We start from the raw sequence: 268,430 nt of genomic DNA on the forward strand, positions 1-268,430 counted from the left end.
TTTTCAGCCTGTGCCTATTGCCACGCCGGGACCTGAGGCACCCCGGGTTCGCTTCTGCAGCCCGTGAGCGTTGCGCACCCCGACAGGCGGGCCGGGGTTGCTCTGCCTGGCTTCACGAGGCAGTGGGGCTCCGCAGTGCCCTCGCACCTCCTTCCCCTCACTGGAACACGCCGCAGTGCCTTAAATCTCTCCCCGTTAACGCGCGTCCTGCACACCACGGAGGAGAAGCTCCCTCACCCCGCTGCTGCCCTGCCGCAAGCTCCATGGTGCTGGCTCTGGCCTAACGTCCGCGGCTGCCGTTGAGAGCCGCCCCAGACACGCCGCCGCCCCGCCTGCGCCCCCGTGGCGAGGCGGGCACAGCGCGACTGCGGCTGCGCCAGGGTGGGCTGCCGCGCGCCATGCGCCCCCACCGCCACCAATGGCGCGGACACAAAGTGACCTTGGCGGCGCGGCCCGCCTCCTTCCGCCGCGCTGCATCCGGGCGCTCGCCGCCGGCCCCGCCGCGCCTGCGCACAGGAGCAGCCTCAGAGTGTCGGGTCTGAGGTGCGGCAGGCGGAGCGGGTGAGTGCGGCGCAGCGCTATCCGCGGTCATCGCCTCCGCTGCCGGTCGCCGCGGGTCCCTCACCCTCTCCCCTTTCTCCGCAGAGACACCGGACTGTGGGCCCCGGAACGCCGCCCCCTAAGATGTTCGCTTGCGCCAAGCTCGCCGCCTCGCCCTCCCTGGTGAGTGGGGGCGCCCGGGCCGCTTCGAATGCCGTGTCCCGGGCGGCGGCGGCGGCGGCGGTCGCGGGCCGCCCGGTAGTCGATCGGGTCCCTGAGCCCCTCGGTAGGCCCCTGGGACGAGTTAGTACGTCGGGCTGCCCGCCGGGCGCGAAAGGGTGAAGGGGGCTGCGGTGGGCCCGGGTTCTCCTTCCCGCTTCCCTCGTGTAGGCCAGAGTCCTTTTCCAAGGTGAGGGGCCTTCCCGCACGGGCGGTCAAGGGGGAGGGCAGCGCATCGAAAAGCGCTTTGGCCTGGTGCGCTGTGCACCTTGGTGTAGGTCAAACTCTAGCCTGTTGCTTGTCCTATGCAAGGCCGGGATTTTTTTGCCCTTGCAAAGACAAGGGGCTGTCCTGCTTGAAAACGCCCTCTCTAGCCTGCAAAATGTCTCGTTTTGCAAGGTGCAGGCGTAGGTTTACCCTGCAGGAAGAGCTCTGTGCAAGAGCCGATATGACCTTAGCGTGCTGGAAGCCCAAGGACATATGCAGGCCGCTGGTGAAAGTGGGTTCATTCATTTCTGCCTGATGATTTAAAAGCCTATGTTATGTCTGTGCATTTAACAATTTTGGAATTAATTTTGATGGCTTTTGTTTTTTTATTTCAAAATGCTTAATGCTGCCTGCTGGTTTGCCTAGCTTTTTTGTCGCTGTTTTGCTACATTTTCTCTCAGTATAAAGCATGTACAGGTTCATTGAAATGACATAACTATTCACAATAATGCTTCCTGAGAACAGTGGTATCAGGTTTCATGGTTGTGCTTGCTTCTGTAGCTTTTACAGTATATCCAGATATGCAAAGATTGCTGTTTTTCAAGTAAGACAAATGGCTTAGTAGCTAATAGCCTTAGAATCTTACAGGCTATTGTATTGGAACAGCTGTGATCAAATGTGGGGGGTTTTATTGCATTTCTCCTCCTCTTGCAGATCCGTGCTGGATCAAGAATCTTGTACAGACCAATTTCGGCATCTGTGTTGTCTAGGCCAGAGGTCAAGAATGGAGAGGTACCTTATAAACAAAATTCTGTATCTTCCTAAATTACCTGGTGAGCCTAAATGTCCTCAACCTAGAGTTCACTTGTACTAACTCAAATACCTATAGTATGAAACTTGCTTTAAGTCAAACACCTCATAATACCTGTTGCTGACCTGCTTTTTCCCCTGAAAAGTCTTTCATAGTTAAATTTTATTGCTTTCATGTGGAACAGGTAACACTGAAGTTTTTTAACTCTTAGTATAGTTTCATCACTTGGAAGAGCAACTAGACATTGGATCTAATACAACTTTTGAAACTTGAAAATTAACACTATTAAAGTCGTCATAGATGATGGTCTGTGTCTGAATATAATCTTTTTCGTGTTTTGTTTTCTTAGGGCAACTCAGCACTTAATGGGGCCCAAAATACTGTCTCCCGACTAGCACTTAGAGAATTCCAGACTAGTGCTATCAGCAGGGACATTGACACTGCTGCCAAATTTATTGGTGCTGGTGCTGCCACAGTAGGTGTGGCTGGTTCTGGTGCTGGTATTGGAACAGTCTTCGGTAGTCTAATCATTGGTTATGCCAGGTAATCAATCTCTGTCCTACAAAGTTCTCGAATTGCATGCAGATATATGTTGAGGCAGCACTCCCCATATAAGCCAAGTGGTAATAAGGATGATGGCACTAAAATAAGTTCTATTAATAATTCTTGTTAGTGATAAACATGGCTAAATAGAATAATATGAAACTGTATTCATTCATTGGGATGGTTCTGTTGTTAAATTCAGAATTTTGTACACTCCTACCTAGAGAAGAGACATGAAAGAAGTGAGATTATTAGACTTCGTTGATGTTCTGATCACCAAAGTCCAGTGTTTCAGCATTCAGTTCCAAAACTGAACTAAAAATCTAGCCTGGATTTTTTTTTTTTTTTCCCATGTGAGGGGAGAAGTCCTAAAGAGAAACTGCATGAAAACTGGTAATAAGCAATGTGAGTTTGTATGCTTTAGACTTTGTAGTCAGGATTGTTGCCTAGAAATTGGTGATTAATTCATTTTTCTAACACAATCAGCTTTGTATCTCAGATTGTGTAACTATTTTATAGAATGAAATCTGAAGGGGGTGGGAATTTTATAGTAGGGATGGGCTTCTTCCAGATAAGTTTACAGTGTTCGTGTAGTAGAAATAGTTCACGTGGTATCATGGAAGAGCAGACTGGATACTGACATAAAAAAAGCTTTTAACAGACTGTTTCATGTTCTTTGCTCTTTCAACCAGTTAAGACTTAATGTCTTATTTCTTAATAAAGATTTTTAAGCCCTACTGAAGACAAGGAAGTTTGCCTTCCACTTGAAGAAATACAAGTATTTTCAGTAATGTCTCCTTAATTTGGCATGCACATGTCAGTAAGAGGGTGTAGAATGTTACTTCATATTGAATTTTTTCTACTCTTCCACACACTTGGGAGGGATAATTCATTGCATTTTTGAAACAAACTGCTGTGTAGTTTTTTGGGGTTTTTTTTTGCTCTAGGTGGTTTCTGTTCCTGTATTTGTGTTAGACTTACTTAAAATGCTACACACAAACTTCCTTGGAACATAGTTTTTATGTCACAGATGTGAAGTAAACAAAGTGCTGACAGTTCCTGCATGGGAGGATGTGGAGAAGTCAAATTCAAAAGCATATAGGAATACAATCAACAAAAACTGTGCTTATTTGGAATAGCCGTATAAAGTCTGCATAACCTGAATCTAGTCTTAATTGCCAACTCATTTGTCTTCAGTAGGATCCTTGCTAAAAATTACTCCTGCTTAGATTTATGGGGTTTTCCTGTTACGGAATATGTGGCAAGGAAGTATGAGGTTCTGAATCTGTCAGATGCATTAAACTGTATGAAAAGCTTCTTAGTCGTAAAAAGGACTTACACCTTCGCTTTCTTTTAGAAATCCTTCTCTGAAGCAGCAGCTGTTCTCATATGCTATCCTGGGATTCGCCCTGTCTGAAGCTATGGGTCTCTTCTGTCTGATGGTTGCTTTCTTGATCCTATTTGCCATGTGAAAGGAGATCTGCCTGTAATATTGGCATTGGAATGTAACTGCATTTTATGGGACTCCCAAAATGTTGGTATCATGGAAATCGATGCTATTTCCGAAGTCATTTCATTAAAGATAAAAACTTTAACTGTCAACCTGTTGCCTGCATTTATTATCTTTCTCACTAGGGTATCTGGAAGACAGCATCTTGTCATTCAGTCACCACGGATTTTTCCTGATAATGACATATCACGTAGAACCCTTCAAATAATGACTTCAAGTCAAACATTTTATTTATTAATATGTATGGGCATGTTGCTTGTCTGTTAAAATTAATGTGGCATATCCTTGAAAAATCAAAGGATACAGAGATTACATTAGAAAGGCTGTACTGCTGGCCTTGTTCCTTCACTTGCATTTCAAACTCACCCAGAGCTGTTTCTGCACAGTTTTTCTCTCGGGCTTGTTGGCACATAAGGTATTCTGATGCTTTTTGCTAGACAGAGCTAAATACAAATCCACAACCAGTGACAGGAGAGTTCACTTTGCATCAGTTTTCAGTTACATGATAAATTTTGATCACCATGGTAAAATATTTCCACTTGGGTCTAACCAGTGTTCCAGTTGAACTAAACTAACAACTTCTTCGGGTGATCCACATTTTTAGGTGGTCTGGAATTGTGGCACATTGATATTACACTCTTACTTACTGCATGCATTCTTGGTATCAGGTAATTAAAAGGGAGAACTTCCAGCTTCCTAATTTTGTTAAGACAGCTTTGCATTCTCTCTCAAATTCTTTTAGTAGTAGTGGGATCAAAGCATTTCTATTAAGAAAATATCTGCAGTTATCAAGCTTTGGTTCTCACTGTGTCTGTCTTAACAATCTAAATGCATTTACGGTGTTGTCTATGCTTACAGCAACATGCTGTGTGCTACTATATGCTATTCTGGTAGGGGAGGTGGTAGCATCTCAAGCTGTATTCAGAATATTAAATAATAGATCTGATCATTCAACAAATGTAAGCTGTACTTTGGAAGAACATGGGTAAGCTTGTTATAAGCTTTGTCAACTTGCTGTTAAATGAGTGATTACTGAATTTAGGTAATTTTTTAATGTAAACTGCCTATCCCTGGGGAGATGGAGAAATGACTAGTGGCTCTCAGATCATTGCAAGGTGCAGGTAAGACTTCTGTTTTCATCCAAATTCAAATACCACACTGGTGTTCATAGACGTAGTTCAGTGGTAGACTTGATTCTGTGATTCATGTAGCCTAACTTGAACCTAGCATGAGAAGTTAATCTGCCCGTATGTTCTTAGGAGAACATAGTCATCTCAAAAGGATTAAAAGTTGCTGCGTAAATAGAGCATCCGTTTATATGTGTGAGGTTCAGGAGTGTAGAATGCAGCATCCTTAAATATTCAGCTATAGCACAGTAGTGTCTTATATGACTAGGTCTGAAAGTGGGTTGTTTTGCAGGGTGAGAGAGGGTTAGGAGGTAAATCATACTGCAGTTATCTTCCATGTGATTTATACTCACAGTGTTTATGAGCTTACTATTCATTCTCATAAGCTGTTCTGTTACAGAGCTGACTACAGGCATTTGCCTTGGATGAAAGGTAGATAATGATCATTAGAATTCTAGACTAAAGCTTCTCTGTGTACTTCCGTGCTTCTGGTAGGTAAACTTTGCTCTGTTCTTTCAGTACTGTAGGGATCTCTGCAGGTATTTGAGGTGGCAATCCATATTTGGTAATATTGTGGACTAGTCTAATGATGTAGCTTAATTCCAGCTTTGATCAAACAAGTATCTTCAGACTTGTCTTGGTCAAGTCTAGCTCCGAGTCTGTTAATTGTACTTATCAAATTATTTGAACCATATAAAATGGTTCTGCTGAGTTGTGATTGTGTTTGGTGTAGGAAGATCTGGCTAAGCTATTGCTCTGTAACCTCAATAAGAAAGCCACAGGAGTCACCAAGGTTTGAATAACAACTTCTTGATTTACATCCCATCTTTTCCCATGCAGTTGACCCTGTCAACATGTACCCCTTTCTCTATGATCAGCCTTGTCTGAAAGGCAGTGGACATCTCAGGTGATCCTGTATATGGATGTGGAGCCTGTCTGTTTAGTAGTAGCATCTCCCCAAGCTTATCTTCTAACTCACTCTTAGACTAGTGAACATGGGCAAAACCCAAGCAAACTTGCTGTTTTGTAATGTCAGTCTCAAAAGAATCAGATCTTAGTGTTACAGATAGAGACTAATCAAGGAATTTCAAAACATGGCACCAAACCTTCACACAGAGGATTATCCTCGTTATAGACAATAAGGGGCTTAGAGACAATGAGCAGTGGGTGGATTTTCACATCTGAATGATCACAGGGCACATTGGCTGCCTTTTTCCATTTCTGTATTTTCCTTGTTCTTGTAAAACAGCATAGTTTCAGTGGTTACTTAAGCACTTGGTCAGTTTGAGTGGTCTTACAAAGACAGAAGATACTCTTCAGTTTTCCTAAAATGTTCATAAAAGAGACAAAATAAATATGTAAAAGATCAAATGTTTTTTACCAAAATAAAAAAACCCCACAATAAATCCTCACCCCAAACCAAAATCCTCCCAACCTCTTTGCAGTGAGTAACTGGGCAGCAGCAGGACTCTTAAAGAATCATAGAATGGTTCGGGTTGGAAAGGACATTAAGATAATCTAATTCCAACACCCCTGACGTGGGCAGGGGCACTTTCCACTAGACCAGGTTGCTCAAAGTCCTGTCCAGCCTGGTCTTGCACACTGACAGGGATGGGGCAGCCACAGCTTCTCTGGGTAACCTGTGCCAGTGGCTCACCCGTGCCAGTGGCTCACCCCTCTCACAATAAAAAATTTTCTTATATCCAACCTAAATCTTCCCTGTTTAAGTCTGAACCCAAACTTGTCTTCTCCTTAAAAGTTTACATCAAGAAGTCTTTGTTCATAGGTTAGAGAAAACGGATTGAAAGTTCCATGAGGTGATGCTATAGGTTTCACTTTCCTGAAAGCTGCTTCAGTTGCTTTTGCCATGGACTGTGTTGACCTTAAAGACTGTCAGCTCATGGAAATCTGTACTGAAGGTTCTCCAGATCCAAAGACTCTTCATGTTTCCTTGTTGAAGCTGAAGCAAAGATCTGCATTGGCTCTGAATAACTGTGCTGGCTGCTGTCCCAGTAGATCAGACAGCATGCCATCTCTGAAAGCCATGAGCACAATAGCATTATCCTAATGTATAGTGAAGGAAATGTTTGTGTTACAAATCACACTCTGAAGTTATTGCTGCAGGTAAAAAAGTGATTCATCCTGCTGCCTTTCCAACCCCGCCCCCCCCCCCCCCCCGCTTTCACTCCATTTACGGGGTTGTTTGGTTTTTTTGTACCAATTTTAGAAGGAAGAAAGGCAAACAACTTGTGGTTCAGGTTTTTGTTCAGGGCTGATGTTGCCATGTGATGATTGAGCTCAACCACTGAAAAATACTTGTTTACATACAGCTTTAAGTTGCTTTGTGAAGAAATCTTTATTCCTCTGTTTTTCTGCACTCATATTTAAGCCCTTTGCACCATGCTCAGAGTAAAGAGTAATTCCACCTTTAAGCAAACATGTACTTTCACGCACTGGTTTTTATCCCACCTTATCTTAAAAAACTTTGTAAAACTGTTGCACAAAAATAATTTGCAAGAAATGAAACATACCATATTGTCTTTTGTAAGTTCAGGGGAACCTAGACAAAATGTAATTTTGTGGAACTAATGCTGCTATTTAAAAAAATACATATTTTTGTTGTCGTTACTCATATTTTCATACTCTCAGATCAGTCTTGGAGTAGGACAGTTCCAGATGATACACAGGCAGAGAATTAAAACTTCATCTGTGGTTCAGGGTACATAGTGGCTGAACTGTTTCACCACATATCATATATAATGATGGTTTTTTAATGAATGCAAAATGCTTCCAGTTCCTCGTTTGTAAAATTTATGTACTTCCCTTCATTGTATAGTGCTGCAGCGGGTTTGGTACAATGTTAAATCCGGTGAACGTTTAGGAGAACCCTGGCTTCAGGCACACACCTAGCTCTTGACATGGCAGTTGCGATGCACAGGGACGGGGAAGCCAGAGGAATAGAGCCAGTACACGGGTTTGGAGAGCTGGTTATTCCTAAAGTTAGACGTCTCCAGCGCACCAAGAGCTGTTACAGCGACTTAGGCTCTAACCGCTTTCTGCTGCCTTCCCCTCGCAGCAGCAGCAGCACTGCTGGAGAGCCAGCAGCAGAGGATGGGCGCCTCATCCTCCGCGCTCCCACCCGGCAGCGTTATCAGCGTGGCGGGCGAGGTCTCCAGCCAGTCACACCCGCTGGGCTCCCCGGCAGGGTCAGGGGTGCCTTTCCGCTCTGCGCGCTGGGCGCAGGAGCTGCTGTGGGCACCATACCCGGGACACACGTCCCCTCAGCCACGCCCGGGCACGGGGCGCCGGCAGCCTCACCGCCCAACCGGCACAGCGGGCCAGCCCTCCGCCCCGCCCTCCCTCGCCACGTGATCCGCGCCTCCCCGCCGCCCGCGGAGATGTCAGCCGAGCTCTCGCGAGAAGTGACGGAAGCCTGTGGGGGACCCGGCCTTTAATGTGCGGTTCGGCCCGCGTTCCCGGGGTGAGTTTGTAAACACGAGTGCGGCCCGGCGCGGCCCGGCAGCTCCTCCCTCCGCGCTGCGGCGGCGCCCGGGCGGGCGAGCGCGCCGAGGGCAGAGGGGAGGGAGCGGCTCCGCTCCCCGGCAGTAGGCGGGGGATACCCGGGAGGCAGTAACATGGCGCCGCCGCTCCTCTCCGCGGCAGCCTCCTCCCCCAGCGCGGCCTGCGGCTCCCGCCGCCCCTAGAGCCGGGGCGGGGCGGCCGGCCGGCGCCGCAGAGACCGTTACCCGCCAGGAGGTAGGGGCCCTGGCGGGCGCCCCGAGGGCGCGGGGCGGAGCGGGGAGGCGAGTGGCGAAGGGGGCTGCAGCTCCCCGCATCCGGAAGTGGGCTGCCCCGCGGGGGCATCGCCGGTACCTGCCCCGGGCCCTGCCCGCCGCGGGAGATGGAAGGCGGGGGGAGTGCGGGAGGAAGGGGGCAGCCAGGCCTGCGCCTGCCGGCTCAGCTCGGCTCTAAGGAGGCCTCTCCCTGCATCCGTCTGCTCTGAAGGGAGATTTTGGGCCGTACCCGGTGCTGTGCGGAAGGTGCTGAAAGGGGTGCGGAGGGGGGGTGCGGGTGCGGGCGTGAGGTGTGTTGGGAGGGAGGGTAAGAACAGCTCTTTTGCACCACAGGGGTGTGGAGGCTTGCCCGCGACGTGGGCCTTTTGGACCAGTTCTCCCATTGACTTTGCCTGTTATTGTGCATTATGCCTCTCGAGTTGTCTTAATAAAAGGCCTCCTAAGCTTTCACATGAAAAAAAACACATTATAAACCCTCAAGCAGTGATGGCTGCACGATGTTTTAGGCACAGATGTTTTATGCCATAATGCAACTTAATGTTTGGAGTTAAGGGGTATGTGTGCTGCCATGTTGCTTCTGCAGTCTTACTCATGCTACAGTCTTTCTGCATCTCACTCTCTTGGAGTGAGATTCATGAGTATGTTTCAATGTCATATCAATATACTCTGTCACTGATTTGTTTTTCATTGTATTGCTTTCTCCCAGAGATGTTTTGTCTTCAAATGCTGATACTGACACCTGTCTCCTTGCACTAGGATCAGAAATTCTAATAAAGCTTAATTCTGAATCATATGCTGCTTTTGAAATAGTGACCCTAAGTATGGCTAAGCTCTGTTTTCTTTTCCACATTTTAAAATAATGGTTTTGTTTTCTTCTTGCCATTTTCTACTCACAGCAGTAAATGTCATGTCCCAGGCTAGATGGAGTTAATAGAAACAAATGTTGCTGAAGTTAAGGTCATAGTCTGCTAGGTCTGTGTTAGATTCTGAATTCATCACCAGCTGATAGAATGAGGAGGACCTTTCCTTCTGGCCCTGGTCTTCCACAAGTGTTTTAGATGATTTCTTCAGCCTTCTACTGCAACATAAGTTAACATCTATTAGCAGATATCCAGTTGCAGACATAATTTCAGAGAGACAGACTATAGCTGTTAGGTGTTCACTTGAATTCTCTTAGTGTTTATAATTCTGCATTCCAGAATCAAAACTGGGAAGCTGTCTTATTAAAAAAAAAAACAGAACGTTGTCAAGGGCTGCTTGTGTTATAACACATCAAAAAGTTTGAAATAATAAAAGAATCAATCTGTGCATGGAGTGAAGCAGCTTTTTTTAAAATATCCATTATGAGTGTATGTTTTAATACTGGTACTGTGTGCTAATACAGTGCTAATACTTCATCAACTAGTTTTTCTTCTTCACAGTGTATTTGTTATTTCTGTCCTGCTTTGAAGTCTAGAAATATGATCATGTTTGGTATGTCTTTTTCCAGAAACTCCTAGACTGGGCAGCATCTAACATAATGTACTTTCAGGTCTTACATTTGCTCATACATAATTTTATAAATACTTTTAGTTTTCATTTTACTTCTGTTGTGTGACTAAAGTGTTGGGCAGCCTGGGATGTGGTATTCCTTTGAATCTCATTTAATTAAATTTTTGGTGTATCTTGAGCCTGTAATTCCTTTTCTGTCATCAGCTGTTCTTTTTTTTTTTTTTGCCTACAGTTATTAAGTAGCTTAAACTTACAAAGGCACATTTTTGACTTTGAGAAGTTTTAATATCTTTAGAAATTCATATGTTATTTCTAATTTGTTTTGTTATGGTTCCTTAAAATAATTTTAATTTCTGGGTAAAAATAATGCATTAACTGTTTTCAGAGGAGTGGACATGGTTCAATGCTACTAACTTATCTTTTTGAATAATAAATAGATTTCAAGTTATCATTGTCCCCCTGCGTAACTTAAATACATTTGTTTCAAATCAGTAATATGCACTTGATATAGTGATAGAAATATGAGTCAATATTTAATAATTATGTAAAAAAAAAAAACCAAAACCCAGGTTTATGCCATACTGTTTTAGCATTGTTCTTCATCAGTTTCAGTTCAGCCTGAGAACTTTTCAGTCAGCTCCAGTTCAGACAGGAGCTTCCTTTCTATTCCAAGCAATATGCTATGTTTCCCTTTCTAGGTAAATGACAGTGGTCATTTGTATTATTCCTCATAGGAAAAAAAAAAATCATTCTGTTTTAATGAGCAGTGGGAGTCCTGTAGTGGGATACTTATGATATATTAAAATATTTTTTAAATTAAATTCTTAATTATTGTATTCAATTTTATACTTCAGGGATGCAATCTAAAAAAATGTAAAAATGTAATAACTTTTTGTTAAGCTTTTTTTACTATTTGTTGAAAGTGGTGTAGGAAAGGGAGATTGTATTTCTAATGTTTGTTAGATTGATGAGCAAAATTAAGACATTCAACCCTAGATAAATGAGCTGGGGAAGCCAAGTCCTAATATAAATTGTGAAAATATCAGTAGAATATTAACCCCTGTATATTTCTTCTGAGGTTCATTGACCTTTCACTTATCTACAAGAGCTATAATTCACACAGCATGAGTTTCCAGTAAGTCAAAGAAAGACCAAGGCACCTTTAAGAATATATAAGCCAGGGGGTTAACTTAGGAGCGGCCATATTCAGTCAACAGGAGGTGTTAAGCCTGAGGACTTTACTTTTTCCATTAGTGCTCTCTGTTTACCAGAAATGTTCCTTTATGTGGAAAAAGCCTGCTTCTTCCACAAAGCTGAAGTGATTTAATTGGTTTGTTTCTGTACATGTGACTGTCCAGCTGACTTTCTTGTTCCTATTTGAACTTAAGTCAATCATCCTCACTTCTTGCATCTTTTTGTCTTGTCCAGATATTCTCCCCTTTATAGAATCTTAGACAAACCATGAAAGGTATGGAATTAACTTCAGACATTAGTTACAAACAGTTAATAATAGCAAAGCAAAAAGTGCCCAATATTTGACTTTTTTAAAAGAGAAAATATGAGCATTATGCTATGGTCATTAAATTCTTCCTTATTCTTCCCCAGAACTCTGTGAAACAGGTCATGTGTCTTCTAGGAAATAGCACAACCATTCTGTTAAGCAGTGAAGTGTGAAGAAGGAGCTCCTGTTTAACTGCTTGCCAGTTTTTGAGGTTTACAACCTTTAAATATTCTGGCCTACATCTTACAGTTTTGTTGCAGAATCTGCTGAGCTACTTTCTGATGATCCCGCTTTCTTTAAGAGGAAGAATATTTTTATTTTTCAGGTTTTTTTCTCCTCAATTCTCTTCATCATTCAGTTTTAATTTTTAGGAATTCTAAATTCTATGGCATTACATAAATACAGTCAGAACACATTTGAAAGTTGACTGTAATGCTCAAGTATTAATTACACCACTTTTGCTTCATCTTTCTTCTTTTGCTTTATAGGAAGTGGGGAAAAAAAAAAAAAAGCTGTTCCAGTCCTTCCAGGTAAGTGAAGCAATTGTTTTTTCTTTTAAAATACAAGTTATCTTTTTATTTATGTTGCTTCTTATTAAGTGGTGTATTCTACATGCTAACTTTTGATTTTTACTGAAAGCAGAACTTGCAAGTCTGCCTCTGTAGAAAACTGGAAATAAAGATAGGCTTAAATGTGAAAGGTGATGAAAATTTAAGCTGTGAAATGCTGTATGCGAGTATTGAAAGTATAGAAGGTGCCCTGTTTGTTTTGGTGTACGTTGATTTGTTTGGTTGCATGCAAAAAGCATCTCTGAATTGTGAAGGGCTTAAATTTGGAAGAGCAAAATAGCTACTTTTTTTTTTTCTCTGAAGAATCTTATCTATTAAAATTTTTGTTGGAGCCAAGCAAAACACTAAATTCAGTTCTTCAGATAATCATTAAGATAATGTCATTCTTTACGGTGGCAAATATATTCAGTCCACTTCACTTTGAAAAAGTATGCACCTCAAGTAGAACTCTTAAAGTTGATAAAGACTGTGAAATATTGCTATACTTTGCCCTTTAGTGCTTCAGTTTCCCAATAAAAAAATGAAGCTTTAAAGTAAAATCTTGAAAATCTTATGCTACCTAAAAGCAACTACATACTGTGATGGGATCTACAGAAAAGCTTACTAAGAGTTAATAATTCTGTATACGGAGCGGGTTTGTATCTTGCAGTAAAAAGGGTCGCAACTCCAGATCAAATGTAAAGAATAAAAGGAAATGTTGAATAGACATGATTGGTCTTGAGGAAGAGCAAACATCCGTAGGAAAAGACATCGCTGATACTGTAGCTTAAGCACTTCGTAGCGTGTAGACCCGGGGGAGTCTCAGTGCTGATGGACTACTGTAATTCTGATTTGTCTCAGTGGCCTAAACCAATTTTTGTTGAACTTTCATTTTTTCAAACCAGAATGCACAGACGTTTCTTGAGTTGAAGCCACATGCAGGTGGTCAGCCTAGCAGAAAAACTGGGGTTTGTATCACACGTAAGCAGTAGTAGATAAATCAGCATACTACAGTAGCTGGCAGACTGTCAGATTGTCCTCTATGGACTGTCCAGCTTAGGGGTAGTGACACTCTTGTGACAATGTGCATCTCATCTTGCTTGATGGCCAGTAGAGGAATGCTGACATTAAAAGCTGATTTGGTAGTCGATTTTGTTTGTTGGTTTGGGGTTTTTTGCTATGTTTATAGTTGTCTGTATTTTCTGTGTTGAGTTTAGGCTGTTTTCTTCTGTGTTGTTTGTGTCAGCCTTAACGTTACAGGAGGGGAGCCTTGGTGTTGCTGCAGTGCTTAGAATAAGTAATTACAGAGTAAGACTGCATAGCCCACGAGCAGGTTAGTGCATAGAGGTCTTTTGGCATGGAGCATGCCTGATACAGGTAAAGTGTGTAGAGGCTTTAGCTAGAAGTCTGGTGAATCTTTACTAGGTATGCATGAAGAACGATTTTTTTCAGCAGATTTGGAGGGGGTTTTTTAAGGTTTATCAATATGTGTATGTTTTAAAAAGCTATTTAAATGTTTAATAGAAAAAAATAAATGAGATGTCAGTTCTGTTTTACATGTTCCTGTATGTAGGGAATTAAGAGAAAACAGAAAAACATTTAGCAGTAAAGTAAGTCAACAAGACATTGCTAAAGTCAGTGTATGATTCTATTCTTTTATGAATTGTCTACAGGAAGATAGTTTAGAAGCAAGCCCTAAAGTGTGTAGTAATAGTTTCCAGAAAGTGTACCTAAGATGTTCAGTTAAAAATCTTATCAAAATATACAAATAATTGTTGAAGCTATTTTTGTAGTACATTTATATAAACACTAGTGTGTCATTTCATAGAAAACATCTTTATTTCTCAGTAAGCACACTGTCCTAAATGTTGGTTAATTGGCTGCAAATCTTACAACATGTTAAATAGACAGAATGTGAAAGTATTTTACTTTTGTGTGAAGTATAGAGCAAACACCAAAAAAGAGATACTGCTTTCTGATTTAAGTACCAAAGTTGATTATATTGCCAAGATTATTTCATGGTTTTCCCATGTTCAGCACTGATCCAGTTTCTCAATGTGACTCGAGGGTGTCTTTATGCTACTGAAAGAAATTTAAGGTTGGAAGGCTTACAGAAGAAAATTGCAGTTCAGTGGACTGTAGTAAGAATCATTGCACTGAATTGTTTAGTTTATCTGAAGAGATAAATTAAGGCTGGAATTTCACATTCAGATTGGATTGCTTCAGGAACCATCTTTTTTCTATGGGACAAGGTGTTTGCTGTTGCCTGGGTAACAATTCAAGGTGGCTATAAGTCATCTCTAGCAATTAGGTTAGCAGTTCACGTACTTTATTTCTCATTTGGTTGGGTGAGCAGCATTTTTGTCAAGATGGCATTTAAGTTGCTATTTTGGTTTTCAGGGGAAGAGTATTTTCCAAATTCTTCTCTTTTTTAGTGTGATATTCTCTTCTAGAGCAGTCAGTCTCCAATAGCCTTTTGAAATCAGAGTGGAATCAGAGTGAAATCAGAGCCTTTTCGTCAACTTACTTTCTGAAAATCTGCCTTCCATGTATTAGTCTTGTTATTCCTGTCAGGCAACAAAAAGTGCAAAAGACAGGAGGCAAAGGATGGGGTTTGTTTGTCTTTTTCCCCAGCACCAACAGTATTAGCTGTTGGGCTGTAATGTTAACCACACTAAGTCTTCTAAAACCATCAGAACGTTACTCAGATTTTGCCGAGTTGAAAGGTTGTTCACCTCTGTTTCTGGCTATGGCATCTTTATGGTACACTTTAAATTTCAGAGTTATCTTAGATTGCTCAGAATTTCATCCACTGAAAATTTTATTATCTCCAAGGATGGAGATTCCACAGCCCCACTGGGAAACCTGTTCCAGTGTTCAGCTGCTCTCACAGAGTGATTTTTATTTTTCTTTTTTCTTCTCCCCTTATACTTGCTGTTAACTTTCTTAGTGTGGCTTGCGAATGTTGCATCTCATCACAGAATCACAGAATCCCAAGGGTTTAAGGGACCTCAAAAGATCATCTAGTCCAACCCCCCTGCAAGAGCAGAGTAACCTGAAGTACATCACACAGGAACTTGTCCAGGCGGGCCTTGAATATCTCCAATGTAGGAGACTCCACAACCTCCCTGGGCAACCTGTTCCAGTGCTCTGGTAGTTGTACACTACCCAGAGTCTGGATCTGTCTTCTCTAGAAAAATACATTAAGTAGTGTAATACCGTAATTAGATCCTTCCTTAGCCTTCCTTCTCCATGCTGAGCAAACTGCTTCCTGGTATTCCTCTTCCACATAATAGCCCTGCCTTCTATTTTGGTGGGGTCCCTGCTGGTTTCTCTTCAGTTTGTCATCTGTCTTGAGGGGCTCAAATCTGGACAAGCATTCCAGCTGTAGTCTCATGAGTGGCAGATAAAGAATAATCACTTCCCTTCATCTGGTTGCTATGCTCTTGCTAATTCAGCCCAGTAGGCTGTTAGGTTTCAGTGCTACAAGTGACATGATGCTAAGTCGTGTTCAGTTTGTCCACAAGGAGTTGCAAGTTCTGCCCCAAAGCTTCTTGACAGCCAGCTGGCCCTCAGCCTGCATTGTTACATGGAGTTATTTCATTCTAGGTGCAGGGTTTGCATTTGTCTCTGTAATAGGTAAATAAAATCCTTACCAATTTGGCTATATTAACAAATGTGACCTCTTTTTTTCCCATGCTGTCAGATCTGCTTTCTGGTTACATTTATAATGTCCAAGCTCTTGCTGGAATGCGCAAGTGATCTTCTTTCTCTTTTAGTGCAAAAATTTCAGTGCTTCAAGGTACTTTTTTTTCCCTCAGATGTTAGCTGGAATCCTTTTACAAGGCATTACCTCACAAAATTCCTTGTGGCCTGCAGTCAAACAATATTACAAAGATCAGGAAATGAATTTATCTCCAACTTTTTTCCAGTAAGTGTGCCAGGAGGACAACATTGTTTTTCACAAGGGTTGATTTTTAGTTTGTATCAGACATTGAATATTCAGTTTGGTTGGCTTTGCAAACCAAAACGTGAAATCAGGTAACAACTTCGTATGCATATGCAAATGTTTTGGTAATATTCCTTTAACATAAGCAGACTTGAAGTAAGTACATAAGCAGACTTGAAAAAATTATCTTTACAGCTTGTGATCTAACAAAAATACTAAAAGATGACAATAAGCTATGGTAATAAAGTGGGGAAAAAATGTCCTATATGCACATCAAAATCTTCCCCCTTCAGATTAAAAAAAAGCCCAAACAAAAAAACCCACACCAAACAAACAAACAAAAAATGAACAAGGAAACAAAAAAACCCAGACAGAATTGTTTCTTAAACCTTCAGACATTCCTGATACAGATGTAATTCTTCTGCTCCTATTATGTATCCATGTGTGCATATTGTACCTATATGTAACTACATGGTATCCCAAGATCAAGACCTAACAAAGCAAACTGAGTTTTAAAGGACACTGACTCTGTTAGTTTTGAATATGCATTTAAAATATCTGACTGTTGCGTAGCTGAACAAGGATAATAAGCTCATGGGATAGTTTTTAAGTGTCTGTTGAATTTCCAGATAACATAAGGTTGTAATCCTAAAGCTTCATTGATAAGGGCCTTATTTCTCAGACTAAGGCCTGAAGCCTTAGTGATGAGAATTTAGACTTGCCCATAACCTTGTTAGTACTGTATTGGTGACAGTACCAAGTTCATAATTTGAACAGTTCAAGAAATATTTAATCCCTTCAGAAACTTGAGGCAGGTTATGAACTCTTTGCAAAGAACAGCAGAACAATCTCCATTCTGGATTTGCTTTGGCATCCTTTCTTGGGAATGTAAATTTTTCTGAGTTGTCAGTGCCAAAGACTAAAATTTCTGGCAGCCATTCATCTCTTCTTGGCTTGTGATCTCAGCTCAGTATCCTCATTCTGTTGGAGGTATATATTTAGCAGTGACACTTAGGAATCTCCTCCACACCATGTTTTGCTGCTTTGCTATTCAGTGCCCATGACCAAGGACACTGGGCTATCCTTCTCCTTGAAGTAATATCCAGAAAGTATGCAGTAGTTTTTTACTGTACAGGAGCAGGCAGAAGGATCAGATAATATGTTCCCTACAGATCTGTTACTTGCTTATGCGTACTTGATTTGTCTTGTGTCTAGTGCTGAATGGTGTACCAGGAGAATATATTCTTAGGGTGATTAGGCAGTCTCCAGAAGTCTTGCAACTTTTCATGACCAGCCTGTGGGGGGAGAGATGGATTTATCCTGATTATGATCTTTAATCATAAAGATGTCTTTATTCATCTTTATTTGCTTCATCAAGCTAAGCAGTGTTTAGAACTAACATTGTTAGACCTCCATACAAATATTTATATTTAAAGATGAATGTATTTCCTCCAGGGTGAAACCACAGATGCCGTAACTAATTAGAGGATATATGGGAGTAAACCATTTATTTGAAAAACTGTTGTGTTTCATAGGTGAATAGTGGGCACTATATCATTGATCTTTACAAAATCATGTATTATTATGTGTTTTACTTGCACAGTAATAAATATCTTCTTTCAATTACAGTTCATTGCCATGAAAAGGAGGATACGATAGTTTGCCCTATGAAACAGTTTTCTATGTGAAATCTGGCAGGTATGTGTATTAGTATTTGGGGTGAGTATGCAAAACAGCACAAAATGTTACTCATGTTTCTTCTTTCTTAAATAGTTTCTAGCCTTTTGGTAATCCAGTTGTGTAACTGAAACATTACTGGAGTACATGAGGGGTTTAGTTAAATTTGTAACAGTTTACATAAAGGGCTATCTGCTGACCTACCTTTAAACCTGAGCTTTAAAGATCATGAAAAGACTAAGGAATCAGCCACTTGTTACTGTCTGCTTCTTTGTTCTTTTTTTTAATTGTGGTAATTGGATCATTTTTATAACGTATTTTAATTTCAGTAACAAATTAGCTTACTCTGTTTTCAGTCATGTTATGTACAAATACTTGCCTTTCCTTTTGAGGGGGGTGTTCAAAACCTGCCATGTGTCTATTGGATTTTGTGTACTTCCCTGACAGAGTCTGGAATCCAGACTGTACTTAAATCGTCGGTATTTGATTCTTAGCTTAGCCAGAAGGCAGAAATTCTTATCCATGGAATATTAAAATATCCTCTAGATGTTGATGCATTGATAACTCGTTGCAGTATTTGTAGAATGTATTCTATTCTTATTTCAATAAAGGTAGCACAACGACCTGTGGAATATGAGTGATGACAAACCCTTTTTATGCACTGCCCCTGGATGTGGCCAGGTAATGGTCTGACTTGAAGTTATTAACACTGATAAAGTAAAAGTGAAATTGTGAAACGTTGATAGGGATCTGTGGTTTAAACTGCCTTAACACTTAGATTTAGTAACCTGAAAATAGGTGAATTTGCATTATCTGCTGCATGAAATGGACATCCCTGCATCCTTTATATAGAATTAATTTCTTAAGCTGATTTTCTTCATTATATTGTGTCTACCCACCATTATATAGAATTGATTTCTTGAGCAGGCTGTATTTTTTCATTATATTAGTGCACTTGGAATTATTTGGATTTTGAGTTCAAAATATTTTCAATTTTATTCTTATAACTTAGTTTTTAGGATTAATGACTGCATTGATTTTATATTAATGGAGCCTTCTGTATTTAAGGCGGGAGAGGACTAAGATTTCTTACTATGTCTAATATGTTCAAAGACATCAAAAGTAACACAAGAGAGCTGCCTTCTCCTAATCAACATGTTTGTCCCCATCCTATTTGAATCTAGTTTCCATGTAAGCTCTGTCAGGAGTGTTTTGGCAACTAAATCTCATAGAAGATCCATCATGGGGCTACAGCAATCCTTCATTCCAGTGAAGAAGAAAAAACTAGTGTCTGTGAAAAATGGGCAAGGTTTCTCCAGATGCTACCTCACACTGCAGCACACAGAGAGGGAGTCAGGATCTGGAGGTCCCATTCCCTGTGAGGGAACCTGTCAATCACATAATGGGACAGAAAGATGTGCTTGAATCTTTTAGTGTGGTAGAACACCAAAGTTTCTGGTTTATGCTTTCTGTAGAGATAAGGCACAAGAGCTATGGAGAGCTGGGCATTTGGAACCCTTGGCAACAGAGTTTTAACAAAAAAAGTGCCTGGCCTGCATCAACCTGTCTTTCAGTGATCCTGCATTTTGAATTTTCCTCTCAGCTCCACATGTACATGTCCTTTCTCCCAGAAGTATTCTGGGCGAGTGTACTCAGAGGTCACCTAAGCTTTCTGTGTTGTTTTCTGAGAGATGACCCTTGGTGTGTATCTGTTACAAGATGTGTGTGGAGTGACTTAAATTACTGAGAAATAATCAAAAACAGTCTCAGAATCAACTGTTCACAAAGAAAAGTAAGAACTTGAGTATTCTATAAAATGCATTCTCTTTAGGAAGCCTGCATCTTGGGAAATGTTTTCTTATATTATCTCAGGTGAAAAACTGTCTTTACTCACAACTACAGAGGCATAGCAAATTGCAAGTTGGTAAAAGCAAGAATATCTATTTTACAGCACATAGTCTGTCTGCTTGCTCCCTTTTCTTTTTCTTTTTTTTTTTAATAGCGTGTACTCCAAATTGTAGGGCACATCTGCAGAAAACTGCATACTGCCGAAAACCTAAGAGATTTTAAAAATTCTGATAAGTTTATTTCATGAACAGCTTTTCAGTTGACTGACATGGTTCCCGTGTTTCCCATTCTGTTTGCCTCTTTTTTTCTACAGTAAATGGCCAGGGGCAGGAGCTAAACTTTATGCTGTTAAATACAGTGAAGTCTGTGATTACAGATCAGTTCTCACTGTTGTGATAATATGCACATTACAGAAATCAAATAGTGGTAATCAATTGCTAAATGTTATCATGATCCGTTAGTATAGCAAATATCTGTTTGCTAACAGTTGATGAAGTCTGCAGCACTTTGAAATTTATCTTGGGCTTTTGATGAATGCAGGTACATGCATTACCCTTGCCCTCATACCATTACTATTTAGTTACTTTGAACATCATTAGAGTTTTGTAATATTTCTGCTTGGTACTGTTGGCCAAGGTACAACATGTATCTGCCTAAGAGGGTTGTCTGTTAACCTGTTGAAAATTTACTTTCTGTAGAATTGTATTGACTTTGTTCACACTCAAAATTACAACTATTTCTTAAAACTTTCTGCTGCAGCGTTTTACCAATGAGGATCATTTGGCTGTCCATAAACATAAACATGAGATGACACTGAAATTTGGTCCGGCTCGTAATGATAGTGTCATTGTGGCTGGTTAGTATATGCTTTTATAACTAGTTTATTCACTTTTCTGCTGGAATGGGCATATGTTTTATATATTTTCTGTACGTAATATATAGACTTTTTCTATACATAATGCATAGACTTCTGTTAAGAGGTTATGAAACATTTTCTTCACTATAGTTGTCTACAGTGTGTGCTTAGGCAATATTTTCTTACATAATTGGCTTTTATCAGAATCTGAAGCCAGTACTATTTTCCAAAAATAACTTCTGGTTAGATCTGTTGTATGAGCTAAATATTTTTCAATTACCAATACTTGAATAATTGATTAACTTACGTAAGAAGCATTCAGTAAGACTATACTAATAAAGGCTATGCCTAACAGGATCTGTAACTAAATTGTATTTAAGTTTTAAATATTCATTGGTACTACTTGGCTCTTAAATTTTAAAATACATGCTGGTTTTTACATACTGTGGTGACTTTAGAAGAATGAACTGGTAATTATTATTCTTTAAATGGCATAGTAGAAGAAAGAAAACCACTTTTGTTTTAATTTTAGCATAAAATTAAAATACTTTTACTGTATTTCTCCCTCTGAATTCATGGTATACCCTTGGTGAGTTGTAACTAACTTTTTCTCTTTGTCCAGGATCAGGAGTTATTACCAGTGGATGACTGACTGTATTATAAAGACAGCACATGCTAATTATTCTGATGCTCTAGTCAGACTGTGGTTTTTTTCATTGGTGGAACAAAGGTTTTCTGACACTTTGATTTTTTTTTTTTTATTTATTTTATTTTTCCCTTGTAAGAGGCTAATTTGTAAGGACAGACAGAAAAAAACCCAAAAAACCTTGTTATTCTTAAACCAGCAGTTACACATGTTAAAAACTAAGTTGATCTATGTGATCCCTGGCAATGATACCAAAAGAAAGGGGACCTAACAAATAATCAGGTGTTTGAGAATGAAACCATGGCAGCGTCTGTCTCTTTGCAGCCAGTTGTTAGCTGTAAATGCCAGCTTACATTAGTAAGGTGCACATAATACTGTTTTACAGTATTTTAAATGCAGGTAACTTTGTGGCAAATGGGGTTAATTTCGATATGGTAATAATGGTGAAATAAGCGGCATTTACATAGTACTAAAAAATTCCTTATAAAGACTTACTTTAAACTACTTCATGCCGTAGCTGTGCAGATACCAGAAATCTTATGATTCCAGCTGGACTACACAGGCATCATAGGAGTCAATACAAAATTGTGTATAATATCGCACTTCCTTTCAGAAGTTCCACATGCTTAAAAGTAATCACCACTTTCTTCACAATATGAGGCGAAAGAAGCAAACTGTCTGGGAGCTGTGCACTTTTATTTTTAGAATTAAAGCCTGTATATATGCTTCAGTGAGCCTGTTTGCTCACTGAAGTGATCTGCTATGTTAGACTGGCACTTGAGAATAGCTCCCTCTGGTTTCTGGAGACAGCCACAAGACACGCTTTGCTACCCTTCCAAAACTGCAAGGGGCTTACTGCTTTGCAAACTTCAGTTGTTTGTCTCCAGCAGGTGGAGTCTGCCTTCTTGTTGGCCTTCCTGCGAGGCTGAAAGAGGCCTGCTTGTGAGGCATGGGAGAGTTCTTAACCACGTCGTCTCTTTCTGTTTGCTTTTATTCTGAAAAATATTTACGATAAATAGGTTTAAAAATAGTATTTTCAAAATAAAATTGCGGATTGTTTATACACTTCATTTCAGATCAGACACCAACACCAACTCGATTCTTGAAGAACTGTGAAGAAGTGGGCTTATTCAATGAACTAGCAAGTCCATTTGAAAATGAGTTTAAAAAGGCTTCTGAAGATGACATTAAGAAAGTATGTTCAAAACCTTTTTCTTCTCAGAGCTTCTACTTTTTTCGTATCAGAATTTCCATTAAAAAACTCCCCAAACTTTGGATTTATATATTGCCTTCTAAACTATACCGGTAACACCCAGTGTTTAGTTTGGGGGTTGGAACTAGATGATCTTAGGGTCCTTTCAAACCCTAACTATTCTGTGATTCTATTCTAATCATTTGCCAGCTGCTTATATATGTTGTATGGAGAGAATACAGATCTAAGATTGCTCTTCTGAAGGTTAGTTTACCTGATTAATTTTGCATAGTTAGCAGGGACAGTGGGGCACATTGACTTTGTCTTAATTCTTTAATCATTAGCTTTGATTTAAATTTTGTTAGGCTCTCAGTAAGCAAAAAATAAGTCTGTGAAAAGTAAAGAGTTTTTGTAGAAAGAAAAACATTTGCAAGAAACCAACATCAAAAGGATAATATGTGAACACTAATCACTTAGATTAGTTTTGAAATACCCATGTTTTTCTAAGAATCAGTAGTCATCATAATGAGAGTTAAATGCTGACTAAATTTAAGGAAGCATCAATGATTATATAATTATATTCACTTTGGGTTGAAATCGCTTTTACCTAGAAATTATTGATCACAACCTAAACATCTACCTTTTTTTAATGTGCAGATTGAAATATAAGAAAGATTTGGACTGTATTTGTTCGGCAACTTCCTGTTTTTATGAGGAACTTCCCATACATTTAAATGCAGTTTCTTCTGTTTATTTTAGTACTTTCCAGTCATAACTGGTACGGGGCCCAAACATTTAAACACTTCTGCAAATGGAAAATCTTGTTCAGTGTCCCCTTTGAATACTTTTGCCTGTGGTTGATTACCTGGCTGACTTCCGTAGGCAGTAATAAAAAGTGTGTTTTTATACTCATATATACTGATTTTGTAGAATCAGTATCTGCATTTTCTTTGTTTTAATAAAGATTTTAATAGGTACGTGTGAATAGGATGGATTGTGAGCCATTCCTCACAAAGCCTCACTCTTGTTTTGTTGCTGCAACTATACCAAATAATGATTTTTTTTTTATTTTTTTTTTAAGTTGGCGTATGCTAACTGTTCTTAAAACATTGCATATGGTAATACTAATTTTGGATTTACTAATACTGTGTTTTCTGTGTAATTCACCATTGCCTTGAAGGAGGTTATAGGAATTGCAGAATATTTTCAATATTTTAACAATTTCTTTAATTGATACTTATTTTCCAAACTTTCCTGTTTATTATGAGGAGAAATAAACTCCTGCCATATCTTTGGTTGTTGTTGATTATACCAAAGCAATCATGGCGAAGGGTGGAACAATTTACCACAATAGTACACTTTTTAGGGGTTGATCGTTTAGTTTTTTCCTGTAGCATATCATATTCAGCTGTGGTATGAAAAGGGATCCCACTTGTAAGAGTCTTCCCTGCTCATTAGTAATATATTCTGTAGTAAAACTATGAATTGAATCGAAAAAAAACCATATAGAAGAACATAAGTAGAAGATGAGCTTTTGGGGAAGTTTTGTCCTAAAGTATCTAGATAGCAGACTAGACAGGAATAGAGGCTTTCAAATCTATAGTATAGCTTTAAGAATTTTTGTGACTTCTTTGTGGCATTTCAGATGTCTTGGTGGATTTTATCTAAGTAGTAATAAAAACTTGCATTTCCAATAACCATTTGCTGCAATAAGTCTGAAATTAATTGTCCAGAGTAGTGGAAATGTAGTTAGGATTTTATCCTTTGTGACATGTAATAATTTATAGAAGGATAATACCTTCTTATAACTGTATTTTTTGTGTGTAGCATAGTCCTTCCTCAACTGTATTTTTCCTGAGACTCTTGGAAAAGGAAAACTTTAGAAGTGGTTTTAATTATCAAGAAGAAAATACTTAGTCTGACATTTGTGTTGAAAGACAAAGGTTTACTGATGATTAGTGTTTATGTGGATGCCGGAAAAATAGCTTTGACTGGTAATGCGTCTGCATTAAGATCTTCTAAACACTGGCACCTCTCTGTTCTTATAAGGCTGATATTTCTCTTTAGTTGTTTACATTTTCTTGCACATTTGAAGTTTTTAGAGATTGAGTAATTTTGTTTTGGACTGTTGCTCTTAGATGCCTCTAGATCTGTCGCCTCTTGCCACGCCAATTATAAGAAATAAAATTGAAGAACCTTCTGTTGTAGAGACAACTCATCAAGATAGTCCTTTACCTCATCCAGAGTCTACTACCAATGATGAAAAGGTCAGGCCTTTTTATTTTTTTTTCCTTTTGGAATTTATTTTTCAAATTTTCTCATAATCTTTAAGTTTATTTTACATGCTGATAGCGACACTGCTTAGCTGGTTGAAATAAGAAGACTTTTCATGTGCTGTGTTCCTGTGGATATATGCTTCATTTGTTTAATTCTTTAGTTAGCTCTGCTTGCTGCAATTTTTCCTTTGCCTCACACTGGCCATCCAACAAAGCTGGAAGCGAAATAAAATTTAATATTGGGTATTGTGTGCAGTTCTGGTGTCCTCAACATAAAAAGGACATGGAACTGTTGGAACAAGTCCAGCGGAGGGCCACGAGGATGATCAGGGGACTGGAGCACCTCCCGTATGAAGGTAGGCTGGGAAAGTTGGGGCCGTTCAGCCTGGAGAAGAGAAGGCTGCGGGGAGACCTCATAGCAGCCTTCCAGTATCGGAAGGGGGCCTATAGGGATGCTGGGGATGGACTCTTCATTAGGGACTGTAGTGATAGCACAAGGGGTAATGGGTTAAAACTTCAGCAGGTGAAGTTTAGATTTGATATAAGGAAGAAATTCTTTCCTGTTAGGGTGGTGAGGCACTGGAATCGGTTGCCCAGGGGATTTGTGAATGCTCCATCCCTGGCCATGTTTAAGGCCAGGCTGAACAGAGCCTTGGGTGACATGGTTTAGTGTGAGGTGTCCCTGCCCATGTCAGGGGGGTTGGAACTAGATGATCTTAAGGTCCTTTCCAACCTGAACTTTTCCATGATTCTATGTTAGAAAAGGCTGAAGGGGCTCTTTAAACTGTTTTATGCATCGTCATTCATAAACAAGAAAGTTCATTTTCTTTGCTTTGTTTTTAATAATGTCAACAGTTTGTAACTCTTCATGTGTACAATTTTATGTTTGCCCTATGCTTTACCATAAATAGGTTTGTAGAACAGTAGGGGATGTTCTGCAGAAATGTGCAAGGATGAATGCCTCTCAAAGCTAAGGACCAGATAATTTTGTTTCAAATGTTACACTCTTTCAGCTATAGCAGTGTTGTTTAAAAGTGGTAATCCTGGGCATCTGCTTGTTTAGTGTTTTCTTGAATACTTACAGAAGACTGAGGTATTACCTGTCACTACAGGATGTTGCAGTCAAATCAGTTTTAGAGCTATTGCTCTAAGGAATAAGTGGTTAAATAGTGATGGTAACTTCGCTGTGTGACTTGCAGTGTTTTCATCATACCAAGTTCTCTTGAAGAACACAAAATGAAGCAAAGTCAGTGCAGTTCATTATTTCTCTTCCTACTTCAATAGATAAAAATACAAAGAGCAAAACATAATAAAGCAATATAGTTTTTCAAGTCAGTCTTTTCGCTGTGTGCATCTTCAGTGGGCAGCCTGTGTTTGAGGGACTTGGCTACCTTATTCCTGAAAAACAGCAGGATACAGAGGTAATTCACATGAAAGGAACTGCAGGATTTCCTTGTCCAACTTCTTCTCAAATCAGGGGCTAGCTCTGATGTAAGACCGAGTTACTCTTGGCTTTATGCAGTCTGGTCTTGAAACTTCTAAGGGAGGTGGCACAACCTCTCAGTGCTTCCAATGCCAGGCTGACTTAGTGAAAGTGTTTTTCTTTGGATCCAGTCTGAACATCTCTGGTTTCAGCTGGCATCCCTTCTCTTATCCTGCCAAGAGCCACCAGTGTGAGAAGAGCCTTAAGTGTGTGACAGAAGTTTAAGAGCGTTTCAGTTCAGATTTGGCTTTACAAAGCTCTGAGTTTTATTAGTTAACAAGGATGAGTAATCATAGGTAATCAAGGCAATCATACAGTCTCAAAAATAATAAAAGTAGTTTAAAGGAATACATGTGAAGAGCTGCTTAGATTAAGCAAATCATAGTCCAAGTCTTAAGCTGTTTTTATTTCATCTTTATTTCAGAGGTTAGTTTGTTTTTTCGCTGCAAATACTTATTCTAAGTACTCTAATTTTGGGAGGAGATAATATCTTTATACAGTAATGGTTCAGTATCTCATTAGCAGCATTACAAGTGAAAATTATATCTCAATGCTTGGCAGTACTTATAAACTTCTTTCATTCGTGATGTAATTTCAGTGTTGTCACTGTAACAGTGCTGAAGTGAAAAGCTACTGCTGTTTAATGCTGTTCTGATGTCTGATTGTAGAGGCAAGCTGAGCATGGATGGGGGTGCTGATGGGGATTATGCTGCTGCTGAATGTGGCCTGCAAAATTTGAGGAACATGAGTGGAGTGCTGCTGTTTTCTCAGATTTTTATATTCTCCTGTAGACATATTGAAGGAGGGAAGTTTGGGTTTTTTAGGGGCATAGCTGGTTTTAATATGTATACAGATGCACTGTAACAGCTTTGTTGCCTGAATATATTTTGGTAGCCTTAAATGATTACAGCCCATTACTGTATGTGCAAGACAGTCCTAAGTTTCCTTGTAGCTGTCTGAGGAATTTCTTAGAGACTTGTAAAATATCATACTTAATTACTTTCCTAGTTTTCTGAGAGTTCTGAGAGTTCTATTAGGCTTCAATAAGAGTTGATACTCTGCTTTGAATAGACCAAGATATTATTAGAAATATTTTAAGCCTTTTAGCCTTAAAATAATAAGCAAATGAAATCTCATTAATTCTTTGAGAGCTTTCAAGCTCATTATAGTTTCTGAGTAACAATACTTCAAATGGTGACCCTCAGCAGTTTCCCAGGTTGCTTAGTTCTTGTCAAATAGCTAATTGCCTAAGTTAATTTTTTAAATCCAATTGTTTTCTTACAGTAGTAATCAGTTATACTATTAGTTCTGGTCATCTGCTTTACTGTGTAAAGAATCCTGTGTATTCATTAGTAGCATTAGGAAGTTACTGCATGATACTTACACTTTGATGTGAAATACTTGCGGTATGATTCGCACTGTTGCTTTGGATGTTGTGTGAATTGTATAGCCTGTTTATGCTAGCATACAGATTCAGCTGATGTTCTGAGTTCGTGATTCATTGCAAATCAACAGGGATGGTTTTCTGTGGAGTTATCCATTTTTGGGAGACTTTCACACACTGCCTCTCAGCCCTTCTCTTCTTGGCCTTCTGTATTTTGGTAGCTGTTTTGCCATCCACAGACAGGTATTTACAGAAGCCACTGGCGCAAATCCATACAGAAGAGGCTGGTATGGGATTACTGTTGCTCTGAATGTGTGAATATCTGTTTAGTTTATATTTTTTGTTAAAGCTATATATGCATGGCTTCATGGCTGCTCTAAGCCAACAGTCTTCATCCCTTTTTCATGGAAATAAGAATTACTTTGCCATAGCTATTTATTTTGTGGTTTTCATATATCTAAATTTACATTTATACATATACTTTTATAGATATGTGGTTGCCATATGTAAGAATGCTACAGGTGAAAGGAATGACAGGGAAAAAAAAAGCTCTTAGACCTCTGTTGGCAGCAGCCATGGTGTTCCTGTGTTAGATCCCTACAGTGGGAATGGACTTTGTGGCTCCTTGCTCACAGTGATAAGACAGGTAATAATGGCAAACAACAAGCAGGAAAGGGTGAAGCTGAAACCAGTGAAAAATGACACAATATTAATTTCTGAATTGACCATTGCCAAAAGATTATCAGGGCAAGTATTCTCCCCTTATACCTTCCTCTGATTTCCCACGATCAAGCAGTTCAGTCTCCTTTATGTTTTTCTGTGGCTCTTCTCACTGAGTAAAATCTGTACAGCTGTTATATCAAATTCCTTATTTGCAAAGCAGTGTTTAATCCCGTCCTAAGAGTATGCATTAATCAACTCTTTTTTTCTGTTTCTGTAATTCCATGGTGAATGTTATCTTCTTGTGACTGAATGCTCATCTGTAATTCTAGGTATTGTGTTCATATATAATGTTTATAAATACACCAGATTGTACTAAAGAAAAAAATTCTTGCTTTCCTCAATACAGCTCATTGTTACTCTCCAAAACCTCTTGTTTGCCATAACTATTCTTCTAGGTCCCTTGGGGAAAAAAGCCTGAACAAACTGATGAACCCTGATGGCAAATGTAGCCTCTGAGCTTCTGAAGGGAGAAAACTTAATCACCTAATGTCCTTTCTTTCTTAAAGCCCGGGTTCCCAGGCCGCTTACAATTCTATAAAGTGCTCAGAGGAGCACACATATTTCATAATGGATGTATAAAATGAAAACAATCTGTAAGACAACTAAGATCTTACTACTTAAAGCTTTGTGGATGTATTTTAAAAACTTAAGCTTAATTCACAGTAAATGGTAATCAATGTAGCCTGTAGGACACAGGTCTGAGATGTTTGTTTGAATTATGGTTTAACAGTGGAGTAACTAAATACCGCTGGTCTTACGAGTTTAGTTTTATGTGCCATTGATTGCAGTAGCTAGTGTCAAAAGAAGAAATAACTAGGAAAAATCCTGTCTGAAGGTAAATCTGAAGTCTGACAATATCAAGGGTTTCCTGAGGAGTAAGGCATTGGTTCCAATAAGATATATGTAGGTTTTCAGAAACAGCAAATAAAGGTTCTGCATTCTAATTGATAAGGTACTTTACCTGATTGCTGAGCTAAGAACTATAGTCAGTTCTGTCCACTACTTACATGCAACTGATGAATTTTAATTTCTGTGCTCAAATAATTTCTTCTGCATCAGGATATGCATATATTTTGCAAAGCTATGAATGTAACCCTTCAAGTATTTCTAGCTTAGTAGCACTCTAGTTAATAGAAGTACATGGAAAAGGATGAAGATTTATTAAAAAAGACAAATTTTGTTTTGGTTTATTTTTTTTTCCTTTTTACTGAACCATAAAACTTCTGTTTCCCTTGTTTAATTCAAGAACAATGGATTGAACCTGATATGTACATAATGACACCATAAAATGTTGGGGGGTTTTTATTCAGAGTGTGGGTACACATGGTGGTGCTGATAGTGCTGTGGGTTTCCTGGCACAAACCCCATTAATACTTGATCAAAACTGAATTATAAATAATAGTAGCCTTAGCATAAGTTGAGCCAAGGTTTGTCATAAACTAAAATCACTGCTGTTGGAACAATTTTTCTTTGATGGTGTAAATTATTCATCCAAAGGGGGGTGTTTTTGAATGTCTTTAATTGTATAACAGATTCTACTTGCATAATGTGATAGAAATCATGATCTTTTCTGTCAAACTGTGTTCATTTAACAGTCAGAATTAATGGTCTATAATTGTATTTTGCAAACTGATGACTTTTTTTTCATTCCTGCAGGAAGTGTCACTGCAGCAGACCGCACAGCCTACATCAACAATAGTTCGTCCAGCGTCGCTGCAGGTTCCTAATGTACTACTTACGAGTTCTGACTCAAGTGTTATTATTCAGCAGGCAATACCATCACCAACGTCTAGTACTGTTATTACCCAGGCTCCATCCTCTAACAGACCAGTAGTGTAAGTTACATAAGTCTTAGTAAAATGTTTTCTTACGGAATAGGAAAATATTTTGTCTTGTTTACTTTGTTACTGTTTCTGCAGTTAATGTACAAATTTCAGATGCTTTTGGTAATGTGGTGCTTTACTACATATGACACATAAAACTTTCACTACATGTGAAATATAATTCCATGTTCTCCACATCACTAAATTCATGGTTTTGATCTCCAAATAAGTATTACATTACAGCTGTAAACAAACAAACCAATTTAAAATAATGTGTAGACTTGTTCTCTTCTCTGAATAAGTTTTCTTTTATATAGTTCATTCCTTTTTCAGTCCAGTTCCAGGTCCTTTTCCTCTGCTGTTACATCTTCCTAATGGACAAACCATGCCTGTTGCTATTCCTGCATCTATCACAAATTCTAATGTGCATGTCCCTGCTGCAGTTCCAGTAAGTAAGCATGATGCTATATTAATTTGAAAGTGGAGCAGATTTGCATAAGTGCAGCATAGTACTTAGTTTTAAGCAGCTTGATAGCTGTTCTGGCTTCAGAGGGTAGTGCTGTCATATGCTCTCTGTTATGATAACATACTCAGGTTTTCTTCATTTTTATACTTTATCTGGTCAGCTTGTTAGACCTGTCACCATGGTGCCTAGTATCCCAGGAATCCCAGGGCCCTCCTCCCCACAGCCAGTGCAGTCTGAGGCTAAATTGGTAAGTGAAAAACTCCATTATTCCTCAAGAAGAGTAACTTGAGCAATTAATTAAATTCTATTGCTTTTTAAAACAGCTCTAGTTTTCTTTTGTTAGTCTAAATTCTGCAAGTACAAATTCAATAAAAACAGAAAAATAACAGCTGCGTTTACTTTACAGATATTTCAGATTCCAGCCTATGTTAGTTCTGTTATTAATGGTCGTTTTGATCTTATTTTCAATCATTAGTTAAAAATCTAGTTAATTTAAAATAAACTCCTTGCTCCTGTATTGGAAGTTAGTTGGAAGAAAGACAAGACTAGTAGCATGTTAACAGTGAACATCACCATCTGAGAAGCAGAATATGTTTTCCTCCCGAAAGATATATTTCTTTAAAAAACTAAGAAAAGGTTTTTTCTTAACAATGTTTTCAGAATCTCAGCTGAATATAGTTCATTTGGCAAGAGTTTTGTAATTAGATATGTAGTACTGACATAGTTAAGAAATTATTTTGTGTGGAGGTTGTTTCTGTTGTTTTGGGGTAGTTTTGGGGATTATTTGGGAAAATCATGAGTAGGTTTTATTTGTATTGTTATTTTCGCAGTAATAGTGATCCAGTTATGGTGGTAGTTTTGATCAATTTCTTGAAAAATCATCTGTAACATTAGGTAGTTGCTTCTTTGGTTTTCCTTTCCTGTTTCTTCCAACTGTTCTAAAGCAATAGAAAATCTGTTATTAAACAATAATTAACCCATTTATGTATTTATAAGATGCCTCTGTAAATAGTATGTATCTTGTGAAGTAGTGCTCCTCTTCTGACTCTTTACTTTGTGCTGAAAAAGAATCAGGAACACCTGCTAGATAAAGCATATTTTTGTACTTCAGTGTTGTTAAGTGAAAGGATGCCCTTAACATCCTTTTTTATCTTGTTTCTCTTGACCTAAGCCTGTAGGTTTTCTTTCCTTACCCATTTTCTCTCTTCAAATCACAATATAAAAACCAGTGAGTCTTTGCATACTAATTATTCTGCTGTCTGGAGTAATGGGATTCCAGTATATACACTGGACCACATTCACCAAATACTGAAATTAAGGTGGAGAGCTAGTCACTAGTGCAATGACTTTTCCTAATGCTGTAAGGTCTTCCTTCATTTTCCTCCATTGTTGAACACGATGACTTTTAAAATAGTGTAGGGAGGGACAGAAAGGAAGGTCTGTTTCTGTACATCCTTGGTACCTCTAGGAATGAGAAAAGGAATCCTTTAATAATTGAGTATTTAAATGTAACCAGCTCTGATGAAATGAAATTGTTAAATCTATGGGAGAAGAGTGTCAGAAAGTGAAAACAAGAACTCTTTTCTCAAAAGTCGTGCATTTCATAGGAGACTCGTGCTGAATTCTGCTTTGAAATCTGTGAGGAGCTGATTCCAAATAAATTTTTTATATGCACAAGAAATTAGGTTTTTAAGCATATTACTGAGTGATTTGTTTTTACAGAGTTTTAAAAGGAGAAAAGGAAGTACATGTATCTGAGGAAGAGTTTGATCTCACAATGGAAGGAGCAATCACTCAGATTCAAAGAAAAGCAAAGATCATTAGGCTTAAAATTTAAGTCTCATTAGTCTTCTCGTTAGAATTTAGCAAATATACGCGCTTCAGTGATTGCTTATCTGCTTTTTTTAAGTGAGACTGTAAAAAAGGGTATTTGCTGTATTTCTTCTTTCCTTTCTTGTTGCTTAATATAAAGCATGAGCAGAATTCAAGAATATCAGAATTCCATGTACTACTTATGCTCATTTACTTTTATATAGTGCCTTTTCACAAAAATAAAAACCATAATTTCTTATCGCTTCTAAAGGAAAGGCAATTTAATGAGAGACTTTATGTAGAAAAGCTTCTAAGAGGAAGACTAACTCACAGTGCCATGTAATGCATTGTTGGCAGATACGTGATGGTTTATTAACTGTAAAGTTACATTTAAGTTTTTAAATTTAAGTTTGCAATGCTAAATCCTTTTTCATGGATCTTTTGGAAATAATTTTGCTTCCTACATACTAAATTCTGGAAAATTATGGTAATCAGGTTTATTTGTCACTTGTCTTCATATTAAGCCAACAGAAGACTTAATATTTGGTTTTACTTGCTTGCTTTTTATTTCATTAATAGTTTACATTTAAAGTTGAAATACAAGCTATCACACTGAACTTTAGTAAGTGAATGCTGCATGTTTCATCACAGTGTATATTCCATCTATTAGTAGCATACTGTAATTTGTGGATTTATTGCTATGTTAGCAGAACACTGGGAACACACCTCCTGTGTCCTTTGGCCTACCATAGCCACATTTCTCCCTCATGTTGGGAGTTAGCCCTGAGGGGCAAAGTAGTCCAGGAAGGCTGGACATGCACCCATTGGGGATGAAGACTGGCTTGGTTAAACAGAGAGCTTTGGCTGCACATTGATAAAAGAGAGTTTATAACCTTTGGAAGAAGGAAAGACTACAAGTATGTTGTGAGGTTGTGCAAAGAAAAAATTAGAAGGGTCAAAGCCCAGCTAGAACTTAATCTGGGTACTGCTATAAAAGGCAATTATAAATGTTTCTGTAAATACATTGGCAACAAAAAGAGGGCAAGGAAGAATCTCCATCCTCTGTTGGATGTGAGGTGAAACATGGGAACAAAGGATTAGGAAAAAGCAGAGTTACTCAATGCCTTGTTTCTCTCAGTCTTTAGTACTAAGACCAGTTATACTACGGATACCCAGCACCCTGAACTGAAGGACAGTGACAGGGTGCAGGATGAAGCCCCCATAATCTAAGGGGAAATGGTTATTGACCTGCCACACCACTTAAACACACAGAAGTCTATGGTGCTGGGTGGGATCCACCCAGGGTACTGAGCCAACTGGCACAAGTGCTCACTGAGCCACTTTCAACCATGTAGCAGCAGTCCTGGCTAACTGGGGAGGTTCCAGTTGACTGGAAGTTAGCAAATATGACTTCCATCTACAAGAAGGGCTGGAAGGAGGATTGAGACAAGGGGAACTACAGGTCTGTCAGCCTGACCTTGGTGCACAAGTCTTCTGAGGAGCAGCTGAGGGAACTGGGGTAGCTTAGTCTGGAGAAAAGGAGGCTCAGGGAGAACTTATGTTCTCTACAACTAGCTGAAAGGAGGTTTGGATCTTTGGAATTTTCTTAGTTGTTGCTTTGTTTTATTTGTTACTTTGGAGACACATTTTATTGTTCTTTATAGACAGACCTTGCAGTCTCATGGATTTTTTTCATATTAGAAAATATGGAAATAGAATATGTAGCAAATACAAAAAGCATGTTCAGACAGTTTCCTAACATTTCAACTTTTCCTCAGATATTGGAGGAAATCTGATAGTGTATGGGATGCAAAATCTGTAAAGTTAACGTGTGTCTGTATCTCCACAGGGTTTTGTCATACATGCTTTTGGCCATCATTGTTTGGATATTTCTTTTATTCAAAGGTCATACTTTGCTAATAAGGCATTCTGCAGTATGACTGTACTATTTCAAGGTATTATTAATTAACACAGGTCTACCTACTTCAGAGATTGAGTGAAATACTTGAAGAATTGTGTGCAAAAGTTTTTATCACTTATAATCATTTATACAATATCCCCAGATTGCTGAGTTGTTATCAGATATAGATCTGTCCCGTGCAGAAGGCAAAACTCCTTATGTTTTGGATGACTGGCACAAACCAAGGCAGGAGCCAGGCGCTTCCCTTCATTTGTACTTTATGCCTTTCACTACATAGGCTATTTCAGCAGTTCATTTCTTGCATGGCATTTCAAGGAACTAATGTATTTTAGAATTTTATAATAAGGAAAGCACTTTGTGCTCTCATTTCAATTCTCATCTCAGTCATTCTTTCCTCTCTTACCTTTTTACAAAACGCTATTGTTGTATAGACTTCCATTATTTATTAAGTGAAGGTGAGAACAAAGTTGATACAAATCAGATTAGAGATTGTAGTGCCATTATTTCCTAGTGCTGTGGAGTTTAATTATTTAAACATGGGTTTAGGGAACCTAATTTCTATCTTTTTATTAATGTGAAAATAGCACACTTCTATTTTGATGAATACCTGTTGTTTCCTTATGAGTTGCATATGCCTAACTGTACATAGAGCATCATATCTTTCTTTTACTTAAGTTCATTCATGATTCTATAAAAATTGACATTTTGATTTCTAAAAGCTAATGCTTAAAATAACTGTCAGAAAATCTTTTTGGTCATGTGCATAGGATGCCTTCTTATAACACAATTAATTTTTTAATTCAGCTATCCTAGAAGTCTTCAAACCTGTTAAAGATAAGAGAACTAATATTTAATTTTATTGTCCAATAAGTTATTGAACCTGAAGTTATTGTAGTGAACATAGCTGGTCCATTTACACCTGTGAAAGGCACTGTTTTGAATGTTCTTGGATACTTTTTCTCCTACTGCTTATAGAACTAAAGTGAAATATGACTAGGGATTTTATTCAGACACAAGCTGTCTTTTAGAATCACAGAGTCAACTAGTTGGGAAAAGACCTTTAAGATCATCAAGTCCAACCATTACCCTAGCACTGCCAAGACCACCACTAAACTATAACACTGAGGGCCTCATCTACATGGTTTTTGAACGCTTCCAGGGATGGTGATTCCATCACCTTCCTGGGAAGCCTGTTCCAATGCCTGATCACCCTTTTGGTGAAGAAATTTCTCCTAATATCCAGTCTAACACTGCCCCCCCCCCCCCCCCCCCCAGTGCAGCTTGAGGCTGTTACCTCGTGTCCTACTGCTTGTTACCTGGGGGAAGAGACTGACCCCCAGCTCACTACAGCCTCCTTTCAGTAGTTGTAGAGAGTGATAAATCAGGTCTCCCCTGAGCCTTCTTTTCTCCAGACTAAACAACCCCAGTTCCTTCAGCCGTTCCTCATAAGACTTCTGCTGCAGACCATTTACTGCTACTGTTTTGAAAATGTCCTTGTGTCTTGTACTGAGAATAACATTCAGTAGGGGTAAAAATGAATTCCAGATTTCTGTGGCACACTGAATAATATAAATTGTATTTTTTTTTATGTGACTCCATATGAGTTGCTATGCTAAAGGAATCAAATGCAGAACTCGGTTTTGTGGTATTTTAGAGAAGCTTAGAAGTAGATGCAATATCTGTGTTTGAAAAGCACCAAAACAAAAAAACTTCCTCATTAAGGTAAGGATGTATGATTCTAAACATTACAGAGTTGCTTCTGATCCTTTTGTGAGAAGATCTGTAATTGTATGCTTTCTGTATATGAAACCCGAGGCCTGAGTTACTTGTAAAACAACCTTTTTTTGAGTGTACAGCTTGTAGATGCAAACTTGATGTTCAGACGGTTCTGCATAGATTGCAGAAGCTTCTAAAGAACTTAAAAATTGCTCTAACACTAGATATTTCCCTCTGTCTCTTCCTACCCATATAAATACCCATATAAATTTATACCCATATAAAACCTTTTGTCACAATCTGAGAAATACCTTGCACACAGTGGGCAACCCGTAGGCTTTCTGCAGGAGGTTACTACTGAGAAGTGACAGAGGGCAGCTTGGCAAATGTTCAGAAACCGACATTAACTTGCTGGAGCCCGGCATGGGACCTTGTGTTCAGCAGAATTCTTCTGACCTGTCTCTCTGCGTGCCGAGCTAATCAGCAAACACCTAATGAGCCTACTCTAAAGAAACAGGCCCTCTCACAACCTACTTCATTTTCATGTGTTCTCTGGGGGTGGAAAGACAAGACTTCATAAGGACTGATGATGCTGCAAAGACCACAATAATGATAATTAACTTGCTGAATTTAGAAGATTATGCTGTTAATTAGTTGCAAAATAAAGATAAGTAATAGAGCAGCAGATGGTAGGATAACACCCAGGAGAAGGAGGGTTATTACTCTGATGAGCTTTTGTGGCAGATATGAAATATGGATCTGAGTTTTTCACAAATTGTTTCTGGAGAATATTATCTTGTTTCTGTGAGCTCTTGATAGAATGATCTAGTCCTACCAAATTTTGACAGATGTGGTGAGGATTTGTTTTCAAGGATATACGTGAACAATAAAACCTTTCTAATAAAGACTTTAAAAGCTGTTAAGCTATTTGAAAACACCTATTTTACTTTGCCTCTAATAACCAAATAATATCAAACAAACCTTGGTTGTTTAGGTTTCTCCACATAATAATGCCTCTATACACTTATTCTAATATTTGTTTGCATATGTACTTTATTTTTAAAACTAAGTTTCTCATTGTATTTGCGGTAACCATCTCCCTGCTCACAGGACGCCCAATATCCATGTAGTATTTTATTCCAGGATTGCCTTCTATAATGTGAAACCTTTTAAATACGTGAGTTGGATATCTGTTTGTGAAAATCTGTAGATAGTCCTCAGATTTTCACAATATTTCTGCATTTATGGATAATGTTAATGATAACAATTTTAGTTTCAGATTTTAAACTTTGTAATAGAAAAGTAAAACCAATTATTTTCTGTTTCTGTTTCCATAGTCCTTTACATTTAACAATGTAATTTCCAAAAGGAGTTTATTTACTTTTAATTTTACAAAATAATGTTTAAACGTTAGCATTACAATAGGGAAAGACCTCCTTTGACTGAACATCCATTGTGCCTGATGATAGATCTTTTATAATGTAGGCAGTATTGGGCAATTTCTTTCACTTTCTACTGCCACTTTCAAATTAAATGCAAAATATATATATTTAATAGCATGAACTTTCTTTTTTAGCTTACCTTTGTATATATTTAAGAAATGCAGAGGTAGAAAGAATGGAGCTAGACAGTAATAACAGTTACTTGCCTTATATGCACATTAAAAAAATAAACAAATCCACAAAACCAAACCAAAAAGAAACAAGAAACCAAGACCCTAACCAAACCCTGACTGGTTATGTTTCATCTCCTAAATCTTCTGAACTTGGGCTCTTTTTCATTAAAGAAATGGATATGCTAGGGAAACTTTTTCTTTGTAACCAACTTTAAGCAAACACTGCAAAGCATTTTTAGGAGTTCATTGATTCTGTTGTTCTGAGGTATTTTTGTGGAGGATACTTACGTAAGGATTTGCTCAAGCAGTCATGTACGGAGTAGATCAGATATTCTGGCCATGCACATACTGACCATATAAATGCTTGTGCTCTGTTATTGTGAAAATTAGAAGTTAGCTTGTTATCACTGATTTTACACATTCAGACACTTCAGTTGGATGAAACCTCATCATTTTTATTTCTCATAGCATCGGAAGAGAAGTATAGGTAGATCAAGTTACTGTGCCTTGGTTGAGTGATGTGGTGGATTGACCCAGACGCATTGTACCTGGTGTGTTGTAGATAATTTGTACTGTTAGTTCAGTCTAGAGCAGTCACCACAGAAAAGACTTGCTACAGAAGTCATTGATGAAGGATTACTTAATAGCAGCCCTGCAGAGGAACACTGGAGTTTCTTGGTTCTGTTTGTCATCTTTAAATGGGATATCTGCCAGTAGTGGTTAAATACTACAGTCAACTCTATAGATCTGATAGCTGATGTTACTGCCATATTGCAGAGCTGAAGATTTTTTTGCAGTTCTGACAGATGTAGTCTGCAATCTGTTGTTCTGATTGTAGAATAGTATCCAGGAGAGTCTATTGTCATGCAAGAGAGGAGAGTGCTGTTGCTGTATTCTAGTGACTTAATTGTTGGGAGATGTATACTAGAGCTTACAGAGAATACCTACATAAGTAGGTACAAAGTCTTCTACTTATTTTGAGCTGTCTGACTGCAGCCTAGCCCCAGCATTTTTAAGACATCATATTAATACTAGTACTTTGGCAATACTTTGTTCATATTCTAAAATACGATGTTACAAGTTACCAGAGTATTAACAAAATGTCAGGTATTAAGTCATTAACCTGTTCTTAAACTTGTAGTGCATTCTTTAAAAGTCCAGTGCTCAACAGAAAAACATTATTTAATACCATTTGTTTAGTAAGGAAAATTCTTCATTAAAACTGAAAATGGATGATTAATTATACAATATTAATGAAATTTTAAGGAAGGATTGGGAATTGCGAGCAGTCTTATCTACCGAAATTTAGTGTGACCCTTTATCACTTTAAGATTAAGTATTTGTAAATAGACTATATTATTTTTTGTAGTTTTAATAGATATCACCAAAAGGGGAGTGAAATAATTTTCAAGAGGTAGTCAATAAAATTGTTTAAAATAATCTACAAAGCTGTCAGTAGGTCTTGAATGTATTATTTACAGCTGAACTTTGAAGCTGCTGTTCTTCATAGTGGCCATGTGCAACTACGGAAGAACTTCAAACCTTTTAAAAAGTATTGATGTAAAATAGCATGCTGTAACAGGTTGTATATTTCTCTCTATATAATCTTTACATATTATCTGAATCTTGTTATTATTTTGTACATTATTGAGATGTTTCAGCAAAGACCTTGGCTTTTATCTAATAATTACTTATAGGAAGGATTGTAAAGGTGAGTCTTTGTAAAGAGCATGAAAAAGGGGAGTCATTAAAAGCTACTTAAAAATGGATAGAGAACGCTAAGATTTATAATATTGAAGAAGTTCATGTTATTTTTTATTGCCTATTTTCCCTTGTGTGGTGGTTATCTTACTGATCTGTACCTTGTGTAATACCAGCTTCAGCAACTGTCTGTTCATGACCTTACAGTCATCTCTCTGTGGGCATGATTCATCACAAAGGAGGCTTTTTGTTTACTTCTCCATACAGCTTACCATCGTTCTCTTGCTGAGATCCTATGTAAAGCCTCATTGCTATTGTCATGCTTGCAAGAAATTGTCACCTATCAGTAGACTTATGCCTAGATCACTGTTGAAAGCCTGAAAAAAGAAACAGCTATTTTAGAGTTGAGCTGCTGTTTCCGAGTTGGAAGTGACTACTAGTATAAATATGAATATCTCCTCAAGTTAGCATGGTAGAATATTTCCTTTTCTTTTTCCCTCCTTTTTTTTTCTGCTCCAGAGATTGAAAGCAGCCTTGACCCAGCAGCACCCTCAGGTAACAAATGGAGATACTGCCAAGGGACATCCAAGTGGACTTGTTAGGACTCAGTCAGAGGAACCACGACCACAATCACTACAGCAGCCTGCAACTTCAACAACTGAAACACCGGTATGACAACAAATTAGAGAGAGTTACTCCTACCCACTTCTTTGTTATGCAGAAAAAAAGCCAGTCTTTTTTTCTTTACTTTTGATTTCTAAAATAGAGGTTAACATGTTCTGTAGACTCCCCTAGGAGTTCATAATTATGTAGCAGTAAAATGTTTATAGTTCTTACATGTTCTTTAAATGCTTCTAAAATGTATTATCCAAGATGCCAAATTCAAAATAGGTATTATATATCTGATCAAATTTAGAACCAAGTCCCCCTGATTTCTGTTCACTAACAGGAAATTCTGTGATAACTGAAAATTGTACAGCTGGTTAATATCTATTCGAAAAAGCTAAGTGCTTTCATTGTGTATTTATATTGCATCTCTTGAATATTTCATATCATAAATACTCTTCAGAAATTTTTTTAACTGCATCAGATGCCATGCTTATGTTAATTTGATTGTCTGGGCTGCCACACAAAGTTTCAGCTGTGTGATTTAAGTGTACTGTGCCATCCTGGATACTGAAAGGGAGGCTCTGAGTCTATGAATGATGTGCTGTCCCTTCGGGATGATAGATGAGAACTACCATACTACCTTACAGTTTTTAAAAGAATATTTTCAGAATCTCACATGGCAGAAATTTGAAGGTGTGCAGCTTGCTGTTTAGTATTTTGCGGTTACTTTAAAATTGATATTTAAAAAATTAGTATTAAAGGGAAAAAAGATTGCAAGTGTTTCATTCCTAAAAGGCTGATTTGAGTTCCCAGGTGTGTTTTTAATTATTAGCTATATAGAATTTATGCCAAATCAATATGGCAACTGAGACGTGTGTAGGGTTTTTAATTTAAAAATAAAGCTTTCTTACTGTGCTAGACTGAATGTGTGGGTGCACCTGTGAATATGTCATGTAGACAGTTATATTCTGTCTATCCCGTAACTTTAAAGGATTTTGAGATCCATTATATTGTTATCGTAATTCATTAAGTCTTTGCCTGGGGTCTCTATACAGCTATGAAAGGAGCATAATGTATAATTTAAAATATTGCAATATTTTGATCTTTTCATAATATGTGGGTGGATATAAGGGAAATTGGTATGCATCCATGAGGAACACATCAACAAGTAGGAAATTGCTATCTGGAGATCCAGGGATGAGTATCAGCACGGGCAGCATTTGTCAAACAGCTTCTATATATTGGCCATAAAAATTGTGTAGTATTTCAGTTATGACTAGGTTTGTGGGAGGAGTGTTTGGGAAGGGTCAAAAGTAGAAAATCTATTTCCTGCTAAATGTAACTTAAAAGTTACTTTGGGTGGAAGAGCTTTTTAAATTTTACCTTTTGTAAATACTTCTACCATCAGAATTGGTAAAAGAATGTCTGAGAGTTGACCTAAAGAAGCATTGCTTCCAGGCTTTTTAGAGTTGCCAAATGTAAATGTCATATAAATTTAACTCTGTGAAGTGATTGGCTTCTTTTAGAGTAATTTAAAACCAAATCTAGAGCCATGATTAAAATACTACATGTTAATGTAACGTGGTAAAGAGTGTATAAATACAGTAAAAGTTTTAAAACATAGAAGTAGAGTTAAAAGGCATTGTTTCCACAAACAAAATGTATACACTTTAATACTTTTTACTGTTTTCAGGCATCACCAGCTCAGCCTACTCCACAAACACCAAATACAGGTGGTCGGCGAAGAAGAGCCGCCAATGAAGACCCTGACGAGAAAAGAAGAAAATTTCTGGAACGAAACCGGGCTGCTGCTTCCCGATGCCGACAGAAACGGAAAGTGTGGGTGCAGTCTTTGGAGAAAAAAGCAGAGGACCTGAGCTCACTAAATGGCCAGTTACAGGTACGCTTTTTTATTTCAGGTAAAAATGAGTAAGTTTTTCCTTTCTTACTGATCATGGATCAGTGGAACTTAAGCTGTGCATGAAATCTGAAATTAAAAGGTTTTGCAACTGGTGGCTCAGGTCAGAATTGATAATTCAGCACTAATTGCATATAGCAGTAAAATAAGAATACTAAGATTTCAGCATGTGTAAACGTCAGGATCATGCCTTTTTGTCCTTTGCTCCATTTTAAATAACTTCCAGACTGTGATGTCAAACAAGGATGACAAGATGTGTTGCAGTAAAGGCATATTATCAAGGTAATAGCCTTACCTTACAAACATCTTGCTCTTAATAATTTATATCACAGCCTGGGTTATTTAAATAAGATTTGGTTGGATTTCCTTTGGTTCTTTTTAACTTCACTTTTTTTCCTTTGAAGTGAATGTAGTGCTCGTGAAAGGTGCCAGATTGACATCACTGGAAACTGAAGGCTTCTTTTGTCCACAGAACAGGTACAGCTCAGGCAGTGGCAGTGCAAATTTCGCCACACTGCCCTCCCAGTGTGCGTAAACCCTATAGTGAGCAGCTGTAAGAGGGTAGTCTAGTGTACATTACAAGTAATTTTTTCACCTCATCTTGAGGTTAGCAATCTTGAAAAGTTGTAAGGTGGACACACTTCTTCCCCTGTAGAACAATCTATGACCCTTTTGCTTAAACTGCTGTTAAATGTTGAAGCATACTTTCTTAATGTTTTCCAGCAGCAAGTGAGAATTGGCACAAAGTATTGTCAAAAAGCTTTGTTTTGAAAATTATGGAAAGAAAAAGTAGTGTCATTTCCTAAATGACACATTCATTTACAAAATGCGATGGAAATTATTTTTGTATGTTGAAGTTTCACTTGTCCTTTCATCAGAGCTGTTCAGTGAGTCAAAATCACTGATCTTTTCCTTTCTATTAAAATTTCTTTTTCTTGCTGTTTGATAAAGAAAATGTTCTGGTTTGACCAAAAGGAAGGTAGGGCATGTTCAGATTACTTTTTATCATGTAATCAAGATCACAGTGTATCAGTTGTCTTCATGTTCATGTCTTCAAAAATAAAAATACTCAGCATCCCAGACTGTAAAATGTAAGAAATTCCTACCTAAGCACACAATGAGAAATCGTTTCTTGTATTCCAAAAATCATGACACTGCACCAGCATTAGATAACCTTCTTGCAAATACATAGTCTTCTCATACCTGTTCAGTGTCTTTAAACATGTTCCTCTAATGTTCCTCACAATCCTTGCGGTAAATCCATTAATTACAAAAGGGCATGTAGCACTATAGCTTCAACAACCTAAGAAACAGGTGAAAGTAGATCCCTAGGGAGAAAAACAAACAAAAAAGGTAGAGTATATTTCAGTGTTTTTTAAGTGGAAGTAATTACTGGTATTATATGAACTGCCTAGAACTTCGGCATACCAATTTTTATAACCAAAAATGATGTAACTACTGTAGCCAAAATATTTCCAGATTTCCAAGAGTTAACTCAGTAATAGTGAATTCAACAAAAATTTTCTTACAGTCTGCCAAAAGCAAAACCATCTAACTGTGAAGAGCAGGATGACTTGAAAAGAAAATTGAATGTTAGAGAAATAATTAAACTGTGCTTCATGTGAAAACATTAATCAATCCTGTATTTGCATAGTAATTTTTCACTTGACAGGCTAACACAGCTGATAGGCATAGTGGGCAGTAATGACCCATGATTACTTACTTTATGCTTAATAGTAAATTTAACAAGTTTGGAGTTTTGGCTTAGTACAATTTTATAGACTGAGTGTTAGGGTTTAGTGGTTCATATTTTGTTTAATATCTAAATGACCTGCTCAGCTGAATTTACTGAAATGTCACATGTCCAAGAGCAGGCTAATACCAAAGTAACCACATTGCATTGCTTCACATAACAATTCTGACTTCTTTCAACACAGTTAGTAGCTTTCTTGTAATGTCTGTGCAGACCTTCTAATGTCAATGTCAAGGTTTTTAAGACTGGAAGCTTTCTAACAGTACACACAGATTTTGAAGAGGTTTACTTGGTTGAGGTATATCTTTTCTTAATAGTTTTCAGCTTTGTGTAGATTTTCTGCCCACTTTCTTCTTTTAAGTGTTTAAATGTAACTACGTTTTTAAGCATTATTTTCCAAATTTTTGCTTAAGGGAGAATTTCCGTCTATTGCATCACACCAGTAATATATGTAGGTTAGGTTGGGTGTCTTTATTATATATTATAATATATCTTGCCCTGTAAGATTTTTTTTCATGCATGCAGCCTTTTAAAGTTTATTTACTATTTGCTTTTTATGGACTGTGTTTTCTACTAATGTTTTAACTTGTTCATTGATCTTGAAATTCATATACCACATTGGGTTGCCTCTGTGCCTTACACATCACTGCAGGGTATGGTATGCTATGTAACGTTAAGGAAGTATTGGCAGTGTGTCCCCAATGGCCACTCAATTGTATTGCAGGATCAGAGACCAAAGTTCATTATGTGGTCTCTATTTGGTCTTTTTTGGTTTAATAATCTTAGAGAGCAAAGTATTAGTAGAAGAACAGCCCGTTTGTCTCACGAGGTCATTGTAAGTATTAAAGAATGAGCGGTTAAGTGATGGTTTATACTAATGCTGCAGAAGCTGGTTTCAGAAGGCTAAATTTTGAAAGAAATGCCTATAAGTAAAGGTCATAGAATCATGGAGTGGTTTGGGTTGAAAAGGACCTTAAAGATCATGTAGATCCATGCCCCCTGCCACAGGCAGGGGCACCTTCCACTAGACAAGGTTGCTCAAGTCCCCTTCAGCCTGGCCTTGAATAAAATTAAAGGCCCTTTCCCATATAGAGGTATCTTGTTGAAGTTGCACAGAAAGAAACAGGAAGAGCAGTGTTTGAGCCGTGTCAATCCCCTATCCCCACAAGTCACATCTACCTGTGTTTGATGATAGTTTTGGTAAATATATTTTGTTCATAAAAACTGTCCCACACCTTGCTGAGTAGGGTTAATTCTGGTCGCACTATTACATATGCATTTTGAATCCAGGGAGAAATAGGCAGATACAGAAGAACATATTGTGTGCTGCGTGGTGTGCCTTTGTAAGAATACAGAAGGGAAAGTATCTTTTGAAAAATGGAGTGCAGGTAAAAGCAGATACGCTTTCTGCCAGAAACCTGCTTTCTTACCTTAGCACTTTTTGAAATCTGGGAACATGAAAATTATTCTAGACAGCATGAGAGATACATTTCGTGTTTATTTAAAGAAATGTTGATGCACAGACTTGACTTGATATCTCTCTCATTAATGAGAAGGACTTTTCCAGTGTGAAAACTTGAAATAATCTTTCTTGATGTGAACTGTTGAAACGTTTATTCTATGTGTTTCTTATTAGCCTGTTTTCAACATGTTAAATGACCACTACATGCTAACACATTTTAAATGAGATGGAAAGACTTGCCATTGTCACATACATGATGAGAAATTACAGTGTGTATGGGAGCTGGTTCTAGCAACCCCTCTTTATTACCAGTTATAAGTGGTTCTTACCACTTAATATGTAATACGTAAATGACAGCCTTTCTGTGACACTCCAGGTACTGTGTGTCTAGCAGACATACTCTGTTCTGCTTTCAGGGATGATTTGTGCATTGCATGTAACACTGTTGGCATACAGTGTTCATGTTAATAACAGTGCTAGCTATGTATTCAATGAGAAAACATCAGCTTTTTTTTTTTAGTATAGGAATGCTGTTCCATTTTTCTTTAAATCTGCTTTAATGTAAGGTAATATATTTGCTTTTTCTATTTCTGGTAGCAGAATTCTTACAATTTATAATACCATTTACATTAATCTATAAACTGTATTTCAAAAAATGTTCATAAACATTAGTTTTATTACAGTGATGAACAGCAATTTCATATTTATATGTGCCGCTTGTATATAAAATTCTTCCTTAAAATGTGGAAGATTAAAGTAGAAAATTCCTGAAAAGCTTTCCCCCAATTTAATCACTTATTTCGCTAATGTTCCTTTAAACTAAGGAAGTAAAAGATGCATGTTTCATATTCTTGGACATTGCTGCTTCTGTAGATTATCAAGAAGTGTCTCAAAACCACATCAGCACTTTTTTGTTTTTTCCCCAGCTACATCAGTTCTGAGCAGCTGCCTGCTTGGCATCCAGATTTGTGGGTCCTAAGTAATAATGTGATGAACTAAGAGGAAACCAAGAGCTAGAGGCAGAAGTAGTGTGCTTTCTTAACAGCCCAACATTTCAGGACATGTAATGCCAGCTAGTAGAGAAAATGTGGGTGTTCTGGTTGGGTTTTTTTCAATTGTAGATATTTTTTGTTTGCAGCTGCATTTTTCTTTCATTAGAAATGGCCATCAAGTCACATTTTTGGCTTTATTTCAACTCTTGCTTTTGTTATAAATATAAAATTGATAAAAGACATCTTTGACACAATAAAATGGATAGAAAAGTAGTCCTTAATAGCTTAAGAGGATTTTGCAAGTACAAAGACTTGAAATGATTTGTTTTCTAAACTGGAAAAGAGGACACAAAGAGGAGCCTTTTCTTTTGAAAATCTATTATTTTAGTTACAGATATTTATAAAATGTGTTACTTAGTGTAATTAAACCTACTCAGTTCTGTTCTTAAGAACTGTTTTCCTTGTTTTGGAATCCATCGCCTTACTTCTAGCTAGCAAGTAAATACATCGAATTTCCTGTGATTTATTTTTTCCAAATACTTTTAGTTGCAATCCAATTTTCCCTTGTTTGTTTTTTCTTTAACTTGCTCCCAAATGCATAAAAATACGCATTTACCAAACAATTACGTCATGTGTGTGGTATTTTATGCTAACATGCAAAGGCTCTTATAGTTCAAGTAACTTCAAGTATCAATGGAAAGGGTTTATATTTAAAATAAAGTAACCCATGAAAAGCAAATATTGTGACAAGAGAAGGGGATCACAGAGCATTACAGATAACTTGATTCTGTAGATACGTAAACATTTTTCTACTATTTAAAGTGAAAATGGGTCTATCAAAATGCCATTCCCTTCTCAATTTGGGTTGTCACATATGATGCAGTTATGTAGCGCTTCTCATCTATAGATATCAAACTGCTTTACAGGAGAGGTGAGTATCACTGTCTTCCATTTTACAAATGAGGAAATAGCAGCACAAAGAAGTAAAATGACCTTGCTCAAGGTCGCCCAGTAGTGGAAAGGCACAGCCTGGAAATAAACCCAGTCACTAGCTTCTGCAGGTGCTGTCTCCTAGATTATGCTCTGCTTTAGTGACATAAACTGACATTTCAGGATTTCTTCCTACAACATGTTTATGTATGGATGCCAAAGCAAAAACTGATCTTGAAATCAATGGGCATGTACTAAATTACTTTCCAGTACCTGACATTTACAAAGTCCAAGTACAAATATAATCACCAAAACTCATTCTGCATTAGCTGATTATTTATTTTTTACCTTTCTTAATGTTGGCTGTGGTGTCTGTTAAAATGTGGGTAGTTAAATGTAGGTTTACTCTGATGAGGATTTATCACAAAACTTTGCAGAAGAATCTTACAGGAACTGGATCATGTGAATGAGACTGTGTGTAGACTCTGCATCTGCAAACTGAAAAACATATGTTGTATTTTCCAGAAAAAGAATTTCCTAGTTTAAGAAAATCATAATAAGTTTGCAGGTTTCAACTGATGTTTACATATTCTGAGATAAAAGAAACGTATACATTTTTGCAGTATATGCCAAATGGAAACTTCCTGTGTTTTATCTACCCCTAAATGAACAACTGAAAATCCTATAAAACTTAATACTTACCTTCAAAATGTGTGTAGTTTGAGCCTGGTAAAGTACGTAACTTTCTTCTCCTTTAGAATGAAGTCACCCTGCTGAGAAATGAAGTGGCACAGCTGAAACAGCTTCTTCTGGCTCATAAAGATTGCCCTGTAACCGCCATGCAGAAGAAATCTGGCTATCATAGTGAGTAATGTTCCATTACCTATAGCCTTAGGCTGCATCAGTGAAATACTGCCAAAGTGAACTGAATGAACATTAAAATTGAGAAGTGCAGTTTTAATATAATGTTAAAGGTGTTTTTTAAAAAATCTCAACGGCTATTGGAAGACAAAAATGTGTATGTGATATTTAGAAATATATTTTAAATCCTTTCAGTTGAAATGTTGTGTAACATTGAAAGTTTTTTGTTGGTTTAATAAATGCATGTGATAATTAGCATTTAAGGACTATTGGTTACTACACCTGCTTTGGAAAATATAATTTAAGTATTAAAAGCACATGATAAACCATTTTTTTATACTTTATCTTAGCCTAGTGCAGTGAAAGGTTCTGTGGGGTTTTTTTTCTTCATTGTAATGAGATTTCAGTAGAGGTAATGTAACAGCTGTCCTCATTTACCATTACATCCAGGATCAGACAAGCCATTAAAATAATAAGATGCAGGTTCAGGGCTCCTACTGTACAATGTCTTCTAGCTTGTTTCGATTTCCACATTAGGTGACTACTTTTCTGTAAACAGGGTACTATAAAAAGCAGTTCTAACACTGAAGAGAATAACAGGACTTTCAGCACCATGGTTTGGTTTTAATGCATATTTTTGCTTAAAGTTGCTCATTTGATTTTTTTTTTTTTTTCATCCTTCCAGCATTTTAAAGGTTAATTATGCTTCCCTGACTTGTAACTTCCTTTTTGGATATGATACACAGTGCCAGAACCAGCTGCTGGTGCTGTAGAATAAATGGCCAATTTTGTCCATTGTACACAAATTTGTTACAAATAACTGAGCTGGGAATGCATTAGGCAACATTCATAATATATAACCCACAGCTTTCGTTTTTATGATTTAGTGATATTTCAGGATATTTGTAAATGTGAAGATTGTTTCTGCCATATGTAGCCACTTCATTTTAATTTGCCAGTGTCAGTAATTCGGGAGAATAAAGGAACATTTTGTATTGCATGCAAACGGATCCTCAGGTGCTTGCGATAAAACTTAATGGCCACCATCTTTACTTGTAGTCATTGTAAGCAATTTCATCAGAATGGGCAATATTTTTTAATTTAAAAGATTCGTGAGATTTAGCAATTCTCTATTGCCATATATATTTAGAATACTGATTTTGTCAGTTTTGAGCTTATAAATCTTGGTCCTTTGATCTCCAGTCATTTTGACAAGATGGAAAATAGCATCTTGGAGTAAATTGGAACAGTATAGAAATATGTTTGGGATTTATATTAACAATGATTGCTGCAGGGATGAGGCCATTATGGCTCCCATCTGACAGAACGACATAATTTCATACGGAAGCTACTAGGGGATAACATTATGCATGCAAGGTTTTCAAAGCAACAAAAAACTGTGGATTTCTTGAATTTTGATGTTTAGAGGATGTGTGTTCCTGAATGAAAAATATTTAAACCTAAGTCTTGGAGTGGCAAACTAATTACATGCTAAGGATTTCTTCATTGAAGATTTGATGATTGGCCTGCTTAGTAATGCTTATTTTCTGTCCTCAGAAAAGAACTATAATGTTCCGAATTTACTAAAGAATGCCAAATTAGTAAGAGCTAAAAACCTGGAAAAGCCTACATTTTAGAAAAAAATGGTAGCAAGCAAGGAGATTGGAAGCATAGCTCATCTACTTTCTTGAAAATAAAAGTTCATTACAAATGTAGTTGTAATGCCATCCCTCTGAAAGGATTTTGTTGTATTATCTCTGTGTGAATATTGATAGGAAAGCATGTTGGCTAAGTGACTTACCACAGTACAATTTATGAGAGGGGAAAATGATTTCAATTAGTATGTTCATGAAAATGGTGTTCATAGAAAGTATTTTTAAATAAACATTATGTTCATCAACTAATCAAAGTTGAATTGCTTAAAAAATATATTGAGTTGGTTTAACAGTTTGTGGAAGAAATTGAAGACACCAGCTTACAGGGCTCTTGCAGTGCTGAATATTGTGCACTGCTGAGACAGTGCTAGTTCATACTATGCAGATTGTGTTTTAACAGCTAAGTCCACAATCTAATGCGGTTTCATGTATTATGCACTTCAGTAGGCACAAATAGTCTATTGCTTTTCAGGGTATTTTTGGCACTTTTACGTATCTTTTAAGATCTTTTGGATTTCCCGCTAATGTTTTTGTCTCAGGTCAAGTGAAAAGCACAACAGTGCAGATACCCCTTTCTTTGTCGAAAATTGTTCTTGGGGTGTTTTCCTTATTGAAAAAGTATGGTGCCTGCTTCAAAAGAGGGTGTCATCAGGACAGAGAAATCAGAAAAATGATTATTTAAACTGTTTTTATTTCCCAAAGAAAGGATGCTATTGGTTCTGAATGCATCTTTAAACATTGGGGGGCGGGGAGGGGGCTGTGCGTGTGGAAGTGCCATGTATAGGAGAAAACTTTCTCATGTTCCTTTCCATTGTGATATTATTACAGACATGTCTTTTGAGTTAACATGTATATTAAGGGATGCCGAACAATGGAAGACCTTTCTTCGATAGCTGAAAGTTAATGATCTACTTCACTTCCTCTCTATCTCAGGCTTGTAGCATTTAAAACTAACCCTTGTTCTTGAGTCTAAGGATTTGGCCAACAAGGAAATTGGGGATCAGCAAAAGCAGGATAATAAGAAGAATGAGATTCATAGGAGAATAACAGCTCTGAAGAGGAGGAGCAGGTGTTATAGTGGGGAGACTGTATTCAATACACGTTGTCCTACTTACTGCCATATCATTCTGACTGGGGGAAACAATAGCTAGTCTCAGTAATGCAGTATTTTTCAGGAAATGGCACTAGATTTTTCTATTGTTAACAAAGTTTGCATGTGTTCCTTCTTACTTGTTTTATGCATGAGATCTTGTAGGTCTTGATAGAGGTGTAGCAAAGATGAAAGCCTGTTGAATAGGGTTAACTGAATTGGCACTTGAATGTATTAAAAATTGAATGCCAATTCATATAGAACCAAGAGATCTGGTAGCATTTTTAGTCTATAACTTGTTTTTATTGACATGAGCAGTCATCATTAGAATTAAATGCGGTACCCAGCAGCTGATTCACTAGGCAAGAAATCAGCCCTGACTGAATTTTACCCCTGACTTTGAAGATGTGAAAATGTTCTTTCCTGAATATTCCATACTGCAGTCCATATTTTTTGCTTACAAAGTAGTATTTTCTTCTAAAAATGAAAATAAGATTGTTTTGCAATTTATGCTGTCACACCGTGAATTTGAATTATTTAGGGGGGTGATTGCTCTTATGTGGGATATGGTGGGCTGCATTCCAGGGGAAAAAATAAGCTGATTTTTCTTCTTCAGCTGCAGATAAAGACGACAGTTCAGAAGACATATCAGTGCCAAGCAGTCCCCACACAGAAGCTATTCAGCACAGTTCAGTCAGCACTTCCAATGGTGTAAGCTCAACTTCCAAGGCAGAAGCAGTGGCCACCTCCGTTCTCACCCAGATGGCGGACCAGAGCACAGAGCCGGTGCTTTCCCAGATCGTCATGGCACCTCCCTCCCAGTCGCAGCCTTCAGGAAGTTGATTAAAAACTTGCATTGCATCAGTTTTAGATATACATTTGTGACTTTAAAGGGAAATCAACAAAAGACCAGTCTCCATCGAGGAGAAATTGTAGCTTAAAATTATTCATTTTTAAAACTCCAACTTAAATTTGGCTTTAACAATTGGCAGGTGAAGATGAGACAGAACACCAGTTCTGGTCTCTTTGCAAAAGACTATTTTTTTTTTTTTAAGTATTAGTTTTACTAGTTATTTTTTGTGCTTAATGTGTAAAGTGTGTGTACAGTACAATGTGGTTTATTTCATTTTTAATTTGATATTATTTCAACAAACATTGGGGTGAATTTACTAAAGGTCATCCCCATGACTGTGATAGTAATATTATGTGACATTTTTATACCAAAGTTCTGCATAGTCCCTATTGACTTTGTAACGTTAGCAAGGTCATAAAGCACTAGGCAAGAGAAAGACAGTAACAGTAAATTTGCTTTAGTCTTTTTGCCTTTTTGTTGTTTTGCACATTGAGAGGAAGAACATTGGGGGAAAACCGTTTGGGTTGTTTTATGTATAGCTTTTTGGTTGGCTTTTTAACTGTTGAGGGTTTTAATTTGTTTCATAGGGCCAGTACAGTATATGAGATACAGTACTCTTATGCACATACCTATCCTAGGTGAGGATCATTACTAAATAAATTTGATTTTTTTTTTTTCATTATTGATGTCAGGTGTGTTTGGTTTTGGTTTTGTTATTTTTCCCTCCAACACTTTCATTCTGGGGGGGAGGAGAGCTTTATTTCTCCAGTCAGAATAGATATCTATAATTACCCTTTGTTGCTAGGCTGAAACCAGTAAGCATATTGTAAAATACAGGGTTATCCAATGTGGAATACTTGGTATTCCAGAGTAGGTTGATATTTTGTGGATTTCTGAGTCGCAGATTAAGGAGTTTACTCATGGTTTTGGATGCCAGAAAAGCCTAAAATCCTTCTTCAGACAACTCAAGACTTTTTTTTGTCATTGTCTTGTATTTGCAAGCTAACTTGTACTTAATTCTTGTGTAAGCACTGTCATCTTTTAGTAGCAAAAATTTTGATACTTTTCTTGTGGAAAAAAAATGAGAAAAACAACAAAAAAAAATCAGTATCTACCGTATCTTGGAAACAATGTAATTATAATGTGGTGTGTGTGGTGTGTGCGTGAGAATGGTTCAGTAGTTAATGCCAGCAGTCTTTTGCTTGAATGTTTAAAGATGCCTTCAATGTGATGCTGGCTGATAGGTGATTGCAGTTTTAAAATGTTATTTACTGTGCGAACTTGGATAACTAACATTCCATGATGTAGTTTGTTTCTGATGAGATGATTGTAGGTACACTTTTTCTCATTATCCAATCATCTGTAGGATACTGAGTTTTTTAAATGTGCCATTATCTATTTTGATTCTGTAATCATGTTCAAAATACAGTACAATATTTTACAATAGATTAAGTTGTTTAAAAAAAGTAGATGTGTGCTTTCAGGTCGGAAAACTTTGTATAATAGCAAAAACAGATGCATAGTAGCAACTGGCAGTAAAGCAGGATTCCATTATGTATATAACAAAGATTTAATGCATTTATAATGGGTTGTGTAATTCATTTGCTCTTCCTTCTCCACACTATACTATGTGTTTTTAAGTGTCAGTGCCATCAAGTTTCTATTTGATTCAGTTTGAAATCTAAAAATGTAATTGATCCACAGGAAAATCATAATTTCTGCAATATATATACAACCATGCTATAATGAAAACTGGACAAAGAAGTATCTAAGTCATATATGTATCATTGCAGGGCTTTAAGCATGAAAATAATAGGGATTCTAAATATTTTGTATTTTAAAACTAAGAAAGTTGAGTTGATAACCTCATGTGTTTAGAAGTCTTACTTTCCCAATTGCAAGATAAAAAGCTGTAACAGTTACTGAGTGTTTCCAGGATGGTGAAGTACAGTGGACCTCTTGTGAGAAGGAAATTAGTTACAAAGGCACAAAATGTGAATTCTGCAAGAAAGCTATACAGTCACTTTTCATTGTAGTTTTGGTGGACTAGATAGGGCCTCGTTGATTATATTATAATTTGCTCTCCTAAACACAAAGGCTTTTAAATCATATTTATATAAGTGGAAGTTTTTTTATAACAAAACTGTCGCGCTTGTAAAATAAGTCTACATACGTGTATAGGAGACGTGTAAACAGTTAATGACTTTAACAGTGGGGCTGGAAAAAGAACCATTAAAATCTGTGTTCAGCAAATAGACAAAAGTTATTAGTCGTACTACCATGGATTCCGTTTCGAGACGTATGTCACACTACTTCTGTACTTAGCATTTTGGGTCTTTACATTTGACATGTTTCACAAACTGTACTGTTTTCTTTTATGTGCAGTTTGCATGAGTAAACCATCAAAGAGAATAAAATCTATCTTTAAGTTATGTTCCTATTTTAATGAAATTATAATTGTTCTAAAAGGCAGCACTGTCTTCAGGCATTTCTTCATCCTTGCAGTTATCAGTGTTTTCCTGGAAGTCGTTGCTATAACGTCAAAGTAATGTCATGTAAACAAGAACACATACTTTTCTTTAGAAAATAAGCCAGATTCCATTTCTCTGCAGGGAGCTCCAGCCCCTTCTGAATTTTCAGCTAACTTCCAGATATCTTCATCTTACCTTAATATACACGAAGCCAGGAAATAACAGGTATGGGCAGATGAACTGCTCACAGTTGTGTTGTGAGAGGTTGAGGAAAAAAAATGCCCTCACTCTTGATTTTTGAGAACACTGAAAATGGTTCGGGTTTCTTTACAGATGTTGGAAACATATGGAGAAGCACATTTCTGTTGTATCATCATTTGAAAAAGCTCTTGACAGAACCCTGATATGGAGGCTTTGGAGAAAGAAAAAGGGTGAAGCTGCTGTGCACTTGCATTTATTGCATGTGTTCACCAAAGGAAATCAAAGTTGAGCTGCACACAACTTTAAGCCCAGAATGAGAATAATGCCCAAGGCATCCGTTGCTTCACTGTGTTCTTTTTCTGCCTACATGAGTTAATGCTTGTTGCCCCAAGGAAAAGACAATGGAGGCTGTATAACAGTGCAACCTAGGGGGAGAGGAGAGGGAAACCCACTTTTTAATGTCTGCACTGTAAAAAGACCCGTTTTTCTACTTATATACAACCCAAGTAAGCTTTTTGTCTTTAAAATGCTAATAGAAGCTGGGCAAAGAAAGATATTACACTGATGGAACAAGGTGACACAAGTGTTGAATGAGCAGTGATTTCAGCTACCTGAATTACAGAAGTAATTTGCTTAGAGACAGACACAAACATTTTAATTGGTCATCATAAATGATAATGAGGAGAAAACAGTGAAATTAAGTGCATCCTAATAAACTAAGGTATGTTAAATTGCACAGAAGAAAACCTCAGCAATGCTTCTTGACATGATTAATATACTCATGACAATGTGTCTAATGAAGGTTGTTTGCATTTATATGCTGCCTGTTGCTTCCCTCAGCAGAGAAATAATTTGAACTGCATTCATTTACATTGCAGAACAGAGAGTGTAAGATTGGTGTAGGGCAGTCTGTTCTTTCCCGTTTATTTTTAACCATTGTATCAACAATAATACAGGTATGATTTATTTAACCCCATCTCGTATAACACTGTGTAGGGTAGGTCCAGATGACACAATCACAAAATAACTTAGGATTTTCAAGTTTTACATTCTTCAATACTAAGTATCCCATCCTTTTTAATTTTAGATTTTAATATTACTTGCGTTTTTTCCCCCATGGAATTTGAGATCTTGAGCTTTGTTCTTCACTTTCTTCCATTTCAAAATATTTTTCTTTGTGTGATGAGCTCCTGAAAGTGCTTATCTGTATTTAGTGTGGCATTTCTTCTTTTTGCATATTGCCTCCCCCTTGGTTGCGTTAACTCTATAGCAAACATTCAATTTAAGAACTTAGTAGTTAGGAAAGGAATTTCTGCCCGCTGTGTACTTTGTTGTCTCCAGCTACAATAGATACAAGAAGCTTGTGAAATCCTGACATTTACATCTGCCTAGAACAAGACGTATTACAAAATACGTATTTAGGTCTGGAAGGATAGCCTGAATCTCCAATATGGGTTTTTTAGTGTTGCAAAAGATTTCCTTACAGATGCTCTGCACAACTAATGAGTGCAGGTTGTATGCTGGTGGCTTCAGAATTCTGCAAAGGGTAATGAATCTTTGAATAGAGTTTTTAACTTCCTAGGTGTGGGGTTAGTTACCATCTAATGACGTGGCTGTCAATAGAATAACAGGGCACACAAACTTGATTCTATTTGTGCAATTATTTTAAGCCTTTGTCAATGTCTCTATCCCTCTTCTATTAACATTTTTATAATTAGGGTGTATGTTGTTCCAAGCATTTTCCTATTAATTTTGGGGGAAGAGGAGGGAGGGGAGAGAAGGTTCTTAATTTTTTTTAATAAACTACCTAGAATTTAATTTCTTAGAATTTAATCTGGGAATTAATGGTTAATCAGAAAAGTGTTCTGAAATCATTATTCAAGTATGTTTGTTACTTTTAATCCATAGGTGAAGAGACTTTAAACTGACTGAAATCAGTTGCATAGACGGATTTGAAATTGTAACAAGCATAAAAGAAAGCAGCCTGAAGCTAAGAAAAGGAGTCATGCTTCTAGGAACTTGTGCTTGTTTGGTTTTAATACCAATAGCAGAAACTAAGTAGAACAGAGAGCAGGCAGTATTTGTAACCACTTTGGACAGCAGGGCCTGGTGATACTCCAGCTTACACTTAATGAGCTTAAAGGACAGTGCTCTCTAGCTTACGGAGATCTGTCGGTGCTGAGGTGAGTGTGAGTGAGTGCACTGTCACACAGATACCTTCAGAGGAACAGAATCACTGGTAACCAGGTTCTTGCCTAACTTGCATATGGCTAACTTAATACTCCAAAGCACAAACATGATCTGTTACGACTCCATTTAGTACCGTCTGCCCCCAGGTTGATTGCATGCAATGAATGCAAGTCTGATGGGGGTGTATAGGTACCCGTACGGTTAACGTCTGGGTTTTTTTCCCCACTGCCTAAGAGGTAGCCACTCTTTTTTCACCGCAAGCCAGTATGGGCATGGTACATAAACAGTATTTCCTTTAGCTGAATCACTTGTTCTAAGCCATTACAGAAGGCAAAAATACTGTCTTTGATAAACCAGAGGACTGATGTGTTTTAGAAATCGAAGGATTTCAAAAAGCCCACTAATTTGTTAATGTTTAAAAATAAGATGGGAAATCACATCCATGTCCTACATCTAGGATTCTAATCAGGAGAAAAGGGAGACAAGCAAAGAGAGAGCAAGCCCTCTGCTTTAGCAGCAAACAAAAGAAATTGCCTTTCTGAATAAACTGAGAAGATGAAACTGAGAGGAAAAACTCTGCATCATTTGCCCACTGTTCGCTTGAACTGGAAGGTGCTGTGCTTCACTGCTCAGTTATACGAGCTCTCTTCTCTGTGACACAAAGATGCGTTCTGTGATGATCTATTTCTTCAAAATGTTTACAGTGATGGTAGGAATGTTTTGATCTCACTTGAGGTAAGTAGTATAAACATCCTGTTATTCATAACTCTGTGTTGAGAAAGATACTCTTAAAGGTGACATAATGTATAGTGCAGTCATTCCAGCTGCCTATAAAACGCCAACAAGCTTTATAGTCAGCACGGTTATGATTTCAAAACAAGCAAAAGGCTAATATTTCAGCTTTCTGTCCTCCCTTTCAGCAGAATTGCTTTAAAGGGCTAATGATTTTTGCTGAAAAAAAAAATAGATAATCCTTGTAAATGCCGAACAGATGCTGTATATTTCACTGGATGATAGGAACATTTTGAGAGCTTGATCATTTTGCTGAATATTTAATGAATCTGAAGCTATTAAGTTTACAATTTATAACTTTCACGTATGTGTGAATATATAAAAATTTCTTTGTGCTATCTCTGTTTACCCAAAGTTTTCAGAGCTCTGATTCTAATAGGCCTTAACTCTCTTTTTTCTTATGCAGCACTCTCCTGAATGCTGTGTAAGAAGGTTGCTGGCCATAGGTCTTTGAGCTTTTTTCCCGTCACCACACAGCTGTGTGGTTTGCCGTTTCTTAGCTGTCAGCACAGTTGTGTTTGTCACTTCTGCCAATCATATGGCACAGCACTGGCTTCCTTGAGATGGAAACACGTTATACTGACTTGGATGCTTCCTTTCTACAGCCTCTTTAAAGCGTTAAGTGCCAGTTTGTTACACAGACTCTGGCCTTTTCCTTGGTCCAAATGTCTGGCAAAGTCCTTTTGTTTTGGGAAAGAAATGCATGATCTTTACCTGCTCTTGTAACTTCACATCTAGTTTAGATTTTGTTGTTTTCAGCTATGGGATAAGGGCACACCCCCCTGCTTAACGTAACTGCCCTTCACAATATGCCAGGCATCCAGGCATGTTTCTGAGGCTGTATGAAACCCTGTGGGCCTCGTCTACCCAAGAAAATGTCACCACTTTGGCAGAGTTAGATTGTTATAAGCACACATTTTAAGGCATTGTAAAGTTCTGTTTTGCCATGTCTATGGATTTATTTCAGTCCAGCTCGTGTTGCTGGAGAATGGTATTAGGCTAAATTAAATTTAAAAGTGCATCTATACACTTACTAAACTAAAACCACTGCAAATTTTGCAGCACACCATTTCTTAAAATACGTGACTTAAAGCACACCAGCTTCCCTATAGTAACAACTTCAAAGAAACGTGAGCCTGTTTTATGAAGAGGTGCAGATTAATTTTGCCCTAGTGAAGTCAGATGCCTTCTATAATGAGGCTTACCCAAGAAAGTATGAGAGCAGGATCTGATTTAGCCAGCTGCTAATCACCATTCAATGCTTCTGGCAGTAGACGTAATTTAGTTCAAGAAAACTTGAGTGGTGCAGAGACTTTCTGTGCATCGTGATCCAGTGATGAGCTCTCTTTTTTTCCTTCTAATTCAACACGGTATTTCTTTCTAAGGCCCAAAGTTACTTCTCGGAAGTCACTGTCATACCTAGAGCCTTACTGTAGTTTAGCCTAAGCAGGGAAGCTTTCTTCTTGAATATTTGCCCAATTTTACAGTTCAAGTGCCCAGAATCTATTATATTGTGTTTATAGGTTATTCGAATGCTGCCATAATCCTCCACCCTGAAAGATACTGACAGTTTGTATGATCTACCAACAGCCATTCTGCCCTTGTCTGCAGCTAGCCGCAGTTGCCACTGCTGTTACCAGTGGAGGTGAAGACATGTTAAAAGAAAGAGACCTTAGCGTGAGACCTAGACTTTATATGCATTAAAAAACCTACATTAAAAAACACTTGAAAGTGATGTATTTCGGAAGCATGTTGGTATATTGTGTATACAATGCAGTGTATTCTGGTTTTGTATTACACACGAAACTTAATTGCTTTTCAAAGAGCATACTTGCACCTTTTGGTCTCTGTTCTGTTTTTTTGGGGTTTGGTTTTTTTTTCTGTCAGAATTTCAGTGGGAAATGAAGTGATGTCACTAATTCTCATTGCTGAATTTTGCTGCAATGAACTGTTAAACAAGCACCTACATGCTCAGAGGAGTAGTACTTATGATGATCTAATGAAAAAATATTCTCATAATATTGTGTATATTTCCATACATGCAAAATTAAGTATGTTTATTTAAGGCATTTGACACAGCCTGTACAAGGTGAAATTAAAATGAACCTGTGCAAAGTGTAACATTCAGAAGTGAATGTTATGGAATTATTATTTAATAATTATTTAATAACCAAATTGTAACAGTTCTATTCCTGAACAGGAATTATGTTCGTACTGCAGTCTGTATTAAGAGCTAATCCAAAAATAACACAGGAAATACTGTGTACTGTTACTGGAGCAAGGCATTTCTGGCAGATTTCCATGGCATGCTCCAAATCTCCAAATGCTCAAATGGCCTACATTTGTCTTTCATTTTAAAGCGTGGAAAAGATTTTTGTAAGTGCTGACTGCAGCTCAAACCCCTACCTATTGACCTACTGAGCAGAGGGTTGAAGAGTCACAAGCTATAGTTAAATGAAGGGAATTTCTACATTTGAAAAGTGTGTTGTGTTAGTGATATCTTGCTTTATACAAGACAATGGATAATAAATTATTAACTGAATGAGGTAAGTAATTCCATTTCCTACTGTTTCCTGCTGTCTGTAGCAAGTAATTTGAAACCTGGGAGTTTCTAATTTCTCAGGAACAAAATGCCATCTAGTGGTAAATAAATGCTGGATACTTTGGGCAAATACTTCTTTTTATATTGACACAAAGTTTTCATATATTTGTTTTCCTGTTATTCTGCGTTTTACAGTACATTAAGCTCTTGAGAGAGGAGGATAGTGAGGCTGCGGAAAGGGGCAGGTCCCCCAGGTCTGTGTCTGTATCAGCCAGGATGCCCCACTGCCTGCTGCCCCTACTGCTTGAGCACACCAGTCCATCCTCTGCTGTGGGCCTTGCACAGGTAGCGTTTTCCCCATTGAACAAACTTTCATGCATCACTGGCAGGCTGCACTGTACCGTTACTTCATAATAAAATCCACAAATGTTAATTTGGCTGGTGCTGAAATTGCTGAAAATTGCTGTAAGCCACCTCTGCTTCACTGACTCTGCTGGTAGGAAGCTTTTCCCTCTGGTTCGTCATTCTCCAAGGAGCTAAAGGGAAGCTATTCCCTCTGCTCTTCTAATTAACTCACACGGAATGGTATAAGCCTCTTCATAGCACTATTTGCCTACTCAACTCCTTGCAGAAGAATATAAACTCTAAATAAAAGCATATCAAAACTAAAATCTGGTCTCTAGAATTAGATGCCCCAAAAGGCAACTGCCATAAACTGGCTTCTAGAGCTGACTAACAGACTTAGCTTGTACAGAGAGAACAAATACTAAATACCCGCAACTACATTTAAATTTACTCATCAATGTAAACTGGGAATAGGAGACAGCAACCACAGACAGAGATACTCTGGCTTTAGATACAGAGCTGACTGAAGCGAGCTCTGCAGTGTGTCATCTTTCTGTTGTTTTGAGATTGTGATATGGATTTTGTTGTTGTCTATGGGCCTGCTTTTTCCACGCGCTATTTGAATTTCTCCATCTACTGGTCCATGTTACCCTGTTCCATTGAAAGATGCTTGCTGCACTGGTTGCCAGGGCTGCAATCAGACTGAGGGTCTCAGAGATGCAGAAATCTTATCTGTCCTGTTGATGTGACTGTAGAAGTCAATGAAGATGTCATGATATCAATTTGATGGGCTGTGAAGAAGTTTGTGGATGGATAAAGAAATCCTTCATTTTGATTCTTGTTTTGTATGATATTTGAAGTAAACTGCAGGAAGAGCCTGACTAACAAGGGCACTCGCAGCACAGCTCATCAAAAGGGTCATCTTGAGAGTTCACCCTGCTGTGAACTTTGCTGCTTGCTTCCCTTGCTGTGATGCGCTGGCACTCCTGCACTCATCTGGCCCTCCAGAATGCTGGTTATCATCTACCCAAGCATTGCTTGGGCATCAGCCAGTGCAGCTGCAAAGAAAGGAGGGAGCAGAAACAGGACTAGAGCCGCAACGGTTTAGGTGGGAGTAACTTGTCATGGAAGCATGTTTAGGTAGGCAGAACAGGAAGGGTTTGGGGAGTGCTGGCAAATACAGTCTGGAAACCATCAACAGATCTGCCTTGTTTGTCCTAGCTAAAAATACATGAGGAAATCCCTAGATGTGGGACAATTTCTTAAAGCTGCAATAGTGGCTTTCTTTGAATGCCAACTGCAGTCTCACAGGCATTGGGGCTGCACCTGCCCTTCACTCTCAGGTTTTCAGAGCAGCAGGATGCTTTGAAGAGGGTGATACTTCACAGGCAGAAGAATGGTGTTCTGTTGTGCACAAAGGAAAGAAGAAATCTGAAGAGCAAGTGGCCATGTGATCAAACCTTGAAAGAAGGGGGAAAGAATAGTGAAAACAGACTGATTGATTAGTAATGATCCATCTGAGCTTTGCATCTATGTTTTCTGAAGCTATCAAACTAAATACAAATGTGAATCAGTATATAGCGCCGACACATTTTTCATTCCTTTGAAGAGCTGGACAGGGCACAGGCAATGCTACTGTTAATGGGGATTTTTGTCTTTATATGAGTAATGATTATATGCTATAAAGAGGAAATTCATTGCAATGCTGTACAACATGATAGTCTGGACTAATGCTTTTGATTTTCATACTCTCAGAGAATAAGGAATTGGATTTCTTATTTCCATGTTCACTTAAAACAGTTTAAGACACATTTTTCTTAAAAATAGGTCCATCTGGGAGCAGAAAGGAGCAGTTTTCCCCTGGTGAACCAAAGAAGCTGTTGTCTTAAGAACAAGCAGCAAATTGGCAGTGGAAACATTGCTGCAGCCCACACAGAAATGGTGAGAGCCTGTGTTCCCCTGCTCGTGCAGTACTGTACAGTGTTTGCTCAAGAGCTTTGCTTGGTTGCATCTTTTCAACACCTATTTCCTTGACTTACTGGGGTTTAAAATAAAATGACAACACAACAACGTATTTGGAAACTGCTCATCTTATCAGTGACTTGCTGCTGCAGATAAACTCTGAATTCTGAAGTCACTGCATTTGCACAGGCTGGAAGCATTAGTGTCACATTTCTACCACTGAGAACTGAATTGTGGAAGAACTAAACCAGGAATTAGTTTCCTATATATGTGTTTGAATGGGAATTTGCATGACTTTACAATTGAATACATGAGGTTGAATTCCAGATCCGATGTGGTGATGTGCATGCCAGATTGCAAGATCAGTTGAGTGATCTCTGATTTCATTGAAACCTGCTGCATGTACAGCTGAGAAGTTGCCAAGTCTTGGTAATTATTTCTGGCATTGCCAGTTTAGGACCTGGATATTTACTAATTCAGTTTTGCTGTGTTGAGGGGCTTTCCACGTGTCTTGGTTAACAATAAGCAGATGTGCGCAACCATGGGATGTAATTATTTCATTATTAAAGAAAGGGGAAATAATTTTGTTTTCCCCTTTCCTTTCGCCTCCTCCCCCAGAAGAAAACAGTGACACCAGGTACAGGAAAGAAAGATTTCTTTTTGTGTGAGCCATACAGTAAGTTATGGGGTTTGGCTCAGAAGGAATCAGGTGACTTTGTCCTTTCATAAGGAATCTCACTGTTGTAAACTTAATGCCCACTAAAACTATTGTAAGACTGGCGGATCAATTAATGGAGAAAATCCCAAATCTTAATTAAATCTCTCTATTGCTTCCAGGATTTGTTTATCTCCTCTCCAGGAATACTTGATTTGAACAGCTTGTTTAACAGGAAAAGCTATTGATCCCTTCAATAACACTTTAGAATCATTAAGAGGAAAGTCTTTAATCTCTTTGAGCTCTTTGAAGTTGCTTTGGTTAAAGTCATCTCTCTACAATACTGAAGAGATAATGCTGGTCTTGAAAGGTATTTCCAAGGTTATTCTATGCTGCTTTTCGCACCCTGGTGCCATTAGCTGCCTGCTGCAGAGTTAGCTGTGGTAAGTGCAGTAAAGCAGAAAGGTGCCACTAGTGCGTGTGGTTTCTGGTTTGGTTTGGAAGGTTTTATGTTCTCCTTCAGAAAGCTTCCTAGTGAAAGAAAACACACATCTCTTAGAGATTCGTTGAACTGCAAATTAGTTATCCAGTGCTGCTGCTATCTCAACACTTCAAGACTTGGACTTAGGAGTATCTTCAGGTCATGAAAGCTCTTTCTAAAAAGGCACTTGATAATAAGACTGTGTATGTCTATACAGCAGGAAATTCTCAGAACATTACCAAAGGTCAATTCTTATTCATATAGTCCATTTTCTAAATTATCACGTAAAATTCGGCTTCAAATCTGATGCAGTTTGCCTTTCCAGGGTCCATACACCTTTGTTCATATAAAGCACATTACTGAGATTTACAATACCCTTAAATGTTTCTAAAACTTGGATGGTCTTTCGAAGAACCCTAAGTGTCCCTGAAGATGCAGCTCTGAGAAGCAAGCTGCATGGGATGACTAATGCCCTCATTAAAATCATTGTTTGACTGGCTTCAGTAACATGTACATTGACTTCTCTAAGAAGGCAGAAATCACTGTCAGGCTCTCGTATTAGAAAATCAAATAACTGCATTAAGAGCATGTGGGTTCTACATAGCCCTTCAGAATGGCAGGTTTGGGTTGCTTATGAGAAGGTTTAATTTCTTCAGCAATTCTTCAAAGCCATGCAGGGGTTTAGAAACCTCAACTGACTGCACGAAGAACCACCAAGAGCAATGCTGTGGCACAGCTTATGGCTCCAAGTAGGAGACCACCTGCTCAAGGTTAAAGACATTTTGGAAGTCAGAACTAGACGTATCTTGCAGACTTTTTTTTGATGGTTAGCCTGCTCTTTCTTTGAGTGTTTATAGATGAAATCATAACAGTTTATTCCTAAGACTATTTTGCCAGTGGCTTGCCTTCTGTTTTTTAACTTCCAATTACCATTTTTTTTCAAATATATACAAGGACTACTTCAAATAATTCCTTAATATGTATTTCTAAGCATGGTATAAAAAGGAAATATTATGAAAGTTAAATAGAAGCTATAAGCTGGATTTTACAGCCAGTATAAACACATTTGGGTGTTTTATAGCCATCAGTATTATCTCCTTTGATACTTGAGGCTTGTCCCTAGGAGACAGAAAGCAGAAACTTCCTGGAATTTCTTTAATTAGCCTGTTCATTTCACTTAATAAAACAAGCAATCAAAACCATATTGTGTTTCATATGTGGGACTCTTAAAAATGTAACTTAGGGTATGCAGGTCTTACATCTGAGCTGAAGTGCAAGGAACTTTGAAATTTCCTAGTATTTTAGTAATTTTATTAATAACTGATCTTGCACTAGAAGCCTCTTCTGATGGGATGTGCTGGTGTGTACATGAGTAATAAGAAACCTCGTAAAAAATCTGGTATTGAAATACATTCAGACCAGCTGCAAATGCCCTTCTGCAGTTAAAACTACTTTAGTCACTTGCCTATTTTGAAATTGCTCGCTCTGAGTGTCAGCACAAACCCCAACACCCTGAGCAACCACAATCCCCAGAGAGCGTGAGTATGACCAGAACCTTGTTCATGTTCTTGCACCTCAGGAAGCTCACAGAAGGTAAGCCTCAGTTTTGGTCAAATCTAGCAATCTATGTGACAGTGATCATAAAAGAAATTCGGGTAGCTCTGGATTTTCCCTTTCTATATAGCACACTTTGTTTTCTAATCCTTTTCAGCCTCCATCTTCAGGCATGCAGGAGATGAGATGGAAAGATCAGTCCTTCCTTGGCACAACTGTAGTGCCAGAAATGCCTGAAAAATTGTGTTTGAAAGTATGAGAGGAGTTCAGTGGTGTTTATTAAATGAATAATAAGGTAAAGGTGAAAGCTTGGAAAAAAATAGGAATGAGATAGTTCTTGACATGAAAACAAGAATAGCTGCCAGAACCTAGAATCATAGAATAGTTAGGGTTGGAAAGGACCTTAAGATCATCAAGTTCCAACCCCCCTGCTATGGGCAGGGACACCTCACACTAAACCATCCCACCCAAGGCCTCATCCAACCTGGCCTTGAACACCGCCAGGGATGGAGCACTCACAACCTCCCTGGGCAACCAATTCCAGTGCCTCACCACCCTAACAGGAAAGAATTTCCTCCTTATATCCAATCTAAACTTCCCCTGTTTAAGTTTTAACCCTTTACCCCTTGTCCTGTCACTACAGTCCCTGACGAAGAGTCCCTCCCCAGCATCCCTATAGCCCCGCTTCAGATACTGAAAGGCTGCTATGAGGTCTCCACGCAGCCTTCTCTTCTCCAGGCTGAACAGCCCCAACTTCCTCAGCCTATCTTCATATGGGAGGTGCTCCAGACCCTGATCATCCTCGTGGCCCTTCTCTGGACTTGTTCCAACAGTTCCATGTCCTTTTAATGTTGAGGACACCAGAACTGCACACAATACTCCAGGTGAGGTCTCACAAGAGCAGAGTAGAGGGGCAGGATCACCTCCTTCAACCTGCTGGTCACGCTCCTTTTGATGCAGCCCAGGATACGGTTGGCTTTCTGGGCTGCGAGCGCACACTGAAGCCGGCTCATGTTCATTTTCTCATTGACCAACACCCCCAAGTCCTTCTCTGCAGGGCCGCTCTGAATCTCTTCTCTGCCCAGTCTGTAGCTGTGCCTGGGATTGCTCCAACCCAGGTGTAGGACTTTGCACTTGGCATGGTTGAACTTCATAAGGTTGGCATCAGCCCACCTCACAAGCGTGTCAAGGTCCCTCTGGGTGGCATCCCTTCCCTCCAGCGTATTGACCGAATGACACAGCTTGGTGTCATCGGCAAACTTGCTGAGGGCGCACTCAATCCCACTGTCCATGTCAGCGATGAAGATGTTAAACAAGACCGGTCCCAACACCGATCCCTGAGGGACACCACTCGTTACTGGTTTCCAGCTGAACATTGAGCCATTGACCACAACTCTTTGCATAGGGCCATCCACCAGTTCTTTATCCACCGAGTGGTCCACCTATCAAACTGGTGTCTCTCCAATTTAGAGACAAGGATGTCGTGTGGGACAGTATCGGACGCTTTGCACAAGTCCAGGTAGATGACGTCAACTGCTCTACCCCTGTCCATCAGTTCTGTAGCCCCATCATAGAAGGCCACCAAAATGGTCAGGCAGGATTTCCCCTTAGTGAAGCCATGCTGGCTGTCACCAAGCACCTTGTTGTTTTTCATGTGCCTTAGCATGCCGTCCAGGAGAATGTGCTCCAAGATTTTACCAGGCACAGAGGTGAGACTGACTCGTCTGTAATTCCCCAGGTCTTCCATTTTCCCCTTCTTGAAAATGGGGGTTATATTTCCCTTTTTCCAGTCGTCGGGGACTTCACCTGACTGCCATGATTTTTCAAATATGATGCTCCAAGATTTTGCCAAGCACAGACATGAGACTGACTGGTCTGTAATTCCCTAAAAGCAGCCACCTAATTCAGGGAAAAAGAAGGTGTCTCTCAGATGTACCTAGCCCAGCATCTTCTGTTCTTCAGCCTACTTGTGTCAGTAGTGTTTAAGCAGAGATGTTACTGCAGGAGGCAGAGGTGGATGTTCTTGGAAAGTGCTGCTGGCTTTATTGTTGCATGGGAAGAGCTGGCTATGAAAAGTAATTCAGGAGCAGGTTTTCTTTTTAATAGAAATCACATCAAAGATTAGGATTTTGCAATTTTGCCAAGATAGGTAGATAGCATCTACTATACCCCATCCTTGGTGCCTGTTCATGATGTAATTCTCATCATATTTACGCGTGTCTTGCAAATCCAATTAAGTGTGAGCCATAATGTCAAAGTCCTTAAGATTTATTTTAGAAAGGACTTTGCTCAGAAACATAGGCAAGAAGGAGCTTTTTTCTTTTGATGCAGTTCCTTTCAAAAATGGCATAATGTCTCATAACAGCAGTCTAAACACAGCAAACTGTTTAGAAGTTAAACAACCAGCTTTAGTTTACCTTTAAAATTGAGACTGCGCTCCTGTGCCACTTCCCCTTAGCTCCTGTGGCATTTGCTTTTAGTGTAACCAGAAAATGATCGGGCTCTAAAGGTTGTTGTTGTCACCTATGTCTGTTAAACATCTCTTCATGACTCAGAGAACCAAAACCAGGCATGTTAAGCCCATTTTTCATTTCATTGATATACATCACCTAACTGTGTACTAAACTGCTCTAAGCTGTTATGGGATATAGTGCAATTCCTATTGATCAGGATAGGATGCCAAATGTGAGTTTCTAACGTGGCAGTTGTGATTTAAAACAGAAGGTATGGTGGGTATGTTACACATATCTCACTTTCTTTGGCAATGATCATAAAGTTCAGTGTGCAAATTCTTCCTGTAACTGTTACTTTGCAAGTCTGTACCTATACATGAAAGAAAAAATATTACCACTGATTGCAGTCAAACATAGATCCCAGTAAAACACTGTTTGGAAAGGTTGCTCATAACTGCTGTACATGATGCAGAGATTCTGTCTCCCTCTATGCTTGTACAGTATTGGGTGATACTGCGTTTAAATTACATTGCCATTAATAATGAACAGCAATGGCGTTTAAAAGATAAGCTCAAATGCCAGTTATCTCATTAAAGGGAGCAAGTTTACCCAAAATGCTGGTAAAGTGCAATGACAACTGTAGGTTTGGTGATAGGCTTGATGTTATGTTCAAATAGCTGTCATCTATACAAATATTAACTAGCAAGTTTGGTAGCCGGTCATCAAACTTTTTATTGATGGCTTTTAAATTAGCTAGAATAATTGAATTTATCTCACTGAACAAGCGGTAGAAATCTGCCCTGCCATTTCCCAAGGAGCAAATATTCCATTGCAAATACTGTGAACTCTGAATCTGCTCAGTACAGCAGCACTTGGCCACCTCCCTGCCTGCCCCACAGACTCCCAGCAATTACACATCAGAAGCTAAATTAAATTCTGCACATGACAGTGCTGTTTTCGTGCTGTCAAGGGGGTCTGTTGCAGGAAGACACTAACTGTGATAAGATGCTACCCATATTCATGACGTAACATCTCACTGTGCCTTCATTTTTACTGCTTCCCATTAATACAGACCAGCTTTAATTTATGGGGTTTTTTTGTCTTCACACAGCATTGTATTTACTATCTGGGAACCTTCCTTCACAGTTCTGTATAAATCCTTAAAGATGTCAGTGTTTAATTTTAAAATCTCATTCATCACTATATGATTAGTGAATTAGTTAAGGTTTGAAGAACAGAAGAATAAACGTCAGGTAATTAGAAGCAATTTTGTACCAGGCCCTCAGACAAAGGTGATGGATAAAAGAAAAGCCACTGTGGAAAATGGGCCACTGCTCCTGTGGTTCTCAGTACCCAGAGCAGCGGAGCAAAAGGAGAGGGGCCAAAATGAAAAAAAACCCAAACACTGGAAACCAACCCCAAATCCCACTAACGAAACTTGATGTGAAGAATGAAGCAGTAGTAACTGACTGCAGTATTTAAAGAGCCTTGAGGCTCGGAAGATGAGCCAAGGAACCCGTTGAAGGACAACAAGCAGGCCAGAAAATAGCATGTTAGATATACATTTGTCTTCCGGAGACTTCATTACTGAGGTACGCTTTGTAAATACACCCCAAATATTCCTATCAGGTGACAAGCACAATAGTGCTTTTTCTATAGTATGTGATGCTAACAATCCGATTTTGAAAAGAAGGGCTTTTCAAGGGCTAAAGGCGCAGGATAACAAGACTCCAAGCTCATCCTTGCTGCCATTTTGATCAAGGTCATGCAAAAAGGGGTCCTCTTTTGTGCTCTCCCCTGCAAAAGAGCACAGGGGTCTCTCTAGAAGAACAAACCCTCTATCTGAACAGGGCAAGGCTGGGGCTTTGTGCTACCTGCTCCAGAGCGTCCACCTTTCCTCCCCTTGCCCCTGTGCAAGGCAGTGGAGGGTTAGTGCTTGATAAGCTCCAGCTCTCTCCTAACGAAATTCCCAGAGTTGTAGTTAAATCATTGTTATTGCTGGTGCACTGAGATGTGCTGCCTGATAAGGCATTACGTAATTTCAAGATAATGTTGTTGTTAAACAGAAATCTCCTCTGAGGACCTGTGAGGGCTTCAGGTCCATTCAAAAAGCAGGGTGGGGGGGAAGGGACCTTCACCTAGTGAACCTTGGGTTAATTATTCTTCTGGTGTGAAACCTTTGATTTCTTCCTGCTGTGTTAAGTCTACCAGCCTCTGTAAAACCCAGAGCTGCCATCGGGTAAGATGGTACATATCATGCACACCCACTCTCCTTGCTCTCCCTTCTGCCGACACCTGCAAGGGCTGGCTGAGAGCTCTGGGTATGAGCCTGCTGGTGAAGTCCTTCCAAAAAGCTGCTGCTACTGCTGTTCTCTGCAGGCTGCTGGAGCCCGGGCAAAAACATCCTTCCGAACCAAGAAAGTAATCTAATCAGAAATAAGGATTGACCTCAGTTTGGTCTGAAAACGCGGAGCAGCTGCAAAACTGGCAGAGGAAAGCACAGCTCTAGTAACCAGCTGTGAAATGGCCAACACGTTTTATCGTTAACTGCAACGATTGCAAGGGCATTATTAGGCAATTGAAATGACTAATCAAATTAACCAGACTGATCTTAACAGCTCTAGTATTGATAATGCCTGTTACGAAGAACAGCGTTACTCTCTCTGGACAGGAAAACGTTTCTAATGTAAATGTGCAGTTCAGTAGGTAGCAATAACAATTTTGGTGTAGTGGAAGAGTAAAAGCTGGCTATTTAATTAAAGGAAGTTGGGGTCAAAGCTTGGGATTTAATTCCAGGAAATGTAAGAGAAAAAAAAAAATCTGCATGAAGATCCAAAAAAGCAAAGCAAAACACTCTGTGCACACAAAGGTCAAGTCATGTAGGCAGAACGGCTGAGTTCTTTGTGTTGCTTTTTTTCTTAAACCATTTTCATCTATTTTTATCCTCCTTTTAGCCCTGCAGTTAAAATATTATTTCTCAGTAGTCCAGCTCCATAAACTCTTGCACTTTATACATGCAAAATGAAAATGTTTTGTGAAATCAGGTCCGTCATGCTGGAGTTCATTTGGGAAGGAATAAAATGAAGGAAACAATTACTCTAGGATAGTATGTTTATTTTTCCTAATTTGGCACACTAAGCAAAACGTATCAACATAAACCCCTATGGTTTAAAATATTCGACAGACATAACAAACCCCCATGTTTTCCTTGTTGTATTAAACAAGACTTGAAGATACTGAAAACCTTCCCACACAATCTTTCCCTTTTGATCTTTACAAGAAGGCTGGTAGAATTCAGAGTATGAAAACCTGTGTGCAGCTAACTACATAAACCATCTATTTTTCAGGCAAGCCTTTATGTTTTAGCTGCTTTGCTAAATGTATTTTATGTACTTGCTGACCTTGAGCTGTGCTCACACAACCAGAGCCATTAATTGCAGTGGCTGTACATGCAGCCTACGTGCATGCTCTTCTTCCTTCAGAGCATCCTAGGGCAAACCCCTTGTCTTGAAGGCATACGCATCGCTGTGACAGCCACCACCGGGACCCAAGTGAAGGTGGGACTGGTGTGCACAAAGCCACCTGCGCAATCTGCTTGCCCTGGCTGGTTCTCCAAAGCCTCTGCTGAAGGTTGTGGGTTTGCACAGCTGAAATGGATTAAATTTGAGAGAACAGCTCCCGTCGATCCTGCTCAGGCTGGATTTGAATTCTCAGCACACACAGCTGGCATCCGAGAGGCAAAGCAGTACTTGCAAGTGAGAAACTTCTGTATCCCTACATGAGGCAATCTGGTTATCCTGTGTATGCTGGGCAGGGTTTGCCGAGTACTAACTAACCTCTGTTTTCCGGTTAAAAATGCAAGCTGTATGAACGAGTTACACTGCGCACGATGTTGTCTTTTCAATTAAACGCTTTTAGCTCTGAAATTTACAGTCCCGGACAGCAAAACACGACGGCAGCTGGGATAGCTGGAATTTCTCACATGGAAGCATTTTGCGGGTAATTCCCGAGTTTTGCTCTCTGGCATTTCAAGTGGGAATTTTCACCTCACTTCAAAACAAACTCATGTTTCTCTCAGGACCGTTGGTCCTTCCCCGCACCAAGCAGGAGCAGCCGAGGCCGAAGAGGCACAGGCCGGCCCCATGGGGGAGCACCCGGGGGGGGGGCTGTTTCCTACCGAGAATCCCCTCAGAGAGGGGAGCGCTCCGGGACGGCCGCCCGAGGGCAGGGGCGAGCCGAGCTCCGCTGGGGCCGCGTACGTGCGAGGGGACGACGGCCCGGGCCGCCACGGGCGGGGGGGACGGCGCTTCCCTTTGTGCCCCGGCGGGCCGGCCGCGTTGCCATGGGAACCGTCCCGCCGGCTGCGGCGGGATGAAGGCGGGTCGTGTGGCGGCGCAAGATGGCTCCCCGAGGCGGCGGGCCGCAGCGTGAGCGGGGCCGGGAGGAGCGGCAGCGGGGAGCCCTCCGCCGCCGCCGCGCGTCCCCAGCCCTCCTTCCTCCTCTCCCCACCCACCGGCCCTGCCCTCCCCTCCCCTCCGCCACCTTGCCTTCCCCTCCCCTGCGCCGCGGGCTGCGGCCGCGCCGCCCCGCTCCGCTCCGCCCCGCGGCAGCAAGTGGCAGCGGCCGCCGGTGCCGCGGGGCGCGCTGACAGCCCCGCGCCCAACTTGTGTTGCAGGCGCGCCCCGCCGCTGATGCGAGAGCTGCCGTGCCAATGCCAGCCCCGCTCCGCCCGGACTGCCGCCGCCGCCGCCCCCCGGGCCCGCCCCGCCGCCGCCGCCGCCGCGATGGCTCTGACCTTGTTCGGTGAGTAACCGCCGCCTCAGCCTGGCGGGCGCGGGGCTGCCGGCCCCCATTGTCTGCCGCACGGCAGCGCCTGGGCGTGGGCGCCGGCCCGGAGGGCTGCCGCAGGCCGGGGCCCGGCAGCGGCGCTGGGGGATAACGCGCCCCCGGGCTGCCCGCGGTGCCGGGTCGGGCTGTGAGCCGGAGTGACGGGCAAATAAAAGTTACGGTGCCTCCGCAAGCCCCGCTCGCCCGGTGAGGTGCGCGGGGAAGCCCTGGGACTCCCGCTCTCCTGGGAGAGCGCGCCGGGCTACCGGATTAATCGCCCGTGAGGGTTAGATGCGTTCGTGTAACCGTGTTTAATAGCACCGATCCGTGAAAGGACGGTATCGGGTGGCTGGAGTGTTGCTGCGGTTGCTCCGCAGCCCGAGACGGTGCAGTGGGAACCAGCGTGTGAAAACTGTAGTTGTAACTGTTGAACAGGCGGGCTCTCTTAAGTAAGGCTGTTTAGCCTGCTTATGCTTAATACGCTGTATTTTACAGTAGAGAAAAAGAAAAAGCTACTAACTGCGTCTGGCAGCATTAGATAAATGGAACAACGTAAAGGAAAACAGAAATTGACATGACTAACATCAGTACAGAATTAACAGGATAACAAGGGATACTCCTCATGAGAAGCTTGCGCACCGCACCGCAAGTGATTTCTAGTGGATAGGTTTAAGTGATGATATGAAGTCTGTTGTGTTTAGACTGAGCGTTTTACTTCCTGTGTAAACAAGTGGCTTGCTTTCATTCATCTTGTCATTCTTAGGCGTGTATGCTCCTTAAAAGAATAAAAACGGTTTCATGGGGTTTTCTTAAAACTCGACACCTGTTATATTATTGTGGAAGATTAAGCCCCATCTAAAAACAAACTTAAGCACGTGCTGCGAGGTAGTTCTCCATAGATAAAATCTGTGTGGTGTTCGATTCAGCTACAATGCTGTTATTTATATTTCCTGCCTGAGTTTTTCAGGATGCAAAAGGTGGTAAATTATAGTTCACAGTGCAGTGAACTGCCCGGCATTGTAGGCCTGAGCTTATTACTGAGTTCATGTGAACCCCTGCACTTCTGGAGGAATTGGTGCAAACACAAGGGCCCTTCACCTTGTCAGTTTCAGGTGGGCACCAATCTCTCCAACTTACAAGCACAAGTGAAAGTAAAGAGAGTGCTATTGACTGTTGTAAAATACCCTGCTGTGCATTCTACACTGTATGATTGTAACTTCTTGTTAACAAAAGGTGTAGGTTGTCACACAGGTAAATATTGTATACTGTAGTTGTGCCTTACCACAAATCAAATTTTTGGGCCACTGAAGATACACGTTTCCCATGGTGAGTACTTGATGTGTTGTTACAATATTTGGCTGCAAAAATTAAGAATATTTTAATTTCAGCTTTCAAATAAAGTGGCATTCCTTATTCAGGTACCTGTTGTTGTACCTGTTGTGGGTTTTGTTGTTGTTGTGTGATTCCTTTTCTGGTGGGTTATGGGTTTTTTTCTGTTGTTGGTTTTCGGTTTTGTTTGTTAGATGTTTGGGTTTTGGCTTTGGGGTTGTTTTTTTTTAAGCTTACGTGACTCTTTTTTTAATTCATGTGTATTTTATCTACTTACTGACATTTCCTATTAATATAAATTTGCATTACACAGTAAATTGAATTAGATGGTTTTGTGTGCTATCATGTCTCTTACAGTAAATGACATTGATAAATGTAAAAGATAATGAGCAAAGAGAAGATAGAGTGGCGTACCCTGCTGTGTGTAGGTTTTAAACAATATTGTGCCAAGGGTAAAACCTCTAGATTTCACCCTTTTAAGAAAACACAAATTGGCAATAAAACAATGAAACAAATAAGGCTAATGTGCATTGACAAATGAATGTGGTGCCTTTCATAACTGTGAAAGCTGTAGAGTACATCTTGAACTATAAATCCAAGAGTGCAAGTGGGACTTGTGTGAATGCAGAAAACATGCAGTATGTTTGCAGATGAGGCTGTGATTAACTTATGGTTAAGTTAGCCCAGCTTACTGTACTGCTGTGTCCCCTCTGAGCTGAGGTGGCTTGCCACACTTGTCTCTCAGCATATAACAAAGAAGGAACACAATATGCTGCCTCTGAACTTCAGGAACAGCCTTCGGCCTTTATCTTGAATTCTCCCTGCCTGAATAGGATAGTTGAATTTTCAGTTACTGCACTGCAGCTGACCCACAGTAACTCAGTAAAAATGTAACTCACAAAAGAATGCTTTTTAATTTGTTTCAATGTAAACCCCTACCGAAGCGATATCAGCAAGTCTGGGGAAAGGCAGAATGAATGGAATTAGTGTTATCTGGTTTGAGGGATTAAGCAGCTATAATTGTACTATTTTAAATTCACACCGATCTTAGACCAGTAAAACTGTCTTGAGGAAACAGGTCCTGAGGGAAGTGTTTGCTTTGGTTCTGCTCATTCACATAAATTCTAGGCTCAATATTGCTGCCTTTTTTTTTTTTTTTTTTTTTTAAATAACCCATAATAGTGTATCACACTGAACCAAATTCAGATTTCACATGTTCTGGGGCTGCTTCTAATAGGATGTGCTATAAAGTGTGTAAAACTTGAGATACATTGACATGTCAGCTTCAGGGGAAAATCCACCAAGTTTGTTGGGTCCCTTTCAGTTAATATGTGTATGTGTGTGAGCACAGTAGGAGAGACGAGGGGAATGGGAAATATGATTACATGCTTTCTCCATGCTCTTGATACTGTTTTATGGCTATTTTGGTGCATAGTCCAAAGACTACTAAAATGGGACAGGACTAGATATCTAGGTAATATTGTTGTGGATTCTGTATTAAAGTAAACAAGGTTGTCAAGCAGTTGAAAGGTGAGGTATGCCTTGTTTCTTCTACTTAGCAGAGTGGTTGTGAGTTGTTCCCATTCCTGTTGGAGGTTGCTCTTCACTGCTGTCCTCGGGGCAGCACCATGTAGCCACTGGAGCACTAGCTGCAGTTTGCACCTTTGAGGTGGCACCTTGAGGCTCTTTGGAAAGTTGGTTGGAGGAAAGAGCTTCTGGTGTATCAACAATGCTTTTCTGCCACAGAAAAAGGCTGTTACTCTTGGACTGTGTGTGTCTTCTGACTTCTTATTTCTTTTCACTTACAGTGTATTGTTCAGGTTGTGATGCAACATTAAAGCAAAAGGAGGAAAATGTTAAGACTCTCCGCTTTCTCAGTCTTAGGTATTTTAAAATACATTCCCAGTCTTGGCCTTCGAAGTTATCCTGTGCTTACTGTTGGCTCTATGGAAGGTGGTAGGGGGCTGCCCATGTTCCCACAGAGCAGTGGTACAACTGATGAGTCCAAGTGTGGTGCTGGTTATGAGGGAGAGGAGGTCAGCTGCTCCACAGAGATGGAGAGGGAGAGCAGCCCCTGTTGGAAGCAGAGATGGGAAAGTGTTGAAGTTGTTGGCTGGAAATGTACCTCTGTTACCTACCAATCACGGTGGCAGAAATGGCCTGTTGTGACCACAGGTAGTCACCCACATGTGAGATGGCTTTTTGTTAGACCAGTGCAAGTAAGGTTTCACCAGCACATTGAAGTTGTGTCCCAGTGGCCAAGCACCTAGAGTGCAGGTTTGATCTAACAGAGGAAAGCAAATCCTGTACTACGACCACATCGGTAGAAGACTGGAAGACAGTCAAGATATCTGGGAAGTGGAGGGAAAAATAATGCTGTCTGATCCTGTTTGTTTCAAATAATAGATGCAGTGCATTTGATATCCATATTCATGAATTGCCTACCAAGAGTTGGCGGGGATTTTAAAAACGTCTTTGTCCACAAAACGGTGGACTGTTTGTCCACAAAAACAAAAGACTTTCACACCTGATGTGTATGAATGTCTGGAACTTGAGTAGATGTCCAGTCCTAGTGCTGGTTTTCATCATTGAGCAGAATCAAGTTCCCTTAAAAAATGGTTGTAGTGATTACAGGTGTAACCTCCTTTTCCTCTCTAATTCTTCCTGCCTGCTACAGCAGCTGGAACGGCCTCTAAGCCGGTGTGCTTCTCTACAGCACAAAGCCCAGTGGCTTTATGCCCAGCCTTCATGGAGCTGGGTTGAAGCCACTTGCCTGGTTTATGCAGGAAGCAGCTAAAGGATACCCACCAGTTCTGATCTGCTGAATTCCTGTGAGGGATAGCAGCTTCACAGAGACAGGAAGAGCAATCAGTTGTGTTTCTATGGTTAGACTTCCTAAAGCCCATCTGTTAATAACCCTAAGCAGTGCTATCTTGCAGTGACATGGCTGAGGTGTGTGCTGTCATTTCACTTGGATGACTCAAGTATGGGAAAGATAACAAACAATTTAGAGGAAAAAGGAGGGGAAGTGTTAAGTTATCCCATTGCTGCCACTGTTTGCTTGTATCTTTGAATGTTCTGAGAAGTGTTTAAAGAAAGTCAGCATTGTAGTTTGGAAGAAAAAGATTCATGTTATGTTTCAGTGCTAATGAGTTGTCCTTATGTTTTATGAATTCCCTTTCTGTTCAGTTGTTTGCTCATCAGCTCTTGTGTGTGAACAAAGGAAGACATTTCAAAATGGCCCAGAGAGATCTTCATAGGCATTAGTTATTCATGCTCTTGCCTTCTTGCTCAGCACCTGCCAGTGGATGAAAACTCACCCTCCTGAATATTGGTGATTAGGAAATGAGAAGTGAAGCAATTCTCTTTCAATTTTTGAAGTGCTTGCACTCTGGTGAGTGGCTACAGATGAATGGGATTAGGGACAGACCTGTAATCAGCATGATAGATACGATTATTTAAGGAGATGATGAGCAAGGGCAGGTTTTGGAGAAATTTACAGGGATAATATCAGAATAAAAGAAATAAGCTATACATTGCTATAGGCAGGGAGGGTACGTCAAAGAAACCAATTTTATCTCCATTTCAGGTGTCCATACATTCCTGAAAGAGCACACAAGTATTAATTTGCCCTCCCATCAAAATTCCTTTCCACAGCTGTCAGCTCTGGTGTCATACTGCACAGAACTAATTTTCTATGAATCTGTTTACTATTATGGGTATGAAGCAAACCTTTTGAAGTAAGTTCTTCCATACTTGAAATGCTAATTAACAAATTAGTATTTTAAGTTTTATGCATCTGTGATTACTGTTCTCCATGCAAGCTGTACTCTCTTGCAGCTGTTTCAGAAGGTAGGGTATGCTTATGTTGGTGCAAGCACATATTTTCTAATGTGACAATCTTAAAGAGAGAAATCAATTCATTGTTCTCTAAATAAATGTTTTGCTTGTTAAGGGGAGGCTTTTAGAGTGCTTGGTTAGCTTAGTCCAAGGTGCATAGAAAGTAAACATTCCTCTAAAAGAATGTCTCACAACAGGTAGTGCCTGCGGATTCTCTGCTGATAGGAAATACTCAAAAATTCATCTGCTTACCTCTTTTCTTATGTGCAGAGCCTTCTAACGAACAGGAGCTACACAGACCACCTGCAATTCAAGTTGTTCTCCTCAGTGTTCTTATGCATTGTTCTGAACTACACTTAAAACTTGTGGCTAGCTCTGATGGTGAAAGTTTACTGGCAGAGCCCCTTAACTAAGGAGTCAGTTTGTGCCAAAAAAACATTTCTTTGAACCTGTTCCTTAACTGAAGTAGGTAATGGCAGTTTATTCACGGACTTGGGGCGTGTATAGTCATGTCACTATAGGGAGCATAAATGTGGAGTGCTATAGAAATGGTACCCATCACTGATGCATCTTACGCTCTTGAAGCGATTTTCAAAGTTAATATGTACCACATGTAGCATAGACAGTGCAACATCTTTTTCACCAGTAGAGCAGTGAATTCAGAGTGATCTTTTTAACTTGCTGACAGTAGATGCTCTTGAAGTGTTTAGCCCTTGCTTGAAATACTTGGGCTTCATTCAGTACTGACTGACAGGCTAATTTTAAAAGTGATTTAAGGAATTGAGCATATAGTCGCCATCAGAACTTCAAGTAGTCTAATTAGACAAAACGATTTAGGGACATTAGTACAATGTTTGGGGCTTTTTTAACAGGATTTAAAAATGAAGGTGATTTTTTTTTTTTTAATGGAAACCATGTCAGAGAAACTAGATCTTCTGACTTGTGTATCTAGGAGGCAAGTGGCCAAGTGCTGAGAATCCTAAGATTATTTTCTCCTAGGTACCATGTTAACTTATGTAATTTATAGAACCTAATGAAGCAAATAAGGAGAGCAACCTTGAAAAGGTTTTGCTGGCAGTGCAATCTCAGGAAAAAATCAAAAGGAAAACGTGCATAGGACCTGGGAAAAGAAGATGGATCTATTAACTAGTAAATTGCTATCAATTGATCAGAATATCAGAGGAGTGACACTAAGACTTAAAAGCAAGGATGAAAAAAATTCAGTGGTGGCTTCAGAGCTCAGCACTTACAGGTGTGCTTCATGCAGTGGCTGATAGAAAATTGTGGGGTTTTATTAATTGTGAGTATTATATAAGAACCTTAATAAATCAGAGGTTTGAGGATTGCTGCTGAAGCTGGGAAGGGCAGGTCCAATTGTGTGCACAAGCAATGAACTAAGATGAGGTTTGTTGTTAGGGAATTTTATCTGAAGAAATTCTATTGTGATGCCAGCAGCTCATGCACCCTGTTCAACAAATGCATCCCTTTCCTCTTTGACATCAAGCGGCCCACTGGGAAGTGAGGACAGTCTGCATAGCATACGTTCTTATCCGACAGTGTTGAAGTGAAATACACTCTGGATTGGAGGATCCAGGGAGAGTTCCCAAGCTTTGGTGATGCACATTTCATATCAGCCAAGTACTGATATTTCAGGTGTAAATCTGGTGGGTTTTCTTCAATTTGTTTTGGACTTGGCTGATCCTTTCTGCCTTGTTGGGTTTGGGGACTTTATTCTCTTACTATCTCTCTCCAAGAGTTTTTAACTGATTTTAGATGTGCTAAAAGATTTCCATGCAGTAGAAAGCATGTCTCACTGTCGAGAAAAGAATGTGTTTACATACAGTGGCAGTATCATAGTTATGACTTAAATACTACTTTAGCCTGTAAAAGCATAAACCTAATACAAGCCTTTTGAAAGAGTGTGTTATTTTTTTCCAGATAAAAGTACATTAATCAGGATCCTCCAAGGGTGGAGGCATAGGTAACTGCTCTGTGCAGTCTAACGGTTAACTGAGCATTGTTAAATGATTCTTTTTCTTTTTTCAGAACTTGGGGTTTAGCATCTGCATCTCAGGCTATTTAGCTGCTCCACCTTGTGGACAGAGATCTTACAGTTCTGCAGAAATGGGTCTTCAGGCAGAACGAGACAAAATAGGCCCAAAACCTGAGCCAAGGGCCCTTTTGTACTTATTAACAGAATATGAGATGCTTCTTGCTTCTTTGTAAAATCATGCGCTGGCTTGGTTGTCCTTTCAGTGGGATGGATTGTTTCTGCTTTGTACATCTTCATAAATTTAGAACCCTCAAGAATTTGCTTTTTTGAGCCTGTCTTGAAACAAGGAAAAGTATAATTTAATGTCACTGAAATATTTGGTCTTCTAAAGCATTTAGCCGTACAGCTGGGACTTTGTAACTGCATGGCGTCTGGGCCTCAAGCATCCTCACTGGCCAGACACAAGAAGGTGGTGGGAAGAGTTCCTGCAATTTTCCAGGCTGTTCCTGAGGGTTTAGGTATATGGTGGAGTAGGGGGTCAATGTCCCAGTTCTAGTCAGGGGGAAGAGGGGGAAGAGGGTTGATCCACATCCCATTGGGAAGCCAGTAGTATTTGCTGTGTGTGCAGTATCCCCTGTGAATGTGGAAGAGCTGTTTGAAGCCTGACATTTCCAGCACTCAAAACACTTGTTCATCTTCTGTCTGAATGAAAACCATGACATTTCTGAAGTGATTCTATGACTTTGTCAGCAGTTCTGTGATAAGCATCATGGAGAGACTATCAGGGCTGGTTAGCTTTTGGTTAAAATCTTGTTCAATGCTGATAGAATGTGATAATGTGGTCTTTTTTTTTTTTTTTTTTTTTTTTTTAACATGACCAAATCTTAGTCCTCTGGTAGTGGACCACTGTTGAAGTTGCAAGCTAGATCTTGCTGCTTGCAGTGAGCAGGTAACTGTGCTTTTGGTCCCCATTATCTCTGTAATGAGGCCCACTGTCACATCCATCTTTGTTCCAAGTGGCAGGATCTGGCTCTGTTGAATACATACATGGCTGGGGCTGGATGTTCCTGGTGCTGATGTGAGGTGGTGTTTGTCTTTCTGCTGCAATCCTCTTCCCTATCTCTGTCTCCTTTCTGCCCCTCTTGATGCAAATGCACCTGCTTATAGGTAGCCTTGCCATTTAAGAAGCTGAAATAAAACACAGTTTCTGACCTTGATCACAAACTGCATGTCTTGGGCAGCTTGCTTGTGGGAAATGTCTACTCCAAAAGTAAAAGTAAAACACTGACTTCTAAATACTGGAATTGTTTTGTTGCCTGCTGTTTGGTGGTGTGCTACCATGGCTAGCACAACCACAACTGCAACCATTTGAATGGTATAGCAAGTACGATAGAGCATCGTGTACCAAACTCTTCGAGTACTGCTGCAGCAGTGGAGGAGGAAGTATGGAATTATTCCTTGTGCAGAGTAAATGGGTGGAAAACGGAGTAATAGTGCAGTTTTTAAGAAGAAAGTCAGTGCTTTAGTGCACTACCTAACTGTTCCTTGCTCTTGCATTGGCAGGGTACATGACAGCTCCTCAATGCTGAATTAGTACCTGATAAGTATACAAGCCAGAGCAGACTATAAAAGTTGCTGATAATTATTTGCTAGGGCCAGTCTTCCGTATATTTTCCTTTGCCATTTATGGTTTCCATATGAATTTAGACACAGTGCTTCAGTGCAATCTTGGATCATTTTTCATTAAAACCAAAACAAACTAGCCCACAAAAAAAGCCCCAAACAGAGTTCTTCCTTGCCTCTGCCTTACTGGCTGAATATGCACGCACAGATACATCCTTCCAATAAAGGCAGCACAACTTTGACAGAGCAATTAATTTTACTGTTCCTTTTAATTTATTTGAAAGAGTATATTTATAAATGGGACTTGAAAGCACTGAAAAAATCTTCGCTGGTTTAATAGAAGCAGGGAAGCATTTCAAAGTAAAATAATGGTGGTTCTTCGTGGGAAGAAGACATTCAGAAGCTTTGTGTTCAATATTATTTTCATACCAAAATTTACATGGTAAAGGAATTATGTCAGGTACTTTCTTACTGAGAAATAACATTTATAATATAATAAAGTAAATATTTGCAAGTATGTAAAAGAAAATTGACATCCCCAAAACAAGAGAAGGAGAGGAAACTTACCGCAGCATTTCCAGAGGTGAGCTCATGTGTGTATAGCTGTGCTATAAACTGGGTTTTTGATCTGTCACATCCTAGAGCTCTCTCTGTGTCTGTGTGTGTTTTTCTGTGCTGTCAGTTGCCACGATAAGGTTCTTTTTATAAAGTCAGAGGGGAGCTGAAGACACCAAAAGAGCTGTTACCTAGAGAGACAATGCTGGCTGGAAGAATTAATGGGTTGGCAGGACTTGCGAATAGAGATACTGATCTTCAATCTGCAGGATGATCTCATTTATGTGGACCTCTCTTTCTCTTGCCAGCAACTGTTCCTATTTTCTGTTTAGAGATCTCATTCTGTAGGGCAAAATCTGCTTTTCACTTGTGGACATTCTTATGGGGTGTTGGTTCCAGAAAGGATGCATCAATATTCCAGAAATACAGCTAGTAATTGTTGTAAAGCTCCTGTTCAACACAGTGCTATGATAAAGTGACAGGTAATATACCCAGGTTTCCATTATTTGTGGACCAATTTGTCTTTCTTCTAATTAGTGGAAAAAAGAAGGAAGAACTTCAAAACAGAGACAAGAAAAGCGTCTGATTAAATTTCCTGGAGGCAGAAAGAAACACATGGAGTTACCCAGAAAAGGACTTGGAGGTTATCTCTGAGCATCGATTGTATCAAGCTTTCCAGCCAGCTTTCCCATTCCCACTGGGTGTTGACAAACCTTTATGTTCAGTTCTCCTTCCAGCAGCCTGTTCCCAACTCCCTGCTCCATTTTCATCCTCCCAAATGCAGAGGGAGCTGAGGACAAAGGGGGGGCCATGCAGAAAACCTCTCAGTGCTTGCAGAGCTGCTAAACCACCTTCAAGTGTGGCAACTGGAGGATGATTTTTTTGGAGAAAAAGCTATAGTTCAAGGAAAGGCATCCCACAACATTGCGTCTATTTCCCTTTCTGTGACCCTGCCAGTAATGTGTTTTAGGAGTTCCCTTCATGACACCAGAAAAAATGATCATGGTTCCAGGCAAGAGTACTTTACTTGGTAAAATGTCCTCCTTCCAGCCATGAGTGTTGATGTATTGCATCTGGTCTGGAAATAAGGATGTAAATACAAGCCATATTTTTGCATGAGCAATGGTGTGTGTTATTGATGACTGTTTTAGAAAATGAAAAATCTGTTTGTAATAAGAATCGTAATAGGTTTGTTATAGCGCTGATGGTTTAAGAATTTAAATGGGTGAAGTTTGGGGAAAGAGAAGCAACAGCGTCCATTACACCATCTGACACCGAGAGGGAGAGCCGTGTTTTGGAACATGTGAGTCCGTCTTGAGGCCAGCTATAACAGCAGTCAGAAATCAGATCTGTTCTTAATTTTCTCCTTGTGACTCTGATTTTTAGCCTGGGCTGCTAATGGGTGGTTTGGTTTTGTTTTGTTTTCCCGCAGGAGGCTAATAAATGCACAGCAGCTATCTTGGTCTAAAATGCAAGGGAGGACAAGTTCTCAGCAGAATTTTACTAACGGGTAGGGAGGCAGGGTCAGTGTTGTGCTATTTTGTTGTGGTTCAGCTTTTGGTAAGACCACAAGGCTCTATTTAAAAGTGTATTTTAGAGCAGGAAAGTGAATGTTTGTTCATTATCTCAGGGCTGTGTGTGGAAAAAAAATAAATTCAAAGCAACCAAGTGACTGGTGATATGTCTCCCGTTCAGCAAATTGGGGCATTATGCAGTGGTTGTGTTTCAAAAGTGCCTGAAAACTCGTCCTTTATTCAGGGTCAGCCTTGACTGGGTGGACTTCTTATTTATGGGAGGTGCTTAATTTACAGCTAGAAGACGCTTTTATACCGTATCATATAGTTCTTTTTCATTATTGTGGTGACTGCTCTGAATATTTGTGTCATCAAGCTCCAATCAATATTCCCTGTTGGGTATGTTAGAGAAGTCAAGACAAAAACGTATTTTTGTGAATGCCTTGAGGCTGTGGCTATTACGGCTGTCACTAGCTCGAAATTACAGTAAAACCAATGCACTCTTGTTGGTATTATTAATGTTTGGAAGCAGGGAAACAAGTGATGGGAAATGAGCTCAGTCTCTGTACAGGCAGACTTTTGAAATAGGAGACAAAGAAGGATTTGTGGAAACAAAAAATAGGAAAGAAATGTTAAAAGGTGAATATTTTCTCTTGTGTTACCCCTCGCCATGGTTGGAATGTGAGCAGTGTTACAGCAGTAACCTCAACAGGTATTCCTCCAGACTTCCAAGACAATTTCACTGACTGTAATCAAAACAGTGTCTGTAGTGAAAAGCAGTCTGCATTCAAACCAGGGAAGTTTGACCATAGTGTTCAACTTTGTGTATGTACCTGATGCTACTCTGAAGTGCTCCAAGACTTTACTGTACTGGTATGGAAGGTACCTGGACAAATTATCTGTCAAATGTAAAAGATGCTCTTCATCCAATACAGGCATATTTCTGTCAGTTTTGGACTTGCAAAATTAGTTTGCAAAAGATCTTTCCAATAAGCATTAAGGAGGTTGAGAAACTCATTGATCCCAGCACTTGGGACTGCATCCAGCCAGTCAGTTTTGTCACAGAGTTAAAAAAAAATAGTTTCTAGGCAGTTTTTCTTTGAAATAGATAAATTAAAGAGGCATATTTGATTTTGACAACATTTTCAGTTTGAGGTTTACTGTGTAAACCAGACATTTCAGGATACCTATGAGTCGGTAGAGCTACTGTAACTCCTGTAGCTATGTAAATCATAGGGTTACAGGCAGCTGCTGGCTTGGTCCTGTTGTACTTAGAGCTAACCTGCTGAGCCATGTCAGGTAACAGTTCCTGTCGTGTTTGTTCTTTCTTGGGAGACAAGGATGATCATCATCAGCGTATCAGAAGTGCTGAAAATTGACTGCAGCCTGTTTGGAGGCTGGGGTACCTCACTGGACACAGAGCAACATTCAGTTCTGTCTTTATTAAATGCCCACAAGGTGGCACTTGTCATCTTTTTTACCTCTCTGAAGTCTGAATTTTTATACTGCAGCAACACTAAGAAATGATTTTAGAGGCTTTGAAACTTTTCTTAAACAGTAAGCTAACAGTACTTTTGTGGGAAGGGCATTGCCCCCCCTTCCATTAAACTAAAGTTAAGACAAAGAGGCCAGTGGCTGTGTTTTGCTTGTTTTATCATTTCATGTGTGAAAATTGTAGCTTAAAATTAAATTACTATTTTTTGTTATAAAGGGTTTTAATTTTTTTATTTGTTGTCACTCATGTAGTCATATGCAACTATTTATCTGGCAAAAAGAAGGGAAAATGAACATATGCTTTGGTTAAATGAAAATCTAGAAACAGATCATTTGCAACCTGGTCTAATCACTTAAAAGATGAGTTCATTTAAGAGCAGCAGTGCTTGTGATAAGCGAAATATTACTCATTAAATTTTTCCCATCATTCATAGGCAGTAGTAGTAGACCTGCTAATAAAAGGCGCTGAACTCTAGCTGTTTCCAATGGGGCTCTTATTCAACCCCCTTAGAAGCTTTACCACACAATTTATTGCTGCCAGATCAGATGTCTCTACAAGGGATGGTAGTGTGATCTTTTTCCTCTTTCCCTCTTAAGACTGATGCAGTTATTCAGATCATGCTCTTATTTGAGCCTGTTTGGCTGAGAGTGCTTTCTTGTCTCCCACTTGGTCACATCAGGGAAATGGCAGTAGCTCTTGTAGCTTTCTGGGGCATTGTTCACACTAGCTTTCTATTAATCATTTTTATTCCAGTAATAATTAGAAACCTAATTGTAGTTGTTTGGAGTGGTAAAAAGCAAAAACATATGAGGATGAAAGAGCAGAGAAAGTAAGTTTTATACCATTAAAAAATTCCTGGGGCATGGTGTGTGTGATGTAGTGCTGTCCTGCAGCCGCAAGGATGCTTTTGTTGTCAGTGCCTGTTTTCACTGGTTTGTATCTTCCCCTTAGACTGTATTGCTTGTTGTCTTCCTACCTGGGAATGTCTTTGGAAAATATGACAAAAATACATTCAGCTGTTTCCTTGCTTAAATAATTCAAACAGTTTAATTTTTAAAGTCCAAGGCTGACCATGTGCGTGTGGTTTTATGGCATTGAGGAGTGTAAGCTACCTCTGCAAAAGGTCAAGGCAAAGGAGTAAAACTTTGTCTATGAAGAGTTGTCACTGATGACTGATCCCTCTGCCCTTTGAATGGATGGCTCTAGTGGCAGAGCAACTTTCTTCTGTGCCAGCTTCTCTGCAGTTGGCCTGGGACCAATTAGATTGAGCAGTTGGGCAGGCTACTTGTAACCTACCTGTGAGTTGCCATCTACTGTCAGGAGACAAACGATGTAAGCTGGTGGTAGCTCCTTTTTGGACCTAGAGGTCATTTGTCTTTGTGATCAGACTGGGCTTAAGTTTAACACTTAAGAACTACCCCAATCCAGTTCTGCAGCAGGGTGGTTGTGTCGGCAGCACAGCAGGCTCAGAGCAGGGGAGCCTCCAGTGGGAGACCTAGGGGTCCACACACAGCCAGGGTGCATGATAAACTCTTCATCTATCTCCATGTTCAAGTGGACATCTGTCTGGCATCTTCTCTCCACCTGGAGAAGGTGCAGAAAATAGATGGTGGTTTATTTGGAAGCTTTTGCACTAAAGCTCCTTACAGTAATGGTGCCTGCCTGCCTGAGGAAGAGCCTTGACATGTCTGAAAGTTTTCAAAGCTTTTTTCTTCATTCAAAGGAAATCATGTGCCAAGGATAACATTAAAGTAGCATCAAAGACTCAACAGTCATCATTGCAGAGTGTCCTACCGTATGCTGTATATTTGGGAATTGGGAGAAAATGTGGTGCTCACTGCCTGGGGTGTTCTCAGCCCTGAAGGGATCTTCCCATAAACAAAGGAAATTCTGTAGCGACCTAGTTGTGAAATGCTATGCGTTTTCCATGTGGGCCCAGGCCGCCGTGTGCCATCAGGTTCTTGTCATTAGAGCAACGTTACTTTTTGATTAGTGTTATTTATTTAGTCACTTTTAAACCCCAACAGTTTTTGAGAAGTAACAATAGCTTTTATTGAAGAGAAAGGGAATATACCAAAAAGTTGTCTGACATCTCTTTAAGGTGTGCTGTAACCCATACAAGGTATTTTGGTCAGAACTAATTTGTTACCTTGTGCTATAGAAAGGCAAAGAGAGGACAAAATTGAACCAGAGGATCATTTCCCTTTTTATATTCATGTGGAGGACCCAAATGCTGGAGAAGTGTTCCTTCCCAAGAAAACATTTCATGCAAGGAAAGAAAGGTTGACCACAGCTTTCTCTTTTGTTTACCGAGCACCGGCTGAAATGAACTTTTCTGCAGCCTTTGCTGGCACTGTGTGTGGTACCCTGCTTGCCAGGGCAGGGTTGGGTCGGTTTTCAAAGGACCTTGTGTGACAGGCAGGCAGCCATGTATTGCGCTTGCTCTTTGCATCAGGACTCTGCCTGCCGCCCCTTTACAGACTGCCATCATTACATTGCAGACCTAACTTACTGTCTTCTGGTAGCAAAAGCATAGAAGAGGGGTAGACAGAGGCTTTGTGGGAAAAAAAATGTAGATCCCTAGGTCTCATCTAGGAGTGACAAAGGACCTTTCTTGTGTGCCTTGCCTTCATGCGATAGACAGGGATATTTTGGCTGTTCTCTGCACCCTCTGCTCTGCTGCCTGCTCTCTAGAAGCTGCCTGCCACCACCTTCCCCTCCTCCTGCTGCCAGCTGCACAACGCTTCCAGCGCTGCTGGGTGCTGCCACAGCCAGCGATCAGTGTCTCATATTTAGCCTGAAAGCACGGTGTTGTAGCCCATCTGTTTTATAACTGCTGCCGAGGGCGGTGGCTGTATTCATCCTTTAATTACCTCAATGCTGTTTGAGTTTTATTTTCGTTGGAATGCATAAAAGCCCTAACTGCTAGGGCCTGCTTGGCTCCTGCTTAAAACATTTCGTGATGGTTTGAGCTTAGTTTCTGAAATGCTGTTGGCACTTCTACTCTGAAAAACAGAGATGAAATGTCATTTTCTGTTCAGTTGCACTGTTTTTGTAGCTTGAGAGTCTCACCAGCAAATAAATTATGTCTTTGTAAGTTGAGTGATTTTTATCCTTTGGGCATAGAGAAGGTGCTAATAAGGAAGATTCTGAGGGTGAGGAGGAATTTTCTAGAAGCTGATTTTTGAACACAAAAAAGGGTCTGTTGTGTGGATCAGCAAATGGCCACATCCACTTGCTGTGCACCTCCCCAGGAGTTAAATTTTGACACATGCTGCTGCCAAACAAAGCAAGATTAGCATCTTAAAATACATGCTAATACTCACTGGTTAGTGCCTAGGCTGAAGCTTGCAGAAGAATGTTCAATACTTTCTTGCGTCTCCTCATATTTATGACTTGCACCATTCTTTGGCCCTAAATCAGTTCAGAAAACAAGAAATTATATTTTCCTCTCCTGATCCCATTGATGTTTGGTTTGCATGGCTAGGAACTGGCCTCTTCCACAAGGTTCCCCAAATGAGGCCTCACCTGTGTTCAGTAGGGGTATTGACAAATCAAAGTTTGGGGTGAGAGCTGCTGTGTCAGCAGATAGCTGACTATTTCTTCCCAGACAGTGATAAACCGATCTCCAGCATGATGTTACAGATGACCATGCTGCAGGGAATGACATACAGCAGAAGAAAAATAAAACTGAATTTGCTGCAGGAAACCTTCCAGTAAGTCCTAAATTGCTTTATGGGGTTACAATGCGGAGTTAAGCTGCTGCTTCTGTACCCTAGAGCTGGCTGATCTTCAGTGAGGAGGGAGAAAGAACCATTTCAAGCAGAGGTAAACATTTTTATCCTTTCTATAAAAGGAATACACAGAGACAAGCACTCTAAACAGTTTAAGGCAATAGTAACAGTTTTCATATCTGCAGTTAAAATGTACACTCTGAAAGCACTACAGTTGTCCAGATTTGTATAAGAGATAAAGTGGAAGTGGGTAGGAAAGAAGGAAAATAATGAAGGGAAATGCTACATTGTAACGTCACGATTAGTCACATTTGTGTTTATGGAAAGATCTCAGATGCTCTCCTATGGTTTGTGTCTCTATATGAACTTCTCCAAAATGGCTGTGTGACTGTCTACTGGCAGAAACCCTTTTCTGCACAAGTGTGAATTTCTGACTCTGTGCTTTTCACTTCTTAATTGCAGATGGTTCATGACCAAGCAATGGTCATGAACCAAGATGCAGTTTCCTTTCTCTTTCATTAATTGGTGTAATTTAATTAATTAATTAAAGGAGGGCACGATGGGCTCAGGAAGCAACACTCTTGCTTCACTGTGACATTTCTTCCTGTATTGAGGTTGTTGCCAGAAGCTGCCCATTGTGCTGTTCTGGGCTTTTCTGCTTCTGTTTTCTCTGTTTTTAGGCCAATTTCCTGGACTAGATATGAGATGGCTTGACAAAGATGCTGAGCAGCTAGAGTTGGCTAAGGTAGGCCAGTCCTAGCAAAACAGCAGTAGGAGCAAACCAAAGCATTGCTCAAGGGTGAGGGGAGAGGTCTTGTGTGCAGACGAAGATTGCCAAGGCTGGGGGAAGGCAAAGTCCTGGGAAAGAGAGGAGAGTGTGTCTGGGAGGAAGGAAGATGATGGCAAGAAAGTGCTGAGACTTGTTTTAGAAATGGTTAGGGAGCACTCCTGTCCTTGTCCATTGGAGGGAGAATGCTGGGCTGGCAAGCCCTTGCCCTCGGAGAAGCAGAGAGACACACAGCCCATCATGTTGGGTATGTAAGAAATTTAGGTCCATGCTCGAACTACAGGCACCAGCTGTTATGACTCTGTAATAAGATGTTGCTCCAAAGAAAAGTTTGATTTTTACTAAGGGTTCAAGAGCAAAAAGGTGATTCTACAGGGTAAAGGAGTGTAAATGCATTTTCATGTGTCCTGCAGCATTGTTTCCCCCACGCTTAACCTTGTATATAGATTTAAGTCTCAGTGGGGTTTTTCAAGGGATACATCAGTTCAGGGTATTCTTACTCTTTTCTTTACCCATACATACATGTTTATATTATAGTTTGTTTGGTAGCCTGAAAGTACAGATTTGGGGCAGACAGGTGTTTCTCTTCTGATCTATTCCAGGCTGGAAAATTATTAGGTATCATTATGGATTCAGGCTAGAGAATTTGAAGAACTCTCGTATTATGTAAAAATAAAATGTTATGTCATTCTACTCAGAGCAAAATTCTGAAGAATTAAAAAACCTGCCATTGTTTGGGATAATGGGAAATGATCAAACATTTTCACTTTTAAAGATTAGGGGAGACTGTTCAGCACCAATATCTGTCAGCTTGAAACTGGTCTCAGTTTGAAACTGCAATTTATCTACATGGAAAGTGTGCCTGATCAAAAATGTCCTTGCTGATAAGAGTGCCCTCATGCTGGCAAAAGTCTCATCAATGCTGGTAGGATCACATCTGGCCAGAGCTGGTAGCATCAGTTTATATATTTATCTTCTCTGTAGCGCTCTAGACCTTTGGAGAAGAGCAGCTTTAAGCTGAATTGCATCTCAATGCAGAAAATGCAGTTAAGATAAAACTTGATGCACAGCTTGTAGAAAATGATTTTATTTTATCGTGGAAGCATTAGCAGAGCTGAGATACTGTGCTGATGGGAGCTGTAGAAAAACCTGAGAACTGACAGCATAGAGTTTATTGCGTTAATTGGAAAGTGGTGCAGCGTTTGTGAGAAAATGTATTTTGGGTTCAGCTTTTTTCTGTGTGGTTTTTATCATGCCTTGAAGTGCTTTTCGGGTGCTTTGGATACCTAATTGGAGATGCTGTATGTGGAAGGCTGCGCTCTCTGAAAATCAAACCTTTTTCCTAAGAATGGATTTCAAAATACTGCTGATGTGTTACATGGGACCACATAGATAAAAAACAAGTAACTAACATACAGGTCTGATGTTTATGCTTATTCTGTTTTATCTTTGTATAGCGGGGTGGTTTTAGTATTAGAAACATTCTTGCACAGAGCAAGCACCACACACGGTCTGCTTCGCTGTTGTTACTGCGCTGTGCTTGCTGCTACAGTATTTTATATCAGATAACTTCTTTTTTTTTTTTAAATCACAATAGAAATGACCTTTGTTTTTTCATTACCTCGTGTGGGATGGCCGGAGGGTGTTCTCACACTGTAAAGGCAATAAAGCACACCGACAGATTTTTCTAACAAAATCCTTGTGCACAGCTGCATAACATAAATCATTCCTTCCAATTTCTGAATGTTAAGTGTTTGTTGTAGGAAAGTTACTGCTGTTCTTGCCTGACTTTAACAAGGTTTGGGGGTTTTTTGTTTGGCACAAATATTGTTGCTTTTCAGTTTTATAATCATGCTGCCCTTAGTTGTAACAATTTTACGGCTTGAGTGCAAGCAAGTATAGGTTGGGCTGCCAAGATATTTGTATTTTCATAACAGTCAGCTCATATTTTACAAATATAGTGTGTGTTGTCCTTTACTTAGATTATTTATTTGTAAATTCAACTGGTGCATATGTTGCCAAAAAACAAGCTACAGCAAAAGCAAATTCAACTAGTGGGGCACGAGTTGTCTTCTGGGACTAAACCCATTATTTTTACTTACAAGTTTTGCTCTTTTTCCATGTGACATGGCAGTGCTAAGGGATCACGTTACAATGCCTCTGGAATGAATCGACTTGCACTGCCTTAATTAAAGGTATCAAAGTAGGAATGAATAACCATGGCTGCATCTGTTGCTGCTGATTCTCTTTTACTGCCATGGTGTAGTGTGAGCCACTGAAGGTCTCTGCAGATTTGAGGTGCTCTGGCCAATCCTCAGGATGTGGTAGTGCATCTGCAGGACCTTCCAGATACCAAACCCCATGATATTCTGGGGGATGGCAGTTTGACCAAGTGCTGTTTTAATAATAAAGTCATCAAGATTTATAATTATGAAACCCAGTGCCACCAAGGTGGTCCATAAGGACTGCACCCTCTTCGTGCATAGCGCTGAAACACAGGGTAAAACATGGAGCAAAATGACAGCTCAGGGAGGGCAGAGAGTGTGCTGGGTGGGTCTGGGCAAGTCTATGCCACCTTTAACTGGGAAATACCTCACTCCTCTAAGCTCGAATTTAGAGATATTTTGACTTGATGGTGGGAGAGATGGAGTATAGCAAGTATCCAAAGAAGGCAGATTGCTTATTCTGACGGGAGACAATGCAAAATCCTTTCCCAGCTTCAGGCTCAGTTTTGGGGGCTTAAATGACGGTCAAGTGGAGATGCCACTCAGGACAAAATTCAAGCAACAACTCCCCAGATTACTTCACCGTTATGTGACCTCATAATAAAAACTAGAAATTAGGGTTTTGTTGGATGCAGCAGGTAGTTCCAGTGAGCAGACAATTGCAAACAGAGCTCGGAAATTAATGCTGCAGTGAGAAGAGGTTTCAAACAGCAAGGCTGGCTGCATGGTTGTCTCAGCTTGTGACCCGTGGTGTAATGAGTACTGAGTAACTCCAACCAGCTTGAAGGCAGATAAGCGCAGCGTCTTGCACAAAGCCTCAGTAACTTGTATCATCAGAACTGAAGCCAGTCAGTGTGGTAAAACAGTGGATCAGAGACAAAGTTTGCAACAGAGCTCTGGGCTTAAAATGTCACATCAGTTGTCAGTAAGTCCTAAGGGTGACAGAACTTAGAAAACACTAGGATTTTTTATTATTATTATTATTTTATTTGAGAATTAAAATTTTGGGATTAGAAATATGTTGGTAATTTTAATACATACTGACTGCTTCCAGGTAGAGCTTGTACTCAGTATGAAAAAACCCTCTCCTTTTTTGCAGAATATTTCATAGTACTTTCATACTCTGATTTTATTTTAGGAGTTGTTAATTGCTATCCAGAAGAGGAAAAAGCTAATGGCAGGAATAAATTTTATGAAAACTGGTTTATCATAATATAAATTGAGATTAAAAAAATCTGATGTAATTTAAAAGGGAGTTTATGGATATACACATAGTAAAATAATATGCATTCCCCCCCAGTATTTTGGCTTCTGATCTACATGTTTCCATTTTGAAGATACATTTATATAGTCTTTATTTTAGCTGACTAAAGAAAATACTTTTTATCTTTTCGGTTTAAGTAAGGAGGGGAGCTTTTAACAGGTTGTTCTGTACTCTGAGAGTAAAACACAATTTTAGGACCTAGGTGCAATATTTATCTTAATAAATTGTTAAGTGCTTCTGGAGGATTATTTCTGTGTTAAGAGGTTTCCAACACAACATTAAGATCTGCTGTTTTTCTTTCAGATACTGATGAATACAGGCCACCTGTTTGGAAGTCCTACTGTAAGTATCTCAAAAGACTTCTTTTATTTTTTTTCCAAATTAGAGATGAAAAAGTTTCGTTTGGGTGCTTTAAAAGACTTTATTTTTCTTCTCATCAGAATGCGAATTTAAGAAGTATCAACGGGTTCATTACTGTTTATTTATAGCTGCAGTTGTTTATCCTCAAGGGCAAGTGAATGCAGGCTATTCAGAGGGGTAGGTTCTCTGTACCTGACCAGCATAAGTGGTCACACTCCTGTGTGGGTCTGGCTTATACTGGTTTGGCTGCCTGGACCGAGGCTTACCTAAATGGTATCCTTGCAAACTTTTGTGCTCTAGTACTTTGCATCACTGGAGCTGATATTGAACTGGTTAGAAAAACCCCAAATAAATATTTTTACCCCGGAATTTCCTGAGTTAGTAAACCAAGAGCATTCATTTGGCCTGGCATGACAAATCAGAAGCAGGTTTTTTGAAGCCCTGACTAGAAGGGTCTGGATTCCTACCAGGCTGCCAGCATGGCCTCTGCTGCTCTTAGATGTGCATGCTGTAGCTCAGAGGAAGCTGGCCTCACAGGTTGCCGTGGTCAAGTATGTGGGGCACTAGTATGGGCGCATTGCCCTGAGATCAGAATGCCACTCCCTTGGGAACTTGACAGCTTGCTGGGTTTCATTCCTGATTTTAAAAAACCAACAAACCAAACAAAAAAATACCAAAAATTCAAACCCACAAAACCTGACCAATAAACAAAACACCTTGGGGGTTTTAAATTAAAAAAAAAAAAAAGATGCAAAAGGAATTACCTGTTGTTTGGCAGCACTGATGGAGATTCAAGGAGATGCAGAGAACACAAGACAAATGGCACCCTAGCAAAGCATCATAATTCCTACAGTATCTCACCTCTAAATTCTAGTTCTTTTTAGATAGAAAAGCTAATGTGTTGAGACATTTTGAGACACAACAAGAAAAAAGAGTCTTCTGTTAAAAGCAGATTTTGAAAGCAGAATGTTTGTGTGTTTAACATACTTAGCAGTTCAGAGACGTCAGACTTGCATTTGCATTTTCTTTTGTATATATTCCCAAGCTTGGTGTCTTGAGGCTGGCTAAAGGGATTTGCTCAAGCAATATTTCACATGGTGAAAATGTGGCTATCTGAAGGTTGGGGAGATTATGCACCTGAGAAAATGTAGTTAGTTCAAACAGATTTCCATCCTGCAGTGAGAGTTTCCTTTCAATCAGAGATTTTGGATTGGTCCTAAAGGCTTGGTGAAAACCATGGTTAGAAAGAAAGTGTAAGAGAGCAGATTAAAGTATTTTTGTCAGCTAATATGTACGTAGTAGAATTAAATGAGCAGTAGAAACTTGGCTTTTCTGTCACCTAGAGCAGTCTTCTGTTAATGGCTCACAGAGGTCAGTTGTTTCTGTTCTGTGCCTGCCATTGCCAACCTGACACATTCAAAAATCAGTTAGGCCTTAAAATTCGTAACAGCCTTCTCTTTTGGGCTTGGTTTCTAATTTTTGTGTTCTTAAAGTGGTAATGAGTTACATGGTCAACATATTCTGTGCAATATGAGCATTAGATGACTTGTGTAAATGTGAACATGTGTCATAAGAAACTTCAGAGAGCTTAAGCTGTAAGTAAATAGTCAGATATTGTGAAATTTGTAGAAAAAATTACAGGAGTTGGCTAAACTGCATATGCCTAAATAGTCTCGGAATGTCAGGGTCTCTTAAAATACATCTGTGTTAATTGAAGGAAACAGGCAATGTCTAAAAAAAGGCTGAAGACTGTAAATTTGTCCATCTTGAGTGTTTTCTTTAGTTGGATGACTTTGAACATATGCAGCTGCTGTAATGTAATTGAGATGGCTGCGACCATGGTCTGTTTGTGAATCTGGTGGCAAAGCCTGTGCATTTTGAATCATCATTCATTATACTGGTCGCTTGTCATGTGGCAACTCAGCCACGTAATATTAAAGAATTTGCACATAGAATGATTTGAACAAGTTTTTTTCCTGCGGTGGAGGTGGAGGTCTAAGATTAAAGCTGAGACAGTTTGCTTCTTGGTATTGAACATCGTTAGTCATGATTGCAATGCATTTTTGTACTTGTTACTGAGATCTGTGTATTTTGCTCCCAGCTGTAAGCATTAACAGTGAATCACAGCTCTGTACCTTCTGTGAACTTGGGAAACAACTGCCTCTTTGTTTGGTTTATTCCATGCTATAATCTATAACAGGAGGGTCCAACCTTTCTAATACCAAATCTTCAGTGGCAGCTTGCCAGGAGCTGAAGTCTTGGGCACATGCAAACGTGTGTGCACCCACTCTCCTACACCATCATAGTTTGCCATGGTGAACACTTCCTATGGTTTGGAACTAAGCACAGAGTCATGGGGTTTGATTATATTTCTGTGTCATGATGGATGAAGAGAGATGTCTTGTTTGACTTCCTTGGCAATAATTATAACAAGGAAACTGATGTTGAACAATTTCAGTTGCATACATTACAGGAAGAGGAATGGGTATCCTGTTTTGTAACTAGTCTACCTGCTGTGCTTCTGACTGAAAGTACTGCCCCTGGACGAGAATTTCCTTCCAGAAAATCTCTGGCTTGAAGTAGGGTGGGAAACAGTTCTCAGGTTTTAGCCAGTTTCTGGGCAGCATGCTGCCGGTGAGTCTCCACTGCTCTTCTGTGAGATTCAGAGAAAGCTCTGTTGGCTCTGTGATTTTAATTTTTTTCCTTCGAACTTGACTGTACAGTTCTCAGAATTAAATACAGACAAGGCCCAGTGTCATCAAATATGACTTTTACAAGAGAAGCTATGGAATCTGTCTGCTGGCAAAATAAATGGTCGTGCTATGCTTAAAATGAAAATTACTGTTTTATATACTAGTGTGCTGTTCTTCATCACTTGCAAAAATCATTTTTGTAATATCAATACAGAATGGCAAGGATTGATTTTAACAACATCAGGAAAAAAAATAGGGTTTTTGTTTGGAACAAAGGGAGAGAATTTTTCCAGTTTATCTTATGACTGCCATATCATTGGGCATCTCACCATTTTCTCCATTCTCATGTAACTTAGTGCACGAATACAACATTTGTCACTGGAAAAGACTTGTGATCATATGAGAAGTGTAATGGAGTCAAATCTTATTGGTGAAATAAATACCTTGCCTTATTACCTGAAGAAGATTGACAGCGCATGTTATTAGACCTCTGTGTTAGCACTAATAGTTAAAACATAACTTAATTTTAAAAGATTACAATTCCAAATGTCCATTTCATCAGTTCTAGAGTACTATTCAAATACTGTCTTATTGTTGACAGATTCATTTTGAAGGTGATTTGCCAAACGAAACTCTCTTTGGGATAGAATGCCTTTGGTATTGTGTTAGAAAATCTGCACATTAGTGCTGTTAAATTTACAACTGGCTCCTAAGATTCATTCTGGCTTGATGACACTTATTTAAAAAGAAAAAAAGGGGGAGAAGATACTAGTAAATATATGTCATAATTTAAGCCTTAACTGTTTTATCTGCTCAGCCTCTGATGTGTTTAGAACTGCAAATGAAAATGCCATTTTTCTCTTTGTTCAGAAAGGTCATCACTGAGCAGTGGCGAAAGGACAGGGTTTGATTCTGCAAAGTTCTGAGTGATTCTTGTGAAGTCCTTACATATCGCAGGTGACTGAGCATGTGCCCAGTGTAGTAGGATGGCACTCCATCTGCTTACTGAAGACAGTCTAACAGCAGCCTGATATGACGTCTAATGAAATTTAATTTGCAGTTATCATGATTCCTTTTCTTACCTGCTTGATGGAAATTTGACCTAGTTACTCCGTAGTACTAGATCAATTAATTGTAAAAATAATCAACAATTCTGTTTTGGCTGGCAACATTCCCTTTTCTGACGTCTTGTAAGTAATTTTTGCAGTATGTATTCTTGCATTAACTCTTGCAGAATCTCTTCTTTATTTAAACAGCAATATTTAACATAAAAATGCCTGAGTTATACAATGATTCTGTATTAATGAGAATTTAACTTCTGCCTTCTCCCAGTGTATCAATTGCAACAGGAAGCTCCCCATCCTAGAAGAATAACCTGCACTCGTGAGGTGGGTATTATAAATGTTCAGTTTTACAGAGTCCAGTAATTGCAGTCTTATACTTAATGGTGCCCAGCCCTAACAGTGGTTCCTCGGAATACTTGGTGCTGTGATTAGATGAAGTAGGCCTGCGGGTACTCGTGCTATTCGACTTACAAATCAAATTACAAAGCATTTTGCATATAATGTGCACACCTGAGAATAATTTACTGGATTTTGATTCCTAGATATGTGGAAACATGCCTTTTTTTCCTCCTTTTAGGTCAGAAATTCAAAGAATCAAGAGCAGACCTGTACAGGGGGACTATGCACCTATTCATACATACCTTGCTGCTAGATTCCTGCAATAAAGCAACAAAGGGAAGAGGGAAACCTCCCTGCTGCTGTTACCTGAGTTGTAGTATATATGACTCATTAATACTAGTAGCTAAGCTAGGCAGAGTCACAGATTTTAAAGATCCAAACAGGAACAATGGGATCCCATTGGTATACAGTGATAGAGAAGAATCTGCTCATGGATTCAGTTGTTGAGGCAGACCCCAGATTGCCAGTGTGTTCTGAGCTACCATCCAGCAGAGCAGCATCTCTCCAGAGCTGTGGTGCTGGAGGATTTACCTTGTAACAAACATCAGTGCCAGCAGGATTTTACTCATATCTGCATCTCTCTTGCAGCTTCAGTTAGGAACCGGGCAAACGTTAATTTTGGTTTCAGAAATGCTGAAATGTTAGGCTTGACTTCTTAAGCAGTATTACAAAACGCAGCTCTTACTGAATAACCACTGAAAGTTATTATGTTGCTGCAATAAAACTTGAGCATTTTTATCATGTGCTGGAGAAAGGAAATCTGTCTTTGAAATATGTTAGTCACTTTGATATAATATTAAATACAGGGGGACATACCACTGTCAGGAGCATTAATAGCTTACAGTCTAGATCACAAGGAGGTTTACTTTACAGAATTGAACAGGCATTTCTCTGTCATCTTGTCAAATGCCCAAATGAGATTCTATGAAGTAGTCTGTCAATTTTTAAGATAAAAAGTAGATATTTAACAGAAATGAAATACTGATTTTGGAGGAAGCACTCCTGTTTTCCATTGTTAATTTGAGAGATTTGTGTTCTTATGAAAGGTATAGCTATAGCTGATTGCACTTAAGCAAGACATAGCTGGAATAAAGAACAATATGTGAATTTTACAAGAAGCATTGCAGAAAAAAAAATTGACTTAACCGGTGTTTCTACTGTTAATGAGGGTCCAAGCAGGGCTATTGGTGTGTAGACATCTTATGGACATCAGATAAGGTTGAATGAAGACAGGAAGGAGACATCTATAGAAGACACAAGCTCAGCTCTGAAAAATGGAAGGTCTTTCATTCTTTTACTTTGATTGCAACATTATTAGGAAGGTTCTATTCTGTGTGTTCCCTATGATAAGGTTTTTCATTACATTAATATACAAGGTATCTTAAGTCTTGTAGGAGCTTAGTCTTAGAATACAGGGTTGTGATTTTATAGAGGTTGTATGGAGTGCTCACCTGGATAGGATGAAGTATTTTATTCCCTGCCTCCAAAGGATTGTGCTTATTATTGTAAAGTGATGTTGAATAGTTATTTTACCCTTCCTCTCCTCAGAAGTATTTCATTGATGGAAGAAGTGCGAATATGTATGTAGGTATGTGTATATATGCATATGGTAAAATGTACGAGGGATTTTTGGTAGCCTTTTGTCAATGATCATCGAGGTGCTGACATTACCCTGTGCAATCACTGTGCTCTTATTTCCCGAGTCTTATTTCAGAGCCCTGCTATATTCATGTATTACATTATATGCTTATGAAGTTGCCTGGCTCTTGTGGTGATGAGTCGCAATTCTTCGGTTTCTTCAATTAGAATCTTTGAGACGGTCAGTTGTGAATGTTTTAATTCTTACAGAATTAGAACCTTAATTTTTCTGCGTAACTTTTGGCTACTAAGAAACAAAACAAAACAAAAAAACCCCAAACCAAAAATGAACATAAAAAACCATAACAGACATATAAGAAGTGGGGGGGAAAGTACAAGTGCAGTTAAGAAAATCTCATAGCAGATAATGTTTGTAACTGCTTTGCACATCAGCTGATTGATGTGTACATACGCTGTAGTCAGGGAGAAACCGTAAACTGAAAAAGGGGTTCAGCATACTCAGTAAGATCTGTTTGCATTATATCCCATGCTAGTTTGACTGCAGAGAAGTGCTTTGGGTCTTTTTGCCCTAGGTGATAGGAAGTCAGAAGCAAATTTTATGCTGAGTTCTCCTTCATGGAAGTTCTTAGAAATACCATTAACCTATCCAGGCAGATCAGCAGAGGTAGAAATGTGTTTTCAGTATCTGAAACGTAAAAATGTCTCCTGCTTCTGGAGTGCTGGAATCCTTCAGCTATTGATCAGATTCAGATGGCCCTCTTTTTAGAATCAAACAAGAGACCTACTCTTACCAGTCAAATATAAAAACATCTGTGTAAAGCTTCTTCAAAATGAACCACACTGACAGCCATAATTTTCTCATCCTCATTATCACTGAACTTTAATACTGTGAATGATAAAATTTTATTAGCTATTACACAGGTGGCAAATTGAGAAGTTGGACTGTTTTAGGGAGGTAAATTTGCTGTGAGAGTGTGGTGTCCTGCATGAACTAATCATCCAAGCTCTTTGGAGGAGGGTACCTGAGCTTATTGCATCCCTACACAGATTGCTCTTCCTGATCTAGTTCTGTATATGGGTATTCTGCTGGAATCAGTGGGGGATTGGCAAAAGTACCACAAGCAATCTAAAAATTCTACTAAGTCTTGTCATCACTGAAGAAAGAAATGCAACACATTAGTGTCTATAAAGTCATATTTCTATGAATTTATTCCAAAACAAGACTATAACATATGACAAACTTTAACTAAGTGTAAAACTTTGCTGTGCCAGCTTGAGCACAAAAGAGACATTCTGTGTTTTAAAATAGCTTCTTGAATTGTGCAGAGTAAACCTGTGTCTGCACCATGAACCTTGTTGAAGAAACTGAGAAATAAAAACTGCAGGTTTTAGAAACCTGAACTAGAACTAGAATCTTGAACTAGATAAAATAGAGCTATGAATGAATCAGTCAGTTGCAGGTATTCAGATGCAGAACAGAACATATTAAATGCATGTTCTCTCATTAAAGAGTCTATTTATATACTAAATAAGGTCTTTGAAGCTTATTTTTACCTAATGAAAGTAAAATTGAAATAATGTTAAATGTATGCATTTTCCTACTTCTACGTTAATACATTACAATGCAGAAAACTGTTCTTCGTCGTAAGTATTGAACAATGTGTGCAGCTGAGCCACATTTGATGTGAAAATACATTCAGTGAGCAGTAACATGTTTAACCTTTCTCTCTGGTCTCAGCCTTTCCTCCTAGTGTTGAGCTTTGTGATCTGCTCTTTCTCAGCTGGGTTCCTGTTAGCATCCATGTGTGAGTCAGTGGGAAGTGGAATCTTTTCCTAAGTGGTTGAATTATTCAGCTGTATAAACAAATTCATAAACATTATGAAGATAATTTTGGTCCAGAGAACATCAAAGAGTTCAGTGGGAGGGAACAACATGCAATTTGATAAGGTATTAGCACGTAAATTGCTCCTCTTGCCTTATTGTGTTCCAGTTGTTGACATAAGCAAGAGTGATGATTAGGGGAAAAAGCACTTGGTAAAGACTAATTGGAAATCACACCTTAAATAAAACCCCAAGCTTTCATTTAAAGTGCAAAGGCAGTTGTTCTGCAGGTCCTGATAGTGAGAGGTGTATTCAACAGAATGACCTACTTAAACATGAAATGCTTCTCAAATACAGAGAATTCAAGTTTCTGCTCTGTTACATCAGCTTCATATCAGAGCAACACACAGATCAGTAGAATACACTGACGTAAAGAAAGCATTGCATTTGAGATTTTTGTATTGTGAAGGTGCAGCAGAGCCAAGGCTTTTTACACTGCGAGGTTAATTTATAAAGTTGATGGTTCTATAACATTCTAAGGATGTTTGACTTCTGCGTGAGGCTTACATTCAAATTGTGATGTTTGTGCAATTAGTATTGTATCGCTTCCATGGAATTTGTATTTGTTGTGCATATAATCTTTTATGTACACGTGTGTGCATGTATAAGACTTATTTAGGGCATCCTTTACTGCTATATGAAGGCACTCCATGAAAAAATTTAAGTAACTATGTAGGAAAAAATATCAAACAGACAACTTATGGCGATAATTAAAATCACTGACTTTTTCTGTCCTATTCTTATAGGTCCTTCATCTTAATTCAGTGGTAGTAGTTAACAAACCTGTTAAACAACATCTCTGTGTAGTCCTGTGAAAATGGCCTCTGTTGAGTAGTCAAGAAACAGCGTAGATGAGCATATATATTTAAGGTCCCTTCCATCCCAAACCAGTCTGTGATATAATGCACATGCTTGTTAGAGCTGTTCTCAAAGATGACCTCACCTGTATGAATTCAACCAAAATGGCTTCCCATATTTCATGGTAACTAAACTCTTTTCCAGAGCAATGGCTAACCAAAGGCACTAGCCAACTGTGCCCTGTATATAAATGTTCATAAACTTGGTTTCATTGGCTTCACACCTCAGTAAGAAATGAGACAGTGGTGGATATCTCATTGATCTTTGTGATTCTTGCAGGAATCATAGTGAGACCTGGATCTTTCTTGTGGCTTCTTCATTAGTGGTGTGCAAATAAGCACATTGGAAACAAGTATCTCAGGGTTGGTTTTTTTTCCTAGGTTAGAAGCCATTTTTAAAACTGTGCCCAACAGAGGTTAAACAAGCAGCAAGAGGAAATTTTTTCCCAGAAGTAAAAAGTCCTGTGAAGTCAAAAGACTTAGCATTTAACTGATCTTTGCTACGTACAGGGGAAATTAAGTACCTAAGGCTGCCTTTACTCATAGTCAACAATACTTTAGTCCAAAAATACCGCCAAATCAGATTAAAACTCTGCAGCTGATAGTTACACTGTGTTTTCAGCTAACAGCTTTAGTTAAAATGACATTTTGTTGCTAATGCTTGTGATTTTGTTTAAAAATGTATTTCCTTTCTTAGGTAAGTTTCAGTTCCAGTCCAAATGGGTGTTTTGGTTTTGACTCCTTAAGGCTGAGCGTGAAAGGCTAATGAAGCTTCTGAGCCAAACAATTTTGGTTTTCAGTGATCACCCACAGAGGATATGTGGGTGCCTGCAATTGTAGTTTGTAGAAATACAGTTAGGCAAGAACTTTGTGAAGTCCAGGCAGACGCAAAAGACCAAGAAAGCTGCATCTCACTTCTGGTTCTGGTGCTGCTATGGATACCTAAAGTAAGAACAAATGCTGTGCTGCTTTTCATGCTGAAGTTGCTATGAGCAAAGTCGGTGTGATGATATTTGTAGGAAGCATTCTAGAAAGCTGGAGAACAGTGTTTACTGTCTTAAGTGGTAAATCTGGTTTATGCAGTGTATCTGTGTGTTTTTTTTTAGGTCCACGTGGACTGCACTAAGTGTGTTTGTAGCCCAGCTAATTCTGAGTGAATTAGAAGGCTCCTGTTGAGTTCTGGAGATGCTTTAGAGTCTAAATGTATTTATTCAATCTAGATGTCAAACAACCCTAATATAATCTAAAAGTTGTTAAAAAAAAAAAAAAAAAGAAAGAAAGCCCCAAACACCAAAAAAAGAGTAAAACTCCATTCACTCCCCAAACCAACTGGGGCTCAAGTTGCACTGAATCTTATACAAGTAAATAATGTTACACATCAACATTTGTACTGAAAGTTTTGTGAGTTGGTAAAACTGAAGTAAAGATTCAGTGATAACAGAAGTGGTTCTTTTCCTCTTTAACTCATCATCCACCAAAATGAACTGCAAACCGAGCTACAGTTGCCTTGGCGGTCCAGCAGAGCTTTTCTCTGATGCTTTCCTCCAGTCATCTGGCAGTTCACATTTCCAAATGTTTGCACACAGAGTATAATATTATAATTTGTCTTAGGATTTGCAAGTACTCTGAAGGTGCCCTGTCACATTACTAATCCGTTTCCAAAATGGAATGCTTTGGCCTATATAGATTTTCCAGTTCTGTCATATAAATTCACTGTATTCAGTGAGATAAATACAAAACCTCTATAGAGAGACAGCAATATCTTATTCACGACAGGATTCTTATTTTTTAATAACTGCCTCAGAATAGTGTCTTGTCTTGAGGGTTTTAGTTAGGAATTGTTGCAAGTTTCTATAACAATAAAATGTTTTCACTTTTTTTCCATTCATGCTGCCATCTTCCTATTGAAATAGCCTGCATTTAACAAAGAATATGTCAGACTTTCTTTATCTTTTGGAATGATCCAGTCTCTTCAGGTCCTTTGAAGACAGTTATCATACTGGTCAAATCTTGTTTGCTATTATGTGGGGAAAAGAAATCTTTTAGAACATTATAAATCTTTCCACTGACAGAATGATTTTTCAAAAGTGATGAACTATCACAGTAGCTTTTTATCTGCTGGGGATGGAGAAGAATGTTTGTTAGATTGTACACCAGGATGTATTTTTTGTTGTTTTGGACATGTGAAATCTTTATACTCCGCTGAGAACTGGAGAGAAGCACTGATTTTAATAGGCTTTTTTTCTGAATAGATGGAAAAGAGAACCTAGGGTGGTAGTTAACTGTATTTCATGTTTTATTATAGTTGGATTGTTTTGTATTCTTGCAGTTCAGGTTGTGTAATTGTTGAATTTTACTCCCCAAGGAATTTCCTCCTTTAACTTTAGCAATGAGGGATAATTCTGGGAGATCTGCAGTTCCTCACTTGTCTCTGAATTTCCTGGCCCGTTAGAGATCAGTCACTTCATCAGAAATACCTAGCAGGCAAATTGTGTTCTGACACCTTTGCATGTTGTGTTTGTTTATACTGTAGGGTCTCTAGAGCATGGCTGGGCTGGCGTTACCCAGTGTAACACATGCATACCTGTTGTTGGGGTCTTCGAGGTGATATTACAGGCAACACAGTTTAGTGAAGTCAAGAAGTGCAAGACTGAGGCCTCACTCTAAAACTGTCTGGTAGTGGCTTGATTTCTGCCAGCAGTGGCACCAACAGCTCTATGATGGAAAATAATTTGTAAATTTAAGAGCTTTATAGATGTTTCACTATGACAGTGCACTTAAAAATATAGTACACTTACACCCAGGAAATGATTCTTTCATTTCCCCTTTTTGGCAGTTTGTACAAGCAATACTTAATGCCATCAGGTTGCATTAGCAGAGCCCCATGGATGACGTGGTGCAAGCATCTCATTCTTTCTCACTCAGTTTTAAGCCATTTGGAAGTGCAGTGTTTCCCAAAGGTCTACCTTTGGTTTCCCTATATTCCACACACAGGGAGAATCCTGGGATAGTTGATGGTTTTTGTCTGTACTTTCACATTATATCCCTTCCCATTTTTAATACTATGTTATGGACAGTGTACTTTGTGTATGGATTCAGCTGTTATGAAACATTACAATTTCTGTTGTTTCTTCTAGGTAGAGAACAGACCCAAATATTATGGAAGAGAGTAAGTAACATGCACCTCTGAAAGTGGTTTATCCAGATGTATTGGTTGATAATAGGTACAGAACAGGTTGCAAGTGTTTGCTCTGGGCTCTTTGTTTCTTCTCTATGTTTTACAGCAGTGTATCTTGCTCACCATCAGATTCTTATTGCAGTACCATCACTTCTGTCTGCCTAAAATTACACCTGCAGTTTCTGATGGATATGTGTATCATTGGGTGCTACCTTAAGTGAGAAAAACATATGTTTCTGTTCTTCCAAAGGGTTTTCTTTGTCTACCTCCCCCTCCAGTTGGCTTTTGTAAAAGGTGTTTGTGTGCTGGAAAAAAAAAAAGATTTGGATTACAAACGCAATATAAGCATACATTATATGTATCTTCTATTTCAGATTGCTGAGGCAAAGATGGGTAGATACAGTGTGGGGAAACAAAGCAGATTTGATTTTTATTTATTTTGGTAAAAGGTGTGCAGTGTTGCTGGGTTAGTATGTCAGTAATTACTGAGATTATATGTAATCCTCAGCTTCTAGCAAGTTGCCATAATATCCCTGAATGCTGCAAAATGCTGGAATGCATGGCACTGGTGCAAAACATGTGAAGCCAGCAGAAGAAAATGGTCTTATTTGTACCTATTAAACTGATAAATGCGGATGTAAAAAGCAATATTCTTGTTTCATAGATATTGTTTCATAGAAACCTTTCTAAACTATTTAAAATTATGGCAAGTGCAGGCAGAAAGAAGATTAATTTAGCTGTAGATTCCTGCAAACCAGTCATTTTTATGTTTGCTTCTTTTTTAATTACCATGGTTGGTGGTTTTTAGAAGAAGAGGACAGGATGATTCAAAAGTGAAAAGGCATGTGTTTTGAAAGGTTCTTTGTTCCTTAGATTCCATGGGATGATCTCAAGGGAGGAAGCTGACCAATTATTAAGTGTTGCAGAGGGAAGCTATCTCATTCGTGAAAGCCAACGGCAACCTGGAACCTACACTTTGGCATTAAGGTTGGTAATTAATATTTAATCCTTAAGTTTATAAAATATTCAACAGAATGTACTCAGTTGTTGGCCTTAGTGCTTGAACTTCCTTGTGATTGTTTTAATTAATTTATTTATTTTTTAAAGCATGGTACTTTTATATCCTAGTTACAGATTTGTTATCTTTAACCTTCCACAACCCTTCAGTAAGTGCTAACATTCCTTATGTTTGCACCATCAGGATAATAGCAGTTGTGTTCTTGCTGGTGTTGCTTCATTTTGCCCTTCTCCCACTACATTACAGATGTGATACCATATAGGTGTTGGGAGAGCAGGCAGTCAAGAAATAAAATCCATCTTAAGCATTCACCTAACTAGTCTGCTGTTTGGATTACTTCCTAGCTAAGCTCGCTGTTACTGAAGAGCAATTAGTTCTCTCTAGTCCCTCTGTGGAATGGCCAATAAATCAGGAGGTTTTTGTCTGAACCCTGTTAAGTAACAATGTTTGTAGATCTGTTTCTTTGCAAAATTCTGTCAAGTGGATCAGATATAAATAAAAAAAAAAAAAAAACAGAAATAAAAAATAACTTAATTAGTTGTATTTTTAAAATAGTTTAATTACCCTTAAGGTAATGGAGGTTATTTTGGTCTGGGCTATACACTTAAGTATTCAGATGGGAGATGGTGATTATTAGCTGTGTTTTAAGTCTAAGTGAGATGGTAAAACATTGAAGGAGAAGGTACAGTTACTGAACATTTTATATGATTAGAGTAAGATTGCAGTTAAAATAAGAATATCTTAATAGGTTGTGATTACTTTTTCAGAAAAGAAGGTATATTTTACTGAGATGTTTGTTTCTGTAGTAATAAGATTTCAAATAGAAACATTGTCATTTACACAGGTTTGCGTTAGCAGCTTAAATAAATCTGTTGTTTATTACAATCTAATACTCCATCTACTTCTGCTCTTGCAATATTCATTTAAAGCTAAAAAAAACCACAAACAGTTGTTATAACACCTGGCTTGAAGACAAAGCTCGTGCACCTTGCTCCTGATGGTGCAGAAGTCACAAAGTCTATAGACTGTGAAAGATGAAGCTGCTGAGCATGTGGCAATAATGTATTAATTTTACAAATGCTCATCCAGTCCAGAAGGTCAAAAGATGGGTCTCTTTTAGGCCTGATGGTGTGTCTTTCAAACTGGAAAACCTCTTTGAAAGCAAGAAAATCTATTTTCATACCCAGTAGAAAAGAGAATGGATGGCTGTTGGTGATCAGTTTGGGAAACAGTTTCAGATAATAGCAAAGCTGTTATCATTGATTTATTTTGAGGAAATTCAGCATTTGGCCAAACAACTCAGAATCTGTAATTGCAGCATGTTGCAACCATTTCATTATGATTAAGCATTAGCTAAACAACTTGTATAATAAGGGTGGTGGTCTAGGTGTCTGCTTTCCATCCCACAACAAGTAATGCTCTGTTGTCTTGCTGTTGGCCTTGTGTACGAAAGAGGGTCTTAGCTGTCATACATTAGGTGAATGTTCCTTGTGAACTGCAGTGCTGTGCCTTCCACACATGGAAATTTTGCCACTAGGATTTCTTTTTTATCTCTGGTAGGATTTAGAATCATAGAATCATAGAATAGTTAGGGTTGGAAAGGACCTCAAGATCATCTAGTTCCAACCCCCCTGCCATGGGCAGGGACACCTCACACTAAACCATCTCACCCAAGGCTTTGTCCAACCTGGCCTTGAACACTGCCAGGTATGCAGCATTCACAACCTCTCTGGGCAACCCATTCCACTGCCTCACCACCCTAACAGGAAAGAATTTCCTCCTTAGATCCAATCTAAACTTCCCCTGTTTCAGTTTTAACCCGTTACCCCTTGTCCTGTCACTACAGTCCCTGATGAAGAGTCCCTCCCCAACATCCCTATAGGCCCCCTTCAGATACTGGAAGGCTGCTATGAGGTCTCCATTCAGCCTTCTCTTCTCCAGGCTGAACGGCCACAACTTCCTCAGCCCGTCTTCATACGGGAGGTGCTCCAGTCCCCTGATCATCCTCATGGTCTCCTCAGGACTTGTTCCAACAGTTCCATGTCCTTTTTATGTTGAGGACACCAGAACTGCACACAATACTCCAGGTGAGGTCTCACGAGAGCAGAATAGAGGGGCAGGATCACCTCCTTCGACCTGCTGGTCATGCTCCTTTTGATGCAGCCCAGGATACGGTTGGCTTTCGGGCTGAAGTTTTTTCGGGCTGAAATTTCTTTTTCTTTCTCCTAGAAAGTGTAGCAGGAGTCTGCATTTCCATTGACTGGAGGCAGAGTTTTGCTCAGTTTGTATTTTTCCTTTCTCTGGAATTACACATATACACAGAACATACCCATTAGTCAGTATTCCCACTGACTCTGCTGCTGACACTGTAGCATCTCATAAAGACTAGGTAATTTCTGTGGTCTGTCTGTTCAGGCTGACTGTGAGAAGTCTGCTCTTATTGCCATAATAATTTTATGTAATTTTGCCTATAATTTATAGCATTCTTTTGAGACCATCATTTGTGCTTGTGTCATTACACTGCCAGATGGCAAAGGTAACTCTGCAGCTTAGATAATCCTAGTAGGAATTTCAGAATGTCATGTCCATGGCCAGAAACAGAGCTTGTGAGTAGGGTGGTATGTATGGGCAAAACCTTTCCAAGTTCAATGGAAGACTGACTTCAGGGTCTCTGATTTCACCCTTTCTTTTCTAGTTGTGTGAATCAGTTTGATCTTTCCATAGTAGGTGTAAATGCCACTCTGTTATTCAAGCAGTCATGTTAATTTTAAGATCACTTCTATATGATTTTTGCTTTTCCCTTTTTACCTTTGCTTTACCCTTTAGAAGGTGTAGGAGGAAATAAAACTTGGTCAGCTGTTTGTTTTATATAAAGAAACAGACACAGAATAGGTTTCACAGCATTTCACAAAGTTAACTAGCAGTGCCAAAGAGGTGATCTAATAATAGTGCAATAAATGGTAACAAAACACAAAATGTAATATCCATGTTTTGTGGTTGTTTTCCAGGCATGCTTTGGAAAGCAAATGGAAAATGTTGAGTAAAATTTAGATGCTTAAGGCTACCCATTGATTTTTGGCATAAATACTTGGTTCCATCTTGGTTCCTGTATTTCAGTGTCTTTACTCAATCTATCTCTCTCTGTGCATGTTTGCTGTCTGACTTGTCTGTCTTTGACAGTCTGTCCGTTGTGATTAGGACAAATTGGAAACTATCTATGAAGTGTGATTGCATCATAAAATCCCAGTTCATCGAGACACGAAAGTCTTATGGAAGCACGGGGTAGGATCAGCTGCTATGGAGACAGGGTTGTTTCTGCCTTGTAGTTACCGACTCTTCTGCTGGGGGGCAGGCAATTCATTAGGACAGACGGCTCAGCATGGCCAGCTCTGGCAGATAGCTTCTGCATGCCTCAGTGTTCCTGGTAATCCTGAAAAACCCAGGGCATCCAGTTGTGAAGAGCAGTTGAGTCAAACAGGATCATAGACACTTTCTTTGGCAAGGTATGATGTCTCTGTAATGAAATACTTCAGTCTTCGTTTCTGCAGTGTTAAATACCAAACCTTTTGTGCTTTGTCTTGAGGACCCAAACCAGCCATCTCCTCAAATTCATCATGGAACAATTTGAACACTACATTTGATATCTATTGATAGCTATTGTAACTGATGTCTAAAATCTCAATGGTATGTTTCATTTCAGCCATTGAAGTTGTTTTGATTTAGTTCCAACTGTAGTTCTGTTTTGTCTAATGTTTTGGTTGGATGGTAAATTGAGGGCACTGCATCCTCTGTGTTCTCAGAATTCAAAATGGAAGGTATGTTGGTGTTAGTCATTTGTTTTATATACTTTATATTACTGTTTACTTAATCAACTTTGACATCAGGTGTTTGCTATGATGGTAAAGTTTCTAACACAGTTAAATTAGAAAAAAAGCTTAAAAAACCCTTTGGCTACAAAGCAAGCTAGGTGAGATGTAAAGGTAGAACTCAAAATCCTTATTATGACTGCCTACACGTTGTATTTGTGAATACATCATCCTGTATGCCGCAAATCTCATAGCGATTGATGAACTCTAGCTCAACTTCGTAAAGTGAGCATTTATCTTCTGGAACCATTAAAGAACATCACTTCACAGAGGGCTATATTATAGGGGAAAAGAGACAATATTCTCTCTTGTTCTGTCTCTATCCTCATTGCTCATTCCCTTCTAGAATTTACTTACAGTGGGCATTCTCCAGAGATGCTCAAATTGTCTTCACTCTGCACTAAAGATTTGCACTTGTTAAACTCAATCATAGAATCATAGAATAGTTAGGGTTGGAAAGGACCTCAAGATCATCCAGTTCCAACCCCCTACCATGGGCAGGGACACCATGCCATTAAACCATGTCACCCAAGGCTCTGTCCAACCTGGCCTTGAACACCGCCAGGGATGGAGCATTCACAACTTCCTTGGGCAACCCATTCCAGTGCCTCACCACTCTTACAGTAAAGAACTTCTTTCTTGCTGTGTATCTTTAATTTGTATTACAACATCCAGAGAAGAAAACCTGATCTTTGTTCATTACTGCCCAGCATCAGTCATTTACACCAGTATCAAATTAATCTAAAACAGTAGAAAAAGTTGTGGGGTTTTTTTTGTAAGTATATTAAGTAGCATTACATTTTTATTGCCATTACCTTATTTAACCTCTTAAATATTAAAGCAGAAGGAAAACAACACCTTTATCAACATCTTTCTAGAGGATAAAGAATACGCTGTTAAGATCACAAATCATAACTCCTTTGTAGGCAGACAGAATTCACAGTTTTAAAAACATGTTTTCGTAAAATCTGGAACATATTGGACAATCTCACTAAGCTACAGCCTTCAGCTACAGCCAAAATGCACAGAATGCAAATGCAGTTGGTGCATGAGGGTTCCTTTATGGACTGTTCTAATGCAGCTCTTCTGCATCTCACTGCTCTTTAAGTTACTATAAGGGATGCCTTAAGTAATAAAATGGGCAGATCTGGGGATAGGTATGGGTAATTGTCTGCAAGAATTTCTCCTCAGTTATATTTCTGTTAACTTTATTAGCAAGTTCTCTATGAACACACTGGGTTAGATCAAAGGACGAGTTTTTATCCTGGTACTCTTCAGTAGCTCTTAATAGCAGGCATTGGAAGAAAAGTGTAATAACAAGATGAGCATGTGGTAGTAGTTCTCTGGTGTGCTCTTACAGCCCCTGAATATTTGCTGTTCATGGACTTGAGGGAGAATTATCTTTGCTATTCTTTCAGGCTTTGGATGGAGAGATTTTTTATTTTGTGTACTGGCTTTCTGAGCACATTTTTTGAACCTTATCTTGAAGATTCCATCTCACAATTTTATTGGATGCTCCCTAGGTTTTGTATTATGAGAAACAGCGAACAATTGATCTCCATTTACTTTTCCATGCCACTCATGTCCCTTTTATTGTCCTCTTTACAGGCTGGAGAGTCCTAGGCTATACATTCAGGTTTTATAGTGAAGCTGTTCCATAACCCTTATCCTCTGTCATCTTTCAGTGCACTTTTTTCTTACTCTGTGATTATCTTTTGGATATGACAGGACCAGGACTGCACATCCTGTTCAAGATAAAGTGAGACATGAAGGTTTTTTTCTTTGTTCTCTAACCCTTCTAAATGAATTTTTGACCACTGTGGAGCTTTAGGCTTTGATGCCTTTATAGAACTAACTTTAGTAGGTCTAAAGATCTTGTTCCTGAACTGCAACAGCTACAGACACAGCCCAGTAACAATTAAATGGCCAAATATAGGATAGGATAAATAATAGCTTTTGCAGGCTTAATCGAGGCAGTCAAATATCCTTAGTGCAGTGCTGTGGAATAGTTAACTGAGTTCAAAGTGAAGATGTTGAATATTTCTTCTTCTTTAATAAGGTAGAAAAAGTGATTCTTACCCAAAGAAACTTTCCGGTTATTAAGTTTGCGAGTGAGTTACTGTAAAATGCGCTACTTAAGAAGCTGCATTTTACGATCTTCTGATGAGCTATTTTTGTCTACTTTTGTCCATTATTGTGCAATTAATTTGCACCCTGACTTTGTGTTTTTTTAAAGACAGACTACTTTTTAAATCTAAATTTGAAACAAAAGAAGTTTTGTTTTCGGAAGACAAATATCTCCATTTGTAACAGGGAGAGGTATGTACTTAAGCAAAACCGTAATGATAACTTAAATGTCGTTGTGTGTGAGTTTAGCTAAATATTCAGTGCTGTCCTTCAAATAATATTGACGTTCAGAGCCTAAAAAGGCCTGTGAAATTGTATCAGTTCAGACACTGAATAAAAGAGAATGAAGCATAAACACAAATGAGAGCAGCAAACCAGCACCTTGCTATATTTAATGTCTGTACTTAATCATGGATGTTGCTTCTAATAGCTTATTAAAAACAAAAGAGGGCACAGCAGAATTCACCAATGTTCACGAATTAAGAGAATGCCACTGAAAAGTTTCTGCAACCCTTAGGCTTAAAATAAATTACTAACAAGAGAAAATTCTTATAGGTATGTGTGTATGTCCATACTTATCAGCAAGTATCTTTGACAATAAAAATACATAACATACATTTTAATGTTGATTAGGTATTCCAAATGGATGAAAAGAACTGAAAATCTTTAATTAATTCCAGGAAGTATTAGATCTGCTTTTAAATATGGCAGAAGAGTAGTACAGTGCTTAATGCTAGGACCTATAACAAATGACAGTAACAATACAACATGGTTTGCAATGTAGCCTTTTGTGGTTGAGAGCTTGTTTAATAATTAGGATGAGGATAAAGAGGAAATGGATAGAGACTGTATTAGTGGTAGGCGTTGAAGTGTGATGGTACTGCATGTTCTTTTGAGCAGATATCTGCTGTAGCGCGTTTAGTTGGTTACCATGGTTTCTCTTCCTGCAAATTCTATTGTTGTGGTACTGAGGATGAATTGAAATAAGGTTCTGCAGTATGAATTTTTGAAAAAAATAAAAAAAGGTAATAATGTTAGTCATGATAATGAGTCGTGTTTTCTTTATGTTTGGAGGTTAGGGCACATTCAAGATTACGTGGCATCAGGAGAGAATTTTGGGGGCAAAATAAATGTCAAAAATTAGTATTCCTTAGTTTAGACAACCAGCTACATGTGTATCCATTTCTTGCACAGTACATCTTTCTCCCTACGTTATGAAATTGCTCTAAGAAACTAGCCACTGATGTTTTAAAACGAGACATAATTGGTAGGCTGTTAGACCATAATGCTGCAAATGAACTGCAGCAAATGAACTGCAAATTAATTTCAGAGGACAGTTGCTTTGGTAGCTGAATGTCCATTTTCAGTGGGCTCTTTTGGGACACACATGTAGTGCTCTTCCAGAACATGCATTGATTGCCATGGGATTACTTACGCATGTAAAATTCAACATCTGCAAAAGGCTTTTTGAATTCAGAGGTTAAAACTGTGCAGCTGCATTCTGCTGGAAAGCCTCATTGTATAGGCTGGGACACTGGAGAGGAACTGGGGAAAGAAGGATTGTTTGAAACAAACTTTCTATGTGATAATAGCTGAATTACAGGATTTTTAATTATGAATATATCAAAATTTGGTCATAGTTTATTCTGAATCAAGAGAAGGAACCTAGCAAACAACAGCTGACTGCATCCCTTCACCTTGCCATGATAACAGACATCATGCTAGTTGGCAGGAGGGTAGGTAAAAATTATAAAGACCATTTTAAAGACTGAACTTTGCACATCTTTCTACTGTGTGGTTTGTTTTTTTTTTTACCCAATTTGCAAATGCAGTGATTGGCAGTGGCAAGGGCTGAATTCAGTTTCTAGAAACCTTTCTAAAATATTCACACAGTATTTCTTGGTTGCTAGCTGAAAAATCCAGGCGAAGTGTGCTGATACATTTTGGAACTTGCTTTTCTGCTCTAAAATAAAACAATTTGGCCTCTATTTAAATGATCTTCCATGTAAAAGAAATTTCCTTTCCTATATAAAATTTCATACTAAATAACATACTTTGTTACTTTGTCACTAACATGGAAGCCTCAAGTACCAGTAAACAGCATAGGTGTCCTGCATGTCATCTGCCTTATGTAAGTACACCTGGACACTACTGAGGTGGCTTTGCTGAAGTATTTAGAATAATAATAAATAGCTGCTAACCTTAATGAGTAATTAGCTGGCTACCTAGGCCCTCCCACAGACTAGAATGCTTTTTTCCTTATGGTTCACGTCTTCTTGCTGTGTTCCTGTTCTCCTTCCCTCCTCTTCCCATCTGTTGTTGTTGTCAGCTCTGTTTTCTTTTGGCTAGAGTACCTAATTTATCTTTGGCAATTCAGTTTGCTGCAGTCTTTCTCCTGCTCATGTAAGTTCAGCACTTCTCAGAGGAATATTTTCTGCTTGGCTGGTGTGGTAAACTTTTAGGTAACTTGTCCAAGAGCTGTCTGTGCTCAGTGTATGTAACTCATGTTCATTTTATGCCATGTCCTATACCTCTGACTATAACTCCTGCTGCACCACAAAGATCTACTGTAATCTGGTGCAGTGTAGAGCCTTTGGGCTTGTGGTTGAGGCACTCTGGAGCTCAAAAGATCTGGGCTCACTTCTTGCCTTCACATATGACTTGACTGAGGCTTTTAAGTTTTCCATGCCTCGTTTCTCCATTAGGGAGGGTATGTTCTTTCCCGTATTTTCTCACGTGCTGTTCAGTATAAAAGTCTAGGATCTCTTAAAAATGGCCCACACAAACTGAAAGTTGTACCCCATCTCTTAGACTACCCCCAGTCACAACTCGTGGGAAGGAGTCTGTGTTGTACTCTACTATTTTTATGGTGTATAATGTCAATATGCTTTGAAACTTTTAGGCACTGTTGGAGTTGAATTAGGAAAAGCTCAAACTGCAGTGCAGTTTATAATTGTGTATACTTGTACACAGCAAACATTGCACTGTCCTCCCCTGTTCCGTCCCCTGTGAAAAGGGTACGTATCTTTTCTGTCTTCTGCAGGTTCTATCAGAATGCCTTTTTACTCTATTGCTTTTAGAAAATGCGAGATAGAAGTATATCTTCAAGTTAGTCCTTTTGGTTGGCCTCTTCTTTCATATGCTTTTGAAATACGCATCTATAAATCTTTGTGCTTGGAGAAACAATTTACTTTTCCTGATCTTCATCAATAAGCTAAAAAAGTCCTTCAGCTTTATAAATATGCTTTCAAAATAACAAATAGCTTCATTGTTGCTTAATTTCATAATTGTTTTTATCAAAACATTTATGAATTATTCAAACTCTAAAACCACTGACATCAGTAAATGTTATCTGGCCTGGTTTTCCTGTTCCTTCTCCCTTTTATACTTGGTGTACCTCAGCTGACTTAAGCATTGTTCCTCCTGATTTGATAGATGCTCGGTTTCTTTTATAGCTGGAGATGAGTAAATGAACTTTAACAGTTTCTGTAGTAAATTGACATTTGCCCCCCCCCCCCCCCCCCCCACTGCTGCACTTGCACAAAGGAACAAATTGCATTCTGGAAAAACAAAATATAATAATACAAAAGCTATCAGTCCTTATTGATGAGCTGTTAGTAGCCCCCAGAATCCTAACAGTGCATATTGTATATGCAGGAACCATTTCATTTTGCATTATTATGCTTGTTTATTGTTAAGGAATGCAGCTTTTAGGGACAGGATGAGTATATTGGTGAATCTCACTGTTTACAAAAAAGTGGTGAGTAATTACTGGAAGATCAGAGGTAGAATACACTGATAAAACAAAATTAAGTAGCAAATTGTGTAATAGCTTTAAGTAAGTTAAGTAAACCTTTACTGTAAATTTGGTATTAACAGTGGTTTAAGGCAAATCAGGTTTGACAAGATCTCTCTGGAACAGAAATCTTACTGTAGTTATTTTTAATCTAAGGCATTTTTTTTTTGTATATATAAACTTTGAGACCGTGAGTAACATATAGAGTGTACATAAATAATCAAAACAAAAACAGGAGCAGCAACAAAAATGATGTTTGTCCACTCTGCTCTCCAAAAACCCTTTTTGCACTTGCAAAGCTATTTTATAGGGAAAATTTCTTAGGGTTTTCTCTCGATGTCTTCCACTCAGATTTCCTTGGCATACTGTATTAAAATATGCATATTGTCTTAGTAAGATAAATTAAGTGAAAGTTGCTTTTAGTGTGAGAAAACCTTTAGAAGCAAAAAATAAATGTGGCAGTCATGAGTAACTTTCGAACTAAAAGAGAGTAGACTTAGACTTGATATAAGAAATACATTTTTTAGAATGAGGGAGGTAACACACTGGAACAGGTTGACCACAGTGGCTGAGCTGCTCCATCCTTTGAAACATTCAAGGTCAAATTGGATGGCACTCTGCACAATCTGATCTAGTTGAAGATGTCCCTGCTCATTGCAGGCAGACTGGACTTGATGGACTTTAAATGTCCCTTCCAACCCAAACTGTTCTATGTTTCTATGTCTCTATGAGCTTAAACCCTTGTAGGAAAAGCTGCTGTGAGACAAAAAATGTGCATGTTTGAGCATTATGCTGTGTCAGTTCTCCCCATAGTGTGTGTTATCGCAGTGGAATTTCTGTTACAAATCTGATGCTGTTCTACTTCAAAATTTGCCAGAAAAACAATGTCATACATGACCTAGACTGAAAATGTTATACATAGCCAGAGTAAAACTTGCGTGCTCGATTTGAAGTTTGCTGGGCAGACACTGATGAGGGTTGATAGCTTAGAAGAATTAAAATACAGTTCTGATATAAAGTAATACAAAAGCTGTCAGTAGAATGAAGTCACATTGGAAAATTTACTCTTGGAGAGCATTTCTTCAAAATTTTTGGTGAAGAAATGTAACTGTTTGCTTAGTATCAGACTGTGAAAGTTACTAACATTCTTGTTAGTAACATTTCCAGAAGGTGTTTATTCCAGGCATGTTGTCATTGCTTTCCAAATACTGCTTTCATTTAAAGAGAAGATCAGGCTTTTTTCCCCATGTATATATAGACTTCAAATGTGTCTTAATCACTAACTACAGCGAGTCTTTTCCCAGGAAGCATGGAGGTTTCATCATGTAGAAAAAGCAGTAAAACATTGTCCAAACCATTGGTATTGTTTCTGATTCAATCACCAAATCAATTCCAGGGAATCATATAAAGTTTAAATGGAATAGGGCATGCAAGCACATTATTTGCATGTAAGAGGTAATACATTTATACAAGAGCTTTTTTTCAGAACCAAACACATTCTTTTCAAGTGATCTACCACTGATCAAGAACATTAAAAGTGATCTTAAGTGTTGAGTGATCTTACTGCATATTAATGATCAGTTGACATTTGTTCAGAGTTTGAGATGGTGAAAAGTCAGCTATTTAAAGCTGTTTCAAAGTAAAATAAGACATTGAGACAATGTCTTATGTTGTTAGATTTATTCCTTTGTTAGATTTACTTGTGAAACACACCATCACAGGTACCAAAGTCTGCTAACACTTTCAGTCTTCATTGTTTTCAGCACCTGTTACCTACTGCAGATACCCTAGAGCAGTTGTCTCTCACCTGTGTTGTCCCTGACAGAGCTCATAATCCACAGGAAGGTGCCATTGCTCTCATCCTTGCAAGCAGCTGCCTGTTGCTTGCAGCATGCTATTTGGAGAGCATCATTTCCCTCTTGGACAACAAAGTATGAACAGTGATGCAGGTAAACAGTCTTCAGTCTCAATTGAGAGACTGCTGGGAAACTGTTGTTACTGATACAGCACCAGCCCCGAGGTTTTGTTTTGTTTTTTTTTTTGCTTGAACCTGATTAGAGAGCGAATTGAAGGTTGCGTCTGCATTGGCATGGGGTACACACAACCGGCAGTTCCAGCTCTGGGATTTGTTTTCTGTTCTGAAGGATGCCACACTTTTTCCATGCTAAATTAAACTATCACATATTCAAGCAGAGCATGGGTCTGATCAGGTTTTAGGGTAACTTTATACCTAATCAATGTTCATCAAGCACCAGGTAGCCAGCCAGCTATCCTGCCCATCCAAATGGCACAGGAACACTATCTATAGTGACTGTACTCTGCCACCTTTTCCAGGCATATCAGAAAATGAGGATTTTTTGTTTCCACCTGTATGAAATGCACCTTTACTTTCAATCCCTAATGATTTTGATTTCATGTATGCGTGTTGTGTTCTTGTAAACTACTGCTAAGGTTTTGGAGATGATGCTAATTGTCAACCAGGTACTCTAGGAAGATGGCAAGTTCCATAATTCCTTGGCCATCCTAAGAAATGTTGCCATTAAATAATAATAAGAAGAAACAAACACCAAAATGAGCTGCTCTCAGGAGCTGGAGACCTTCAGGGATAACTGTGTGGAAGAGATTTTAGGTCCATGTAAGACTTGTGCTTCTTGGACAAGGAAATGCGCCAAAAGAGTATCTGTGGAATAATTTGTTTTCTCTCACATGAACACAGCATGATTAGGAGACATTCTCAATTGCAAGATTGCTTGTATTTCTGTCACTTCTTATAGAATGTCAGGACTCTGGTCTTCAGGGTTGGTTGAGTTTTCAGAAGCTCGAGCTGAAATTCTGGCACCTAATTTTTAGTTGAATTTCTGCCTTCTGGCCACAAAGTATGTTAAGATGCTTTGTCTCTGAGGCGAGAGTAAGTCCAAGTGACTTTCAGGCACATGTAAAGAACTTAAGATTTCACAGCTCAGTGTATGAAGTTGCTTGAAACTTAACGAGGATAAGAGTAGCCCCAAAGGGTGCTAACTTTGTGTTCTGGTTTCAGCTGCACATTCTAAGTAATGTTTTTGTCTTGATACTCTTCTCATCATAAAATACGCTGTAAAAGAGGTGAATAGCTACTGTACAATTCTGTATGTGGACTTTAAAATCCATCTTAGATGGTAAGAAAGTGAGGGTGGGCTCTTGGTCCTTCACTTTTTTCTTTTGTTTCATCAGTGAATGCCACATGCAGAGTAGGTGGCTGAGTCTGAAGCCTGTCTCTCTCATGCTATGATACCTAATTCAACTCCTCAGTCCTTTATTACTAGCCACATTTGCTCTAACACTTAATACGCTTTCCCACGTTGTTATCCACTCTGCCCTACTGGCAACCAAAGGGACTAGACAGAGTGATTGCTTTTCAGACAACTTTGAATAAAAGAAGTCTTTTATCCGTAGTCCTGCTGCTTGCAAACAAATGCACAGTGGACACAATGAGACTGTTTGACATGTCAGAGGTCCATTTCTTTTGCTTGGAAAAACATCTAATATTCGCCTGTTTAAACCAAAAGAGAACCTACATTATCTGTATCCTGCTTTCTCTTTCTTAAACAAAAAACAGCTGGTATTAGCACTTGCTTTAGGAAGATACCATCAGGAAGCTGAAATACAAAATCTTGGCTCTACTTAGTTGCCACGGTAATGTATAATTAACCAAGCTGCAGCAATGTTATTGATAGTAAGCATAAGGAAATATTCTTGCTTATGGAAAAATTTAAACTATAGTTTTAAGTAAGACTGAAGGGACTGAAGGTTAAAATTTAATTGATCATTTGCAATTGGATATTTATGTTTGCATTTATAATTTGATCAAAATAGTATCACTGTGTAGTCAGTAATGTAAACGAGTTTGAAAGAAATAGGACAGGATTCTGAGACATCATAGATGCTACATACTTTGTAGGAGATTGATGCTTCATTGATTTGTTGGAGATTTGTGGGGGTTTTTTCCTCCTTGTTGCTAATAGGATTCTATTTGAAAAACAATGCCATTCCCTGCAATGTATCCAATAAGAATAGAGGGGAAAAAGTTTGATTTGGAACAGATGGGAAATCAGATGAAGGTAGACTCATTCAATGTTAACCTTTTGCATCTGATACACGAGCACCTTTTCCAAGTGGTTATCACACTGATGCAGAGTAACTTCTTTGTTTAAATACCTCTCTTTAATTGGTAATAGGTAAATTTTCCCATATGTAGTTTAAACCAAGAAAGTTGAATGAACCTTTGAGTGCCAAAAGAAATTGATGTGCAGTTCTCCAGATACATACAGGAGAATGTTTCGATATATCTGTGAGGTTTATGAGAGAGATGTTGGGATGCTGTTGAAGAATTAAACCTGTGGAACATTGTCTATGAGATACTCGTGCTGAAATGTGGGTCAGGAGCAGTCGGATAAAGATTATGTACTTTTGGAAATCCTATTTCTTGTAGTATCTTTCAAATACTTGCTTCATCTACAGCAGTCTGAACAAATGTGCAGCATAGGGGCTGCTCAGTAAAGCATAGCTGGGTAGAACCATGCACCTCCTGACCCTAATGGGAAGAGGTTTAGTACTTTAAAAACTTGTTCTTTGCATTTGGCCATCTTGTTCTTCAGAACTTTGTTTTAGATTCTGAAGGATGTTACTAAAATCAAGACACCATGTGTACAGACTAATAGGCCCTGAGAAGCTTTTCTGTGTCTTATCTTCTCTTGATAAGATTAGTGTAATACTTTCTCTTCTAGAAAGCTAAGAGCAATAAGTCACCTTCAGCTTGTTTAAAACTCTGCTGTAAGTACTGTCAGAGGGTCTGTTACTGATTAGAGCAGCAGTTCCCCTGTTACATCTCTTAATAAAAATTATCCTGTTGCATATTGTCATTTAAGGCCCATTGTTCTTCACCTTCAAACTTATTTGGCTCTCCTGCAAATTTTCACGTCACAGGGCTTGTGTGTGCTCCGTGTGCTTCATTCCCACTGACTTGAGCAGAAGGCAGTGAAGGCTGATCACTTTGGCACTGCAAAGTGCTGATCACTCTTCACTCATATTGACTTCTGTGACAGCAGAGGATATGCAAGGAGCACATCTCATGGTCGAAGCTTGTTTGCCACGTACTACGCTGAATAGAACAATGCTTTCAAGAATGAGCCTAAATATGTTCCTGCCCCTTCTGCTGTAACTTAGGGCATTATCTTTATACTTTCTGAATGACGTGTATTCACTGAGAACTGCATCTTGGGATGAAATAAGTATTCGGTAAAAATGTATTTCTTTATGTCGTGTTGTAGTTGCTTGCTTTTCAATTTGATTCTGTGAACTTTTAGTTTACGTGGCATAAAAATATGCACAGAAGTAACAGCTAATTTCTAGTAAAATGCCTAGGTAGTTCCTACCCATCGTGTTCTCTTTTCTTACTGAGCAAGATGCAGATTCCTGAGAGCCCCCTGACATTCAGTGTCACGTATAAACAGCAGCTCCTGAAGTTACAGTCACTGTCAGATTATTGATAGGGAATAGGAAGGTTTGGCATTTTGATTCATAACACAAGAAAAAAAATGCACATCGCAGAACAAGTGGGTTTGCCCATATTTACAAGAAGAGTGCAATATTTCACCTGAGGCAAGGTCTAAAATTATGATTCCCCTGGTTTGGCAAGGTCCCACTGGAAAGCAGCCACTTCAGCAAAAGCGCCAGTATTTACTTTGCTCCTTAACATCTCCTATGAAGCATTTGATTGTAAAATGAAAGCAATCCATGGTTTCAGATTTAGTTTTTAATATTTATTTGGGAGATCTGACCTCCCAAGGGGGCCAATACCCTAAGCAGCCACCCTTGCTGCTGTGTGACCAAGGAGTAACACTGCAGTGAGCTGTGAAAACAGCTTCTTGCCTCCATCTTCTCTGCAGGAAATGCGTTGGCTGTTGCCAAGTGCAAACACTGGTGTACTTTCACACATTTAGATTGCTTTTGGGCAGAAAATTGTTGCACATTCTAAGTACAATTTTTTGAAAATATGCTAATATCCAGGTAAAATTGGTGTTCCTTTGGTTGCTAAGAGCCTCTATTGAAATCCTATTCCACCTCGACTGCAGAGTGGTTAGTGTCAGATAGCTTTCACGTTATGTATCCTGTATGTTACAAAGATTTGCTTGAAGCTCAGGACTTAACAAGCATAACACAGAAGGACTTTTGTACAAAGCTTGAAGAGTTAGTCCTTGGCCTTTGGCCAGGAATAAAGAATGCTTGCCCTTGTGCCATTTTGTCCTGTGCTGCTCCAGTTCTGGCAGCGGTTCTGCTTCAGTGTAATTGTTGGCACTGCAGCTCAGCTGAACCCTGAATGGCCTCTTCCTGCAAGCAAGCAGGGGTGCAGAGGTCCGAGACGGCATCAAAACTCCATATTGATCAACTGTAATAGAGGACTCTATTATGAGAACTCTTCATATCAAAGCCAAGCAAATTGACTATGGCAATGCAGTAGTAAAGTGCTAAATAAAGCCATAAAGAGTGTGAAGTAATTTCAGTTTTTCCATGGGATAATGGAGGGGCTAAAATAATAAGAGAACAAACAGCTCCTTCTGGAACAGGCACTGTTTTGGCTATCTCTCTGCAGTTGTTGATCTCTCCTTCCTATCTGTGCTAAGTAGTAGTTGAGTTTTTCATTCTCGTCTGGAGCAGACACAGAGCATAGTCACAGCTTAAAGTGATAAAGTGTTTTTTATTGTTTGCAAAGGCTTGCTTGCTCTTCTTTATTCTGCTTACTGTTCTTTAAAAAAACAACTTTCCCATTTCATTGAGGCAGATTTGGAAGTCAAACGAGAAACTTCAGACTCTACTACGATGGAAAGCACTTTGTTGGGGAGAAACGTTTTGAGTCCATCCATGACCTGGTGACAGATGGATTGATTACTCTTTATATTGAAACGAAAGCAGCTGAATACATTGCCAAGATGACAATAAATCCTATTTATGAACACGTAGGATATACAACTTTAAACAGAGAGCCAGCACACAAAAAACATATGCCAAGCCTGAGAGATGAACATGATGGCAAAGAGTCTACAGGAGAGGATGAGGTAGCAGAAAAAAGGGTAAGCAATTGTTAACCCACACTCTTTTTTTCTGTTAGACTTTTTATTTCGTACTTTTAACCCTCCCCCATCTACTATAAAGTGCTAAAGGTATCTGTAGATACTTAGTCTACATATTTGGTTCCAGTATTGCATTAATAGTGATATTTAAACTGTTTATAGAAGGGGGTTTATGGTAATTTTTGCATATTGCAAATTCCAATGTTTTGGAGGTTAGTTATTTATTATTGTGAAGTTTCTTTCTTCAGGTATTTTCACAATTATAGATGTTACCATTAAGCCACTTCTTTATTTCAAACAAGCTAAAAATATTTCATCTTAAAATTGCTTACAGTGGTATAAGAAAACTGCCCCCTTGGTCAAAAATTACATTTCTTTATATATTCATCATTCCCCAGACAAATGCATTCCATAATCTCTTCAGCAGTCTGCATACAATGAGAGTAAAGTTGTCCACATTATAAATAAGCCTGTTCATTAGGTTGATAAAACGTTAAAGCATTTCACTTGGCTAAGTTCAGCCTGTCAGAAGCTGACAGAGCTATTTTTGGCTTCAGCCAGACTTATGAAGAAGGATTGCTCTCTTCAGAAAGTTGCAGTATCAGCTGAGAACTAACTGCATCCTGGGTTATAAAAGAAAAACAAACAACAAATCTTAGAACAGGTGAACACAGAAATATTAAGGAGGTTGGGAATGTGTCAGGCAGACAAAGAAGCTGCTTGAAACTTCATTTTTGCGACAAAGACTAAACTTAAAAAGAAAACATAATGTGAGTTCCATCATGTTAAACTAAATACTTTATTTATTGAAAAGTTGACATTTGAAGTCTTTTTAAAGTGTATTTTTACATGTGTGTAGGTGTTAATGCGTATGTAATCGTCTGATATGCTCCTCTATTTTACAAACTTCAGAATGACATTAGGAGTACCTAATATGCTTCTACTGCTTAGAAGAAATGCTAACCTTAGTTGGGATCATCTGTTTGTCTTTCCAATCAGAAATATGTTTCTGATTTCAGTTTTTCTCGAGGAGGGGAAAGGTCTGACTGACAGTTGCCAACAAATATGACTATTACAGTGAAACTAAGCTCCATCCAGAGTCCATGGAGAGAGGAAGCTCATAGCTTTGGTGCTTCAAATCCTTCTCCAGAGAGTTTGTCATCCTGCACTGAATTTGCTGAGAGATGAAGTACCCATCTTAGCTTAAAGTGTGGGTCTTCACTGTTGTCAGATCATTTTGAGAAAAGAAATACTGGTGGGGATATTGAAGCGAGCTGACTACGTTAAATATCCAATTTCTTGCCTGTTAGGTACCAGTAATAGAGGGGTGAGTTATCAGTTACAGCTCCTGACAGCCACTGACTTGCAGCGTGCCATTTCAAAAGGATTTTTTTTGCATGTTATCAGAGAGAGTTTGTTATAATGCAAAGCCCGGGTAAAAATCTCCTGTAGGAGTTCTGGAAGTCACCACTTTGGGTTTCTTTGGTAAAATTAACTGTTTCTGCATTTAGCAAGTCTCAAGTGACAACAGAACTCTGCTCTGTCGCAGCATTTTTTAGACTGGTGTAAATGTTTTCATAGTAAAGGGATTTCAATGATTATTATTGAAGAATGCTAGTTTTCCATAGATAACGTGGTGTTATGTCAGACTCACTGGCAAGGTATACGTATTGTTTTGAAACATTTTTCATTAAATGGGTCAAGAATTAATATTTCTTACAGAGTTACATTTTAGGTGAAAAACCTGCAGAGACGTTAATCATGTAATTACAACATCCTACCCTGTTTGTCTGGAAGTTACAAGCAACTAAAGTGGCTTCATTTGTAATGTAGTTCAACAGCAGTGGTGTTTACTGGCCTGAAGCCCAGCTTTTAAGCCTTTTCTCTTTCTTTTCTTGGTACTATGTTGATGTGAACACAATGAGGCACACAGACACCACAGTGTAGTGAAATGTGAAGACTTCAGTTTAATTTTCAAGTCATTATCCAGTTGGGATTACTATCCATGGCTTCATGGGGAAGGCACAGTGTCATCTTTTTTACTGTGGAGAGGTGCAGAGAAGACATCTTTGCTGCCTTTACTCCTCTCAGGGTCTTTGCTGGAAGATGACACAGAGGGTCCCAAGTGCTGCTTCACCTAGCGAGTCTCGAAGGAAAATAAGGCATTCAACCCCATGACCAACACCCCTTACAGTATCAACCACAGCATTTGGAACAAGCCCCAGTATCCAGCTAAGGCCTGCCAAATCCTTTTTCCCTCCTCTGTAAGTCGCAGGATGTGGGGAACCAGGGAAAGGGGAGAGATACGGTGGTGGTCTCACCAAATGTCTCAGAGTAAGTGGTGGCTATGTGCAGTGTAGGAGTGAGTGTTGGGAAGAGGAGACCTTGAAGGGCTTTCCAGAGTGTCTCCCATCACTGTCTGTGAGACTGAACTGCTTGCACAGCCACTAATGCTGTTACCTTGACAGCCTGGGAGAGCTGTTTCAAGTTCAATGGAGTGAACATAGCTGACTGGCTGGAGGACTGTGCAGGCAGGGGCCTGAATCACATCTGGTGGCTAATTTTGCTAGCAATGAGGATACACAGGAGACATTACATCTCCACTTAATGGAATTCTCAATCTCTTGTCGTTTATAAGATTTCTTTGGTAAAAATTATAATAATGAAATAAGAAAAATATATGTATCATCTACTAAATTGCTCAGAAGGTAATTTTACCCTATTCGTGCAGGGTCTTGCTTCTTATTGATATTTACTTGATAACTTAATAATAATGTAGTATTTACCATATTACAAATTATTTAACCATGATATAAGGAGGTCTTCTTATAGGATATTTATAAATAGGTCAAGTAGCTTTTCTTCCTCTTTGGTGGGAGGGATGGCAGAGTGATTCTTGTTGTCCAATATAAAGAAAATATCGCTGAATCAATACTGGCAATTCTATGAAACAATGCAAAGAAAATTCTCCAAAATCCAGTGAGAAAAAAAGATTGTCTTACGATCCAAGCAGCAAAGTCTGTGTGCTACAACATTAGCCCATTAGCCCCATGGTGTGGGTGAATATTTCTGCAGGATACAGTATTTGGCAGTTAATGCAGCTTTATCATTTTTATACTGTAGCCACACAGCTTCTCCCTACACCGCACGTTTCCTCCTCTGTAAAGGGAGGAAGAAGCCTGGGTCTTGAACGTTGATCATCCTGAGCCAAAATACATTCCCAGATTTGCAGATTCTGAGGCTGTTCAGATCCGAATCTAAACTTTGTGCCTGTGACTGTTGCCCAATCTTGTGTGGGTGGCGAATGAAAGATTAAACCCTTCATAAGATGGAGAGGAGAGACGCACAGGCTCTGACTGGGGAGGAGCTGGTGGGAATGTGGTTTTGCTTTCTGCTGTAAAATTTAGTGGAGGAAATTGGGCAGCCAGAGAACACACCTCAAATCTGAGGATGAGGTATTAATGAGCACTTTACCTAGCCTTGAATTGGTGTGGGGCAGGAGCAGGGAACGCCACAGATTTGTGTTAGAGGCTTCCCAGCATGCACTAATAACGCTTTATTTGTTCCCCACTCTTTTCAGTGATTAATTTATAGTAGAATTCAGCATGTGTTGGGTGACTTGTCATATGCAATACATTAAAAAGGAGCCTTAGCAAACGGGAAGGATTTAAAGACGCTAAAAGATGAAAAGACAAAAATTATGCAATCATTAGATAAGGGTTGTAGGACACAAATCACAATACCCTTGAGTCCTGAAAGAGACCATGTTGTGGTGTGATTTAAGATGAGGTTTTTATTAGCAAAAGCATGAGAATAGAATCCACTGCACAGCATGTGCTTCACTGATTATAAGAAGGAATATAACTGCTTACCATTTACAAGTATATATTAAAAATTAAAATTCCTGGTAAGTGATTTATGATTTTCATAACCTATGAAAGAAATGATAAATGGTCAGAGATAACTGGAGGAGTGGAGCCTGAAAACAGGAGAGTGCTTGTGATGCTTGAATGCTCTGAACAGATATTTTAGCTGCTGTGTTTGAAAAGGTAATGCTGGTTCCCCAAACAGTCTGCAGATTGTTCAGAACACAGTTGTGCGGACGTCATTGTCTGTGTTTTAAGAGAGGGCTAAGATTCATTTGAAAGAGGCGCTTCCCATGTGGGTTCGCTCTGTATGGCCTAGTGTGGAAATGGAAATAATACCCAGTATCAGAAGATTTACTATTCCTCCCGTGCCTTGAATACTGATAGATCTGTGAACGTTCTCCACTCTCAAAGGTAATTATGGCCTTGGAGCAGATGACTTGATTCAGTTAAATACCTTATAAAACTGGTAGCTCTCAGAAGTTAATAAATCCCTAGATACATATATCAAAGTCCTTGAAAGCCCTGCAAAACATGGTATTTTTATTTTGGCATGCTTTTGAGATATTAATGTAAGAAGTTGTGTGAGCAATTTATTCGAGATTTAGTGTTTGTTATGAGAAAATTTCATTTAAGTAATTAGTTATGTGTTATCGCATGTTTCAGAATGAAATGCTGAGGTTAATGTTAGGATAGCAACTGAATCACATTTATTCATGCTTACTTTGGCGATAAGTGCTTCAAAAAACTTCAGTGGCTGCAAATCAGTTAAAGACCCCTTCCAGACAAACAGCTCAGTTCCTACAGATGGAAAGAATTGAGAGGTTTGTGGCAGCAGTCACCCTATAAAAGCACTCTTCCGTTCTATTTTTAATGACCTCAGTGGCGATACCTTTTTTTTCCTCCACAGTGATGAAGGCTGACTGCCTGCAGTCCTGTGCAAGGAGATCTGGAAATGTAAACCTGTGTCATTTTAGTAGGAAGCATGTTTTTAAGCCTGCCTCCAAAGATAATCCAGATCAAAAAGTTAATTGCAATCTCTGTGTACATTTCTAATGGATTCGTAACAGCCTCCATGTACAAAATCAAGGGTCATACTTATGGGTGTTTGCAGAGGGACCAGTCTCACTTTCCAACCTTGAACTGGCACTGATATTTTCATTAATGACACTACTACTTTTCTACTTTTGCTCTCAGTCAAATCTGTTAGTAAGCTCTGCTTAAAACCTTCCTTTCCTAAGGTTTATTTTATCTTTAGTGAAAGGACATCAGAAAATGTACCTGAGGAACTTGCATTTGGCTGTCAGTGGAGCGTAAGTCCCCTTAGCAAGGTCTGTGATGGAGGAAGACAGCTTTGAACAACACTGCTTGGTGCCCAGTAATGCCAGTGCTGGAACTGACAGGAGCTAAACAGTAGTCTTAATAATCAGGGAGGAAAGTGTGCTTTGAAGCAATCTTGAAGGTGGATTTAAAAAAAAAATATTTCCATTTACTTGAATTAACTTAATTTCATGAGAAAAGATGGGTTTGTAATGTATAAAGCCGTATCTACAGCAAGGGTGATGACAAAGCAATAATCTTCTTAAAAGTACAACTAGTAAGTGTTTACCTTAAAGTAAGTTTAAAGAGGCAGGAGATGGAGCACTGAAGAATCCCATGGGTTAACTTGAGGAGATTGTCAACCCTTTTCTCACAAATGTTCCTTTCCAGTCCCTGCGCGGGTGTCCATGACAATCACTCTGTAAGTTTAATGTAATTTATAAATAAAACATAACTCTGGAAGGCAAAAACTTCTATTTATTTCTTCTGGGTTTAGCCCATCTTTCAGCAGAGCCTTCAAACCACAGACAATTTTGTCAATACCAAAAAGTTTTTAGCAGGATGTAAGACAAGCCTACTTTTTAGGTAGCTACTCCAGCACATTGGCAACATCATATTCTGCAGTGATTGACCCAGCCTCAGTCTTCCTTATCTTCCCCTTCTGTGCATTAGCATTTATGGTGGTATGGATCTAGTGCCATATGTCATTATATATGGCATATACAGTTCAAACTAAGGCTGCAAATGGTTATGATGCCTCTTTATGAGCATAGCTGGTTTTAACTATTAAGACCCAAGAAAGGAGAACTAATTGCACGTGCTGTCTAGTGTGCAAACATCAGCACAAAGAAAATTCTCAACTGCAGGGTGCTTTTTCAAACTCATCATCACCAAGAGTAACCTAAGTCCTTATTTATGTTCAATGTGCCAGTAAAACTGATACACTACAAAGGTTGTATAAAATGATCTTGCTTTAAGATTGAGAGCTTGCAAATGAAGCATAAATTTTGCTAATTTAATCCCCAGGTCACAGAATATCTAGTTTCTCTTTTACCAGTATCTCATGCTTATAAAGGATAAATTAGCAAGCCGGACTTGTTTCTTAAGGGTCTCTAACTGGACCTGTAGCTTAGCTCCAGTGCTAAACATGGTTCCTTGGCTCTTTTGGTTTTTCCAGGGCGAATTCCTTCTTCTTTCCTTGCCAGCTCTGGTCAGTGCTCAGCTGTGCTCTATTAGTTCCCGTGGGTTACAAATGGCATCCCAGCTGATTCCAGTTAGCCTCACAGGACCTTGCTTTGTTTGCTTCTGTGTGTGCTTGTGCCTTCAAAGCACATTAATGTAATGCTTACACAATGTGTGGTGTGTGGGATTAATGTGAAGTGAAAGTCATGTGCTTATGTTGGTAACCTGATTGCTGGTCTAGTGTTATAAAATTCAAAACAAATAAGGCTCCACAACCATCTGACAGTGAGGAGTATCTTAGGTCAGGTTGCATTTCAAATGCACACCGTGCCTCCCATCACGATGCTACTTCTGCAGAGGGGCTTCCTCCATTTTGCAGGTAAGCACAGTTGAGAATCAGCATCCTGCTTCAGCCTTTAGTCGCAGAATCGTAGAATGGTTTGGGTTGGAAAGGACCTTAAGATCATCAAGTTCCAAACCCTGCTTACGGGCAGGGACACCTCACACTAAACCATGTCACGCAAGGCTTTGTCTAACCTGGCCTTGAACACTGCCAGGGATGGAGCATTCACAACTTCCTGGGCAACCCATTCTAGTGCTTCATCACCCTCACAGTAAAGAGCTTCCTCCTTACATCCAATCTAAACTTCCCCTGTTTAAGTTTAAGCCCATTACCCCTACACTGTCACTAGAGTCCCTGATGAAGAGTCTTTCTTTGGATACCTTATAGCCCCTCCAGATACTGGAAGGTTGCTATGAGGTCCCCACGCAGCCTTCTCTTCTCCAGGCTGAACAGCCCCAACTTCCTCAGCCTGTCCTCATACGGGAGGTGCTCCAGTCCCCTGATCATCCTCGTGGCCCTCCTCTGGACTTGTTCCAACAGTTCCATGTCCTTTTTATGTTGAGGACACCAGAACTGCACACAATACTCCAAGTGAAGTCTCACGAGAGCAGAGTAGAGGGGCAGGATCACCTCCTTCGACCTGCAAAGGCATGGGTACAAGTCATTTGTTTCCTCCCTGTGCTTTTTCACATACATGTGTCTCTTATGATCTGGCATGTGAGATGTGTACACAAAGATACAGTCTTCAGAAGGTCCAGTGCCTAATTATACTGGGACAGGCAGCTGCCATATGAAATCAGTGTACCCTCCCCACACTCAGCAGAAGTGTGGGTAGAGTATGCCCTCAGTGCCTGCTCAAGCTTTTGTAAAATGAGTAGTCTAACATAACTGCTACAAAGGCTGTAAAGCGGTGCAGTTGCTGTGCAACTAAATCTGAAGAGTACTGGTTGTGTTGTTACTGATAAAATGAAACTATTAGCAGTGAATAAGCTATTATTCTTTTCCCGTGTTTCTCCATATTGTGTGGTAAGTCAGTGTGAAGCCCTCACCAGCAGCTCTTTTGGGGGTTTCTAATGCTTGGTGGTTTGATCTGGTGACATTTTTAATGCCCTACAAATAGTACTGTATAGCCTTGACTTCTCTTAGGTGTACTGGCAGGAGTTTTCTTCCTTTTTAACTAGGACAGACTAGCTCAAGAAGGATCACAGAGAGGGAGGAAGAGATCTCCCTTAGCTCTTGAAATGCCAAAGAAGATAGCTTTCTTTGGGCACTCTTCAGGGGGGAGAAAGAGTTTTCCCATCTTAGTGAACCTTAGTTAGATAGGATTCAGAAATATGTAAGTCCAGTTCAACTCCTGATGAGCAATGGAGAGCTGTCATGGCTTCAGCCCTAACACACTATAGGAGCCTGCTGCTTACCTTCCCTATGGGCCTACCTTCCTTGCTTACAGATTCCAAAAAGGGTGCCTGGATGTACAGGGGGGCAAGCCTCACAGCCATATGTAAGGAAATTATAATCTTCTTTACAGAAAAAAACAAACCCTGTGGTTTCCCTTGACTTTATATGCCCTCTCACAACTGAATAACCCATGCAGTGGCCACAAAAAGGAGAAGGTGGGTCTTTCAGAGCAGTCTCTAAAACAGGCGTGTGGTTGTCATTTGTTGCTTATGCAATGAATGTCCTGGACGACGAAGGACTGCAGTGGGTTGCTAGCTGGCAGCTCCCTCGTTTGTTGTTCTCTTTCTTTAGCTGTGTGAGGTTTGGGCCTTTTTTTTTAACTCCTCCTCCCATCTGGCATCTCCTAATTATTTTCTATTACTAATCACTTCTACAGGAAACAGACTGGACTGTTGAATTAAGAGCCCTATAAAAGGATAATTTTGTTATTTACAAGTTTCTTACCTCCCTTAGACTTTATAACGTGACACTGTATAGCTGGTGATAATCACCTTGGGCTACGATTGTGTCTAATCTCATAAACCAGGCAAGGTCAGGTCTGGTCAGCAGTTGAACATGAGAGGCCTAAGGAAAAGCTGGGGCTTTGGAAAGTGGGGTTGGTAGCACCTTTGGCTATGAACTAATATCCAACATATCTTGTGTTTTATACCCTCTGTACTTTGTGTAGCCTGTGTAAATCTGTGCTGAGAGTTTGACTGCCAGGGATTTTCTCCTCTTGCCTTTAGTATTATTCAGAAAAGCTCCTTTTTCGCCTTACCATTTGCAGTGGGGCCGTGTGGTGGGTTTTGTTCAGATGAGAAGGGCAGAGGCATTTTACATTGGTCACTGTTTACATGCTTACAAGTACAAATGCGTGTCATTTGGCTTCTGTACAAAGAAGGAAAGGACATGAAGCTGTGGCTGTCTGGTGTGCTGCCCCCCATTCGGTTAGAGAATCCCCTGACAGGCAAGCACATCTGCTCCACTAATAATTGCCCATTCATAAGAGGTTACTGAACCCTTAAGACCCATGAAAAGTTAAATGCTTGTTTTAGAAGTGGTAGCAGAAACAGAAGTAGAGGTGCCTATATGAAGTACTAGGCTGTGAAAGGAAAAAAGAACAACCATTTATCCTGTGGTTGATGCTGCAGAAGCTGATCTGTTCTAGCCCGTGTTTGTTTCCTTTGAATCTTTCACAAGAAAATAAGATAGTTTCAGATATAACTTCTCATGCTTAGTCCCTAGCTGAATGTTTTTCTTTTTTGCATTTGAACAAAGTAAGGAGAGCAGGTTTGTTACTAAGCTCAATAAACCACTTGCTCTTATTACTTCAAACCTGTCATACTCTTCATCAGTGAAGACAGCAACTCTTGACAGTTTTGCAAAGTCGTCTTTTGATCATTAACTTTTAGAACATTAAACTTTTCCATATTTAACCTTTTTTTCTGCATGACATCAGCAGTTAGAAACAGTGTTGCTTCTGGCATTCACTGTTCCTACAGTCCTAATGTTTAAGCAAGGCAAGAATCGTCATGCTGAAAAATCTTGATTCTCAAATGATGAACAGTGGTTGTTCTAATACTTGTCATCTTGGTATTAATATTCCCCGCATCCGTACAACTTCTGAGATAACTACAGGATGATGTGTTTCTAATAGTGAAGTTCATATTATAATGCACTTAGGCAATATTGCTTTTTAGTGGGGATTATTGCATTTGGTTAGAGCTAAGGCAGTTTGAAACAGTTTGCCTAACGAACATTAGAGCTAGTATCACAAAGTGTAAAGTCCTCTATTAAACCTTAGTCGTATGTGATTTGGTAATTGTTTTTTAATGATTTCCAATTTGTTAAGTAGATTCGTAGCACTTAGAGGCAGGCGGCTTTTCCTCTTCCTGATAACAGAGTAGAGGAATATCGCGGTAATACGAATCCTGTATTCCCAATTTCCATTTTGCAGGTAGTGACGAAACATTTTAAAAACTCTGTGGTTTATATCATGTATCAAATAGTTTATTGGCTGAAGATTTCTGATGCTTTTACATTGCTGGAAAAGTCTTGAAGCATTTGCAAAGTTAATGTGATAGTGAATTGCATTTGCATTCCGGCATTTCTGTGAATTGGCTGATGATTAGAGTAATGATGTGTTTAATACAAATGTACAAAAATTGCAAAAGTCATTGTGTGTTGTTATCTTTTACAGAATTTGAAGTGCTCAGTCTCTTAAGTGACAGCTTCTCATTCACTCTAGCCTCCAAATCCCTGCTAGCATTTGTCACAGTGCTGCAGCCTGGTGCCTGGAAGCTGCCAATCACCTTGGTCACACTGAAGTTTGCAAGGCAGATTCACTGCTCAGCAAATCGATAATGCTGGGAGCTTACTGGGTGATTTTTTTATGGGTTAATTCTCTTGGGGTTTTTTTATTGTTGAAAATTCGAACAACCTCAGTGTTAGAAATCTCATGAGCAGTGTCACTTGAAGTGCTACTTGGTGGTGGCAGTACAAGTAAATGTTGCCTTGTAGCATTAGTGCAGATCAACATTTTGTTCATTGTCAGTAATGTTATTCATTGCCAATGAATTTAAGAAATAGAACTGTACCACAAACTTAGTCTTTCAGCTTTGATGTGCCCTCTACTCAAAATAAGAGCTGCTGTCCATAGATCATATGATTCTGACATCCCAAATGTCAGATCTTTGAGTTACTGATTGGAACCTAGGACTAGTGTATTTCAACTGAAAACAGACATCAACTAAATATCATCTTGCAAGAAACTGCAGACTTGGTGGTGGAAAAAGAATCGAACAACAAAACCAAAACCCCAACAACCAAACACCAAAACCAAACCAAAGATGAAAAACAAACCCCAAAGTCCCTCCTGTGTAGCAGAAGCTGTATAACCTGTCTACGTGCCAGTGCCTGCTTCTGCTCCAGAAGGTAAATAGCCTGTGTAGACCAAGTTTATGATGGGGAGTTGCTTTGCCAGCCCAATTTTGAATTATTCACAATTACTCAGTTTTCAAATCAAGGCATTATTTAAATCTGTTTGAAAGATGCTGGGCTTGATCATTTGAGATGATGGTTTCTTGAGTGCCATCTCAAGTAAGAACCTGTAACAGTTATGGCTTCCTCCAGGGACACGGGATGTTTCCTGCCCGTATATGAAAATTTTGATGACACAGGCAATTTCAAATGTTAATTAGGAAGCATAGAGGGTATAAAAATAGGAAAGATGAACCGTATGTGGAAAAGGAGAAATGAGAAAATTGGAATGCTGGTCAACAAAATTTAAAACGAGCCTTTTCTGAGAGTGTGATCATGGATTGGACTTTATGGGTGGCAATAAACTGGTCATTTGATAATAACTGGTAATTTGACTTTGGGAGCAGAATATAATTCCACTGCCAATTCCACTCTGGTCTCATTCATTGCAGGTTTCAAATCAGTCCTGATTTAAATAGAGATAATGCAAGGGTAGCAGGAGCCCACATGAGAGACTCATTTGAAGGATGATCAGCCTACCTCATTTTCCTAGTCTGCCTAATTGCATTGTATAAAATTAATGTTGGCCTGATCCACAGCAGTGGTGCAGCTATGCCCATGGACACACATGTACGTAGAAAACCAGTAATCACGGTCTGCAAGGAGTGCTGATGGGCACTGGGGGTTACCCCATTCCATCACTTTTCTGCAGTGAGGTGGTCTATAAGCAGGTTTCACCATTATAAACTTTGCAAGGATGCTGCGTGTCCATGTCCATCTCTAGTATTCCTTCAGGTTAAAAATGTTTTTCACCTTGATTCATGGGGTTGAATCAAACGATAATTAAGGAAGGATTAGGAGACTTTGCACTCTTAGTCTTATTTATGCTAAGTAAGTATGATTATGAACTAAAAGTATGTTTAAGAAAGAAACTGTGACAGCAGATGTATCATAGCAACATAGCTTACTCAGGAAGGAGTGGATGGATTCAAAGTAGAGGATGTGCCAAAGGAGCAGGTGTAGTCTGAAATACAGAGTGTTTAGAAATTAATGAGCTGCAGTTTTCAATTATAACATACATTGAATTACTCTAAATTGAATTACTGCGTAGAACAAAAAAGGCTAATATTAGGCTGCCAGACAAGACTAATGTGAAGTGAGTATTATATATCAGGTAAGAAAATATTAATGAGACATAAAAAGAAATTTCCATGCCACTTACCTATGTTATACCAGTAGCCAAATCTTCTATTCCATGAGGAATAAGTGGGGAAAAAAAACTGATAAATAGAATAATAGAAAGGCCTCATGGATTACATGATTGTCATTATCCCTAAGTGTAAACATTTTCAGTTACAAAAAGATGTAGAGTTTTATTGTAAAAACTGCTTTTATTAATATTATTCTTAAATGGATATCATAAAGGAAGTGTTGCAAATTCTTTATTTCATAAAGTTTGGCCACCGTCAACATTTCCTTGCTAGGAGACAGGCAAGGTTCCTCATCACAGGGTACAGTACTTTTTGATGTGCCTTCTCTCTTTTCCTTTTTTCTTCATTTTTTAATTTTTATTTTTCCTTTTATTTTCCTTTTATTTTTTCCTTATAACCATGTGGGTCAGATAAGAAATAAACTATCACGTGTCCCTAGTGGTTTCAGATTAATCTAACAGCCTGTTTTCTCTCATGATGCTTAAATGTAGTATATTAGTTACAAAGAGCATTTGCCAAAAGAGTAGAATTCATGCAGCTGCCAATTTGCATTGCATTTTGACTGTTATCACTCCTATAGAGCACATTGTCTTGTGGCATTTATAAATAACTTTTAAGGTCTTTGTGGAATACAGACTGCCTTCATGTGTCACTAGTCAAGAGGCTTTTGCTGGAGTGACCCCCCTCTGCAATCAATATCAGTTGTGCCTCAGTAACAGTGGCACAGCTCCCTGCAGGCCAGCAAGGAGACATGACACAAAGGGAAGGGGAGAAAATGTGTTGCTGTTAGCTGAAATAGAAAATGCTGACTAAATGGGAGCAAGCTGGAGAAGATGCTGAGGAGCAGCCTTTGCGTGTTCCTGGTCAGTGTGATGGTTGCTCCCTCAGGCAGAGCAGCTTGCACCATCAGCTCCTTTTCCATAGGTTTCATAGCTGCAAGACAAACCTCTCTAGCCAAAATGTAATGTGAGCAGTCCTCCCAGTCTCTCTGATCCTACCTTTCCTAAGGAGAGGAGTACCTGGCACAGGTGGCTGCTTTAACTCACAGTTTAGCTTACCATCTCCATGGCCCAGGCTCCTGGCAGGAGGAGAGAAAGATAGGACGGACCAAAACCAAAGCTGTGAAGGACAGAAGAGTCGATGGAAAGGACTGAAACCAAAGCAGTAAAGGACAGGCTTTGTCTGGATTTACTGGAGACAAATTCAGGTGTTTTGTAATGCTTCTCTCCTTGCTCATGAACTGTCTTGCAGAAACAGTGATGCTGCCAGCCCCCTGTGGCAGAGAGGTGCTATCTTCTGTGCCCTACTAGCTCTTGGTCCCCTTCTGTACTTACCATGTTTGGCTGGGGTTGATCTCCTTTTAACGTAGCTTGTTTACCTGAGAAAAGAACGGGGTTGTGGTAATGAGCTGCTGAAAGCAAGGAGAAGATTGCTGAGGCTGATACATAAGCCTCATGGTCATGGGGAACTGCCTTCCTTACCTCAGAGTTAGGAGTGAAAAGGGTTTGTTTCTTAGCTTTCTGGGTACCCTTTATCATGGTGTTTGGTTGGCATATCTTTCCTCAGTGTCACACAGCTTGGTAGCAGCTCTGCTTTTGTTGAGCAGTCATATCTTGCCCCTTGCAAGCAGGCTGGTAGTCTCAGTCTTTAAGGGAAGGGCTAGAGCAGTTGGTTATTTTAACAGGGGCAGCCAAAGCCGTAGGGACATCTGGCATTGGTGTCCATAGGGAAGAGCCCTGTGGCTTCAGCCAGCACAGGACCAAACCAGGACAAGGCAGGAGCCCTGGGAGTGGGGCAGGACTGCACTCTCACTGAGAGCACAACACTGTGAGGAAGTGTATTATTATTAATACAGCATATATGAAGTCATAGCTATTGCTTATAAATCCCAGGCTAGCACCATTATGGATTATGATATACACGTCTCTGCCTGTGCACATTTTTGCATGCCAGATACACCCCTGTATGTGGGTGGTATTTGTACCCATGAAGTGTGAAGTGAATCCCTAGAATTACCCCCCTTCTTCAGTGGACACAGCAGGCCAATTGCTGACCTCGCTAAAAGCTAAGTTGTTCAGTGTTAGCAAAGTCCTCCAGAACCAGACCAAAATCAGAACCAGTTACTGGAGGTACTGTGGAATTTCTGTTTTATTTTTGCCATGGATATATTCATGGTTATGTACCAGAACAGCCCTCTCCCTAAGGGAAGAAGTGTGTTGTGTTTGCCACTGAAAACAGCCTTGCTTTTGTGCCACTATCCAGAACAGCAAATATTAATTGTTTTTGTCTTGTCAGTTGTTGAAAGAGGGGAATAGTCACAGTGGATGCTTTTTGCCTGTGCAGTTTCAAATTGTCCTTTCCAAAGACCCATATTGGTAACCGCCGGGAGCATGCCACTAGGAACAAAATTAGCCAGCTGACCTAGATCTGAATCAGCTGCAGTGACCGGTAGGTTATAGGACTAAAGCTACACAGAAACATCTTCTCTTGGCTTCCCCCAAGATCTCGCTCTCTCCCTTTTTATGAGTATGCACCCTCATTAGGAAGACATGGGTACTTCAGGGTATTTCTGGTAAGCACATCAGTGTGACCATAAAATCTTCCCAAATAATGCTAATACACTCTAACCGTATTGCACAATACAGTACCAAATGAACTTACATTTTATGCAGTAATTTCTAGCAGCATTAGTGGGCAACATTTTTTCCATAATTTAAACTTTGGTTTAGTTTGTTTATTGTTTTTAATTTAACAATCATATTTTAAACCAATGCTGTGCCTAAATTTGTTTGATTAAGGTTTTAATTAAAAGATTTTTTAAAAACTTCTTTTTGAATTCTAGATATAAAAATGTTCATTACCTGATGTGGAAATCACATACACTTTTATCAGAAATAAAAAGTAGCCATTTTTTTAGGTGTTGCAGTAAATATTTCACTGGGGAGGGATGGGGAGAGAGGAAGGTCAGATTTAATTAGAAGTCAGTCCATGTGGAAAATTTTGGTGCAAAATCCAGAACTTTCTCAGCAGTAATTTTTCATCATTCAGCCATGTCTTAAACCCCAACTGTGTGGGTAGCTGTGGACTCAAAGCGGGGTTGTGTGTTGCCTGAGTATCCAGTATACTTTGAGCATTGTGGGAGACTGATGCTGTCCAGGTGCCAGGTAAATGCGGCTGTGCTGGAATGACAGCAGAAGTTGTCTTGCACTGGTGGCCAAGACTACGTGATGGTCCTTCCCGTCTGGCTTCTGAGACGCCAGCATTCAAGTTGAACTTCTCTTTTAAAAGCATTCCTACCCTCTGCTCACGCCATGTGTCTGTGGGCAGAGGCTATGCCTGGCATTAGCACATCTACAAGTGAAGAAAATTAAATGAAAAACAGCTTATCACCACTTTTCAATAAAAAGTAAAATTTTGGACTCCTCTTCCCCCTTGGAACAATTCTGTGAAAGATATGACTGGAAAAATTATATTTAGCATGGAACAAACTTCCACCGAGAACAGCGTTGAGGAAATTGGGCTCAGTTTCACAATCTGACTGATTAGCTTTTGAAAATGTTGTACTAAGCCCATAAAATATGCTCATAAAGTGTTCAGGCAAGGAAGGATTTTCTGAGCATTACATTTGGCGACGTTAGCTGTACAGTGAAACAGAACACCACAGAATATCCAGTGGCTAACTGCATGGCAAACCAAATACCTTATTTCTTGGGATATATGTACAATAAGGCATCCTCTTTGATATTTAAAAAAAATGCATGCACTATAACTGATGGTTAATATTACAATACATTCCTTAGAGGGAAGGAATCTTATTACATATAAAGTCTGAAATGATAAAGGCATATTTAGTCATAATAACATGAAAATAGCATATAAGAATGAAAAGCCTGCTGTGTACTGCACATACATTCCAGAGGCTGAAGAAAACACAATACTGTGTTTGAGAGAGAAGCCAGGTAGTCATGAAACTGAACACTCCATTGTACTGGAAATGCATGTGAGCTTCAGGAGGTCTGATCAAGTCTGATCTGGGCATTTTAGGACTTGTGAGTTTAATGCAACTTGAATTTTCCCTTTTTTTTTCTGGATTAGTTTTAGTTTATTATTCAACAAATGGGAATGAATTGATTTGCCTCTTTAGAAAGATTATTTGTCTGATGTTGACTGAATTGTGTGACTGGATTAAACTTACATAATGTGTCTTTCAGAGGGTGACTAATTGAAATCCACTGCAAACCGTGGATGACTTTAAAATCAATTCTGTGGAGTATTCATAATAAGACTTACTGATTGTGGGATTAGCATCAGAAGATACGCATACATTATCCAGCTAACACTGAGAGCAAATAGTGCTTAAGAAAACAGCGGTTTCTTCTGCACCCTGAAGGATGACCCCAGGGGCAAGTAAGGAGAGTGGAGTCACAGTAGGACCTAGGCTGAACCACTCTTACGGTTGAGGTTTTAGAACAAATGAGAACATTTGAAATAGCAGGTTACCCTTTTCTTTCTTTATTTATTTTTTTTTCCCTTTAGTCCATATGTACAATGTAGAGCCAGTAATCAGATGTCTTGGTTCAAACGTTGTCACGTGGCTGGGTTTGGTTCTTTAGTGCTTAAGTCACTAAAACATCCAGGACTGAGAGGCTGCTCTGGTTGCGTGCTCTGCTGAGAGGTTGCTTGGCTATTACTTCCAGTCATTCCATTTTCAGTTCACCTTGATCACGTGAAATCACAATCTCAAATTAAATTTAAAAAAGACAGTCCTGCAGTTTCCTTCCTCCTGCAGTCTGCACAGCTTATTGCTCCCTGCACATGCAACGACTGCAAATGCCTGTCACAAGCAATTAATAAGTAATATCAAGATTTAGGAAAGGAGAAGGGATGAGTCTTTCCTCCCCAGATTTCTAACTCTTTTTCACCCAGTATGTAGCAGACAGTATCTAATAATTGTTCCTGTTAAGGTAGACTTCAGACAGAGCAAGTTACAAAGGTAACTGTTGGAAAATGAAAGGGCTGTGGAAAGAAGACTTTTCTAGTAGGTGGTAGTGGAGGAGCCATTAGTGGAGAGCAGGCGTTGAATCAAGAGCCAGGCAAAGATGTAAGAAAAAAGAGCAGGACCTGCATGCTTGCAGGCTGGGAATAGAGAGACAGCATAGAGCTGGAGAGCGCATGTGGAGAGAACAGATTCCTGCAGGATTGAGGTGAACCTCCAGGTCCATGACTTCATTTGTTTGTTCTCAGGGATGGTGACTCATCTGTGCCATGACTAGGGCTACCTAGGTACAGTGGCTTGCTCTCTCTTACTTTATTATCTCAAGTACTGGTTAAGCTAAAGATGTGGACCTGCCCAATGACCCAAACTGTGGTCAGGAAGATGTGTGCAACATAGATTTCATTTCATTCACATTCATAGTTTTCAAAAAGTGAGTGGGCTGTGTTACGAAGAGGGCTAGTTTGCAATGCCAAACTCCTAGAGTTAGGCAGTGGCAGAAGAATGAGGGTATGCATTATAGAACTGTGTCAACTGCCTGACATCAGTTGTATGACTTTTCTTTACAACACTACTTTATGTTGGGGAAATATATGTAGGAAATAGATAAACGTATATTTTTTTCATAATTTTTCATTTGCTAGCTTTATAGCTTTAACTTTCAGTCTAGGTTTCTGGTGTGCACAACTATAGTGCATATAGCACGTGTGAAGGGCTGTAAGTGTAGGTGAGCCCAGTATTCCTATATTTATAAACAGCAGAAAACATTTTGCACAGAACAGTAGGAAGCTGATTTATGTAAAACCAATAAGCAGTCTGAGTTAGATTACTGTAACACAAAGTAACATTAGATTTAAAATTCATAATCTTATAACTACTTTCCAGATTATAAAGCATTCCAAAATTACAGCCATGAGATAAGACCTTTCCCTGTTGGGTAGTTTTGCTTACCTTTTTATTGGCATTCTAAAGATTTAATTTTCCAGGATCCAGAGATCGGTTTCTACTAATGTGACTCTAAAGTGCCATTGAAAATAAATCATTTCGTCAGAATTAGGAAGAAGGAAGCTGACAATTAAGGAATGTCAAAAATGCTTTACCAACAACTGAAATGAAAATTCAGAATGCTTTATCTTGCTTCTTAAGTGGAATTACACAAAACAGTAATGGTTGATTCTCATAGTAAATCTACTCTTGAAAATCTCTGCGTTACTTAGTTCTAATAAATTTGATTTTCACAGAGTTTATTTACTAATATGAAGTTTTAGTGATTAATTTTTCCCTTTTAAAAGATAAGAGGAATTTGGGTTTCCAAGGAAGCATGTAACACTTCCAGAACTCCACAATTTGCTTCCTGAGCCTGTTGTCACTCAAAGCTATTTTAAGAGGATGAGCCCTCTGTGGTAGGTTTAGGTTCACCTTGTTCCATGAGGACTTTTACCTGATGTAGTTCTTGGGAGTGAAAGTATCAAGTGGCTTTAGGTAGAAAGGAGAGAATGAGCTCAAAAGCCTGTCTGTTTCCCCCTCCCGAGTCCCTACTATTCTTACACCTCACATAAATAAGGTGGTCAGGTTTTGTCATCTCTTACTCCTCACCTCAGTTTTTGATCTCCTCTTACCATGGAGTGTTACACTTAAAAGGATGTGCAAAAAAAAAATGCCAGAGGAGCATTTATTCACCTACAATAGAAATGAGCATTTAAAAGCAAGACAGACAAGTTAAGGTAGCCATTGGAAAAGTATTTCTCAATAGGATGGATTAACCAGCCTCCTGTTGGTATTGAAACTGGGAACTGAGCCAGGTGCTCCTAAGGCCCCTGTGTGAGCCACTAATGCCCAACAGCTTCATCCTGTATAATCTACATCCAGTGTTTCGATTATTAGCTATTAACTTGCATTGCAGATTAGTGGTGGTGAAGCACACGTGTTGATCCTTAATCTCGGCAACCTGATCCTGTGCTGAAACCCAGCAGATTTTTAAAGCCTGTAGAGAAGGTACTGGTAGCCATGCAAGGGAACAGAGGAGGGGCTCACCATGAGCATTACTGTCAGCTGCATTGGCAGGATTGAGCTAAACAGTAATGCTGTGATCCAGCTGCAAAACACATACCAATTCCACCCAGAATTCTGTGACAAACTCTGCTTGTCTTTGGTTGTTACTGACTCAGGAAAGATAAAAATACCTTTGCTGCAGAGTGGAGAGCGGTTGTGGCGCTGCAGCGTGTAGCAGCAGAAGGCAGGCTGCACTTGGGTAGGGCAGGCTGTGTACAAGGAAGGGCCTTCTCACCCCCGAAACCTCAAGATGGCAGACAGCCCCACGGTGTAAATCACAGCCGCAGTAAGGTCAAAGGTCCATTTTTGCTCTGACAAAGACTGTTCACAAATGCTTGGAGAGCACTAGGAGAAAACGAGTGGGAGGCAAGTGGCCATCGTGGTGTCCCCTCACAGCTGTCAGAATGGGGGTGAAGAGCCCCCGAGCTGGGCTGCCCCATTGGCAGACACCTTCTTGCTTCTTGAAGGAAGCTCTTCCTTCCTTTGGCTCTGTGAGGAGTTCAAGGCAAGTTCAAGTTCAATAGCTGGGTGAAACATTGTTTCCTTTGGTTTGCATGAGGGCCAGTGAGGACCAGATTGTCCTGTGTACATTTCGTGGTCAATTGTGCCCAATGTGAGAATATGTGTCATTCACCTCCTGCTGATGTTTGTTAATTCATACAGAGTGGCACCGCAGCAATCTGGGGCAGGGCCCTTGGTGGAAGGGGTGGTGCGGTGAACTTTGGGTGGTGGCACTTGCGTTCGCATCCTTACTAGAAGAGCCTGTTACATGATGTGAGTTTGACAAGCCTCTTCTTATACAGAAAGCATTGAAACATGGCATTTTAAGGGGCGAGTGGTGAACATGCACACTCAGCTGCCGCCAGCCCTACCTCCTAGTGCCCAAACTCTATCAGACCGGCGGAGGTAGGGGCCAGCCGCCTCCTGCCGCGTCCCCCGCCCCTGCCGTCACTGCACATCCGAGAATGCCCTGACCGCCGGGGCGCAGCGGTGCCTTTTGCGCCGGTAGCCGGCTCTCGCTGCCGCCGGGGCCGAACGGGGAGCGGGGCGGGGCGGAGCCGCGCTCCTGCCTCTCCGGGGCTCCATTGGCTGCGCGGCCGCCGCGGGGGCGGTGCCGAGCCGCGCCGTGTCGCTCCGCGCGGAGCCGCGCTCCCACCCTCCCGGTAACGGGCAGCGGGGCGGGAGGAGGGCGCGGAGGCCTCCCCCGATGGAGGGAGAGGCCGAGCGCTGCGCACCCCCCGCTGTCTGTCGCTGCCGCACGCACCGGCTGCCCCCCGGCAGTCCTGCTCCCCGGTCGGCGGGGACCCCGCGTCGCGTCGCGTCGCACCATTAGCCGCGCCTTGAAGCAGTGCCCGGGCACGGCCGCGCCACCCTTCCCCGCAGGTTGGGTGCTCGTCATGGTGCTGCCCGGTGTTTGAGCGCCAGACCGACAGAAACACACACACAGCGGGTCCGGGGGGCTGTGCCTCCTTCAACCACCCCACCATGCCATCCAGGGAGTCCTGGCCCGGGCACAAAGCGAGCCGGTCCGCGGTGCACAGAGCCAAGCAGGAGAGCCGCCAGCAAGACTTCCTGCTCGCAGCCCTGGGGATGAAACTGGGTGCTCAGAAGTCGCCCGTGACAATCTGGCAACCTCTTAAACTCTTTGCTTATTCACAGTTGACGTCGCTTGTCAGAAGAGCAACTCTGAAAGAAAACGAACATATTCCAAAATATGAGAAGATTCATAACTTCAAGGTAAGCAATTACTCTGCTTGTTTCTTTATACAGCACAGGGGCCATAGATTTTGTTTTATAATGGGCATGGTATTGCAAGGAAATAAAATGTATGCAGATGATGACTTTCTGGAAACTTACATGCTTCCATTAAATCTCATTGCTGATTAAATCAATTAGATGTATTTCAGACATAGCAGAAGAAGGAGGATTTTGTTGTCGGCTGGTTGTGTGCATGCATTTCTCTAAATAGTATTTGTCATATCTAGGTTATCTGTTTTATTTAGAGTTGGTTTATATCAAGAGATGTTAAAGGTGAGAAAAAGTGACAAAGTTTTCTTCCCATTCGCATGGACATAGTTCAGTTTTACTTATGACAGTATGATGCCGCATAATCTTTTAGATCTGCAGTTAGAGGATTAAACCCATCTCATCAGTTTTTCGCTGATAAATAGCTTTGGAGGTAAGACGCATGTTCTCTTGCATCTGGATTGAGCAGATGGTCGGCATTTCCCTTCATTTCTGGCTTTTCTCTGGTGTTAATGAATTGAGTGTGTTGAAAGCATCCAGGCTTGTACCAGGGGGCTGTTGGAGCTGCTGGCATTAGCAGCTACCTTGTGTTTTAATACAATTTACTTAGTCTTCCGTGTAGCTTCTAATTATTGTTTCAATTATTTTAAATAAATTATGCTCTTTGATAAGAGAGGCACATGTCAACACAACATATGCATGTTTTGTGTCTCTGTAATAAATGTCTGGTAACGATTTAGTACTTTAACCTTTTAGCGGTCAAATGCATTGCATAATAGGCAGCATTTATTTATAAGTGAATTGGTGTTATCCTGAATTCCTACAGATGACGGTACAAACTTCATATATAGTACCTGAAGCCTAGATTCTATCTTTGATATGCTGAGGTTTTTTTCCTCCATGTAGCTTTTGCTTTTATTTATTTTAGGAGAAGGGAAAATCATTAATATAATACAGACATCTGATGATATAAGCATAGAATCATAGAATTATAGAACAGTTTGGGTTGGAAGGGACCTTCAAAGGTCATTTAGTCCAACCCTCTGCGATGAGCAGGGACATCTTCAGCTACATCAGAACCACATGCAGCCTGGCCCTGAATGTCTCCAGGGATGCTGCATCTACCACCTCTCTGGGCAACTGTTAATTGTTAACTGTTAATCTGCAACCTCTTTGGGCATCTGTTAATTGTCTCTTATTTTCAGTTTTGGTTTCCATCACATGCATGTGCATGTGTGAATGTACACATGTGTGCACACATGTATATTTACCTATCATCCATAAGATTTTGTTTAAACCACTTTCTCGCTTTTGAGTTCAAATAATCACTAAAATTGGAGACTTTATATGAACAGGATGTGTTGGTTGACTTGTTCTTCATAAAAGTATGAATTTGAAAACCGTGTACAAAGTGGTGTATTAAAAACTGTTTAATATGAACGCTTGGCATAAAATAACCCTGTTGGCTGTCAGTTAAATGCATAACATTTTTTCACAGGCTCCTGAGGTGTCCCGGAGATCTGAAATATCTTGGAAATTTCATTTGTTCCTTAGAGTTTGAAGATAATTCTTGCAGATGCCAGCAAATAGCGATTTTCCATGTATAGCGCCTGTGTGGGATAATACGCGTTTAATTCTGCACACATCTGTATTCTATAGTTGCTTTCCTTTAACAGCCTGAAACACATCTGTTTAGAAAATAATCCAATAACCTGATTTTCATTTGTTTGGGCTTGTTTATTTGTTTTTTCTTCCAGAAATTGAATCTGGAAAGTTTGGAAGCTGTGAGTTTTCCAGTCTTTTTTCGAAAACAAACTATGTGCCTGATCCAAGCTCATAGCTGCAGCACAAACTTTCCACACACATTATTTTCCTTATAATAGTTGTACTGTAGTTCCTTTATATGTACAGTTGCCGGGAAAAGATACCTTGAGAAGTAACTCTTTGTGAAATGGAGTCACCTAACACAGGTAATTTTTGCTGTAGAAAGAAGTAGAAGGGAATGAACCCCTTACCCCTTAAAGGATATGCAGCAGCCAGCCTGCCCACTGAAGGAATGCTGCTGGTGTTCATGAGCTCTAAATGTGGCCACTGGCCCATTTGTAAAAAAAATAACCAAAAAACCTTCGTAATTGTTGTGTTATGGATCTGAAACTAATGGCTATCTTCAGCTCATGTGCTTCTCTCCTTTATCATTCCTTGCATCTGTCAAATTTTTCTTCTTACAAGTATAGACATCATCACTTAAAATGTCTGCAGAAGTCTGCTAGGTTGCCTGCCAAGCAGTGAATGTGCCACCCATGTGGAAAGGGAGGAAATGTCAGGCCCAGAGTCTTGAACCTAGGATTTTTAAACAAAACAATAAAATGCAGCCCAGAAATGAAATAAACTTGTACAGTTCAGCTAACCAACAGTGACTGCTGTCCCCAGAGGCTCCACCAGCAAAAAGGAGGGCGCACGCCGCTTTGTACCTCTGCGGCTAAATCTTCTCTTCGTTATACAGGCACGAGGCAACAGACAGGGACTCTAACCATTTCCCAGCTGCTGCTTTGATAATCACATCACTAGTCGCAGAATTCTTTTTATACTGGAAATGCTATATCTATCTTCCCAGCAGTGGGAGGAGAAATGGAGAATTTTTAATGCACAACAACTAGCACTGTTGTCTTGGAGAAGGGAAGACAACAGCAGCAGCTGCTCTGGAGGTGGGCTGGGGGTAGCAAATACCCAAGAGGCTTGGCCACAGGTTAGGAGACCTTAGTTCTCTCGCTGCGCATCCTGTCCCTCTGGAGTGGGTGTGGGGGACACAGGTGGAGGTTGAGCCCTCAGGCTCTATTGCCTCCAGCAACAGACAAGGTAGAGATCGGGTAGAGGAGCGGGGTGGCAGAGGAGCAGTGCAGTGAAGGTCCTCAAAGGAACTGCCCAGGGAAGGGGTGAACATGAAAGCTGCTTTTACTCTTTAATTTGTCAAGAGGGTCTCCTGAATAAATCTGTTAATCTATGTTTTGCTTCGAGGGCTGTTTCGAAGAAGAATATAAAGGCAGTTCTAGGAGTGTTGAAATGGATAGGGGTTTGAAAGGTTTTAATCTTACTTAAATCTGCCAGAATGAGTTATCTCCTGCCAGGGTGACAGAGAGCTCTGCGGGCAGCACTGGCCAGTAATGATCTCCAGCAATGTGATATTCTCCTGACTGGGGAGGTCTGGACTCTCATGAGCACATCTCAAATGCAAATACAGAGTGGCTGAATTCTCTTAAATTAACCTCCATAAGTAAAGAAAGGGATGATGATTTACAAATGTCAGATCTGACTGAGATTTTAATCTCTCTTCCTCAGGAGGAGAGCTAATTGTTAAAAAAGTTTTTAAAGCATATTCGGGCTTTTTTTTAGTTTATAAAATGTTTTCAATTAGTATTTCTGTATTCTTCTCTCTCAATCTAATATAAAAGATTATTTTTCTATTAATTCAAATATATCAGCTGTAAGACATCTACATTGTTTGACACAGCATTTTACTTAGCGCTAATTGAATAATGGTATTTAAAGGTGAGCTAGGACTGTGAGTATGACTTGATTGGGTCTGTCTGTTTGCATATTTGATTTCTTTTCCTTGCCCTCTGTATACTCCGCTTTTCTGAAACCCAGAACCCTGCATGAGGTATCTTGTAAAAGGAATCATCAGACCACATCAGGACAGTCACTTCAGCCTAAAAATTTCATCCCCACTTTCTTTCACAGAAAGGTTTTTCCTCTCTTTCGTTTTCTTACCCATTAGATATTATAAATCTCCCCACACACTCTAGTATACAAGTATCTCTATGGGCATGTGTGTGTGACTAATATCGAGTTTGTTCATCCGCCCAGTGTGGATAAGCAGCAGCATCTTCTGTTTCGAAGCTCTGAGAGATCTCTGGGGTGCTCATGAAGCACTGACAAGGAGCATAGCTGAAGCCAGTGGTGTTATTTTCTTACAAAAAGAAGCTTTATCATAGGGTAAAGTTCTGTGACATTTCATAGACGTGGACAGAGTAGATTTACACCTAATCATTCCCATAAATTTACTCTACAGCTGGACCCTACCAATAAGAGTGCTTATTTCTGTCTCTTGTACATCTCGTATTTGCTTATCTTGTCCCCAGAATGCAGCAACTGTGATAGCTTGTAAATTAAAATAGAATTTCTTACCTAGCTGGTATCTGACCCAGTCCATAATTTTAAGGGGAAGAAAGCAGCTGGGTACCTCCTGGACAGGCAGGGGAAGGAGGAGCTTCAGGCAACAGTAGAAACATCAAATTTGAGGGGAAAAGGAGCCTCTGGCAAGGTGCCATATGGATCAAAGCAGCCCATGTTGGTTATTGAGAGGAGCTCTAGGTTGGGATGTGTGAGGTAGGCTTTATGCCAAAGGACTTACAAGGCAGGGGAATCAGAGTTGCATTTAAGGTTATCATCTCTCTTCAGCAAGGCAGTATTTATTAGGGTACTGACCATGCAGAATTCCTCTTGCTCAGTCCTCTGGACTTTCCTTCTCTCAATCTCCCTGCTACATCCCATAGTTTATCGCTGTTTAAAAAAGAAAGGATCCACCTAATGTACCTTCTGCCCTGAGTCCATCCCTCACTGACACGGGACGTCTGCACCTCCTCCCCACCTGGTGCTGTGTTTTGGACTTGGGCACTGACCTCGCTCCTTTGCCTGCCACTAAATTGATATTAACGGCAAGGAATCTGGGTGGTGAAAGTTGTTAGTCTGTGCAGTAACCTCCCTGTCACTCGGCAAATTTAGAATGAACCTGGACAAAACACCTTAAAGGTCTTCACTCCCCTCCAGCTCTTGTGACTCACAGGCCCTGGAGAATTTTTAGCTCCCTTGGCTGGTTATTGGTATTCCTTCAGACACCTCTGGCTCCTGATGACTTGAGCTGGCAGAGCACTCTGCAGGTGTTTCATAACTGCTGATAGTCCAAGGCGTAAAACCACTCTTCTGACTAGATTAGTGCCGTGGTGCTTCACTGAAGCAAGAAGGTGTCTGTGCCTGTCAGAGCTGGATTGAAATCTGTGTTTCCATGCATCATTTTCCCCTAGAATATTGTCTCATTTCTCTCTTGCTCTTCACAGAATAGATGTCTTCAGAAGGCTATTTTTTGCTATCTTCCTGTGCAGTATTTGGTACTGTCACGCTGTTTCTTAGTCACTATCTTACTAATGCCTGAGACGGCAGTCATTTAGCTGTGATGAATAGCAGTTGCAAAGCTGCTTGGTGAATTGGTGGACATTCAGAACATAATTCCCTTTCAAGCCAACACTTCTTCCAAAGAGGAGAGATGTTTTTCCATGGTTTTTTTGGGCCAAGAGAGCAGAGATGCAGATGACTTTTGTTTGTTGAGATTCTTCACCTCCCTCCTCAACTGAAGCAACATCCTGGCTTTCTCTTTGAGGGTGAGCCATTTGAAAGGCCAAGTAGGGAGCTCCAGAGCAGAGACAAAATGCTCTTCCAGAGGTAAATGGGAGTAAAATATAACCATAAATGTGCACAAAGAGGGAAGGCTCCCATTAGGACCAGTCTCTACTGGAAAGGTGTTTTCAGTGTAGATTGACTCAGGCGTCACGTTAATGGAGAGACTAACCTGGCCCTGATTTTACTAGTGTAATTACACGTGTGCTAGGTGCTTTGCTAGTGTAAAAAATCATAGCAAATTGCTTCTGTGACAAGTCTTATTACTCTAACAAAAGCAGCTAAGCAAAGCTGCACCTGAACACTGGGAAATGGGAACATTAAAAGTGCAGAAGGGAATGCTGCAAAAAGTCCAGAAACTATAGCAAACTCCTATATTAAGCAGACCCGGTTTTCTGTGACTTGTAACATGAACTCATTTCTATTTCCGATCTTCTGCAAACTGGGGCAAATGCTGATTTAGGGTAGATTGGTCTAGCTCTGCTGAAAAGAGAATGGTGACTTTTTTTGTAAGGTATGGACCTGGCACTGAACATATTTTCAAACATCTTTACGTGAGAAGTGAGTCACTGTACTGAAATGAATAATCAGAAAGAGAGCTGGGTGCCCGTAGCATAGTCCCTGGGGAGAGTGCCCATTGTTGCAGATAAGAAAACCTTGGAAAATCTGATGTTTCTTTTGGATTCCTAGCACTTGAGGGGAAAAAGGGGTTCAAAGGTAGGGAAAATATCTAGAGAGCAAAACTGGAGCAGAACTTCTGAGAACTTCACCAGCTCTTGTGTTGTGGCTTCTGAAACTCATAGCATATTATAAAACAGTTCAAGCCAGGGAAGCTTTTAGGCATTGATGGATATTAGTTCCCTAAGGAATTTATTTAATGTTACTTTTCCAAAGCAGATTTCAAATAGCACAATATTATTTAACCCTTTCTAGTTTCTTAGTGCTAGCCCCTGAATTCAAGCTTTGCCTCTGTTACAAAAAAAAAAAAATAACATAAAGGCATTTTTTCTAAATCCTTAGTTTATTTAAGCTGTAATTTCTTCTCACCACACCAGCAGTTCTATTAGTCCCTAGATGTGCACCTTGCGAGTCTTGCATGTGCACAGCCCTTAAGAACAGGCCAGCTCATTTCTGTGGTGAAGCTATGAAGTGCTCTGCTGGGGAGGACTGAGACTTTGCCTCAAGAAGCATGGAGCACATGTTGTGCTCTCTCATCAACAGCTCTTCCTCCAAATTAGCCTTGGCATCACTGCAAAAGCATTTCTTTAGGAACCTCTTAAGGGTTTATATCCTATTTACATTATTGCATGTAGCATATATGATGTCTATATAGAGAGATTTTTAATTCTAAGGGTTTTGTTCAGTTTTCACCTCTAGTTTCAGAATTTTTTTGCACAGACATAGGTATCAAGTAATTTGGGCCTGATATAAAATGGACAATGTTCCAGATATTAAAGAAAATCTGCTATTCCATGCTGAAAGAAAGGTGGCTATTTTATTTAACTTACAAGCAAAAAAAGCCAACAACATGGTATTCTCCAGGTTTTTGCTTTGGCTCTCGTAAAGCATGACCTAACCACAATTTCCAGTTGTTCCTATCTCTGCTGACATGATCACTGCAAAGCAGAAAGTAAACAAGACATGACAGTGCTTCTGGCTCCAAGTGGGTGAGGACCTGTAGGGAGGTTTGCCTGGTCATCATTCATGCCAGCATACCCAATGGCTATAATAATGCTATTTATACTCTGTGCTCTGAACAAGGAGTGTTCAGCCAGCATCTCTCCTCTCAGGAGCTGCTGGGATAAGTCTTTGGGGTTGTCTCAGGTTGGCTTCCCAGGGCTAACATCCCAGCTGGTCTAGGCAAACTCAGGTCTGGTTTTGGAGAAGGTATGTTCTAATGGTCTCAGTTACTTTAATTTCTGTTACACCTTCGCGTGAAAGCAATTATCCTGCAGATAGGGCTCTGCTCTGTGGGTTGTCATGGCAGTGTCTTTGATTCTCAGATTAGTCATCAGCAGCAATATTTGCCTCACAGAGGGAGTATCATGTGCTGGAATATTGGGAGTGCTTGAGACCCTTGTTTTAGAGGCACTATGTAATCATCGTATTATATCCAAGGATTAAATTGAAGGATTGCCCAAACTGATAGTTGTGTTGATTGACTCTCTCACTGATATCTCTTCAGTACCTTCCACATCCAGCCGCTGTCTCCCTGGACCAAGGATGGGTGAAAGGACATGCTTATTGGGTGCCAGCATGGGTACACTCAGTGCCTGATAAAATCAACTGTGACAGGGAAGACAGACATTAATAATATGGGCTGAATTCATCATTTTAATTGAGACTTACGATGTCTCCCATGTCCAGACTAGACTCCTAACAGGCAGGATTCAGCTGATGCAATTGCAAATGAGCTAAGACCACTGAGCTGACAGCCTTCATCAGCAGTGTCCCATAATCCTTGGGAATTTGTTTGAAAGACCATGTTGCCAGCAGGACTGTACCTTTGAAGCATCATGCAGTACAAATCCTGGAGCTGTGCCATTTGTTCAGTCCCTGGTCAGCTTGGTCTCCTCTCCAAGCACCAACAGGGCTTTTGGCTAGAGAGGGTAGATCAGCAGTGTTTCCTCCCATCTTTTTTCAAGTTGGTGTATTGCATCCCATCATAGATGGTAATGTCTGGATTTTCTGAAACCTATTATCCAAGAAGTTCAGCTTGTAGGGCCATGGAAGAGGAGCTGTGTACAGAGCAGGGTCTTGATGGAGGAAGCATTTAGAGAGACCATGGGAGCAGCCTCTCAACTAAGGAAGGCTTTTTTATATAGTGCTCCGTGCTGATTTTGCGTCACCATCATTTGACAGATCCAGCCCTGCTTTCTTCCCAGCAGTGGCTTTGCAAATGCTCTGCCAATCCATCGTGTTCTCTCATATCACATTTGCACAGCACTTTGCTGATATTTCCTCATTCTCTTCTTCCCTGCCTTGACAAGTGATATAATGTAAGTCTCCCAGTTACGAATACTAATTATCTGCTGGCTTGTTCTTGGTTTTCAGATAGCAATCAAGGCTGGCTGAACAACTGCCTAGGAAAACCCGAAAGCATAAAAAATAAGTGGAGTTATGAGATACACGGGTAACTAACTTCAGCAGTGACCTTTATAGAGTCTGGGAAGTAATGCTGAGAGACCTGTTTGCGGAGTTCGCAGCTTGTGGTATAATCTGTTGTCAGAGCCACTGGATTGTTTTTTTTATTTCTTTGTCCTAAAACTTTTTTTCTAAGAAATATTTTCATTAAATGCAAAATAAAAATAAATTAAAATTCTAGAACACAGTTATTAATCACAGGAGTTAAGCTATTTTTCCCTGTGTATAAGAGAATGTCTTTCAAGCCTAAGCAAAAAACTGTCCTCCTACGTAAGGTTATAGTAGTTAAATGTTTATTATACCTTGCCGATGTTGCAGTAGAGTTCAGAATAGAAATGCCTAGGTGTAAGCCCAATGTGAGGCTCACCTCTTACCTTAGACTTGCAGGACAGCTTAGTAATAGGATTTTATCTGGTTTTGAAGCAGGTGTTTTCCTTTAGAGTTATTGGGATTTTTCTTTCAAATTAAGTATTTCCCCTGGAACTTTACAAATTCAGATTAAAATCAGTTTATCCCACTCTCCTGCTCACCCGTTTTCCACATTCTTAAAAAATCACTCACAGTTGAAGCCTAATGGAAAGAGAGAGAAAAAGATTTTGGGGCTGGAGTGAGAATGGAATGGTAGGGAGATATAAACCCACAGTTGGCAATCCTGCTCTCTCACATTTTATAAGACAGTAAAATCTGCATATGGCAGATGCTCTTTTTATAAAGGGAGAGAAACCCCTCATAATGTAAGTCAGGATCTCTGGGACTCTGCTGGGTGTGTTTTTGGAAGTTTTTCTGGAAAGCATGTTTTAGTTTTGAAAACAAGAAAGTCGCTTGGCAGGTTTTTAGAATGGGGAATTAAATATAAAAATCAGAATGCTGTATTAAACAGTGTCATGTAATAAATTCAGTATTGTTTGCAGGTGCTGGCTGTTGAACTAGCAAAGGGATGCAAACGTGTTTCTTTTTAGCATGCTGCCGGGCCCTACTCTGCAGGATGAAACAGTATTAGAGGTTGTTCTGACCTCAGAAGACCAATTTTTTACTATTTTCTGGCATCACTTGCTGCGTGTGATTTGATTTCCGGAGCTGGTGTGTATTCAGACCAGCGCAGGGTCAGACATCCCGTTCTGCTCCCTGGTACTGGGAAGATTAACACTCCAGCACCTCTGAGCTCTGGGAAAAGACAGCACCACTTAGAAACCCCAAAAGAGGCTTCAGAGCTGATGCTGCAGGGCTGTGTGCACCAGGGACAGAAGCACATTATGGCCTTTGGGCCTCCTAATTAATACTGCCAGAGAACCTCCCCACTGCATGTCAGATAAAGGACGAAGCAAGGTAGAACGTTGTGGAACATAGAAAAACCTACCCTCACCTTTTAATCTGTTTTGAGTTTGCAATCACAATAATGGATAAGAAAGAGTGATTTGGATGGGGCAGTGTAAAGCTGAGCAGGCTCTGGATAAATCTTGTAACAGATAAGTTAATTTCTTAACTGATGATATGGAAAGGCATTTCAGTATTTGGATGCATGGGATGAGAGAACAGTGCTAATGATGGTGAGAAAGTGATGTGGAAGAGCAAAGTCAACCTTGGGCTTCTGAAGGGTAACTAATACACGTAGTGTTGATAGGGAAGAGGAAATTCTGGTTTGTCCGTGTAATTTTTAAGCTGATGATGAGTTGTGTAAACTTCGCTGATGGGTGAGCTGTGAGCAAAGATTATATACTGAGCTCAGTAAAAATAAGAATAAGAAAGAATAAGAATAATAAAGGGAGGCAAAAGATTGAAGTAGCAGATTTAGGATGTGGTTGACCCTGCAGAGAAGACTGTCCTGCTAGGGAGAGTCAGGAGGAGGTGGAAATCTGCTGACCATGGTGTGGAGCAAGGCACCAAGAAGGGGAGATCTTCACCACTAAGACAACAGTTCAAAAGTAGGCACCTGAGGTTCGGTGGGTATCAGCACTGAAGATCACAGAATCACAGAATGAACTAGGTTGGAAAAGACCTGTGAGATCAAATCCAGCCGTTACCCCAGCACTGCCAAGCCCATCACTAAACCACGACTCTGAGGGCAAAATGATCTTCCCCCAGAATCTCCCCTTAGGGCTGACCCTCCTGATCTCCACTAGCAGCCACCCGTCATCTGCTCCGCATAATGGCTCATGCTGTATAGGTGCCACCCCTACCTCCCATGGCCACCCCTTACACCACCCCATGGCAGCTCCCGCTCTCCCCTCATGACTACACCTCATGGTGACCCCGTCACCTCTCACAATCTCCCCTCATGGCTGCCCTTCATTTCCCCTCATGATCTCCTCTCATGGCTCCCCCTTCTTCCCCCGTGCCCCGATCTCCCCTCATGGCTGCCCCTCCTCTCCCCACATGATCCTTCCTCATCGCCATCCTTCATTCCCCTCATGATCTCCCCTTCTGGTCGCCCTTCCTCTTGCCTCATGATCTCTCATGGCTGCCCATTCTTTCCCCTCATGATACTTCCTCATGGCTGGCCCTTTTTTCCCCTTATCCGCCCTCATGGCGTCCCCTCCTTAGAATCATAGAACCATAGAATAGTTAGGGCTGGAAAGGACCTTAAGGTCATCCAGTTCCAACCCCCCTGCCTTAAGCAGGGACTCCTCACACTAAACCATCCCACCCAAGGCCTCATCCAACCTGGCCTTGAACACCGCCAGGGATGGAGCACTCACAACCTCCCTGGGCAACCGATTCCAGTGCCTCACCACCCTAACAGGAAAGAACTTCCTCCTTATATCCAATCTAAACTTCCCCTGTTTTAACCCGTTACCCCTTGTCCTGTCACTACAGTCCCTGACGAAGAGTCCCTCCCCAGCATCCCTATAGGCCCCCTTCAGGTACTGGAAGGCTGCTATGAGGTCTCCACGCAGCCTTCTCTTCTCCAGGCTGCCCCAACTTTCTCAGCCTGTCTTCATACGGGAGGTGCTCCAGTCCCCTGATCATCCTCGTGGCCCTCCTCTGGACTTGTTCCAGCAGTTCCATGTCCTTTTTATGTTGAGGACACCAGAACTGCACACAATACTCCAGGTGAGGTCTCACAAGAGCAGAGTAGAGGGGCAGGATCACCTCCTTCGACCTGCTGGTCACGCTCCTTTTGATGCAGCCCAGGATACGGTTGGCTTTCTGGGCTGCGAGCGCACACTGAAGCCGGCCCATGTTCATTTTCTCATCGACCAGCACCCCCAAGTCCTTCTCTGCAGGGCCGCTCTGAATCTCTTCTCTGCCCAACCTGTAGCTGTGCCTGGGATTGCTCCGACCCAGGTGTAGGACCTTGCACTCGTCATGGTTGAACTTCATAAGGTTGGCATCAGCCCACCTCACAAGCGTGTCAAGGTCCCTCTGGATGGCATCCCTTCCCTCCAGTGTATCAACCGAACCACACAACTTGGTGTCATCGGCAAACTTGCTGAGGGCGCACTCAATCCCAGTGTCCGTGTCACCAACAAAGATGTTGAACAAGACCAGTCCCAACACAGATCCCTGAGGGACACCGCTCATTACTGAAGTGGTAATATCAGCATGGTTGAAGTCCCCCATGAGAACAAGAGCCTGTGAGCTTGAGGCTGTTCCTGTCTGTCTGTAGAGTGCTTCATCCACAGAGTCCTCTTGATCAAATGGTCTGTAACAGATCCCCACAGTAATGTCCCCCATAGCTGTTCTCCCTTTAACCCTGACTCATGACCATGATCACCCTCGTGGCCGCCCCTCCTCTCCCCTCACGATCTCCGCTTATGGCTGCCCCTTCTTTCCGTTCATGGTTTTCTCTCATGGCCACCCCTCCCCTCCTCCTGATCTCCCCTCATGGCTGCCCCTCCACCCCCGTCCTGATCTCCCCTCATGGCTGCCCCTTCCTCTCCCCTCACAGTCTACCCTCATGGCTGCCCCTTCTTTCCCCTCATGATCTCCCCTCACGGCCACCCCTCCTCTTCTCTTATGATCTACCCTCATCGCCGCCCTTCCTCTCCCCTCACCCCAGCACCCAAGGAAACCATTAGAAGCACTTCAGCAAGTGGTGTGTTCGATGAATTAAAATCAGCAAAGCAAGAGGCGCAGGATGGTATCGGGTTTTAGTTGGCAGGCATGTTAATGTGTCAGAATTTGTTCTTGTTCTGCCTAAGGTAACAAGTTAAAATGCCAGCATGTCAGGGAACAAGGAAACCCCTCACTCCTTTACAATCAGAAATACTAAAAAAAAAAACCCAAACCACAAAAAATAACCTATTATAAAGCTGAAAGTATTGTGAAAAAAATATTGTTTATTGCTCAAACTTTTGAACTATCATTTTTGTTTCATTTCTCCTTGGGAGGAATTTTGAGAAATATTTTAAATGAGTGTTTTTTGTGGGGAATGTTCCTCTGGCTATTCCCTGAAAAAGTTCTTGTTAGTCCCACAGACATTAAAACACAGTGTTTTGCTTGGGGGTGTTAGAATGTGCTTATTCTGGGAAAAGAACACTGCCAAAGACCTGGGAGAAAAACCTCAAGGCTGAAGAAGAAAGCCAAGAGGATGTGGATAGTGCAGGTGGGTAACGGAGAAGAAGGTGGGGAAAATCTCTTTGTGGTGAGAGGAGCAGAGAACATGGAGATGACAGCTGCTGATGGTCTTGTTGTCGTTTGCTCTATAGAAGTCAGCTGGAAGGAGAAGGGGCTTGTGGAGCACATTGCGGCTTCAGGAATGGGTTCAGGACGGCAGCTTGCACTGCTGGGGGCAGGCAGCCAGTGCAACATCGGGAGAACTTAGCACCAGGGATGCACAGCAGCACAGGATTGGAGGCGAATATAGGCCTAGCTCAGCACGGCCGCACGTGAATTACTGGTGAATTCAAGAGTAACTTTCCAGACTTACTCTACCTTACTCTTGCTTCATGAGCAGCAAATGCCCAGGAGGCTGCAGACCTTCTTCCTGTAACCAAAACTGAAATGAGGTCTGGGTGCTGCTTTGGGTTGTCACTTGTTCAAGGTAAGTGTGAGCAGGGATCCAGCTTTGCGTTTTGCTGTTTATAAGCAGAGCTCTCTGTGGATGTCAAGCATTGACATTTCTACCAGCTCCTTCTCTCTTCAGCTCTGTACTGATGTGACCAGGCAGTGCACGTGCCTGAGGTTACTGCCTGCTCTGATACCCACTCAGTAACTCTGGAGAACCAAGTGACTTAAGCCTGAAGCATTTTTTACTACATTTCACTGCAAATTCCCTTTCTTCATGATCTCTGGTTACTGATTTTTTGTGTCAGCCTGTCCATTCTAAATAGAGGCTTGAAGCCTTTTATGCTGGCTAAGGAAGTAATAATTTTCTCTGTAAAGAATCCTGTGGTTTCCTACTGCAGGAACTCTATCAGAATAAAATCTGAAACAGCTAATGGTGGCTGCAGGATTTGTAACAACCATGTGAGCCGGGATTGAAAAGAACATTGGGGTTTTTTTCTTTAGCTTTAAATTTTTTCCTGGTTTAGTGGTTCTTCTCTCAGTTTCTCATTTGGGTTTTCAACCTGTAACATTAATCTGAAGAGTATTCATTTCCTTTTAGACTTATTCTAAACTGGAAAATCCCTAAGTACGGTTGCAGTGTTCCTGTGTGGCAGTGGTATTTCTGCCTGGCAGGACTCCCTCTACCCGATGCAAAATCTTGCAGCCCTCTGCATTTCACACAGCACCTTGCGGAGGGGAGGAGAGGGCAAAGCAGAAGACATTTCAAATTGAGAGATGGAACTCCTGCATGGTCACTGCCAAAGCCTTGCCTTGTGGCTAAAATTGCCCCCAGATGGAGAGCTGCTGAGAGGCTGGAGAAGGGCTGTGACCTACCACTGCTCCTCTGCCCCACACGGTCTGGGAGCAGATACGGTTCCGCTGCTCTGGATGCTTCAGGATGGCGAAGTCCCTTTTGCCATTGGTCTGCAAGTCTTGGCAGTTAAATCTTTCTCATGTTTGTTTCTTCCTTTCCTGCAGTGATAAAGGGAAGCTTCCAGTGGCATGTGGTGCCTTCAAAGAAGAGGAATGCTGCCTTGTGCAGACACATTGATACTGATGTCTGTGAAATAGTTTGGTCATTTTCCATAATTTTTCTTTCTGCTGCTGTCTTCCAGGTGCACACGTTCAGAGGCCCACACTGGTGTGAATACTGTGCCAACTTCATGTGGGGCCTTATTGCTCAGGGAGTAAAATGTGCAGGTAACAGTCATTCAGTCTTCTTTTCCCAAGACAGTCCTAATGTCATAACTATTTAATATGTTGCCTGTTCCACTGTAACACTGTGTCAAGGATCCAAAAATCAAAGAAGGAAGCCTATCCACTCTGTTGCTGGTGGTTTAAAGTGCCTGTTTTGGTAACATCACTGCAGTGATGCAGAGCACATCTCAAGTGCTCATGAAGGGGAAATGATAATCATCATTAAGGGATTTGGTTTTTCACACCCTTTTAGGATGGAGGAGAAATAGGCAGATGCATTGTGAGCTTTCTTTCTTTTATACTACTTGTATGTATTGGCAGGTGTGAAAAACTCGCTGAGAATCTCACAGTGCAAGGTGGGCATCAGCAAATTTCAAGTTGCTGTTGTGAAACAGGCTCTCAGGTTGATTTTAGGTATAAGCCAGCAGACCCCCAGCATGCCGTAGACTGTAAGTCATGTCTCCTACTTGCAAACTGAAAAGAAAGAAAGAAATGGGATGATGACTAAGGGATGTGTACTGAAACATTATATAAATATTCAGGTGCTGGTAGAAATGTATTACACGCATGGGTGTCAGTGCAGGCATTTCTGGGATAAAGCCTCTCTGAAGTAAAACAATTTGTCAGTTTTATTGATACGATTCTTCTGTGAAGAAAGGACAGTCAGCTTTCTTCAAAGGCAAAAATAAAAGGATCAAAGTGATCAAAATAGTTTGCTGTATTTAAAAAGTATTTTATGACATTCTAGCAAGCAACTGCATCTATAAAAATGGTGCAAAGAAATGTTGATGTATGAAGACCTGCGTGTGTTGCCCTGGAAACTGAATTTTCAAGCTAATTTAAGAAAATCTGCTCTGACTAAAGCTTTCTGAAGTCTTGTGTCAAGCAAACAAGAAGGCTGTTTATCACAGAACTGCAAAATAATGTAAAACTTCATTTATAGCCAAATCAGATTGAAATATTTTAAAATCCTTCTCCTGTAATTATGTGAATGTAATTTGCTGTTGTTATCAATAGATTCTGTATTAGAGAGTGCAGCTCCATTTTAAGAAATTATTATACTAAAATGGCATTTTCAAGCATTTTCTCCCTGCTAAGTATTTAGGGTTGCAGCCATGTCCTTCACTTATGAATGAAGATTGCTAGTACTTTTTACTGCTGTTGATTTTGTACAGGGTGTGCAGTGCTAGAAGAGAAAGAGGAAGCCTTATTTTGTTCTCGATTTGTTCTCTGATTAAAGTAGTTATTTTTTGATGGCACGTGAGCCAGTAAGTGTGCCATCTTCCTTCCTCGCCTGAAGTAGATTCTTCAGTTCTGGCATTTAGGAGAAATAGCAAGTATTTCTCAGATTTATGTTAAGTAACTTTAATCCAGAAAATCAGTAACAATGAAGAGTATGAAGGCTTGCAATGCTGCATGGCACTGTGGAAGGAAAAAATAATGCTGCTTTTATATTAAACCAAAAGTGCTTATGATTTTGTGCTGCCTTTTTTTTTTTTTTTTCTTAACTGAAGTAGAACTGATTTTTCCGGTTTTATGCAGAGTTTTCTAAATTCTGAATTCCCAAAAGCTTCTTCTGGTTTTCTTTCCTTCTTATGAAGACGGAAATAAGTACTGCATGCCTCGTTTTTCCTTCTTGCAGTGCAGAGGAACATATGTGTATTAGATGACTTCATAGGTTCAGAAACTATAATTAGGGCTTTCGATCTTGTGTAAGGGTTCATATCGCTGTTGGTAGCTTCCAGTATTTTCTGTGATCTTATTTGTATTTTTAAATGCTGTGTTGTACAACTGCACTGCTTGTTGAAGCATTGGGTGTTGGGGCAGGGGGAGGTTGAGGATTTTCAGGCCATGCTGCAGATCATTGGGCACAACGAGGCGAGCTGCTGCTGATGTGCAGCACTGTCAGATGGGGCGTGAGGGGGAGCAGGCTAGGGGCCATGCAGTGGTGAGGCTGCTGAGCAGTGCTTCCTCAGCCTGGCAGGTCTGGTTCTGCAGTGTGTGCTGCTTGCCTGGCTTGGGGTTGAGGAGCAGGAGAACGGGCTTTCCCAAGGGTAGGGGTTGCAGCTGAGCCACCTCGCTTGTCGTCCCCTCACTGCAAGGCTAGCTTGTAGCCACTGGCCATCAGCGATAGCTGGTGGAGAACTAGGAGCTTCCCAGGTGATTTTATTCTTATAAATTTCATGGAAATCAGCAGCTGGGTAGAGGAGAGGGACTCCAGGCAGAGCCCCATGTTGTAGCAGATGACAGGTCCACAGTCTGCCTTGTCTCTGCTTCACCTTCAGCAGTGTCTACCTGTTCCCAACAGCTGAGAGTGCACAAACCATCAGAGCCAGAAACTGTACAGATCTGGGCACTGCGGAGCAAAGTTGGAGGTGTGTGGGTACATAGTGGGGACCTGTGTAACCACTGTTAACACCTGAGTGTGGAAGAGCTCAGGCTTGAGTGCCATGAGTTTGGCTGAGTTTATACAGGTCTTAAAAGTGTTAGGGTTTTTTTTTTAAGTAATCATTTTGCTCCTAACCTGAGCCATTTTAATATGGAAGCAATGAGATACAGTAAACAAGGAGCCGCATGAGGCCTGTGCTTCTCAGAGTGGGTTCGTACTTCAGAAAAATTACAGCTTTTAGCGGGAGGCAGCATACTTGCATTCAAATGGGGTTCAATGCCACTCCAGGGAAATCCACAAAATCTGTTTGGTGGTCTGTATAATCGTTTTATTGAAAATACCTATGAGCCAAACTGCAGTGATCATATGTATTTTTATACTTTTTAAAGCATTTGCTTTTTATAGCTAACAGTTGCACATCTCAAGAGGACTCTATTTGCTGTACAGAAGTGATAAGTTTAACAAATACAAATAGATTACTGCATGGGCTACTCCTTAACCATTTTAAATCCTTTTATCTGCAGAAGCATGAAAACATGCAAGAAGATAAGTGTGGGACAGTCCAAGACTGGACAAGAGATAAATGTCACCCATTTCAGAAAAGAGGAGGAGCTGGAGGAAGTCAATAGATTCGTTTGTTACACAAACTAAGCCAGTCCTTTGAAAAATAATAAACCAGAGCTGAACATTCATAACTGTACACATGCCATAGCAACAGGCAAGGATGCCTTAGCAACTGAACTGCCTTGACTCATGCTTTGTTGGAGTCCAGCATGACTCAATGTGTCCCTCTCTGCATTCAGTATCTTGTATCTTGTCAGATATAGTCAGTACGATTAACCCCTGGACGATGGATTCTCGCTAGCTTATCCTTGTTTGGGTTCTGTGGCAGACAAAGAAGGAGGAGTATATATTTTCGTTTCATAAAGATTAGAGGAGGTGGTTATGGGCTGAAGTAGGAAGTGGTTTCAGGGTTGATGCAGGCCACCAAACACAGGAAGACTTTACTGTCTGCCAAATTATGGCTTAGGGTGACGTCCAGGATTTGGATCCTATAGGAAATTAATTCATGGACTTAATCTGTAGTTTGACTTCTGCTGGAGGTATATCCAACAGAACTGGAATCATTTCTTTTTCCTTAGATGTTATTCTCTCAAATTTGATCCTTATTTCATCAACTTATTTAAAGACAGATTTGCTTCCTTAGAGTGAATCCTTTTAAAAGGCATCTGCCCTACTGCCTTGGAGAGTCATGCTTCCAATTTGTGCACCCTAGCCAAAGGCCCTTACAATTTTTGTGAAATGAAGACTCATCTCTATGCAAGGAATCTGCCTTTTCTGACAGCAAGCTCCATCTCCAGCAGGCTTTCCTGCAGGTTGTCACAATAAGTAGAAATGACTAAAGAAGTGTTTGAAATTATAATGCCACCAGCTTGTGTAAACACTGAAGCTCAGCAGAAGCTAACGAAGACATGAGAGTTTACCCCACCTCAAAATCCAGTGCATGAACTTAAAAAAATTGTATTATTAATTACATTGCCCCTGTGTAAGGCTCTCCTATGCTCACAGGCCCATCCCATTGGCCAGAATGTGTTCAGGAGATAAACTATGACAAACCCAAATTAAATTTGCAGCTCTGCACCTGGGAATTCATTTCATGAATGATGCAAACACATAACACCCAGTAGCATTAGTGGTGAACTGTGTGTATTCTCAGAGACTAAAGCATGGTATTAATGATGCTGTTACACTGCGCAAGTAGACTGGTAGACAAGCAGACTAGTTGATTTGTTAAGCTGCTGTGTGTGTCCTGTCCCCTTCCTCAGCCTGTCAGAACTGTTCAAGCTACTGTATAATCTCTTCCTTCTTCTCTACCCTTTTGCTTGTCATTCTTAATGAATAAGTGATACAATCAGAAGATTCTTTTTTTTTTTTTTTTTTTAAACAGGCTGGTTTAAGAGCATTGGTTAGCTTATCTTAAAGGAAAGATACATTTTTTTTTTACTGCATTTCACTGGATGCTTTTGACAGTGTTTTGGGCTGCTCCTTTTAACCACCCTCTGAAAAGCTGGTAGACATAAACGTGCAGCTGAACTATCAATGTGGGGGAAACCAGCTGAGCTCAAGCAGTGGGTAGAGCCCAAGCCCTGGTGGCAGGAAGCCCAAGGAGCTCATTTTCGGAAAGGTTAAACTGCAGTCTCAAAGCAGGATGGTTTTGTGAATTACTGCTGAAGTGTTTGATTTCCCTATGTCATCTGTTTCCTTCTCCAGTAATTGAAAAACATACAACTGCTGCATTTCCTTTGCTGTTTTGTTTTGCCTTGCTATTAACTCCCTTGTTGGCATTTACAACAGCCTTGTGTCGGTCCACTGGCATGTAAGGATGCAGGAAACCACAAAGGAGCCTGCCCACCCTCAGGCAGTAGTTGTGCAGGCACAGTGCTCATGCTTTTAGTGCTTGGAAAAATGGCTGATGCTCTAGTTATGTAATCAGCAAAGGAGAAGACAAGGTGTGCTCATCATGTTGCCCCATCTCAAGGTATTTTGCATGTCTCAGTCATGACAAGCTCCCATTCTGCCCACAACTGCACCTTAAAAACACATCCAAGTTTCTTCTGTGCACTCTGATTCTGCTGGTTTCCCTGACGGTGTAGGGCACAGACAGCCCAAAGAGGGAACAAGAGCAAAGCAAAGTTGCAGAGGCCATGGCTGTGGGAAGAAGAATGGTTGGAGAACCGTCCCTGACGACCTCAGGCAGGTGGTGATGCTGCTGGAGATGTGTGCTGCCCGACAAGCTGTTCCAGCAGCTCAGGATCTGGTGGTGTTCCTGCAAGGAATGAGTTCCACAGTTCTGAAATGCTAATCAGGCAGGAGAGCCTTGCTTCAAAGTCGTTCCCATGGGGAAGCTATTCTGGAGCTATATATTCTTGAAACTGTAAGTCCTAAAAGCAGCTTTATCTCCAAGCCCACACAGACCTGGAAGCCTTGAGCAAGCCAGCAGCCCATCAGGGGAGCTGTTGAGGAGGTAGGCAGGTGTCGTGGCAGGAAGCCAGGGAAGTTTTTGAACAAACTAATCTTTTAAGACTTGTATAAAATCAAACCATTGCCACTAAACATGTCCAGCACTTGGAGGCAGAGACATATGTATTCTTTTGGGATAAGGGGGGATTGGCTTGTTTCATGGGCTTTTTTTCATTTCATAACCCCTAATTTTTTATGTAGTATTCGGTGATTTTGTTGCCCAGTAACTAGCTGCCCTCTTGAAGTTCCTTCCCAAATAATAATGTACCCTATAGTGTCTGATACAATAGTATGGATGATAACAGGTTTGGGGGAGCATAGAAGCAATTTTTGCAATGGTGCTGCTTAATAAAGTGGTTTAAGACTGAGGTGGGACCAAGGTTTCTTCCAGATATGCATTGCACATAAACAAATGACATGTATGTAAGGCAGTGCAGCAGCTTGTGTTGCCACACAGGCTGGAACAGCTCTGCCGAGGAGGAGGAAGGTGGCAGACCTTCACAGCACCCCGCTGCCATCTGCTTGGAAACACAGAGTGCAGCACGCAGGCCCACTGGGTTTGCTGGGTTCAGGTGCTTCTTCACACACACTATATCCAAGGGAACAGAAAACACTGCTTCCTCTGCTACAGAAAACAAGCATTAAATTATTAAAGGAAAGCTACTAGCTCATGATTTGTTTATGAGAGCAAATTCCTTTTAACCTTTTCACCCTTGCAGAACGAACAATGCCAGTACTTTGTGCTTTTGCAGTCCCCATTGTCTTCAGATGTCGGCTTACCAAAGGTGAAGGTGGTAACCCATCTGGCAGGTACCACAGTAGACCTGTCCAAGGCAACACAAGGTGCCAGCACCCCAGCTCCACGCTTCCCACCCTCCTATGCTTCCCATAAACCTCCAAAGAGTCTTTCAGAGCATTTTGCAGATAATGTAAATTTCTCTTTGAGCTCCTAAAGCTGCTCCTCGGAGTGACAAAATGCATAAATTTTCTTCAGGGTAATTCAAAAATGTAATTAGAGTGATGTATGTAGCATACGGTATCATTCCAGTGGAATGTGATCAGCAGCCATGTTAACCAGTAAATCGTAAACCAAAGGAAATCTAAAACTGGCTAAAGTCAAATCAGCAGTATAACAAAAAGTGACAGCGAAGTATATTTTAGTCTCTGCAAATATTTATAATGTGTGCTCATGGGGTAGCACTAACGTACATGCATCTTTTGGCTGTGCTCACACATTAATATGAACACATTATTTGTTCTTTCAGCCCAGTGGACTAACATCAGTACTAGCTGTTTCTAAAACATTACCAAACCTTTTTCTAGGTATCACAGGAAACTATTGTCAGGCTGGTTTTAAATTTAATACCTCTCACAGAAGTAATGTCACAGCCCACCTGAACTCCTAGACCAATATGCTATTAAAATCAGGGCAGCTTATCACAGACTTTTAAACCTGTCATCTAAAACTACTCTTCCCCACAAAAAGACATCAAACTTCCTATGAACTCATGAATTTTTACTGCTTTTTTTTGTTTGGTTGGTTGCTTGTTGCATTTGGTATATTTGAAAGGTGGCCGCAGTTTGATAGCACTGTAAAAAGGAATAGTAAGCATGAGTTACAGTTCTGGTCCTGAGAAACCGTCTCTATAAGGTGAAATTCTGGTCAACTGAAGTAAGTTTTCCTATTGACCTGCAAGGGCTCATGGCTGCAGTTTTTAAATCTGACCTGTATTATTATGGGATTTATCAGCAGATAAATCCCTCTAGGGGGATTCTTCTTTAGTTCCTCACCAATTTGTATAGCCAGCCAGCAGGTAAGCTCTGATGAACATCTGTAAGAAATGGGTTAAGGCTCCTGACTACTTTAGATCCGGAGTAAAGCTGCTAACACCGACTCAGCTATTCTGGATTTACTTTGATATAACCAAAAGTCAGTAGACCCTAAATTTGAAATTGGATGAATCCTCTTGGTCTTAACGAATCCAGGCAAATCATGAAGCTCATGTGCAAACAAGGCAGGCAGTCTGAAGACTTCACCATGCAGCAGCACGCAGAGAGGTTCAGGACTTAGCTTTCTTGTTGCTTCCTAGTTGATTCTAAAATAATGGATTTTGAAGTGTTCATGAAGCATCTGCAATGAGAACAGAGGACATTTTTATTTAATAATACGCAATTTGCAGCATAATTCCTGTCTAACAAGTAAGCTAAGTGTAGTTACAGTATAAGGCTGGCACATTCCCAGTGCTCTGCGGAGAGAACTGACCTCATCTCCTGCCATTGTGCTTTTTACCTGTTGGAGTTAGTAAGATATTACCTTTCATCCCAAGTTATCAACTGAACCAGAGACTAGTGACTGAGACATGCCTCTTCTACCTTTCATGAAGTATTGTTACCTGGGAAGAGGAACCCACCTGGTAGAAAGCATGGCATTGTTGAGTTTCAGCTTCTCTGTTGGAAAAACCACTGTTTTTCTGTTGGAAAAACCATAATTTTTCTGTTGGAAATCCACTGAAATCTCCTAGGAGTATTTATTGATGCAGAATTGCTAAAGTAAGGAGGTCTTCTACACTCACATAGGAGGTATGTGAAGAATCTTCTTATTAGAAGGGTATCACACATCCCAGTAATACTGAATGTAGTGCTCATTCATTTTCTGAGCATTAAGTATCTGAAATATTTCTAGGTTTAAAATGTTTCTCGGGAGGGTTTGTAAGCCCTTAAGCAGTAGGCTGGTACATAAAAGCTAATCAAATGCAAAGGAAGAGCAAACGAGAGAGGAGAAAAGTTGACTTTTGCATTTGTAATTACTGCTCTGGCATTAACGAGGTCAGATCCAAAGCCCATTTGAATCTATGGGATTAGCAATAGCACAAGTATTTTCAGGAGCAAGGTTTTCACATTGTCACACTGAAAACATCTCTGTGAGTTAGGTATTTTAATGAAATGAAACTTTCTTGTCTATACATAGAATTCTCTCAGTGAATGTGATAATAGTTTTAAGTCAAGAATAAGACACTTGGAAGCATGTTTTTCCTTTTTCTTGTTTGTATATTTTAATTATCCTTGAATTCCTAGCAACATAAATCTGAGCTATACTGCTGTCTTGTGAAGCGGCTAATTTGCACTCACAAAATCACTCGTGAGTCCTGCCATTCCAGTCTTATAGACACCGTTTTTGACAGACATACTAAAGCATTTCACACACGTTGGAATGGGTGCTTCTTACAGCAATTTTAGGAATTCTGTGTATAATAATTATATTTGCATTTGTAAATACTGTTAGTGCACAGTTAAGGTTTCAAAATAAAGGAAACCAAGAGTTAAGATTTCCTATGCGGTCTTAATTTGCTTCCCTTCTCTGTGTGTGTGTGTGTGTGTGTGTGTTTGTGTTAAGACATGCCTCTTAATTATTTGACTACTTAGTATTTTTACTTCACAACTTCATCTTTATTCTGAAAGCAGAATGGGTGGTACTTGCTTAATAGCACCTATCCAGTATTTTGTCTTCTTGTTGTTAGAACTGCTGTCTTACTAACAGCACAGTATTCAAGCCTTACACCAAAGATGAGTGATTTTTCCTCTGCATTTCAACAAACATTTAATGAATTTATTTCTACAAGACCTAGAGGAGACAAGAACAGCTTCTCCTTCCCATGTTAAAGGTGAAGCACTGAGACAATAAAGCATTCAGGTCACATTTCCAGTGAATTTAAGCCCTATTTAAAGCACAGAGGGACCTGGTTTTTCACAGTTCAGACAAAATGTAGTGCTGGGCACAGATCTGGGCTCAGTTTCCTCCTTCCGCACTCCAGAACCACAGGTAGGGTGGAGGCTGTGCATGAAGAGCTGGTGTGGTCATGCAGTTTGGGGTCTGAGAGCACTTGATTAAATGTGGGATTTGGTGAAAGCAAGTGCTTTGGCTGTCACTGTTTCCTCTCTGTCACAAATGAGGCAACTGAGCACGCTGAAGGAGCCCAAGTGACCAAACTGAATTTCACCATGCTTGGAGGGACAGCAGTGGAGCCTGCCACTGCCTAGGGCTCCAGCACAGCCCACTGTGACATGTACCCCAGGGGTACTGCTTGTTTGCAGGGAGCTGGGTTTTACATTGCTTGCTTTGCCCAAGGTGAGGTTCACAACACAAAATCACAGCCAGGTGGGAAATGGAGCATTTGCAGCTCCCTGACTTGTACGTTGCCCTCTCATCACAATGAAGGGAGTCGCTCCTGCATAGAAATAGCTAAGGAAAGTTTTAATCAGGCATTTCATCTGGATGGGGATTTGTGCGACTTTTGACTGATTGAAGGTGACATGCTGAACTTTAATTGCAACCAGAGATTGGATGGTTTACAGAGGATCCTAAGTGACAAAGCTGGTTGCTTTACAGGCCTGTTAAGTAAACAAAGTGCTTTTAGCAGCAGACTGCAGCTGACTTAGTGGAAATTCAATTTAGTGATGAATTCTGGTTTACTACTTTGGAAAGAACAAAGTCAAATAATCTATGGAGCATTAATGAAAATACAAGTATTGGCAGAATCAGCAAGAACAAAATATGAAGGGAATCTATACAGATTCAGTACTGCAGTGGGAGAGGAGAGTACAGGTTTTCATGAAGGCATTGATCTTTCAATCTCCTACAGCCCTTAATTCTGCAGAAATCCAGGGGACTCCAAGTGGCAATGCAGCGAGGAACAGAAATGCTTGCAGAACTGGAGTCTCGGTGGTTACTGAGTGCATGTCAAAGTGTGGTAAATGCCCTGACTGCAAAGTGCTGCCTTTCTCACTGGTTGCTATTTCCCAGGCACGTGTGAGTTTGCATTGCAAACCAGGAGAAATAGCAGTAGAAACTGGGGGCAGTGGAGGAGGCTGCTCCTTACACAGGCCTCCTTACAACGTTTTCTATCCCAAATCCTGAGCATTATGCCTTGAGTGATTTTTTTTAGGCAGAACAAACATTTTTCAATAACCTGATTTCAATTAAGTTTCACTTCAGCTAAATCCCATTCTTGGTATGTTTGCAATAAAGCTGTGGAGTTGTTTGTTTATGCTCTTAAAAACTACAGCAAATTTCTCCTAAGTGATTTTTAAAGAAAATAGAACTGGTTTGGAGCTGCCAACACTTTGTTTCAGACACACCCTGTGAAATGGCATCAGAATTGCAGCTGCTGTGATTTAGCAGAGCCCTTTGGAAACTGCTCCGTAGTGAGAAACCACCAACCAGCTGGGAGACCCCTGTGTCTGTTATTCAAGTCCCCTCTGAGCTGCGAAAGGGACTTTGTCACTAGCAATGCTATGCATATGCTGCCATATCTGGCAAAAGCATAAGGGTTCCTGAAGGGGTTCAGTACGTTCTGCAGAGGGATTGTAGCCTTCCGAGACCCATTCCCTCCCTCCATCTCCCCAGGAGGTGTCGTAAGTGCCACAGCCCAGGACTACATTAAAGCTGTGTTAGGAAATCCTCAGCAATTTGGGAAGTAAGTTTACATCATGACAGCAGCGTGTGTAATAGTGGTGGGGAACATAATTGACCCTTAGATCCTGATTTGAAAACCCATCTGAAGAGTTTGTCACTTTGCGTTAGATCTTTTAGGGACAGAGGAAATGTCTTGGAAAGAAAATCTGTCTTGAGGTCGGTCCCTACCTCATGCACTTGATGGTTAAAGAGTCTCAACAGAAGTGGTAGTTGTGAGATCAGGTCAGAACCTGCTGGAGCCATATGTACCCCACAGTACTGACCTCGGGATACATTTTCCCTGAACACCAGTCTCATTGTCTTTTTATTTTTCTCTCAGATTGTGGTTTAAATGTGCACAAGCAGTGTTCCAAGATGGTCCCAAATGACTGCAAGCCAGATCTGAAGCATGTCAAGAAAGTGTACAGCTGTGACCTCACAACGCTAGTAAAAGCACACTTCACTAAGAGACCAATGGTAGTGGATATGTGCATTAGGGAAATTGAATCTAGAGGTAAGGCATAGTTAATGGACTTCGGTTGCTTTGCTGCTGATCTGTTTAGATTGATCTGGGTCATCTGGGTGCCTGCTGAATTCCTCAAAACAGATTTGCACAAGACATTTTATGACTGCCAATTATCCGGCACAGCTAATATTATAGTTTGCATTATTTCATGGTTCATACCCATTTATAATTTTTATAGATGCTGCTAGGAATTGCTTAATGGACAGTTACTGCTTTATAGTTATATATTGGCACCTGTCTTTCCAGTAACACTTCTATTAAAAAGTTAAGTGAATGTGCTAAAGCAAAGGCAGTTAGTATTGATGTGCTCCGTCTTACCAGATCCACTGGCCCACATGGAGTATCCTTTTCTAGGATGAGAGTTTTTTGTTTTCATTTGGGAATAATGACTGAACATCAAGTATGCTAATCTCAGTCATTTTTAAATCAGTTGTAATTGGTTTAACATGTTTCTTCAGCTCTGAAATGATTTGCGTAAACACAATTTAGTGCTGATATAACAAGGTAGCTAATGCAAGGGTCAGGGTTAAAAGGCCAGGGCAAGATTTCATTCTGATAAGGCTTTTAAAACATGTCTGCTTTTTCTGCCTTAAATGAAGAACCTGGCAAAGGAAGAACTGGATGGACGAGAACTGGAAAATTAAGTCTAATTTTAATCTTGTTAAAATGTTCATTGCAGGTCTTAATTCTGAAGGACTGTACAGAGTCTCAGGATTTAGTGATCTTATCGAAGATGTCAAAATGGCATTTGACAGAGGTACAGTCTTTCCTGCATGCAGAAACTTTGTGCTGATGTATTAAATATAGCCATTTTTTCTGCACAGCCTCTGTCTGTCTCATGCTCCACTGCATCCCTGGTCTGAAGGAGTCTGGCAGCTATGCCTAGCAGAAGGGGAGTCTCCCCATCAGTAAAGCATATTTGCTTCTGGCCTTTATTACCAAAATCTACTTTTCTGCTTCCATCAGTATCTGTGCTTCAATAATGATGTGCATAGGAAAGGACAAAGCTTTCTGAACTACTGCCCTAGTTTGCAAGTAAAGCTGCGCTCAAGGGCATGGGGGAGGGATAGAGGGCAAGTGGTAAAGTGACTGAAGAGGGCTGTGCGATTTAAATCCATCTTTCTGGATGAAAGCTCCAAAATAATAAGATGAATACAATAATGCAAACAAAATTTGAATTACTGCAGTCTAAAAGAAGGTCAGTGGGAACAAACTCTTCTCTCTGAGAAAAGACAGTGGGAAAACTAAAGGCTTTCCAGCTGCAGTCCCGCTATCCCAGTAGAAGACAAAGCCAAAATCCGTGCTGGAAGCTCTCTGTCCTGTTTCTCTGGAGAACTGGACCTATTCAGACAACATCTGCCTCCTCTGCAACGTTAGCAGGGTGGGGATGTGCTGGAGAAGCCAAGTTCTGCATCTGTGTCCATTGTGGTCAGGAGTAGGTAGTATGCTGTAGCTAAATGGTGAACATGTTTTTCCTATAATATGAGGAGGCTGTGGAGCAGCTAGGTTGGTTTTCTTTCTTTTACACTTTTTCCCAGGCTCCGCTGGTTTCTCATTCAGTACTGACAAAATGTACTGTTTGGCAATGCAACGTGTTCTGAAATAGCTAAACTTCCACACATTAATACAAGATAGAAGCAGCTAGATCAGGCAGGCAGGTTTTCTTTTAAGAAATAATCTGCATTTTTTTGCAATCATTTGAAATGAAGAAAGGGTAAGTTTCTTTATAAAATCCTTGAGGTTTTCATCCTGAAAAGATGAATTTCACAGCCCAGCAACTGTTTTACTTATATTAGCCAAAATCTGGAGTTGTGTCCTTTTTAATAATGTTTGCTTAACCAAGTTATTATTTTTCTTTTGAATGCTATTTTACATCTGGTTCCATTTCCAAGGCTTTAATGTCAGTGCCTTCTCCACACAGATGGGGAAAAAGCTGATATTTCTGTGAATATGTATGAAGATATCAATATTATCACTGGTGCACTTAAACTGTACTTCAGGGATTTGCCAATTCCACTCATCACATATGATGCCTACCCAAAGTTTATAGAGTCTGCGAGTAAGTATAACACATTTTCCTCCTGGTTTTCATTCTCTTTTCTTCTCCTTTTTGTGCGGTACTTCCCTATTCATTTCATAGCTGTCCCATCAGCTCTTAACACTGCATGCCCTATTTAGTAAGGATTGCAGGAATGAAGATGCAGTGCACATTATGACATGACCAAGTGGTGCTACATGATCGTGGTTACATTTTTCCTTGCCTTTGTCACCAGGAATGCTTCCTTTTCATCACACATTCTGGATTATATCGCTTTGTTTGTGTTTCATGAATCCCTGGTACTTGACAGTGACATTTAAAGTCTGTTGGTTTTATGTTGCCAGAGAGAAGGTGATTTATCAAAGTGTTTAGAAGTAAGATAAGTCTGTGTTTGTAGAGGTGTCCATTTTGAGTGTTTTCATAAGCTGATAAGCACTCATCCTTAAGGCCACCTTCAGTGAGTCTCTGAGCACAGCAGTAAGCCCAGCTGGAGCATCTCTCCCAAGCATCCTGGCTGCCTGAAACATCTCTGCAGTGTAGCAGTCACACCAGCCACACCTGTAAAGGTGTGAGGTACCTGTGGATGGAAAACAAGGGCTGGATGCTGGCCTCACCACTCCTCTGGAGAAGGCATTTTCCAAGTAATATGGACACAGCCAAAGATGCTGATGGCAGACTTCCCAGTACCTTCTGCTCTCCCAGGGTTGCACCTGTAGGTTATTTGTGTAAAACTAGTCCAGTCAGCAAGGATTGTCAGGGGGATATTTTTAGTAGGCTGCAGGGACTCTCAATGGAGTGCAGTCTGCTTTGGGGAGTTTTCTTTGTCCAAAACCAGTCACATCCTGACGGAGCTCTGGGCACCTTTTTGGACAGGCAAATCCTCCACTATGAGGTTTGGTTATGTTCCAGAAGTCAGTAACCCAGCAGAGCTGTGAGACCCTATCTTCTCTGCAGGCCACCTTTGTTGTCTTTCCATGTGTGAATTCTGGCTGTACGCATGGTGACAGTTGAACATCTGTGTTTCAGAAACCACCGATCTGGATGAACAGCTGGAAATTCTCCATGAGGCCCTGAAGCTGCTGCCTCCTGCACACTGTGAAACGTTACGGTATCTCATGGCACATCTGAAAAGGTAGGCAGGCTGGCTGCAAGGAACTCTTAAGCTGAACTCATTTTTAGCTAAGTCAATTCTAGGACCTCCAGAAAAGTGTGGGCAAGGCCCACTGAATCCTGAAGTTGAACTGCGTTGGGGAATGATAGTCTGCAGCACTGGGGTTTATCCCACTGATAGTACTTCCAAAGCAATTAAAGGAAATAAGTAAAAAAACACACAGTTTTGAAGCACAAAAGTAATCTGCCTACCAGATTTGCTCTGTGTTCAGTGTTACAGTGAATATTTACTGTTAAAAAGCCATTTGCACCTCTGAGAATAATAAGTCACTCCCTGGGCAGGGAACTAATATAGCTTGATGGCTATAGACTGGTGTCTTTTTCTGCTAAGTCTCATCTACCCTGATCATCCCTGACACCCTAAAAGAGACAGCATACACTAGGCTTGAGCTGACCCCAATTAGTCACAATGTGAATTTGCCCCCCAGCCACAAGTCTGTGGAGGTCTGCCAGCCGTTCCTCATCAGTATGGATCCCCTTGTTCCACCTACCACCTTCTCAAAACCATAGGGACATAAATTCTGTCTGAGGTTTCTCCAGCTCCCCAAGACATGACCGGAGTTGGTCAGTGGGCTAAAAAACTGCTACAGACCAATGGATAAATATCCAGTGCAAGAGCACAGGTTCTATTTCTTTCAGGAAAGCAGGGGAAAAAAATCAATGCGGCATGTTAGGGTATCCATTTTAGTTTCTTGACGAACGTGAACTTATTGTCGATATATAAGAATCATTCCCATTCCTTAGAAAAATACTTTTGAGTTCTCTTCTGCTTTTTTCCTTTTATAGTTCGTTCAACTAGTAGGAATACGTTGACTCTGCTAAGTGCCCCAGGCAAAATTCAGCTACAGGGTTTCTGCCTGATTTGCCCATTTATTTCAATGATATTTCTAATGGATGTTTTAGAACAGACACAGAGATAAGAGACAAAAAAGCTTATCTTACTGCTTGTGAAACACGAAGTTCATTTTTCTGTACCCTGTTAAAGAGTGCTCTAGTTAGCAAGTTGCTTTTGCACACTGTATTTCTGGTATAGGTGAATGATAAGGTAGAAGGGTGACAAAATGCACTTGTTTTTCAACTTCCTTTTAATACATTTGCTAAAAAGAGCTGTGGTGCTCAACAGGCTGTTGTCTTGCTGCTAAATGCAGGTAATCAGATGCAGCTCCTTTATCTGGAATAGTTACAGAGTGAAGACAGCAGCTTGGAAACATCAGTTTGACTTGTTTTAAAATAAAAATTAAGGCAGAATGGGGGAAAAAAAGAAGAAAAGTCTTGAATCCCTTTTGTATACCAGGGGATTTGTTCATGCAATGCAAGATGCCACAGTTGTGAGGAGTAACTTAGCTAGACTCTTCCAGTTGCTGTCCCTGGGTTCTTAGCTGTTTCTGAGAATCCTGGTTGATTCTTTAAACTGTAATGCATATTAAAACATTCGAATAATATAAATTTGTATTGTTGAACGAGGCAATTCACCAGGATAAACCAAGGTAGAGGCTTAGGCTTTGAGTCGTGTTTGTGTCTCCTGCACCCGTTGTGGTGGGCAGAGCGATGGAGGCAGTCGATGTTAGGACACCTCAGGCAGACTGTCTTCCTCCTGTCCCCCCGTGTGGGACCCTGCCTTCTCCATGTTAAGGCAGAGCGGCATAGGAGAGCACAAGCTGCCTCTGAGCCCACATGAGGAAATACCATCCCATGACCCCGGAGACCATCGTGTGCAGCAGTGACCCTCCTGGCATTTGCTGAGCAGGCATGTTTCTGTGGTAGCCCAGGCAGAGGAGGCCTGTCCTGTAGGTATAATTCTTCTCTCAAATCACATTTCAGGAGTTGCCCTGCAAACCTGCCCCACAGCAGGACCTCAGCCCACAGCTTTGAACAGGTCAGGTTCCTGTGGAGCAGCAGGATGTGGCCTCCACACCTCCTCCTCTCCTGCAGATGGGAACCAGGCAGTGGGAGGCTTCCCTGCACTGGGGGCTCAGCTGTTTGGCAGCTGCTGAGGACCCCCGAAGAAGCAGGAGTGGAAGTGTGCCTGTCAGAGCACAGGTTTAATGACCTGCTCAGACTGCCGTGCAAATGGGGTTACAGTGGGACCCTGGTGGTTTCAAAGCCGCCCCGAAGTGATGACTCACTTTTTTTTTAGTACACGCCACAGGACATAACTTGTCTTGAAGAGGAACCGTGCTTCCAGCTTAGCACGGTTAGCCTGTCGTGAATAAAGGCAGGGAATTCATGTATGATGTGCTTCACGCCCATGCCATCGTACGCAGAGAGGAGCAGTGTGGCCACATGGAGTCATGTGCCATAGGGGAAACCTGGGCAGAATCCCACCTGGGTGGGCACAGGAGCACATCTCTAGTGATCATAAAACTGCCTAAGTAATGACAAACACGGTCTGCTTCCCATAGGAACAGCCTCTTTACAATGGTGCCATTGTAAAGAGCAAAAGCGAGATTGTTCTGATTTGTCTGAGTTTACCCCTCAGCCCCCTCCCTTGCCAGTACTGATCTCTCCTGCAAGTAAACATGGTCTGTGTGTATGGTAGAGGACAGAGATATCTGACTCACTGTAAACCTGCGTAGTGTTCGCACTCGCTAACCTCTGAGTGTTTTCACCTGATCTTTCCGTTTGTGTCCTAGGAGAAGCAGCACCCTCTCGCAGGCTTTGGAAATGGCAAACATTTCTGTCCAGTTTCCCTGGTTTTCAATCATATGCAGGCACAGTTTGGCACAGAAGGAATGTGAAAAATACTGTTCTTTTTTTACAGAGTAACGCTCCATGAAAAGGAAAATCTGATGAGTGCAGAGAATCTGGGCATAGTTTTTGGGCCAACTCTCATGAGAGCACCAGAGCTGGATGCGATGGCTGCATTGAATGACATCCGTTATCAGAGACTTGTGGTGGAGATGCTTATAAAAAATGAAGACATTTTATTTTGAATATTTTGGGGGTTTTGTAATAAAAAAGGAAGCAACAGTGTTCTATGGATGAAGGAATATTTTAAAGTAATTTAATGGCTCTTGTCGCTGAATTCCATATTTGCTAGAGCTTTCGATGTATTCAGGATAAAAATGAAGGAACTCTTTGTCGTTTCTGTAGTGCCATTCAGCCGATGTTGAAAAAGGTTAACACATACTTTCCAGTACTAGTAATCCTGGGTGTTTATCATGTTAAAATAAAAAACAAAAAGCCTAAAGCTATTGCATGATTTGCTCCCTGTTCTCCCTGTTCTGGTGAGACTCATTCCATGAAGAAAACAACTGAGCTGGTGCAGCATCTTTGTTCTGGATAGTTTGTGATTGTAATTCAGCATGTTTCTCCGTGTAAGCCTGTTGTGAATTTGCTTTTATGTTCTATGTAATTGGTTTCTGATACTAAAAAGAAGGCTGACTGAAATGGAGCCTCTGGCAGTTTATTGACTTTTCATATCATTCTCTGCCACTTCCGGGGCTGATTTCTTCTTGGGTTTCTTTCAGTTTTTTCATCAGATAGTAATTTGTTTTTAACAGAAACAAAACGTGTACTTTAAATGTTACTTTAAGTAATTCTCCATGATGTTTATGGTGGTTGCAGTGAAATCTGCAATGCTGAACAGTGTTCCTTTATTATTATTGCTATTTCAATTGTAATTTTGTATTTTTATCTGGCATGCATATATTAATTTATTAAATTTTGCTTTTAGAACTCTAACATTAAGCTTTTTATCTTTACTTGACAAACGTTTCAAAAATGCAGTTTGTTTCATTATTTACATTGGCACTTTAACCCTGAACAACCCCTGATTTAGAAGAAGTGGGTTAGAGTGTTACTGGTTCTGGCAAGACCATTCCGATCTAAATACTTTGGAGCCTGACACTTTGCTAAGCATCCACAGATGCCTCTTTAGTTTGACAGTTTCCTTCTTCACTGTCCAAGATGCCTCTCAAGAATACTTGAGAACTCTTAAACCAAAAAAGTACCATCAAGCCATCTACTACTTCATATTTTACATGCATTTTGTTATAATTACATACATGAACTGGAATCGCTGTTTACCATTACACAGTTGTACCTGCCCAGAGTAGGTGAATCTGTAGTGCAAATACATCACAGAACACTTGCTTTGTGCTTGAAGTATCCAGCTCCACTGCAAGCACTTTGGCCTGCCCTGCAAACACCACCCAGAGGAGGAGGAATAATCCCCAATCACAACCAGCTGTGCTCTCTTCCTGTCAGCCATAAGGTGCCTCCCTGTACCCCACCCCATTTCTTACATGCCTGGCCAGGAGAGGAGAAGGCAGCTCTCCTATAGCTCTCCTGGAAGTGGGGCCCGAAAGATCGCAGGAAAGAAGGGGTGAAGCCGGGGTGCATGCTGGTAAGCATGTGGGGAGCACTGCTCTAGGCTGGGGGGCTGCTAAAGAGGTACAACAGGATGAGGCTTTGAGAGAATCTAAAGTTTCTGGGGGGTTTTGTGGTGGTTTTTAATCTCCTGTGGCACTAAAAGTGACTTGCTGCTTGAGTCCTCCATTAATTAGTGCACATTATCGCTTTAGTTATCCCAATGAACTGACACAGCTGGAAAATTATGTCTCTGACCACAGCCTTGTCCCCCCGCTTCCCAGCCCAAGAGCAAAGGCCCATATGCTTCCCAGTCACATCTGCCTTGCACTCTCCACATATGTTCACTGCTGCCTTGTTCTGAGCCAATTCCTAAATGTACTGCGTTCACCCCCGCTGCCTTGACAGCATGTGATGTATTTCCTCACTCCTGTGCTGCCTAATGGCCCTGTGTATCCCAGTCCTAAGACTGTCCATCGCTCCTGCCTTCCATCCGGGGCACCTTACAGGGGCTCTGGCTGGCCCTTTGCAGTGTCCTGTCACTGCGATCAGCTGCCAGCTCATTGGCATGGCAGCACTACTGCCATCAGGTCTGTGACCAGGAGATTTCTAAATAATGCTGGCAAGATCTTGCACACACGTGTTTGACCCACTTGTTGCTCTGCAGTGTTTGCATTACTTGTTACGTGCTTGCCCCCAGTGCCTGATGCCATCACAAGCAGCTATGGCAAAAGCATCCTTTTCTCAATGCACCCAGTGGCAGCTGATATGGACCACGGCCAAGGAAGGGCATGGCTCTGCCTCAGCAGCTCTGGCTGTGGTGGTGGCATCTTGTGTCCTTCAGCAGCCCCAGTGAGCCAGAGGAGCCCACTGCTTACCTGAGCAAAAGGCATCTCTTGTTCCCCATTGCTGTGCTAGCAAACCTCAATTAGGCAGTTGAAGTCCCACTTCTAAAGTGTGTAACAGGAAGCTTGTAGTAAGCAGGGGTAATTAGGATAATTGCATTTTCTTCTTGTATGAAATACCCAGCACCTCCGCTTTGGTGCAGCAGCAGATGGGTGCTGCTGACACTGTGTGCTCGCCTTGCTTTACAGGTACCTTAAACTGCATTTAGAAGTTGGGAAGCCTAGCTTTGCCCTGGGGACAGTCAATCTCTCCAATGCATGCAGCACAAACAGGATTTGTTAGATACTACCAAGTGCCAGTCTCCTGCTGGAGATGCTTTTTTTTCCAGCAGAGTTTAACAAGCAACTGTAATCAGGGAAGCTGCTGCAGGAAAGGAGAAACCTGAAATGAGGACCCACCACTGCGAGAAGAGCAGTCAGTTTGCTGACCAACTGAAAAAAGCCAGCCATCCGAAACCAACAAACAGTAAGCAACAACCAAAAGCCCAGCTCCAGAAACGTAACAATTTCCTCAACCCCCTCCCTAATAATCCCTAATGAGCAGTTATGGCAGCTGGTAGGCACAGGAGCTTAGGGGCCAGGCAGCCAAGTCCTGGTGTAATAAGCACACTTTATTTAACCATGTCTCGTGTTCTGGTGAGATATGAAGGAAACTGAGTACCAAATGATGATAAAGCTTCAGAATATGTTTAATACCAAATAATCTCAATATTCAAATAGTTGAGGCTGACAGCATCTCCTGATCATGCTGTTGGCCCTATGCAGGACAAATCCTCACCGCAAAGTACGGGTCTCTTGAGTTCAAATTACGGACTGGTTTGTGTTGATAGGGACCTTCGGATCATCTAATTCCACACCCCGTGCCATGGGGAGGGACACCTTCCACTAGACCAGGTTGCTCAAAGCCCCATCCATCCTGGCCTTGAACACTGCCAGGGGTGGGATATTCAGAGCTTCCTTGGACAACCTGCCCAAATAGACAGGTTGTGTGCTGCATTGGGGACAGGAACATGGGCTGGAGGACCCAATGAAGTACTTGCTTGGCTTTGAATTCCTGGAGCCTGTACCTGATGACTATTTTTATAGTCTCTCTAGTTGTGATTTTTCATCGAGTGTGTAGGCAAAACCTCCATTTTAATATCAGGTTTGTTACCATCCTAATGAAATTCTGATCTTTCCTGAGTGATAACCATTAAAGCAGCTAGTCTGGAAATAAATGTTGTCTCCACAGTGAATTTGATACTATTTTGCTAACCAGGAAGATGGTTTGTGTGGTCATTTGAACAGTAACATGTTTTCAGTTTCATTTACTCATTTTTTTCTTAAATGCAGAAAACCAGTATTTTTAGTATTTATTAGTTAAATGACAATGCAATAAATAACCTAGGTCTCTAAGAAGTAAAGGTTATTACTAAGTTGATTTGTTCTCTGAAGGAATTGATTTCTATGATGTTATCTCTAGTTCAGGAGTTGACCCTACTGTCTTTAGTGCAGCAGGGTATATGTCTACAGCACAACATAGGGCTGGACAGAGACACTGGAGCCACCTCACTGACAGCATCTTAAAAGAGGCAGTTGGCCACAGTCAAAAAGATGGGAAAGGAGGGATTAAGCTGGGAAAAAATTCTTCCTTGGACACCCAAGGAAGAAATGAGGGGCACTGGTGAGAAGTAAGAGTAGCTCTTAGCAGCCAGGGAACTTGCAAAGAGCATGAGGGAAAGTAGGTCTTCAACAAGGAAAAAGGAAGGCAAACATTAAAAATTATGGAGGCAGTGAGCAACTATTAAAAATGTATGTCAAAAAAAATTAAATATCAGAACTATTGGGGGAAAAAAGCTATTTAGGACAGTGCTTGGAGGCGTAATTAGGAGCTTTAGGATGGAAAAAGGGAAGAAATCTTGTGTCAGTTTCAGCAGTGAATTAGCCCAGCGGCATAGCACAGGGTTACTTGACCTCCTATGGGCCAGTCCTCTGCAGCTCGGTGCAAGAGGTGTCCCAGCTGTAGGCAGGCTGGGCATGGTGCCCCTTGGTGCAGCCTCCTTCCTGATGGACCCACAACACAGGGCATGCGGGACACCACTCGGGAGAGCAGCACATGCTCCCTGTGACCCTGGCCCGGGTGCAGGGCTCCTTCCCTGGATGGCGGCAGGTCTGCCTCCAGCTCCCCGTCAGAGGGGCTCACTGTTGTCCCCATTTCAGGCTGCAGGGCAGAGGGAAAAACACTGCGTGCTGCTGCTGTAGGCAGGGAGCCTCTGACAAGGCTTCGGGAGAGCTCTGCAGTGAGGGAAGCAAACCGCTTTCTGAAACAAGAATGCGAACTTCTGGTTGTGCCAGATTAGCTGACAGGATGGAAAAACCTGTTATTTATGATTTTATGCAGTACCGAACTTCTCCTGCCCTTCCCCCTCCAATGGCAAAAGAAGAAGTAAAGGCATCTAAAAAACATATACATGCTCTGTTCCTGACCTAATTTTTGCATGCTGATGAGCATTCTGTGATGTTTTTATTATAGCTATAATTATATTGCAATAAGGGGGGGGGAAAAAACATTTAGTGAACCTAACAATCATGGATTTCTTTTTTAGTCATGCAAAATTACTGCTTAGCAACTGCACATCAGCCCTAGGAAGCTTATGTAATGCAAGAGAAGGAGGGTTAGGAAACACATTGTGGATTAAAGCAACTGCTGAGCAAACCATGTAAGGCAAGAGTGGCTTCTGCTTCGGTCACATGCTAGTGGGAGTGTGAGTAAACGGCAGAGGATGTGTGACTGAGAGCAGGGCATGAGAAGATGGGTGCAGGGCTTGTTCTGTACCTCCAGCAAACCCCCCAGGGTCCCCCCTCTGCAGCACTGGGCTGGTGGGTGCTGTGAGCTCTGCCTCCAACAGAATCCGAGGACCCTGGCCTGATGCGCCGAGAGGAAGAAGCCTTGCATATGCAGCAAGTGATTCAACTCCTCTTTAGTTCTTCAGCATGCTCTTCCTCTGCTCTGGTCATGGGCATTTCAGGTTATCCTGCTCTCCAGAGACCTTGCATAGACTCATCATTTCTTCATGCAAGCCTGATTCGCCCTCTATGTGATCTGGGCCACACCACTGATACTCTTCGTGGTGTCACCTTCTATATCTCAATATGGACAGCCCGATTTGTGAGATTCTCTAATGTCTGTTGATGGTTTCATGGTCAGAATACCATTTTTTTTTCTTATTGGATCTCTCCCAAGAGTGATGTCAGTGAGCTGCTCAAGGAATTTGTCTAAGAGCTTTTAGTTAGGTACCCTTTCCTATTTCTCATGTAAGGATTTTGTCTCAAGGACATACATAGCTCCTTGTACTACTCAGGTCTTTATCGCTACTCTGCCTTGGTGGATTGGAGCAAATGATTCTTAAGCCTTTGGGAGTCTTTGATTGATGTATTTCCTGAGGCAATTAGGCATTGTTTTGAAAAATGCATTTGGCAGCCAACCAGGATTCATTTTCAAGCACTGTGTTGCCTGTAATTTTTGTTTCTTGCTATCAAGCCGAGATTTCAAATGCTAGGCTTTTTGTTTGCCTCTTTTTTTTTCTTTTCCTGCCTTATTACTGTGTCAGTAATGCAAATAGGATTGTCCAAACTATTAAAATTACTCATTTTATAGATTACTATTCATAAAGTGGTGTATTCCAAAGCTTACTTGAAGGATCGCTCACTAAACCCAGCAAAAATTAGCACAGCACAATGCTGTTGCTCACTGCGCATCTCCAGCACCTACTCTGTTCTTAAAAAGGGGAAGGGAAAAAAATCCTTTAATTGCCTTTTGTTCTCTTATCCCCTTTCGTGCTCTCCAGTATCATGATGCCGGACTTATGTTGGTTTTCCACGCAGTAACTCTCACATGACATCTCCCAGTACACTGCTGGAACCAGGATTGCTGCAAAGTGGGTTAGACACCACCAATATGGTGCAGTACAAGTTACCTCCCAAAAACAGAGATCCAAAGGCCAGCTGAACAGCTTTATTGAAAGTAGGCAGAGGCCGACAGTCAAATACATGTAGAGGAGTCGTAGCATCTGGCACGTACTGTTCCCTAGGTGAGTTGCAATGACAAATGCAAGTCAGTTCCTCACAGAAAACTGTGAACTTCTCCCGGAAGTAGTTCCACAGCCAACACATAATCTTGCCTTTCAGAAACAAGGATTGTTTCTAGAAGTGTCAGAACACAGTGGATACGTTGGCTCTAAATCTTGTTAAAAGAAATAACACGCGATAGTTGATGTGCAGCGGTCCAGATGCTCACCATTCTTAATAATCTCAAATGTGGTGCAACGCTGAGTCTCTACAGCTCCTTCATGCCCCCTCGCTGAAGGAAGAGTTGTGGTCTGCCCATGGCTTGCTTTGAGGTTCCCTCTCTCTAATGTAAATCAAGAATCACCTGGCTAAAGTTACAGCAAAGAAGCGACTTGGGACATCAGGGAACATTGTTCCCTGATGATGATACTGGCAGTGGGTGAGGCTGAAGAGGAGTTGGAGGTACTGCCATGGGAAGTGTGGGCTGACTTGTTCTATGGTCTCTGTCCTTGGGCTGGAAATCTCCCCCAGCATTAAGAGGAATCTGACATTCTCCTTCTCTTGCACTGGTGGGAGGAAAACCTCCGCTAATGTTCCCTTTTCCATCTGCAGCTGCAATACCAGGTTTAGCCTCGCTCCTAAGCCATCATGTCACTTAGCTAATCGTGTTAATCAAGGTGCACCTACCCCCAAGTCTCCTTCTGTTACTTTAAGAGTGAGCTTGACCTAGCTTAATGCCCCCTCCTAATGCTTCCTTGGGCTCCAATCAAAGACTCCTTTCAGTATCACAAATGAAGAGGCAAATATGCTTTGGAAAGCAAGAGTAACAAACTGAATGCTTTGCTTCACCCAACAGATGCCAGCTGAGAGCTTCCCCAGTGACTGTTGCTGCTGGTAGGTAGTGGCCAGCAGCACTGTGGGGGTACCAGCACTGTTCATTACTTGTCACCCTTACTGGTCTGAAAGAGGCCAGCATGGTGTCTGTGAGACATCCCACCCTATGGCTGCCCACTTCTTTTAGCAATGTTAATTGTGTAATGTAGTTAAGCTGTCTGATGGTGGCTGTTTGAAATGTACATGGCAGTTGTATCCTCTGCATTATAAAAACATTTAAATGGCCCAAACCTCCCTCTTTGGTTCTTAGTCTGCCTATAAGTACTTGGAGATACTAAGAAGAACCTAGGACTGCAAATGTTATCTTCTCTCAGCCGATCTCTGCTGGATGGCACCAGTGGTCTGTGTACCAAAAAGTGACACACTGATTTTTACTTTTTTCCTTATTTACTGTCATGTGAGTACGTCAGGAGCAGAGAAATGAGATTCTTGCTGCTGTCATAACCTTCCTGGAGAGCCAGCAGTCAGTGCACAGCATCCCTCCCAATACCCATCCCAGTACATCACCAGTGTCCTGCAAGTGCAGGGGGCACAGAACAAGAAGAAAGATACTGTAATGTTTTCAGAATTGATAATCTGAAGTGGCCAGGAAAACTGATTAAGCAAAGTGGTCACATGCAGTGTTCTCTTGTTTCTTAGCAAAGGTGGTATGGATTGGTTGGGTGCTGAACAGAATGACACATATCATCTGGACACAAAAGGCTGCGGGTGCCACAAAGCCACTTGTCATGTCGCACTTCAGTGCGCTGTAAGCTTTTATATGTGAGTGTACACTGTCTGCTTGAAAACAAAATGCAGACTCAAGGGCTGTGTGACAAGTCAGTGTGGATATGGCCTTTGCTGCTAGGAGGATGAATTTCACAAGTAGGCTGATCCAAAAACTTGACTTTGTATAGAGTCACAAAGCTGGAACTCTGCTCTTCGTTTCAACGCCAGTTTCTCTTTTGTGGCTGTTTACCTGTAGTGCTTCAGCTCCTGCATTGCTTGTGTAACACATTGCTCCCCTTGCTGTGCTGGGTGTTTACCAGGATATTCCCTCAACTGTCTTGAGTGTGGTGTTTTGAACTCCTGTCAAATCCCAAATATTGGCGAGCAGGGAAATGTGGAATTTGACTGCATGTGCAAATGCGTACATGCAGTACAAAGTTAGTGGGGGCTGTCAGAGAAGTGGGAATGACCTTCCACATTCTGCCCAGCATGCCGTCCCACACAAACAGACCTTCCTGCTGCTGCCAGCCCGGAACCCAGAGCTACCACGTGCTGCAAAATACACTCGGAAAGCGTCTTTTTAATACTTCAGTTATCACTTTGAAGGCGTTTGTTGAGCTGAGGGTATGTTTTTGCTGTTCTGCTTAGAAGTTATACTGATAAACTTACAAGCTTGTAAGTCCCCTATTGTCCAACACAAAAGGAACGTGGCAAAGATTTGCAACCTGCCAAGGAGGCAAAATAAAATTCATGTGACAGGTGAGAGCTCCAGACCAGGAACCAAGAAGTCAGTATTTTCCACTAATTACCAACAAAATGCTCTGTGTGCGCTGGCCAGGATCCCAGCAAAAGCAATAAAAGTGTGTGTTTTGGCATGGGGTCAGTCCCGGGTGAAGCACACCAACAAATCCAAGTGTGTCATGTGCCGGAACAGGAATTCGTCCCTGGGAGCTAATGGACAGCATGGGTTAGAGGATGGTGTTTCCTGCTTTAAAACACTCTAATGGCTCGGATAGCACAGTGAGGTAAATGTTGACTTTTTAAAGGCAACCACTGCACCCGTAGGTGAGAGGGAGGCTTTGCAGAGATCTGTTAAGTGTTCTCTTGGGTCAGTGAGGGCATAGGGAGGGGAGGCAGTGTGTGCAAAAGGACCACGTGCCCTGCCACTCGGCTTATTTGCAGAATTAAAAAGAAAGTCAACTTGTTTCTGCGTGTTTACCCACCTAATACGAGCAATGAGAGAATGTGCACCTTGCAGCCAGGCATCCCGGGGCTCTTGCAGGGTTGCAGAGGTGTTCTCAGGTTCACTAAAGTTTATCCCAGTTGCACTTACTGCAGGCGTGATGCGGGATGGTTTAGTTCACGTACCTCACAACATGGGCACTCCACAGCAAGCGGATGATGTCTGGATGGATGCTTGTGCTCTCATTCCGCAGCCAGGGTTATGTGGGCAATGTGCCGTGGGGTGGTCCATGCTCCAGGAGTTAATTGCTTTTGTATTTGGGAGTGATGATATTGCAAAAGGATTGTAGTCAATTACGTCCATATGGGCCAGCAATCAGAGAAGAGCCTGTGTCAGGTAAGAGCTAAAATATAGCGTCCATCATCTGTTTTCATTCCCCCTGTGAAATGGGTAGGAGAAGCAGCTAACCAGTGCAGCAGCTTCAAAGCATTAAAACATACTTCCCAAATTTCCAGCTCTTCTTTCCACTACCTGTGTAGTGGAGCTCCTCTTAACATGTCTTCAGGAAAACTCAGAATACTGGCCAAAATGTGCTAGACCTCAGAGGAGATGAACAAGCAGCTTGATATTGTATAAAGCTAAACTGGAACAGTCTGCACTGCAGTTATTCCAATGGAGAATCACCTACATTTAAAACCAGGCATGTGTATTTGAACACGTAAGTGTGTGCATCCAGAGATACACTTCAGGCTGAACGCTGTCTATGGTTCCACTCCTGAAAGGCAATGTATGAAATGGGGAATGAGTATGATATGATATCATATGCATGCATCGCAGGAAGTCAGGCAATGCCAGGCTCTACTTTCTGCACTGGTTACTCAACTATATACCCACAAAAGCAAATCGGCAGCAGAATACGTACCCAAAATGTAATATGGTTATACAGCGCCATCTCTAGAAGCAGACACTCCCAGGAGAGCACTCGGGTACCCAGCACTGTTTAAACATTGCCTTGGTGTCTCCACTGCCAGGATGTGGCAGAGCTGTCAGTGCCCACCTGCATCCCAGCTTTGACACCCAGGCCACCCTCCCTGCCAGACTTTTGTGCTATGTGGAGTTTTTCTGCATCTGCAGAGAGAAAACTGATGCCTGGTGGCTGCAGGCTGTGTTCAGAGCAGGTAGTCAAGGTCTGTACCCAGCTGAGTGCGTTTTCCAGCTGGTGACTTGTGTTGCTGGGGAAGGGCAGTCACCCAGCTGCATCCAAGAGTGAACGGGACTTCCCTGATCACAGAAGCAGAGTGTCTGAGGAGTCCTGATGTGCAGACAAGTCTTCAAGAGGGGTTGGATCACCAGAGCTCTTCCTTTGCTGCCCTCACCATCCTAGCACAGCTCACATGAGCTGCTGTGCTGAAAAAGAGGTCTGCAGGAGCAGGGCAGAGCAAACTTCACATCTAAAGGACTTGTCCTCTTTTGTTGTCTTGTTTAGCTCTCCAGCATGACTTACCTAGGTCCCAGAGGGTAAGCCTCAGTACTCAGGAGCCCTAAAAGCAACTCTCTTAGGGATGATCGGTGGAGTTGAGTTTACACTTTACACAGCTTTACGCTAGAGCTTTACGCAGCTCTAGGACTGGTTTCCCGGAATTTCCATGATGGAAAGGCAGTGTGACACTGCAGCCTTCTTACTGATTCCTCTGGCACTGGTCAGCTTGTGCCTGTCATCTCACCCGATGGTGTTTACATTTACTGCTGGTTTCTATTCTCACTGCTGCGCCTGCCTCGGTCAAGCTTGGGTACATGAGTCTCGGTTGCCAATGTCATTTTTGTGTGAGCAGTGTGACCATGAGGGTGATGCCTGCTCAAAGGGGAGCAGTGTTTCTCCTCACCTGCAGTATGTTAATACTTGTGCCACTCATCTAAGTGTGTATTTTGTGATTGCCGTTTCTCTCTTTGACTGTGGACTTTTTCCTTGCTCTTTCTTTCCAGACTCAAGTCCTTTTCTCAGAAGCATTCTTTGATTAGATAAATGCACACCATGTCTGTGCTGCAATATGTAAGCTCCGTAACTGAAGAGGTCAAGATCACCACTTTTGAGTGAGCTTTTGGTATTTTTAATTCCTTTGGCCTGTGTAATAGAAAACAAAGAAAAGAGATGCTGAAAACGAGTTTTCTACAGACACCTGTTAGGATAAAATGCATTTGATGACAGCTGAGGTGCATTTCAGTATGGAAAACTGCAACTTAATTTCTTGACTTGTGGAATTCAATCCTATCTGTCAATATATGCTTGTGTGTGCATTAATACTTGACGTGTTCTTATGGGCACTGGAACAAACAGGGGGAGCACACTCCATTAGCATCTCAAGACCGTCGTTAATTCCTTGAATGCATTTCTTGAAAGCATTTACTCCCCTGTTTTGCCCTTGCTAGCGATTGTTTGCAGTCGTTCTCCCCGAAATGCCCGTCCTGTGCCTACCGCATCTTTTTTGGCCATCTGTTGCCATCTGGTGGCAACAGTGCTGAGCGGCCAGGCTCATGGGAGATGGCTTCCAGCGGCAAACGTGTGCCATACTGTCTATAACTGGGGGCAATCTGGTAACAAACACATGGCAAATTCACAAATTACTTCTCTAACCATCTGTCTTCTCTTACCCAGTGCTGCCATAATCTACTGTCACCAACAGTGCCGCTTTTCTGATACCAAAATGCATTAAGAAAAATGCATGCGCAGCATTTGGAAGATAAAAAAACCCTAAATGAGCACTGTTCATTTCTCAGCTTTTGTGCCCTTAATGTACCTGATGCAGAATCTATGTTTTCTCTAATATTTTTGTTATCTTCACTTCTGCTTCCCCATGTAGGTCCTGCAGCCATGGGAGCCTCCTGCATCTGCTCTTTCTAGTTGGGCCTTACACTTACGCATGCAATTCTGTGGCAGAGATTCTGGTGAAAATCTTGCACTCCTCGCTGTGGCAAAAGCATTTGTAACGTGGCTCTATGGTACCTATGATGTGTCAAAGAGACCTGCAGTAGTACTTGTTCACGGCTGGCTTCCTTCAGGCTGGAGCAAGCAGAAGCCCTGGCAGCACTTGTTCCTGGGACACGAGTGGAAGAAGCGATTCCCAAAATGCAGCAAGCGGTGAGTTCTGCTTCTTTCCAGACAGTATGAATGAGACTGACCTGCCATTAGCACGGTGGGTAGTGAGTTTGTCTGAGGTCGGGGGGGGCTCATAAACCAAGCCAGAAAGCTTGTTGTTGAGGTGGATGTGAAAAGCGGTTTTGTGGGTGGGAATAAAATATTCATCAAGAAAAATCTCTGAACACTCTGAAGGAAAAAAACACCCTTCGCAATGGATCAAATTCAGGCCCTCGGTACAGCTCATCCCCTCCCCTTGCCTTTTCACCTCGGTCATGACAGGTCACACTCCCCTGTTAACAGCAGGCAGCATTCACTTCTCTGTCTGTATTTAACCACAGGAGCTTGGGTTGCCTCAGTTTTTGGGGGAGGAAACAGTCCTGTTTCTCTGCCAGTGAATGTTCCTTGCAGCCAGGCTGTCGTTCCCCAAAGGCCTTCTCCAAATACCTGCTCCTGCCTCTTCGAGCATGAGCTCTGACTCCCAGCCAGTAAGTGGTAGCTGGCTCCAAGGTTGGAAGGCTGCGCTTAGCTCAGCTGCAGGAGCAATAACCCATTGCTAAGGCTGCAGACTTTCTGAGGCTTCTACATTTTCTGGGTCCTGATGATTCCTAGCAGATAGACCTTTTTGGGGGGGGGGGGGAGGCAGAAACTTACGTTACCCAAGAGCTATAATTTGCCAAAGAGTGTGGGAATACTCTCCTTCATCTGTTTCAGTGCAAACCTGTCTGCCTTGGGTGGGCAGGAATCCTTTCAGAGAACACAAGAGGATCTGGAGGGGCATCGTCAGCATTCCTGCAATGCTTCCATGCAATTGTATCTCTGCCGGTCACGACAGCTGCCCAGCCTGGGGTAAAGGTTGGAAGCAGCCAGCCACTTGTTTGAAATAAGATAGCTGCAACAATGGGAGCTGTTGGCCAAGGCACAGGCCAGGAACAAGGCCAGAGTTATGTAAATGGAGAGTTTTTACTGGAGGATAGATGTAAATGCCGAGGCTGGATGCTGAGTTAATGGAGGGGGCGAGTGAGGGGGCCTGATTTAAAAATAACTAGCTAAATAATACAGGCATCCAGCATGAAACACCGAAGCAGCTGGCAGACAGCGCAGGGGGTAGCCAGAAGGAATAGAGAGTACGTCTGGCGTCACCCAGAGGCAAAACTAAGCAAGGTTTTAATGAGGAATGTTTCCTGGAAAGGAAATTCGGAGCAGCACGTAAGAATGGTCACGGCAGGTCACCTAGTGCCATGTCCAGGGAAAAGCACAAGAACAGCTTAAGCATTGGTATTTTCCAGGACACCAGCCCAAGCCTCCTGGGACTTGTGACTCTGGGACTTCTGTGACAGACTTCTTGGAGGGTTTTTTATTTAATAGCTTAAAATTGATTTATCAAACTAATTTTTCTGAACACACACACACACACACACTTCTGGCAACCAAGCACTCCCATGGCACCAAGTTCTACTGCAGCCATACTGTGCAACAGTGTCCTGGTTAACCCTGCCAACTCCTAAGTTTCCCTTGGTGCCCTCTACTTTTTCTCACTGGGACAGTGAATGAATCCAAATCTGCCTTCTCCAGACTATTTGGTATTTTACAGACCCTGGCAAAGCTCTTTCTCTGGCTTCTCCAGGCTGAAGGTTCATACTATCAGTTCCAGGTGCGGAAGCTGGTTTGTATCATGGATATCACTGTCACTTTCTTCTGGGCCTTTTCCAAGCCTCTGTTTGAAACCGGAGGACCAGAACTGCAAAGAGCACTGAGGACATGATCGATTTATGTTTGCTTCGTCTCTCCTAGAAACTGACGGACTTGCTTTTCTCATGCTGCTGAGCACTTCACACAATGGTCTACCTCAGTATTTTGTTCCTGTACGATATTGGTGAGCTCAGAGGAGGTCATTTTGTGTATATGCATGTGTGTGTGTATATATATATATAAAATGCTTCACAGTTGGTTGTTTTCTTTGCCTGAATAACTGAATGTTACTATGAAACATGTCATTTTTTCACTCCTTTTCCAGGTGGTTTATGGAATAATCAATAAAAATAACAGCAATGAGCAAGAACTCGCATGCCGTGCAGGATCTGCCATGCTATAGAAACTGATCATATTCCTACCATTGGCCTATCACAGCTCAGTAAGTCTATAGGTATCTATGGGAGGGGTTTCCTTCTTCTTCATGTTACTTGGGTTAGTTAACAGCTTTCAAGGGGGGGACTCTATTGAGTACCTTCTGAAAAGCCCCATAGGTTCAAGGAGATCGATCTCCCTTGAACATACTTCTTCACTTCCTCAGCATTTCTCGTCCATCTGTGAAGCAAAGGGAGCAGCCTCACCCCAGTGCACAGTCTGTGCGCTGGTGAGGGCACATCCGAAATAAATGGCTGTGCTCTGTTTTCCTCCACAGAAACAAAATCCCAAATCCGGGAAGTTGCTGTGGTCACAAAGGATGGGTCTGCAGCCTGGGACGCTTCTGAGTTCTCACCAAGATGTTCAGTTACTCTACAGATAGTTCTTTCTTTTCTTTATAGGCTGATATTGTCACTTGCGAAAATGACCTTTTGTAAACTCCAGGAGATACTTGCCTGCTGACACATTGTTCTCCTGTTTCCAGCCCAGTGGCACAGCAGCTCTCAGCTGTCATTCCCCAAAACAGGTGCTGTAAATCAATACCTTGGTGGCTATATTTCGCCAGCACCCTGGTGGGAGGCAGCACAGCCCTTCTCCAAAGAGACCTCAAAGGCGCTTTGTGTGTGCATCTGTCTGTGTGAGTGCAGCGAGCGGATGATGAAGGTCCATCACATACTCCTCCTCGTCTCTGCAGGTAAAGGTGTTCTAGCTATTGCTTTGAACAGGGGTCAGCTCCTTCCTGAATGCGCAGGACCATCCATCAGTATGGGTGAATGTGTGCTCTGGGAGCAGCCTGTCCTGCTGATAAGGTTTTATGAACACACCAAATTGTTTACATCGGGACTTTGGAGGGCACTGGTAACAGCTCAGATATTTGTAATTTCAGACACCAGATATTTGGAAGTGAGAATTTTTTGTGTTTAACTGTCTTGCTGCTATCTTTCTGCTATGCTCTCATGTGCTCTAGTGCTACATGTGTTCAAAAATAGGGGCAAAGCTCTAATAAGCATGGCTTGAAATGTAAAAATTCATTACAAGAAGTTTCATTAAGCTGTGGAACTACTGACAAGGAAGTAGAATTGATTTGCAGCTGTATGTGTTGGAGTGGGATAAGTCTTTTTAATCAGTCCTCTGAAAGAATGAGTAGTTTGTGATCCTAAAAACTTTTCACTAAACTCAGCATACTAAATCGCTATCAAGCCACACCAGAAGGTATACGTGTGAAAGGTTTTAGTTGGATTAATATAGTATAGCCAAGAGTTTGACTTAGATATGACACTTTAATCATAACAAAGAAGTGGAAAGATGACTCCTGGCCACCCCAGCACTGCTTCCTGGCAGGGGAAGCAAGCAGTGCTTGTCTGTGGCAGACAGCTTTTCTCGGGGGCACCCAAGTAATTTAATACCATCTCATGGCAGGACAAGGCCAAGGAGGAATCCTTGGCATGGCAGCTCAACTGTATGAAAGGAGCTGACGAAAAGTCACTTAGGAAACAAGGGGAAATCCTGGCTTAGCTTGGAGTCAGCAGCAAAGTTCTTGTTGACTTCAGTGGCCCAGGATTCAGACTGAGAGAGGGGATGGCAGGGCTTGAATATGCCAAAAATGCTTGCGGTGGGGTTCAGCTGTTCAGCTCCTTCTCACTGCCTTAAAGAAGGGGTACATACAAAAACATCCCCAAGCCTCCCTTCCATTTTATTTACTCCCCTCTAACAGTGAAGCCACTACAGTCTGAGCACATGATGTGCCTGCTTGCTCTGCAGCAGGCTATCTGGGGTTTGTCTGTGCTCCTGTGAGGTGGGGATCTGAGCCCTCACCCCTTGGGAGCACAACACACATGAAACAAAGCTGTTGCCTGCCATTTTCACTTGTGATGCTCTCACAAGGACTCTTCTCTATAGCACTGCCAAGTCACTATGAGCAGTCTGTGGGCAGAGATCTCCAAGGACAGGTTGAAACCTCCCCCAAGGACAGGGAAATACGAGACCACATTGTGAATGGTTTCCTTCTCTCTCACCACAAGTACAGCCTGAGCAATTCTAGTCAATGAGAGGAGCTCTTCCTCTGCTTTAAACTTCAGACACTAGGAGTCTGGATGGTGCTTTCACCTCAGTGTCTTCTTGTGCTTGGCCCTGTCCTTTAACGTCACTGTTACAGGCAAGTGGAATTAAAGATGAAGAAAACATTAGAAATCCCTGATTATGGGTATTCTCTGCGCTTAACAGTCCACAAGTGCTGTATATAAGCACAGCTGTGGGCTGGGAGAGATTCCTAATGCTCAGTCTGGTGTCCACAGTCATGGCTGTTTGTTTTTGTTCATCTCCTGGCTGGAAACTGTTGTTGCCTTATTCCTAAACTGACCTCCAGATTAGATACCTTACCCCTGCTGACAGTATTTGCAGTGCACGTAACGCACACCTGAAATGAGGAGTCCACCAGCTGCCTGCTGTTGATGGCATTTCCTTCATGCCCACCTTGGACTGATGATGCTGTAGCCGGTTCTCTGTCCTGTCTCACTGATGCCGCCCCTGCTGTTCTGCAGCTGGGTTGGCCCTGTGCTATGAAGATGAGACTCGCCTCGTCGAGGACTTGTTCAAGGACTACAACAAGGTGGTGCGACCAGTGGAGGACCATCGGGATGCCGTCGTTGTCACCGTTGGGCTGCAGCTCATTCAGCTTATTAGTGTGGTACAGTATGAACCGCTGGCTTATTAACCATGATAGTGCCAAATGGTGTCATTTTTCTAAGGGAACAGTTTTTCTCCTGTAATCCTGATGTTTGCTGCTACTGCTTTCTCTTCCCTTCTGTTTTTTTTTTTTAAGGATGAAGTAAATCAGATTGTGACAACCAATGTGCGCCTGAAACAGGTAACTGTAAATAGTGGCAACCATTTGATCCATTTCAAATGAACTCACAGGACACAGCGCGAAAGTAACTGTTAACTGCTGTGCTGGACAAGTGGTCAGCTAGCAGATAATGTCTTCTTTCTGGGGTCTCAAGAATAAAATGTACTAGACCCTAAAGAACCTTAAGAAAAGCCTTTTGTATTATATTTCTAACAGTACACTTCCGGTATATTTATCTTTCATATGTGTATATTAATTTATTTATAAGCTTTTTAAGCCAAAGTTTAGGTTAATGTTAAAACTTAGCTGGGGATCCCAATAGCATATGTTTATGCTTACCTGCATATCCCAAAGCAAGGGAGGTGCTTGTTTCTAGGCAGTACCCAAACTGCCCCAGAAGTGCTAGAAGAGGCTCTCAGTGGCTGAACTCCTTCCTCTTTAGCAATGGACAGATGTCAACCTCAAGTGGAATCCGGATGACTACGGCGGTGTGAAAAAAATCCGCATCCCCTCAGACGATATCTGGCGGCCAGACCTTGTGCTTTACAACAAGTAAGGGGTGCCAGCTGCCTGGGGAGGGGGGCATCGCTGCCCCATGGGCTGCTTTCCCGCAGCATCTGGGCCCTGGGTACCGTGCTTCGGACCAAGCTTCTGCAGCAGCAGGCATGATGACAACTGGGGAACCAGCTGATCTGCTGTCAGAGAGCTCCTTTCGTGACCATGTTAATTAAGCTGCCCATATTGCTGTTAATGTCCTTGTTCCTTTTGCAGTGCAGATGGTGATTTTGCCATTGTTAAATACACCAAAGTCCTCCTGGAGCACACAGGCCTGATCACCTGGACACCACCAGCTATTTTCAAAAGTTACTGTGAAATTATAGTCACGCACTTCCCATTTGACCAGCAGAACTGCAGTATGAAGTTGGGAACTTGGACGTATGATGGTACAGTGGTTGTTATTAACCCGGTAAGTAAGGAGCTTGCAATGGGGAAAAGCAGTAAAGAGCTGGATGTGTTTTTAGAGGAATCTCAGATTTACAATGAGATGTAACCTTGTTTTGACTGAAAATCAAGCAGGCACTGCCCATAAATTATAAAAGCCCCATTTGTAGATCTAGCACAAAATTTCCTTGTTTAGCTTCTGAAATTTTGCATATGCATAATTCCTGTGCCCTAACAGTCTCCTACCTGTCTATGCTTTGACATTTTGGGGAGAGAGTGGGGGGGTGCTTTTTCTCTGCTCATGACTTTGCATTTCCAAGGACTTTTTGCCTGTTCCCTCAGGTATCTCTCCAGTCTGTAAATATTTAACCAGTCTTTCTCTTCAGTCAACTACCCCTAACTGTTTCTGTAAAATATTTAGTTGAATGCTGTGCAGAGGATGATATTCCAAAGCAGAACAGCAAAGACAAGTTGTTTGCTCATGAAAATGCAGGAAGTACCTGAGTCATTGGGAGTCCTGTCACTGAGGGACTGCCAAGTTCTGATTTTGTTCAGAGCATCTAATGTTTAGAACCTATAATTTTTTGCTGTCAGGAGAGTGATCGCCCAGATCTGAGCAACTTCATGGAGAGTGGGGAGTGGGTGATGAAGGATTACCGCGGCTGGAAGCACTGGGTTTACTACGCTTGCTGCCCTGACACCCCCTACCTGGATATCACCTACCACTTCCTCATGCAGCGCCTGCCTCTCTACTTCATCGTGAATGTCATTATTCCCTGTCTGCTCTTCTCCTTTTTAACCGGGTTCGTTTTCTACCTACCCACAGATTCAGGTGTGTAAATTTATGTGTTCTACTGCCATAGAAATTGCTCTTCTAACAAGTTTCTGATAAATTCTCAGTGTTTGAAAACAGCAGACAACTCCAAGGACAGCACCTACTGAAACTGGACATTTCAGCTCAAAATAATGGCTCTAAACATTCTGCAAATGAAAGATAAGTGCTGAAAGGTGAAGCTACTGGTATAAATAAATTGGGCTGTTTCTCACAGAAATCACTGATTAACTGTCCAGTTAACTTCTGCACAACAAAGATTTAGCTAGTTGATTTTCATGGCTTGCCATAGGTAGGAGTTAGTGTGTTAGTATATCACACAGTAAGTGAGTACATAGGGGTGACTGAGGCCCTTTTACACTCTATTAGAGGAGAGAACTCACCTGTTCACACATGTTACCTCATGTACAAAGAGTATCTTGACATATTCAGTCTCATTTGTTGCCGCTGAGCAGCTCTTGCTCCCTGCAGCCATTTCCTCTGCTTCATTCATTTGACCTTGTGTCAGCTTTTCATACTGCTTAATTTAATTAAGCTCCTTTTATGAAATATTTGATGGTTGGGTTTTGGGTTTGGGTTGGTTTAGGGCTTTTTTCAGTGGAAAACTTTCTAGAAAGTTGAACTGGATAGAAAAGCAAGATGTTAATCATGTTTTGCGGTTCATTTCTGACATCCTACATACAGGAAGATCTCAAATAGAGACAGACCTCTGGTGACAGATGTGATATTTGTCTGCCTGCTTAGCTCAGTGTGAGCTTACCAAAGAGCAAAGCCAGTGAGCCCCCAGGGGGCTGTGGAACGAGCATACGTTTCATCATTCAAAAGGCACAGCCCATGAAGTGCTCCTGGCACTTTCCGTATCCATTACCCATACCTCAGCCCAGCCAGACCTGGTGATTCCCACCTTAATGCCAGAGCTGATGCTATGTTAGGCGCTCAGGTTTGCTCAATCTAGTTACTGCTTTGGATGCTGGGGGAGATGATACCAGTCACGTGTATTTGAGTCAATAGTGATCCTATCTTGTCAAATAAGTATTGTCTGTACTGAATGATAACAGCAGCAATGGTATTTTCTTTTTCTTTTTTCTTTTTTTTTTTTTTTTTCCATGTCAGGTGAGAAAATGACTCTCAGCATCTCTGTCCTGCTGTCTTTGACTGTGTTCCTTCTGGTCATAGTGGAGCTGATTCCCTCCACCTCCAGTGCAGTGCCTCTGATAGGCAAATACATGCTGTTTACAATGGTGTTTGTCATCGCTTCAATCATCATCACGGTCATCGTCATCAACACCCACCACCGCTCCCCAAGCACTCACACCATGCCGCACTGGGTCAGGAAGGTGAGCTCCATGGCTTTGCATGTTTCCTGGTTTCTACTGAGCACTCCATATTTTATTGGCAGGTTTTCTAATAAAAGTCAACAAGAATTGGGGAAGTAAATGCATCATGTTTAGTCTCTCTGGACACAAGAGCCAGTGTTTACTACATAGCTGTGCATAAAGTCAGCAAGTCTGCTAAAGTGCTCCTTTAAGTAACAAAACTTTCCACTGGGGTAGTCTTGCAGGGAACAGACGAGGCAAAACACAGGCAGATGAAGGTACAGGGAAAAGAAAATGTCCAGCTGGATTCAGATTACATTTCCTGGTCTAATTCTTCATCTGACTGCAAAGCGCTGCTGCCTGCCAGTGGCCAAGTTTGCCAGCACATGTGAGAGCAGAGCACAAAGGCCATTGGGGATATCTGTGTTCAGCAGCCAGTTTTGCACTGCAAAAGGCAGCTTAGCAAAAGCTATGATCTTCTCTGTGTTTTTTCCAGTAAATACAGTTGCTCTGTAGTCCTTGGGAAGCAAGGCGATCGTTGCACAGTAGTCTAAATGGTAACCACAAGATGTAATGACAGACATCCAATTTTTTCTACAAGTTCTTTGCCAGGGAGACAGTACCCAAGAGGAGCCATTCAGTCATTCTTGGCTTTTTTAAGCCTGCCTGGGTTCATATTAAACCAGAACGTGAACGGGAGACTTTTCTCTGTATTTGTAATTATACTTCTAAGGATATTTCTTGCATCAGATTCACTCTGCAGCACAAACAAGCCCCGCAGAAGGGAGATTTCAGAAGGCAAACACTCCATGTGCTTAAAAATACTCTGGCAGCAAGCCTGCTGCTCCAAAGGAAATTATTGTAGACCTTATGTGCATTTGTAATGGCAAAGTCAAACACAAGTAGCCAAAAGAGATCCTTTGTAGTCTGTTCTTCAAGCCAAATTCATAAGCAATATGTTCCAAATTAGACAAGATTGACAGAGCTCTGTCAGCTTGCACTAGCTGAGGCTCTGCTCCAGGGCATCGCACACCCCCCCATGGGTAGATGTTGGCTATATGGCAGGGGAAAATGGTTTCCAAAAAACACGTGGCAGAGCTGCAGGTGACTCCATCTGCCCTAGGACATAAGGCTGACAAAAGCCCCAGTGAGGCCGAGGCACGGGCTATGACATGCTCTGAGAGAGGATCTGTAGCTGATCCAGGGTGGGAAGCATCTGGGACCAGAGAGGCTTGCCTTTGTTCAGTACACAGCTGCATCTGTAACACAGCCTCACAGACCAGCAACTGTTGTCTTCTCCCTCCTTGCTTTCAGATCTTTATTGACACAATCCCAAACATCATGTTTTTCTCTACAATGAAACGACCATCCAGGGATAAGCAAGACAAAAGCATTTTTTCAGAAGATATTGATATTTCAGAAATCTCTGGGAAGCCAGGTTCTGTGCCTGTCAACTTCTACTCCCCGCTTACCAAAAATCCAGATGTGAAAAATGCCATAGAGGGAATTAAATACATTGCGGAAACGATGAAATCAGACCAAGAAGCCAGTAATGTAAGGCATTCTTTGTGCATGATTCATTTCTTGCTTTCAAACTGCTAAGTCTTTTGTTGTTGTTGTTGTTGGGGTTTGTTGTTTCTTCTTTTTTGGCAAAATATCCCCGCCTCACAAAACCACTCCAAGCCCTGGTTTGTGTCTAGCAAGGGACAGCCTTCTCCCCTTGATGCAGTTAACAGGGAGCAGCAGGGAATTTTCACAGATGGCAACTGAATCTTGGCCCCCCAAAAAAAAGGAAAAGGAAAAAAAGTGTCAGTGCTAAAGTTTTCTGACTGTGGTATGCGAAGCTGTGGAGATGGAGCGTCTGTGAGAGCAAAGCACTTTCAAGAGCTGTAAGCACGTTCCAAAAACACATTCCTCCTGTCTCCCACTCAGGCATCTTCCCCTGCAGTAAGCAAGCTCCTGTCCCTTGCGAAAGCCAGGAAGCAAGCTGAACTCTGAAAAGCTGGTCAGTTTACGTGAAAAGAGCTAAACGTAACTTACAAATTAGAATTCCAGTTTTGAGAAGGTTTTGGTTTATTCCTGGATGCTACAAGTAGTCCCTGCGAGTGAAGCACGTCATGAGCTACTCTGATTACAGACTTTTTCCACATTGTAAGCCAAAGAATAAATGCGTGTGGAGTCGCATATGGCAGTGTTCCCTAGGAAAACCTAGCTCTGCTGCTTTCTAACACGTTCAATGGGATTAACCCCCTCTTTTTTTTTCAGTTATCACAGCTCACACAGCTTTTGGATGGGTAATTCAGTCCTGCTACTTCACCTTTCTAAATGAGCATAGCCCTTTGCTGTTGAGCTGCAGGCTAGCCTGAAGATGGGGAGAGCATTCTCCAGGACAGTAATTTGGCCTGTGCTCTTGCAAAGGATGCGCCTCCTTCCCACAGACAGGATTTACACCATGGTGTTTTTTCCTGTGACCAAATTCCTGGAGCATGTGGAATGGCTCTGGCTGTAGTCTCATGTTCCCCATGACTCCTATCCCTCTCTACAGATCAAGTCTTACCCTCAGCAGGGTTGGCGTAGCTTCAGCATCTCTGGGCTTCACTTCCTCCTAGACTTACAAAGAGGGTCTTCAGGTTACTGGCAAGTGCTCCATTCGGAAGTGGAGCCCAGCTGCTTGTGTCATCTGGGCACTGCCGATATCACTTCCAGGGGGTTTCAAAAGCCAAGTTCCCCAAATAAACTGAGGGTTGTGCTTCTGAAGGCTGCCACTTCATTACTTATGAATACCTTAAAACAGTGACCTCTTATCAGTGACCTCTAAATTACAACAGCCTCTTCTACTTGTGGAGCAGCTAAGGCAAAAGTAGAGGGTACCTTAGGCCAGTACATGTCACTCTGTAAGGCAGAGTTACAGGGTGGAAATCCCAGCCCTGCTGCACTTGGCACTTCACACTCTGCTCGCTCTTACAGTGCTGGGTTCCCACCAAAAGCATCAGTGGAAAAGCAAGTGGTTCACAGTGTCCCATAGCTGGAAAAAAGACCAAGGTTGCTACAGAGAAGGTTTTCCCAGACCTTAGAGTGTATACTAGGCATGGAAAGAGCTAAATTAATGGAAATTGCTTAGATATCCCATGAGAATTAAAAAGCAATAGACAAATACAAGCCAGTTGTGCCAAGTTAAGCATTTTGCTTTCAACGTTTCAAACTCTCTGTCAAAAGCAACCATTTGCTTAAAAATTAAGCTTTTTAACATTTCTTTTTAATGAAATTGTTCACTAAATTGCTAGGGTTGCTGAACAATATAAGCTTGAAACTTGCCTTTCTAGGTTGTTTAGGCTTTCTGAACAACTGACCCGCCTTTGACAGGAAAATAAGTATTTTTTGCATAGTGCAACTTAAGGAAGAAGCTTTCTGTTGTTCAAGACAGTAGATTACAAGAATGCCCATAACAAACGTGGCTCTGCAGAGACTTTACCATCTCCTTTGTTTCTTTCCCAGGCTGCAGAAGAATGGAAGTTTGTTGCGATGGTGGTTGATCATCTTCTCCTTGTCATATTTATGCTAGTTTGTATTATAGGAACATTAGCTGTATTTGCTGGTCGCCTTATTGAATTAAATCAGCAAGGATGAACATCAACTGGAAACTATTTGCTAGCCTGGTCAGCATCTGAAAGCATCTCAACCATCAAAACCTGGCCAGCCTCCGAAAGCTTCACAGACAGGAATCTGTCCCTTCTGGGAGAGAGCAGGGATAATGAAATGTAAGGCTCCATACTTAGCAACTCTGAGCTGCTGCTCAGTGGTATTTCATTGCCAAAAAGCAGCACTCACACTACTGGTAGGCTGAATGGCTGTCAGCCAGGTTTTGATCCATTTCACCATTTATTAAAAATGTAAATGTATTAATAAGACTGTCTGACTCTGTAACCCGCAGATACAATTCCAGTGAAATCAATAGCAGCCTAATAAGCTTTAGCTGAGCTGTAAATCTGTATCCAACTTTAGCATTCAAGCTGGTTTCAATATCTGCTCTGTGGTTTTCATATTGGCAGCGTCACAGGTGACTCCTCTTGCAACACTGGATGTAGCCAGCAGACGTATCTCGAACTCCTTGATAAAGCACTGGATTTGCATGCACAAATCTGGAATGACTGTCATATGTGGCTTTACCTGTAGAAACTCCTGACGCAGCAAAGAGAGGGTAGTATTCCTTACTGTGGGAATGGTCCAGCCTCAGCCGGTTGGGTCCCATAGACATTTTTTGCTATCAAGTCCCGTGGTAAAGGGCTTGTAGAGGAGGATTTTTTTTTGCTCTGTTTTATTACTGAGCACTGCTTTGTGACCATCAGGCATCCCAGTGACTATGCTGCAGTTGCTGCCCTCTCATTTCTGCCTGCTAATGCTCATTACAAGAAGCCCCACATTCATTATGATTTAACGCTCAGGATTTTTAGCTGCCAGCAGAGATGTTCTGCAACTGCAGACTAAGGGAAAAGTTTAGGTTGGAGGAGAATGGATGGTATCCATAAGATAATCTCTGTACTCAGCCTACTTGTGTCGGGAAGGTTAGTTTCATCTCTCCATTCTGAGTGAGTGATGGCTAATGTTGGGGCAGCTTTGAATTTTGGGTTGCTCAGTAAACCAGCTTAAACAAATTCTCTCTGCTCCCTGAAAGCTGTCTCCTGCCCTGCTGAAATAGATCATAGAATCATAGGTTAGGGTTGGAAAGGACCTCAAGATCATCTACTTCCGACCCCCCTGCCATGGGCAGGGACACCTCACACTAAACCATCCTCAGCATTAAAGTCAGACACAGCATCACAAAGATCATTCCTAGGGCAGGTGTGGATCTGGGTTTTCCTTATGTATGACAAAATGACAGGACACCTCCTCTTCCGAGCAGCACAAAACATCGCCCAAACTTTGTTCAAATGTTGAGCAGCAGCTCACTCTAGTGGCTACAGCGAAGTAGTGCTGCTTTTTGCCGAGCAGCTTTGGGGTGTAGTAAATACTCAACATGAGCAGCAAGCCTGTGTGTGTTTCAATAGTACAGCCTGGAAATACTAGTGCTGCTGCCTGTTTTCCCTCAGAAATAAGTAAGGAGAGGTGGGGGAGCTCGTGGAAGTTACTCACCTTTCCCAGCTGGCTGTCCGAGCCAATAGAACTGCTTTGCTAACAGCTGTGAGCAATTTGCTGTGAGTTTAATAAAATAACGTGTGCTGTGTTAATGCTCTACAGGAATGTGTCATGCCTGCAGAGGACAGGCATTTGAAAAGCTCTACAAGGAAAATCAGGCGCTTGTGCAATACTTCCATCATTGTGTCGTGTTTGCTGGACAATGTTTTGGTGAGCTGCAGTCCTAAGCAAAGCAAACAGTTTGTGGCGGTTGGTCACTTGTAAGCCTCTGCTCAGCTCTTACTGTTTAGGTGATGGGGTTTTTTGCCTCCCTGGATGATCATTAACCCTTAAATAATTGCTGAAGATGTATGCTGGGTGAAGCCACTGCTGACAGATGGAGCGCTTGCTGCAGCTCTTTTTATCTTCAGTGTCAGCTCTCTGCGCTCAGCCCTTGAAGGGAGTCACACAGCTCCCTGGCTCAGGATGAGCTAAGCTGCAGTGTAACAGTGCCTGGGACTTAATTGGAGAGACTGTGATTGGCACTAAAATTGACAGAACAATCCTCTTAGAGCAGCATGTGATTGAATCAGCATTAAAAACAAACATCAAGTAACAAGAGTCATGGTGAATGTCTACAGTACCCTTGTTCAGCTTCCCCAGCCTCCTCAAGGCAGGTCGGGGTTTTGGCCTCCAAATTCCACCTATCTGAGTGCCTGCCTGCTTGCTTCTCCATCTCTCTTCATATAAAGCTAGCTCTCACATTGCAGTGTTCTCCTTCCACTTGCTCATACAAAGTTCTCAAATTATGTATTTGAAAATGTCAATTTGTGATCATTTGATGTGTCTCATGTGCACAGCAAACCTTCTGCCTTCCTAGTGCTCTGAGTCTTGATGAGCTATTCGCATCTCTAAAGATGTAACACCAGGCAAAAAGAAAAGCTAACAACTTCCCTTTCTCAGGTTGCAGAATCCGGGCATTGTACCCTGCCTCTCCAGACAGATGGTACTCCAGACACCAATAAGCACACTTCAGGAGACAGTTCATCTGCATCTGTTTTCCGCTTTGCTTTGAATACTCAGATTGTCTCAGTCATCTTTATTCTCTGTTTATAGTTCACTTTTGTGAATGCTTTTTTTCTGCATACCACTAACATGCCACTACCAGTATCCATCTACTGAAGGAGAGTACCTTTACCTACAGACTATTTCTTCTCATCTGCTACTGTCCTTTTAACATGTCAGCACAGCTGTATCCTGCTAAAACAGTCGCTTTGGGGGTTGTAAATGTGCTGTCTCAGTCACCGTCAAAGATAATTCTCTGTCAATGTCTAAGTACATATTGTCTAACAATTTCTCATTTACAGCACTGTCATCTCTCCCTGCAATCTTAACACTAAACTTTCCTCCATGGGTAGCACCAGCACTGCCAGGGAGATGGACATGGATAATACTTGTGTGATCTGCATGTGCATCTCCGTTGCCTTGCTGCCTTTAACAGGCAAATTTTGGCTCTGAGCTTTGACTAGCAATTCTCATGATAAGCAAAACAAGAAATGGGCTTCACACACTTATGAAATTTCTCTAATAAGTGTGAAAAATAAAGAAGTGCAAACACTGTGTGCTGAAGCAAGCAGCCATCACTTAAGTGAAGGCATAACAGGGATCTCTAGGTGAGAAGGTATTGCTTTCAGTGATAGTACCTTGAGAAATTAACGTGTCCCTCTTGTAACTGCCATCTTCTTGCAACTAAAGCTGGTTTTATTCACCTTGAGCCTGTTGATAACACCCTATTTATGTCCTTAATAGAGTAGCTCTCTGGAACGTTCTTCACCTTCATCAGCCTGATTCTCTTTTCATTTTTTATGCAATTTGGCAATTAACTTTCCCCTTGCCATTCCTTTGGCTGACCTTTAACTACTGTACCATGTATTCTTTGCTCTCAAAGATGCAGTCACCCCCAGATTTCTCTCCGCTTTGGCACTTCTGCTGTTCAGGAGACCTGACCCTTCTGAGGGGGTTATTTGAGTTTTTAAAGTCCATTACCTTGTACCAGCTCCCAGGGAGCAACTCCACCTCTGTGTGAGTCTGTAGTGAGAACAGGCTGCTGCTCTCCATCTTCACCAGGCAGACGAGCTAAACTTGATGGCCTTATTCTGTCTATGCAGATGGTTGCATCTCAGCTCTGTAAAACATAGTTAAGCTGATCAAGAGTGAGGAAAAATGACATTCACTTGCCCAAAGAAGTTGTGAATGCTCCATCCCTGGCAGTGTTCAAGGCCAGGTTGGACAGAGCCTTGGGGGACATGGTTTAGTGTGAGGTGTCCCGGCCCATAGCAGCGGTTTAGAACTAGATGATCTTAAAGACCTTTCCAAAGCTAACTATTCTATGATTCTATGAGCTTGCATATGCCAGGTATGATCATTCACCTGCAACTAGTGTTTGGGTTCTGAAGCCTCTTTCAGTTTGAGACTTTTTAAGAACTCAGATTATTTAAGATTAATAATTTTCGATTGTTGTTTCAGGCAACAGTAGGACAATTTAAGTGCTCATTTTTTCTCCAAAATACAAGCTGCTGCCAACCTCCTTGCTGTGGCCACCTCCCCAGAGATGTGTGAAAGCAGTGTGAGTTTCGTCAGCATGCTGACTCAGCAGTTCCTGTTTCCACAGCTGAAGCAAACCACAGCAGGTCGGGACAGCAGGGTGAAAGAGTGTGTGTAACATCGGCCCTGCAAAGTGCATAAACACTGTGCTGCTGTTGGAGAAAGGAAGCACTACCTCCCTGAAAATGCTTGTTTTCTGATATCATGGCATGCAAGATGTTGCCTTTAAAGTCACTGATAGTTTAGCACACCAGAAATGCTATCAAGATTGGACACTTTTAGAAGGTTGCTCTGCTTGGATCCAGTCACAAGACCTCATATTTTCCTGTGTTTACTAGTGCCAAAGTCTAGCTCAGCCTCCAGCCCACAGACACGCTCCTGGTTGTAAATTCCCTTCCTCCCTCTTTCTCTTCCTGAAAAATTGTGAAATTGGTACAAAGTCCCCCATGCTTCTCTCAGAGGAATGAATGTTGCACAGACACTGACTTTAACAAAGCTCTGGAGTACTTTCTCCCTTTCTAGAAGCCAAATCCAGGACAATCATGCACTGCTTTGCAAAAGGTTCTTTAAAACAGTTGTACTTCGGTCCCTGATAAAGTATAAAGGACTGGCAGAGCTATGGAAAGCAGCTAACCTGTGGGGAATCATTTCCATGCCCACTGTGGGAGCCCTGCTGAGTTCCATTGCCTGTAGAGGGGTGGTCTACAACAAGGACAAGACAATTTCATTCGTTACCACATGACAGGCCAGACTGACCCATGGGCAAGAGTCCAAAGGAGTTTGTAAGCTGCTGCAGCTTCAGTTGTAAGCCTTATGGGTCATTCAGTGGATTCCCCATAAAGGCAGAACCCTTTGCAAGCAAGGGCTGTCACCATTTCCCTTCATCCCAGCACAGATCTCCCATCACAGCATATCCTCCCAACTTTTAACAGCCAAGCAGATCTGTATCAGTGTTTGCTATTTATCCCATATGGAGCCTGGAATAAACACATCACATGGTATTTTCCCAGTGCGTAGACAGGAGGAAGCTGTTTGCCTCTACTTGACTTTTCAGCTAACCAATGACCCGAATGCAGTATGCCATACTCAGGAACCTCATGTGGATTTGTGACCCTCTTTAGGGAGCTTTAGGTCTGTAAAGACAGTAAACACAAAGTACCTGCAGTTTTTCCATTTGTGAGCTCCATGAGTTTTGCTTGCAAGCTGATCTATGTTGTGTGCATGGGCCAGAAGAAGGTAGAGAGAAAATATGGTACCCAGTTTTGTGTCTATCTTGTAATGCTCCAGTCGTGCAATGACACAGAAACAGAGGCATTACCTACGTAAAAGCCTGGCAAGGTCTGAAACTTTACACTAAAGGCAAATCAGTAACGCCATTGCTCTTAGGACAGCAACTCTGACCATAATGCTGTCTTTGGGCAACTGGTCGTCTCCTGGTCAAAACATGAAAGTAGCTGACCACACAGGTTACTCAGTCTTTGATCTTGCTGGGACATGCTGCTACAAGTAAATCAATAATATACATAAGTTCTTCAGGACACCTGTCCCTAACTTCATATGTTTTAGTTAACAGAGTAATATGGCTGCTGGCTTGACCATGTTCATGCACGCAGTAAACGAAACCCCCCCAAATACCTCCAAAATGTGGAATCCTACTGAGGCAAAAGCATGTAGGGTCAATGTAGTGGCTCAAACAGGCACTCAGGACACAGTTCTCATCCTTCAAACCTTGCTCCCAGCTGCCCAGGCTATGCCATTACACATACTTTGAGCTTTTTTCCATTCAAGACCCAAAAACATTAACGGAAGTTTTGTTTCTAGAAAACTTAGTCAAACTGACAGGGAAAAGGAAGCAGAGTCTATTGCTTGTCTGGCAAAGCTATCTCTGTGTGAGTTAATTGAGGTAAGATGCGCAAATGCCTTTTGGGGCATCATGTAGAGAGGCGTAATTGACCTTCCCACACCTTGGCATACTGCGACCTAAAAAGGGAAAAGCAAGTACCTCTTCCCCACTGTTTAATTACATTTCTACTCCACTGTGTGTGTCTCTGCCTGCTGCCTTGCCATTCCCCAAGCTCCACTACCCCTCCCCTGCTGGCTGCCATTAAGGCCATGGGAGGCAGGTAGGGAAAATGAAGCGTGTAGAGAGCTCTGCGGACAAATAGAGCATCAGGAGCTGGGGTGAGAGGAGACCCTGCTCAACGGCCCCTGGGGTTTGCGGCCTTCCGAGAAGGCAGGGCAGGTCCCGGGGAAGGCACAGCGCACCTCTTCCCTCCAGCACTCCCTGCCAGCAGGGCAATGGAGGCCAACAGGTTATAGAAAGCAGAGCTGCCAATGCAGGTAATGGGCATAGCCAGGGAACCGGTGAGGGGTTGAAGAGGATGAGTCCCTGGAAAAGCTACAGATGTTCATAGCTTGGGTCGTTAGCACCTGGGGACCTGAAAACCCTTCCCTGTAATGAGGTTATCTCGTTAACTCTGACTGCGCTTAACTTCCACTGAACGCCTGGAACAGAAGGACCGTAGGTCCGGGCGGAGGGCACGGCCTTCACCAGCACCCCCACGCCTCCGGGAACAACCACCCCCCGGGAAACCCTCTCTCCGACGGCCGGGCCGGGCCCGACAGAGCGGGCACCACGGCCGCGGGAGACGGGGGGTGACGGCGAGACTCCCCCTGCCCGGGCCGGGCGGGCTGTCAGCGGGACCGGGACATGTGCAGCGGCGCGGGCGGCGGGGGAGCGGCGCCCCAGAGCCGAGCCGCGCCGCTTCCTGCCTCTATAAATAGCCGTCCGGCCCAACATGTCCCGGCCGCCGCAGCGGCTGGAGCGCCGGCGGGAGCTGCCGTCCCCCAGCCGGCCCGGAGCGCGGTAAGGGCGAGCCGAGCTGCCGGCACCGGGGGGAGGCGGACGGGGCTTCGCCTCCCGCTCTCGGCGGGGCGCGGGGTCTGTGCGGAGCGGGCAGGGCCCCGGCGGCGGCGGCCGCGCTGGGGCGGCTCGGCTCGGCTCGGTAACCCCCGGCCCCGCGGGACGAGCGGGGACAAGGGTCGGGGCGAGCAGCGGCCGCCCCTGCCCCGGGAGCCGGGTCTCGCTTCGTGCTTGTTTTCTCTTTCTCTCTTTTCTTCCAGACTGCTCTGTCTCGGGCTGGGACGCGCTGCTCCTGCCTTCCGAAGCCAGGGCTGAGGTCCCTCCCTGCTCCCCTCTTGCTTTCCCGCTTTCCCCAGGGTTGGGTGCGTGCCCGGGATGGACGATGGTGCTGGCCTCCGAACACAGCCCTCGGACCCTCTTGGCGGCTCAGACCGTGCCTCTGCATGGGCCTCCGAGGAGGTGGCTGGTGGCATCCGTGTCCACCCGTGCTGTGCACCCTGGCTGTTGTAGCAGGGTGGGGGACCCACACTGGGGTCATGGCACATGCTGCTACCCACATGTGTGGCACCCAAGCAGCCTGTCATTACAGTCACTCGATGTAGGTGTTTGTGTTGCGGCCTTCCTCCCCCAAGTGATTTCATCTACAGCAAATGTTGAGATGAACCTTGTAGTCAGGCTTTACAATGGAGGCAACCAAAGCAGGTCTATGCCCTGCGAAGCTGGCTCCTGGGGGCTTTTTGGAGGCATCAAGTCTGGAAACCTCAAGTAAACAGTCTTAAAGTTTTAGCTTGCCTTCCCCTTTGTTTACCCCTGCTATTGTAATGGCTGTGCTTCACCTTTTAATAAACACCTTCTGCAGGGCAGGGCTACATCCTTTCTCTGAGGGTAGGTGTTCTTCAGCTGCTACCACGTGCCATGCTCAGGCTTATTACTTAGAACAGAAGTGATACAGCACTTGGCTCTGGCACTAAGGTGTGCTTCTTCAGGAGCTCACTGTGAGCGACTTTTAAATTGCTCCTTTATTTCTCAAAGAGAAGGCTGTGATAAGCAGCTGTTCTCAGTTATCTTGACCTCCAGAGGATGGACAGTGTGTTTTGCTCCTTGTTCACACCCTTTTTCACTCTCTGCTTTTCCCCTCTCTTCTGTTGGCTAGCTCTTCCAAGTCTGATTTGGGAGCACAATGCAGAGGCCTAAGAGGCCATGTTAAAAAGAACGAGGTGCTGTCAGAGTCAGATTGAGACCTCTGCATGTTACCCGCTGTGTGCCCTGCTTCGGGAGCCTTCGATGAAGGCAGGAGGGAGGGCAGCGCTGCTGTGGAAGGGACCCCCGCTGGCAGCGCACCTTTCCCGGTGCTGTGGAGCACGGGGCAGGCTGAGCTGGCGTGTACTTTCCCCTCTGCCGGAGTGGGCGAGGGGAAGGAGCATGTGAGGAGGAAATACAGCTGTTCCAGAGCACTTCTGCCCTCCGTGCAGCCGGAGCACGTGAGGGGAGGACAGGCGCAGAAAGGGAGGGTCAGGAAGAGAGTATGAGAGGGAATCGGGGGAGGACAGAGGAGAGATGCAAGTGGAGAGGAAAAGCCTTTTACATGTGTGCAAATGCTGTTTAAAGATCTGATTAGCTAGGGCAAGAGCAAATATCCCGAAAGTCCATGACTGTATCTCAAGTCCCTGTTATTGTCCTCCCAGAAAGCACTGCTTTTCATTCCTCAAGTATTATCTGTGCCTTTCTGCCGCACTCTTCAGCATCCTCTCTCCTCAAGCCAAGCAAGACATTGCCCTCAGCATCTGCCTGTCAAATGTGTAGTTCTCTATGTTGTACATGAAATGACTATTTCCATAGTTGGTTAAGGCAAGTTTCCGAGGAATGTGGAGTAGGAGGCACACCAGTTCCTGTGGCTGGCCTTGACTGGAGTGTGAGCTCCTTGGGGCAAGGGCTGTACCCTGGAGGCTGCAGTTACTCTACACATTACCCTTGGTATCTTTGGGATTTCTGCCTCCCTTTCTGTCCCTCCCACCCCTCTCTCATCTCTTGTTGCTGCGCACCTGTTCCTTCCCCTCTGCTTCAGCTCATTGTTGGGCTTGTGTTGTAAACCAAATTGCTAAAAGATTCAACAATCTGGGTTTAAAATCTCTGGAAAAGGAGGGAGGGGAGGACGAGCAGCAGGTACTCCTTCTGTCTGTACAGAAGTCCCCTATCAGCCCTGTGCCGCCTCTCCCCTGCCTTGCATTGAGATCACACCTCAGCAAATGGGAGTTAAAACAGTTGAAGCTCTCTGGCTGTCCCCTAACTTCTGCTGCTGCCTTGGTATTTTCACTGAAATTGCACTTGGAGCTTTCTACAGCATTAGTTTACTCTCTGAATGGTACAAGGTAGCAAGGTGCTGTCTTTGGGGGCTGTGTTGCTACAAGACTATTAGAAGGCTACATGACCTTGCTCTTTCCTCTCTCTTCTTTCTTAAGAGAAAGAGTTATCACGAACATGTACCAGGCTGTTACTGCTTTTATTCATGCAGCAGAGTCAGAATTGAGAGTGTGCATGTAGAAAAAGTTAGTAGCTATAGAAGGAGCCATTTCCCACCTACGACAGCAGGCATGACCTTTACATCTGACGACCTCCAGACCCTGTTCAGTGGAGAGGCTGCTGAGGAGCGCAAGTAATGCTTATCTCTCTGTGAGGGGAACATGCTGCAGTATTGCTCTCTGTTACCTACAGTGCATAGCTCTAACAGTTAATAGTTTTCTGCCTTGCTTGTATAAACACCATGCTTTTTGGAGGGAGAAAAGAGTGTGTTGGTGTTATCTGACAAATGTGACTCAAGAATGGGAATTCATAGGTTTCCTTTGGAGGCACATATCTTGTTCTTAGTGTATATATAAGATTTAGTAAAGTGTCTTTATGCAGCAGCCTTTAGAAATGTTCTGTGCTTTTAACTACATTGAATCCCCATCTGGGTAATTGACTAATATCTAGAAATCATAAGAAATAGTGATGCAATGGAGAGGGGAGGGTTTCTTTAAAGTTCATACTTTTGCATGGTAAAAACATCGTGATTGTGGCTTCACAACAATGAAGTCTTTTAAGATTCAAGTCTAATTAAACATTTTTGCGTTCTTTCTTGTGATTTCTCTTATTCTTGGCTCTGACGCAGACACACTTTCTCCTTGTCTTTGTGCGGTACACTCCAATACTTGGTCTGTTGGATCTGTTACAAAAAGGGAGTGTCAAGTGCCTTGGTTCAAAATCTGTGGTGCTAGCTGTATGTGAGTAGGGGCAGGGAGAGCATTCTTTCTATGGGGAGATAGTTAAGTTTTGGGTTGGCAGGACAGGTCTTGGTAGTACCAAAGATAACGGTGGTTATGGTCACAAATCTTCAGGGTGGCTCTTTTGTCTTCCATGGGGTGTGGAGTTAACACGTACTTGTTGTTTAGTCTTTACTTCAAAGATGTATACGGAAATGTGTCTGTTATTGAGTAATAACTGCTGAACTGTTAGTTGGCAAAGAGCCTAAAAAAGAGATTATTAAAAACTAAATTCAACAAAGGTGCCTAGAGTTATGCTTCTACTTCTGTGTAGTGGAAGGTTTTGTTTCAAACTATTTTGGACGCTTGTGGTGACCAGTATGATAGCAGTGTAGTGCTGTCATGTAGCACCAGCTACATGTATGTATACGTCTAGATACCTGACTACGAGGAAGGGGAAGGAAACTGCCAGTTTACTACACTAGTACTCTGATGTGATTCCCTGCAAGCACTGTGCCACTACTGCTGAGTTGTAAGTGAAATGTGAATTGGGAAGAGATTTGGTTTTTTTTCAGGGGAAATAGCCCTGAGCATCAGGGCTCCAAAAGATCCTGCAGCCGCTCTGAATTCAGCCTTGGAGGCACACAAATCTGAAAGAGCAGCTGTCCTTGGGCCTCATCCAACTTGGTTCACGAAGATCAGTGAAGATTTGTCTCTAAGGCTGGAGATGCAAGTGGCGAGGGAGCAGTTTTGTCTAAATCTGAGAGATCAAAGGAGTTCTGAATAGAAAGTTTTTCCTTATTCCTGGAAGGAGATAAACGGGAAGGAGTAGTTCAAGAGTCCGTTTTGTAACACTTAACTCTGCGGTAACCTTGCTAGTGTTCTTCTACATTTGGTTCCAATTACACGTAAGTTGCTTTGGAGTTAAAATGTATAATTTTGTAGCTCCTTAAACTACTAATGTTGCAGAAGTAAAAGTCCCTAAGATGTAAGCTATTCGTGGCATCCCTCGTCTTAATCTTTTCAGTGTGTGTATGTGCGTAGCTCCTGCTGTTTCCTTCCTGGGACTAAGTGCATGTAGAGGGTCTTCCTGTCCTCCAGTGCATATTTTCATGAGAGCTTTCCTTCCCATTTGAGCTAAGCTTGAGCACATATCTCCTGCTGAAGAAACTACAGGATATTCTTTAATGGGAAGTAATATAGAGGTTAAAATAAATGCTGTTAGCAGCTTCAGCAAGCCCAAAATAGCCTGTGCATGTTTCTCGTGTGATAACTTAAGGAAGTGGGGTGATTCCCTCTTCCTCCATCTCTAACATTTTTGGTGAATGCTGTGCTTGGGTGCTGAAATCCTCTTGCTATGAAGAGCAGGCTTCTCTGAACTTTCATGGACCCTGACTTAACAGGACCAGAAATGAGCCCTAAGAAGAATGCATTCCTCAGCCCCTTGTACTGCTTCCTATGAAAATTGCCAGTAAGGTCCTTGATGGCGAGGGTAGCTAACAACTAAAACTGATTGTACAGAGAGATTGTGGAGTCTCTGTCCTTGGAGATGGTCTAAAAACTGGACTGGACAAGCCCAAGCAATCAGCTTTAAGCCAGGTTAGCCATGCTCTGAACCACAGGAGATCCAGTGGTTCCTTCCAGCTGGCTGTATGCTGCATTTTTGCATTACTGGATAAGCATGGCTGCTTTTGTCTGCCCCCAGAACACCTGGGAATAGAACTGGTCTCAAAACATCCAAAATTGGCCTTGAAAATGCTGAAGAAAGATTTCAAAAACTGGAGCACATAGAGAAGCTTAGTGTGGGGAGCTGACTTTGCCCAAGTCTCATAGCAGCAGGTCAGCAATAGTGTGGGGAGAGGAGCATAAATCTCTGGCCTGGTGGACTAGTGGCTTAGTAGCTAAAAGTAAAAGATGTTTTCTATGTGCATAAACCCATCTCCTTTTCCTACTCAGCTACTTTCAGATCACTCTACAACAGAGACTACTTTTACCCTTTGAGAGCTTGGGGCGGGGGGCAGGTTAGTTTGGGTATTTTAGCACTGAAGAACAGTTTATTGCATTGACTTTTCTTCAGGAGACACTGAAAACCTCAGATCTGGAAAAGAATTTGGTGAAATAAAGGCAAGAGCTGCAAAGGACATTTTTAGAAAGTGATGTTATTCCCAGTTTGCTGCATAACAATTAATCACTTATTTTTAAGGGAGGAGGAGAGCAGAGGAAGCTGCATGCTGAATCCAGGCTTGAATCTCGCTTTGTTTAAAAGGGAAAAAAATCACTTAAACTTTTCAAAATCTGGAAGCTGAGGAGAGCGCAGATCAGCATTTTAAAGAGTACCATGGAAGGAGTTAAGCTGTGAGTTAACTGCATCTGTGTTTCAAATCCGAGTGCAATGAACAAGGCACCATTCAGATCTTCGGTTGTAAGTTATGCTGAATTTGTTAGGCGGTGTTTGTTTGGATTCAGTTGAGAGGGGAAAAAGAAAATCATGGCAGATTTAAAAAGTCATTACTCTTTCGGTAGCTTGGTTTTGAAGTGATGAAGCAGGGCTCTCCTTTGCTGTCTCTTTTTGTCTAGCACTTATGCAGGTCATCTGCTAACTATTAGCAGCTGCGAAGCTATGGAGTTACATAAGCATAACTAAAAGTCAGTGGAGCCTTGCATCATTCTGCGGATCTGTCTATCACTTGCTCGCCACAATAACAGATCAGTTTTGTAACTTCCTTGACACGGGTATCTAAATACTAAGAAGGCATCAGCAGGCAGGGAAAGTTGGGAAATCCTTTAAGTCATAGAAATTGGATAGGATAATGTGTCATTTTATTGTTGCCACAACCTGTTGTCCAATTATACATACGCATTGCTGCTCTGTGGAGAGAGCTGTGCATCAGAGTGATGCCCTGTAGCAGCTGAGCGTGCCAGCTACATAAAGCTGAATTGTCTGTGCAGCTTTGCTTGGATGATAGGTATGGCTGCTATGCCCGGCTGCAGTGGAAGCGAGACAAGTGTGAGTGGTTGTGAATGTATGCCGAGTTAGCCATGCTTGTTGATGTGACTGAATACAACAAACTGTCCTAAACATTAGAAAAGGCATCTTTACAATGGGACAGGTGTAGAGCTGAGAACTTGGGGTTTCTTGGCAAGAGGAATAGCTGCAGTACACATGAGAGTGTGCTGGCAAGGACAGCCCAAGGCTGGCAGGTCCAGACTCTGCCCTCAGGTTTATGTCACTGCAGGATTTGGTTAGCAGCACAAATTTCTTCCCACTGAACGTATGTAGAACTTAATCTCCTGTAGTTCAGAGCATTAAATCACAGACTACGTAATGAATTTTCTGATCCAGACTCTGGTTTTGTTTTCAGATATTTGTCTTGTCTTCTCTTTTGCTGGTTTAAAGATCTCCATAGGCAAGCGAGACTGTGAAAGGGTAAGTGCAGTGCTATCAGATGTGCAAAATTCAATCCTTAAAGTATTTGTTCTTGGGAATTAAGAAGGTAAAATGGGCTTCAGCAGGCACAGTGCCCATCCAGAGCAGTCTGAGCACCCAGTGGCTCAGAGCTGTGCCCTGGCCCCTGTTTCAAGAAGTGAGAGGAGTTTGCCTGAGCTTCCACTTTCATTTTCTTGAAGCAGTGATGTGAGCAGTTAAGTCTGAGAGCTGCTGCCCTAGATCAGGGATGTCTCTGCTATTTCTGCTGGGAACAACAGACAGTGCCTCATTAGCTCACCTCACTGGCAGGCCCCGAGAATAGTGGGGCATTATAGCCACGGTCAAATTACCCTGGTCCCTGAGGAAAGATATAGGTGCTTGGAGGCAGCTTGCAAACTCCAGCTGCTGAGATAGCACTGCGGAGCTGTAAGAGGGTGGCGTGAATGGGGAACCTTCCCTTTTATGAGCAGCTTAAACAGGATGGTAACTGGTTTTGTGACTAGCATTAACTGGGTAGGTTCTTAATAGAAAGACATGGATGATGAAAAATATGGGGATGAGGATTCCTTATTCTTCCCCTCGGCTCCTACCGGAGGAGATGTTCCTTAGCTAGTAGTTCAAGGATGCTACCTTCATGCTTTTGGGTCAGTTTGGTTAGCCATTAGCTAATGCATTAGCCACGCAGTACTAAGCTCTACCTACAGTCAGTCCACTCTTTGATTTACCCCAGCTCATCAGTCCTTTCTTGGCCATCATCTCAGTCACTTCTCTCCTCACATCCTGATTTACCCAAGAGTAACTGACCCACTTTGCCTAATACATTTCTACAAGGGGTGGGTTTGGTGTTTGGGGGTTTTTCTAGCTTTTTTCTGGCATGGAAATACAAAATTGAGCATTTTCAATCTTGCTTTCACATCTGAAGCTACTGAAAAGAGTTTTTAATGGAAGTACTAAATGTAAACCATAAAGGGTGCTGTGTGTTGCATTATGTTGTAAGTAAACAAACCACATGCTCATGCATATAAGTGAGTTTGCATGATCTGATGTATACATCTCTTTATATGTATCTTTGTTCAGATGCTCTATTTTTTTCATGTGGTCATCCATCTTGTCTTTGATTTTAAGACATCTGAGATAGCAAATGCATTTGACAATGCAATTTCTATTCCAATGGGATGAAATGGAAAATCAAACAATAGCAGTGAGGTAGTAAGGAAGGTGTGCAATATGCCTATTTCATTTTTAGAGAGAATGCTATCCATCTGAGGCCACAGAGGCAACACCTACCAGTATATCGTTGCTGCTGTCTGCAGGTTGCATTTTCAAACCACCACGGACTAATACTACTTTGAAACTGAGAGACAGATACTCCTTAAAAGTATGACTCTGCCAGTCAATAGTTCTGGTGGCATCTCGGAACCTGAAGCTCCCAATGGCAGCGGGCAGCCCCAAAACTTTGGTTTAATACTAGGCAACAACAAACCACATGGAAACAATTGTCCCTTTGACCTTTCTACTGCATCTTCAAATACAAGTTCTGCATTGGGTCTGAATAGGTGGCTTGGAGAGGGACAGAAAACTTGTTTCATGGCACAACTTGCTTTAAATAGATTATTCTTAATTGAACTGACTTGTATCCCTTGGCTGTAAATGAACTCATGTTCTTGTCTTGTTTAGTTTTCATTTTAAGGTGATGCTTTTCAAAGTGAAGCGTCGAACTCTGAAGAGTTGCTGCATGCTTATACTTACTTGTTCCCTTAAGTGGCATCTGAGCAACATTTACTTCCTCATTTATTGGTTAACCTTCCCTTAGGCAGCTCTCTGCAGGACCGTTGTCTCCAAATTTTGTTGTACCTTTTCCTTGTTTCATTTGTGCGTCCATAAAGATTGCATGCTGACAGGAGTCAAGAGGAAGACAAATTAACTTGAGCTGCCATAGGGAACTAGAAAATGAAGTGTTCCATAACTGACAAACAGCTTGAGATGAGTGGACAAGTTCCCTCTTTATTCATCCAAAATGTGCCAGTTGTTTAGCAGAACATCCCTGATAATGCGAGTGAATTGCAGGGTAAAACCCAGTTGGATGTCATCATGTGCAGTACTTAGATGAGAACACTGAGGGGATTTTGTGCTTCCAAGGGAAAGAACTGTCATTGTTGTCTTCTGGTTTGTGTTACTTTAAAAGTTCCTCAAGAAAGTTTCCTCTTGGGAGGAATAATGGAGTTTATACTTGTTTACAGTAAGGGTGGTATATGACTGCTCTTTTTGGCTTAGACTGAAAGCCTTTATTTGTCTCACAAATACGTTTGTTCACTGTCCGCTCACTAATGGGCAAGACTTATGAGGCATTCATTGAACTACAGTAATGATCTCACATGGTATATAATACCTCCGCATTTGCAGGTTCCAAGGCCTTTGCTCCAGGCCATCCGTTGTGAGGTACAGAGAGAAGCAAATGAAAACAGAATGGGAAAACCCTGCAAGAAGGGAAAGTTACAAAATAAATAGTGTATTTTCACCTTCTTCCCTTTATATAGAGACCAGGAAGTGTCCCACCGCTTTTTCTTAGCTAGGAATGACTTTATGCCCTAAAGAGTGAGAAGACAGATACACATATATAAAAACCCCTGTATTAGCAAAAGGGCTGGTAGGCGCAACCCTGAGTCTAGTCCTGCCCTTGATGTAAGAGTGCTGAGAAGGATCAGTGCTGAGAAGAGACTAGTGGAGCAGGATTGCTCCAGGCAAGGTCAGGACAGCACTTCCCAATGCTTTGCTCTAGGCTGTTTTCCATTAGGTTTCTGGAGGTGTTCCCTCTGTTCTCTGATGGACACTGCTGATTATTTTTGGAAATCATTATCCTGAAGGTAGGATCATTCTTTCTTCTGCTTTATAGCTCCAGTGCCCTTGTGGCATCATGTAAAGTCTGGGGGCATTACTGAGATGTGACTACTGGGAAGGAAAAAAAACCCGAGTATCTGCAAGCATGTTTGGTGCAATAAACCTCACTTCTGTCCAGTGAAATTGTCACATTGCAGTCTCACTTCTCTGCATTTAGCTCTGGTGTGTTCAAGTCCTGGTTTCTTCATTTCTCTGTGGAGCAAATGCCCCCTGGTATCATTGTCATTTTCTGTAATGTGCATAAGTGCAGGATCTCAGACCCTCTCTCTGAGGATAAGGACAAGGATAAAATAAGGAGTGTTTTCAATAGCTCTTAAGGATATAATTACAGGAATAGCCGCATAGAAAATGAGAGGTCTTCAAAACCACAGTTCCCGAGAGTGACATGAGGTGCTGGCTTTGGCATTAAGAGTGAAAGAACAGCCCTTGTCCCATTTAGCAGCAAAAAGCCTGAAGTTAAATGTCACAAAGTTTACTTAAATCCAAACTATTAACATTGTGAAACCTCCAGTAGGTATAAACAGCCTGTATCACAGCTGGTGTAGCTGAGCCCCGCTGGCAGCGTGCAGCAATAGGGAAGCGGCTGAAGCCTCCTGCAGTGTGTGTGGATGCTTCAAGACATTGCCAATGAGAGCCAGTGAGTATCAGCTTGTAATTCACCCTCTGTGGGGGACCACGCCAGGATGCGCTGGCTCTGCTGGGACATGGCCCACAGACCAACTGGAAGCATTGGGCTCTGCCGAAATGTCTGTGACTGATATTATCACCTCCCTCAAGGGGCCCATGCTGTAGTCTCCTCCTTACTCTGGGGCAGCCACAATTTTTCAGGTTGAGCAGGAGGGTTTTAGGAGGCTCCTGGTGCTTTCCTCTGCACAATTCTCTTAGGTCACTGCTGCAGTGCAGCCTCGCAGGGTAGCCAGCCAGCTTTGCTGACTAGTCCGTAAATTGGACTGTAAGGCAAATCTGCTCTGTTAGCAGCAACTTTTCAGACAGCCGTGCTTCAAAATACAATGGAGCAGGGGTTTTTTACTGTGCATAGGTAACATCCTCAGAGCTATAAACCATAGACCTAGCTATATGTTTAATTATTCTGTTCTCTGAGTACCTGGCCTTTTGCTAATGGGAAAGAAACAAAGCACGTGCAGAATGGGATAGAGACCGATGACTGCAAGTTCACTTATACTGTGTGAAACTTCTGCTCATGAGGGAGATCTGTTGCCAAGCTGTTTCAAGCCAGAATGTCATGCTAATGCCTCCACTCTCAATCTCAACCCGCACATTTGAGGCTTATCCTGATTATCAGTTCCCAAGCAAGTTATGAGAAGTTGGGTAGCCAAGGCACTGGGAGCCCAGCTCCTTTTACTTGTCTAACTGTGGGGACAGCAGGGTGACCCCAGAACCTTTTGAGGCAGAGCTGTTGCTTTATGTCCTCCAGGAGCAGTCTCCTGCAGTTTCAGCAGCTGATGAAACCAGGTTTTTATGATTGGCAATATAGGTAATTAGATTTCTGGATCAGCAGCTTATCTCTAAGCCAGGTGAGCTGTGACTAAACACTGCTTTCAGTCAGATTTAGCATAGCCCAAGTGCCATGAGCCAGTAATCCCAGATCTGCAACACTAAAGTTTCTGCTTAAAATGGCACGGAATGACTTCCATGCTGAAACCCATCATGAAGTAGTCAGATTGCGAATGAGCGTTGAAACTATTCACTGATGGCTAATGAGTGATCCTTTCAGATCGGAGCTAACACTAGGCATGGTGGTGTGAGCAGTCTTGCTTGAATGTGTCCCATGTAGCTACCCCACACATGTGAGTGACATGTGACATGTAGCATCTCTCAACAGGGCTGCATTTTTTTCAGTGTCTAAGGAAACTGAGACCTTTAGTCCCCAAGACTGTCCTCCGGGTGTGTTTCATAGCCCTGCAATTCCCTATTCCTTTTTTTTAATGACTGCCCTCCTAAGTCATAGTAATTGCATAGACAATTAAATGAGAATGTGGCATGCATTGGATATACATATTCTTACCATGAGCCTCCCTTTCTCCCGATTATTCTTGGGAGACTATTGTTTTCAATACATATTAATGAAAGAAAATGCTCTGATCTTGCACATGATCTGATCTTGCTCACCTTACTCTGGTGTAGTTCCAATCTCAGTATGGGATTGCTGGCACTTGTACATAAGTAAGGAATCAAAGATCTCACCCATTAGACAGCAGAGAAGCTGCTTCTCTTTTATAATTGCCCAGTAAGTATGCACAGACTCAGATCTGTGGCTATATTTGGCATCCAGATATTCCTGATGTGGAATATACCACCCATGGGAGGAATGCAAGAAGTGGACTAAAGTTCCCACTCATAGGGACTTATTTTCTATTGGGGGAGAGGTCATGAGCTTTGCATAGGATGCTTCAACTATGAAATACTGTGCGGCTTTCTTGTCTCCAGTGGAATCGTGCCAATATATGCTCCTGTATTACCCTGCATGTAGCTATCTCCCTCTCCATTTCTACCTAATCACAAATTTTCAGTCCTTCCAGTATGAATAGTCAGGACGTAAAGGAGAAATAAACTAAGCAGAAGTAACAGCTTGAAACTGTATGGCCCATGTCAGATAGAAAATTGCTCTCGTTGACGAATATTGGTTTTGTGGCTTTAAAATATGTGCATGTTAGTACATCATGGTTCCTAAGGTGCAGATTGCTTTGTTCACATCCTTATACGTATGTGTGTATAAGTACACAAATCCTGATTGGAAGTTTGAATATAAAGTCGTATTTGAATTTGAATGTGATCTTCTAAAGACAGTTTATGTTTCCTACTGTAATAACAAAGTATATAAAAATTCTTCATCAAATTGTTCAGATCTGAAGCTTTTTAAACTTTAAGACTCAGTCTAATGCTAAAGACAAATTGCTCAATAATAAATGTGTTTTATTATCACCATCATAGCAATGCTTATATGTTGAAAAAGGTACTTTGAGACTAGGTATGCCATTGCCAAAGTATAACAAGCACTGCGCTAGAAAAACAGGCTGTTTTGACGGGGCAGTATTGAGAGCACTCTTTGGAAAGATAGCATGCATTGTTTCTTATGTTGGTGGACTTATTAAGTAATCCCATATTTTGATCAGGTCAAAAAGAAACTGTGTTTCAAGATTATTGTATAAAAATATAAGAACTTAGGGTTTGTGTGAAATTAAGTATTGTAAGAAATGACCAGCACTGTGCCTTTTATTAAAACTTCCTTTTTTGGCTCCTGAGAACATATTAAGGTTGTTAGAAATATCTATAAAGATACAAAGGGATTTCTACAAAGATAGAAATCTATTTTATGATACATATCGTAATACATGTGCAGTGCAGAACTTTTCTTCAGGAGTTTGTTAATGTCTGTATTATGGGCAGGGAGGACAAGTAACTTTGAGAGCAAGGTTTGTCAATTCTCTACTTTTCAGGTTCTTAGTAATGGCTCTTATTTATGTGGCTGCCCTCTGAATGGGTAACCTGTAACTAAAGCCAAGGGTGACAGCTGGAAATGTAATGTCTCATATGCACAAAGCTGTGTACAGGATTTTGTCCCAGAGTTTGCGGGTTCGGGTTTTGGTTTGCCTGTTTTTTTTCTCCTGGTTTCAGACAGGGCTGGAGCAGTGTGAAAACTCTTCATCCTCCATGTACATGTCAATATGGAGAGGGAATTTGCCAGGGAACTTTTGACTATCGTATTTTGTTCGTGTCCTGGATGAAGGACAAGATGGATTTGGTTTTATCTGGTATGATTCTCCCACCCCCAAGGCACATGTTAATATATCATTGTTCTGAAGAAGCACGGTGGGCAGCATTAAATATTTAGATCTCTCTCCGAAGCCGCAGAGATGCCACCAGGATACCTAGCTCTACATCACACATGCTCTAATTCGCCCCAAACACCCACTGCTTACTAATCTTCAGCCCCCGTCTGTGCCGATAATGAGCAAGAGGAAATGGAAACAGCAGGGATTATATGCTACTGAGAAGTCCCAGTTTCCAGGCCTGGTTGTAATTCTTTCAACAAACTCTTGCCAACTGTGCTCTTGCTTTGAAGTTTGAACACCTCTGTATTAGTGCTTGACTCCGGTGATTTGGCAAACAGATTTGGGGTTTGTTCTTTTGTAGTTGCATATTAGCAGCTCCACATGATGGCTTACTCCTGCACTCACATGCGCTGTCCCGCTCGAGGCCAAGAGCAGTACAAATTGCATAACCCAGTCACTGAAATATTAATTGCTCATATTTGCTGGTGACAGGTACCAGATAGAAAACAGTCCCCACCATATCCGCTAGTGTGTGTGCGCGTCATCTTAGCCGTATCAGTGAAGTGGCTGAGTTTCTGTATAATGAATACATAGGGCCTATTTTTATAAGGCAAATGGAATATGTGGGGTTTGAATGCTGGGGTTCAACATGCTCTTAGCATGGGTCACCGTGTCTGGTAAACTCATGTGTGGATGTAAGGTAGTGATGATCCTAACCTAAACCAAAAATCTCCGTGCCTCTGATTGCCTTTTTAACCCTGTAGCTCAGGACAGCAAATTATTTGTGTAAATAGATTTACAGCTGTGTCTATTAACATCCCTGTGCAGCTTGTTATTGCTGCTGGGGTGGTCCTTTATCCACAAATCAAGCGCCGTTTGATCTCATGGCAAGTGAGGGGAAATCGATTCACTGTCTTAAAAACGACTCGTGCCATCTGCAGGGTTACCGGCACATGTCTCCATTGGGTAGCCAAGTGTACATAAAGAAGAGATTCAGGTATGCTTTCCACTCAGTTGATAGAGATGGTTTTATCTTGTTTATATACAAGGTGAGCTGCAGCATTACTTATTATGTGATAAACCAACTACTTCTAAGTCAGATTACTGCCAAAACTGTTGAGGCTTCAGGCCTCTGGAAGGTGCCAGTCAGCAGATCCCTCATCTGTTACAAGCATGGAGAAATAAGCGGTTTCTTTACAGAACAGAATTTATTGGACTTCAGATGTTTCCTTCATGTCTTAATGGTCCATGGACAGAGCTGGCAGACCCTCTGGTGTCCGTGGTGGCTCAGCAAACCCTGCTGTGCCAGAGCGATGTGGATATGGTGAGTCCCCCCTCCACAGCTGCCTTTGCTGTCCCTTCTCTGTGGCCCCACTGAAGGGGATGCCAAGGTGCTGCTGCACTCTGAACTTGGCTGAAGCAACACCCTGGGGGGCTGTTTTCTTTGGGCATAGCTTAAAAGCAGCTGGGAGGCTGCTGTGAGTTACCTGCTGGGCGAACAAATTCCTCCCATCTTGAGCAGCCCTGAGCGTCTGGGGGGGATATAAAAGTACATTTGCCCCACCAGTGACTCCCAAGTACAGCTATGGCACGGTCCAATGTAAGCAGCTAGATCGTCACATGGAGGCTGACACATTAAAAGTGACTTTATAAACATAGCCACTTTTTAAAACAGATAGAAATAACCCATCTCTTGTGAGGGATTTGGGCTGCCTGAAAGCCCCTGGGTGAGCAGCTGGGGGGAAGACAAAGAGGCAGTGTGCTGAGAGCAAACATGGCCACTTCCTGAACTCTTCAACTTCCCCTCAGCGCCTCTGAAGCTTGGGGTCCAGCGTATCGTGTCTCTGCACGCTTACCGAGGGGAAAATGCTTTAGCTGTGTGGGTCTCGCAGTGCTCTCGAGTGTCTTCCAGTGTCAATAATACCATTTGGCCAAAACTTCACATGGGGCAGAGCAGGTGCATCTGCAGACATGTGTTTGCACATGCTCTCCTGCTGCAGCCGCAGGAGCTCGGATGTGCGTGCACAAGTAGGCGTGTGTGTGTGCCCAAAGCGGGTGATGCAAAAGCACCCATTTTGTGGACTGGTCTTTTCTGTGTTCCCTTTTGTGTGGGGATCCTCTGTGTGTTTACGCATAAAATACATCTTTTACTAGATGGGTGCAATTTGCTCAATACTTAGCTGCTGCTCTGTCAAATCCTGTTGTTTGTCACTGCCTCTTTGCAGAGGTCACTACTCCTGCATCTCCATGGGTAGGAGGGATCATTGAAACCATTCGTACTCAATTTCCAGCAAAACCAGTCAGATTATTTTAACAGATAAGAGTTATTGGAACTAATTTGGCTTGTTTAATAGTAGTAAACTAGTGAGCAGTTGTAGGAAGCCCCAGAGCAGCAGATGGGGAGGTAATCCCTGGCTGGTGATCACCAGGATGCTGCTCACAAGACTGATGTCTTCATCTGGCACGGTTTAATTTAAAAGATGACAGTTTTAGTGGAAACCTCTCAATTTACGTAGAAATTGCATAGAACGCGTCAACCAGTGGGCACAGAAGCAGCTCCTGTTGGTTTGCTCTGGGCCTCTCGCTGTAAGCTGTGTTACAGCCTGGGTAGCAGCAGAACCAGCTCCATGATAGCAGTTGTCCCCTGCTGCCTGAGGGTGAGAAAAAGAAAACGAAACTAATTCTTCACTTTTGAACACTAGATCAGTTCTTCAGTACAGTCCATGGCACAAGTGGTAGAACCACTGCGCCAACACACCTGAGACAGCTGTGGTTCATGGTGGGAGAAATGCATGACAGCCATAAACAAGGGTTGCTGCTGAAAACTTTGCAGCCCAAATGTGCAGCATCGCTGTCTGTTCACTCTCTTCCTGCCTTTAGGTTCTTCACACCCACACTTAGGTGCAGCTAAATCCAATCAGTGCCTCAGCACAGATGTTTGCAATCAGTTTCCAACCCCTCTGGCAGTGTAACCCATCCACCCTCACTCAGTCCTTGCCAGGCTGATCAGTGCCTCAGGCATTGGCTGTTGTTATTTCAACTCTCACTAAATAAAGAGATGTCTAATTGATCTCCACCCCCTCCTTTAGCCTTATTGAAGGGTGTTTAACATACGCTACATGGAGCATCTTCCAGCAGAGCAGTATCTCCTTGATGATCCTGGTAAGACCATTCTTCCTCTCCTCTGGTATGGTAGTCTTCAAACCTGAAAGATATATGGATGCACATTACTGCAAATGAGAAGAAAACCTCTACTCTTCTGAGGTAATAAACTGGTTTTCGTAGGACTCAAACTCCTGCAGAAGCTGTTTGCCTTATGGTGAGACACTAGTACAGGTTGCCGTAGGAAGCTGTGGCTGCCCCATCCCTGGCAGTGTTCAAGGCCAGGTTGGATGGGGCTTTGATCAACCTAGTCTAGTGGAAGGTGTCCCTGCCCATGGCAGGGGTTTGGAACTGGGTGATCTGAAGGTCCTTTCCAACCCAAGCCATTCAGTGATTCTATATTCAAATTAAAACTCTTTCTGGAAACTGGTGCTAACTGCATCTATTCAAATACATCAATTCATTACCGCTCTGAAAACTCGGTAAGCAAATATCCTTGAGCTGAAGTTTCCCACGCCTGCAGTGTAGTTACATTCTCCTCTATTGCATTTGTTTCCTCTTTAAAAGAAGGGGGGGGGGGCACTGAGCCTACTGTAACAGAATCACATTCAGTATTTGGTAGTAATACAAAGAAATAGTACAAAAATGTCCATTGAGTCATGGAGTGACTCAGAAGGCAATCGAGAGCTCTTTGGCCATGCAGAAATGTCAGCGTAAGAGCAGAAACCTCTTAAATACACTGTAAGGGACAGATAATTTCTTCGTCTGGTTTTACCGAGTAAGCGAAGTGAGTCTCGCAAGGTGCAGTGAGGAAGTGTGGCGTCACGTGCCGCTCCACAGGAAATGAGATTGAAGCCACTGGGAAAGTTTAGAACTGGGCGACCTCCGGCAGATTCACACAGCACAGGTTAGTCCCCTTGGAATGTCTCTTTAACCATCCTACAGGGGTTCTGCAGACGTGTTGCCACAGCTTTTTGGCAGGGGTGGGTAAGCAGTGAGCTATATGGCAGCTGTGTTAGCAGTGGGTGATCTGGGCTTTCAGAGCAGGACCGTGTGGGGCAACAGCAGGAAGCGTATCTGTAAGTTAGCTTGGTTTGGCAGAAGCTAGGAGCCTGCCTTGCTTTGCTGTACAATGGCCATGTGGACCTGAGTCACAGTAGAAGCGCGAATGAAGTCTTCTCCGTCTTGTTAAGACTCTCATATAGTGAGCAAAGGGTCTGGATTTGAAGTGTCAGCGTTAATAAATACCAGAGAGTGCTTTCCCAAGCACAGGTTAAACTTACTGACTGTAGTGAGAACTTCACTTTATCTGCTTCAGCTGTACCATGTATACAGCTGTTCTGTTTGATTTTACTGGTGTAGACTGTTCAGGTTTTCTCTCATTTCTGATAATTTCTGTTGAGGAATTCCATCCCAGCTTTTCTCTGCTGGAAGGTTTTGGCTTGGGAGAGCACTGTATTGGGGATGAAACAGCAACAGTTTGATGCTAGAAAACTTGGGAGCTCTCGGAGTGAGGCTGTTTAATGGGATGTAAATTTTGTATTTGTGCACAAAACCACATTCATTACTTTAAAATATTACTAGGCAATTGGGATTAATTAAAAATGCTGAACGCAAAGTAGGAGTGAAAGTTGCAAAGAAAATAAACTTTAAGAGGATAAAATATAGAAGATAGTAGCAGTAGTAGTGCTGCACAGGGTCTGAACTAAAACCAGATACAAGCAGCGTTGGCACACGTGGTGCTGGGAGAAGGTGGTGGGAAGAGGAGGTAGTGGCTGCGCAGCCTGCCCAGGTAGCAGTGCTGGAAGGCAAAGGTGCTTGCTGTGTTGTGTCCCTTGCTCACTGGGCAGGGTCATAGCTTGCGAGGTGGATGGGCTTGGAGAGTGGTAGTGGCAGTGATCTAGCATGAAATGCAGGTGTTGGGGATGACAGATGCTCTGCCAAGGGCATGCCAGACCTTAAAATCAGAGATTTGAATGTCAGGTAAGTATTCCTAAAACTGCCTATGCTTCTTCCTAAATATTTATTTCTATATTTCCTCAGTTCTGTAGAAAAGCAGATTAAGTTGTGCTGCTCTTTTGCTGCCTTCATTCCTCTTAGTGCATTCATTCTGATCTCAGCATAAAAACATCTACATAAAATGAACACAGCAGCTCAGGAAGGACTGGGCTGCATGAACTGGAAAGTCCTCGCCTCCTCCTGCCCTGGGAGGTGGATGCTGGGTCTGGCTCTGCTGCAGGGTGCTGAGGGTCTCAGCAGTTTGGCAATAGCAGGGCCCTGTTCCTGGGCAGTAAACAGCTCTGTGGCTCTTGCACTCTGCAGCTTTTGCAGAGCCTGCTCTTGTGTTTTGAGCTTTGGAGTTTTACATTCAGAAGGCTCTGGCCTTCGCTGGGCTCCTCTGCTTCTGTAAAACTGTCAAGTTTTGCAAGAAGAGCCAAGGTTCTGCCCCAGATCAGCCTTACTGCTTTGTTAGGGTTTATGGCCTTCACCAGAGCACTGTGAAACTCAACTCTGTTTGAATAAGAATGTGATTTAAAAGCAATTTAGTAAAATCCCACTGCAGACATTTTCATTTCAGCCTAATCCTGCCTTATAGTGGCTCATCTCAAGTAGATTGGGAGTTGTTTTAAGCTAACTATAATGGCTCATAAATAACATATTTGAGCCTCCATACAGAGGCTTGCACCAGGTATTTGAAACTGGGTTAAAAACCCTGATAGACTTTCCTAAAGCAAAAAAAGCCTAACACTTTCACTCTGCTACCAGCAGTAAGCACAGGCAACCAGGACTGACAGGGAAAGAGGGGGAGAGGCTGTGGGAGAGGGGGAATTTCTGAATGGGCCCATCCCACCAGCTTGCACTATGAAAACCAGGGAAAGAATGTTTTTTTTCCCTGAGAAATTAAAAAGGAAATCTGCAAAAAGAGGGAAGGGAGTGAAGGATACAGACTACACAAAATGAAATAAATATGGATTGGAATGCGAGAGAAGGAAGCACACAGAAAAAAAAGAAAATAGTAAAAAATGGAACCAGATGGGGACAAATTCTGTGCTCAGGGAAAAATCCGTCCTCTTTTAATGAACTTCAGAAGGAGAAAAGACTGTGTGTATATATGTGCACATAATCATAGCATCTATGGAAGAAAAAAGTAATTTTTATGTATTTTTTTATTTTTATTTATTTTGGTTTCTTTCCCTTGGACAGTATTATTATAAAAGTTTAAGCCTGACAGAGCTTCAAAGTTAGATGAAAGCAGCTTAAAAGTATCCTTAATTCTGCAAACAAACAGAATAGACCACTCAGGATGCCACTTGAATCACTGGCCAGTTTTGCTCCTCAAGAGCTACTCAGCTGCATTGCTCTGTTGACTTTGTGCCCACTGTGCACTTGGATTCACAGCACAGGGTAGTCCAGTTCTGCAAGGGGGGGGGAAAGCAGTTAAGATATGCAATGCCAGGTATTGCAAACCTGAACCGCACAGACCAGCGTCAGAGAGTTTATGGCAGGATCCCTCTGTGGGTTTCATTTCACTGCAGTGTATTCAAAGGTTACGTATCAGTAAGGAACTGGAGTCTTGAGACTTTGATCTCTAAACAGAAAAAAATCCATAAAATGCCAAATGATTATTGTTCTTACATTTTATTTTAAATTGACTGGATTGTTGAAGACGTTTTGTTGTTTTAATATTAAATACATCAAACGGACATGGGTACCTTTTGCTGAGACATCAGTTGTTATTTGCAGCATGTCTCTCTCACATCCTGCTGGCCATTCTCTACTCTTTCTTCCTCCCCCTCTTATCCCCTCCTACCTGAATGGCGCTTCTGCAAATCATTTTTTTAATTAGCTGTTAAAAGTACCTAGAGGTTGAGGGATTTCAGTTTTACTTTTAGCTGATTCACTTCAGCTTTTGCTTGCATTTCTCTCTAGACTAAACTACAGAAACCTGTTATTACAAAGCTGGTTGGTGAACCATAGCCCTTTTAAGAGGATCAGCTAACTGTATGAGTGGGTAACTCCTTTCAGTCTTACCAACACATTCATCTACACATGTGTTTATGCTTTTCTGCTTTCATTACACCATTTTTACTGGCTTTTACTATGCTGAAGTCGGGTAAATTATCTTAACTTCGTTTGAGTGCAAACCAGGCCCTTTGGCCTCAGGGACTGATACGGAGAGCACAGTCAGTGTGTTTTCCTGTTCTGATTTCTCTTTTGATGGAGGCGGGCTCCTCTTTACACACTGCTGTTTTCTCCTGCAGAATTTCACTTGCACAAGGAAATGCATAATGTATACATACCCAGGCTCTGTGGTTTCACTTTTAATAGTTCAGTTTTTTTCTTCCTTGCAGGAATGTGCAGGAAAATGTCACTGCGATCTAATTAACTTCAGCAAGTATATTCTGGATTGAATTTGCCAGGCCTCCTGTTCCGTGCGAGCATCGTTCCTGCTGGTGACAAGGTACAGAGCCCAAAGGGTTTGCACCAGGAAGAGGGATGGGAGTGGGGAGGAGTCACTGTGTGAGCAGCAGCACAGGGAAACATCTCTGGTGTGTGTCCTTCCTGACCTGTAACAGCCAGAAGGCATAGAGCCATCTCCTGTCTTGATTTGCAGTGTGATAATGTAAGAGCCATTCTCCTCCAGGGCAGGATTAACGGCAATGCCAGTTTACTGACATGCCCTGATGTGGCACACCTTTCCCAGGGTCAGATTTAGGTGCCTTAGGTTAACATTAAATTTTCTGGCAGATCTACAAGCTTTTAACATGTGCAGTAGGGATTTTTTCATTCCGGTAGCACAGGAAAAACAGTGGAGGGATTTAAGACCTCACGAGTAGGTCAAGAGACCTAAGATATGATTTGACCAGGTATTGTGAATTCATAATTGTCCTGACTCGGAGCAAATGACGTTACACTTGAAAACTACATGGTGAAGGCTGCAACGTTCAGACTTTGGGCTACGGAACAAAGGCTCAAGGAGGTTCAAGCAGAAAACTTGTGCTGTAGATAGGCTGCAGTGTGCTTACCTGGAGCTGGTGTATTCCAGCATATCGGACATTATTTCCTGTCTCAAATGCAGTGTGCTGTGAGCCCTGACTGTGGCTTACTCTGACTAGTGGGACAGGTAGACACTAATGCTGGGAGGATACCAGAGGCACTTGGGATTTTGGCTCTCTGGTTTTGAGCACAAAACCATTCTGGGTTTCAATATGGTCTGTTGGTGGCCCAGGTGTGTTGATGCTTTGCTGTAGCTTCAGCAGCGCACTAGGTTTGGAAACCACCGTCTGGAGAAATCTGGGTGCTGGGCTTGGGAGACACGAGAGGGAAGGGTTAGCCCTGGGAGCAGACAAAGGTCTTGCGCCATTTGTGGCTCCACAAGGCATACGAAGCATGATGAACTGCTGCCACAATGCGAATTGGTGCAGTCTGATATTGTGAGAGTTATTCCACATTAAAGGACCAAAAAAGATAGTACTACTGTGTGACAATACTTGTTTGGACACTGTGGGTTAGAAAGAAAGGTGTGTTTGAAGGAGGGAGACATGCAGATAGGGAAAAATATGAGTATTTTTAAACTGACATATTTTATTTCAAGTTAATAAATTGGATGCTGCAAAAGAGCGTACAGTGCAATACTGAGTTAAAGGTGTGGGATTATGGAACATCCTAGGAACAGCAGTAATGATGAGAGAAAGACCAGGTACAGCCTGTGAGGAAAGACTGGAGGAAATATGACTGCTTAGCCTAAAGAAGAGAGATCAAGAAGGCATGTAAACAGTTTTCACATAGCCATGAAGAGAAAAGGAATAAATTCTTTTGCACATCAGTTGTAAATAGGATCAGAAATAGCAAATGAAATCAAAGCAAAGGCTGCGATGAGGTACTGGGAAAAGCTTCGTTAGCTGTAAGGCTAAGCAGATGACTGAGGGATATTGCAGAATTTCAGTCCCTGGAGATTTTTTTGGGAGAGAAGAGTTAAATACCTGCCAGGGGTGATATAATCAATAGTGAGTGACTCAGGGGAAGGGTAGGTGCCCTCTTCCAGCCCTGCTGTCTGTCATTCTGTGTTTCAGTCTCCTTGTTGACAGTGACTTTAAATTGTTCTGGTTATTGATGACAGCTGAATAGTTATTTTAAAGGCAATGAACACTTCATACTTATGGTACAGTATAACCCATACTCCAGTTTTCAGGGAGAGAAGGTGACCTGCTGTTCCTGAGTTTCCTGAGGAGATTTTACTCTCATAATTTGGAAGTCAACAGATAAAATGAGTGTATTATACTGTGCACTATGGGAAAGTATTGGGTTGTTATCATTAGTGGGTGGCAAGGTAAGGACCACGTCTGCCCCCAGCGTAAAAGGGAGACCTGGAAAGGCAGGCTGTGCTGCTCTCTCAGGTGAGCAGTTGTGAGACAACAGAAAACTGCTCATTTTTATCATGGATCTCAAAACTCTGGTGCTAATGGCAAACTTCAAGGTCATGCTACCATGCAAAACCTTCGCTTGGTCTGCATTGAACAGTGTTTCCTACTAGCAAGTTTTGATGGATTAGGGCTCACCTGAAGCAGCGTCTAGGTGCAGAGCTCAGGCTTTGTTCAACAGGAGCCCTGGTGCTGCCATACTACTTCTGTGCAGAAGCAGGGCTTTTTCTCTGTGTAATAGTGCCTGGACCAGGACCACCTTTAGCACAGCCCTCTGTGAGCCAGCCTGCTTATAAAGGCCTTGGCAGATACAGAAGAAAACAGTGATCTTTGCACCATCACTTGTTCGAGGACTGCCAGTCATCAGGACTGCAGTTTAAGAGAGAAAGCGTATTTCATAAGAGTAAAAACGTCTTATGACCCAACAAAACCAATGCAAGTTTCCTTTCAGCTGTGGATTTGACCCAGATAAAGCAGCTTTCTGAGTCTGGGAAAAGTTTTCTTTTTATCTGGAAGCTTGTGGCCTCAGATTTGAAGTGATTCTTAACTCCGTGTTTAATTACCAGTTCTGGTTTAGAAAGCAGAGATGTTAAGAGTCATATTTCAGTCTGCCAGGTGCTAAACTTGGTCTTTAAACTTACTTAAAATAAATCCAATTTGGTTTTGCCCATGCGAGCTAACCAAACCGTTCAGTTCGATCAGGGTTTCAGCCATATTTACAGGGTTCAGTAGATGTGATACTAACTTTAGCTTGGGTTTAACAACTGTGACAGCCACTCTTATTACAAAGAAGTTTAAGAGGAAATCAGCTGCCACCCTCCAATACCTGCTGTTCCAGGGCACCTGCACTGAGCCAGCCTGCAGTGACCCATTTGTTCTCTCCTCTGAGTTGCTGGTAGATTGACATTAGCAAAGACAAATTTGAGCACTCCTGTGGAGTAAGAGGACTTGTCAATGGATGTTCTAAAGAGGAAATGCAAGTGTCGAATGATGGCATGTGGCTGCTTTTGGCTTTGTGGGTATGTATTTTCTTGGCAGTAGTATGTCATACATACTGGTTTGGGTTTTTTTGGGTTTTTTTAGGTTAAACAGCACAAAACTACTACTTTTCATACAAAAAGCTGCATTTGAAATACCAGCAAGAGCTCAGCTAGGTCTGCTGCCTGGCATGGAAGCAATAACCTCTAAAACCAGCTGCTCCCTGGGCTCCCAATGAGCTTCAGTCTCAGAGCTGCCAGCTAACACAAAGGTGCAATGCAGACTTCCAAAACCCTGCAGGAAGCAGGAGCCACTGCTGGTCCTACAGCAGCTGGCTGGGGTACCTTGTCTCCCATTGAGCAGTGGCTTGCACGTCCCAACTAGTTTAGGCAAGATGTGGATCTGTCCCTCTTAACATAATCACCTGCCTGAAACATCTGCCCAGGTCTGACCTGTGCAGTCAGCTAGATATGACTTTGTGATGTCCCTACAGTCCCCTGGGCCCACTGGTAAGCCTGTGCCCTCCAGGGCAGGCAGCCACAAGGCACACTTGGCTACACTTGCTGCATGGAAACACTTTGTTGTCGAAGGTCATGGGAAGGGGTTGGAGATACAAATACCTGAAATAAAATGCAGATGGCTGAACTGCATCTCTTGGTTTTAACTAACAACGACTTGGGTGAATGCTCTCTCTTAATGTGTGTGGACTTGACCACATCGACAAGCAGACAGTTGGGGTGCTGTATGTTTCCTTAAGGTCCGGCCCAGGTTGCTGAAGAAGGCAATACAGCTGCACTGTTTCCCTTCTGAGGACAACAACGCAGGACATTCCCCCTCTTCGCCTAGGGGAAGTCCTACTAGTTCTTGTGCTAAGCCACTAAAGACTTTGCCCTGCCTATTTTTTTGGCAGAATCCATTAATAATCATTCTTTCCAGCTTCCCTTCTTCACTTGCTAGCTGAGTACTTGCCATGTGCAGCTGTAAAAAGTTGTTTCCAAAGAGAAATAAATTGGAGCAAAGACTTCTGTAATCGGAGATGCAGAGGAGAGCAGAAGGGCGTTTTCATTTCGTTGACCTGGGTTGCTTTTATTTCATTTGTGCCATGCTTTAAACTAGTCCCCTTTATAAGACTTTGAACCTGCTTCTTTGTCCACGTCTGTGACACCTCTGTCCTCCCAGTCTTATGTCTAGTGGTACCAACTTGCCCTGTGTCCGTCCTGGGACCAGGGGGTGATCAAGGCAGTCAGGAGTCAGAGTGCCTGTGCTGGTTCGGCAGCACCATCTCAGTACACTGGTGAAGCTACGAAAACGTAAGACATCAGTTTATCAAAACCCTTTTATTATTATTATTATTCCCTCAAAGAGATCAAAGGTGAATTTGGCACAAAATTTAAATTTCAAAAATTAAAAATTCTAAAATTAGCTTTAAAAGAAACTTAAAATTCCCAAAGCGCACATAGGCTTTGCGGAAACTTGTGCTTCTAAGAGCAAAAGTGTTTGTGTTCTTGGGTTTTTAAAATTTCTGGTAAAGACAGAAATCTCTTCATGGCTCAGGCTTGGACAGGACATAAAATTAATTTCCCACTTCTCTCTAGTTTTCCCCGCAAAACCACATTATTAAATCTTGTAGTAAAGCAACATACACAAATTTTAGTGTACAGGCAGAACAGGGAATCTAAATTCCTAGAATGAGTTAGTCTTTCATGTAACATTGAATTGCTTTGAGTTTAAAAGAACCACAGACTGATGCAAAACAGAACTTGTACATCTATTAGATAACTGCCAAAACAAGTACAGAAGCATATTTCATAAATGAAATCTTCAGAAGCTAGCTTTACTTCTAGGGCCTTTCAGCTGGGCAATTAAAACCTTAGATTAGGTATGGACAGCTTAATTGTGTACCCTTTCTATAGGTGTTTAAATTGGCATCATCTGGTGCAGATGTTCACTGTGTACTCAGATGCATATGTGCAAATTTCATAGTCCCAGTATCAATGGTGAATCTTCAGCTAAAGTGCTGGGGTAAAATCTAAACCTTCTGTTTCAGTGTTATCTCACCTATAATATTTGTAAATATCTGTAATATCATAAATATCTGTTTCCTAAATATCAAGTCCTGCTGCAAAAGTAGATGAAACTGCAAGATTTATGTAAAAATGGCTTTATAAAGCTGTTTCAACTTGAATTTCTGTTCTGGTTCTATTCTAGTAAATGAAAATGTAATTGCAGTTAGTCAACACTGTGCTTCGCTGATGATGGTATAAATACAAAGAATATTAGTATTGCCTGGATTTTAACTCTTTGTATTTTGGCAGCTTATTTACGAAATAATTGAAACACCTCTTAGCTGTACCTTTCATTTCCAAGTGACTTTCGACATTTTTTTCTTGCCAAAGGCAGCATTGGAAATACTTAACAGAAAAAATCATCTTTGTATTACTCAGGATGTTTTCCAGATCGGACCAAATGGAAATTGTTGGTGATAGGAACATGAGCATTGCGGGTGACTTGCACACATGCAGACTCAGATGCTGAAAGCTAAGGTCTCTCCTGTTAACACATGGGGAGGTATTCAACGCACTGTGAGTTAGATTTTTACAGCTTCACAAAGAGCCAAACTAAATCCAAACAGGGGAGAAAGAATTTCAGGTTGGTCCTTCTACTGTTCCAGCTGTGAATAGGAGTCTGAACTAGCAGCCACAAGGGCATTGGGCTCATTGCCTGACGATCACTCTAGCACCAGTCCACCAGTTCCACATCTCTCACGGGGTTTCAATTCAGGAGGACAATCTGGAGCTCATGTCCAGGCTGGCCAAAGAGTGAAGGTATGTCCAAGCACCTTCCTTGCTTTGCTTCTCCATGCATCCCTCTGGTTGGCCCCTGGCTTGGAGGTGACCTTCTGCATGGTGGTCACCAAACCACTAATTTGCTCTGGAACTGCCCTTCCCAAGAAGCAAGGCAAGAGCAGGAGGTCCTCTGCAAGGTTGCTTTATGTGTTTCCTCTAAGTAGCAGTTAATTTCATCCATGAGCTCGTCTTGGAGGTAGCAAAGTGCTGGTCAGCTCTGAAAAAAGCATGTGACGGATTTGGTGGTTCAGTATCACAAGAGTAAGAGACAGTTTTTAGTCTTCGCTGCTGCTAGTCTGCTTTAGCCCTACAGCTTCAACTGGTAGCCCTCATCATTTATCACAAAGATTCATGTTAGTACTTTTGGACTATACCTTCCTCTGGTAGAAAAATTCCTAGGTCTGCAGTGAAACTACAGCACTTCCTATCAGCTGACAGATATTTTACTTTTATTTAGAAATTCAGCTTTTAAAATTAAGCTTTTCTTCCTGTAGTAATAAAGGCAGTGTATCAACACAGTTGATATTGGTATGTTTTAAAACCTATGGTTTTTAAAATAGAGAAAATGATGGTCTGATTTGGTAGGTTTCATATATAGTACAAGGAACCAAACAATATGGAGATAATGGCAACCTTCAACCTACTTAATGGTTATCTGGTCTGTTAGTTTTGCACAAGCCATTTAAAGACAGGTTTTGAGTTGTCTTGTTGGACAGTTTTTAATAGCAGTAATGTATTGTTGCTTCTATCTATTTCTCTGAAGCAAGCTGCAGGAGAAGGTTCTTGCTGCATTCCAACCAAGCAAAGTAGTACAGGAACATAACATTTTGGACTTGTTTTTAATATGCATTAGAACAAGATATCATTTCCCAGTATTGCCAAGATATTAGGTGATCATGTAAATTTGCATGTGAAATAATGTGTTTTCAGTAGCACTGTTGCTTTTCTTTGTTGCTTTTAAGTGGATTCATTTCAAACCAAAATATGCACGGTAGGATATTTTAAGATGAAAATTACTCTCTTATCCTTAAGTCACCTTTGGCTTATTTGTTTTTGGGGTTTATTGCTTTGGACACAGTTTTTAAAGTTTTGTAGACCCTTTGGAAAAGATTATCACCTTTTGGCCACAGTATCTGAGTAGTTTGGGGTGAGCTAAGGTTGGCTCCAACATGAAAAAGAGGCAATTGAAGTCTGGAGTTTGGGGAAGGAAGGGGTTTCTCGCTGAAGCAGACCCTCTGTTTTTTTCAGATTACTTTTCGCCTCCACTTTTTCCTCCCCTTTATTATTTCCATCCTGATTTTCAAATCTCTTCCACAGATTTGTTTTTACATTGCCGAGAAACTTTAAAAATAATTACTGAAACCATAGCAGCCCATCTGAAAGCTTTCTGAGACGCAGTATGAACTACACAGCAGGCCAAACCTCAGAGGGCAGAGGCCCTCTTCCAAGCAAGAACGGATACTGCAAGTTGCTTTGATTGCTTATGCAGTTGTCATCCAACTCCCTGCATGTGGAGATACCCAGTGTATGTTGCCCAGCTTCATGTACGTCAGGGGTTTGGGGCTTTGAACGTGATACTAATTTTTAATTACTGCAAGTCAGATACTACGTAAATTTGTGTAAGAGTTTCATCTTGTAGCTGTTCTCAGAGGAGGATCTATGATAAAATACCGGTCATAGTAAATACTGAAAACTCCTATATATGCAAAGGAATGGTATATTTTGTGTGTATTCATTTAGAACTCAGTAAGCTGAAAATTTTCCATTGCTTTATTTGCAAACTTGCATTAATTCCTTTGGGAGTGTGAATTATAAAATAGTACTTGTTTTGTAACAGCCCAGCAGAGTTACAAAGAACTTTCCATGGCCACATTACTGAAATAAGCATTTAAATGACAGATGAAATGGTATTTTATAGCTTTTTGTATCAGAGGTCAGAGAAGGTTTGTGAACACAGGGGATACAAGTCATATGAAGAATGAGTCCTCATTTAGTATCTAGTCAGCTTGTAAGGTCTGATGTGAGTTTCTGTTCAGTTTGTTGTCTACAAGCAGGGCACAGAGGGAAAGTTATGGGGAGTTTTTCAATAGGTCGTGGTCCTTAGAGACAGATGACAGTATATCTTGCTGGTTGCTCTCTCCCAGTTTATGGAACAAGATACCAGCAGTGCTGAACACTCTGTGCAGACTGTGGCAGCGGTCCTTGCTCCATCAGCCATCTGCGTCCAAAAGATGCTGTTGTGGGAGCCAGCACCAGTCTTGATAGCTGACTGTGACACTCCTCAAATTCATTACTTATGTGCAAATATGATTCAGTGCATCGCATATGATCTGGTTTAATGACTAACCCCGAGCTACAAATCCCTGCACAGCAGAGAACATCAAGGGATTTTGTGGGATGCACTCTTCTTCATCTCTGTCTGATCATCCCAAACAACTCAAACACTTTCAGCAAAGTCATAAGATACAATGGGTCTCATCCAGCCCTCTCTGCAAACTGGCCTGAGCCTTTCCATGAACTCTAATGAGAGTAAAATCAGGCTATCTCCACCCACTTTAGTGGAGGTTTGGAGTCTCGGCACTTTGTAGCCTCAGATCATCCAAAATTAACTTTTGGAATGGAAAATAAGATTTATTTTTCTTCTTTTTAATTAAAATCTCTACCAGACCTGGTTGCCTGTTTCTTACAAAACTGATTTATGTGGCTTGCTGCACAGAACTGAGGCTTTTATTGACAGTAACCTGGCTCTGAGGTGGTATTCTGAACTGTCTTTGGCCAAGCAGGCTGCCTTACATTACACAGAACTGGGGCTGGGTTTTGTTTTGTTTTTCCCACACTCCAGGCAGATCAGTCTTTGATTGCTCCTCTAATGACAGGTATTGCAGTTACTCTCTAATTTATGTCGACACCTGGGCTGTAAAAACTCTAATGCACTCTTGATGTGTAGCTGCTCTTTCCCTGCTGACTGCCCAGGCCACTTAACTTTCTGTTTGGGCTTTTGATGTGAAATCTGAACTAATCTCTGTGCACTGTAGTTTTTCAACATTCTTACAGGAATATTGCAATATTTACAAGAGAGAGGGATTGGAAAATAGTGCTTTAAATTCACTCCATGTGTCTGTCCCTGTACATGCCTCAGATTTCCCCTCTAGCGGTAGTCACTATTTTAATATTATTTTATAGATGCTGGCTTTAGTAGAGCAGTCACAGTCTGCAGCAGGTTTAGTAAGACTTGGTTGATTGTGATGAAGAAAACACTTTGTGTTAAAAAAATGCTGGAATCAATTGGATTCTAAACCTACACCTACTGAGAAGTAAATACTCTGACAGTGCGTGAGATCCTTGATCCTTTTCTGTAGCCCTTCGTTGTAGTAAAATGCTTTTGACTGCAGCTTTGTATTGTCCTGTTGGTCAGAAGTGAAAAATAAGTGGTGTTGCATAGGTGACAATGTTATTTATCTAGTGCCTGGGCATGGAGAGGATGCAGTGTGGGGTGTCCCAGAGCTCCCCTGATGTAACCTGTGGCTCTAAACAGGCTCTTTTCATCCCAGCCTCAGAATTTGCAGAGAAGCCCCTCTCCTTATAGCCACTGCGGTGAAGGGGACCCATGGCACACGAGTGCGCAGCCATGGTCAGCAGAAGCCCACCAGCAAAATCCCAGGGTTCACTCACCAAATTCGGTTCTTATGACTTTGTTCCTCACTGGCTGGAAGTTGCAACAGCTCAAAACAAACCCCATTCAGACTAATTTCTGATATTTCTTGGCCTGTTATGCCATAAAACAGTGGAGAGAAGTGGGGGGAAAAATCCTCTAGACTTCTGTCAGCTTGCTTCAAATGGCAGAATGGCTTTCGTGTACATAAAGCAAACAAACGGTCGGTCCTGTAACGTCCTGGAAAAAAAAAGAAGTATGGAGCAATAAGTGGAAAGGCAAAAGGCAGGGACAATAATGTGAACAGAAGTTATTTCCTATGGTAATAAGCTGGGGGCTCTGAGGGCCAGCTCCTGCCTTTCCGCCTCTGGGTCACCAGGTGTGGGAAGCATCCCTTCCTGCCCTGCCTTTGTGGGCCGCCTGCCACCATCAGGCCACGAACGACCCTGCCCAGTCAGAGAGCTGAGCGGTACTGTGATGTGAGGATAAGCAGGTGGGAAAAGTCCTGTTCTTCAGGATTTATTCCAACCTAATGCAATACTTCCCGTTCTGATTTAGGACTAAATAAGCTGGAGGCAATACTCGGAAACCTTTAATTTCTGAACCAGGTTGTTGGCCCTACCAACAGCTCCTATGGCTTAAGACGGCTCAAGTTTTGGAGAGAAAGCTGTGCAGTGAAGTGCGTGGTGCTGAGCTGCCACATGACACTGAGTGATCACCCCTGCAAGTAATGAGACACTGGAAAAAGCAGCCCATTGGAGAGGTACCCTTGGGCTGTGCATTAGGAGCAGTATTTTGTGAACACGAAGGAATAAGGCAAGGGAATGAGATGTAGAGAGATATGAGGTCCCTGTTGTCCAGGGTATGCTGTCCCTCAGCCTCCCCAGAGGATCGTAACAAGGGTCCCTTTCTTTAGGGCTGCAAGTTGAGGTTGCCTCCAGGCTGGGTGAATCCCTTGTTGGCTGTGTCAGGCAGTGTGCCTAGGATAACACATCCTTGTGCGTTATTTCAAGTACTCGGGTTGACTAAAGGCTGCCTTGGACGGTAGGTGATTGTATATTGCAGGCAGCTGTGCTATGGACAGTTGAAGTTAAGAGCTCAGGCACAAACAGCTTGGTCCTTAACCATCACTCCTGCCTAGGAGAGAGGGTGCAGCTGTTTGCTGTGGGCTTTTCTTTGTGGAGGGGCTGGGGAAAGGGCTTTTCATCCTTGGCAGGGAGGCAGGAGTGGGGAGGGAGCCATAGGAGGTTGCAATGTCCCAAGTTGTGTCCTGCTGTCCTGAAGGCTGGGACGCAGCCCAGCAACTGTAGATTTCTCTGCTGTGTTTGGCCGCAGCCTCCTGCTGAGGAATGACACACACGTTTGTTTTAAAGCACCGCAGAGACTCCCTCCGTGGTGCTGGGTGCAGGGACTTTGCTCCAGATGTTGTTTGCAGGGCTGAGGTCCTGCTCCCCAGGGCAGGGTTGCTGTGGCAGGGGACGTGAGACATCCCTCAGGGCCTGAGCAGACAGGAGTATTCCTGTACATCCTCTGAAAACACTGGCTGAAAGAAGTTATAGGGACACGGATTAGATGGAAGCAATTTCTGTTTTCGGTGAGTCAGAGATGCTGTCTGCTGTAGTGTATTTGCTCTTACTTTATCAGCTCTTTTCAAGTCAACATCCAAACACTTAAACTGACTAAAAGCTTTGCTGCTTCTTCCAAATAGTGACTACATTGGTGCCTCGGGGCAGTCCTTTTAAGCCAGCCATTGCCTGTGATCCTCTGCATATCTTGCAAAATATGTCACTGAAAATAAAAAACCTGATTTTAAAATACTTGGATTAAAACAACATTCTGACACCATAGCGGCCTATTTCTCAGCTGCAATTTTCCATGGATGCAGCACTGCTGGATTTTCACCATGTAACTCCTGGTTGCCTTTGACAGATGAGGTTTCCTGGGTGCAACTTGCTGTGGACCATGAGTGCACCTGGCTGTTAGGGTGCTTGGTGCCCTGCGGCTGTGTGCTGGCGCAGTGGTCTGATAGTTGTTCCCTTGTCGCCAACATCCCCAGTAACCTGCTTTGTTACTGTTTTCCTGTGATGGTAAGAAGTAGATCCAAAGTGTTTAGGGTGGGTTTAGGCTCTGGGACGTTGCCAAGTGTGAGCTGTAGCCAGTGCTGCCTACAGGGTCACTGCATTTTGGGTTCTTGGAGGTGAAGGACATGAGCATGAGGGGTGGAGAAAGATGGAGATGCCGTATGGTTGTGTCATGGTTTAAGCCCAGCAGAGCACAGATGTGTAGGATAACACGCACAGAGACAGAAAAGCACCTCACGGCACACTCTCATTTCTTTTCTTCTAACTAGTCTTGCGCTTTGTTTGCTGTTATGGTTATTTATCTTACTGCTCCTTACTAGCCCCACAGCACCTGCACCTTTCACATAGCTCAGTTAAGCTGCAGTAAGAGATGGAAAGGTAACAGATTAGAACTCTAATTTATTAGAAAGGGTACGTGTAAAACAAAACAAGTGTATCATCTCTCTACAGCCTGAGTAGGGCTGAAAAACTGCTCACTGTGATACTGCCTTGACATGTGATTCTAACCCAAAACTGCCCCGTGCACTCCTGCCAGAGACCTCCAGGCTCTTGCCTTCCTCTTCACTCCTGTTTGGCCCCTGACCGCAGTAGGATGATGTTGCATCCGCCAAGCCAGTCACTGCCACTTATGTAAAGGTACAGCTCCACACAGCAGACCTTACTGTTATTGCCAGCTCCTCAGGTTGGGCAAAATCCTGGGCTGGTGCCACGTAGACCTCATCTGCATTACGCATGTGCCCGTGAATGAAACCTATCATCCATCACCCCTCCAAGGGCTGTTTGTGGAAATAGAAGGGATGCCCTGACTCGAGGGTCAGGGCAAGGGCGTCGCTGGTGCCAGCCACTCTCTGTGCCCTGGCATTTTGTGTAGGGGGTGGCATTTTTCAGCCTGGGTGGGAAGTCATACCCAACCACTCATTTCAGGTACTGGGGGGAGCTTCTTGGAAGTGTGGAAAGTCCCAAATAAAGTTGGCTTCCTCTCTCTGGCAGTGGCAGCTCCCCAAAACTTCCCTGGGTCTCATGCATCTGAAGTAACTTCTCCTGGTCTCTTTTTTGGCTGTCCAGCTCTCTGCAAGTGGTTTTAAGGGTGAAACATTACTACCTCCTTCTGCTACCACAGCTTCCTGCAGACAGGATAGGACAAGTTGCATTCTCACACCCTTTTAGTGCCCTTTCTCAGGCCACAGAGTCTTGTACTCCCTGCACCAGGAGTGTTGTTTCAGCCAGAAACCATCATTAAAAGACCGGACATTGATGTTAAAGGACCTGAAAATACTGAGAGCAATGCTTGGTGTCACTTTCTTCCTCTGGAGCTCCTAAGCTTCAAAAAGTTTACCCCAGTTAGGAGGAGGAAAATTCAGGCTCTCTTGCTGAACATAGATAGTGTGGTTATACAGCAGCCTTCCTGTACCTCAGTTAAATCTTTTATCAGGTTACTTTAGTGCATGTCAAGCTATTGCTCCTAAGTATTCGTTATTCACCCTGTAGGAGAATCCTCTTCAGTGTATTCAGGGATTTACTGGCAGGGTGCTGCATGGGAGGAATGTCTTTAACATCTTCTAGAGCTCTGATTCCCACCTTTCCACACTCCCTCACCAACTCTCTTGATGCAGACAGCCCTTCTGGCCTTCAGAGGATACAGTGGTGGAACACAGGACATGTAAACTTACTAATGGCTCAGGCCCACCATGGAAAGTGGAAGCAGAGGGACCTGAGCAACTTTCATGACATCATGGAACCATTTTTTATCAACTGGTTTAATAGCTCTGTACTCTGTTAAAAAACAGCTCATGGAAAACTACTGTGGACTGTATGAAAGTGATTTTGAAGGATTTTCCAACTCCTCTGTGCTGTGTTTGCAGTCAGTTGTCCTTACTGAAGCACTTGGGGACCTGGCCCAGTGTCTCAAATTCAGATTCTTAGAAGTTTTACCTTCTTTCCTTAGCAGGGAGTAAGGCATTTTGGAAGAGCTAGGTCAGTCCTGCTTTGGAAGTTGGGCCCTTTTCCATAGAGGGCCAATCAGCATTTTAGTTGGCAACCTCAGGGTTTCCCCCTTAAGTTCTATCAATTCTGTTTTATTTCTGTAGCTGTTTGTTCCTTCCTTTTTTTTTCTGCTTGGAAATTAATCATGCAGGAAATGATTAACCACAGAGAGCTGTCTGTTTGCCTCTGACTCAATATGTTGAAGAGGGGGCACCTCAAATCAACCCAAAATGGCTGACTAGATGCAAACAGCGTACTTGCAGTCCAGTTGTTTACAATGTCCATACCACGTTAAATGTCACATTTCCTTTTACCATTTGTAATGCGCCTGAAATTACTTCTGAAGTACCAAAGTAAATCCGCAACGCCCAAAATTTGTGTTTCACTGAGTTCGGTTTAATGCCACTTTTGCCTATTACTCTTCAGGGATTACTCTGTGGAGCAAGGAGCTCTTTGCAGGATGCTTTCTTCTGTTTTGCTTTTAAATTTAAGCTAATTTTTATCATGGTGTTGCGTACTGTAATATTTTAATGCCGTTTCTGATAGTGGCTTGCGAACAGCAGGTCTTCCTTATGCAGCTCTGATGGTGTGGTTTACCTGGGGTTAGGTGGGCAGCTCTGCGGCATCTCCTTTGCCAGTGGCTGCGGTGGCTTTGGAAAGCCGGCAGGTGCTGGCTGTGCGCACGCCCCTCTCGATAAGGTCGCCCAGGGCCTGCAGGGAGGCTGCCCTGGCATCGGGGCTGCGCAGCGCGAGTGTGAGGGCTGCAGTGGGCTGCCTGCCCGTGGCGATGTCAGCGCCCATTGGGGCTGGACCCCCATAGGAAACAGCGGTGAGCACGGCGCCTGCCTCGCAGCGGGAGCGCAGCGGCCGCCCCGCTGCCGGCTGTGGAAGTCCTCCTCTCTTGCTGACAATACCGACCTCTGTGCTTGCGGCTCCGGGGCCGGCGCTGCCGTATACGCGTGCGGCTTAGTTACCGTAATCCTTTCTGCTGCACCGCCGGTGCGCGTCTCGATATAACGTTTCCATGCAGATTCCTAAAAGCTGTGATAATTTACTGCCTAGAAAATATGCAAGAACTTAGAAACCCAAATGTCCTGGGTTTCAAAGGACTGATGTGCCCCTTTCAGCCTAACTCTTTCGGAACTGGCTCCTTTTCAACACCCTGCAGCACTGAGTTGTCATAAGCCCCTTGCTTGTTAAGAAATCTGGTAGGTAAAATTTATTACTGAGTGGATCAGTTACTGTTTCAGGCACGTTATAGTGTCAGCTGTTAGAAAATGAACGTAATGTCCATTTCTTAAACCCAGCTCTTTCCCACTGACCAGGAGCAAATAGCGAGTCTATTGTTGATGTGTAGGACAGTAACCAAAGCCTTCCTCTAATTGTGAAGTTACACTTAACGTCTTAGGACGTCTTTATGCTCTGTGCAAAACAGCTATCCTGAGAATTAATGGTGAACAGAGCAGCTGCAGAACTCAAGTTCACTGTTGTGCTGACTCAGCTGCTTTGCTTCTGCAGCCTGAGAGGAGCTGCTCATCCCCGGGTCAGCCCCAGCACTGCACTGTGCTGTGTGGGCAAGCCCCCCCCGCCTTGCTGCATCTCTTCAGCACATGATTATCCTTCCTACAGGCTTAGAGTGATCAAACTGTAAAATCCAGAGTGACACATTTTGCTCACAAAAAGTCAAGCAAAGAAATAGACTGTTCAAAATCTAGCAGCCAAACAGCAAGGGTGAATTAGAGCTTCAGAGGTGCTGTTTCTTGCTGAAGAGTTTCAGCTTGAGTTTCTGGAATTCTTTCTCAGCAGCAGGAGTGAAGTCAAGAGAGTGACAGAAGCAAGCAGTGTTGTAACTTGTTTTAAGCTAAAATTTGACAAACTGTGGTATTTTACTGGCTCTGTAAAATGTACTTTTGTGAGTGGGCACACAGGTTCGAGTCATGCCATATGATCTCTTTTCTGATGGCTCCTAAAGGAGCTGTGTGCTCTAGAACCTCATGAATAAACAAGTCTGTGAGATGCTTGCACTAAACTTCAAGCCATTCCTGCCCTGGTATGGCCTATTACAGAAGCTTTCCTGTGCTTCCAAAATGTCATTTTCCAGACCCTGCTGGTAACTGCTCTGGATGCTATAGGGTTTGTTCAGCAGTAGCTTAATGATATACTCACTAGTGGGTAGCTGTGTCCTCTCCTGCCCTGTTGAGAAACCCTTCGGTACCAGAAGAGGTACTAGCTGGTGTGGAGTCGGGGACTACAGGTACATCAGAGGATATCTTCCCACTGTAAGATGGCACAGGGAAAGAGGGGCACTCAGTGCCTTTCTTCGCCTTACCTCCTTGTGATTAATGTGTGCAGAGAGGGGTTTGGAGAGGCTGGATGTGTCTGCGAGTACTGTCTTCTCTTCAGACAACTCAGGCATCGAGTGTTACCTTGCTTCCCCTCTGTCTCTGCCAGTTCCTTTAAGAAGCTGATCTAAAACAACCCAGTTAAAAGGGCAGAGAAAAGTAGAACAGAACAGCACAAGCATGCAGAAAGCAATCACTTAACTGACAGGGAGGTAGACAAGTCATGGCGTTTGCACAAACACTGGCTCACTTGCTGCAGTCAGCTCTGAGCTGCCTTAAGGAATTAATTTACAAGCCTGATATCAAACCAAACTTTATTCTGCCTACGCCACAGACTTTCCTGTGTCACAGAGTGCCAAGGAGACTCGCAGCACATTATCCTGGCTTGTTTGGCCTCTTCTCCCCAAGCAGTGCAGAGAGGAGAATTTCTCTTTTTAATCAGTTGAAGGAGTTAAAACCGTGGTGAAATAGCCTAATGGCACAGTTACGCTAAAGACAACTGCAGCTGTGAAAAGACTGTGTTAAGAAACAGGATGATTGTGGTCTGCTGTAAGAAATAATTTTCCTGTTGGCTGTTTTTTTAAACAGGAAGCTGCAGAACAAAGCAGCATTAGTCTTGGTGCTTTTAATAGGATTCAGATTGCAAATATTGTGTTTAGGATAAGCAGATCATGAAAGGGATAGGGCTTTGTGCAGAGTTTTATGGGACAACCTACAGCTAGCAACGTGGAAGAAGGGAATATAACTGAATTCAAGCCGCTGCTCTGAATGTCAAGCTGGTGCTTCCCTGGAGACGCACCAGAGGACTGATGAGAGCACGCCGGTCTGTTTGCAGGGCTTTGCAAGCGCATGTGTTTGCACTGTGCTGTGTAGGCTTGGCTTCGCGGTTTCCTCTCTGTCAGTCAGTCAGTCAGTCTGTCCGGCCACCAGCTTCCCCTCGGCTCTGCTCGCTCTTTCACAGTCACTGGAAAGAGAGACAGCTTCTCCAGTAAGGGAGAAGAGAACCCGCAGGCACTGGAGACAGTGGTGGTGCCACACTCCGCTTTAAACTCCATGGTTTTTAACAGATAGGCAGCCAGAGCTTGGGGTAATGTGTCTGGCTCCTTTCCATACACTTTCTCCCCTAAAGATTTTAGACAAAATCCATTAAAGTCTTATTTCAAGAAAGGTTTCTTATGAGGAAGGCAGCTCAGCAGCTATTTTTTGGGGAGGAGTGGGGGTTACAGCTGTATTCTAATTCTTTCAAAGCATGAGCATCTAACAAGATAAATCTGTACTGCTAACCATTTTTTTTTTCCTCTTATCATGGATCATCTCAGAGCCATTACAGACTTTGTAGGCGGTGACTCACCCCGAGCCCTCATTGCAAATGCCATTTTGTTCCATTCAGGACATTTTCCTAATGCTCATTTAAACTGTAGAGGGTACTGTACCTAACATGAAGTTGTTTTGGCAGATACTGTGCTACTACAGTTCTCCTTGGGTTTATCAAAAACAATTGAGTGACTTCAGGAAGTGAGAGCTCTGTGTTTTTGTGAATAACCACCACGGGGACCTCAGCTGTCAGCCTGAGGTTGTCTTGAGAATAACCCTTAATCCTGTTCCCACTGTGTTTACCTGTCTTGTGCAAATATTATATAAATGGTGGTAAATCAGTGCTACTGAAGCTGGATCAGGTGAATGGGCAAGAGCAAAGGACATGCTGAAATGCCATAGCCCCATTAGAAAAGCCCTGAAGCATCTGATAGGCACAGTTCCAGTGAGCAGTGTGCCAAAATGCTACAAAAAGCCCTTGTGACTTGAAAAATAATTCCTCAATGATTGTCCTTCCTGGGTTTTTTTTTTTGTTTGTTTTTTTCCTTTTTGTGTTTTTGTTGCAATGAAAGTTCCACATCTCTGGTGTGTCCCCCCTAGGATTGCCCTGGGTTGGAAGTTCTGCTTGGGGTGGGGAAAAGCAGGAGCATGGTCTCCAGCCGGGGAAGTCAGGGAAGGCTGAGGTTTGGCAGCCAGGCTTTTCCCCCTGCAGCAGCCTGAGGCTGAGAGGCTGGGCTGCCTGCTTTCCTTCCCTGGGGAAGTGCACGCAGCATTACTGTGTGTGCTGCTCCTGAGGAGGAGGAAGGTGAGGGTGGAGCGTGGAGTCTTCAGAGAAAGAAGGAAGAAAGGAAGAAGCATGACTCTTTCCTAGAGCTGTGCTCTAGGAAACAGTGTGTGCGTGGTGGGTGGATATTCCAGACCTGTAAGGGCTTTAAAAGATCAGCACCTCTTTCTGAGTGTGATCTTAAAGAGATAATGTCTCCTTGATGGTATACCTATGGGATTATCCTGAAGTACTTCCACAGGAACAAGATTCTTGGGGTAAACAGAGTTCAGTTTTATTACTGCATTTTTGTGCATTGCCATAGCAATGCATGGGTTGTGTATGTGTGCAAAACTGGATGTGTATGTCTGTGAGTTTGCGTGGCAGTGGGGATCATATAGGGAGCCCCCATATAAGGATGTAGCTGCTCTCCAGACAGCAAAACATTAAGTGCTTCTTATTTAGATTTATTAATCTCTGAGCCTTGTGTGTTTCTGTGCTTTGCTGTGCAGGTTTCTTAGAAAGACCAGACAGACCTCAGCCTTCCACCATGCCTGTGCCTCCCCCTCCAGCTCCCCCTCCACCCCCAACACTGGCCTTGGTAAGTTTTACAGGAGGTAAACGTACCACATACACCATCCTCTGTTGCCTCTTGTCATATCCAATGGGATGTCCAGAGGCACTGAGGTGTGGCTGAGGCTACGCATGGTATCTGGGGAAAGCTCTCCAACATTTTGTTTACGGTTCATGTTTGATCCTACAAAAGGGATCATCACTTCCACTCCCTTTCAGTGCCCATATGTATGTCACTAACCTCACTGACTCTCCATCCTTCTCTTTCTCCCATACTGGCTCTTAGCCAGCACAGCTCCCTCAGCCTACTCAACCTCTTAGTGCTCTACCAAGCAGATTCATGAAGAGGCCAAAGTCTACTCTCTGGAACTCCAGGGTAGCGGGTTTGCTGCACTCCCTCCTCACTGCACTAAGGATTTCAAACTCCACCATTTCATGGTCACAGATCTTGACTTTAAAAAGCGTGAATTCCCATAAGTGTTCTGTTTCTGGTGAATAGTGTGGGTTAGAATAGCACCAGTGTTTGTGGGCCTCGAGTCAGTATCAAGGCCAGCTACCTAGACATCATTCACAAAATCATATGTGGTATGCTACCCACGCCGGTGCTGTTAAAACAGAAATTGAAGTCTCAAGAACAACTGTATTTGAGCAGAAATTTTAGCTGGAAGTTGAGGCATATTTTGCTTCCTTGCTTTTATTTTGCAGGCAAATACTGAAAAGCCATCCCTAAGCAGGTCAGAACAAGCAGGGCGAAATGCTCTATTGTCTGATATTACCAAAGGAAAGAAGCTAAAGAAGACTGTTACTAACGACAGGAGTGCTCCGATTCTAGACAGTAAGTATGATTCTGCATGTTGGAGTTTCTCTCTGCATGAATGGGTCTACGTATCTGAATGCACAAAATCGTTTTATATATCATCAGATAAACTGCCATAAGAGAAGTACAAAATGCCAGAAGTTGGCATGCATAAATATAAACTCTGTTCATCATGGACTAGGTCAGTTGAGAAATCAAATACTGCTTATGAATTGTGATTGTTAATTCGTTTGCTTACTCCCATAAAAGCAGTTCTTTTTCTTGCTTAAATCACAAAACTATGCAAACCCTACCAAGAGCTCTGCTGAGGAGCTGCAGCAGAGCAGGCAGACAAAACCCCTGTCAGGACTGAGGAGAGCACAGAGAATACAGTGTAATTTCAGACTCTACTTTTGCATAAAGAGCATAAAAATGAAGGCACACTGGCATGACACTGATGGCTTGTTTATGGCCCCAGCACCATTCAAAGCAAAACCAGAGCCAGGAGCCAGAGCCCCACCTGTGTGTCACTGGGCTGCACTGCCGCAGTTGTGCCGCTCCTGGGGTGACTCAGGGACAGATGCAGGGATCTTTTTGGCTGAGCCTTGTTGCTCAGCCTGCTCCGTGGTGCTGTGGCACAAGGCAACAGCTCCACTTACGGAGGGCCTGCTACGTCAGAGGAACAGCGTTTATTCCCTAGGGAGAAAAGATGCTTCTACAGACCGATGAGCAAACATGATACAGCCCAGTCCAGGTCTGGCCCCGCAATTAAAGGCTGGACTGTGACAGGAAGATGATGAAGAAAGCAGGAAATGCCCAAAGGAGTGTGACCAAGTAAGAATAATTAAAAAACATAGGTTCAATCCTGCAGTCAGCCAGGTACTTAGTTTTTAAACGTTTGATTATTATCTCTGAAAGCAAAGTACATGTTCTAGCTATTGTAATAAGCTGGAGAAAAGCATCAGGGGGATTAAAGGAGGGGTAAACAGTAAGATAAAAATGATGCAGCCTGTTGTTTACATGAATTAACAAATCGTGATGAAAGACTAAACCACAGTAACAACGTTTCTCCAGAGGTTCACACCCCAAGTGAGTCAGGGCTGAACTGAGCTAACATGCTTAAGGAAAGAGAAGAATGACGTGAAACATTCTACCCTGAACACATTCTTCTTCCTTTTTTCTGGGTGGGATTATTAGAAGTGCTCTTCATCCATGTGTTTTAATTACATTAAAGTCAGTGAAATTTTTGCCCACCCAAAGTTGTGGAAATCGAAATGCCAGGAAATTAAGCAATTGATCCTCAGCCGTGTAGTCTGTCATTTGAGAGCTGACTTCCACTGATATCCCAGCCTGTGGGCCTGCTCATTTTGCAGTGGTGCTCTGCATAAGGCTCTTCCCTGCATTTGTAGTAGTAGAAACTCTTCCATTTTACATTTCTCACAGCAGAAATATTGGCTTTAGACAAAAATGGGAGAGGAAGGGAGGGCAGATCAAGTAATTTCTGCCTATTGGAAAAATGAGTAACTAATGATTCTGTCACTGCACCTCTGGACCTACAGTAAAGTAATCAGAAATGCCACTAGGCTTTAAGTAGGTATGTTGAAACATCATCAATAGTGACAGGGTTCCGCACGTTCCCAGAAGACACCTCCAAGAGCAAGAAAGCTTCTATCTTCCCCCTTCCTTCCACATTTCCTGTGAGATTGCCCTGTGTCTCGGTTTGCTTATTGAGAAGTAGAAGGGAAGGAGAAGAGAGCAAAGGTATAAAGAAATGGCAAGCAGCTACAAAGATGCTAACAAAGACAACATGATATTCTCACAGGTCCCATCAATGTCCACTCCTAATTCTCCACAGCGACAGTTTCTCTGCTTTCCAGTCCAGAGCAGACTAAAGGAAAGTGGTAGCTTAATAAAACACAGTGGCTATGTTTATTGCACCACCTCTTCCATGGTGTAATAGCGGTGGTGGTGGTAGCTATAATGATCCAACCTAAACAAGGACTCATGCGTTTTGAAAGCTTGTCCCAGCTACAGGCATTGCTCTAATGAAATAGATGACTCTGTAGGATCGGTCTCGCTTCTCTGCCTAACGTAGGGATCTTTTTCCCAACAGAACCCAAAGGACCAAGTGGAGGTGGTGGCAGTGGCTTTGGAGGAGGTAGTGGTGGCAGCGGTGGGGGCTTTGGTGGTGGCGGTGGTGGCAGCTTCGGTGCTGGTGGACCGCCTGGCCTTGGAGGCCTTTTCCAAGCAGGAATGCCAAAGCTCAGATCTGCTGCGAGTCGAGATGCTGGTAAGAAAGACCTTGCAGTTCCAATGTGAAAAAGTAGATGTGACATTGTTTAAAGCCTTCATAAATTACCCATAAACCGCAGTAAATTACCTGCTGGGGTTGAAAAAGCCGTCAAATATCTTAGGCTCTTAGGAGATTACATTTTTCAGCTTGAATCTTGTTTTATTGTTAATACTAGGTTTTATAAGGGAGAAGTGAGACTCCTCTTCCCACCCATCCTCCTAGTTATTGATGAAAGCTAAAGATCTCAGCAATGTTGAATTTACCTGCAAAGTCCAGCCAGGCAGACTAGGTCCTGCCCTAGCTGTGGATGTGCAGGACCAGAGATGGGGGGGAGCATAAAAGGATTCCAGGTTAATTCTCCCTTGTGCACCAGGAAAAAGGATCTGCTTTCCAAATGGAAAGTACATCTGCGTCAGCTCCACAACAGCATGATTTGCCATGTAGAGAGTGCATGAGGCATCCCAGCTGGCTGGTACACTGTACTTGGAGGCTTCTCCAGGGCGCGCACTGCGTTCTTCTGGCTGGCAAAACAGCTATGCAAAGCCTCGTGCCCCTTGGAACAAAGGAGACATGGGGCCAGTGAGTTTTGTAAGGTTAAGGGTGTAGGATTTCACACTTGTGGAAGGAGGACTGGGCAGTGGGGATTGTAGGGTGTTACAAACCTTACATATTTTAGACTAATGCAGTTTTTCAGCATGTGTACAAAACAGGCTCTCAGAGCTGGTACTTTCTATTGTGTCACAGCCTATTTTGGGAACTTGTAGTAATACAAAAGTTCCTGGCATCACAGAACAGAACTTCTTCAACTGCAAAGCTGGTTGCCTTTTTTCCAACTTGCACAAGTACATCCTCGGATAACAGCTACTAGAAAGGGCTGAAAAGAGCCTTTTACTACACTGTTGTTAAATACCATTTAAAAGCTAAGATTTCTTTGCTTTCAGGTTGATGATATCAAATACTTGTTCTTCACCATGTCTTCTCTCCCTGTATTATCGCTTGCCGTGTGATAGCTGTGTCAGTTGTGCTACCTGGAGGCCGCTTCGGTCTCTCACGAAGCCTTACCAGGATGTAACCTGCTACTGTGGAGTGTTGGTTCCCCAGTGCCACCAAAAGTCTGCTAACTGTTCCTGCGTGCCGCGAAGGCGTGCGTGCACATGCCGGGGCTGACCCCTCACTGCTTGCAGAGCGTTAGGACACAGCCCGTCAGGTAACCCTTGGACCAAGACCCTGTCCGACGTGCGCTGATGCCCTGTCTTGTGTCCGCAGATGCCGGGGGAGCGCGCCCACCCGCCCTGCCGCCCGGCGGCCGCCCCGCAGCCGCCAAGCCCTTCACTCCGCCGAGCGGCCCGCCGCGCTTCCCGGGGCCGCCCTCGGGGCCGCGGACCTCCGCTCCCGAGCCGCAGAGGAGCCGCTTGCCGCCGCCGAGGCCCGACGTCGGCTCCAAGCCCGATGCCGCGCCGCCCCCGGTGCCCAGCACGCCGCGGCCCATCGCCTCCAGCCTGCACAACCGGGGCTCGCCGCCGGTGCCGGGCTTGAGCCGCCAGCCCAGCCTGGGACCCTCGCCCCCGCCGTTCCCGGGCAGCCGGAGCTCGGGGCCGGCCGGGTTCCTCCGGCAGCCCGGCCCGAGCTCGGCGTCCCCCTTCTCCGGGCGGCCGCCGCTGCCGCCCACCCCGAGCCGGCCGTCGGAGGACAAGCCGCCCCCGCCGCCGCCGCCCCCCGCCGGGCACAGGCCGCCCGCCGCCCGGGACGCGGCCCTGCCCGTGCCGCCGCCGCAGAACAGCAAGCCGCCCGTGCCCTCCGCACCCCGGCCCAGCCTCGGCGCCCCGGCGCCCCCTCCGCCCCCCAGCAGGCCGGGGCCGCCCCCCGTCCCGCCCGTCGCCGGCGGCAGCGACGAGATGCCGCGGCTGCCCCAGAGGAACATCTCGCTGGGGTCCTGCCCTGCGCCCGGCGGCGGGGGGGGCCGCTCCGGACCCCTGCCCCTTCCGCCCAGCGAGAGGCCCCCGCCGCCCGTCAGAGACCCCCCCAGCCGATCAGGTAGGGACGCTGGGGGTGCCGGGCTTGGCGGGGTGGGCGCGAAGGGATGAAGTGACGATGCTTTATGGAAAGGGGGAGGTTTCTGTTTGCCCAGCGTTGGCGGTGCCCCCTGAAGCGTAACCCAAAATCTTCAGCCGCCCTGCCCCGGTGCAGCCCTGCAGGTGCTTCACCCTCTGTGACCCAGGAGCAGCATCGGTTAGCTTCGGCTGGGGCGTCGCTTGTTCGCCACCTACGATTCGCGGAAGTGCCGGAGAAGAGCGATGCGGCGTGTGGCAGCGCCTTCCCCCGTGAGCTGCTGCCATGCACGCACCTGCCTTGCAGGGGAAACGCAAAGTGCTGCTAGGCACAAGGGATCCTGCAGTTGGAAATGAGGGTTTGTGGGCATCACGGTGGCTTAAAGGTAGTCACTGCGCATCACCAGCCTGCTCACGTGTGCCTTTGCACATCGCAGCAACTTTCGTTATAATTACTGTAATTAAAAAAGGGTTGCAAACAGGGGATTTCCCCATTAGGTTCTTTGATGCAAAGAGGCTGTTTTATCTAGCTTCTGATAGGTGACAGCATTTGTCTTCCTGAGTCAACTAGTGTGAGTAAATACCATTCTCGTGAATGGAGGTTTGCAGAACCTGACCTTCTGCGTGTTGGCAGACACGAACGCTTACAGCCAAATACAAATTATTTTAATAAAGGGCCTAGCCGACAGCTGTTAAATGGAATGGCAGCTGTTGCAGGGTGACTAACTTGTTACTTACCATGTGCAGATGTCAAATGAGACTATGAATTGTCTCTTCTGGGTTATTTCTTAACATACCTTGTCCTCTGTGACAACTGTTGTCCCTAGCTTTTCAGAACTGTATCATAACTTAGCTCTCTTAATACTTGATAGTTCTCCCGTCGGAAGTGAGAGCATTTAGGCACAAGCAGCCAGGCCCTGTAACATCAGGAAGGGAGAAGCATTGCACAGAAGGCCATCCTGGGAAGCTCCATAGATCTGCCTTTCATTTCATCCTTTGCAAATAAAAATGCGGAATCATCTCAAAACCTGCCCTCCCAGAGAACAGAGATAAATGTCGTGGGAGTTCCCACACGTGACAGCCATCAGTGTTGTTTTCCAGCTGCTTGAACCAGCGCTGGTCCTTTATAGCACAGCACCTACAGCAGCCATGCAGCTACATGGCCCCAAGACCATGCTTTGTGGAGCTGGTTGCCAGCCCAAAGGATGGCACAATGCCAGCCCAGCCTGCAGTAAATAAAGCAGAGAAATCTTGTCGCGTTTGACTGGGAGCATGGATCAAAGTTGTAGAGAGTGTCTGTAATTACTCAGACACTTCCAAGAGCTGCTTCCCCTGCTTCCACTGCTGCTTTCCTCTTTTCTGAGGGAGATGGTTTTAGCAAATTTGCACCGCCTCTCTGCTGCCTTAATAAGTAGAAGGAAGTTGTAAGCAATAAATTATAAATGTAAATGCTCCTGCAGCGGTTGAATGTAGATGATGGGGTTTAGGTAGGTTTAGAGAGAGCAAGCAAAACTATTCTGAAAGTTGCTAGGTGCTTCTTACTCTTAGAAACCATTCCCTGAAGGCAAACTTTAGTAATATGTGAAAAAAGAAGGAAAAAGGGGAAGGGGGGGAACCAAACCCACAAAGTATAGCCAATTTCTTGAAGCATGCTTCAATGTGTGTTGCTTGAGACAAGGTATCTGCTGCTCTCTTTTTCAAAATGCATGTCTGTAGCTAGATTTCATCAGGACAAGGAAGCATTTCATAAAAATGGACATAATTGTCAGTTGCCCAACTCTGCCAAACAGAGGTAGAGAGCCCTTTGAACACACATAGCCCTCCACACCCTCTGCTTCATCTCCTCATGTCCTAACTCTCTCCCTGGCAGCAGCAGCTTTCTTGCCTACATTTACTGGCTCCTTGGAGAAGCGCCCTTCCTCTGCCCTCAGGACAGCCCTGTTCCTGTGTTACGTGGGCTGTACATTTCTATTTTACCTGTCAGGTTACCACCCCAGTTACTCAGACACACAAACACTGGGAATGCCAGTCTACGTGTGAGGTCTGTTTCCAGTTTAGCGGGAGATGGATGTCCTCCAACTACTAAAAACCTGGCATGCAGCACATATGTTTGTTTACAAAGAGCAAGCTGATGCCATGCTGCTTAGCGCTGCCATTCCTGGGCTGGATTCCCCTGTGTGCCACTGCAGGCCCTGGCGTGACACCCAGGGATGACCACCCCTATGGGCAAAGAGCAGAGCTCTTCTTTTACATGTTCTCTTGCCTTGCTATGGTACATGGAAAGGAAATGGGCTAAGTTTGGATCTTCACAGTACCCTGAATTCCAGCTGTAACTTCTGCTCGTTGTGGCCAATGTAATTTATGGTGGTTTAAAAGTGGCTTCAAGGACCAGTACGTCTGCAGAGGTTTCTGTAGCTAACGGAAATGGGAATATGGTCGCTGAGGTGTATTTATGCTTAGGTATACCCTGCTCTCCCCTCTTCAAATCAGCGCTAACTCCATAGAGAGCCCTGGAGAGCAGAGCAGTGGGTGCTGAGGGTGGCTCCCTGCCAGGGGACCTAAGGCAGCCTGCCCTCTCTGGCTTGAGTGGGAGACTGTGGGATGCAGGCCGCTGGTACAAGCATCATCTGTGTGCTTGCCTCTTGTCTTTCTCCAGGTCCACTCCCACCCCCTCCTCCCATAAGCAGGAATGGAAGCACTTCGCGGGCTCTGCCCGCTACTCCGCAGCTGCCCTCCCGGGCAGGGCTGGACAACCAGAGAGGCGGACCGCGACCGCCGCTTCCCCCCGACCGGCCGGGCTCAGCCGCGCCGCCGCCACCACCGCCACCTTCAGCAGCTGTGAGGAACGGCTTCCAGGATCCTGGCGATGGTAAGCCATGCACCCAGCTGTTTGCCTCTGACAGAGACCGTGTAGCAGCTTTTGGCCTTCATATGTCAAAAAGTGTTTGGGATAGAGGCTTTGTTTCTGGTACAGACCTTTGATTTCTGACCATCAGGGGTGTCAGTAGGGTCTCAGTTAACTCTGCCAAGTGAGAACAGGATAAATATGCCATATGTAGAGCAGGACTGTGAAGTCATCAATACAGTCACCAAAATAACCCTTTGAAAAACAACCTGAAAAAATGAAACGTATTCATGATGCTTTGCTTGGCTACAGTGCAGAAATACAGCCTAAGGTGGGATTATTCTCTTAATATGAATTCAAATGATAGCTACATTAAGATACTTTGGAAGTCAGAACAGGTTAAAGCTGAGAAACAGATGAAGGAAGAGATTGCCAGAATCCTGCTGAAAATGTCAGTGCTATTGTTTATTGAAAAGGTGAGGTTGCTGTGTTTTAAAGTTTCATCATCCTTTTATTTTTAATTGTTTTCTATTTGTAAAGGGCAAGTAAATCTATCAGCTAATTATCGGAGGCCAAAATTGGTATTTTTGGCATTTAGCAGGTTAGAAAAAGTAAGCAGAAAATAGAGCTGTAAGGTCCTGCACCTGGGTCGAAGCAATCCCAGGCACAGCTACAGGTTGGGTAGAAAAGAGATTCAGAGCAGCCCTGCAGAGAAGGACTTGGGGGTGTTGGTCGATGCGAAAATGAACATGAGCCAGCTTCAGTGTGCGCTTGCAGCCCAGAAAGCCAACCGTATCCTGGTTCAACCAGTAGGTTGAAGGAGGTGATCCTGCCCCTCTACTCTGCTCTCGTGAGACCTCACCTGGAGTATTGTGTGCAGTTCTGGTGTCCTCAACATAAAAAGGACATGGAACTGCTGGAACAAGTCCAGAGGAGGGCCACAAGGATGGTCAGGGGACTGGAGCACCTCCCGTATGAAGACAGGCTGAGGAAGTTGGGGCTGTTCAGCCTGGAGAAGAGAAGGCTGCGTGGAGACCTCATAGCAGCCTTCCAGTATCTGAAGGGGGGCTATAGGGATGCTGGGGAGGGACTCTTCATTAGGGACTGTAGTGATAGGACAAGGGGTAACGGGTTAAAACTTCAACAGGGGAAGTTTAGATTGGATATAAGGAAGAAGTTCTTTACTGTAAGGGTGGTGAGGCACTGGAATGGGTTGCCCAAGGAAGTTGTGAATGCTCCATCCCTGGTGGTGTTCAAGGCCAGGTTGGACAGAGCCTTGGGTGACATGGTTTAGTGTGAGGTGTCCCTACCCATGGCAGGGGGATAGGAACTAGGTGACTTAAGGTCCTTTCCAACCCTAACTATTCTCTGATTCGATAAACCCATGCTTTTGAAACAGCTTCACACATCCAATAAGGCAGGTGGGTCACAGACGCATTTTATGATACAGAAGATATTTGCAGGATTCAGAACCTGAAGGTCTTTTGCACACTGGATTCTACTTGCAGCCTTTGGGAGGAAGCATAGAAAACTTGGATCACAGCAAATAACCATATATAGAACTGCTGGGCAAAACTTACTCAGCTGTTCATTACATTACGCAATAAAGCATAACAATATTGCAAGAAAAGCATGGTTGCAAAGTCCTGAAGCAACCAAGTGAAGTAATTACAAAGTTTAAGATAGCCCACACTTTCTTCTTCCTTAGGCCTCCAAATTCAAATGCAGAACCGAGCTTTATAAACAGTTAGTATTATTTAAATGAAGAAACTGATCAGCTTCCTTTATTCTTTAGAATCCTATAGACTCACTAAGTACATCAGTAGGGTCTCTGTAGTCTCAAGAGATGTTACAACTGACATATTTTTTCATTTTTGACACTAGTTATATACAGGCTTCTCTGTCACCATAAATTTTATCATAATGGCCTCAAATTTTCTCTGTATATCAATGAAGTTTGAATATCAGAAAATTCTGTATCTAAAAACAAAGCATTTCATTCTCAAACTAACCTAAAGTATCTTCTTCCTTGACTTCCCAGTAGGATGCCGGTTCAATACTTGGCTATGTAAGCATTGTGCAACATAAAATATGTGTCAAACATGATGTTAATGTCAGTTTACTATCCTGAAGCTGTGTCATAAAACTAACGAGTAATTCGCATGTTTGGTTTTGTTTGGGGTTTTTTTCAGATGAATGGGAAAGCAGATTTTCTTTTCATCCCATATCTGATTTGCCACCTCCAGAGCCATATGTACCCATGAACAGAAGTTATCCCAGTAAACTAGCAAGAAATGAAAGCAGAGGTAAGTTTATTCCACCTCTGCTGTTGGCGTTTCAGTGTATTATCCTAAAAACAGACTCTGGATGCTGAGGTTTCAAAACTTCTCAGGCTAACAGCCTCGTCTCTCTTCCCCACCACAAAGAAGAAGCTAAATGCAGGTTTGCAGCTGCAAACCCTCTCAAATTTGTATCTGAGGGGAGAATTTTGGGGGGTTTTAGTTGGAATATGTATTGTAAGAGACCACCTCTGCTATTATAGTCAGCCCTTTCTTCTACAGGCAGATGACAGTCATATCCTCCTCTCGGCTTTTGTTTTGCTGGACTGATTAAATAAGGATGTATTACACTGTGCTTCCAAGCTATGTTGTCTGATCATCAGGGTTCCTTCTGTATACATTTCAGTTTGATTTCGCCTTTTACAGTCAGTGTTACATGCTGTTCCCATTCATGTCTCTACTGCAGCATAAATGTTTCCTATCTTCATTAGAGGTATTTTGCCTGATACACCCAAGGATCAATTTACTTCTTTCACAACCAGTGACATCGGTGGCTTGTAATTATCCTGTAATCATCTGTACACTCAGATGTTCCTCTCTCTCTCCTGTTTCCAAATTATGAGGTTTTGGTTTGGAGCAGAAATTCCTGTTAGTCTCTGATCCTTCACTTTGCCTTGTTAGTTTTCATCCCATTCGCATTATTCCACAAAGAAAGGCAAAGTAATATATGCTTTTTAATGTTTTATTTAATGAGTTTGCAGTGAAAATCTTCATATAGGGGAAAACATTAAGAGCTTTGAAATGTTACTGCATTTAGAGCTTGCCACTTCAATCAAAATCTGAATGTCTTGCAAGTAGCACTAAGACAGTATGTGTTCGCATAAAATAGTAAGGCTATCAAGAGCTATTGATCTGTTTTGAGTAGGGGACAAGAGACTAAAACACATATACTTTTCAGACATTTGGGGATAAGGTTAATTTAAAACTTTCTTCTACACTGTTTGAAGTTCTGATGTTGTTTAATAAACTAACTGGAAACTCTAAAAAGCTCTTTTTAGTAAAATGGCTAGGCAAGATCTTTGCCAGTTACTGAGTTGATGGCTTGGATGTAAACTCCTACTTTAAAAGAAACCAGGAGGAGTAACACCAAAAACTTTCTTTCTCTTTTAGGTGGTTCTGGCCGAAAAGAAAGAGGTGCCCCACCACTTCCACCTATACCAAGGTGAAATGGGTTCTGGCTCATCTTTGGGTGACGTCTGTTTTCAAGTTTCCTTCAACTAGCTCTCCTACCCACATCATTGGAAAGTTGTCTGTTTTGCTTCATTTCCACTTTTGGCTTGTCAGTTGGAAAATAACTTCAGTCCCTATTACAGAAGTAATAGATACAGCTCCTGAACTGTACTTGCTCAAAGCTATAAATTTTATTTGCTTGTACTGCAGGCTGTCATGAAAGGCATTTTGTGGACCACATACAACATACGTGCATCAAGCTTACTGTGTCCAGCCCTGTCCTCAGAGCTTCACGGGAGGTCTGGCTTTGAATTTAATGAGAACTGGAACAAAGCTGTTTCATTCACTTTGGGTACAGTGGCTGTAATATTTGAATGATAAAGTACAATCTATTTTCTGTTTAAAAACCAGTTTCTGGGGAAAACAGTGTAGCCCAGAAGCACCTGGATTCTTCTTTGCATGCCTAACTCAGCCCGTCTGCTTCTGCAAGCCATAGACCTACTACATGGTGATCAGGAGTTCATCCTAAGCCTTTTCACTTCATCTTAACCAGGCACATCTTATTTTAAACAATAGATGGCACATCCTGCCCTGAAAGCGGAGTGTGTCTGGCCTTGTTTTTGTCTGTGGATAATCGTCCAAAGAAAAGCAGAAGTGAAAAACTCACTTTTTGAGGGTTTTTTAATCCCTCTTTCCTTTTTTTTTTTTTTTTTTTTTTTTTTTTTAGTAGTGTTGTGTTTTTAGTCACCTAATTCTTTCCTACTCTGATGTGGACCAGCTCACAGCCATCCATGTTCTGGATTGTTGTCATGCCCTCTATCTGAGACTACATGCAAAGAGTCCTCAGAAAGTAGCCTTGGTACAAATGCAGCAATTACTGTAGTGGCAGGCTCCTTCTGTAAAGCATTGCTACAACCAGTGCTCCACAGACTGCTTTCCAGTTGCTTTTTGGTACAATTAAAGGATGGCTTTTGACTTTAAAAGCTTCCTGGGGCTTAGGTCACAAGTGTCAGAGAGATTGTATTTGACTGGCATTACAGTAGAGCAGCTTAGGTCAAAAATGTGCATAAGTGAAAGCCCTTTGATGTAGTGAAGGAGGTCTGGGGTTTGTGGGTTCAAGTGGGAGCATCAGCTCCAAAATTTGCTGTCTGCACTGGTTCAAGAGAAATGGGAAGATTTGGCCTTCTGAGTTGATAATTAAGCCTGTCCTTTCAAACTTTGCTGAAAGGAGTCTCTGCAGAGAGCTTCAAGGCTTTCATTAATAGAAGAGAGAGTAAAGTATTCTAACATTGTGACAATTGGTTAATATGTTTAATGGCTTTTCAGTGTTGTATATGAGAAAAGAGTTCATCGTGTGAGTGCGTTTTCAAAAGTATCTAAATGCATATAAAATGCCTTTAGAAATTAGGGGAAGATGATAATTCTGGATTTGAAATATTGCTCTTTGTTAATTGGACTTTAGAAGGTTAGCTCTGAAAATCTCCTCTGTCTTCTCAACAGTTTGTGTCTTCAACATACTCCTTGGGAACCCTCCCAGGCCTATATCAGCAGCCATGCTTCAGAGGGTGTTGCTCAAGGAATAGTCATGTAGGTTAAGAAAATGTTTCTGTAGCATGGGAGGCATAATCCTAATTACACTCTACGGCTAGAATGAGTTCAGTCCTTCAAAATCTAGGGAATATAGAGGAGAAGGTTCTGGACCCCATTGAAGTGTTAGTGCATTGGACTTTTTGCTCTGTCAGTGGGCATGGAGGGATAGATCCCCTTTCTACCTGACAGCCCAAACAGTCACAGTGAAGCGGATGAGACAGGGTTGTATTTGGCCAGATCAAATTTAATTTGGCCTTTTCAGTGTTTGTTTACAAAATCTTATTAGCTGTGATAGCATTTGATGATATACCTGTTTTTTACGTTTTTATATCTAATGACCTATTTTAAGTTACTATTTATAGTCTTGAACCCGCAATTAAATGCGCAGGCGCAGGGATGTAACTACACCTAATTGCAGGATCATGGCTGTAAGAGTTTCTTAAAACAGATATTAGTGGGACCTCCACATGACAGGTGCACCAGGGATCAAACCTAGCACAATACTGAATTTCTATATGTATTTTATGGGTGTCACTTAAAGTGCCTGTCTCTTTGGGATATTATTATGGGAATAGAACTCCAAATAAGATTTTTATCATAATAACTTAAAGGATAAATTATTGTATTCATGCTTTTAAACTGAAGCACTTATAAGTTTCTAAGGAACAACATTCTGAATTTAAGAATACAATATTTTCAGTACCTTGACCTGCCAAATCCTTGTTAATATCCAAATAGCTATGCAGCCAAAAAGAAGAACCAGAACACAAACCCTCCAGAAACTATACGTATTTTATCACTTACTTACTTGCTTCCAGCATGACTGTTTTACTTTGAGTAAGTCAATGAAAATGCTGCACATTGTTCTGCCAATTCTCTGCATCATTCAAAATATTCTATATTTGATATTTTGAGCAAGGTTTTCTGACCAGAAATTCTGGACCACTACCAAAGACTTGGCAAATCAACTTCAGTCTCGCCTTAAAACGTGCTTTGTAAAAGGCCCTCAGTCAACCAGGAACAAAACCTGAGCTGTTTGGGTTTAGCACTTCTTTGTACTATAGAAAGCTCTTCAGAATAGATGTTTGGCATATATGTAAAATAGCTTAACAATGGAGAAAGAGGATTTTTTTCACTGAACAACAACTTTATTATTTATATCTTTTGCTATAAAAGTCCCTAGGTATATTCCAGAACAGTGCAGCATTTTATCATTCAATATCTTGCTTCATGTATCAGTAGCTATTTACAGTATGATCAGTATTAAAGTATTTATTTCACTATGAAGTGTTAAAAAGGAAGAACACAAACCAGACTGAATTAATGGTGCCTTATGATGTTTTTAGTCAACTTTTCTGTGTCTCACTAGCAAAATCAATAGGTGATGCTCTTCCAAGTCCTAGTGTAAATAGTGCCAACAGTAGCATTATGCAGTGTTTGAGCCAAGTCCTTCTGTTGTAATGTGCTCAGTCTGCTAACTTCAGATTGGGCTCAGTGTATGGACAGACTATTGGATTGGTCTGTAGGTGAGGTGTAGGTGGGCAATGGTTAGCCCCACCATCAATTGTTGGTATTGCTCTGGAAATTTAACCCTTTCCCAAAATCAGTGTCTCACGCTGATATCCATACAGCCCAGCTGACTCCAGTGTTGTTAGAGGACTAAATTTGATTCACTGCTTACATAGAAGATTTACTGGATTTGTTTCAATGGCACTGTATTATAAACGCTCACACCTCAAACTATCTTTTTACATCATCACTAAGCTCACATTGTGTGAAAACGGCTGCAGATGTTCATTTTTGTTTAGTTCAAGTCAGTAAATAAAGCGGGATTTACTTTTGTACCATGTAACAATAATTTCTGCTCAGTATATTTGGAAGAAAAGCACACGTTATATTGGTAACAACTTTCTGCACCAGCTAGTGAGAGAAGAGGTCACAGTGATTAATGTCCAAAGTTGTTAAAGGAAACTCAGCTAATGATTCAGGAAACATATATTTCTGTAAATGAACTGCTTCTTAAATAAGGTTGCAAAGTTCATGTTTAGGAGCCAGCATTTCCCAACACTGAAAGAATCTGCAAGACTGAACTGTTGAAGAAGTTCTTTAAATTGTCACTTAAAAAAATGGTTGTTTCTCCTTGCAGAAAGAATTCTTTATACGTCACTTGTAGAAGTGGGTTTCTCTTGGAGCAGAGGATGAAGGAACTAAGCTGCTATTATGCTTCACATACATTGTAACACAACAATTTGCTGTGCAGAAGTATGGAAATAGAAAGGGTTCTTTTTGCCTTGGAATTAAAGAATATAGTTGAAGGATCAAACTGGCATTATTTCAAGCAGAATGTCAAATGTCAAGAGACCTACATGGGGCCCCTCAGCCACAGGATGCTGGAAAGGAGCAGATTGCTCAAGGAGATGGAAACCAATTGTCTGAATATCACTATCGATACCAGAGTACAAATTATGATATAAAATGTTGCATCTGTGTAATACCACATTGCAATAGCGTGAACATCATTGTGTCTCAGTCAGGTGCAAACAACCTGTTTTGGCGGTACATGGACTCTCTATAAAATATATTGTATGAACTTTAATCTTTCAAATGGTATTCACCAGAAAACAAGGAGAATCTCTTACCTAAGATAGCCAGTAACATGTTAAGTGTAGTTATTTCATGGAATGCTTCTTCATGTACATTGGGAGAAAATGAGGATCTTGTAGCCTGAGAGGTGGAAATGGCTGGACCATTCAGTTAAAAGGTAAACCTGGAGCACTGGCAAAAAGGGGAGTGCTGGAATTACTCAGCAGAAGCAGGACACACATATTATGTGCTCACATGAGTGAGTATGCAGCAGGTGAGTAGGCAGACTAAAAGAAAAAGAAACCACATGTCTTAAAAAAGGGAGTAACCCTTCAGTATGTTGCCATTCTGAAATACACTTCGTTTGTGGTAAATACTCTTCAAGGTAAACTAATGGCATGCAAAGGAAGGCCTCTTAATTTGGACTTCCAAAGCCACACAAGATCATGAAAGATTGAGAAACATAACTTAAAACATACGCAGAGCAGAAAGTAACATGTTTTTATCAGATGCTTAAAGTTTGAGCTTTTTATAAAATATCAGTCTAGTTCTGTGAATATTTTTTTTTTTTGCTTAACATTTATTTTATATGTGATTTTGTTCTCCTTATTTTTCTGTCCTATGCCAAATAAATTTTACTTTTATTTAAGTGATGGTGCAGCCTGTTACACTGGGAATAACCGCGGTTGCTTCCTTGACAGAAACATGGTGGCTTTAGCAAGAGCGTAACAGTGAGCCTGGCAGGATCTGGGGCAGGTTGTTCTCCTCCTCTCCTGCCTGCCATTGTGCAGCAGCATAGCAGCAATGCTCAGAGGACTTTAGGCCTCGGTACACTGTAGATTAGACATCTGCATATAAGAAGAAATAATGAGTTTAGTTTAGGATAAGGAATCTATGGTCAGTGATGCTGTGCTTGTAGATAGCTGTTGTGTGAGCTCCGAGTATTGCCTTTTGCAAAGCAAGCTAGGCACTTGTCATGGGGAGATGACATGGAAAATCACTCTAGGTAAGTACAGATTTTTGTTCCTGTTCTCCAGTCACTAGGCAGAAGGCTGCCAGAGAATATCAAACAAACAACACCCTCCTTTTGTCTCTGGAGCTCTGTTCTTGATCTTGGATGTTAACCTTTTCAGATAATTTGGACCAGGTTCATCACAGAGGACCCTTTGATAGAAGTCCAAAGGAGGCTCAAATTCAGGCTGCACTTCCAGCTTTTCCTCAGGAATTAGACAGGTCATTTAAAACCCCAAGCTAAAATCCTCTATGCTGTAATTCATCTATCTTGCAAAGACCTAAGCAGCAAGTTTACTCTTACATAGACGATGGATCCTTTGACATCTACAGGACTGCTTGTTGATACTTGCATTTTATAGACTTGACTGGGACAGAGACCTCAACTTTTTTAAAAGACCACAGATACTCCTGGCTCAGATGTAGCCTAGAAGCCACTGGTCCCAGTGCCTGGACTATATAAATAGGAGAACCACAATGGGAGGCAGAATCTGAGAGTTTGTGAGCTGTAAAGAAACTGGCTTGCAGGCTGAGACACCTTTGTCTGCAGATCTTAATGGCAGTAACCTTTAAGGAGGACTCGGTGATGTGAATGCAATGATCACCTAGCAGGGTTGTATCTCATGTTTTATCAAAGGAAGCATGGTTCTTTCTGGTTTTCAAGAAATCTAATGGCTTGCTTGAAGTCAAGAAGAAGGAACTGAACTTTGCATGCTGTGACCTAGTCATGACCACAACATAGTCCTCCCTCCGTTTAACTCAAAACATGCTGTTGCTTTAAAATAAACCCACAGACTACACTGTAAAACAGTTCTGACTGCTCCCTGCAGTTGCAGGAAGGCTCACGTGTTGCACGCAGTACACATAAAAATATACAACTCCTTTGATCATGGTTCAACAGTTTCCAGTGACCTTTGTGCCACGTATACACAGGCTGCTCCCTCCTGCCCTCCCACCTAGTCTGACTCCATTTCACATTGAAAATAGTAAATTGGTCCTAGCCAGTTATCAGTCTGGGGGCTAAATATTGGTCCATGCATCTCTGTACAACAATTAGCTAACAAAACAAAAGCCTTCAGGATTTGATTTTTCTCTGGCTAACAGCAAGTATAATGAGCAATTCTTAACAGGTTCTTCTGCTGTCTTAGGGTTCTCTGAGAACTACTCAAATGTCTAACATGACGTAAGCTTGACTCCAAGTTTCATTTTCTGTTACGCTCTTAGAGGTCCTATGTGTTTTATTTTAGACATAATGAAAACGTGTGGTTTACACTATTAAAGGAGTTAATCTTTTTCACTTGTTGAATACAACTCTCTGTAATCTTCTTATAAGTTTCATACTTACTCTTCCAAGCTGTGAGTGCCTGGTGTGCATGCCAACTTAAAATCGAGTCATTTTTTTTCATAAACAAAAATTACATTATACATATGCATTAACTTCTGTGTACAAACAAAGCTGTGCCTAGGCTCCACTCCTTCTTTCAAATATGACACAATAAAACTTTGCAGAGCACATGAGGGCCTCAGTAACATTTTCTGTACCCTGCTGGTTGTTATGCCTTTGGGTTATCTGTGATGCTTGGCCTACGTGTGGTTGCACAATTGCAGGCTGCTAATCAAAACCTTTGGTGAAGCATAAATGTAAACAGGATGGCACTTTGTCTCCACACTGTAGATATTGCATCAGTGCTAGGAATAAAAAGGAATACAAGTAATTTCTCTTACTAATGTGAGCTAGTAAAAGCCTCTGAACACGGATTACATCCACTGACTAATGCACAGGTCTTATAAACACACCTCTGAGCAGAATGATTGTTTCACATTGTAGGATGATGTAGCAGTTCTTTGGTCCTTAACTTCACCAATAATAACTTGTCTTTCTATAATTCATGGAAGCACTCCTCTAAGAATTTATTAACGCTGCAAGAAGTCTCAGAAGATGCTTATCTGATGTCTCCCTCCCATTGCCTTTCTTGTGCCTAGGAAACCTCCTACAAGCTTCATTAATCCAGTCATTTGCATCCTAGCAAAGTAAGTGCTCTCTTACTTATCAGGCCCATGGTAAGTAGCTCTGCTATCACTTCCCAAAATGAAGCAAAACTGCTTGCAAATCTGTCTTACAGTCCCCAAAGGCTGTAAGATGGCATCTGAATGGAAAAGAAAATGTCTCTGTTGAGTTAAACTTTCACTTTCAATGATCAAAACTCTGTGGGAAAGACTGCATAATGGATTCCTTCCATAATGCATAGAAAAATCCATCCAGATTTTCCAACTGTTAAATTAAATAAAAAAAAAAGGTGCTGGTTTATTCTGTTCTTTCATAGCTGACGGAAACAGATAGTTAAATGTTTAAATTTTGATACCTAAGGATCTTAACTTCAGCAGAATTAGGTAGGTCACAGTCATTTGAAACAGTAATGATCTTTCATACTTTGTTATTTCCTGCATTGGCAATCAGACTCTTAACCTACCTAAAAACCTCAGTAGCAGTCCAGGTACAGAAATAATCCTGAGGCAAGGATGACTGACACAAAAGTACTTTGATTAAAACAGAGAGAATAAATTGGGTGGCTGCTGCTAACACTCACTGTGACCACCATCCATCTGTCCACTGAACAAAAACATCAGTTCAGATAATCACTTCTTCTATCTTAAACCACAAATTTATGGCTTAAGATACATGATTTCTGCAGAAGCTACATTCAAAATGTAAAATAGAAACCTTTCATGAATGCTGCCTGTATGCTATTGCTAAGATTTCTACTACACTACAGTAGGGCACTTCTAATTTCCATAATTTTTCCTCTCTGTTTTTACCATTCTATTTTTCTTCCTCAAATAAAAAAGTTTGGTTTTTTTTTTCCTCAAGAATGCTGGAGTTTTGCCTACAGAAATACTTTATTTTTAATATGGGACAATGAGACTAGGAGTTTTTTTGTTTGGTTTTGGGGTTGGTTTTTTTTCCCCTAGAATACAGCAGAAATTCTCTGCCTACATACCTTAAAGGTAAGGGCAGGCAGAGGGGCTGTTGGTTGCTGTTCATCCTCCCTCTTGCCAAAACAGGAACTACTGATCCCTGCTGATTCCAGAGGCTCCATGCATTCCTTGGCATTACCTCATGAGAGGGTACTTCAAAGACCCTGAAGGGCTAGATCACTGCTTGAGTCGGGCTGGGTATCAGTCAGCGGGTGTTGGGCGGTTGTATTCTCTTCCCTTGTCATTTCATTTCCCTTATCATTATTATTATTGGTGGTAGCAGTGGTTTGTGTTATACCTTAGTTACTGGGCTGTTCTTACCTCAACCCCTGGGAGTTACATTCTTTCGATTCTCCTCCCCATCCCTCTGGGAGCAGGGAGAGGAAGGGAGGGAGAGTGAGCGAATGGCTGCGTGATTTCTGGGTTGCCGGCTGGGCTTAAACCACGACAGTTTCTGTCCCTGTGGCTGGGACAGAGCTTTATCCCTTTTCAAAACCATTTCCATCCCAACGGGCATCACTTTGGCTACCTTCTGCATTTACTTGTGTGCAAGATTATTTGGGTCCAACCTTGTGCAAACACTACATACACACGATCAGGCACATGACCAATTCTCATCTGAAAATGCTTTTGTGTTCACACAAAGATGGGTGTTTAGACAGTTCTTTATCTCACATCCTGCCCAACTTGAAGTGAGCATTCATGTATGCAGGGCTGTGACAATGGGTCTTTCCTTCTCCATTCTAGTAGAAGTTACGGTAAACTGTTGAGCAGCAGAGCCCACGCAGCTGAAGGCTCAGCACTCCCAACCCATGCAAGCAAAAGGTGGCTGAAGTGTTCAGACCACTTGTGAAGAGAGCAAGGTAAAGGCCATGAGTGAAAGTGTAGGCTTAAACCCAGCCTCTGTCATACGTACATTGACTGGAACTAGCATATCTCCTAAATAACGCCCATTGCAGTGTCTGCCAGAGACTGCAGAGCCCATTAGTACTTTCTCTGCTGCCTGAACACCAGCTCTTCCTGCAGATTGCTCAAATCTTTCTGTTGAGGTTGGTTTTCCCCTCCTTTTTAAAACAGAAACTCCCACTTCTGCTATTTGGCCAGGAGCCTGGGTTACTTACAAAACCGGGGAACCTTTGTTTGGAAACATACAGATAACCTCTTTGTTTCCTCTAAATATATAGGTTATTCTCCTCAACTATGCCTGCAGGACTGCTGCTGTGCCTTCATTCTAATGCCTATCAGCTGTGGGGTTGGTGTGTTTGCTACACATCATTGCTGATCTAAAACCAAAAATCCTGCTGTGTTTTCTGAGAGAGTTACCACATACCCTCTATGCCAGGACCTTCACTCCTCCCTCTCATACATGTACTGGCTACTTGTGTAGTGTGGCGGGAAACTTCAAATCCATTTTTTAGCTGCAAACATTTCTAATGTAAGTCCAAGTAAAAGCATGCATCAGAAAATTAGAAACCTTGTATGTTTGTTTTTAACTAAGCAGGTGGGAGTAGATATGATGCACATCCAGCCTAGGAATTTCTCTGAATATCAAGAAATACTCTGCCTCTGATGCAAGAGAAGCTTTGTGTCCTGTAAGTTATCTAAACTTTGCATTTGAGGCAAGCAGAGGCTCAATACATTGTGGAAGAGCATGTTAGACAGTCAGTTATCAGCAAGGATCTTCCCTCCGATTGTCACCAGGGAATTTTACTTTAAAGGGTTATTTCTCAACCTCTCGGGTTTTTTAACCAGCTTTTACCTCCTCCCCATTTTCATATAGAAACTGATTTGTTTTTATGAAAGGTTGTAGTTCCCACAGCAGATGACAACTGTGATTCCAAATGGCACAGTTTGCCAAGCTCTGCTGAAGCAAGCAGGTGAAACTAGGGCTTCCCTGAAGGGGGGGATCATTGCTGAGGACTTCAGCTGGGCAAAGGCCTCTGTCCCCAGCCACGGATGTGGGCACAGAGCTGCAGATGCTGACTCAAGTTGCAGCAGCTCATTTCGAAACCACCTTTGCTCACTCCCTTGGCAGCATGAAGGCAGGCTGCAGGAGCTAGCCAGCCTGCCAACTAATCACCTTTTCTTCCTCTTGCCATTCATGGTTGGCTTTGAAACCCTGACTCTTTCAGGAGCTGCTTGAATTGTTTGTGAGAGTGGCTGCTTCCCAGTGAGACAGCAATGGGGTGGTGTGTCTGAGGGAGGGTGCTAGGACACCTCTGGCTGATGCAGCAATGCCCAGCCAAGACAGCAGCTTTCCCATCAGTGCCAGAGCATAGGGGTTAGCTCAACCAGACATGTTTCACTACTATTCCACTGCTTGTAGGAGAAGCAATTCCTAAGCTGTGGCCCTAGTATTTAACCATCAACACGTCTGATTGTATGGTTTGGGGTATGAGCAAATGGCAATGTACAGCTCATCATTTCAGCAACACTATGCACTGTTTCACTGTTGGTACAACACTGTGTTCATTCCAGACATATACAACCTGATCTTCCATGCAGTTACACAACTCTTGAGCAAGTAAAATTCCAGTATTGGTATAAAAATGATGCAATAGAGTAACACACCTGACTCTACTCTGTTTCAACTGAAAGCAGCATGCTATTAGACCTAGACAAATAAAGTCTTTAACAAAAGTTTAACTGTATGTGGAGAAGGTAAAAATTAAAATAAAATACCTTTTGAATTGAAAATGTCAAGTTGAAGCAACGGTTGTAAGAAAGCCACTCTGACACTATTGCAGTCTTCAAAACA

At 41.8% G+C, this 268,430-nt stretch overlaps 5 protein-coding genes and 2 long non-coding RNA genes across 20 annotated transcripts; 6 read left to right on the forward strand and 1 right to left on the reverse strand.

Moving 5' to 3' along the window:
- Window positions 1–450: 450 nt before the first annotated feature.
- ATP5MC3 (ATP synthase membrane subunit c locus 3) lies at window positions 451–3,922 on the forward strand. The gene is made up of 5 exons (XM_065670310.1): window positions 451–561; window positions 646–723; window positions 1,681–1,758; window positions 2,127–2,320; window positions 3,678–3,922. Exons 2-5 carry the CDS (start codon window positions 685–687, stop codon window positions 3,790–3,792), a joined length of 426 nt encoding a protein of 141 aa, XP_065526382.1. The 5' UTR covers window positions 451–561; window positions 646–684; the 3' UTR covers window positions 3,793–3,922.
- Window positions 3,923–12,229: 8,307 nt separating this feature from the next.
- Window positions 12,230–53,934, forward strand: ATF2 (activating transcription factor 2). Of its 3 annotated transcripts, none has more exons than XM_065670311.1 (13): window positions 12,230–12,273; window positions 17,870–17,938; window positions 18,529–18,598; window positions 20,525–20,621; window positions 22,344–22,462; window positions 24,598–24,726; window positions 29,982–30,160; window positions 30,482–30,596; window positions 30,775–30,861; window positions 39,899–40,048; window positions 41,682–41,888; window positions 47,802–47,907; window positions 51,266–53,934. In XM_065670311.1, the coding sequence occupies exons 3-13, from the start codon at window positions 18,551–18,553 to the stop codon at window positions 51,490–51,492; spliced, it is 1,464 nt and encodes a 487-aa protein (XP_065526383.1). In that variant the 5' UTR covers window positions 12,230–12,273; window positions 17,870–17,938; window positions 18,529–18,550; the 3' UTR covers window positions 51,493–53,934. The 3 variants fall into 3 exon arrangements, with proteins under 3 accessions (XP_065526383.1, XP_065526385.1, XP_065526384.1); XM_065670312.1 differs by lacking the exon at window positions 12,230–12,273 and adding an exon at window positions 16,201–16,222; XM_065670313.1 differs by lacking the exon at window positions 30,775–30,861.
- LOC136009881 (uncharacterized) lies at window positions 38,202–47,915 on the reverse strand. Its single transcript, XR_010610689.1, has 4 exons — window positions 47,746–47,915; window positions 47,392–47,541; window positions 43,110–43,234; window positions 38,202–38,226 (listed from the first exon to the last, which is right to left on the reverse strand). It is a non-coding gene; the product is annotated as an uncharacterized LOC136009881 (long non-coding RNA).
- Window positions 53,935–71,006: 17,072 nt separating the features above from the next.
- Window positions 71,007–176,469, forward strand: CHN1 (chimerin 1). Of its 4 annotated transcripts, none has more exons than XM_065670314.1 (14): window positions 71,007–71,147; window positions 71,824–71,951; window positions 92,638–92,676; window positions 96,720–96,775; window positions 104,326–104,357; window positions 105,240–105,353; window positions 121,991–122,279; window positions 143,322–143,399; window positions 158,108–158,192; window positions 169,392–169,565; window positions 170,257–170,334; window positions 171,499–171,636; window positions 172,642–172,747; window positions 175,547–176,469. In XM_065670314.1, exons 1-14 carry the CDS (start codon window positions 71,038–71,040, stop codon window positions 175,716–175,718), a joined length of 1,599 nt encoding a protein of 532 aa, XP_065526386.1. In that variant the 5' UTR covers window positions 71,007–71,037; the 3' UTR covers window positions 175,719–176,469. The 4 variants fall into 4 exon arrangements, with proteins under 4 accessions (XP_065526386.1, XP_065526388.1, XP_065526387.1 ...); XM_065670315.1 differs by lacking the exon at window positions 71,007–71,147 and adding an exon at window positions 71,505–71,575; XM_065670316.1 differs by lacking the exon at window positions 143,322–143,399.
- An 11,462-nt stretch (window positions 176,470–187,931) lies between these two features.
- On the forward strand, window positions 187,932–190,588 carry LOC136011104 (uncharacterized). 2 transcript variants are annotated; one of them, XR_010611206.1, is made up of 3 exons: window positions 187,932–187,969; window positions 189,984–190,100; window positions 190,495–190,588. It is a non-coding gene; the product is annotated as an uncharacterized LOC136011104 (long non-coding RNA). The 2 variants fall into 2 exon arrangements; XR_010611207.1 differs by lacking the exon at window positions 187,932–187,969 and adding an exon at window positions 189,762–189,842.
- Window positions 190,589–190,747: 159 nt separating this feature from the next.
- CHRNA1 (cholinergic receptor nicotinic alpha 1 subunit) lies at window positions 190,748–199,857 on the forward strand. Its single transcript, XM_065672762.1, has 9 exons — window positions 190,748–190,787; window positions 192,634–192,779; window positions 192,915–192,959; window positions 193,381–193,490; window positions 193,710–193,905; window positions 194,475–194,712; window positions 195,826–196,049; window positions 197,343–197,582; window positions 199,524–199,857. Exons 1-9 carry the CDS (start codon window positions 190,748–190,750, stop codon window positions 199,653–199,655), a joined length of 1,371 nt encoding a protein of 456 aa, XP_065528834.1. The 3' UTR covers window positions 199,656–199,857.
- Window positions 199,858–206,035: 6,178 nt separating this feature from the next.
- Window positions 206,036–264,411, forward strand: WIPF1 (WAS/WASL interacting protein family member 1). 8 transcript variants are annotated; one of them, XM_065670322.1, is made up of 11 exons: window positions 206,368–206,610; window positions 213,209–213,273; window positions 227,420–227,529; window positions 245,961–246,049; window positions 246,727–246,856; window positions 248,931–249,107; window positions 250,377–251,144; window positions 253,815–254,027; window positions 256,196–256,309; window positions 257,453–257,504; window positions 257,723–264,411. In XM_065670322.1, the coding sequence occupies exons 4-11, from the start codon at window positions 245,999–246,001 to the stop codon at window positions 257,730–257,732; spliced, it is 1,515 nt and encodes a 504-aa protein (XP_065526394.1). In that variant the 5' UTR covers window positions 206,368–206,610; window positions 213,209–213,273; window positions 227,420–227,529; window positions 245,961–245,998; the 3' UTR covers window positions 257,733–264,411. The 8 variants fall into 8 exon arrangements, with proteins under 8 accessions (XP_065526395.1, XP_065526397.1, XP_065526394.1 ...); XM_065670323.1 differs by lacking the exons at window positions 206,368–206,610; window positions 213,209–213,273 and adding an exon at window positions 206,036–206,056; XM_065670319.1 differs by lacking the exon at window positions 213,209–213,273.
- The last annotated feature ends 4,019 nt before the right edge of the window (window positions 264,412–268,430 follow it).

The sequence above is a fragment of the Lathamus discolor genome, chromosome 3 (assembly GCF_037157495.1).
Source record: "Lathamus discolor isolate bLatDis1 chromosome 3, bLatDis1.hap1, whole genome shotgun sequence".
Classification (NCBI taxonomy): domain Eukaryota; kingdom Metazoa; phylum Chordata; class Aves; order Psittaciformes; family Psittacidae; genus Lathamus; species Lathamus discolor.

Excerpts from the sequence above, each read along its gene's own strand:
- CHN1 (XM_065670314.1), top strand. The coding sequence starts at position 71,038 with ATGTTGTCTTTTCAATTAAACGCTTTTAGCTCTGAAATTTACAGTCCC. Across the intron at positions 71,952-92,637 it reads GATGGCTCTGACCTTGTTCG|ATACTGATGAATACAGGCCA; the intron begins GTGAGTAACCGC and ends TTTTTCTTTCAG. Across the intron at positions 96,776-104,325 it reads GAATAACCTGCACTCGTGAG|GTAGAGAACAGACCCAAATA; the intron begins GTGGGTATTATA and ends TGTTTCTTCTAG.
- WIPF1 (XM_065670323.1), top strand. The coding sequence starts at position 245,999 with ATGCCTGTGCCTCCCCCTCCAGCTCCCCCTCCACCCCCAACACTGGCC. Across the intron at positions 251,145-253,814 it reads AGACCCCCCCAGCCGATCAG|GTCCACTCCCACCCCCTCCT; the intron begins GTAGGGACGCTG and ends GTCTTTCTCCAG. Across the intron at positions 254,028-256,195 it reads CTTCCAGGATCCTGGCGATG|ATGAATGGGAAAGCAGATTT; the intron begins GTAAGCCATGCA and ends GGTTTTTTTCAG.
- CHRNA1 (XM_065672762.1), top strand. The coding sequence starts at position 190,748 with ATGATGAAGGTCCATCACATACTCCTCCTCGTCTCTGCAG. Across the intron at positions 192,960-193,380 it reads CCAATGTGCGCCTGAAACAG|CAATGGACAGATGTCAACCT; the intron begins GTAACTGTAAAT and ends CTTCCTCTTTAG. Across the intron at positions 194,713-195,825 it reads CTACCTACCCACAGATTCAG|GTGAGAAAATGACTCTCAGC; the intron begins GTGTGTAAATTT and ends TTTCCATGTCAG.
- ATP5MC3 (XM_065670310.1), top strand. The coding sequence starts at position 685 with ATGTTCGCTTGCGCCAAGCTCGCCGCCTCGCCCTCCCTG. Across the intron at positions 724-1,680 it reads TCGCCGCCTCGCCCTCCCTG|ATCCGTGCTGGATCAAGAAT; the intron begins GTGAGTGGGGGC and ends CTCCTCTTGCAG. Across the intron at positions 2,321-3,677 it reads CTAATCATTGGTTATGCCAG|AAATCCTTCTCTGAAGCAGC; the intron begins GTAATCAATCTC and ends GCTTTCTTTTAG.
- ATF2 (XM_065670311.1), top strand. The coding sequence starts at position 18,551 with ATGAGTGATGACAAACCCTTTTTATGCACTGCCCCTGGATGTGGCCAG. Across the intron at positions 22,463-24,597 it reads CTGAAGATGACATTAAGAAA|ATGCCTCTAGATCTGTCGCC; the intron begins GTATGTTCAAAA and ends TGTTGCTCTTAG. Across the intron at positions 30,161-30,481 it reads TCCTCTAACAGACCAGTAGT|TCCAGTTCCAGGTCCTTTTC; the intron begins GTAAGTTACATA and ends TTCCTTTTTCAG.